Here is a 259,508-nt window from a genome sequence, read left to right as displayed (position 1 = left end):
CAGCTCTCTGCGACTTAAAGGGCCAGCGCACCAATGATTGGTGCCTGGCCCAATTAGCTTAATTGGCTCCATCTGCTCCCTGCCTTTATCTGACCTCCTCCCATGCACTCCCTTGCCGGATCTTGTTGCCTTGTGCCAGTGAAAGCGTTTAGTGTGTCCAAAGCCTGTGTACCTGAACTTCTGCTACCCATCCTGACTACGAACCTTGCCGCCTGCCCCCGACCTTCTGCTACGTCTGACCTTGCTTCTGCCTACTCCCTTGTACCGCGCCTATCTTCAGCAGCCAGAGAGGTGAGCCGTTGCTAGTGGATACGACCTGGTCACTACCGCCGCAGCAAGACCATCCCGCTTTGCGGCGGGCTCTGGTGAAAACCAGTAGTGGCTTAGAACCGGTCCACTAGCACGGTCCACGCCAATCCCTCTCTGGCACAGAGGATCCACTACCTGCAAGCCGAATCGTGACAGTAGATCCGGCCATGGATCCCGCTGAGGTGCCGCTGCCAAGTCTCGCTGATCTTCCCACGGTGGTCGCTCAGCAATCGCAGCAGATTGCCCAACAAGGACAGCAGCTGTCGCAGTTGACCGCCATGTTACAGCAAATTCTGCCTCTGCTACAGCAGCAACCATCTCCTCCGCCAGCTCCTGCACCTCCTCCGCAGCGAGTGGCCGCTCCTAACCTCCGCTTGTCCCTGCCGGACAAATTTGATGGGGACTCCAGACTCTGCCGTGGATTTTTGTCTCAGTGTTCCCTGCATATGGAGATGTTGTCAGACTTGTTTCCTACAGAACGGTCTAAGGTGGCGTTCGTAGTAAGTCTTCTTTCAGGAAAGGCCTTGTCTTGGGCCACACCGCTCTGGGACCGCAATGATCCTGCCACAGCCACAGTCCAGTCCTTCTTTGCTGAAGTCCGAAGTGTCTTTGAGGAACCTGCCCGAGCCTCTTCTGCTGAGACTGCCTTGCTGAACCTGGTCCAGGGTAATTCTTCCGTTGGCGAGTACGCCATACAATTCCGTACTTTTGCTTCTGAACTATCCTGGAATAATGAGGCTCTCTGCGCGACCTTTAAAAAAGGCCTATCCAGTCGCATCAAGGATGTGCTGGCCGCACGAGAGATTCCTGCCAACCTCCAAGAACTCATCCATTTGGCTACCCGCATTGACATGCGTTTTTCTGAGCGACACCAAGAGCTCCGCCAGGAAAAAGACTTAGATCTCTGGGCACCTCTCCCACAGCATCCTTTGCAGTCTTCGCCTGGGCCTCCCGCCGAGGAGGCCATGCAAGTGGATCGGTCTCGCCTGACCCAGGAAGAGAGGAATCGCCGTAGAGAAGAAAATCTCTGTCTGTACTGTGCCAGTACTGAGCATTTCTTGGTGGATTGCCCTATCCGTCCTCCACGCCTGGGAAACGCACGCACGCACCCAGCTCACGTGGGTGTGGCATCTTTTGCTTCTAAGTCTTCTTCTCCACGTCTCACGGTGCCCGTGCGGTTTTCCCCTACAGCCAACTCCTCCATCTCAGCCGTGGCCTGCTTGGACTCTGGTGCCTCCGGGAATTTTATGTTGGAGTCCTTTGTTAATAAATTCAGCATCCCGGTGACCCGTCTCGCCAAACCGCTCTACATTTCCGCGGTCAACGGAGCCAGATTGGACTGCACCGTGCGTTACCGCACAGAACCCCTCCTGATGTCTATCGGACCCCACCACGAAAGGATTGAGTTCTTCATCCTCCCCAGTTGTACCTCTGAGGTCCTCCTCGGTCTGCCATGGCTCCGGCTTCATTCCCCCACCCTTGATTGGACCACCGGGGAGATAAAGAACTGGGACTCTGCCTGCCATAGGAAGTGCCTCTCCCCCCCTCCCAGTCCCGTCAGGCAAACCTCTGTGCCTCCTCATGGCCCCCGTCCTGGTGTCACACTGCCCCGTGCCAGGCTTCGCCCTCTGCCCTCCCTCCCCATTCCCACTCCTGCTGTACTGCCTGCCGTTGAGGAAACCCTCCATTTTTTCCCGGTGTCCTCATCCCAGGGGAGGCAGTTGCCGGTCAAAGAAAAGGGGAGACCTAAGGGGGGGGGTACTGTTACGCCTAGCGCTCCGGGTCCCCGCTCCTCCCCGGAGCGCTCACGGCGTCTCTCTCCCCGCAGCGCCCCGGTCAGTCCCGCTGACCGGGAGCGCTGCACTGTCATGGCCGTCGGGGATGCGGTTCGCACAGCGGGACGCGCCCGCTCGCGAATCGCATCCCAGGTCACTTACCCGTCCCGGTCCCCTGCTGTCATCTGCTGGCGCGCGCGGCTCCGCTCTCTAGGGCGCGCGCGCGCCAGCTCTCTGCGACTTAAAGGGCCAGCGCACCAATGATTGGTGCCTGGCCCAATTAGCTTAATTGGCTCCATCTGCTCCCTGCCTTTATCTGACCTCCTCCCATGCACTCCCTTGCCGGATCTTGTTGCCTTGTGCCAGTGAAAGCGTTTAGTGTGTCCAAAGCCTGTGTACCTGAACTTCTGCTACCCATCCTGACTACGAACCTTGCCGCCTGCCCCCGACCTTCTGCTACGTCTGACCTTGCTTCTGCCTACTCCCTTGTACCGCGCCTATCTTCAGCAGCCAGAGAGGTGAGCCGTTGCTAGTGGATACGACCTGGTCACTACCGCCGCAGCAAGACCATCCCGCTTTGCGGCGGGCTCTGGTGAAAACCAGTAGTGGCTTAGAACCGGTCCACTAGCACGGTCCACGCCAATCCCTCTCTGGCACAGAGGATCCACTACCTGCAAGCCGAATCGTGACAATATGTACCTTACTTTCATGGTTTTATAGGAGAGGATTCAGCATACCTTGTAATTTATTCTTTGAAATCTCTGCTCACAGTGGATTTAGGAGTACAATGGGCGGTTCTAAACAGTAATTGACAATCTTCCTTATATCAATCACTGAGTAGGACCGCCCCAATTCATAAATCCAAAATAAGCAGGGATAGACCTATATGTGCACAATCTTGGCAAACTATGGTGCTCTCTGGAAAATGTCTGGCACATTATAGAACCATTTGGGTACAACATGATGATGTTTGCAAAACATAGTGTCCTATGATTTAACACTCATACCCTTTTTAAAGCAAAATTCTTCTGAAGCCTTATAAGTGCAGATTTACTGGTGGTATATATATATATATATATATATATATATATAGCCCTTATGCTCTAGATCTAGGTACTTTGCTCCAACAGCTGTCATTACGTGGTGTCTTTTAATGGTTGTAGTGCCTCAAGTGCATGTAATTGATTTTAAAAAGCTTTTTACATATAATCAAAAATATTTTCTTTTAGGTAATGGTTTACAGTGTTTCTCCTGTGTTGGATCCAATGATGAGAATTGTAATAGACAAGGTTCTGAGCAATGCTCCCGAGACTCAGATGCTTGTGCCATAATCCGCGGACAATCTGGTAAGTATACAACATAGTATGTAAATAGACTGAACGATCAATGCAGGTTCTCTGTAGCTGTCGTGGCTAACAACTAGTCTCCATTTGACAAATGCTAATCCCTAAATTCCTAATCTTATTACAGTCATTAACTTTTATCCTGTCTTGTGTTGGTCTCCAGGTGGCGTGACAAAGTCCTGCTCCTATAAATCATTCTGTGACCGTGCTATGCGTGAAGGAGGAAAAGGCTCCGGTGTCAGTGTCTACTGCTGCTTCTCCAACAACTGCAACAGTGGCAGTCAGGGATCGGGCAGCCTTCTCAGTGCCAGCTACAACCGCATCCTGGTGGCCCTTATATTAGGGTTCTGCATCCTGATAATCAGCTGATATCTTGCTCGCTGTGTCCAGTCATGGGACTTCTGTACACATTATAGTCACTCCCTTACAGGAGGTTCAGCTAAAATATAAGGGACACCTTTGAACTTCAAAAACAAACATCTGGTTAGATCATCTGCACCTTAAAATGGGATTCCTTGCTTTAGTGATCATTCAGTCGTCATTACAAGTCATACAATAAATTACAATCACACAATGCATGACAGTACAATTTACTGCACAGGATCCCTAAGCTATGTATTATACCACATGCTACACTCCGCACCATCACTCATTATTGAAGAAACAAAGTAAAAAATCAACAACACATTACAGTCTGTGATTGGGGAGGGGCGTGGGATCTATGGGGGTAGGAAGGGGCGGATCACAGGGCCAAACTACTAGCAAACATATGGGGAGGCAGAGGGGCATTAGTCCTTTTCTTCATTGACGTCCAGACTGTCCAAGATGGAATAATGTCTAAGCAGGATATGGATCAGCCCACAGATCAGAGATGAATATCACTAGGCAAACAAGCACGTGTATGGATTGGTTGGAAGGAATCACTGTTCACAGCTATCTAAACTGCCAACAGCTATCTAAACTGTATGGTATCCTGAAATCCTTCGATCAGCTCTCCATTGCCTATAGTCCATACTTGCCCACTACTCCATGTATTTAAAAAATGAGAAGCGTTAGAATAAGAAGCATTCTTTTACAAAGAAAATAAGTGTTATTAAAGGGGTACTCCACTAGCCAGTGTACAACTAAATGTTCCGAATGCTGTTTTCGTGCTGCGGGGTCAACCACGCCCCCTTGTAATGTCACGGCCACGCCCCCTCAATGCAAGTCTACGGGAGGGAGCGTGACAACTTGCATTGAGGGGGCATGACCGTTTAATCAAAAGGGGGCGTGGTCGACCCCCGCAGAACGAAAACAGCATTCGGAACAATTAGTTCTACACTGGCTAATGGAAAACCCTTTAATGCAGCAATAAATAGCACTACAGAAGCATAGCTCTATGGGCAGTTTTTCTAGTATGGACAACTACTACCTGTTCCTGTGCCACAAAAATAATGAATTGTGGGAAAGTTCTTGTTACTTACAGTATGTGTATAATTTATATTGCTAAAGAGTAAAACTATTTATTCTGTATTAAAATGTAGAATTTAATCATACACTGTAAAATTCTGTTTAATCTTTGAAGAAAGGGTTGTGTAAACAGTAATTCTACGGAATATGCCACAAATGCTCTTTCTGCCCCATATATTCCATAAAGCGTTTCTGGGGGCATGGGGCATAACATGTGAACACTCCATACCCATTTTACAGTTTTGGAAGTCAGTGTAAACAGGTTCTCGAGTACCAAATTATAGCAGGTTATATGTTACTAACTATAAGCACAACATATCTATACGAGGATTGTCTGTGAGCCTCAGGGCAACAATCACTATTAGTGTAAGGCTGGGCAATTGCCTTTAAATTTCTTTTGAGATTTATTGATCTTCCTGAAACCAAAACTGCCTGGTTTTGCTGAAAACAACCAATCACAGCTTGACATTCATGTTACCAGAGCTTGATATGACACGAAAAGCTGAGCTGTGATTGGTTGTTATTGGCAAAACCAGACAGATTTAGATTCAGGCTGATGGATAAATTCGAGCTGGTGCCTAATAGTTTATAATGCCATATAGCAGAAACACAAATTAATATATGATACAAGTATACATCGCTTGTCTTATGGTCTATTTAGACTGCTGGGTGAAACAAGCACCAATCTAGTAGATCACCACTCTTTACATGGCTCAATCATAGTGCAATTGGCCGCACTAGTGATCACTAGATCGTTCACCTGGTCTCCCATAGTTGCCTGCAGGCCTCTACTTACACAGGAAGATGGGTGACTGATGATGACTTTTTTTTGCCCCCCGATCTCGCTTGTTGCACTATTGCTTACAGACAGTGCTGGAGGATATCCATTGCAGGAGCTTTTGGTGGCATCTTTGACAGCAATTTAAGGGGGCATCTTTTTTTTGGTTGACATTGGCGGCAGTTACTCTGAGGCACATCTGTGGCAGGCACTGATTGGGGCATAAGGGGGACGCACACATAAAGGAGCCATTCTTTCAAATGTTTGAGCGTATAAATTCCGAAAAAAATGTAATTTCTGTTACTTGAGGGAAGTGTGGTAACAATTTGTACTTCTCCACTGGGATTAGTTACGGTTACTACCTGTTACTCTTAGAAAGGCTCTATGTACTGTACGTCCCCATCACAAGGCTTCACAACTGTTCTTTGTGATACATAATAAAATATATAGGGCAATAGTAAAAAAAAAAGTATTCATGTTTTCTCTGTAAAATGCAAATTACATAAAAGTGGAATTACAGTCATGCCTTTCCTAGTTTATAGAGGACATGCTTATGGCAAAGTTCAATGGGAAGTGACCCATGCTTTGAGGTGTCCATCTGTTTTTCCATCCTCCCATGCACGGGATTTACTCTATGTTTTCACTACACTTCAGCTTTTAATATTCATCAGATGTTTCTCCAAGTTTTTATTGGCCATCAATATTAAATCCCAAAAGAGGCAAGTGACTTCCTCTTGACTCAGCGTCTTCGATGGAATTAATGAGTCACATCTGTAGTTATTACACTGTAGGAGGGCGGTGGATTATTCCAGATGTAAATGGAAGCATATGACTAGTTTTCCTTTATAGTTTTTTCCCATCGTAGGAGTGGACAATTGAAGAAAATTGCTGGGCTAAATAGTCTCCATTAGACATAGAATTGGATCTTTTGTGCTGGTCGAAGAAATGGCCATTTGCTCTACAGCACTTGAGAAAGCCACTGCTTGTGGTGAAACATCGGGTGGGTGATGTGTTAGTAAGTTTTAATGATCACCCGCTAGCCTTCTACAGCTAGTTGTGGACTGCAGCCACGATACCTCTTTAATCCCAATTTTTTGTCTACACCGATGAAAACAGTGGTTTGAGGTTTTTAACTGTTTAGGTGCACAATAAAAGTTATGCTTTAAAGGGGTATTCCGGGGCTTAGACATCTTATCCCCTATCCAAAGAATAGGGGATAAGATGCCTGATCGCGGGGGTCCCGCCGCTGGGGACCCCCGTGGTCTTGCATGTAGCACCCCGTTAAAATCAGTCCCCGGAGCGAACGGGTCTGATTACTGTCGATCACGGGGCCGTAGCATTGTGATGTCACGGCTCCACCCCCATGTGACTTCACGCATCCTCAATGCAAGCCTTTGGGAGGGGGCGTGACAGCTGTGACATCACGATCTTCCGTTCCCGAGGTCGGGAGCGAGAACCTCCAGCGCTGCCGGAAGCAGATACAGGTGGGTGCTGCATGCTATATTTCAGGGGCCCCAGCGGCGGGACCCCCGCGATCAGACATCTTATCCCCTATCCTTTGGATAGGGGATTAGATGTCTAAGCGCCGGAGTACCCCTTTAATACAATATCAGGGGCTGGGAAAATTAGGGTTTTTGTGATCACCTAGTGATCAATTGTGTATATAATTGTGTGTTAAATTAACATAGGTCCTGAAGTATTGTAAAACTGGTCAAAGTAATAGCCCATAGACTTATCCCAATTCATGGTTTATAACATGGAAAAACATACAATAGAGGCAATAATTACAGTATGGCTCCTATAGAGTACATGGTGAGAAGACAGCTTGTTTAGGTTTGTAACATACTCCATGAATGTTGTGATCTTTTGCAGAAACTCCACTCGAAACCAAGATAGCATAAACATCGCCCCCCCGTGATCAGCTATTCTGTGGATAGGGGAAAAGTCATTTTTGGCTGGAGTTCTCCTTTAACCTTTTAAGGACGCTGGGCGTATGCATACGCCCTGCATCCCGAGTCCTAAAGGACGTGGGACGTATGCATATGTCCGTGGGAATTCCGGTCCCTGCCGCTAGCCGGTTGGGGACCGGACCGGAATGCCTGCTGAAATCATTCAGCAGGCATCCCGGCACATCGCCATGTCGGCGATCGCAGAAAATCGCATGTCAATTCAGACGTGCGATTTTCTGCTATTCCGGGCTGATCGGGTCTCACCCGATCACCCGGAAAATAGGGATGATCGGAGCTGTCAGGGACAGCCCTGATCATCCTGAGGGATAGGAGCGAGGTCGCAGTGCTGCGATCTCCTCCTATCCCCTGCCATTGGTCAGAACTGATTCTGCCCAATGGCAGGGCAGGACAGTGGGTTGCCATGGCAACCCCCCGTTCTGCCCACCCCTGGATATCGAGGGGATTGTGGGAAGAAGATGGAGGCCGGTACCTGGAGGAGAAGATGCCTGGGGACCCCAGATCGTCGCTGGAGACTGCTGGATCCTGGCTCAGGTAGGGAAACTATGGTGGGGGGAATGAAAGTGAAAGTAAAGTGTTCTTTACTGTGGCAACCACTAGGAAGGCAAAACTGCAACTCCCAGCATGCTGGGAGTTGTAGTTTTGCAATATCTGGAGGGTCACAGTTTGGAGACCACTGTTACAGTGGTGCCCAAACGGTAGCCCTCCAGATGTTGCCAAACTAAAACTCTCAGCATGCCTAGATTGCCCAGGCATGCTGGGAGTTGTAGTTATGTAACATCTGTCCCTTCAGATTTAGCAATTTTCATGACATTTTTGAAAATTGCTGCTCTACTTTGAAGCCCTCTAATTTTTTCAAAAAGCAAAAATATGTCCATTTTATGATGCCAACATAAAGTGGACATATTGTATTTGTGAATTAAATTTTTTTTATTTGGAATATCCATTTTCCTTACAAGTAGAGAACTTCAAAGTTAGAAAAATACTAAACTTTCAAAATTTTCATGAAATTTTGGGATTTTTCACCAAAAAAGGATGCAAGTAATGCCGAAGATTTAGCACCAAAATAAAGTAGAATATGTCACGAAAAAACAATCTCAGAATCAGAATATTCGGTAAAAGCAATTTTGAGTTATTATTTCGTAAAGCGACGGTGGTCAGAATTGCAAAAAAGGGCTCAGTCCTTAAGGTGAAAAAGAGCTGCGTCCTAAAGAGGTTAAAGGGGTATTCCAGGATTTTTTTTCATTTGATTATGCTACAGGGGCTGTAAAGTTAGTGTAGTTCATAATATAGTGTCTGTACCTGTGTGTGACGGTTTTCTCACAATTCTTCTGTGATTATTCCTCCAATATTCATTTTCAACAGCATACAAAATGACTCATGTTTCGGGGTTTCCCAGGTCATCGAGACCTGACATCACTAGTCAGGTGATCAGAGAGAGCCTCTCCTGCTTCAATTTTGCAACAGCTGTAGGCCCCCTAATTAGAAAAAACTGTGTTTCAATGGGTGGGGTGGCTGATGTGTGGGAGGAAGGAAAGTGACCTCTAACTTTCAAGCATGGAACTGTAGGATGGGTTGTTTAGAAAACAAAATCCAACAGGAAATACCCAGTTGGGGCAGGTATATGCTAAAATGACCTTATGGTGGATGACCCCTTTAAGCATTACACAGCACCCATCCAAATGAATAGTATATCTGTGTAATGCAGGAAAGAGCAGATATTCCAAAGCAATCAATACTCTTTGTAACCTGTCTGGCTAAGGCTGCATTCACATCTCGCTTTTGCAATATGGTTCCCGTATCCAGTTTTAGTGAAAAACCCCTATGGAACCTTATTGCAAACCATATGTATAGACAATTAATAAAAAACCGTATGCCAACTGTAGCATCCGGTTGTGTACGTTGTGCATCATTTACGGTTTTATCTGTTTTTTCCCTGTACACAAAACCCTAGTCTACTACGGTTTTATGTCCGGGTGAAAAACCGGATACAACCCGTATATGTTTTTTTTTTTAAATGGTGGTCTATGGGAACCGTACTGAACCGTACGTGCGTACGGTTCCATCCGGTTTGCACAATACGGTTTTGCAGTTTGCACATGCGCAGTGCACGCCGAAAGTTCTTCCTACAAATAGAACAAGAAGAACTTTATTTAATTAAGGACACACATAAAACCGTATCTGTTTTTTTTTCAAAAAACGTATTAAACCGTATGCAACCGGACATCCGTTTTCAAACCATATACGGTTTAAAACCGTACAGAGGTCTATACGGTTGTACACAGTTGTATACGGTTTGGTCCGGTTTTGAGACATACGTTTTTTTTTACAAAAAACCTGGCACGGGAACCGTATTGCAAAAACGAGATGTGAATGCAGCCTAAGAGATCAAGATCCTGAACAGACTAAATAACTCCGAAATTCCTAATGTATTTAGAATTTTTTTTTTCTAAACAACTCCTTTAACCCCTTAAGGACACAGCCCATTTTCACCTCTAGGACGCAGTCCTTTTTTGCACATCTGACCACTGTCACTTTAAACATTAATAATTCTGGAATGCTTTTACTTATCAATCTGATTCCGAGATTGTTTTTTCGTGACATATTCTACTTTAACATAGTGGTAAATTTTTGTGGTAACTTGCATCCTTTCTTGGTGAAAAATCCCCAAATTTGATGAAAATATTTAAAATTTAGCATTTTTATAACTTTGAAGCTCTCTGCTTGTAAGGAAAATGGATATTCAAAATAAATTTTTTTTATTCACATATACAATATGTCTACTTTATGATTGCATCATAAAATTGACGTGTTTTTACTTTTGGAAGACACCAGAGGGCTTCAAAGTTCAGCAGCAATTTTACAATTTTTCACAAAATTTTCAAACTCGCTATTTTTCATGGACCAGTTCAGGTTTGAAGTGGATTTGAAGGGTCTTCATATTAGAAATACCCCATAAATGACCCCATTATAAAAACTACACCCCCCAAAAGTATTCAAAATGACATTCAGTAAGTGTTTTAACCCTTTAGGTGTTTCACAGGAAAAGCAGCAAAGTGAAGGAGAAAATTCAAAATCTTCATTTTTTACACTTGCATGTTCTTGTAGACCCAATGTTTGAATTTTTACAAGGGGTAAAAGGATAAAATTTATACTTAAATTTGTAGCCCAATTTCTCTCGAGTAAGCACATACCTCATATGTCTATGTAAATTGTTCGGCGGGCGCAGTAGAGGGCTCAGAAGTGAAGGAGCGACAAGGGGATTTTGGAGAGTACGTTTTTCTGAAATGGTTTTTGGGGGGCATGTTGCATTTAGGAAGCCCCTATGGTGCCAAAACAGCAAAAAAAAACACATGGCATACCATTTTGGAAACTAGACCCCTTGAGGAACATAACAAGGAATTAAGTGAGCCTTAATACCCCACAGGTGTTTCATGACTTTTGCATATGTAAAAAAAAAAAATAATTCACTAAAATGTGTGTTTCCCCCCAAATTTTAAATTTTTGAAAGGGTTAATAGCAGAAAATACCCACCAAAATTTTAACCCCATCTCTTCTGAGTATGGAGGTACCCCATAAGTTGACCTGAAGTGCACTACGGGCGAACTACAATGCTCAGAAGAGAAGGAGTCATATTTGGCTTTTTGAGAGCAAATTTTGCTCGGGGGGCATTTTTTTAACCAAAAATGCTTGGTTTAGCAAAAATTTTACATTTTTAAAAAAGGTAATAGCAGAAAATACCCCCCAAAATTTGAAGCCCAATTTCTCCTGATTCAGAAAACACCCAATATGGGGATGAAAAGTGCTCTGCTGGTGCACTACAGGTCTCAGAAGAGAAGGAGTCACATTTGGCTTTTTGGAAGCAAATTTTGCTCTGGGGGCATGCCGCATTTAGGAAGCCCCTATGGTGCCAGGACAGAAAAAAAAAACACATGGCATACCATTTTGTAAACTAGACCCCTTGAATAACGTAACAAGGGGTAAAGTGAACCTTAATACCCCACAGGTGTTTCACGACTTTTGCATATGTAAAAAAAAAATTATTTTTTTTACACTAAAATACTTGTTTTCCCCCAAATTTTACATTTTTACAAGGGATAATAGCAGAAAATACCCCCCAAAATTTGTAACCCCATCTGTTCTGAGTATGGAAATACCCCATAAGTGGACGTGAAGTGCACTGGGGGCGAACTACAATGCTCAGAAGAGAAGGAGCATCATTGAGCTTTTGGAGAGAGAATTTGGCCATGTGCATTTCCAAAGCCCCCCCGTGGTGCCAGAACAGTGGACCCCCCACATGTGACCCCATTTTTAAAACTACACCCCTCACGGAAGGTAATAAGGGGTGCAGGGAGAATTTACACCCCACTGGCATTTGACGGATCTTTGGAACAGTGGGCTGTGCAAATTAAAAATTTTATTTTTCATTTTCACAGACCCCTGTTTCAAAAATCTGTCAGACACCTGTGGGGCGTAAATGCTCACTGTACCCGTTATTACATTTCGTGAGGGGTGTAGTTTCCAAAATGGGGTCACATGTGGGTATTTATTGTTTTGCACTTATGTCAGAACCGCTGTAAAATCAGCCACCCCTGTGCAAATCACCAATTTAGACCTCAAATTTACATGGTGCACTCTCCCTTCTGAGCCTTGTTGTGCGTCCCCAGAACACTTTGCGCCCACATATGGGGTATCTCCGTACTCAGGAGAAATTGCGTTACAAATTTTGGAGGCTTTTTTTCTTTTACCGCTTGCGAAATTTTAAATTATGGGGCAACACCAGTATGTTAGTGTACAAAAATGTTTTTTTTTTACACTAACATGCTGGTGTAGACCCCAACTTCACCTTTTCATAAGGGGTAAAAGGAGAAAAAGCCCCCCAAAATTTGTTAGGCAATTTCTCCCGAGTACGGCGATACCCCATATGTGGCCCTAAACTTTTGCCTTGAAATACGACAGGGCTCCAAAGTGAGAGAGCGCCGTGCGCATTTGAGGCCTAAATTAGGGATTTGCATAGGGGTGGACATAGGGGTATTCTACACCAGTGATTCCCAAACAGGGTGCCTCCAGCTGTTGCTAAACTCCCAGCATGCTTGGACAGTCAATGGCTGTCCGGAAATGCTGGGAGTTTTTGTTTTGCAACAGTTGGAGGCTCCGTTTTGGAAACACTGCTGTAGGATACGTTTTTCATTTTTATTGGGGGTGGTAGGGGGGGGCAGTGTACGTGTGTATATGTAGTGTTTTACTCTTTATTTTATGTTAGTGTAGCGTAGTGTTTTTAGGTTCCATTCACACTGACGGCGGATTACACTGAGTCTCCCGCTAGGAGTTTGAGCTGCGGCTGCAGCTCAAACTTGAAGCAGGGAACTCACTGTAATCCGCCGCCAGTGTGAATGTAACCTGTACATTCACATGGGAGGGGGGGGGGGCAAAACTACAACTCCCAGCATGCACTGACAGAACGTGCATGCTGGGAGTTGTAGTTTTGCAACAGCTGGAGGCACACTGGTTGGAAAATACTGAGTTAGGTAATAGAACCTATTACCTAACTCGGTATTTCCCAACCAGTGTGCCTCCAGCTGTTGCAGAACTACAACTCTCAGCATGTACTGATTGCCAAAGTTAATGCTGGGAGATGTAGTTATGCAACAGCTGGAGGCACGCAAGTACAACTCCCAGCATGCCGAGACAGCCATTTGCTGTTCCTGAATGCTGGGAGTTGTAGTTTTGCAAGATTTAGAGGGGTTCAGTATGGAGATCACTGACAGTGGTCTCTAAACTGTGGCCCTCCAGATGTTGCAAAACTACAAATCTCAGCATGCTAAGACAGCAAACTGCTGTTTGGGCATGCTGGGAGTTGTAGTTTTGTAACATCTGGAGGGCTACAGTTTAGAGACCACTGTCAGTGATCTCTAGCCTGAACCCCTCTAAATCTTGCAAAACTACAACTCCCAGCATGCCAACACAGCAAACAGCTGTCAAGGCATGGTGGGAGTTGTAGTTTTGCAACATCTGGAGGGCCACAGTTTAGAGACCACTCTCCAAACTGTCGCCCTGCAGATGTTGCTAGGCAACAGACTTCCGGACACGCCGGGCCATACTCACTTCCACCGCCGCCATGATCACAGCCGCCGCAGTCATCTGGAGCTCCGCCGCCGGGTAAGTGACCGCCGCTGCCGCCGCTACTCCACGGTTCCCCCCGCTGTGCCCGGACACCGATGGGTGGGCATAGCGGGGGGGAACCGAACTTTAACCCCCCAGCCCCCAGTCTGCTATTGGTCGGTCGCTCCGCCGATCAATAGCAGGGATAGGAGGAATGGCACCCCTGCCACCTCACTCCTATCTCTTCAAGGGGGATCGAGGGTGTCTTGGACACCCTCGATCCCCCTTATTTTATCGCGGAGCCGCCGTTGATGGGCAGGGGGAGAGCGCTCCCCCTGCAAACACCATAGATGCCGTGATCAGAACTGATCACGGCAACTATGAGGTTAATGCTGCCGGGACCGCGGCCCCGGCAGCTGCGGTGGGACTCCGGCTGTGATTGACAGCTGAGTCCCACCCGCGATCTCCTGCGCTGCCCGCGGCAGAGCAGGAGATCGCTTGGACGTATGCATACGTCCATTTGCGCGAACGTGTAGTTCGCCTGGACGTATGCATACGTCCAATAGCGGGAAGGGGTTAAGGCAATATTTCACTTCTGAATGTAAACTGAAATAATTCCCAGATTTAATGGCCAAGATTTATCAAAATGTGTGAGAGAAAAAGTGGAGGGATTTTCCCACAACAACCAATCACAGCTCAGCTAACGATCTGAGGTAAAGTGAAAGCTGAACTGTGTTTGGTTGCAGTGGGAAAATCCCTCCACTTTTTCTCTCACACATTTTGATAAATCTGGGCCATTAATGTGATTATAATTGTTCTACTTCTTTATATGTGTTATCAGCCTAAACATAAGAATCATATACAGTAGATACATACAAATTCACAAGCATAGTACACTGCGTGTTTTACTTATCATAGCATTAGTATCAGCACTAGAGGTCAGTGGTGAACCATTATGTTACAATACAAGTGAATGGACATTTATATAGGCATTTTCATACATTAGTATATCTGTATGATTTGAATGTAGACATGGAGTCAAAAGGTATAATTTAAACAGGGCTTTTCCTGTATATATTTTATTAGCATAACAGAAAATACAGCCTTTATAACTTCAGGCACACAAAAAAATGATATATATCTCAATGGGGGTCATGTATGAAAGATTTTACCCCTGTTTTGTGTTTACATTTTTGCGCAAAATTTAGCGCAAGCTGTTCTTTTGCGGTTCTTTTTGCGTACATTCTGGTGGAGCATTTCCTCCAGATGTGTAGGTTTCGGTGTACCTTGGAGTGATATATTCAGTACCAACGAATTTATTAACTGCGTACTTTTCATTTACCTGCAGAAAACTTCCGCAATAACCATATTTTCAATGCAAATATAAGCCATCTTGGACTGCACGTAGCAAGATGCTCTAAATCAGTGGTCTTCAACCTGCGGACCTCCAGATGTTGCAAAACTACAACTCCCAGCATGCCCGGACAGCCGTTGGCTGTCCGGGCATGCTGTGAGTTGTAGTTTTGCAACATCTGGAGGTCCGCAGGTTGAAGACCACTGCTCTAAATCATCAATTTCATTTTTCAAAGAATTGAATAATAAGTATCTATAATGTTAAACCTTTCCTCTCTATCTTATGCCGTTCAAATTTATACTTGTAATTATGTTATTAATTGATCAATTTTCTGGACATTCTTTATTAGTTTAACCCCTTAAGGACCCATGACGTATGCGTACGTCTCCGCACCCTGGGCTTTAAGGACCTATGACGTATGAGTACGTCATGGCGTTTTCCGGGCGGAGATCGGAACGGCATGCCTGCTGAAATCCTTCAGCAGGCATGCCGCGTAAATGCCGAGGGGGGTCCCAGGACCCCCCCCCATTTCGGCGATCGCAGAAAATCGCATGTCAATTCAGACATGCGATTTTCTCCTATACCGGGCTGATCGGGTCTCTGGTGACCCGATCACCCGGAAAATTGTGATGATCGGAGCTGTCAGTGACAGCCCTGATCATCTTGCAGGGTAGGAGTGAAGTCGCAATGCTGCGATCTCCTCCTATCCCCTGCCATTAGTCAGAATTGATTCTAACCAATGGCAGAGCAGGACAGTGGGTTGCCATGCCAACCCCCATTCAGGCCACCCCTGGATGTCGAGGGGATAGTGGGAATAGGATGGAGGTCGGGTACCTTACCTGAAGATGCCTGGGAACAGCTGATCGTTGCTGGAGACTGCTGGATCCTTGCTCAGGTAGGGAAGCGACGGAGGGGGGGGGTAATTAAAAGTGAAAGTGATCTTTACTGTGGCAACCACTAGGAAGGCCAAACTGCAACTCCCAGCATGCCCAGACAGCCAAAGGCTGTCTGGGCATGCTGGGAGTTGTAGTTTTGCAACATCTGGAGGGTCACAGTTTGGAGACCACTGTTACAGTGGTGCCCAAACGGTAGCCCTCCAGATGCTGCCAAACTACAACACTCAACATGCCTAGACTGCCCAGGCATGCTGGGAGTTGTAGTTCTGTAACATCTGTCCCTTCAGATTTAGCAATTTTCATGACTCTACTTTGAAGCCCTCTAATTTTTTCAAAAAGCAAAAATATGTCCATTTTATGATGCCAACATAAAGTGGACATATTGTGTTTGTGAATAAAAATAAAATTTCTTTGGAATATCCATTTTCCTTACAAGTAGAGAGCTTCAAAGTTAGAAAAATGCAACATTTTCTACATTTTCATGAAATTTTGTGATTTTTCACAAAAAAGGATGCAAGTAATGCCGAAAATTTACCACAAAAATAAAGTAGAATATGTCACGAAAAAACTATCTCAGAATCAGAATGATAACTAAAACCATCCCAGAGTTATTAATGTTTAAAGTGACAGTGGTCAGATGTTCAAAAAATGTCCGGGTCCTAAGGTGTAAAATGGCTGGGTCCTTAAGGGGTTAAATACTTTTATGATTGTAATATTTTAAATATATTGGATATTGATCTTGCTCTTCTCAAAGTGCAAAGAAGAGAAAGGCAGGTTAGCTGTTGTATCAGACCTTACTTGTAGTTTACTCTCTCTTTCGCATTTATACAGTTAAACTACATTAAATGCTGATTGTACAATATTGTCAGATTCCCTTTTATAAGTTATAAATGAATTAATAGTTTAAGGAAACATCATATTTTTTACTTTATAAAGTATTAAAGGGATACTCCGGCCTTAAGACACCTTATCCCCAATCCAAAGGATAGGGGAGAAGATGTCTGACCGCGGGGGTCCCGTCGCTGGGGACCCCCGCAATCTTGTATTCGGCACCCACCTCTCTGAGCTGCACACTCCGCTGCCAGCTCACAAACTGCCGGGTGCCGATTATGGGGCCGAAGTATCGTGACGTCACGACTCCGCCCCCGTATGATGTCACCCCCCCGCCCCCACTGTAACGCCCCCTCCCATAGACTTGCATAGCAGGTGCGGGGGGGGGGGGGGGACATCATACGGGGGCAGAGTCGTGAAGTCACGATACTTCGGCCCGTGGTTGGCACCCGGCAGTTTGTGAGCTGGCAGCACGGCGTGCAGCTCAAAGAGGTGGGTGACGAATGCAAGATTGTGGGGGTCACCAGCGGCAGAACCCCCACGGTCAGACATCTTATCCCCTATCCTTTGGATTGGGGATAAGATGTCTTAGGGCTGGAGTACCCCTTTAATGCGTACTCCTATTACGTACTCCATACTACCCTGCAGGGCCAGATCCATTAAGGTTGTTATTAGACATCTACCTAAAAAAAAATGTTGGTTACTTCTCTATAGGACAGCGGGGATGTTGAAAATATTTACCAGGAAACACTGGACTTTAAAAATGAGAAAATAGGGCCACGGTTATGATTTAAATGTGTTCCGATACGCTACAGACAAAGCATATACAAAATAGAGCAACGGTGTATGGTGGAGGTATGAGGAGATTACTATACTTTCCCGCAATTTATTAAACTCCTTGCGCAAGATTGATAAATTTAGCGCTTCTGCGCATAATTTAGAAGTCGGCAAAAGGGATAAACTGCTTCTACCCTACACAAATAATAATACATGTCCCCCAATGTGTGTATGTGTGTATGTATGTGTACAGGAGCGCTCGCTGTCCCTGCCCCAGTCTCCGGTGTCCCTGCGCGTCCCGGTCAGACACGCTGATCGGGAGCGCAGGGTCTCCTTCGTCGGGGATGCGGTTAGCGTGGCGGCCGATCCCGCACACACGACGCACCCCGTATCTCCTTACCCCCGGCTCCGTCCTCCTGCGCTGCCTCTGTCCCCTGGCACGCGCGGGCGCGCATGCCTTGGATTCGTGAATTTTAAAGGGCCAGTGCACCATTGATTGGTGCCTGGCCCTTACTGTTCTATAAAGGTTCCCAGCCCCTTCCTGCCCTCACCGGATCTTTAGTGCCTTGTGCCTAGTGAAAGCGTTCCCATTGTTCTGTGTTTGCCCTTGCCCGTTGCCGACCCGTTGCCCTTGTGAACCTTTGCTGCCTGCCCTGACCTGTTGCCTGACTATCGCCTGTGAACCTGTGCCACCTGCCCCGAACTTTGCTATGTCCGACTACGCTTTTGCCTGCTCCTCCTGTACCGCGTCCATCTCAGCAACCAGAGGGGTTTGAGTCGCTAGAACGACCTGGGGGCTACCTGCCGCAGCAAGACCATCCCACTTTGCGGCGGGCCCTGGTGAAGACCAGTAACCCCTTAGACTCCGTTCCCCTGGTACGGCCCACGTCATCGCCCCTCTGGTCCAGTGGATCCACCACCTGTCTCCTGACCGGTACGTTACAGTGTGTGTATGTGTGTGGATGTATGTGTGTATGTATGTGTGCGTATGTATGTGTGTATGTGTGTGTGTGTGTGTGTATGTATGTATGTTCCAGCATCACATCCAAACTGCTAAAGATATTAACATGAAACTTGGCGCACATGTTACTTATATGTCAACAACAAACATAGGATAGGTAATTTAACCCTTACTCACCCCCATTTGCCAGGGTCAGGGTTTTTGTTTAAAGTTCCATACAAGTTTAATGGAAATATATATTACTGCATAACTTCCAAATGGCTGGAGATATTTCCATAATACTTGGTCACATGTTACTTATATGTCCACTGAAAATATAGGATAGTTAATTTAACCCTTAACTACCCCCATTTGTGAGGGTCTGGGTTCTTATTTAAAGTCCCATGCAAATCTATGGCAAATGTATGTTCTGGCATAACGAAAATCCATGCACCAGCCCTGGTGAATAATAGTAAAAAGTGCCGTACAAAATTAAATGTAGTAACTTCAATTTAATGTATAAAAAGAAAACATTTTAATATTACTCGAACTTAGCCACAGGGCCCTTGTGGCAAGCTAGAGAAAATTATAAAATAAGATACATTTAAATAAAAATTTTTAACGGATCACATAAAATCACATATACTGGTTAATTAATGATCCAGATGTAACATAAAAAACATAAATTGTGCCCAACATGGAATAAAATATATATGAGTTATGAAAAAATTCATTCCTGTAGAAGAAAAAGTTCTGCATATTTTGCTATTGTTCGATCTCCTGTGGAGAAAAATAATCAAAAGTGGTGCTGTGCACCGTCACGCCCCCTCCCATAGACTTGCATTGAGGGGACGTGGTGTGACATCACGAGGGGGTGGGGCCGTGACGTCACGAGCCCCGACACCCACACACAGCGTTACGAACAAAATGTTCCGAACGCTAAGGCAGTGGAGTACCCCTTTAAAAATTGGCTCCTGGTATGTCCTTCTTAATGTTGCAAAGTCAATGTTGAGGAGTGTATATCCTATACCAGGGGTAGGCAATCTTTTGGTAGTGCTGTGCCCAAATTTTTTTTTGATGTTGCTTGGTGTGCCAGCAATATGGTTGTGGTTTGATGTGGGTGTGGCTTGCAGTGGGTGGGGTTTGGGTGTGTGGCTTGTCACAGGGTGGTTTTTTTTCAGAATTGTCCCTATATATTGTTCTCTCTGTGCTTTTAACTCAGACCTGTATAATACAGACCCCAGAATCAGTCCCAACATAATACAGACCCCAGAATCACCACCCACCATAATACAGACCCCAGAATCACCACTCACCATGATACAGACCCCAGAATCAGACCCCACCATAATACAGACTCCAGAATCACCGCTCACCATAATACAGACCCCAGAATCAGTCCCAACATAATACAGACCCCAGAATCATTCCCAACATAATACATACCACAGAATCAGACCCCACCATAATAGAGACCCCAGAATCACCACTCACCATAATACAGACCCCAGAATCAGAACCCTCCGTAATACAGACCTCAGAATCAGACTTCACCATAATACAGACCCCAGAATCAGATTCCACCATAATACAGACCCCAGAATCAGACCCCACCATAATACAGACCCCAGAATCAGACCCCACCATAATACAGACCCCAGAATCAGACCCCACCATAATACAGACCCCACCATAATACAGACCCCAGAATCAGACCCCACCATAATACAGACCCCAGAATCACCACCCACCATAATACAGACCCCAGAATCAGACTCCACCATAATACAGACCACAGAATCAGTCCCCACCATAATACACACCACAGAATCACCACCCACCATAATACAGACCCCAGAATCACCACCCACCATAATACAGACCACAGAATCAGACTCCACTATAATACAGACCCCAGAATCAGACTCCACCATAATACAGACCCCAGAATCAGACCCCACCATAATACAGACCCCAGAATCACCACCCACCATAATACAGACCCCAGAATCACCACCCACCATAATAAAGTCCCCAGAATCAGACGCCACTTAATACAGACCCCAGAATCACCACCCACCATAATACAGATGCCAGAATCAGACCCCTCCATAATACAGACCCCAGAATCAGATGCCACTATAATACAGACCACCCACCATAATACAGACCCCAGAATCAGTCCCCGTCATCATACAGACCCCAGAATCAGACTTCCCTACATAATACAGACCACATAATCACCACCCGCCATAATACAGACCCCACCATAATACAGACCACATAATCACCACCCACCATAATACAAACCCCAGAATCAGACCCCACCATAATACAGACCACAGAATCGCCACCTGCCATAATACAGATGCCAGAATAAGACTCCACCATAATGCAGACCCCAGAATCCGACTCCACCATAATACAGACCCCAGAATCAGACTCCACTATAATAAAGATCCCAGAATCAGACCCCACCATAAAACAGACCCCAGAATCAGACTCCACCATAATACAGACCCCAGAATCAGACCCCACCATAATACACACCCCAGAATCAGACGCCATCATAATACAGACCACAGAATCACCACCCACCATAATACAGACCCCAGATTCAGATGCCACTATAATATAGACCCCAGAACCAGTCCCCACCATAATACAGACCCCAGAATCAGACCCCAGAATCACCACCCACCATAATACAGACCCCAGGATCACCCCCAGTCTTGTTGCACAATAGTATACATAGTTACAATATCTGACTCACAATTCACTTTTACAGTCGGCATCGTTCTCTTTCCTTCTGTTCTCTTTCTGGCTCAGACCACCATGACGACTTCTTCCAGTCAAAACCCATCACTGCAGCATCTGCAGGACAAACATCTTAGTTTCTGCATTTTTCCAGTGCACTCCCTAGAAGTGCAGAATTCAGTGGAGTTTATTCCATTCCAAACAATGTTACAGAGCAGGCTATGTTTCAGCAACCTGTCTTTGCCTTTGTCAAGCATGAGAGGCAGCGGAACATAGCCTGCTCTGTAACACTGTTTGGAATGAAATAAACTTCACTGAATTCGGCACTTTATACTTTGGTTTGCTGCGATTTTCCTTTGATATAGGTAGCTAGGTAGCTATGTAGGTAGGAAACTATGTAGGTAGGTAGCCAGGTCACTAAGTAGGTGGGCAGGTAGCCAGAAAAGTAATAAGGTAGGTAGTCAAGTAAGGAAGTAGCCAGGCAGCTAATTAGGTAGGTTGCCAGGTAGGGAAATAGCCAGGCAGGTAACTAGGTAGGTTGCCAGGTAGGGAAGTAGCCAAGCAGGTAATTGGGTAGGTAGCCAGGTAGGGAAGTAGCCAGTGCTCCTCCACATAATCACCCTCCTCCCAACTGCACCTTTTCCCTCTCACCTACCCCACCCTCTCTCTAACCTGCACCCCCTCTCTCTAACCTGCACCCCCTCCCTCTAACCTGCTCCCCCTCCCCACCCTATAACCTGCAACCCTTCACTCTAACCTGCACCCCCTCCCTATCACCTACACCCCTTCCCTCTCACTTGCACCTTCTCCATCTCACCTGCACCTCATCCCTCTCCTCTACACCCCCCTCACCTGCACCCCCCCTCCCTCTCACCTGCACCCCCCCCCCCGTCACCTTCCCTCCCCTGCTGATGCCAGGATGATTAAAAAAAACACCTTTACTCACCCCTTTCCCATGCAGGGATTCCTGGGCAGCACGAGCTGGCTGCGTTCTTCTCCCGCTACAGTTCAGGCGCCGATGAGTGACATCATCGGCACCTGCACTGCATGCGGGCAGAGGTCACAGGTCTCCTCTCAGTAAAACCGCAGGTCCTGCAGCTCACACTGAGAGCAGGCTTTAGCTGCTCACCTGGGGACCTGGGACAAGTGTCCCAGATCCCCATGAGCAGAGTGAGCATGTTTGGCAGATAGGCACCCTCTCCGCAAGGGGCCCCACCTGCCACTCAAAAGCACTCTGCGTGCCGTGAGTGGCACATGTTCCAGGGGTTGCCGACCCCTGTCCTATACAGTGCCTAATACACACTTTTACTTGCCTTAAGGCTGCCTTCGCTTCTGCACCATTCTTGTCTAGGCCAGATCCACTGAAGCCTTTCTTCCTTGAGGTTGACGCCTCCTCAGTAGGAGCCGGGGCCGTCCTCCTTCAAAGAACCGCTAAGGGTAAAAACGTCACCTGCGGTTTTTTCTCCAAAACCTTTTCTCCTCCTGAAAAAAACTATTCCATAGGAGACCGTGAATTGTTGGCCATCAAGTTGGCACTTGAAGAGTGGAGACATCTCCTGGAAGGGTCCCTTCACCCTATCACCATCTACACTGACCATAAAAATCTGTCCTATCTTCAGTCCGCCCAACGTTTAAATCCTCGCCAGGCCAGATGGTCATTGTTCTTTGCCCGCTTCAATTTTCAAATTCATCTTCGTCCTGCTAACAGGAATATCAGGGCTGATGCCTTATCACGTTCCACCGATGCCTCCGAAGCCGAGACCCTTCCTCAGCACATCATACCTCCTGAGTGCCTGATCTCTTCTGCTCCTGCTTCTCTGGTGCCTCCTGGGAAAACTTATGTTCCTCCACGTCTTCGCCTCCAGACTCTCAAATGGGGTCATTCCTTCCATCTTGCTGGTCACGCCGGAATTAAAAAAATCCATACAGTTGATTTCCAGACACTACTGGTGGTCTTCCCTGAAAAAAGATGTGACTGAGTTTGTACGAGCCTGTACAGTATGTGCACGTGATAAAACTCCACGCCAGAAGCCTGCAGGTCTTCTCCACCCCCTGCCGGTGCCTGAACAGCCATGGTCCCACATAGCCATGGACTTCATCATGGACCTTCCTTTTCTCATGGCAACACCGTCATTTGGGTGGTCGTTGATCGTTTTTCCAAAATGGCTCATTTTGTACCACTTCCTGGCTTTCCTTCTGCGCCACAGTTGGCGAAGCAAATTTTTCCGCAGATTTTTAGTCTCCACGGGCTTCCCACGCATATTGTCTCTTATAGAGGTGTTCAATTTATCTCAAAATTTTGGAGAGCGCTCTGCACTCAATTAAAGATCAAATTGAATTTCTCGTCCGCCTATCACCCTCAATCCAATGGATAAGTGGAGAGAGTGAACCAAATTCTTGGTGACTACCTGCGACATTTTGTCTCCTCCCGTCAAGATGATTGGGTTGACCTGCTGCCCTGGGCCGAATTCTCGTACAATTTTAAGAATACTGAGTCTTCCGCCAAATCTCCATTTTTTGTAGTGTACGGCCATCATCCGCTGCCCCCCCCCTCCCCATTCCCACTTCATCTGGAGTTCCTGCCGTAGATGAATTAACTCAGGACTTCTCATCTATCTGGAAGGAGACTCAAAAGTAGCTCTCACTGGCCTCGTCTCGCATGAAGAGACATGCGGACAAGAAGAGAACTCCTCCTGTCTTTGCTCCTGGTGACAAAGTATGGCTCTCTGCCAAATACATTTGGTTCCAGGTCCCTAGCTACAAGCTGGGTCCTCGTTACCTCGGGCCTTTTAAAATCAAAAATTTAATTAATTCTGTCTCCTTCAAGCTCCATCTTCCTCCCTCTCTTCGTATTCCCAACTCTTTCCATGTCTCTCTTCTCAAACCCCTCATACTTCCCCCAAGGTCACCGCTCCTGCTCCTATCACTGGGTCCTCTGATGTCTTCTCGGTGAAAGAGATCCTCGCCTCCAAGGTCATCCGGGGTAAAAAAAAATTCTTATTGATTGGGAGAATTGTGGTCCCGAGGAGAGGTCGTGGGAACCCGAGGCTAATATCCTTGACAAGGAACTCATTCGTAAGTTTCTGGGTTTCAAAAAGAGGGGGAGACCCAAGGGGGGGGGGGGTACTGTAACTCCGAGCGCTCCGGGTCCCTGTCCCTCACCGGAGCGCTCATGGCATTCTTCTGTGTGCAGCACCCCGATCAGTCCCGCTGACCGGGAGCGCTGCTCTAGTGTCCCGGGCAGGGATGCGATCCACCTGGCGGGACATGCCCGCCCGCGGGTCGCATCCCAATCTCCTCACCTGCCCCATCCCCCTTCAGTTCCGTCCCGGCGCACGCGGCCCCGCTCTCTAGGGTGCACGCGCACTGGCTCTCTGAAATTTAAAGGGCCAGTGCACCATTAATTGGTGCCTGGCCCAATCAGTGTAATTACTCTCAAAACACATATATACCCACTTCACCTTCCTGTCCTCGCCAGATCTTGTTGTCTTGTGCCCTGAGAAAGCGTTTAGTGTGTTCCCTTGCCAGTGTATCCAGACCTTCTGCCGTTGCCCCTGACTACGAACCTTGCCGCCAGCCCTGACCTTCTGCTATGTCTGACCTCGCCTCTGTCTAGTCCTTGTGTACCGTGCCAGTCTCAGCTGCCAGGGAGGTCGAGTCGCTACTGAGGGACACGACCTGGTAGTTACCGCCGCAGCAAGTCCATCCCGCTTTGCGGCGGGCTCTGGTGAACACCAGTAACCCAGTAACTACTTAGAACCGATCCCCAAGTACGTCCCGCGCCATCGCCTCTCTGGTACAGAGGATCCACCTCCAGTGTCCACACCAGCCGCCAATCCGGATCCTGACAGCTACACTATGCTATGCTACCTAATGTGGGGAATTTATGCTATGCTACCTAATGTGGGTAATTTATGCTACACTACCTAATGTGGGGAATTTATGCTACACTACCTAATGTGGGGAATATATGCTACACTACCAAATGTGGGGAATATATGCTGCACTACCTGATGTGGGGAATTTAGGCTACACTACCTAATGTGGGGAATTTAGGCTACACTACCTAATGTGGGGAAACTAGGTTACCTAATGTGGGGGAACTGTTGCCTACCTAAGGCTGGGTTCACACTACGATTTGTAACTATGGTTCCCGTATACGGCTGGGAGGAGGGGGCGGGGCTTAATCGCAGCGCCCGCACTCAGCCGTATAGGGGAACCGTATTTAATGCATGTCTATGAGCCGACCGGAGTGAACCGCAGCCTCCGGTCGGCTGCGTTTTCAGCCGTATGCGGTTTCCCGACCGCAGGCAAAAATGTGGTCGACCACGTTTTTGCCTGCGGTCGGAAAAACTGCATACGGCCGAAAAAGCAGCCGACCGGAGGCTACGGTTCACTCCGGTCGGCTCATAGACATGCCTTGAATACGGTTCCCCTATATGGCGGAGTGCGGGCGCCGCGAATAAGCCCCGCCCCCTCCTCCCAGCCGTATATGGGAATCGTAGTTACAAATCGTAGTGTGAACCCAGCCTAATGCAGATTAATGTGAGTTGCAGTGCAATTTTATGGCATAGTACTTTTTTTGGGGGGGGGGGGGGGGAGTGGGGGCCCAGGCACATTCTTTGAACAGGGGCTACCTAATGTGGGGAATTTATGCTACCTAATGTGGGGAATTTATGCTACCTAATGTGGGGAATTTATGCTACACTACCTAATGTGGGGAATTTATGCTACACTACCTGATGCGGGGAATGTATGCTACACTACCTAATGTGAGGAATATATGCTATGCTACCTAATGTGGGTTATTTATGCTACGCTACCTAATGTGGGAAATATATTCTATGCTACCTAATGTGGGGAATATATGCTACACTACCTAATGTGGGAAATATATTCTATGCTACCCAATGTGGGGAATTTATGCTACACTACCCAATGTGGGGAATATATGCTACTGTTACGCCTAGCGCTCCGGGTCCCCGCTCCTCCCCGGAGCGCGTACGGCGTCTCTCTCTCCGCAGCGCCCCGGTCGGTCCCGCTGACCGGGAGCGCTGCACTGTCATGGCCGTCGGGGATGCGATTCGCACAGCGGGACGCGCCCGCTCGCGAATCGCATCCCAGGTCACTTACCCGTTCCCGTCCCCTGCTGTCATGTGCTGGCGCGCGCGGCTCCGCTCTCTAGGGCGCGCGCGCGCCAGCTCCCTGAGACTTAAAGGGCCAGTGCACCAATGATTGGTGCCTGGCCCAATTAGCTTAATTGGCTTCCATCTGCTCCCTGCCTTTATCTGACCTCCTCCCATGCACTTCCTTGCCGGATCTTGTTGCCTTGTGCCAGTGAAAGCGTTTTGTGTGTCCAAAGCCTGTGTACCAGTACTACTGCTATCCACCCTGACTACGAACCTTGCCGCCTGCCCCCGACCTTCTGCTACGTCCGACCTTGCTTCTGTCTACTCCCTTGTACCGCGCCTATCTTCAGCAGCCAGAGAGGTTGAGCCGTTGCTAGTGGATACGACCTGGTCACTACCGCCGCAGCAAGTCCATCCCGCTTTGCGGCGGGCTCTGGTGAAAACCAGTAGTGACTTAGAACCGGTCCACTAGCACGGTCCACGCCAATCCCTCTCTGGCACAGAGGATCCACCTCCTGCCAGCCGGCATCGTGACAGCTACACTACCTAATGTGGGCAATTTATGCTACACTACCTAATGTGAGGAATTTATGCTATACTACCTAATGTGGGGAATTTATGCTACACTACCTAATGTGGGGAATTTATGCTACGCTCCCTAATGTGGGGAATTTATGCTATGCTACCTATTGTGGGGAATCTATGCTATGCTACCTAATGTGGGGAATTTATGCTACACTACCTAATGTGGGGAATTTATGCTACTCTTCCTAATGTGGGGAAGCTATGCTACCTAATGTGGGGAAACTATACTACGCTACCTAATGTGGGGAAACTATGCAGAACTGCTGCCTACCTAATGCAGATTAATGTGAGTTGCAGTGCAATTTTATGGCATAGTACCTTTTTTTTTGGGGGGGGGGGGAGGGGGAGTGGGGCCCAGGCCCATTCTTTGAACAGGGGCCCGCTTCTGTCTGTGTCCGCCCCTGCACACTTTCACCATGATCTTCCTATTTTACAAAATTCATGCACTACTGCTGTATAGCTTAAACCAATACATCTTGGACACTATAAGGCTGGGTTCACACTGCATTTCTGCAATATTCTAGTGGTGTCCATTCGCATCCCGTCAATAAAGGTCTAATATAGTGAACTGCAGTGGGCCCCATTAAATTCAATGGCCTGAAAAGAGTCACCTAGTGACACTTCCCACAAGTATGTGCTAATTTGAGGGGACATAATAGCGTGGTCTGCTGCACTACTGTATTCCGCAAAATAGCATATACTAACGGGAAGTGTCCTAAACAAAGTCACTAGATAACTCTATTTGGGCTATTTAAATTTATGGGGCATTCTGCAGTTCCCTTTTTTGATGGAATCCCAACAGATACCTCTAGCTTACTGCAGAAACACAGTGTTAACCCGGCCTAAATTTAGACCAGTCTAAGAATGTGCCAGATTTATCACAAGGGCTGTCTGTTAAAGGGGTATTCCGGCCTTATACATCTTATTCCCTATTCAAAGGATAGGCGATAATATGTATGATCGCAGGGGTCCCACCGCTGGGACCCCCGCAATCTCGGTGCAGCCCCTGGCATTCTGTGCTGCGGCGCTGCCTCCGAGACCGAGACATGTCATGGCCACGCCTCCTCGCAATGTCCCTTCACGCCCTCTCCATTCATGTCTATGGGAAGACATTACATCACCCCCCCCCCACAGATAGGAATGGAGGGGGTGTGGTGGGCCATCACGAGGGGGCATAGCCATGGCGTCACCTCTCTGAGGGGATAAGGTGTATAAGGCCGGAATACACCTTTAAGACTGTCTAGTCTAAGTTTACAGCACCTATCGGTTGGCTTAAAGGGGTTATCCACCATACGGTGATTTTAGTACGTACCTGGCAGACAGTAATGGACATGCTTAGGAAGGATCTGCGCTTTGTCTTTAGGCTAAATGGCTATGTTGTAGAATTACCATAACACTGTGGCTAGCTTTTTGTGAACTGACATTTCCTGTTTGAGTTGTCTTCTTTTGCGTACAAATTCCAGAATTCCATTTTCCTCCCTCCCACACATCAGCCACCCCACCCATTGAAACATAAATGAGCTGCATCCATTTCAATCAGGGTGCCTACATCTGTTTCATTAGTTGTAGATTGATCTCTCTCCCACCAAGCAATCGCTCCACCCATTGAAGCAGACAGGCTCCCTGTCATCAGCTGACTAGTGAGGTCAGGTCTCGGCCGCATTGCAACCTGGGAAAAATCTGAGACAACAGTAATTTTGTATGCTGTTAAAAATAAATATTGGGGTGAAAATTACATAAGAATTGTGAGAAAACCATCACACACAGGTACAGACACTATATTATGAACTACTGTCACGATTCGGCAGGCTGGAGGTGGATCCTATGTGCCAGAGAGGGATTGGCGTGGACCGTGTCGGTGGACTGGTTCTAAGTTGCTACTGGTATTCACCAGAGCCCGCCGCAAAGCGGGATGGTCTTGCAGCGGCGGTAGCAACCAGGTCGTATCCACCGGGAACGGCTCAACCTCTCTGACTGCTGAGATAAGCGCGGTACAAGGGAGTAGACAAAAGCAAGGTCAGACGTAGCAGAAGGTCGGGGCAGGCGGCAAGGTTCGTAGTCAATGGTAATAGCAGGAGGTCAGGAACACAGTAATGGTAAACACGGAGTAGCTTTCTCTAGGCACTAAGGCAACAAGATCTGGCAAGGAAGTGCAGGGGAAGTGAGGTAATATAGCCAGGGAGCAGGTGGAAGCTAATTAGGCAGATTGGGCCAGGCACCAATCATTGGTGCACTGGCCCTTTAAATCTCAGAGAGCTGGCGCGCGCGCGCGCCCTGGAGAGCGGAGCCGCGCGCGCCAGAACATGACAGCCGGGGACCGGGACAGGTGAGTGACTTGGGATGCGATTCGCGAGCGGGCGCGTCCCGCTATGCGAATCGCATCCCCGCCGGCAATGTCAGTGCAGCGCTCCCGGTCAGCGGGTCTGACCGGGGCGCTGCAGGGAGAGAAACGCCGCGAGCGCTTCGGGGAGGAGCAGGGACCCGGAGCGCTCAGCGTAACAACTACACTAACTTTACAGCCCCTGTAGCATAGTCAAATAAAACAAATTTCTGGAATACCCCTTTAAATTGCCCCATTTTGACATGTCACATTTACACATCTTATTTTACTAAAGCTGTAGTGGACAGGCTAAAAAAAAGGATCTAAAACACATAATAAATGTTGTTCTTAGCAGGTGCACCAGTGTATTGGAGAAGCTTCACCAAACCTTTTCAGAAGAAAGCAGCTGTTGCACTATTATTTGGTCCAGCTGTATGCAACTTTTATAGACGTCGCTGGGCAAAGCCATGGTCAGTCGGGTATTTCTACTGTAGCGGTCACCACGGGGGAAATGTTGGATTACATGCCAACCATTTACATGTATAGCCACAATAATACCTAGATGGCTGGTGTCTGTCAGAATGGGAGATAATCTAGCAGATCAGCTATATGACATTAATAAGCACTAAAAGATCACATGATTAGGGGTTAGCTTCATGAGATAAAACCTTTAAATGCAGTGTTTTCCAAATAGTGTGCCTCCAGCTGTGGAAAAACTACAACTCCCAGCTTGCTCCGACAGATTTGGGCCTTTGAAGAGTCTCAGCACTCAGCGAGGAAGATGAGTCATGCAGAGTGAAGACACGCCCCCTTCAAAGCACTGGATGACAAACCAAGTGAGCAACAGATAGAAGGCATTTGTAAGAGAAATATAAGTGCTAGACACCTAAAAATGTAGGTACTGAGCAACATATAACTTTTTTTATTACTTTGGTGCCATATGACAGGTTCACTTTAAAGGGTTTATCTCATTAAAGGAGTAGTCAAGTGGTGAACCCAGTGGTGAACAACTTATCCCCTATCCTAAGGATAGGGGATAAGTTTGAGATTGCGGGGGGTCCGACCGCTGGGGCCCCCCGAGATCTCCTGTATGGAGCCCCGACAGCCCGCGGGAAGGGGGCGTGTCGACCTCTGCATGAAGCGGCGGCCAACATGCCCCCTCAATACAACTGTATGGCAGAGCTGGAGCGCTGCCTTCGGCAATCTCCGGCTCTGCCATAGAGATGTATTGAGGTGGTGTGTCGGCCACCGCTTTGTGCGGAGGTCGACAGCGTACAGAGAGATCACAGGGGGCCCCAGCGGTCGGACCCCCCGCGATCTCAAACTTATCCCCTATCCTTAGGATAGGGAATACCTTTTTCACCACTGGACTACCCCTTTAAGCTAACCTGTAACCATGTGCTTTGTTAGGACTTACACTGAGGTATTAAGTGTATGAGGATTGAGGGTCCCCTGTGAGCCCAACAGTCCTTTTTGTCAAATAAGTTGTTTATTAAAAATTTTTTAGAGTAAAACAAAACAATCATCATGCAAATTTGTTATCAATGGAATTGTACTGACCCTCCTAAAAAATGAAGCAAGTCACTTTTACCATATGGTGTACTCCGAAAACTTTCTAATTTGCCTGCTAATCATTTTTTCCAGGTGCCAGGAAAAAGTATAACTTATCCCATAGAAAAATAAGCCCTAATCCAACTCTGTCCATAGAAAATTACAAAAGTTATGGGTCTTAAATGGTGAGAAGGAAGAATACGTAAACAAAACTTAAAATTCTGGCAAATTTAGGGGGTATAGAACAGATTAATATACCTTATCCTGTGTTCCACCTGAAAAACTGTTAGTGGTAGCAGGTAACTGGTAGTTACATACAGTATCCCTGTTCCACCTTATGAGCATCAGGATCAATGAACCAAATTGAATTCTATTTTGCAGAGATGCATGAAGAATGATAACTATATGATACCTATAGAACTATCTATAGGAAATATACCTAACTATAGCAATTCCCTCCAGAGACAGCACAAATCCCGAAGCAAGAAACACAAGTCATTCATAACACAAGCACTAATAATAGGGACTGGTTATTGTTCCTTGTAACAACCTATCAGCTATAAAATGCTTCTGGCTATTGTATGCATGGGAGCACAGAAGCCAAACACATACTCACTATAGTAACTATATAACAATATACCATACAGCATAAATAGTATTGTCATACAAATTGTAATGTGTCATTGAGATATTTCAGTAGTTTGTAACAGGCACCAGATGTGAGTGGTGTCATTGTGTGCCTGTCATTTAAAAAAAACAGTAGCGTGCTTTACTTCTCATCTCTCAGTGATCTTTGTCTTTCTGTCCAAAGACTTATAATGGAGCAGCGAGACAAAGATCCCTGAGAGCCGGAGAGTAAAGAATATCTATCCTCACTCGTTCTCCGGACCAGTATGGGTCTCAGCAGTGACTGACAAAAATGTCTGTATGAAATTTTTTTTTAAATGACAGGTACACTTTAATAATCCCTTCCAGTGTTAGCTGCAATGCTGGCGGTGGTCCGCTGCCAGCATGGAGCATGTCCCGCTGCTTACCGCTGCAAAGACGCATGCTCAGCTCCTCCCCGCTAAAGACTCTGGACATTCTTCTCTGTACTGTCACAGGCGGCCACATGCATGCACAAGCTGTTTCTTCAAGGATCCGTGTGCATCCCTGACTCCTGTACTGCTCAAATCCCTGCCAGGCATCACCTATAAAAGAGCACAGTTACTTTCCTGTGGTGCCTGAGCAATACTGTAGTTCTTGCACAGCATAGGTGTTTGTATTCTGTCTGCTGATCTGTGGTCCTGACCTGAGTGTGTTATCTTGACTCTACCTTAAGCCTGATCTCTTGGTACCTGTCTGCTTCTCCTGTGTATAACCCAGATTGTCGACCACAATTCTGTTTGTTGATCAAGCCTTTTCCATCTGGCTGAATCGGAGCTCCTCAGCTTTTCAACAGCACCAGCTCTGCTATACACGCGGAATTTTTGAACGGAATTTTCCCACGCCATGAGAACATACCCCTAGACTAGACAGTCTTCAGATACATCAGATTTATCAATCAGCCTCAAAGAATGTCTGTCTAAGTTTGCACTGTCCTAGAATAAAACAGTTTAGGTAAATCTTGGCTATTGTTTTGCTTGCAAACTCTGGACATATTAGATTATGTTCACACATAGGGGAGATTTATCAAAACCTGTCTAGAGGAAAAGTTGCTGAGTTGCCCATAGCAACCAATCAGATCACTTCTTTCATTTTTCAGAGGCCTTTTAAAAAAAATGAAAGAAGCGATCTGATTGGTTGCTATGGGCAACTAAGCAACTTTTCCTCTGGACAGGTTTGATAAATCTCCTCCATTGTCTCTTACGCTTTAAAAAACACTTTAAAAAAAGAAAATTGCATTGAATACAATGGGAAAAACACCTGATAGTTTATTCTTACAGTTAGCAATCAAAAAAGTGCATAGTATGTGTTTTGTCTGATATATGTCTGAAAACTATCCAAATTTAGCACATCTTAAACCTGCTTTTTTTTTTTTTTTTTTTGCATATAAATGCTTCAAAGCCCTTAATAACTGCAAGCAAAGACCTTATTTGCATAAATGTCCATAAGACATGTACATTATATACAAAGCATTAAAAATACAATGCTCAATACAGGAAAGTCTACAATGGTAATTGCAAATCAAGGAAGAAAAAGGTAACACAAATACAGGAATTCACAGTATTGTGTATGTATATATATATATATATATATATATATATATATATATATATCTTTGTAAGAAGGGTACCTGTCAGTCATAAAATGGTTCTTGCACAGTTCAATGAAGCTATACTCCCCGCCTTACAAGTTACTGAGTGGTGAGATGCTTTAGCTGGCGCTCACTCGCTATAAAGAGCACAGTTCCTGCCCTTGCTACATAGTCGCTCCAAAAATTTATGGTTCTGTACGAAACTGCAGTGCCCTACATTTATGGCACATGTTGCCTAGAGGTTAAGGGTTGCTATAATAGTAGATATACTGACTGGAAAGTCTCTGGCGTGCTTCTTGCACATTAACATGGTATGCTAGTGAAAACGCAGTTGCAGATAGAATACAGAAACAGTCCAATGAGTTGCTCTCTGTTTGGCTTACTGTGGTACAGATACAGGTACTTTACTCATAGGCTTTGAAGGACAATATCCTATGTGCAGGGCATATGCTGAAGAACGGTGACGTGTTGAGCCACACAGCATTAATTCCGACCGTTGGTCCACAAAGAGATTAGTGTATGAAGAAGGGTCCTTGCTCAGCTTTCTCATCCTCTGACTGGTAGATACTTCTCTTTGAAGCTGGAAACAGGATACAAGAAGAACAATGCCCTCACAGCATGACATGGATATGACTTTTGGGTTTATTCCTCCAAACTCTGTATAGTATCGTGATGACTGCACATGCAACCTGAATCTGTCTTGGGTGAGTTTTTTCTTGCAACTGTAACAGGACTTGTGATTTGCTTGTAGCAGGCTTCCTCTTGAACAGGATACACCTGAAACCTGAATTTAACTGGACCTAAGAGGAACACTTCAGGTGTATGTCTGGCTACCAGATGCAATGCTAGGAGAAATGTTGCTCTGGCCATAGCCAAACTAGAACTGGCTTGGGTCATATCTTTTAGGGAAAGGTATTGGCCTAGGGACTCTTCCAAAAACTTCGGCATAGAAGCTTACCTGGGGAGCATGTAAAAATGCAATATACTAAAACAGTTGTCCAAGCAAACTCACAGTACCCCACACACAGATTGAAACTGTTAGAAGTAGGTTTCTTCATCCACGTAAAAACTTTTTTTTAGAATGTAGCTGGGACACAGGTACTGGACAACATTGCAGTGGCATCAACCTTGTGCCACCTTAAAAGGAAACTAACAGGCTGGTGACCCACACTAAATCCAATATATTGGGCTTTAGTGCAAATGAACATCATTTAAAAGTGTGGCCACTTACCTACTTTATTTACAGAGTTATGCCCATTTCATCTTTGCCTTGCTATTGTGCTTCTCTGCGCAATGGAGGCAGTGTGCCAGCTCACGGTACTCCCCTGCCTCCTCAATATTCAGCGGTCTGCCTGCCCTTTGTGATGCATATGCAAATATCTTCACTCTCACATCACTAGGACGAGAGAGCCTGCCGGTTCGTGAGCGATCTGCTCTCTGAGCACCACTGCCTCGCTACACCCGGAACTCTGCAAATACTTCACCATTTAATGAAAGTAACCCCTCTTTTTAATGCTGTTCACCCACACTATAACCTAGTAAATTGGCTGTAGTGTAGGTTAACAACCTGTCAGTTTCTCTTTAAAGATCACCTTTCCTGTCCTATATTCCTGCTCTGGCCTCTGTAAGGCTGAATTCACCTATGTCCGGCATCCAGCATAGGTGAACTCAGCCTAGATATTGACGCAACTGATGCCACAACTGATGACAACCTGCATCACTTGTCATCAGTTCAGTAGCATTCAGCATCCATTGTTTCTGGATGCCGGACAGGGTATCATAGCAAGTTGCGTTCCCCTGTCCGATGCCGTCCAGCGTGTCAAACCATCCAGTGTCAAACTTGAGATGCTGGATGATTGTAAACTGTCCCATTCAAATAAATGGGATCAGTTCTAGCATCAGTTTTCCTCTGTTGCATGCCAGAGGGAAAGTATGCCAGATGCTGGACATATGTGAACCCAGCCTAACATATCTATAGTGCAGGACCCTGCAGGAGTCAGGAAAGAGAGGGTGGGAGAGCTTGCACTCATTTAAGATGAGTATGAGCAGACGAGCATTTCTAGGAATGTCAGAAAAAAAACAAAAATGTATGGATGCATTTGGGCGTTTTTTCCTCTAATTCTTTATTGGGAATTTTTGACTCACATGATGAAAAATATGTTCTTAAAAAGAACTGCATCATGGAGGAGAAAAATGAGGGGACAGTTGTTTTTCTTTTCCAGGCCAAAGGAAAAAAACACCAAAAACAAGTTGTGTCTGTTCGTAGCCTCAGGGCAGCAATGACTTCAGTGCTATAAGGCTGTTTAATAGGAGATAACCATCAGAAACACTGAAGCTGATAATCTTTTGCAGAAGTATTTGGGTGGATCAAGAAACACCTGCTAAAATGTATTGTATACAGTAATATGGAGGTCACGGAAGGTTTCACAATCCTGTGTGTGACGTCCCAGTACAGGACATGGTCCTGTACTACCCTTAGGCCCTGTCAGGTTGAGCCCCTCAGTCACCTGTGGGCTCCCCTGCAAGGTCTCCCCCTGTTGGTTTTATAATGGTGTGTATCACTTTAATGCCTAGACAGGATCCCTATGTATAGGTAGTATAAAGGACATGTGGGAGGTCTCAAGGACCTGTGTAAGCTGTCACATGTTATATTATGCCACACACGTAGAGTAGATCCAGCTCACCCCTCCAATATCCGCCAGCTGCGACACGGACTCAGCTGAACAATCCTGATAGTAATCTAATAAGACTCGAATGCTAGTGCTTTATTATAGACACAGCAACACAGGAAGACAGCAGTGACGCGTTTCGATCGACTAAGCGATCTTAATCATACTGATACATCTGTCTGAATGTTGGAAATCCTATATAGGGGAGGTGTCCCAGACACAGGTGTGTCCAAAATTACCGCACCTGGGTGCCAGGCACTCCCTCAGACAGGAAAATCCTTTAAGGGGTATTCCAGGCCAAAACTTTTTTTTATATATGAACTGGCTACGTAAAGTTAAACAGATTTGTAAATTACTTCGATTAGTTAATCCTTGCAATAGTTATTAGCTTCTGAAGTTGAGTTGTTTTTTTCTGTCTAACTGCTTTCTGATGACTCACGTCCCGGGAGCTGTGCAGTTCCTATGGGGATATTCTCCCATCATGCACAGCTCCCGGGACGTGACATCATCATTGAGCAATTAGACAGAAAACTTCAGAAGCTAATAACTATTGAAAGGATTAAGATTTTTTAATAGAAGTAATTTACAAATCTGTTTAACTTTCCGGAGACAGTTGATATATAAAAAAAATAAGTTTTTGCCTGGAATACCCCTTTAACAAAAAGTGATAATACATCCATAAAAACGGGACACACCTAGATACAATACGTTATATTTTGGTAAATCCCAATATACAATGGCAGTCATAAAATCATGTGACTAAATGAGAATGGATATATCTATAAAAACTATTAGAAATAGGTAATTAATTAAATACATATACAAACTTAATGAACGATAAAGGAAATGCAGACCAGTACAAAAATTAGCAAGAATATAAATACATTCGTGGTATGCTTATCCTTTGTGTGGTTATGTAAAAATTACAGACTCTATTATTGCGAAGAAGAGATTATGAATCCTATATAAATGTGTTTGTCTAATTCTTCTCTTCCTCATCATAAGAAACGCATGTATTTATACAGAGGAAAAAGCGTTCAGAACGCCAGGAACATGAGCAGTATAATCGACCATATTATTATCTAAATTCTATTAATCTTGAGTCCAGTATATTTGGGCCATGCGTATAGAAAGTTTCTTAATAATGCAAGATCACATCCTGCCTTTTATTCAGGCCTATTGGATGTCTACTTTCAGGGCGCATGATACAATATACTTCTCTATCGAGAAGTTTTTGTCTGTGGTCGCACCCTCTTACTGGGGCCACTACCTTCTCGATGCCCTGAAGTCTGAGGCAGTCATGATTGCCACCATGTTTTTCTGCACAGTGTTGGCTGACCATGGAAACATGTCGGGAGTTAAAATGCTTCACATCTGATAGGTGCTTCCTAATTCTAACTTTTAGAGGGCAGGTGGTACACCCTACATATTGCATCTTGCACTCCCGACCAGGGCCGGTGCAAGGATTTCTGCCTACACAAGCGAAGCTTCATTTTGGTGATAATGTAGCAGATGTGACCTGCAGTCCTATGTAACACCACTGATAACACAGTGATAACTCCCTGAGTACAGATAATGGAGTAGATGTGACCTGCAGTCCTATGTAACACCACTGATAACACAGCGATAACTCCCTGAGTACAGATGATGTAGTAGATGTGACCTGCAGTCCTATGTAACACCACAGATAGCACAGTGATAACTCCCTGAGTACAGATAATGTAGTAGATGTGACCTGCAGTCCTATGTAACACCACTGATAACACAGTGATAACTCTCTGAGTACAGATAATGTAGCAGATGTGACCTGTAGTCCTATGTAACACCACAGATAACACAGTAATAACTCTCTGAGTACAGATAATGTAGCAGATGTGACCTGCAGTCCTATGTAACACCACCTCTGTTAAGAGGCTAACACATTTTTATACAACACACCTGTGGTCTCCAAACTATGAACCTCCTGCTGTTGCAAAACTACAACTTCCAGCATGCCTGGAAAGCCAAAGGCTTTCTGGGCATGCTGGGTGGTGTAGTCTGTAACAGCAGGAGGTTCATAGTTTGGAGCTCACTGTAATACACTAACCTTCACTCCCTTCTTTCAAGGACAGCTATGAAGGGGGTCTGCAGCCAGGAGGAGAGCATCACAGCATTCAGAGGTGATGAAAAGGAGGAGGGCACGGGAGGAATGGCACAGGCAGCCTCCATGCTTGATAGCCTTTGACCTCTCAGGCCGCTGTGCTGCTTCTGCCCCTCCCCTCTGACCTGATACAGCAAGATGTCTGGAGGTGCAGCATAGAAGTAACCCACCTCCAGACTATATTTGGCTGCAAGTGTCACTCACTGTGCAACTGCAGGGCCGGACTGCAGCTGCAAAGTGTGTGACAGGTATGGGAACCGTCACACCGGAACCCTACCCCCCCCCCCCCCACCTCCTCAGGGCAGCCTGAAGTGACAGTGGTGCCGCAGGGGAATCTCGGTGGGCCACAGCAACAAAACCAGAGAGGGTGGAGTGGTGGCAGTGACCTCTGCTGTGAGGCGGCGGGGCGCACAGGTGGGGGTCTTAGTATAAAAAAAAAGTCTTCATTTTTCCGCCCCCATCAGCTGCGAGTCCATGCGCCCTGAAGCGGATGCATGGTTTGCCTTATGACAGCACCGGGCCTGCTCCCGACATGTCACCAGGTACACCACATACGGTGTGTATTGTTTGATTTTGGACACACCTGTGTCTGGGACACCTCCCTTATATAGGATTTCCAACATTCAGACAGATGTATCAGTATGATTAAGAACGCTTAATCAATCGAAACGCGTCACTGCTGTCTTCCTGTGTGTTGCTGTGTCTATAATAAAGCACTAGCATTCGAGTCTTGGCTGCGCTGGACATTCTTCCTTGTTCTTATTAGATGTTATATTATGCAGTCACATGATTTGTTGTCACATGTTCTCCCAGAGAGCACCAGCTTAACCTATGACCCGCAGCTTGACCAATGGGCTTTACTCAAGCTTCCCACTATATAAAGGGGCGGCCATTACAATTTCTTTCAGATTCCATCTGCTACTGAGCACAGCAACCACCAGAGATCTTAGTGCAAGTGATCAGCATCTGGAAGACCCCAAAAGCTACAGTCATTCCAGTAAGTCTCAAGTCTATGTCTGCTGTCACTGAAACTAGTCAAGTCCTGCACATAATCAAGTCTAATTTCAAGACAAGTTAACTACAAGTATATTGGTCCAGCAAGCTGTGAGGTCCTCTGGGTGACTTTCTGCTGTATGGGGGAACACTTGCAGAATAGCGGGGCTGACTAGAGAAGAGATTTTCTTAGGCTTCTCTCAGGATTTCTCCACACATGACTTCACCTGCTTTCCACATTGTACTCAGGCTTAGACTGGGGCAACTCCTCCCCCACTACACTATATACTGACTAATTTAGGGGTTCCCATTGGGCAGGCAAGGTCACCAGGTTTACACTGCTCCTCGTTCTTAAAGAGTACCTGTCCCCAAACGAAACTTTTAATCTATTGTTATTCATGTAATTGTGGTAGGCCTTGGGGGTGTAGTGTAGTGGGGGTGTTGCTTCAGTAGATGAGGGGTTAACTTAACCCCAGTCATTCGTGACACCAGGGTGGGGGTTAATACGCTGAGGTAAATCTTCGGCCTATCGCCACCCTTCCCAAAAACGATAGGTGCGTGCTTAAATTAATAAAGATCCACAATAGAGATGAACTTGAACTTGTATGAACTTTACTGAAGTACTTGCAGTACATCCAATTAACAGCAACAGTCTTAGAAATACAGTCTCTATGTAGTACGTCAGTGATTGACAGATGCCGCGGACCATTAGCTTATCCAAGAGGTTATTAGAATTAGGAATGATGCAGAGATCCGTCCGGATTTAGGGGTCTGTTTATATCCGGTGATCTTGCAGACTTAAGAGGGATTGAAATAACTCACAGTTCTGTAAGATGGCCGTTGACGCAAGGCTTGGGCATAGTCACTGCTGACGACAACTGCGCCGATCCTCCTCTATCAGCAGCCCACGAGGAAAGAGGAGCGCTTAATGGCCGCCGCTCCCTTATATGGGCAGGGCCGTTTTGGATTGGTCCGAGTCAGCTGTCACTCACCGTTACAATGCATGGTGGGCGATCCCCTGACTTCCTCCAAAGGTCCTTGAACCATAAACCATAGAGTATCGGAACGCATCACGTGATCCGCAGGTCCTGCGACACTATAACAAGGTAAGTATACATTATATACATATATACATATTTATGGACATTTATCAACGGGTTTAGTCAGGTTTTCTTTACTATAAATTGTCGCAACTGCGACTACACGATTTTTCGTGCGACATTTTGACTGGAAAGCGAGAAAAGCAAGTTTTCCAAAAATTAACTATGTAGTAATAATTTTAAAATGGACTACGGGTAGTCAGGTATTTATTAACTGCGACAGTCGCAACTGCGCAAAAAAAAGTCGCAACAGCGTTAAAAATTGACTAAATTTACTCCAGCTCAAACATGGAGCAGAAAAAGCTACTACCAAAGTAAAAAAGGAAAAATTGCTTACGTGAAAGAAAATTATCAACAGGCTGAAACCAGTTGATAAATACGTCGCACATAAGCAAAAAAAAAGTAAAGAAAAAATTACTAAAAAAAAGAATACATAAGCAAACAATGATAAATGTCCCTCATTAAACTTAAATCATTTTAACTATGACAGGGGTGACAAGGGGCTAACTACTGATGAGGACCCCACCGATACCTAGGGACTCTGACTTTGGGGACCTCACCACAAGGTAACAGATGCAATCCGGTACCGGGATACCACATAATTATAAGACACTTTGCAATATACTTGTTGTTAAAATTCTTAACCTTTATCTGTGTAACGTCAGCGCTCCAGCCAGACACGCTGGCCATGAGCGCTCTCCTCTCATGTCCCTGCTGCCGGCGGGGCTGGGATTCGCATCGCGGGATGCGCCCGCATGCGAGTTCCAGCCTGTCACTCATGTCCCTGATCTTCCGTGTTCTCAGTCCCAGCGCGCATGCCCCCACCTCCTAGGGTGCGCGGGTGCCGGAGCTCTGGGATTTAAAGGGCCAGTACGCCCTAATTAGTGTCTTCACCTGTTCCTTCCCTATAAGTGTGTGCACCTCCCCCTGCCTTGTGCCGGATCTATGTTGCCCTAGTGCCTGAGAGAAAGCTACTGTGTTTCCAGTGTTCCTATTTTTCTGTGTACCTGATCCTTGTTCCGTTACTTGACCCTGCGGATCAGTTTCCGACAGAGCGTGCTAAAGTAGTGTTTGTGGTCATTCTAATGTCTGGAAAAGCTTTATCCTGGGCTACTCCTCTCTGGGATCATAATGTTCCGGTCTCCTCGAACCTGCTGGCCTTCCTTGCAGAATTCCGCAATTTTTTGAAGAACCCATGCAAGCCTCCTCTGCTGAGATGACTCTGCTGACTCTTTGTCAAGGTAACTCCTCTGTGGGCACCTACGCTGTTCAATTCCGCACACTAGCTTCTGAACTGGCCTGGAACAACGAAGCCTTGTGTGTTACCTTTACAAATGGACTCTCCAGTAAAATCAAGGATGCTCTCGCTGCACGAGATCCCCCGACTAACATTAATTAACTTATCCATTTAGCCACTTGTATTGATGTGCATTTTGCCGAGAGGCAGGAAGAACTTCATTTGGAAAGAGAACCTGTCCAAACACAGCAATTTCCCCGACTGGCTCCTGTATTCCAACCTCCACCTCTATCATCTTCTTTGCCTCCTGTCGAAGAAACTATGCAGGTGGACCACTTTCGCCTAAAGCACCAGGAAAGATCCCGTTGACGCAATGAGAATTTGTGCCTATATTGTGCCAGTCCGGAGCACTTTCTCAAAGACTGTTCTATATGTCCTCCGCATCCTGGAGAATGCTTGCATCTTGGACAAGTAAGAGTGGCTTCCCTAGATATGAATCTTACCTCTCCTCGTTTGACCATCCCAGTACAGGTCTTTTCTACTGCCAAGATGTCTTTCTACGCTTCTTCATTTTTGGACTCTGGTTCCGTGGCGACTTCATTGGTGCCTCCCTGGTTCAGAAATTTCATCTTCCTGTAACTTGTCTTGCCAAGCCATTGTACATTTAACCTGTCAACAGCCAAAATCTGAACTGTAAGGTGCCAAACCGCACAGAACCTCTCATCCTGCAAGTAGGAGATATATATAAGGAAAAAAATTGTGTTCTACGTGCTGTCACATTATACTTCTGAGCTACTTCTTGGTCTTCCTTGGCTTCAACATCATTCTCCTCAACTAGACTGGAATTCTGGTGAAATCGCTTGCTGGGGACAGTTTTGCCAAAATCATTGTCTTGTGCCGATCCAGTCTAAGACTCTTTCTTCACCTCCTCCTAGGCCTGCTAACAAAAATTCCAGAGGTCCTCCGATGTGGCAGGTTTGGACTCCACGTCTAGGCATAATATTCCTCCTGAAAGAATGATTCCTTTAGCTGCTGTCTATCTTCAGCAAATTCCACCTGTAAAATCTTTTGTACCTGCTAAACTGAGATGTAAAATTTTGAATTGGGGACATTCTTTTTTGCTGCTTGTTCACCCTGGAAAATGGAAGACTATTCAACAGATCTCTTGGCATTAGTGGTGGCCGCACCTTGAACGCGATGTTGCAGATTTGTATTGGTTCCTACGTTACCTGTGCCCGTAACAGAACTATTCTACAGAAACCTGCAACCTTTGCCCACTCCTGAAACCCTCCAAGAAGAGGGGGAGACCAAAATGGAGGGGTACTGTAACATTAGTGCTCCGCATCGCGGGACGCGCCTGCATGGGAGTTCCAGCCCGTCACTCACCTTCCTGATCTTCCATGTTCTCAGTCCTGGCACGTGTGCCCCCACCTCCTAGGGCGCGTGCCCTGTGATTTAGTATGCCCTAATTAGTGTCTTCACCTGTTCCTTCCCTATAAGTGTGCGCACCTTCTCCTGCCATGTACCGGATCTTTGTTGCCCTAGTGCCCTAGAGAGAAAGCTACTGTGTTTCCAGTGTTCCTGTTTTTCCATGTACCTGATCCTTTTTCTGTTCCCTGACCCTGCTACTGTGCATCCTGCCCTGCCCTACAGCTATCCTTACCTCGTCTTGTCTTATCCTTCTGTACCACGCTTCATCCCAGCAACCTGTGTCGTGCCAGGGGTAGCGACCTGGGTGCCACCTGCCACAGCAAGACCATCCCGCTTTGCGGCAGGCTCTGGTGAATACCAGCAGCACCTTAGACTCCACTCCCTGGCACGGCTCACGTTATCATCCACACAGGCCCAGAGGATCCACCACCTGCCGTGACCCTTACAATATGTTTTTAATGTTACTGAAAAAACGGCCACTAGGAGGCTCTATTCTGTTCCCTGCACAAATCAAACAGTTAGTTTGGTCTCCTCCCGGACTTGCAGAAGTCCAAACTCAGATAGGTGCGTGCGGGGCATAGGGAAGCACAGCTCTCGCAGGCTTCAGTGACATAGCATCTGCTATGTCATCACAATGTGAGCAAGGGAAAAGGTATGATACAGAGCTTTTTAAAGCTCAGAAAAAATATTTAAGGGCAGGAGGGGTGTTAAGAGTAGTTAGGGAATATAATCTGAGTTAGTTTACAAAATTTGATTTGATGACAGGTACTCTTTAAAGGCATAGTACACAGACAACATATTATACAGTGAATATTGTAAACATATTAAAGTATATAATAAAGTGCTTGAACATATTGGCCCTGATTTACTAAGAGAAGAGTGTAGTTTTCTTTGTGGGTTTTCATTCCCTACAATTTATTTTCCACAGTATTCACTAAGGTTTCCCTACATTTTGCACTTTTCCTTACATTTTGATTTTTTTTTTTACACATGCTCTGATCTGTAGGGTTTTCCACAGCTCAAACTTGAGTAAATATGTTGTTTTTATTGTTCAAATATCAGACACTCCCACTTCCCCAATGGCCACACCGCTTTCTCGGGTAAAATGGTGAGTTAGTCAGTTTTTTTTTCCAATTCTGTCGCAAATTCTGGCACAGACAGAATTTCTGGCACAATGCGCTAGAATCTGGGGCACAACCTGACGCACCATGTCGGCTTTACAACAGTAAATCAGGGCCTTTAAACATAACTGATGCTTTCTCAATGGGCCCAACACAGGTGCAGTAGGCATGCCGGAGTTGATCCGCAGCCCACAGGACAGCCTTTGGTGCTGGGACACCACTGTACTGGAAGAGCCAAACTAATTTGAAACTCCTCTTTTTAAACTAGCCCTGAGCTCAGCGGTCAAGACCAACCAATCCAGAGTAATCAGCTGTTAGACATTTACATAGAACTTGCTGAAACAAGCTAAATAACAAGAGAAGACAGAAAAGCAGGATGATTCCAGCTATTCATTACAATGGTCACCCTTCTATCCTAATATAATCTTAAAGGGGTACTCCACTTCCAGCATTCAGAATATTTAGTTCCGAACGCTGGGTGCGGGCTTCGGGGGTCGCCACGCCTTCTCGTGATGTCACGCCCTGTCTTGCCCCCTCAATGCAAGTCTATGGGAGGGGGTGTGGCGGCCCCAGCGTTTGGAACTGATTGTTCGGAATGCTGGGGAGTGGAGTACCCCTTTAATGGGATTACCTAGCTTTCCTACATGTCAAATGATTATTAATGTCACTTCGCTGTCGGTATATAGCAGGGGTCTCCAAACTGTGGCCCCTCCAGCTGTTGCTGAACTACAATTCCCAACATGCCCGGACAGCCGTTGGCTGTCCAGGCATGTTGGGAGTTGTAGTTTTGCAACAGCTTGAGGGCCACAATTTGGAAACCACCTCTATATAGCATTGTATAGCATACCGCCATGTAGTACATGGCGGTAATCATGGACGTGCATTTTCTATCCTTTATTTGTGTAGTCATATTAAATACCTAATAATCATACAAATTGTCTGAGCTTATTTACATGGAAACATCCAGGACATGTTTGTGTATACTTTACACAGTCAATGCAGTTGACTTTTGACAGGTTGCATTTACCTATAACAGGTTTGATCACTGTTTACACAATCGTTTTATATTGTCCTTCTTAATCCACCTAGTACTTTTCTAATCTTTATAGTTGTATGTTTTCATTATATGGGTATTACAATCAATTTTATATAAATAAATGTGTTACAAATACAATACATCTCTTGGACATTTCTTTCAGTTTTTAAAACAGATTAAGCACAAGGGTGATACCAGGGCTGGACTTGCATTTGAAGGACACAGGCCCACATGCTGGGCGGTGAAGGTGAAATATGTTCATGCTTTTGTGGATTATGGTTTATCAGGAGATATATATATATATATATATATATATATATATATCATAAAAACAGAGTACAAACTGCACTCCAGACTAACATCCTTTGTGTCTATTCACACAGCTGAATTCCGCCTCAAATGAAAGCCCAATAGACTTCTATGGGATTCCACTCTCCCATTCACACTTCTGAATTTCTGCACCAATTCCTCACCAGTTCTCCACAAGCCAGAAACCACCCAAGGAAGCAGAAGCGGAATTTGTGCGGAAATTCTGCCGCGTGAATAGACCTTTTGGTCGCGTTCACACATGTGCGGAATGGCGGCACAGAAAACACATGCGGACATTCCACACATTTGCCCAATCGGCAGACGCTCGGACTGCTCGAAAATGTGCCGTCTCATAGACTGCAATGCATTTCCTTGCAGACTCAACAGAAAGAATAGACATGTTCCTGCGGATGTTAGAATCAGAATTTCCGTGGCAGAAACATCTGGTGTAGAAACTCTGGTGTGTAAACAGTGCAGCAGAATCCCATTGAAATCAATTGACGGAATGTCCGTGCAGAATACTCCGTGTGGACATTCTGCACAAGTTCTGCCCATGTGAATATAGGGAGAGATCAATCATAGGTAGTGGGCAGACAGAAGCACGGTCTCCGGAGCTTCTGCCTGCCCACTGACTGTGACTGATCAATCTTTTCCTATATTCAAAGAAAGAGGATCTATAAATCATGACATGTGGGCCGGCAAAAGCCACCCCAACATATGTATGAAAGTGATGTCAGGTTTCTTTAAAAAATGTATCTACATAGTGTTGAGTGGCATAGGCCATATTCGAATTTGCGATACTTCGCGAATATATGGACGAATATTCGTCATATATTCGCTAAATTCGCATATTCGTAATATTCGTGATTTATTTTTTGCATATGCAAAAATTAGCATCTAAAAAAATAATCATATGCGAAAATGTGCATATGCAAATTTTTGCATATGCAGATTTTCGCATATACGAAAATTCATACGCCAGTCTCACACAGTAGTATTAGAGCCTTCTTTACACCACAGAAGCTGGAAGCAGAGAGGGGTGATCACTGTGATGTGTACTGTGAAATAAAAACAAAAAACGAATATTCGTAATTATAGTCATTATAGGAATATATACAGTGACCCCTCGACTTATGATGGCCCCGACATATGATCATTTCAACATATGATGGCCTCTCAGAGCCCATCGTATGTTGAAGGCAGCATCGACATATGATGCTGTTGTGTGTCGGGGCCATCGTACAAACAGCTATCTGACAGCGCTGACAACTTCAGCAACTGACAGATAGTTGTTTAATGTGCCCCGTGTGCCCCGTTCTGCCTCCTGTTACTCACACGCTGTCCTGCTAACTCACGCAGGCTTCCACTGTGAGCTCTGTGTAAGCCCCGCCCCCCAGTGCAGCTATAGCCAATAGCCTGGAGCATCTTGCTGCAGGCATCCAATGAGCTGCTGGCTGCCCTCCCCTTCCTTTCCTATAGAGCTGTAGTCGGCAGGATCGTAATGGAGGACATTCTGTCCCCCCTGAAGGTATTTAAAGAACTGTACAGTACTGTATGCGATGTCACACATCACATACAATACATATACACACTATACACCCCATACATCAATGTTTCCCTATCAGTGTGCCTCCAGCTGTTGCAAAACTATAACTCCCAGCATGCCCAGACAGTCAATGGCTGTACATGCATGCTGGGAGTTGTAGTTGTGCAACAGCTGGAGGCACCCTGGTTTGTTAAACACTCCCCATACACTCCACATACAATGGTCATCCCAGAACCAATTAGCAGTTTCCCATAGAGATATGTATTCAACATACAATGTTTCCGAGGCCCCAGAACAAATTACCACTTTTACATAGACATATGTACTCGACATATGATGGTTTCAACACATGATGGTTCTCCTGGAACCAATTAATATCATATGTTGAGGGACCACTTTAGTGCTATATGTGTGAATATTCGCGAATTCGCGAATATGCGATATTCGCGAATAAAATTTGCATTGCGAATATTCGCGAGCAACACTACAGTCAAATACAAATAAAGTGCTCCATGGTGCAGATCTCCTTACCAGAAGAGTTGTGCAACTGTAGGCACAACTCTGAAGTGGGTGTAGAACAAAAGAACCGAATGCAGCTTTTTCCCTCCATTGCATGCAACAAAACAAAGATCAATAATCTTCTATCTCTAAATCGGGAAACAATAGTGGATACACATAAGTGTCACTCCGTGTGAAGGCTTCAACCATTTATTATATAACATACAACATGTTTCTAGGCCTGGAATAGACTAATAGAAAGTAACGGTGTTTGAAGTTAATTGGATACTTTGGTCTCAATAATTGTAAATAAATGTATTAAAAAAATTGTATTTATAAAAAAAATCACAATAAACATAGCTGTTAAAATTATATCAATGTTATATATATATATATGTATATATAGCTGTCTGGAAAAGCTACAGGGCCCTTGTGGCTTACTTCAAGCTATATGATGACGTATAAGCAAGTAATAAAATACAATGAAGCATAAAAAATAGTAAAATAAAATATACTGAGGACTGCTGCTGAATTAAAATGCAATTCTTATAACACTATATAGTATTATTGCAATAATCTGTACCGTATTTACAGTATAAGCCGACCCGAATATAAGCCAAGTCCCCTAATTTTACCCCAAAAACCCAGGAAAAGTTATTGACTCGACTATAAGCCTAGGGTGAAAAATACATCATCCACCCCATGTAATCATCCAGACCCCCGTCATCATCCCCCCCCCCCCTTCATCATTACCGCCTGTCAGTCCCTTCATCAGTGGTCTTCAACCTGCGGACCTCAAGATGTTGCAAAACTACAACTCCCAGCATGCCCGGACAGCGATCGGCTGTCCAGGCATGCTGGGAGTTGTAGTTTTGAAACCTCTGCAGGTCCGCAGATTGAAGACCACTGATGAAGGGATTGACAGGCGGAGAGTTCACTCGAGTATAAACCGAGAGGGACGTTTTCAGCATGAAAAATCGTGCTGAAAAACAGCTTATACTGGAGTATATACGGTAATTAGAGCAAAAAAATTTCCAATGTCCATCAATCTGGCAAAATGACCTGCAGATGCTTTTAATCCGGCAAAAAAATTGCAGGTCATTTTAATCTGGCAAAAAAATTGCAGGTCATTTTGGCGGATAATTGACATTTGAACATTTTTTGCCGGATTAAATCACTAAGGGCTTGTTCATATTGCCGTTGTGCTCCGGTATATGAAGCTCCTTCAGCTGAGAAAAAAAGTAGTGTATGTCCTATTTTTTTCTCTGCTAAACTTCAGTTAAATACTGGATCCCTGACGCACCCCATTCAAGTCCATAGGATCTGTTGGGTGTTGTAAAATTTGGCGCACATAAGCAAAGAAAGACTTTTTGCAAATGATCTCCAAAGGCAGTTTTGTAAGCCAGGTTCGGGCCTGTGTAGATTTGCGATGTTTTGGGGGGTTTGCAATTTTCTTGCGGCATTCGCACTTGATAAATCTGTTACCACTGCAAGTCGAAAACTGAAATTGACTTTTGCAAGATCGTTTGTAGCTTTTTCCTTACCGTATAAAGTTGCAAAAAATAGTGCTTTGGAGTACATGCAACATTGCTCTAAAGACAATGGCAAATGTCCCCCACTATGTTTTACAATCAATTATTGTTCAGTATATTATCTTTTTAATGTCTATATGTGTATATATGGCGGGTAGGCTGTAAAACAAAGCTGCCCGGATCTTGATGCAGGGATGGAAATGGCGCGTCATCTTCTTCACAGTCCCCTAGGGTTAAGTGAATCTTAGTAGTGATCAAAAATATAGTAGAACACAAAGGTACTACAAAGTGCAGCATAACCTACAGGGCTGCCATCAGGGCAGTACAGGCAGTACTGCCATCAGGGGCCTGGACCAGAAGCACTGTGTACAGGGGCCCTCTGCTGCCGACTCTTTCACCCTCCTCTCGCACAGTCTGGAGCTGCTCAATCCTGCCTAAAAAGTAGGTGTGTGTGTGTGTATATCTTGAATTCAAATAGAGAAAACAGACATGGTCTCACATCCACAATATGTATCTTGATCTACTTGCTTCTCAGCATAAATTCAAAAACTAACAGGTTGCTAGTATACATGTTGATCAAAAAGTACAAGCCCACTCACCACGTCAAGGCCACCTATTTAGAGTGGGTCCCTAACGTCCCTAGCATAAAATGGCGTAGCACTGGGCGGCGACCACCACCGCCACAACACCAGTGCCCACAGAAGGAATGACCCACTGACAGAGCAGCCCCAAAGCCACTCAAACCAGTCCCAGGGCCGCGCTTCCCCACAGACACGGTGCCACGGCAGCAATGGATGCTACACAGCATCACACCAGTGTGAACAAGGTGTAAAAGCTCACTTACCATGTGCTCCCAGTCAGACTGGGAGTCTGCCAGAAAAGAAAGGGCCCTGTGTAGCTACCTGCTAATTTATATAGGATTGGGCTGAGGGGGTGGGGCAGAGTGCAGACCAAGTAAAAACAACAAAAAAAGAAGGGGATAGAAAACACAATGTGAATTCAAGTAGAGAAAACAAACACGGTCGCACATCCACAATATGTATTTTGATCTAATTGCTTCTCAGCATAAATTCAAAAACTAACAGGTTTTTTTGTTACTATACATTTTGTTCAAAAAGTACAAGCCCACTCGCCACGTCAAGGCCACCTATTTATAGTGGTTACCTAACGTCCCTAGCATAAAATGGCGTGGTGCTGTGTGGCATCCATTGCTGCCGTGACACCATGTCTGTGGGGAGGCGTGGCCCTGGGCCTGGTTTGAGTGGCATTGGGGCTGCTCTGCTAGAGGGTCGTTCCCCCTGTGGGCACTGGTGTTGCAGCGGTGGTGGTTGCCGCCCAGTGCTACGTCATTTTACGTTAGGGACCCACTCTAAATAGGTGGTCTTGACATGGCAAGTGGGATTGTACTTTTTGATCCAAATGTATACTAACAACCAGTTAGTTTTGGAATTTATGCTGAGAAGCAATTAGATCAAAATACAATTTGTGGATGTGCAACCACGTCTGTTTTCTCTACTTGAATTCACAGTGTGTATATCTTGAGCTTAATCATGTGCATACCTCCCAACCATCCCGGATCTGGCGGGACATTCCCACTTTTGGGGTGATGTCCCGCCTTCCCGGAACGGCCCCCACATGTCCTGAATTTAACTGTTAATGCCTTTTATGAGGTATCTACAGTTAAATGTTCTGCTCGGTGAACAGTTTGAGAGGGTGAAGAGCCATTGGCTCCTCACCCTGTCAATCACTCTTGTGTCCCTGGCTACAGTAAGCCAGCAGACGCAAGAGGCTGGACCTTTCCTCTAAGCTCTGGCACACGAGTGACATCATCAGACTCCGGAACGCAGAGGAAGAAGAGGCCATGCTGAACTACTGGATCAGACAGAGGATGGAAGACAACAGCTGCAGGAGCTGACCGCAAAGAAAACCTGCAAAAGATAAGTATGCTGGAGCGGGACGGGGGTTAAGGGAGGGGGGTTGGGGGGGGGGGTGTGGAAGGGGAGAGCAATTTGACTGCAGCTGGCTTCTATAGGGGACCCTGCTGCTGTCCACCGGGGGTGGGGGGCACTGCTTCATCCTTTGGGGGAAACGCTGCTGCTGCTACTATAGGGGGTACTGCTGCCACTATGTGGGAAACTCTGCCTACTATAAGGGAACTCTGCCTACTATAGGGGAACTGCTGCTGTCTATTATGGGGGACCTCTGCCAACTAAGGGGGAACTGCTGCTGCCTATTATGGGGGACCTCTGCCTACTAAGGAGGAACTGCTGCTGTCTATTATTGGCGACCTCTGCCTACTAAGGGGGAACTACTGCTGCCTATTATGGGGGACCTCTGCCTACTAAGGGGAACTGCTGCTGCCTATTATGGGGGACCTCTGCCTACTAAGGGGGAACTGCTGCTGCCTATTATGGGGGACCTCTGCCTACTAAGGGGAAACTGATGCTGCCTATTATGGGGGACCTCTGCCTACTATGGGGGAACTGCTGCTGCCTATTATGGGGGATCTCTGCCTACCATGGGGAAAACTTCTGCTGCCTACTATGGGGGACTTCTGCTGCCTGTGGAGGGCTTTCTACTGCCTACAAGCTATTATGGAGACTAACTACCAAGCTAATAGTGGGGGGGGGGGGGGGGGCAAGCTACTACCTTTATATTAGAGTTTTCATACAGGGGACAGCTATCTGGGGGATTTGCCCACTAAGACAATCTCTCGGAGGGACCTACCTACTCGGGGCACCTATGTGATGGGGTAACTATCTAAAGGGTTCTATATACTTACTGGAGTGACTGAACTATGCAATGGGAGGGACTTTCCAACTACTAAGGGGGGCATTAGTACAGTTTGGAGCATTATAGTTGTTGAAAAAGTGCAGAGCTGAAAAGTTTTTTCCCACATATTCTCCAGAGATGAGTCATTGCCGGAAGAAATCGCCATGGCGTCTGAGCTGGAGAAGAAAAAGGAATGTGACCGACTCCGGTCAGAGAAGATGTCACCTGATATAACTGTGTGGTGTTCCAGTACCGCATTCTATACGGTACTTGTTTATTTATTGGTCCCCATTAGAGATGAGCGAACTTACAGTAAATTCGATTCGTCACGAACTTCTCGGCTCGGCAGTTGATGACTTATCCTGCGTAAATTAGTTCAGCCTTCAGGTGCTCCGGTGGGCTGGAAAAGGTGGATACAGTCCTAGGAAAGAGTCTCCTAGGACTGTTTCCACCTTTTCCAGCCCACGAGAGCACCTTAAAGCTGAACTAATTTATGCAGGAAAAGTCATCAACTGCCGAGCCAAGAAGTTTGTGACGAATCGAGTTTACTGTAAGTTCGCTCATCTCTAGTCCCCATAGCCAGAGCCCCTAGGACGTAGGGATCCCTGTTAGCCAGTCTGCCCCTAGTCGCCTCTATTCTAGTGTATATAGATCTCTAATTTATTCATAGGTTAATATAAATAGAATAACATGTGTAAATAAATGGTTAATTATTTGTTTCCATTAGCGTTGCAGGACCTGCGGGTCCTGACTGTTTTCTGTATGCTCAAGTGCGAATAAAATACTGGACTTTGATTTAAGAACGCTGTCTCCTTACCTCAATACTGAAACCGCACCTAATTGCAAGAGCGAGTCATCACAATAGGTAAATAGATATGACAGAGACAGACAGAAATAAAATAAATAGAGGTATAGATAGATAGATACGAAATATAGTGATAGATTGATGAGATAGATAAACATGAGATTTATGGATAGATGAGTTTGATATGAGATAGATGTGTGGTCTCCCAGTACTGGAGTGCGTCCTGTCAGGTAAATATTGCTTCAGGTGCCTGCACTAGGCTCTGTAGCTCAGGTGATGCTGTAATATTTGTTATGATTTAAGAAATTTGTTGTACCTTTAAGAAATGTACAGGATATCTGTAAGGAGGCATGATACAGAGTACCCATGTGACCCTGGTTGCCCAAATGGAGGCCCCCCTAGCTAGGCCATATATAGTGTAGGGGGGAAGGAGTTATTCAGTTTAGCCTAGCACTAGGCTAGGGTGTGCAGAGCTCAGTGTGCCTGCAGTGCGGAGAAGAGACAGCAGGAGTGTGAGGTGATCTAAGGGAAGCCTAAAACAAATCTTCATGCAAGCGACCACGCCATTCTGCAAGTGTTCGCCGCCTAGGAGGAATTAGACATTCCTAATTGTGAGCGTAATACCTGGTGAGTCGACGAGCCACATAGAGATAGTTTATACCCTGACGGTGTAGCACAATCACGGCTCCATTTTTTTTTTACTGAGGGTAATACACAAGGCGCCGGTATGGGTCTCTCTTTTTTTTCTTTCCATCCAGATTGATGTCCTTAAAGGCGTACTCCAGTGGGAAAAAAAACTCCAGAGGAAGTTCTTTTTTTTTTTTTTTCTTTCCAGTCTGACCACAGTGCTCTCTGCTGACACCTCTGTACATTTTAGGAACTGTCCAGAACAGGATAGGTTTGCTATGGGGATTTGCTCCTACTCTGGACAGTTCCTGACATGGACAGAGACGTCAGCAGAGAGCACTGCTGAAGTAATTTACAAATCTTTTTAACTTTCTGGTGTCAGATAATTAAAAAAAATAGTTTTTCACCAGAGTACCCCTTTAAGGGTTAGATACATATGAGATAAATTGATAAATGGATATGAGATAAATAGATATAAATAAGATAGATAGATAAATAGATATGAATTAGACCGAATAGAGTCAGAAAAGAATTGTTCAGAAAAGAGTGAAAATCATGTAATTGCGCCTCAGTACCATTCCAGATGAGGAACACATCATCTATGTACCGCCACCACCCCAGTACATGACTGAAGTGTGGTGATACATAGACGTGTGTTTCCTCTAGGGTGCGTTCACACGTAGTAAATCAAGAGTAATTCACGCCGAAAAATTTACGGGCGGAAATTTTTTTTTCAGCGAAATTTGTGCGCAATTTGCGTGTAATTGCATGCGGAAATGGGGGAGAAAGAAGTGAAGGGTTTTTCAGCCATTTCCGCGAAAATTCTGCGCAATTTGCACGCAAAAACGATGTCGGGCGGAATTTTTTTTGAAGAATTTCTGCAGTGTGAAACGGACAGTGGAAAAAGCATTAAAGTCAATGGGCAGAGGAGATGTGAATTAATTTGGAGCCCGGAATTCAAGAGGAATTACTCGAGTAAATTCCTCTTGAATTACTCCGTGTGAACGCACCCTCAGGCAGAAACATAAATATTAGCATAAGTGGGCACGACGTGAGTACCCATTGAGGTCCCAGCTATTTGTAAATATAATGTATAATTGAAAAGGAAATAGTTGTTCTTAAGTACAAGATCAAGTAATGATAGAATGAGATCAGTTTTTTGATGCAGAGAAATCTGACTGTGTGGTTTCTCTAACTGCTTGCATGCCCTGTTTGATAGATGTTTAAAGACTAACGACATCGAGTGAGGCCAAAATGATGTCCTCAGGAAGGGTAACAGTTTGATAAGAAAATCTGCAGTGTCTCTAAGAAAGGATTTAGCCCTGGTGGCATAGGGGCAGGGAACTTGATCCAGGAAGATAGACAGGTGACTAGTGATAGCATTGTGTCCTGAGGCAATTGGTCTCCCTGGAGGGTCCACAAGGGACTTATCCATTTTAGGCAGTAGATAGAGTGTAGGTGTGACAGGGTGAGAAACCAGTAAATAATCCAAAAGTCCCTGTTCTGGGGCAAGACCCAATGTGTTTTTGATGAGAAGTTCAATCTCTTTCCTGGGATCCCTTTGGTATTTACAGTAGGTAGATGTATCGCCTTGCTGACGTTTGGCTTCTTTAATGTATTTACTCCGGTCCATGACCACAACCGCATCGCCTTTATCGGTCAGTTTAATCTGATACTGAGGCACAATTACATGATTTTCACTCTTTTCTGAACAATATTTGTACCAACATCCAGTTCACACTTACATTCTCTCGGGAATCTGTCCACTTTTTGGACACTATGGTTTCTATTAAAGATCAATAATTGACTTATTTACCAAAAGAACAGATTGCAATTCTATCCTGCATTTCTCTAGTTGTCACCCAAGACCAATGGTGCCATCTTTGCCCACCAGCCAAATGCTGAGGGTCAGACGCATCATTGGCCAGGAGGAAAGCATTTGTATCAACCTACAATGATCAATCGACCCAGATTGCCCATGTGATTAACAAACACTGGAATATCATGAGAAACAAACCCTTTGATGTCATACAAGAGACCGACCAATTTACGTGACCAATTGGTTAGGTCCGCCGTTTCTAGGAACAGCAAAAGTATCTAACTGTCCAGAGCAAGGGTGCTTTCCCCTGCCGTATGTGTATGAACTGCCCAAAATGGATCAAAGGCCCCACATTTGTACATCCCGACACTAACAAAATTTATAACATCAAACATTACTTGACATGTAGCTCTAATTTTGTAATTTATATTCTCATGCGTCCTTGTAAACTATTGTATGTGGGTGAGACCACCGGCACCGATACACAATAAGAAAATGTTGTTTGGACCTTCTGGTATCCAAACATTTTTCGGAGGTTGGTCACCATGAGAGTGACCTACAATTCACTCTGATCCATCATATTCCTCCCCTTAAAAGAGGAATTATTAAAAAGATGTGAACTGAAGTGGATTCTTGCATTACGATCCCTTCGTCCCCATGGTTTAAATGTAGACTTCTATGTTAGATAGATTGATAGATAGATATGAGATAGACAGACAGATAGATATGAGATAGATAAATAGATGAGATAGACAGATAGATATGAGATAGATATGAGATAGACAGATAGATAAATAGATATGAGATAGATATGAGATAGACAGATAGATAAATAGATATGAGATAGATATGAGATAGACAGATAGATAAATAGATATGAGATAGATATGAGATAGACAGATAGATAAATAAATAAATAAATAAATAGATGAGATAGATAGATATGAGATTGACAGATAGATAAATAGATGAGATAGACAGATAGATATGAGATAGACAGATAAATAGATATGAGATAGATGGATATTAAATAGATATGAGATAGATAGATGAGATAGGAGATATATAGATATGAGATAGATAGATATGATATAGATAGATAGGAGATCGAAGATATATAGATAAATATGAGATAGATAGATAAATATGAGATAGATAGATAGGAGATAGATAGATAGATAGATAGATAGATAGATAGGAGCAGGGGTTAAGTCCTGGGAAAAAAGTGAGGGAACTCATCCAAGAATTACACTCAAAAGCTGGTCCTGAAGGACTACTTCTAATGGGAACAGTGTTCCTGCTGTGGAAAAAGTGCAGGAACTCAGTTCCCACGCGTTCCTGAAGGACTTGAGCCCTGGATAGGAGATAGATAGATAGGAGATAGATTGATAGATAGATAGGAAATAGATATATAGGAGATAGATGGATAGATAGATATGAGATATATAGATATGAGATAGATAGATAAATAAATAGATAAGAGAGATAGATAGATATGAGATAGATAGATAAATAGATAGATAGATAGGAGATAGATAAATATGAGATAGATAGGAGATAGATATGAGATAGATAGATAGGAGATAGATAGATAAGAGATAGATAGATCGATATGAGATAGATAGATATGAGATAGATAGATATGAGATAGATAGAGAGATAGGAGATAGATAGAGAGATAGGAGATAGAGAGATAGATATATAGATATGCGAAAGATATGAGATAGATGGATAGATATATAGATATGAGATGGATAGATGGATAGATGGATGGATAGATAGAGAGATAGATAAAGACAGACAGGTATCACGTAACTTTCTATAAATGCACTTCATGGGAAGAGGCGCGATGTCTGGTGACGTCACCCACAGCTATGTACTGGAGGAGGTGAAGGAGCAGCGGGGTGGGTAGACGGCGGTGACGTCACGCATTCTTTGCAGTCTGATTGGCTCGTGGATTGTCAGTCGCGGCCATCTTTGAAGTGTCAGTACGAGGCTTGGAAGGCGCACAGAGGGAGCGGCTGAGAAGTGATGTCCGGAGTTCACTAGTGTGAACAGTGCAGTAAGTGTCACCGCCGCCTCCTCCCCGGATTCACGCCGCCGGCCGCACAGCTATGAGATAGCTCTGTACAGGTGAGATACCGCACACGTCCCGCATGCACCCACACAGGTAGGGGAGCGGGGAGACTGGTGTGTAGTGAGAGGCATCATCTGAGGGGAGAGGTAGAGGGAACTAAACTCCTGGGGAAGGGGCTGTGACCGACCAAGGAATCACTACAACTCCCAGCAGTAGGAGGCATGCTGAGAGTGTTAGTCACAGCAGCAGGAGAGCCACAGGTTGTATAGCAGTGTTCCCCAACCTGCGTCTTCAACTGTTGTAGAACTACAACCCCCAGCATGGCATTGCCTGTGTGAGCATGCTGGGTGTTGTAGTTTTGCATCACCTGGAGACCACTGACCTGGAACAGTGGTTTTGAACCAGTCTGCCTGGAGCTGTTGCAAAACTACAACTCCCAGCATGCCCAGACAGCCGAAGGCTGTCTGGGCATGCTGGGAGTTGTAGTTTTGCAACAGCTGGAGGCAGACTCATTAGAAAACAGTGCTCTAGAGTAATGGAGGCTGGGCTTCTCCTGTAGTGGAGTCCCTCCTGGCAGGTATGGGGGTCCCGTTTCCACCATTTAAGCCTTTGACGGCGCAGCGATTGTCTCGTCCTCTTTTCATTTGTCGCCGTTATTATAAAGGGGTTTTCCAGTATAAAGGATATTAATCTTAAGGGCCCATTCACAATAAGAATTTTTTAGGCAGCATTCTGCTTGGAAAATATGGTGCAGCAGCCTCCCATTGTTCTCAATATGATTCTGCTGCATCATTCACTCTGGGGAATTTCTGTGGTTAATCCGCTCTGAAATACATTGACCGGTGAAACCTTCACCCGCTTGGAGATTCCGTAATGTGAATGAGCCCTAATAAGTATTCTAAGAAGTCCTGCAACTTTATAACAGACTCTACCTTTCTATTCCTCTGCAGTTTCAGTATCTCTGTTTGCTGTCAGTGAAAGATATTCATGATATCCTACCTGGATATAGGGATAGGGACCCAGGCATGCAGATGTAACAAGACTCACATACCACACGTGGCTGCAGGATTCTGCTACTAATACCACGATTTTACCAGCAAGATCAAGCCGCGTTACCCACCACATGTAGGGTTGGTTTCATTTTAACGTCATGGCTGCAAACTGGGGACGTTTATGCCATTAGAGGGGGTTCATATGGTGATCCTCTATCGTACATAGGAACACTGATGTCCCCTCAGGTGCTTTGGGGTCTGTAGTATTGATCTTCAAGCTGTGGCTCTCCAGCTGTTGCAAAACTACAACTCCCAGCATGCCATTGGCTGGCCAAGTCATGTTGGGAGTTGTAGTTTTGCAACAGCTGGAGAGCCACATGTTGGTGGTCACTTCTGAAATGGTGCATGGGGCTGAATGTGCATTCACATCACGACTTCACCATCCTTTTGAAATCGTACAAATCTGCATGCCAAGTGGTATCCATTGACTTCCATTCATTACTGATAGACAACAAATGCGTCAGTTTTGATCCACATCCGATTTTGCACGATTTATGATCGGAGGTAAAATCGTGGTTCAAAATCGGATCGAAATTGTGTCCGATTTATTTCTATTATTGATGTCTGTGTAAATCGCATGGAATCGTGTGACCATTTTTTTTTGTACGCATGCGCAGTAGACTTCAAAACACATACACTTCAAATATATAAAACTTTATTGACATTGGCATTCATATTCATTTTAAAAACAGGATCAGATTTTTATTGAATATCGGATGGAATTTTAATCTGTACGATTTTTGGATACGATTTTAAATTGGATAGCAAAGAAAGCTTTACATTCGATTGTATACGATTTTTTGCAATACGATTTTTATGGTCCGATAATCGGATGGTTAAATCGTGATGTGAACCTAGCCTTAACGTTTTTGTTGTAGCCCAGGGGAAAATATGTCAGATTTTACCTGACGTACATAAATGCCTCCTTAGTAATTAAAGGGGTACTCCCCTGGAAAACCTTTATATATATATATATATATATATATATATATATATATATATATATATATATATATATATATATAATTTTTTTCTTTTTTTTTTTTTTTTTTTTTTTTTTTTTTTACTGGTGCCAGAAAGTTAAACAGATTTGTTAATTACTTCTATTAAAAGATCTTAATCCTTCCAGTACTTATCAGCTGCTGTATGCTCCACGGGAAGTTATTTTCTTTTAAAATGTCCTTTCTGCCTCACCACAGTGCTCTCTGCTGACACCTCTGTCCATTTTAGGAACTGTCCAGAGCAGAAGAGGTTTGCTCTGGGTATTTGCTCCTACTCTGGACAGTTCCTCACATGGACAGAGGTGGCAGCAGAGAGCACTGTGGTGAGACAGAAAGGAAATTTAAAAAGAAATGAACTTTCTCTGTATTATAGAGCAGCTCACAAGTACTGGAAGGATTAAGAATTTTTTTAATAGAAGTAATTTACAAATCTGTTTAACTTTCTGGCACCAGTTGATTTAAAAAAAAAAAAAAAAAAAAAATGTTTTCTAGTGGAGTACCCCTTTAACACATTTGCTTCAAATAATTCTTGACATGTTGTAGAGACATGTCAAAAGTTTTGATCAGTTGGGGTCTGAGTGTTCAGACCCTGACCAATTGTTAGAACAACCAGAGAAAAGTTTAACTGACTGAAAAAATCCCATAGACTTATATTGTAAGTTTGTCTCGCTTAGCGTTGGGGTTGTACGATTAGCGCCGCGGCCTTAACAAATGTATTGTTCTGGGGGGGTTGCACAGGGTGCCTCCAGCTGTTTCACCACTACAACTCCCAGCATGCCCTGACAGCCAATAGATGTCAGGGCAAGCTGGGAGTTGTAGTGATGAAACAGCTGGAGGCACCCTGTGTAGATGAACTAAGGGCGGAAGTCGGCCCCCCCCCCCCCAAACAGGCATCAGTGACGTGGTGCCTGCTGGGGAAGTCTGCCTGGTAGTGAACACACGACCAGGCAGACAAAAGGGCATTTTTTGTATAGTAAAAAAAAAAAAAAAAAAAAAATTAAAAGCAGGGAGGGGGTTAGGGAGAGATGGGCAATAGGCAGGGACAGGAAAAAAAAAAAGGATGGTGGGAGCTACCCTTTAATACTTCCAGTACTTATCAGCTACTGTATACTACAGAGGAAATTCTTTTCTTTTTGAATTTCTTTTCTGTCACACAACTACAGTGCTCTCTGCTGACACCTCTGTCCATGTCAGGAACTGTCCTGAGCAGCATATGTTTGCTATGGGGATTTTCTCCTGCTCTGGACAGTTCCTAAAATGGACAGAGGTGTCAGCAGAGAGCACTGTGGTTGTGACAGAAAAGAAATCCAAAAAGAAAAGAATTTCCTCTGTAGTATACAGCTGCTAATAAGTACTGGAAGGATTAATATTTTTTAATAGGAGTAATATACAAATCTGTTTAACTTTCTGGCACCAGTGGATTTAAAAAAATAAAATAAAAGTATACACTGGAGTACCCCTTTTTAAAGAGCTGGGGGTCCTACTGTTGGCTGACCAGGCATGCTGGGAGTTGTAGTTTTGGTTGGAAAACACCCTTAGGGTTTATTGGCACTGGATCATGGCACGTTACCTTCGTGTGAATTCTAGGAATGTTTTGCTGAAATTTTCCCTTTAGAGAAAGCCATGGAAAAACCACGTAGAATACATGCGTAGTTTTACATGTTTTTTTTTTGCACTTATTTACAAGCTGGAGGAATAGTGCGTCTGTACAATGGCAGCACAAATCTCCCTCCTGTCCCCATAGTTTGCTACAATGTATCAGTGAAAACTGACTATTTGCTTGAGGCCATTTTCACACAAGCGCATTACATGTGTTTTTTGGCATCCGTGTGAAGGACACAAGTCTCGGCCTAAGCTGCCGGCAGTTTTCACAATTGTAGCAAGCTCTCAGGTTGGGTTTACTTACAGTGGCCAAAACCACACTGACATGTAAGTCACTTCAGTATTAAGATGTATGACTTCAGCTGCACCTCAACTGCTTGGGAACTGTTACACGAGAACAAAGCCTCAGCTGTGAGAAGTCTGAGATCTGTACAAGTTTTCAGCCTCTGAATGTACCGTATTTTTCGCCCTATAGGACGCACCGGCGTATAAGACGCACCCAATTTATAGGGGCAAAATCAAAAAAAATAAAGATTTTGAACCCAATAGTGGTCTTAAATCTGTGGACCTCCAGATGTTGCAAAACTACAACTCCCAGCATGCCCGGACAGCCGTTGGCTGTCCGGGCATGCTGGGAGTTGTAGTTTTGCAACATCTGGAGGTCCACAGATTTAAGACCACTGCATAGGAGGTGATACTCACGTGTCTGCGCCGCTCCGGACCCGTCACCGCTGCCCTGGATGTCGCTCCATCGCTGTCCCCGTTGCTCCGGACGTCTCTTCTGCCGGCGGGGTATCCTTGCTCTCCGTCGCTGCCATCACGTCGTTACGCACGCCGACACACATACGCGACGACGTGATGACGAGGAAGGAGAGCGCCGGCCATACAGGGAATCCCTGAACGGAGAAGACACCGAGGAGGCAGGAAAGGTCCCTCCCGGTGTCCTGTAAGCACTAACCCGGCTATTCAGTAGGGCTGTTCGGGACCGCCGCGGTGAAATCGTGGTGGTCCCGAATAGCCTGAACAGCCGGGTTAGTGTCACTTTCCCTTCAGACGCGGCAGTCAGCTTTGATCGCCATGTCTGAAGGGTTAATACAGGGCATCACCTCGATCGGTGATGTCCTGTATTAGCCGCGGGTCCCGGCCGCAGTTGACGGCCGCAGGGACCGCCGCGATAGGGGTGTATTCGCCGTATAAGACGCACCGACCTTTTCCCCCCCAAGAAAAAGGGAAGAAAAAGTGCGTCTTATACGGCGAAAAATACGGTAGGTTAAGGGTCTATTCACACGTACAGTATTCTGCGCAGGATTTCAAGTCATTCAGTTCACATTGAAATCTTCAGCAGAAAATCATGCGCAAATCTGTGCAGAATACTGTATGTGTGAATAGACCCTAAAGGGGTACTCCGGTGGAAAACTTTATTTTATTTTTTTTAAATCGCCTGGTGCCAAAAAGTTAAACAGATTTGTAAATGACTTCTATTAAAAAATCTTAATCTTTCCAGTACTTATTAGCTGCTGGATACTACACAGGAAGTTCTTTTCTTTTTGAATTTCTTTTCTGTCTGACCATAGCTCTCTCTGCTGACACCTCTGTCCATTTTAGGACCTGTGCAGAGCAGGAGAGGTTTGCTATGGGGATTTTCTCCTGCTCTGGACAATTCCTTATACTGAGGTGTCACTAGAGAGCACTGTGGTCAGACAGAAAGGAAATTCAAAAATAATTTCCTCTGTAGTATTCAGCAGCTAATAAGTACTGGAAGGATTAATATTTTTTTAATAAAAGTAATTTACCAATCTGTTTAACTTTAGTTTTCCACCAGAGTACCCCTGTGTTACTGTCCCCTGCAGTGAGGAGAAAGGAGTTAGGGAATATAATCGGAGTTAGTTTAGAAAATATGGTTTGATGACAGGTTCTCTTTAAGTTTATGTTCACATTGCCTGTTTCTGCTCTGCAGATAGTGGTCAATCTCCCCCCAAAGTTGGCAACATTTTTAGTTCTTCATGAATTGTTTTATTTATCTAAACCAGAACCCCCCCCCCCCCCCCTCACAACAACATTTAGACTATCCTTCCCCAGTTGTGATGAACTGATGGGCGGTGATCGGCACATGTGGAAGTGTTTTTCATGGGAAATTTGTGTAGAAGAATGTGAGTGAAAAATACTATAGGGCAGATTAGAATTAGATAAAGGCACAGTTTGTGGCCTCTTTCTTCCTTATGCCTCTGTTGTTTTAGTTCAGTTTTTGTTCTTTTTAAAATGTGTATTGTGCAAAACTGCCGCCAGCCTTAAAACATAATAATGGCCTTCTTCCTGGTGCTGAGGCCCAATATGTCACACTGCCGCTCACTTCTGTAGCCAGGAATTAGCTGAGCTGCAGTCTGAGTCCTCTTGTCCAACAGTAAGTGGTAGGGATCGACCGATCATCGGTTTGGCCAATATTATCGCCCGATATTCATGATTTTGGACATTATCGGTATCGGCAATTACCTTGCCTATAATGCCCTGCCCCATTGCCTCCCCGGCCAAATACTGCCGCCGCCGCTGCCCCATTTTCTCCCCCGTCCCCGGTTTTATAATTGCCTGTTCACGGGGTCCGCGCTACTTCTGGCTTCTGCTATTCCTGTGCGCTGTGCAGCGCAATGATGAGTGACGTCCTCAACGCGACGTCACCTTCAGTACGCACAGTGACAGCTCAGGATGCCGCCAGAGCCAGAAGTAGCGCGGACCCCTGGAATAGGTAATTATAAAACTGGGGATGGGGGAGTCAATGGGGCAGTGGAGGTGATGGTTGGACTCAGGAGGACCCCAGGACAGGCAGGGGGAGAGAAGCGAGTGGCGGCGGTGGTCTCTGGCCCCGCAAAAGCAGCTGCAGTTCATTGATTTAAAGTGCCTGCTTTAAATCAGCTCCTGGGGGCGGGGGGGGGTAATAATAGCCGATAACTTATACCGATATTCCGGTATAAGTTATCAGCTGTCGGCCTGAAAGGTCACAGTTTATCTGTATCGGCCCTAAAAAAAATCAATATCGGTCGATCCCTAGTAAGTGGGCACCATCAATACTTTGTTTCCATGGAATGATCTTTATGATGGCACCATGATAGGGGAGGTTCCCTCATTGCTGTAGGGACAAGAAACAGATTGGTTAAAAAGGCCACCCCTCCCCAGAATCACCCTAAAGATATGGGTCAGAGAAGGCAGGGTGAAGATTACTTTGGGGGCAGCAGAGGAAGGTTCAGGAGTTTCCCTTCAAGATACCTTGTGCCAGTACCCCCTGGTGAAGGAGTCCTCTGGCAAAAACACTGCTACATTTCATCCCAAAGGTCTAGAAGGGAGAAATTCTTCCTCCTCTTGTGGACGCCAAATTTCGTATTGAGTAAACATCATTGATGGGGCCAACACATGTCTTCTCCAGGAATCCCACTGACTGCATCCCACAGTCTTCTGTAATATGGAGACTGCCTCCACTCCAAGGACTGACCCTGCAAAACAGACAAAGGTGGCAAAGCCTGGACCGCAAGAGTCAGAAAACACAAATAGATATTAAAGGGATACTCCTCCCCTAGACATCTTATCCCCTATCCAAAGTATAGGGGATAAGATGTCTGAAGGCGGGGGTCCCGCCTTTGGGGGTCCCCATGATCTCGGCTGCAGCACCCCAGACATCCGGTGCACGGAAAGAACTTGGCTCCGTGCTGGATGACTGGCGATGCAGGGCGCAGACTCATGATGTCACGGACATGCCCCCTCAATGTAAGCCTAGCATTAGTATTGTCTCCTTGGTTTTGGAAGATCTGACTAGTATAAGAATCAGATCTGATATAGAGATGGAGGAAGGAGATACATTTGATTCAGCCTTGGATAGCCCAGATAGAAAGTACTATTTAGATTTTGGCGATACCATTCATAACACCATAAATACAAAGGAAGTGGTCAAAACTAAATCTGTTCAAGACAAAATGTTTGGGGGTCTTAGAGAAAAGACACTTGCCTAAATAAGTGTCCAATATATTTTGGACAAATAGGTTGATACGGAAAAGAGGTCATCTCTTCCCAGAGAAATTAAGAATGGACTTCCCTATGACCCGGAGGACTCAATAATTTGGAATGAATTCCCCCCCCCCCCCTCCCCCCCAAAAAAAAAAAAGCCACACACAAGTGCCAAGGTCATAAAACATGTCCTATACACCATTTGAGGTAGTGTTCCCCAACCAGGGTGACACCAGCTGTTGCAAAACTACTACTCCCAGCATTCTGGGAGTTTTAATTTTGCAACAGCTGGAGGCACACTGGTTAGGAAACACTGCTTTGAGAATTCAGTCCAATTAAAATCGGCAAATGATATTTAAACTAAAGCTAAATTCACATTGCCATTGTGCTATCATTTCGTAAAAACTACCAGAAATTATAAAGGAAAGGGGAAATCTGGACCTTGAAGCTACCTTTTAAAGGGAGAAACTTTAGCCCTAATCCCAATTATAACAATTGCAGGAACTTTGCAGGGGAAAGCTATTGAAATTTCTCAAAGCCTGAGACCTCATTGCCTTGCATCCTTTGATCTGGCGAACCATTCATGTAGGTTACAAGTTTGAATTCAGGAGTATTCCCCTCTAAGGCTAAGTTCACACTGGTGAAAATGTGCGAAATGGCCGCACGAAAAACAGATGCGGACATTTAGCACATTTGACTATCCAGCAGGCACTAGGACAGCTCTAGGTGTTTCTGACGTGTGAACATTGCAGCAGAATCCTATGGAAATCAATGGGACTTCTGCGGAATGTCAGTGCGGAATAATTATGCAGAATTCCGCACAGACATTCTGCCATGTGAACATACCCTTATAACTCCAACTCGCATGGTATTCAGCCTCTTTATGAGGGAACTCCAAAGACACAGTAGCACACTGGATCGGCCATAATGGAATCTTATGAGCTTTCATTTAGCTGGTGATGGTTTATAACACTCTCCCTATAGTCATTTGGAAAGCACTGTGCTGGTATTGGGGAGAGGGGCCTTTTTATCCAATGTTTCCTGTCCCTACAGTGGTGAGGGAGCATCTTCCATTCATGGTGCCATCCTGAAGGATTTATGGGCACTGAATTAAAGGGGAACTCCACTGGCCAGCGTTTGGAAGTAAATTTTCCGAACACTGTTTTCGCGCTGCGGAGGTCGGCCATGCCCCTTGTAAAGCCATGACCACACCCTTCATGACGTCATGACCACGCCCCATCAATGCAAGTCTGTGGAAGGGGGTGTGACGGCCGGCACGCCCCCTCCCATAGATTTGCATTGATGGGACGTGGCCGTGGTGTTACGAGGGGTGTGGTAATGGCTTCACGAGGGGTGTGGTAATGGCTTCACGAGGGGTGTGGCCGACCCCCGCAGCGCGAAAACAGCAGTTGGAACATTTTCTTCCAAATGCTTGCCAGTGGAGGAGTACCCGTTTAATAGTCGGAATGATTCCTTTCTCTGGACCAATGCCACCAGCAGATCCCTACAAGAGCATGGTATTATCCATTGCCAAGCAGTAGTGTGCTGTAGAAGCTTTAAAGTGGTACTCCACTGGAAAACATCATTATTTTTTAAGTCAACTGGTGCCAGAAACAGATTTGTAAATTACTTCTATTTGAAAATCTCAATCCTTCCAGTACTTATCAGCTGCTGTATGCTCCACAGGAAGTTTTTATCTTTTTGAATTTCCTTTCTGTCTGGCCACAGTGCTCTCTGCTGACAGGAACTGTCCAGAGTTGGATAGGTTTGCCATCAGGATTTTCTCCTACTCTGGACAGTTCCTGACACGGACAGAGGTGTCAGCAGAGAGCACTGTGGTCAGACAGAAAGGAAATTCAAAAAGAAAAGAACTTCCTGTGGAGCATACAGCAGCTGACAAGTACTGGAAGGATTGAGATTTCTAAATAAAAGTAATATACAAATCTGCTTAACTTTCTAACACCTGTTGATTTAAAGAAATTTTTTTTCCAGGGGAGTACCCCTTTAACAAGATGCTACAATGGGAAAAACATGTTGTGGATGTGTGATCCTATATACTGTAATATGATTGGCAGGCAGAGAAATGAGAAAGGGGTGAAAACACAGGTTCATGGGTGGAAATACAAGTGCGCTTACAGGTTATGTGCTGGATTTATAGTGCACATATATAATCCCACAACCAGCCATTACTATGTCAGAAATGTGGTTTGCTGTTTGTTCAGTCGCAAAGGCAGAAAAATCATGAATGGGCATGCATGAAGATATGTGAAAACTGCACCGAGCTGGTGAGCTCGCCTATAGACCGCTTTCATGTAGAAGAACTGGTTTACACCCATACTTATAGCAAGAAGCTGCATATTAGGGCATGTACTCTTCAGGCTGGCCAGGGTTATACAGTACAGGAATAAAAAGTCCTATTGTGCTATACGCTTAAAGGGGAACACCACCGGAAATGTTTTTTTAAAAAAATGAACTGGTTCCAGAAAGTTAAACAGATTTGTAAATTACTTAAATTTGAAAATCTTAATCCTTCCAGTACTTATCAGTTGCTGTATGCTCCACAGGAAGTTCTTTTCTTTTTCAATTTCCTTTCTGTCTGACCACAGTGCTCTCTGCTGACACCTCTGTCCATTTCAGGAACTGTCCAGAGCAGGAGCAAATTCCCATAGCAAACCTATCCTGCTCTGGAGCATACAGCAGCTGATAAGTACTGGAAGGATTAAGATTTTCACATAGAAGTAATTTACAAATCTGTATACCTTTCTGGCACCAGTTGATAAAAAAAATAAAATAAATAAATAAATAAAGTTTTCCAGCGGAGTACCCCTTTAACCCCTTAAGGACAATGGACGTTCTCCTACACCCCCGTTTCCGAGTCCTTAAGGACCGAGGACGTAGGAGTATGTCCTGTCCATTCCTGGCCCCCCACCGCTAGCCGGAGGGGAGCCGGTGCCCGATGCCTGCTGAAATCGTTCAGCAGGCATCGCGGCATATCGCCCAGGGGGGTCATTATGCCCCCCCATGTCTGCTATGGCCGCAGATCGCTGGACAATTCAGTCCAGCGGTCTGCGGCGATTCCAGGTCAATCGGGTCTCCAGTGACCCGATGACCCGGAATTACTGGCTGATCGGGGCCGTCAGAGACAGCCAGAGCCTGCAGGGGTGAGGTGGCACTTTACCCCTTGTTACGTTCCCCGAGGGGTCTAGTTTCCAAAATGGTATGCCATGTGGTTTTTTTTTTTTTGCTGTCCTGGCACCATAGGGGCTTCCTAAAGGTGACATGCCCCCCAAAAACCATTTGTCGCTCCTTCCCTTCTGAGCCCTCTACTGCGCCCGCCGAACAATTAACATAGACATATGAGGTATGTACTTACTCGAGAGAAATTGGGTTTCAAATACAAGCAAAAATTTTCTCCTTTCTACCAATTGCAAAAATAAAAAAATTGGGTCTACAAGAACATGAGTGTAAAAAATGAAGATTGTGAATTTTCTCCTTCACTTTTCTTCTATTCCTGTGAAACACCTAAAGGGTTAATACACTTATTGAATGTCATTTTGAATACTTTGGGGGGTGTAGTTTTTATAATGGGGTCATTTATGGGGTATTTCTAATATGAAGACCCTTCAAATCCACTTCAAACCTGAACTGGTCCATGAAAAATTTTGGGATTTTTCACCAAGAAAGGATGCAAGTTACCATAAAATTTTACCACTAAGTTAAAGTAGAATATGTCACGAAAAAACTATCTCGGAATCAGAATGATAACTAAAAGCATTCCAGTTATTAATGTTTAAAGTGACAGTGGTCAGAATTGCAAAAAACGCTCTGGTCCTTAAGGGGTTAAAATAACAAAAGTGCTAAATTATTATCAAAGGCGATTTACATACAACATTGGCCACCACTAAATAGGTTACATTCACATCTGAAATCTAGCCTGTGTCCGAGGTATAAAGGCAGAATGGTATGAATGTATACTGCGATTGTGTAAAAGGGCCTGTGGGCTATTCCCAACAAAGACAGTAACCAGAAATTAACATTTATAAAACCAATAATAGCCTCTTGTAAAAGAGCCTTTACCTACAGTCCTATGTAACATCACAGATAGGAAACAGTGATAACTCTGAGTCCAGACAATGTAGAAGATGTTAAGGTCCTTTAAAGGGTAGCTCCCACCATCCTTTTTTATTTATTTATTTATTCATTAATTTTTTTTTCCTGTCCCTGCCTATTGCCCATCTATCCCTAACCCCCTCCCTTCTTTTAATTTTTTTTTTAACATATTAAAAATGCTTTTTGTCTGCCTGGTAGTGTGCCCACTACCAGGCAGACTTCCCCAGCAGGCACGACGTCACTGATGCCTGCTGGGGGTGCACACTTCCGCCCTTAGTTCATCTACACAGGGTGTCTCCAGCTGTTTCCCCACTGCAACTCCCAGCTTGCCCTGACATATACTGGCTGTCAGGGCATGCTGGGAGTTGTAGTGGGGAAACAACTGGAGGCATACTGTATAGGTGAACACCGTATCTGTGATGGCCGCACATCCTGCTCCCTGCCGCGCTGCCCGTAATCCCCCACCTCCCCCTCGGCATGTTTTACCTGTCCCCGGGAGCCTGGGCCGGCGTGCAAGGCCAGGGAGCCTGCATGCATCCTCTTCCTTCAAAGCGCTCGCTCCTGCCTGTGTGATTGACAGGCAGGGAGCGAGCGCAACCTGACTGAATTCGGACCGATGCCCATCCAGCAACGGTCCGAGTTCAAGCGTGACGTCACACCAGGCTGCAGCCGGCCACTAGGAGAGAGACCCCTAGTGGCCGTTTTTTTAAAAACCATTTTAATGGAAAAAAAAATTATAAAAGTATATTAGAGATATTTTGTAGTACATAAGTACTACAACATATCAGAAAAAAAATTGGTAATAGTGCCCATTTAAGACAGACCAATGGGCTGCAGGAAACATCTGGTGCTGATGACATTTCTTGCTTCAGTACACCACTTTGTATGGTGATTTCTTTGTGGCTTCTTATTCTGTGTGTCAAAATATGCGACTTTTTCTTTAAAAAAAAAATGCTGTCCACAGTCAGTTCTGTAAACCAAGTCAGGGCTGGTGTAGATTTGCGCCTAAGTTAGCACAGTTGCGACAAAAGATGCGACAAACTGGTTGCATATGATGAATTCCTTACCACTGCATGATATCAACTGAAATAATGACTTGGTGTGATCCTTTTGAAAAACCTTCTAAAGCAAAAGTCGCAATGAAAAGTCTCAAAACAGCATCTGAGACAAACTGTGAGACAAATGTACACCGTAAAACCAGGGTAAAACCAATGATAAATTCCCCCAATGTGCGGCTGATAACAATTTTATTTTATATCACAAAAGATGTGTTCAGCCATCAAGTTAAGAGATGGTGCCAGCACACATGGGGGGAGATCTATCAAAACTTGTCAGAGGGAAAGTTGCTGAGTTGCCCATAGCAGCCAATCAGATCACTTCTTTCTTTTTTGTAAAGGCCTCTGGAAAATGAAAGTGATCTGGTTGCTATGGGCATCTCGGCATGTTTTCCTCTGGACAGGTTTTGATCAATCTCCCCTATAAACTTCCTGCATCTTCTCTCTGCAACTATTGCAAGTCTGGCCTTTAGTACAGAGCCTGACAACCGGGGACGATAGCTGCAGGAAGCAGAAGATGGTGTGTGCTGGGCCGCTCTTTACTAAACAGGCTGCCGAGGACCACATGTATGAACTGTAGACACTGGCTGACCAACTAATCCAACAACTGGATAATTGAATATAAAAATAGTTGACAATATCTTCATAATCAATTAGTTGCTGATTAGCCCTAATCTCAATCATAATTGGAAATGTATATTAGATCAGTTGGGTCCAACTCCAGTCAACCCTACCCGTAGTCTTGTTGAAGCTGCGCATCCTTTCCTTAGCTGCACGTCTACAGGGATGTGGAATTTCTATCGCCCGACGCCCGGGACTAGCATTTTTGGGCGCCGGGCAGGTGAATTTGTCCGGCCCTTAGCCCGGCTTCGGGCAAGCAGGGCCGGACCTGACAAGTGCGGCGGCGATCTGCAGTCTGTATGGAGCGGGCTGCCGATTCCTGCCCGCTCCATACTCTGCCGCCTGTGTCCTCCGAAGCAGAGCAGGGGAGATGCAGCCCCCGGCTGTTCTCAGTAGCCGGGGGCCGACGCTAATAGCCAACATGCGGCGATCGCCGCGGCTGGCTATTAACTCTTTAGATCGCTGCTGTCAAAGCTAACAGCGGCGTCTAAAGGGGGATGTGAATGCTCCCTGGGGGGCTAGTGGGGTGGATCCTCCCCCCCCCCCCCCGCAGCGCGATCGCAGGGGGGCGATCCACTATAGAGGTAGCCGGAGGACTTACCTCTGCTTCCTCCTGTCCCGCTCTGTTATTGATAGATCCTGGCTGGACCAGGCTCTATCAATGGATCACAGAGCACACAGATTAATTGAGTTCAATAGATCTCTATTCATCTATCTGAGGAATCTAATGACTCCTCCTATAAGTGTAAAAAAATAAATAAAATAAAATAAAAAAGTTTTAATAAAAGTTTGAAAGACACACATTAACCTAGTGGTCTTCAAACTGTGCCCCTCCAAATGTTACAAAACTACAATTCCCAGCATGCCAGGACAGGCGTTGGCTGTCCGGGCATTCTGGGAGTTGTAGTTTTGCAACATCTGGAGGGCCACAGTTTGAAGACCGCTGCATTAACCCCTTCCATGTTAAAAGTTCAAATCACCCCCTTTCCCTATATAAAAACACGTAAACATAATAAAAATAAACATATTTGGTATCGCTTAGTGCGTAACCTATTAAAATATAACATTATGTATCCCGTACTGTAAATGTAAAAAATTACCAAACCACAGATTTGCAATTTTTATAATATCCCAGAAAAAAAAGTTAAAAAGCGATTAAAAAGTCAGATCAATACCAAGATGGTACCGATACAAAAAACTGATTATGGCGCTAAAAATGAGCCCTCATACAGCCTGGTATGCGGAAAAAAAACAAAGCTACAGGGGTTAAAAAATGGCAATTAAATTTTTTTTAAAAAGTCCAGAATTAGTAAAACATGATGTAAACGATACAAATCTGGTATTGCTGTAATCAGGCGCCTAAAGTATAAAACTAACATGTTACCTCAACCACAAGGTAAATGGCGTAGAAAAGAAAACCAACAAATCTGCAAAATTATCTTTTACTATTTCAATTTCACTTCCCTTAATAAATGTATATATGTGTATATATATATATATATATATATATATATATATATATATATATATATATTTTTTTTTTTTTTTTTTTATGGTTCGGAGAACATGTTATTGAAAAATAAAAAGGTGTCCTTATAGTAGGTAGTTATGGCTATTATAGGGCGAGGAGGAAAAAAATGAGTGTAAAAGCGAAAATTGGCCGGACAAGTGGATCGTCATGAGGGACAAGTAGATTTTGCTCCATTTTAGTCCCGTGGACAAGTAGTTTTTTATAAAAATTTCCACACCCCTGGTCCATTAGTAGCGGTGCAAGGAACTGAAGCTTTGTCCCAGTCAAGTGAACAGGGCATTGCTGCAGAACCTTGCACAGCCACTACTAAAAGTACATTGATGGAAAAGATGAGCAGCTGCAAACATTGAAAAGACTGCTGTCGCCATATAGTTTAGTAATAGAAAGATCTACGTCCTTGTTGGATTCTCCTTTAGCTTTTTACAAGCTTCTTAAAGAGGTATTCTACTGGAAAACTTTTTAAATCAACTGGTGCCAGATATGTCCCCTATGGGGACTATTTAAGTGTAAAAATAAAAGTAAAAAAATAAATAAATTGAAAAATCCCCTCCCCTCCCCCCCCCCCCCCAATAAAAATTAACATTTTCTGTTTTCCCCATTTTACCCCCCAAAAGTGTAAATAAATTAATTTTATAAACATATTTGTTATCGCCACGTACATAAATATACGAACTATGAAAATATAATGTAATTTATCCTGTACCGTGAACGTAAAAAAAAAAAGCCAAAATTGCTGCTTTTTTATAACATTTTATTTCAAATATGGTATAAAAAAAAATTACAGATCACGGAGCAAAAAATTTGCCCTCATACCGCCGCTTATACGGAAAAATGAAAGTTATAGGTCAGCAAAATAGAGGGATTTGAAACGCACTTATTTGGTTAAAAAGTGAGCGTTTTTTTTTTTTTTTTTTTTTTTTGCGGTATAATATCAGAAAAGTATGTACTCATGGGTATTGTTTTAATTGTATTGACCCACAGAATAAAGAACACATGTCTATTTTACCGTAAGGTGTACAGCATGAAAACGAAACCTTCCAAAATTAGCAAAATTGCTGTTTTCTTATCAATTTCCCCACACAAATAGTATATTTTGGGTTGCGCCATACATTTTGTGGTAAAATGAGTCATGGCATTACAAAGGACAACTGGTCGCGCAAAAAAAAAAAGCCCTAATACTAGTCTGTGGATGAAAATATAAAAGTTATGATTTTTAGAAGGCAGTCCTTAACCCCTTAAGGACTGAGCCCTTTTTCACCTTAAGGACTCGGCCATTTTTTGCAAATCTGACCACTGTCACTTTAAACATTAATAACTCTGGAATGCTTTTAGTTATCATTCTGATTCCGAGATTGTTTTTTCGTGACATATTCTACTTTAACTTAGTGGTAAAAGTTTTTGGTAACTTTCATCCTTTCTTGGTGAAAAATCCCAAAATTTGATGAAAAATTAGAATATTTTAGCATTTTTCTAACTTTGAAGCTCTCTGCTTGTAAGGAAAATGGATATTCCCAAAAAAATTTTTTTATTCACATATACAATATGTCTACTTTATGTTTGCATCATAAAATTGATAAGTTTTTACTTTTGGAAGACACCAGAGGGCTTCAAAGTTCCGCAGAAATTTTGAAACTCTTTTTTTCAGGGACCAGTTCAGGTTTGAAGTGGATTTGAAGGGTCTTCATATTAGAAATACCCCATAAATGACCCCATTATTAAAACTACACCCCCCAAAGTATTCAAAATGACATTCAGTAAGCGTTTTAACCCTTTAGGGGTTTCACAGGAATAGCAGCAAAGTGAAGGAGAAAATTCACAATCTTCATTTTTTACACTCGCATGTTCTTGTAGACCCAATTTTTGAATTTTTGCAAGGGGTAAAAAGGAGAAAATTTTTACTTGTATTTGAAACCCAATTTCTCTCGAGTAAGCACATACCTCATATGTGTATGTAAAGTGTTCGGCGGCGCAGTAGAGGGCTCAGAAGGGAAGGAGCGACAAATGGTTTTTGGGGGGCATGTCACCTTTAGGAAGCCCCTATGGTGCCAGAACAGTAAATAAAACCCACATGGCATACCATTTTGGAAACTAGACCCCTTGGGGAACGTAACAAGTGGTAAAGTGAACCTTAATACCCTACAGGTGTTTCACGACTTTTGCATATGTAAAAAAAAATAAAAAAATTTACCTAAAATGCTTGGTTTCTCAAAAAATTTACATTTATACAAAGGGTTAAAGCAGAAAATACCCCCCCCAAAATTTGAAGCCCAATTTCTCCTAATTCAGAAAACACCCCATATGGGGGTGAGAAGTGCTCTGCTGGCGCACTACAGGTCTCAGAAGAGGAGGAGTCACATTTGGCTTTTTGAAAGCAAATTTTGCTCTGGGGGCATGCCGCATTTAGGAAGCCCCTATGGTGCCAGGACAGCAAAAAAAAAACACATGGCATACCATTTTGGAAACTAGAGCCCTCGGGGAATATAACAAGGGGTTAAGTGAACTTTAATACCCCAGAGGCTTTTCACGACTATTGCATATGTAAAAAAAAAAAAAAATTTACCTAAAATGCTTCTTTTCCCAAAAATTTTACATTTTTAAAAAGGGTAAAAGCAGAAAATACCCCCCAAAATTTGTAACACAATTTCTCCCGAGTACGGCGATACCCCATATGTGACCCTTAACTGTTGCCTTGAAATACGACAAGGCTCCAAAGTGAGAGCGCCATGCGCATTTGAGGCCTAAATTAGGGATTGCATAGGGGTGAACATAGGGGAATTCTACGCCAGTGATTCCCAAACAGGGTGCCTCCAGCTGTTGTAAAACTCCCAGCATGCCTGGACAGTCAACGGCTGTCCGGCAATACTGGGAGTTGTTGTTTTGCAACAGCTGGAGGCTCCGTTTTGGAAACCGTGGAGTACCAGATGTTTTACATTTTTATTGGGGAGGGGAGGGGGGCTGTGTAGGGGTATGTGTATATGTAGTGTTTTTTACTTTTTATTTTATTTTGTGGTAGTGTAGTGTTTTTAGGGTACAGTCACACGGGCGGGGGTTCACGGTAGTTTCTCGCTGGCAGTTTGAGCTGTTGCAGAAAATTTGCGTCAGCTCAAACTTGCAGCCAGATACTTACTGTAATCCTCCGCCCATGTGAGTGTACCCTGTACATTCACATTGGGGGGGACATCCAGCTGTTGCAAAACTACTACTCCCAGCATGCGCTGACAGACTGTACATGCTGAGAGTTTTAGTTTTGCAACAGCTATAGGCACACTGGTTATGTATCACTGAGTTTGTGACCTTACTCAGTGTTTCAAAACCAGTGTGCCTCCAGCTGTTGCAAAACTAAAACTCCCAGCATGTACGGTGCATGGTGTAAGGTGACTGCTGGGAGTTGTAGTTTGCAACAGCTGGAGGCACGCCGGTCGTGAAACACTGAGTTAGGTAAAAAAAAAAAAAATGGGTTTCACAACCAGTGTGCCTTCAGCTGTTGCAAAACTACAACTCTCAGCAGTCACCGACCGCCAACGGGCATGCTGGGAGTTGTAGTTATGCAACCAGCAGATGCACCACTACAACTCCCAGCATGCACTTTAGCTGTTTGTGCAAGCTGGGAGTTGTAGTTATACAACAGCTGAAGGTACACTTTTCCATAGGAAAAATGTGCCTCCAACTGTTGCAAAACCATAAGTCCCAGCATGCCCATAAGGGAATGCTGGGAGTTGTGGTGGTCTGCCTCCTGCTGTTGCATAACTACAGCTCCCAGCATGCCATTTTTGCATGCTGGGAGCTGTTGCTAAACAGCAGGAGGCTGTCACTCACCTCCTGCTGCTGCTCCATCGCAGGACTGTCCCTCGCCGTCGCTCCTGGGGCCCCGATCCCAACATGGACGCCGGGGATCGGGGTCCCCAGCACCCGGGGTCGTCTTCCCGCACCCGATCACGTCCTCCGGAAGAGGGGCGGAGCGGGTGCGGGAGTGACACCCGCAGCAGGCGCCCTGATTGGTCGGCCGGTAATCCGGCCGACGAATCAGGGCGATCGTGAGGTGGCACCAGTGCCACCTCACCCCTGCAGGCTCTGGCTGTTCGGGGCAGTCAGAGACGGCCCCGAACAGCCAGTAATTCCGGGTCACCGGAGACCCGATTGACCCGGAATCGCCGCAGATCGCTGGACTGAATTGACATGGGGGGCCATAATGACCCCCCTGGGCGATATGCCGGGATGCCTGCTGAACGATTTCAGCAGGCATCCGGCTCCGGTCCCTAACCGGCTAGTGGTGGGGACCGGAATTCCCACGGGCGTATGGATACGCCCTGCGTCCTTAAGAGGTTAAGGCCCATATAGGCTGAGTCCTTAAGGGTTAAGCTGATATAAATTGGGCTACAGAAAAGAAGCTTTTTCCCATTACTCTACTTTCAGAAACTTGGAAGAACTTGGTAAAATGTTGAGGGAGCGAAACATTTAGAAGACCAAAGAAACTTTGTTTCTCACGATTAAGTGTTATTTACTGCTGTACTGAGACCTCAGGATATAGTTTTTGTTGGAATGGAACCATCCTCCATCCACATGGGACCGGTTACATGGCCTCTGGATACAAAAGCATTTTTATATTACCATTTTCCTATTACTAGGGACAACGATCTTCACTTTATCTTAAACTATTGGTTGAATGGGAATAGCTGTATACAGATGGGAACCTGAGGGCAGCTATGGGAACCATCCTTGCTTCTCTACTATAGGGTGTGACATCACTTGTAAGATGAGAGAAGACGAGATTCTGTTTACTGTTGCTATATGGATTGTCTGTCTGTGTGTCTCTGTGTATGTATGTTTATGTATGTATGTATATATATATATATATATCTATAATGTGTCATGGGCATAAATGTTGGCACCCTTGAATTTTTTCTAGAAAATGAAGTATTTCTCACAGAAAAGGATTGCAGTAACACATGTTTTGCTATACACATGTTTGTTCCCTTTGGGGGGGATTCATCAATCTATATAGAGCATTTTTAAGTGTATTTTCTAATGCAAAATCTTGCACAATTATATTTTCTGCGTTCTTTTTGTGCGTTTCTTTTGGTGGAACTTTTTCTAACGATGTCACCCTTCGGTTGTACCTTAGAGCATCGATTTACTAACTGGATATTTTTTTTGGACGCACAAAAAGAACGCAAGTCTAATTTTTTGTGTGCAAATATACATCACCTCGGGGGGACACGTACCAAAGTGTCTATTTTGACACAGTAAGGACTGCAACTCCCATCATGGACAGACTCTGCCCATGATGGGAGTTGTAGTACGGGGGTTGAGGTGCAGATCGCAGCAGGTCATTCTCCAGAGACCCGCTGCGATCCGCATTTATTAACTATACTAGCCGGCGGTACATGCGGCTTCACTGCGCTGCTGCCAGCTCTTGTATACACTGTCATAATTCATAATCCCCGCCGCCGGTCCACGGTAGCTGTGATTGGTCAATAGTAGAGATGAGCGAACTTACAGTTAATTCGATTCGTCACAAACTTCTCAGCTCGGCAGTTGATGACTTATCCTGCGTAAATTAGTTCAGCTTTCCGGTGCTCCGGTGGGCTGGAAAAGGTGGATACATTCCTAGGAAAGAGTCTCCTAGGACTGTATCCACCTTTTCCAGCCCACGGGAGCACCTGAAAGCTGAACTAATTTACGCAGGATAAGACATCAACTGCCGAGCTGAGAAGTTTGTGACGAATCGAATTTACTGTAAGTTCGCTCATCTCTAGTGCCAACATTTACGGCCATGACTGTGTGTGTATATACCGTGTATATATATTTGAACTTAGGTATATTATATAGTACGACTACTTCAGTGTCCGGTCAGCTTTTCTGTATGTGCTATTTTTTTTTGTATATATCATAATAAAAGTGATATAATAGTGATATCATAATAGATCTATAGGCAAGGTATAAGGTGAAAATTCACTAATATTGCCTTAGGTAATGCTTTCCTCCTCCTATAGAGCCATTGAATGATATAGATAGATAGATAGATAGATAGATACAAGAAAAAAAGAAAGATAGCCGGCACAACAGCCTAATACACGGGTGCACACTGCCATGGCATCAGAGTATACAAAAAAAGAGGATTGCAGCAGCACACATTGGTCAAAAAAATTGAGGCTCTTAGCGCACTTTTTGATCAAAACGTGTCCCCCGTATATATATATATATATACATTTTTTTTTTTTTTTTTTTGCTTTAGTTTTGCTTATGTATGACATGGTATAATAAATATCACAGGGGGTTGATAAATTTGGCTTACCTAAACAAAAACCAATAAATTACTTCAGAACACCACTTTGCAGGTTTGAAAAAAATGTGCGAGCTATATCTCTAATTACATTTTAAATGTATTTTTATTTATTTTTACTTCCCATTTCAGAACCGTATATCCTGTCGAATACTTTAGATTCGGAGGAGTACAGCGACCAGCGTTCTTTTTTTTATTTAATGTTAATAAAATAGTTAACAAGGGCTTGTGGGGATTTTTTTGGGAATAAATACTTTTTAAATTTTATTTTAAATTACTTGACAGGCTTAGTAGTGGAGGATGTCTAATAGACGGAGTCAATTACTAAGCTGGCCTTAGCGTTGGCCACAAAAACAGCTAGTGCTAACTAGGGATCGACCGATTTTCGGTATGGCCGATATTATTGGCCAATAATCACGATTTTGGGCATCATCGGTATCGGCAATTACCTTGCTGATAATCCGATAATGCCCCGCACCGCGACCGCCCCGCCCGACCCGACACACCGCGTCGCACCCCCCACCGTAGTGCTGGGCGGTATACCGGTATGAACTGGTCGGGCCCCTCCCCAACCCTCCGAGTCAATAAAAAAAATTAAACTTACCCGTAATGGGGGTGGTCCAGGCCATCCATCCTTCCTGTAGTGTCCAGCGGCATTCCGGGTGGAGGGTGAACTGGTCCGGGCTGTCCTTCTCCGGGGGTCATCTTCTCCACTCCGGGCAGGCTCCGGCCTAGTACGCTGCATAGACGCCGCTATGCCGTGACGTGAGGTGCGTCGCTGCGCCGGGAAGAGCCAGTACAAACAGCACCAGAGCGTCAAAATGGCGCTCCTGGGCCTAGGTGGTAACAGCCTGTCATTATTTAGGCTGGTGAGGGCCAGTAACAATGGTCCTCGCCCACCCCGGTTACGTCAGGCTATTGCTGCTTGGTTGGTATTTGGCTGAGAATAAAAATAGGGGAAACCCTATCTGTAGGGTTCCCCTATTTTTATTCTCAGCCAAATATCAACCAAGCAGCAATAGCCTGACGTAACAAAGGTGGGCGAGGACCATTGTTACTGGCCCTCACCATCCTAAATAACGCCAGCCTGTTACCACCTAGACCCAGGAGTGCCATTTTTGACGCTCCGGGCCTGCTGGTACCGGCTCTTCCCGACACCCCTGTGGCGTTGGGTACTGGGATAATAATTGGGGGTTAGCGCTAGCTGTTTTTGTGGCTAACTCTAAGCCCAGCTTAGTAATGGACTCTTGTCTATTAGACAGCCTCCACTACTAAGCCTGTCAAGTAAATAAATAAAAAAAACACAACACTTTAAAAAAAAAATGTATTCCAAAAACACACTCCCCCGCAAGCCATCATTAACATTTTATTAACATTAAACAAAGAAAAAACGTTGGTCATCGACGTAGTCCACCGAATCCGAAGGACTCCACAGGATACACAGATCTAAAATGAGAAGAAAAATAGGTTAATACATTTATTGTCACCCGCTTGCACATCTCCCACGCCACACAACTACAACTGCCAGCATGCCCTTACAGTAAGGACATGCTGGCAGTTATAGCTGTGTGGTGCGGGAGATGTACGGGTGAGTGACAAGTTTGTCACCTGCCCCCCCCGCTGCAGGACTAAAACTCCCAGCATGCTCTTACAGTAAGGACATCCTGGAAGTTGTGCGGGTGAGTGACAAGCATGTCACCTGCCCCTGCTGCAGCACTATAACTCCCAGCATGCCCTTACTGTAAGGGCATGCTGGGAGTTGTAGTTGTATGGTTTGCGGGCAAGTGACAAGCGCGGAAGGTGACAAGCAAGCCAGGGAAGCAGGCAGTATTGTGCTCCGCTCCCTGGCCGGGGGTGATAAAATCACTGTAATTTCATATTTCCCACCGAGTCCCGAGACACGGAACCCAGAGGGAAATCAGAAATTACAGTAAAGTCTGTGGCGCCGTAGAAACGGGAGCCTGGGCTGACATAACAATGCAGCTGCCCGGGACTCCCGCAGCTGGGCTGGGAGATGTGCAGGAGCCGTCCCTGCCATCACTGTGTGTACCACAGCACCGAGGGATGGCAGGGACGGCTCCTGCACATCTCCCAGCCCGTCTGCAGGAGTCCCAGAGTTATGTCAGCCCGGGCCCCTACTGTAATATCAGTGTTCCTGCCGGGTCCCGTGATTGGCTGCTCGGTCCCAGCCAATCACGGGACCCAGCGGGAAATGTGAAATTACAGTAGGGGATAGAAAAATTCTGTGGCGCTGTTATATGTTAAAAGGAGCGCGGGCTGACATAACACTGCAGCCGCCCGGGCTCCATCATATTTTCTCCCGCTACCCTCATTTCTAATAATGGGACACTGATTTACATCCCCCCGTTTGTCTCCTACCCAAGCCTCCGCTGCACATCTCACGCCTGCTACAAGACTAAAACTCCCTGCATGTCCTCACTGTAAGCAAGCAGATGGGGGATGTGCAGCATGGGCGGGTGGGAGACAAGCGGGGGGATGTAAATCAGTGTCCCGTCATTAGACATGAGGGTAGCGGGAGAAAATTTGACTGAGTCCAGGCGGCTGCAGAGTGATGCCAGCCCAGGCTCCTATGTACAGTTGTTCAACCCCTTAACGCAAAATGACGGGTATATCCGTCGGCTGCTGAAGTGCATTCGCGGAGAGCGACGGGTATACCCGTCATTCACCTAATTGCAGCTGCTGTTGTATCTCGGGGGCTGAACTTTTCACCTCTGGTTGTCTCCGGCAGGTGAGAAGTTCAGCTTAACCTCTGTCGCACTGGACACCGCATTTATACGGCGGATAACGCGATACCTTTCCGCATTGTGCCGTATAAAGGCGGCGTTCATTGTGCGTGCTCCCGCGGCGCTGATCGGGTTAATTAGCTAAAGTCCCGGGGTGTCCGACAGGAGACCACTCCCGTCCGGGACCCCATTTGATTAACCCGATCAGCGATTGGGTGTGTAGGGGCGGCGGGTGGTGGTCGGCGTTAGGTGGGCGTTTGATGCGCGGCGTTCCGGTTGTCCGGCAGCGGCGATCCGGAGGTCTGGCAGCGGCGATGGCGGGGGTAAGTGCCCCCGCCATCGCCACGCAACCGCTATCGCCGCTGCCAGACCTCCGCCCACATGTGGAAGTCCAGGGAGAGCGGGGCACAGAGGAAATAAGTGCTTACCCGGTGGCGGATCCTGCAGGCTGCGGCAGGATCTGACTGGCCGGTGAGTGATGCTCCAGATGTTGCAAAACTACAACTCCCGGCATGCCCAGACAGGCATTGGCTGTCTGGGCATCCTGGGAGTTGTAGTTTAACAACATCTGGAGGACCACTGTGTAGTGGTCGCCAAACTGTGATCCTCCAGATGTTGGAAAACTAAAACTCCCAGCATGGTCAGACAGCCAATGCCTGTCTGGACATGCCAGGAGTTGTAGTTTTGCAAAATCTGGAGGATCACAGTTTGGAGACAACTACCCAGTGGTCTCCAAACAGTGGTTCTCCAGATGTTGCAAAACTACAACTCCCAGCATGCCCGGCTGCAAATGGCTGTCGGGGCATGCTAGGAGTTGTAGTTGTGTGCCTCCAGCTGTTGCAAAACTACATCTCTCAGCATGCCCAGACAGCCAATTGCTGTCTGGGCATGCTGGGATTTGTAGTTTTGCAACATTTGGAGGGCCACAGTTTGGAGATCAGTGTGCAGTAGTCTCTAAACTGTAGCCCTCCAGATGTTGCAAAACTGCAAATCCCAGCATGCCCATACAGCTGTCTCGGCATGCTGGGAGTTGTAGTTGCGTACCTCCAGCTGTTGCATAACTACATCTCCCAGCATGCCCTTCGGCAATCAGTACATGCCAGGAGTTGTAGTTTTGCAACAGCTGGAGGCACCCTGGTTGGAAAATACTGAATTAGGTAACAGAACCTAACTGAAGGTTTTCCAACCAGTGTGCCTCCAGCTGTTGCAAAAGTAGTTTTGAAACAGCTGGAGGTTTGCCCCCCCATGTGAATGTACAGGGTACATTCACACGGGCAGGTTTACAGTAAGTTTCCTGCTTCAAGTTTGAGCTGCGGCAAATTTTCTGCCGCGGCGCGAACTCCTAGCGGGAAGCTCACTGTAAACCAGTCAGTGCGAATGTACCCTAAAAACACTACACTAACACACATACTAAAGGGTAAAACACAACATATACACCCCCTTACACTGTCCCCCCAATAAAAATAAAAAACATATCGTACGCCAGTGTTTCCAAAACAGAGCCTCCAGCTGTTGCAAAACAACAACTCCCAGCATTTCTGGACAGCCACTGACTATTCAGGCATGCTGGAAGTTTAGCAACAGCTGGAGGCACCCTGTTTGGGAATCACTGGCATAGAATACCCCTATGCAATCCCTAATTTAGTCCTCAAATGCGCATGGCGCTCTCTCACTTCGGAGCCCTGTCGTATTTCAAAGAAACAGTTTAGGAACACATATGGGGTATTTCCGTACTCGGGTGAAATTGCACTACAAATTGTGGGGGTCTTTTTCTCCTTTTACCCCTTATAAAAAAGAAAAAGTTGGGGGCTACACCAGCTTGTTAGTGTAAAAAAAATAAAAAATTTACACTAACATACTGGTGTTGCCCCATACTTTTTATTTTCACAAGCGTTAAAAGGAAAAAAAGACCCCCAAAATTTGTAACACAATTTCTCCTGAGTGCGGAAATACCCCATATGTGGGCGTAAAATGCTCTGCGGGTGCACAACATGGCTCAGGAGTGAGAGTGCACTATGTAGGTTTGAGGCCTAAATTGGTGATTTGCACAGGGGTGGCTGATATTACAGCGGTTCTGACATAAACGCAAAAAAATAAATACCGACATGTGACCCCATTTTGGAAACTACACCCCTCACGGAACGTAACAAGGGGTATAGTGAGCCTTAACACCCCACAGGTGTTTTACAAATTTACGTTAAAATTTGATGGGAAAATGAAGGAAAAACTTTTTTTTTTTTCACAAAAATGCTGGTATTACCCAAAATTTTTCATTTTCACAAGGGAAAATAGGAAAAAGCCCCCCAAAATTTGTAACCCCATTTCTTCTGAGTAAGAACATACCCAATATGTGGATGTAAAGTGTTCTGCGGGCGAACTACAATGCTCAGAAGAGAAGGAGCGCCATTGGGATTTTGGAGAGAAAATTGGTCCGGAAGGCCACGTGTGTTTACAAAGCCCCCATAGAGCCAGAACAATGGACCCCCCCACATGTGACCCCATTTTGGAAACCACACCCCTCACGGAATGTTATAAGGGGTACAGTGAGCATTTACGCCCCACAGGTGTCTGACAGATTTTTGGAACAGTGGTCTGTGAAAATGAAAAAATTAATTTTTCATTTCCACAGCCCACTGTTCCAAGAATCTGTCAAAAGCCAGTGGGGTGTAAATGCTCACTGCACCCCTTATTAAATTCTGTGGGGGGGGGTGTAGTTTCCAAAATGGGATCACATGTGGTGGGGTCCACTGTTCTGGCACCACGGGGGGCTGTGTAAATGCACAAGGCCCCCGACTTCTATTCCAACCAAATTCTCTCTCCATAAGCTCAATGGCCCTCCTTCTATTCTGAGCATTGTAATGCGCCAGCAGAGCACTTTTAGTCCACACATGGGGTATTTCCATACTCAGAAGAAATGGGGTTACAAATTTTGGGGGGCATTTTCTCCTATTACCCCTTGTAGAAATGTAAAATTTGGGGAAAAACCAGCATTTTAGTGAGAAAAATAAATAAATTCATGTACATGTCCAACTTTAACGAAAAGTCGTCAAACACCTGTGGGGTGTTAAGGCTCACTGGACCCCTTGTTATGTTCCCTGAGGGGTGTAGTTTCCAAAATAGTATGCCATGTGGGGGTTTTCTTGCTGTTCTGGCACCATAGAGGCTTCCTGAATGTGACATGCCCCCCAAAAACCATTTCAGAAAAATTCACTATCCAAAATCCTATTGTCGCTCCTTCCCTTCTGAGCCCTCTAGTGCACCTACAGAACACTTCACATACACATATGAAATATTTCCTTACTCGAGAGAAATTGGGTTACAAATTTTAGGAAGTTTTTTTTCCTTTTACCCCCTTGTAAAAATTCAAAAAACTGGGTCTACAAGAACATGCCAGTGGAAAAAGGAAGATTTTGAATTTTCTCCTTCACTTTGCTGCTATTCCTGTGAAACACCTAAAGGGTTAACACACTTACTGAATGTCATTTTGAATACTTTGATGGGTGCAGTTTTTATAATGGGGTCATTTGTGGGGTATTTCTAATATGAAGACCCCTCAAATCCACTTCAAAACTGAACTGGTCCCTTAAAAATTGGAAAATTGCTGCTATACTTTGAAGCCCTCTGATGTCTTCCAAAAGTAACAACATGTCAACTTAATGATGCAAACACAAAGTAGACATATTGTATATGTAAATCAATATATAATTTATTTGGGATTTCCATTTTCCTTATAAGCAGAGAGTTTCAAAGTAAAAAAAATGCAAAATTTTCTAAATTTTCATGAAATTTGGGAATTTTTCACCAAGAAATTATCCAAGTATCGACAAAATATTACCACTAACATAAAGTAGAATATGTCACGAAAAAACAGTCTCTGAATCAGAATGAAAGGTAAAAGCATCCCAGAGTTATTAATGCTTAAAGTGACAGTGGTCAGATTTGCAAAAAAGGCCTGCGTCCTTAAGGTGAAAATGAGCTGTGTCCTAAAGGGGTTAAATCATATTTCCCGCTGGAGCCGTGATCACGGGAAATATGAAATCTGCTCTCCAATGCCGTTTTGTAAGCCAGCTCTGAGCTGGCTTAAATTTATGCGGTTTTGAAGGGGTTGCGACTTTTTGTGTGACTTTCGCACTTGATTAATCTCTGACCACTGCAAAGTGAAAAATGAAATTCACTTTCGTAGGCTCTTTTTGTAGCTTTTTGCTTACAGCCAAAAGTCGCACAAAAATTGGCTTAGGTGCTAATGTGACTTTTTGTGTGACTTTTGTAAGCAAAAAAAAAAGCTCTAAATCCCTTGATAAATGTCCCCCATTGCCTTTCCACACCCCTGGCACTCCTAAAATGTTCCAACATGACCCAATAGTTTCATTTCAGGTATGATGGTGATGGACTGTATCGCCGGGTCATACCTTTTCTACTCCCTGGACAACCCCTTTAGTTCCCTGTGGTAATGTGTGAAGTCATGTGGTAGATTAATCCTTTACCACCATCATTACGGGGATATTGCCAAGCCATGTTTGTTGAGAGGATTGGATTTGCTAACATTTATGGACATTTATCAACGGGTTTAGTCAGGTTTTCTTTACTATAATTGTCGCAACTGCGACTACGCGATTTTTCGTGCAACATTTTGACTGGAAAGTGAGAAAAGCAAGTTTTCCAAAAATTTACTACGTAGTAGTAATTTTAAAATGGACTATGGGTAGTCAGGTATTTATTAATTGCGACAGTCGCAACTGCGCAAAAAAGTCGCAACAGGGTTAAAAATTGACTAAATTTACTCCAGCTCAAACATGGAGCAGAAAAAGCTACTACCAAAGTAAAAAGGAAAAATTGCTTACGTGACAGAAAATTATAAACAGTTGGTAAATACGTCATACATAAGCAAAAAAAAAAGTAAGGAAAAAATTACTAAAAAAAATACATAAGCAAACATTGATAAATATCCCTCATAGAAGCTACAGTATAACTAGCCTTACAAAAATATCTTTTATATCCTGGTACAGTGATTGTAGTGAAACATATAAAAACTCCATGAGATTAGCTAAGAAGCACCATAAAATAAGAAGGGCTATTTATGCTTTACAAACTTCTTGGAAGCTGTCCATCGTGGCATTGTAAACCGGAATTGTGTGGGATGTTGTGCCAGGGATGGGCGTGATGGTACATGTATGCGTGTGAGGAGACAGGTGTCTGCCCCTTTATAGAGCTCATTTCTCTCTAAAGTTTCAGCTCACATTTCATCCTGATCATTAATATGTAAAATATCTCACATCAAGGAAAGATTATTAGAGGATTGTTCCTGTTTGCTCATTGGTGTACCCTTGTATTGGGGATACTTTTTATGCTTTGGGTAAAATAATAGTCTCGTTCTTTAGCCAGGCACAGCAGTGGTCCAGGGAACGCAGCACCCCATTCATTCTATCAGAGGGCTTAGGACCCTCTCTGACCGAACAAGAGAGCCTATTTTTCTAAACGCTTTCTTCACTGTGACTGTGCCCATCCCTGGCACGACATCCCACACAATTCAGTCTGCACGTGTCTGGTGATCTATAGACATGATTTTAAATGCCCTTAAACACATTACACATCATGGCTTTCCTATGGTAGTTCCCATGATAAAGCTTTGTTAAAGGGATATTCCGGCTTTATACATCTTATCCCCTATCAAAAGAATGGGGGATAAGATGTATGATCGCAGGGCTGCCACCGATGTGGCCTCGCGATCTTGGTGCAGCCTCCGGCATTCTGTGTCGGGCGCTGCCTCCGAGACGGGGACATGACATCATGGCCATGCCCCCTAGTGATGTCACTCCCCCTCCCATAGACAAGAATGGAGGGGGCGTGATGTGATGTCACTAGAGGCGTGGTCATGGCATCACATCCCCAGCGGCAGTACCCCTGTGATCATACATCTTATCCTCTATCCTTTGGATAGGGGATAAGATGTATAAAGCCTGTATACCCCTTTTAAAGTCACAATAATGGTCTTCCAGTGGCTTCTCCCCATCTGTGTCCAGGATTGTCTGCTACATCAAATGGCCATTGCCAGCCCCTCGCTCCGTTCGTGCCCGCCTCCCGCGCTAATGAATATTCTGCCTTCATAAGCGCGCACCTCCTTACTTTCAGCTTCTTCTAAGCTGAATGCTGATTGAACTGCTTGCGGTCAATCGGCTCCTGTGATTGGCGCATGCGCAGTTCGTCCTCGATCGTGAGGGTCATCTGCGCATGTGCCATTGTGATGTCAGCCTCGGGCCTGACGCGCTGGGGAATGTTAGCACTAACCTAGGTTAGTGTTAACAATCCCCCAGCGCGTCAGGCCCGAGGCTGATATCACAATGGCACATGCACAAATGACCCTCACGATCGAGGACGAACTGCGCATGCGCTAATCACCGGAGCCGATTCGCTGCAAGCAGCCCAATCAGCATTCAGCTTAGAAGAAGCTGAAAGTAAGGAGGTGCGCGCTTATGACGGCAGAATATTCATTAGCGCGGGAGGCGGGCACGAACGGAGCGAGGGGCTGGCCGGCCTCCCACACAACACCCTGCAGGGTGACGTATCGATGGCAAGATGGCAGCGGGAGAAAACAAAAAGTGGTCGAGGCAAGCCAGCAAACTAAGGAATTAACCAGCTTCCGGGTCTGTTAAAAAAGGTAAAAAAAAAAAAATAACACATATAGTAGCGTTAGCAACAGGAAAGAAAGCGTTAATGACATATAGCCACAGTACTAACTAACTGACCAAAGAAGGTTAAAGCAGTGGAGAACCCCTTTAAAGATGTGTCCCCTTCAATTAGTGGAGGTGCTGGGTATTGGAACCTACCAAGCCAACATTGATGTCCTATACTGAAGACAGGCCATCAATTTTATAACACTGGAAAACTTATTTAAGGTAAGGCTCATAGACTGTAGTGTAATTCTGTCCACAATACTTTGTTTCTGAGACCTATTAGTTGCTTTCCTAAAATGAAAAAATCATGTGCGGCTGGGAACAGCTTTCTACCTATACCAGTTTTAGTCCGTAGCTTTAATCTAAGGCATGCTCGCCTTTGTGTAGAATCGCCTACATGGTAAAACACACAGGCTGGGTTCACACTTGTGTTAAGCAGTGTCCATCAGATTTTGAGGGAGTACCAGATGTACAGTCATGGCTGTAAATGTTGGCACCCCTGAAATTTTTCTAGAAAATAAAGTATTTCTCACAGAAAACACATGTTTTGCTATACACGTTTATTCCCTTTGTGTGTATTGGAACTAAACCAAAAAAAGGGAGGAAAAAAAGCAAATTAGACATAATGTCACACCAAACTCTAAAAACGGTCTGGATAAAATTATTGGCACCCTTAACTTAATATTTGGTTGCACACCCTTTGGAAAAAATAACTGAAATCGGTCGCTTCCTATAACCATCAATAAGCCTCTTAAACCTCTCAGCCGGAATGTTAGACCACTCTTCCTTTGTAAACTGCTCCAGGTCTCTCTTATTGGAAGGCGCCTTTTCCCAACAGCAATTTTAAGATCTCTCCACAGTTGTTCAATGGGATTTAGATCTGGACTCATTGCTGGCCACTTCAGGACTCTCCAGAGCTTTGTTGCCATCCATTTATGGGTGCCTTTTGACATATGTTTGGGCTCATTGTCCTTCTGGAAGACCCAAGATCTCGGATGCAAATCCAGCTTTCTGACACTGGGCTGTACAGTGCGACCAAAAATCCATTGGTAATCCTCAGATTTCATAATGCCTTGCACACATTCAAGGCACCCAGTGCCAGAGGCAGCAAAACAACCCCAAAAAATCATTGAACCTCCACCATATTTCACTGTAAGTACTGTGTTCTTTTCTTTGTAGGCCTCATTCCGTTTTCGGTAAACAGTAGAATGATGTGCTTTACCAAAAAGCTCTACCTTGGTCTAATCTGTCCACTAGACGTTTTCCCAGAAGGATTTTGGCTTACTCAAGTTCATTTTGGCAAAGGTAGTCTTGCTTTTTTATGTCTCTGTGTCAGCAGTGAGGTCCTCCTGGGTCTCCTGCCATAGTGTTTCATTTAAATGTTGACGGATTGTGTGCGCTGACACTGATGCCCGCTGAGCCTGCAGGACAGCTTGAATATCTTTGGAACTTGTTTGGGGCTGCTTATCCACCATCCGGACTATTCTGCATTGACACCTTTCATCAATTTTTCTCTTCCATCCACGCCCAGGGAGATGAGCTACAGTCCCATGGGTTGCAAACTTCTTGATAATGTTGTGCACTGTGGACAAAGGCAAATCTAAATCTCTGGAGATGAACTTGTAACCTAGAGATGGTTGATATTTTTCCACAATTTTGGTTCTCAAGTCCTCAGACAGTTCTCTTCTCCTCTTTCTGTTGTCCATGCTTAGTGTGGCACACACAGACACACAATGCAAAGACGAAGTGAACTTCTCTCCTTTTTTTCTGCTTTCATGTGTTATTTTTATATTGCCCACACCTGTTACTTGCCCCAGGTGAGTTTAAAGGATCATCACATGCTTGAAACAATCTTATTTTTCCACAATTTTGAAAGGGTGCCAATAATTTTGTCTAGCCCATTTTTGGAGTTTGGTGTGACATTATGTCCAATTTGCTTTTTTTTTCTCCCTGTTTTTTTAAATTTAATTCCAATACACACAAAGGGAATAAACATGTGTTACTGCAATCATTTTCTGTGAGAAAAACTATATTTTTTCTAAATAAGAATTTCAGGGGTGCCAAGATTTACGGCCATGACTGTATATGTCTGATGTATACCTATGACGGATTCTGCTTAATGACATCTGTTCTTTAGGGGTGTATGTCAGCAAGATGCATCCGGTACCTTGTTTGGGACAGCATTATGGGAAAGTACAAAGCCCTTTTAATGACTCCCACTATTAATGCCTGTCCGACATAAACATATATTGAAGTGGTATAAAATGGAAAGTTTAGCTGGATCAAGGTCTTGTCTGCCATCCAGCGCTGACTGTACTGAATGAACCATTGTCCCTCATTCTCCAGTACTGTACTCGGGATCAAGATCTGAGCTTTATAGTCTTTCAGCTGAAATGGTAAATGTTCTGAATATTCATAGAGCTTTTCAAGACCGGCTTTGTTCCCAATGGAACTGCAGCAGAATGAAGGGAAGTGAGTATGTGCCTGTTTTCCATAAACCCATCCATTTTCTACGCCCACAGTTTCTTCATCATGGACTGCTGGTCTTGAGCCCTGGTCTCCAAGGGGTAATAAAATGTAACCGTGCTGGAGGAAAGACTGAGAGTAAAGGGGAAAGGGGGGACATTGTGTGTCCTGCAATTGTTTCCTTGAGGCAGAACAATGACCCTAATGTTGGCTGCACATTCAGCTGCAGAAAGAAATGAATTGATCGATGTTTTGTTGTCTTACTGTGGCCCTTTATACGTATACACTGTAATGGAGAGCTGCCCCCTTGGCCCACGGTATATAGGACCCTTTATCCTACAGGCAGAATTGTGTGAATTGTGCAGAGCTTCAGACTATATAAAGTGCTTATAATTTAACAAGGCAAAGTTAATGTTTGAGAGAAGAATGTAGTTTTATAAGATGTGGTGTGGGGGAAATTGAGACCATTTTCTAGTTTGTCACATTTATATATCCTGCATAGGAACTGTTGGTTTTCGGACACAAAGAAGCCTGGGATATATTTTTGTGGGCTGCTTATGTTGTACTTTTTGCTAGTATAATTTTGATTGCTTGTAATATGTTAAAGTTTTATTATTTGCACAATAGCAATTTCTATGAAACCCTATTGCTTATTATACATACTTGCTGTGGATCCCGAAGGGTCTATTCACACGTACAGTATTCTGCACAAATTTGATGCGCAGGATTTTCTGCTGCAGATTTCAATGTAAACTGAATGACTTGAAATACTGCGCATCAAATCTGCGCAGAATACTGTACGTGTGAATAGACCCTAAGGCTAGGTTTCCACTTGTTTTTTTTTTCCTAGCAGTTTTTGGAAAACTACCACTGCAGTTTTTGCGTAAAAAGGAATAGGACATATAAAGGAAGGACTTACCGTATTTTTCGCCCTATAGGACGCACCGGCATATAAGACGCACACAATTTTAAAGGTGCAAAATCTAGAAAAAAAAAGATTCTGAACCCAAGAGTGGTCTTCAACCTGCGGACCTCCATATGTTGCAAAGCTACAACTCCCAGCATGCCCGGACAGCCGTTGGCTGTCCGGGCATGCTAGGAGTTGTAGTTTTGCAACATCTGGAGGTCCGCAAGTTGAAGACCACTGGTAGGAGGTAATACTCTCGTGTCCCGGCTGCTCCGGACCCGTCACCGCTGCCCTGGATGTCGCTCCATCGCTGTCGCCGTGTCCCCATGATGTCCCCGATGCTCTGGACGTCTTCTTCCCCGGGATCCATGCTCTCAGTCACCGTCATCACGTCGCTACACACGCCCTCCTATTGGCTGACGGGACGACGTGCGCGACGACGTGATGTCGAAGGAGAGCGCCGGCCATGCAGGGGATCACGGCTCTGAGAAGACACCGAGGAGGCAGGTAAGGTCCCTTCCGGTGTCCTGTAATCGCGGCGGTCCCGAACAGCCCGACTGAGCAGCCGGGTTAGTGTCACTTTCGCTTCAGACGCGGTGGTCAGCTGAAGGGTTAATACAGGGCATCACCGCGATCCTGCATTAGCCGCGGGTCCCGGCCGTTGATGGCCGCAGGGACCGACCCAATAGGTGTGTGTATTCGCCGTATAAGACGCACCAACTTTTCACCAACTTTGGGGAAGAAAAAGTGCGTCTTATATGGCGAAAAATACGGTATACTTCTCCTCCCTTTATGAATACACTTCTTTCTTTGGCTCAAAAACTGCAGTGGCAGTATTCCAAAAACTGCCAGAAAAAAAACAAGTGGAACGCACCCTCAGGCCATCAGCGGGTTTCCCGCAACGAGAAACCCGCTGTGAGTTACGCTACCATTCATTTGAATGGGTCTGCGGACAGTCCGCAAATCTGACACTATTGTGGACTGTCTGTGAACCCATTTAAATCAGTGGTTGCTTAAATCGCAGCAGAATTCCTGCAGCAGGAAACCTGCTGCTAGTAATAGCATGTGAACGCGCTCTAAAAGGGGTATTCTCACCTGGGAGACCCACACTTATGTGTAGGACATGGTCCCTTGATTGAATAGAGAGAACTGTGGACATGCGCAACAACCTTTCCAGTCATTCTCTATTGTTGAAACCCCTGTTCTTAACAAAGATGCAGGTCCCACCCCTGTCAGACATGACTATGGCATATTTTGTGTAGGTATTTGCTGCTGATTATTGCAGCAGGATCTGCACCAAAAATACAGTAAATGCAGGTTCAAGAGGTAAATGTCTTTTTAACTGAACACATGCAATTAGAGAGAACCATTTGCTCAGGCTTTAGTGCACGGTGTTATCGAGCTCCTGAGAGAATAATCCATGGTGCACAGCTATTTTTCATTCTGTCCACTTCAGGGGGTGGGACTAGAGCTGGGCTGTTTGCCAGCAGTACACAAACAAGCCCGCCCTTTGCTTGACTTCTCTGGCCAATCACAGGACAGCACCTTCTTCTTGTAATACCTTAAAGGGGTACTCCGCTGCTCAGCATTTGGAACAAACTGTTCTGAGCGTTGGAACCGGCGCCGGAAGCTCTTGACGTCCTCGCTTCGCCCCCTCATGACAGTCACACCCCCTCCCATAGACTTGCATTGAGGGGGCGAGGCGTGACATAAGGGGGCGGGTCTATGACATCACGAGCTGCCAGCTCCAGCGTTTGGAACTGTTTGTTCTGAACGCTGAGCAGCAGAGTACCCCTTTAATGTTTGAGGACCTGCTGTCACCTATTGGTTTGGCTTTGGCAGTAGAGTCTGACTATGTTCACACTTTGGACAGGGGATAAGATTTATTTTGCCGGAATACTCCTCTAATGAAAACCTTTTTTAGGCCTTCTTCCCTTACATTAAACCACAGTTTTATTCTGAACTGTTTCCTCGCTCCCTTTGGAGGGGCTGGTAACCATCTTCCCATGAGACATACAGGGTGGGAGGGTGACGCCTCCATTACTTCTGCAGAATATTACTTGGCTTCAGTATAGTCATCAGCTGGCTGCAGTATGTGTATTCACACCATACCATGCTGCATGCAAAGTACCGTATTTTTCGCCGTATAAGACGCACTTTTTCTTCCCCAAAACTGGGGGGGGGGGGGGGGGGGAAAGTTGGTGCCTCTTATACGGCAAATACACATTAAAATCTGTCCTATCGCGGCGGTCCCTGCGGCCGGGACCCGTGGCTAATACAGGACATCACCGATCGTGGTGGTGCCCTGTATTAACCCTTAAGATGCGGCGATCAAAATTGACCACCGCGTCTGAAGCGAAAGTGACACTAACCCGGCTGCTCAGTCGGGCTGATCAGGACCGCCGCGGTGAAATTGCGGCATCCCGAACAGCTTACAGGACACCGGGAGGGACCTTACCTGCCTCCTCGGTGTCTGCTCCGTGCCGGGATCCCCTGCATGGCCGGCGCTCTCCTTCGTTGTCGTCGCGCACGCCGTCCCATCATCTGATAGGAGCGGCGTGCGTAGCGACGTGATGGCGGCGACGTAGAGCGAGGATACCCGGCAGCAGAGACGTTCCAGAGTGACAGGGACGCGGCGACAGTGATGGAGGGCGACATCCAGGGCAGCAGTGACGGGTCCGAAGCGGCAGTGACACGTGATTATTACCTCTTATACCAATGGTCTTCAACCTGCGGACCTCCAGATGTTGCAAAACTACAACTCCTGGCATGCCCGGACAGCCAACGGCTGTCCGGGCATGCTGGGAGTTGTAGTTTTGCAACATCTGGAGGTCCACAGGTTGAAGGTTCAGAATCCTTTTTTTTTTTTTTTTTCTTTCTAGATTTTCATGCTTTTTAAAATTGGGAACGTTATTGCTTTTTCTTGTACATCATGTCGGTGTATCACTTACTTTGTACTGACCGGGCTTTCATCGTGATCTTCATTTGTATTTATGCAGTGGATGGAGCATTGCATATTCCTTTGTACAGGCCATGAGGTATGTGAGATATGAGCGATGCCTATGAAAGGTTAACTCGTGGTTTACCTGGTTTATCTATAAACCCAACTCTCCAGATCCACATACTAAATCTACTATGTTGGTAATAGTTCTGGTTTTATAGACTGAACTAAGTTAATAATTTCACATTGTGCTGAGCACCTATAGCAGTGGTCTTCAACCTGCGGACCTCCAGATGTTGCAAAACTACAACTCCCAGCACGCCCGGACAGCCGTTGGCTGTCCGGGCATGCTGGGAGTTGTAGTTTTGCAACATCTGGAGGTCCGCAGGTTGAAGACCACTGACCTATAGGGTTGTCGTGACACACTATTGCTGGTAGTATGTTACCTATACATGTGTCACTATGTGGGGATTGTTGCAGACCGATGCTGAAGGTTTGATGACTGAGTTTGTTTCCTGCTTTATGCAAGATCAAAGCTTTGCAAAGGGTCCGAGGGAGCCGAGTCCTTTGTTCTGCCGGTTGTGTGTTTAATACCACTTTTATATCTTAGACTCCCTGTAAATCACAGGCTACTACCTAATAATGTACAAAAAAGCAGTAATAAAAAAAAAAAAAAAAAGAATAATATGTGTGTATGTGTGTGTGTGTGTATATATATATATATATATATATATATATATATATATATATATATATATATATATATATATATATATATATATAATATTCCTATTGCAGAGTGGTTTTTTGCGTAACTTAAGTTTCCCTAAAACCTATAATGCAAGAGATCCTTGGACCTTAAAGGGATACTCTTCCCACAGACATCTTATCCCCTATTCAAAGGATCATGGGGGTCCCTGATCGCTGGGACCCCCGCGATCTCTGTGCCACAACCGGCATTCTAAACAGTATGCGAATGTCTATGGGACGGGGTGTGACTGCCATGTGAACAAAAAAAAGCCTTGGTTATAAACCTGACACATGTTTAGGCTTTTGTTTGCACTGCCTGTTAGGCAGCATTGATGAGTCTAAACCTAGGCTAACGTCAACTTTTATGCAATCTTAATTTCCAAGAAAGGTAGGTGAGCGGTTACCAGGATCCCGGGGAGCCCTGGGACCCACAATGATCAGCTGTTGCTTTCTGGCACTTGTGCTTTTTATGTAATATAGGATAGCACAATGCCCATTGAGGTCAGTGTGGCCATATAATTCAGGGACATGCTGAGATCTGTGGCTTGAGGGATGTTTGCATGGCTCTACCTGTGAATAGTAGGCGCTGGTTCAGAGAAGGAAATGCGGCAACCCTAGGGAGCGGATCCAACCTTACAGTAAATACACTTGCCAGTGCAGTAGTTTGTTTACTGGATATCCTCTGGGCTATGAGCATGAATTTTAATGGGGTTATCCAGGAAAAAACTTTTTTTTATATATATCAACTGGCTCCAGAAAGTTAAACAGATTTGTAAATTACTTCTATTAAAAAAAAAAATCTTAATCCTTTCAGTACTTGAGCTGCTGAAGTTGAGTTGTTCTTTTCTGTCTAAATGCTCTCTGATGACACGTGTCTCGGGAACCGCCCAGTTTAGAAGCAAATCCCCATAGCAAACCTCTTCTACTCTGTGCAGTTCCCAAGACAAGCAGAGATGTCAGCAGAGAGGACTGTTGCCAGACAGAAAACAACTCAACTTCAGCAGCTGATAATTATTGGAAGGATTAAGATTTTTTAATAGAAGTAATTTACAAATCTGTTTAACTTTCTGGAGCCAGTTGATATATAAAAAAAAGGTTTTTTCCTGGAATACCCCTTTTAAACTTGTTAAAGGGGTACTCCAGGGGAAAAATACAAATCTACTGGTGCCAGAAAGTTAAACTTGTAGATTACTTCTATTTAAAAATCTTAAGCCTTACAGTACTTATCAGCTGCTGTATGCTCCAGAGGTAGTTGTGTATATCATTCCAGTCTGACCACAGTGCTCTCTGCTGACACCTTTTGTGTCAGGAACTGTCCAGAGTAGAAGCAAATCCCCATAGCAAACTTCTCCTGCTCCAGACGGTACCTGACACAGGTTATGGAACCAGTTGATTTGAAAAAATAATGTTTTCCCTCTGGAGTTCCCCTTTTAGTTTTCTATTGTTTATAGGTCTTGTCTTCAGAATCCTTAATTGCAGGGGTAGGTTAGTCTAATGGCCCCAATCTTCATTAGTTAAGTCAGATGGCCTGGCTTGCCGTCTACTGTGTATGTTGGCCTACCAGTTCTCCCCTGACAGATGATGTTGGGGGAGAGAAGGATTGGGTCCTTTTTTGTTTTCAAGAGGACAAGCCAACAGAGGTGTGTGACAGTGGCTCACACCCCTTCCTATACAGAACTCATGAATGATTGGCTGAGACAAATATTAAAAGGAGTTATCCGGGATTGGGAAAAAAACAGCTATGTCTCTTGTTGTGTGGAATTGCAGCTCAGTTCCTTTGAAGTAAATAAAGCAAAGTTGTAGTACTACAGACCAACCAGATGTGGGGCTGTTTTTGAAAGAAATTAGCTCTGTTTTTCTATTCTTGGATAACCACTTTGTATGGACGAAACAGTAGGGATAGCTGTAGGCCAAACGTTAAAGGGGTACTCCGGTGGAAAGCTTTATTTAAAAAAAAATAATAATTTTTAAATCTGGTGCTGGAAAGTTAAACAGATTTGTAAATTACTTCTATTAAAAAATCTTAATCCTTCCAGTACTTATCAGCTGCTGTATACTAGAGAGGAAATTATTTTCTTTTTGAATTTCCTTTCTGTCTTTCCCCAGTGCTCTCTGCTGACACCTCTGTCCATTTAAGGAACTGTCCAGAGCAGCATATGTTTGCTATGGGGATTTTCTCCAGCTCTGGACGGCTCCTGATATGGACAGAGATGTCAGCAGAGAGCACTGTGGTCAGACAGCAAAGAAATCCAAAAAGAAAATAATTTCCTCTCTATTATACAGCAGCTGATAAGTTCTGGAAGGATTAAGATTTTAATAGAAGTAATTTACAAATCTGTTTAACTTTCTGGCACCAGTTGATTTAAAATTAATTTACCCCTTTTGAAGGTTTATGGGTGCAAAGAGATGGTGGAGCTTCCAGTGGGACTTCACCATTCATAAAATGATGTCATATTAAAGCTCCTTCACTTAAAGGGGTATTCCAGGGAAAAACTTTTTTTTTAAATATATCAACTGGCTCCAGATAGTTAAACACATTTGCAAATTACGTCTATTAAAAAAATCTTAATCCTTCCAATAATTACCAGCTGCTGAAGTTGAGTTGTTCTTTTCTGTCTGGCAACAGTGCTCTCTGCTGACATCTCTGCTTGTCTCTGGGACTGCACAGAGTAGAACAGGTTTGCTATGGGGATTTGCTTCTACTCTGGACAGTTCCCGAGACACGTGTCATCAGAGAGCACTTAGACAGAAAAGAACAACTCAACTTCAGCAGCTCATAAGTACTGAAAGGATTAAGATTTTTTAATAGAAGTAATTTACACATCTGTTTAACTTTCTGGAGCCAGTTGATATATAAAAACATTTTTTTTTTTCCTGGAATACCCCTTTAATAGACGCTCTAAATTCTCAAAGATAGTTGTCTATCCACATGAAAAAAAATGTCTAACGGTACTGTTAAAAAATGAAATAAAATAATAATAATAAAAAAATAATGTAGACTCCCTTACTGAGTTGATAGTTCCATGATTTTGTTCATGCTGCTACAATGACCGTGACCATACTGGTGTCACTGCTACAGTCATTGTAGCAGCATAAACAAAAGGGATCAAGGAACCAAAGTCGTGTCAAAGCCATGGCTAGTGATGGGGGGCCCTGCTGTGCATTAAAAAAAAAAAAAAACTTTTGGGGGCCAATGACCAGTCGGAGGCAATTAGTATTGAGTTTACAGGACTGGACTAACCTCAGGTGTAAGGTACCATATACCTAAAGGCCTCCTAGCTGGCTGCTGAAGTCTACTGAGTGTTTTATTCCTGTGAGTCACATATGAGCAGTATAGTGGTGTCTGTGTGCAGCAGAACAGGTATATACGGTAGTTATGCCTCCAGCATCGGACCTGCATGTCACCAACTCAAGTGATTGTTTCCTGTAATACTGCAGGCTATAGTCTGTTAACATGTCCTTGAGATGTCATCATCTGTCAATCTTCTGATAAGGGGTACTCCGGTGGAAAACTTTTTTTTTTTTTTTTTTTTTTAATCAACTGGTGCCTGAAAGTTAAACAGATTTGTAAATAACTTCCATTAAAATATCTTAATCCTTCCAGTACTTATCAGCTGCTGAATGCTACAGAGGAAATGATTTGATTTTTGAATTTATTTTTTGTCTTTTGTCCGCAGTGCTCTCTGCTGATACCTGATGCCCGTATCAGGAGCTGTCCAGAGCAGGAGAAAATCCTCATAGCAAATGATGCTGCTCTGGACAATTCCTGACACGAGTTGTCAGCAGAGAGCACTGTGGACATGACAAAAAAGAAGTTCAAAAAGAAAAGAATGTCCTCTGTAGCATACAGCCACTAATAAGTACTGGAAGGAAAAAGATTTTTAATAGAAGTAATTTAGAAATCTGTTTAACTTTCTTGCACCAATTCATAAAAAAAATGAAAGAAATTTCCACTGGAGTATCCCTTTAAGCCACATTTAGATGCTTATGATAATGCTTGGTGATAAGTGATGTGGTCAGTTTTCCCGCTCATACACACCATCTTCTGACGTTTGGTGTCAACGTGCAGCGTTTCCCAACCAGGGTGCCTCCAGCTGTTGGCTGTCCGGGCATGCTGGGAGTTGTATTTATTCAACAGCTGGAGGCACCCTGGTTGGGAAACAGTGATGTAGTGTAGCAGGGTATGGAATTCCATTGCTTTCTCCACAACCTCTGTGCAAGTGTAGTAATGGCTACGACAAATACAGGTGTATTTATAATGACTAATGATGAACAGACTCGAAAATTTGGGGCTGAAACCAAAAATGTTGTAAGTGCTTGCCTGAAAACCGAAACTGACCCAAACCTAAGGCTCCCAGCATGGTGTGGGACAGAGCAGTGATCTGCAACCTGTGGCTCTGTAACTGATTCAGCTCTGCTCTGCCTGCCCGCTTAGGCTGCTATCACACTATAAAAATACCTACGTTATAAAAACCCTGGAAATGACTGGAAGTTCGCTCCTCTCTAGTTGTCACTAACATCTATGAAGTGAGGGAATGACCTCATCCAGCCATCCACTCTGTCTCTCAAATTCCTCTCATAAAAATCTTGAAAATCGTTCGTTAAACGGCCATTAGAAAATCCCATTATAACGTCTGTTATTAATAACTGGCCATAACGGGTTAAACGGTTATTTGAAAAATCCCATAGACTATAATGGGATTTTCTAACGGCCGTTTAACGGACGATTTTCAAGATTTTTATGACTGATGTTCATTACGGATGAATTCTTATAGTGTGAAAGGGGCCTTACTCTCGGAGAGAGCAGCCCCCATGCTTTTGCTTTGAGCAGCAGAGAGAGGTTCAGTGTCTGATTGGCTGAGGCTGCACACACCTCCCAGTTCTCAGCACTAAAGAGAGCATGACTCATCAGTGTAGGGCAGAAACTAATTGGTCTGTCTCTAACAGGAGAGTGGGGGCTGCTTTCAGAGAGGAAATTGAGAGACAGAGTGGATGGCTGGATGATCTCGTACACTCACTTCATAGATGTAAGTGAAAACTAGAGATGAGCGAACTTCCAGTAATTGGATTCGTCACGAACTTCTCTGCTTGGCGTTTGCTGACTTTAGCCTGCATAAATGAGTTCAGCTCCGGTGGCCTGGAAAAGGTGAATACAGTCCTAGGAGACTTTCCTAGGACTGTATCCACCTTTTGCAGCCCACCGGAGCACATGAAGGCTGAACTCATTTATGCAGGATAAAGTCAGCAAACGCCGAGCCAAGAAGTTCGTGACGAATCCAATTACTGGAAGTTCGCTCATCTCTAATGACAACCTAAGAGGGAAAACTGCTCTATATAGCTAATGAATGATATTTAGATAATTAACCACGGCTGTCTGGGCATGCTGGGAGTTGTAGTTATGCAAGAGCTGGAGGCACCCTGGTTGGGAAACCCTTATGTAGTGTAAGCAGGGTATGGAATTACATTGCTTTCTTCACAACCTCGCTGTAGTAATGGCTATGACAAATACAGGTGTTTATGTAATGACTAATGATGAACAGACTCAAAAATTTGGGGCTGAAACCAAAAATTTTAGGAAGTGCTTGCCTGAAAACCAAAACTGACTCAAACCTATGGCTCCCAGCATGGTGTGGGACAGAGCAGTGATCTTCAACCTGGTGCTCGGTAACTGATGCAGCAGTACAACCCCCAGCAGACAATAACAACTACAAGCAATACATAAGGGGCAGTTACACAATAAAGCTCATGTACTGCTATTGTACAGCTTTTGGTTGCCTGTACATGCTGGGAGTTTTAGTTCTGCACCAGTTGGAGATCACTGCTCTCACTTCTGCACAAAGTTTATTCATGTGTTATTGCCATTAACTATTGAGCAGCGATCTGCAACCTGTAATACTGCCCCTTTTATACAAAACGTCATGCAATATTGTCCTTTCTTTTTTACTTTAAAAGCCTCCTCCAGCTTAGTCCTACCTACCCCACATCATCATTATCATTATGGCAGGTCCTTCAGCCACCGTCTAATCACAGCTCAGCCCCACCTGAACCCCTCTCCAGCCACAGTATAGGATAAAATGCCTGAGCCCAGGATGAGTGCATCCATCTCTCTGGCCCCACCTCCTGCTGCAAATCCCCCCCCCCCCCCCCCCCCATCTGAGATTATTGGCACATATTTTTTTTACTTTCGCCACAATGCAAATGTCTTCATTTTAGGATAATTGTTGGCACCCCTGAAATTTTTCAAGAAAATGAAGTATTTCTCATAGGAAAGGATTGCAGTAACACATGTTTTGCTATACACATGTTTATTTCCTTTCTGTGTATTGGAACTAAACCAAAAAAAAAAGGGGAGGGGGTATGTAAATTGGACATAATGTCACACCAAACTCCAAAAATAGGCTGGACAAAATTATTAGCACCCTTTCAAAATTGTGGAAAAATATTAACAATCTCAAGGTTACAAGTCCATCTCCAGAGATCTAGATTTGCCTTTGTCCACAGTGCGCAACATTATCAAGACGTCTGCAACCCATGGCACTGTAGCTAATCTCCCTGGGTGTGGACGGAAGGTAAAAATTGATCAAAGGTGTCAATGCAGGATGGTGGATAAGCAGCCCCAAACAAGTTCCAAAAATATTCAAGCTGTCCTGCAGGCTCAGGGAGCATCAGTGTCAGCGCAAACTGTCAACATTTAAATGAAATGAAAAGCTATGGCAGGAAACCCAGGAGGACCCTACTGCTGACACAGAGACATAAAAAAGCAAGACTACATTTTGCCAAAATGAACTTGAGTAAGCCAAAATCCTTCTGGGAAAATGTCTTGTGGACAGATGAAACCAAGATAGAGCTTTTTGGTGAAGCACATTATTCTACTGTTTACAAAAAACAGAATGAGGCCTACAAAGAAAAGAGCACAGTACCTACAGTGAAATATGGTGGAGGTTCAATGATGTTTTGGGGTTGTTTTGTTGCCTCTGGCACTGGGTGCCTTGAATGTGTACAAGGCATCATGAAATCTGAGGATTACCAGTGGATTTTGGATCGCACTGTACAAGCCCAGTGTCAGAAAGCTGGGTTTGTGTCCGAGATCTTGGGTCTTCCAGCAGGACAATGACCCCAAATATACCTCAAAAGGCCCCAAGAAATGGATGGCAACAAAGCGCTGGAGAGTTCTGAAGTGGCAGCAATGAGTCCAGATCTAAATCCCATTGAACACCTGTGAAGAGATCTTAAAACTGTTGATCTTAAAGTTAGGGTTACCAATAATTTTGTCCAGCCCATTTTTGGAGTTTGGTGTGACATTATGTCCAATTTGCTTTTTTTTCCTTCCTTTTTTGGTTTAGTTCCAATATACACAAAGGGAATAAACATGTGTATAGCAAAACATGTGTTACTGTAATCATTTTCTTTAACAATTTCAGGGGTGCCAACATTTACGGACATGATTATATGCACATATATATATAGTGTGTGTGTTATATATATATATACACTTTTGGGGAGTAGTCTGGCTCGGCATAAGTCCCGATCAGCTTTTAATATTCCGTAACAGGAGCCAAGCTGATACCAGGGAACACTACCTGAGAAGGTGGTGTAATGAGCTGCTTTGCATATTCCTCTACCCAGAATGCCCACGGAGTGCTAATTGGCCTTTGAAGCTTCGTCACACCAAAGTGGTGGCCTCTCCCTGAGGTAAATACTTATCCCCTTTTAGTGTGTGTGTGTGTGTGTGTGTGTGTGTATATATATATATATATATATATATATATAATTTATTTATTCTTCCTGAAAGTGCATCTACGGTAGAAGTACTACATACATACATACATCATCTGATGGGGGGGGTACTACAAATTTCCTTATACAAAACCAGCAGGGGAAAAAAACAACCATATGAAATCTAAGGCATAGAAAGTTACAACAGAGGCCCCATGTACTAGAGTCGGAGCCATTTTACGGGCTCTATGATCATGTTATTGTTTAGTCAGTGTTCATCTTATTGCTTTAGATATGTGGAACTGAGGTGAATACATTGTGAGGCTATTAGATTTATATATGCTTTGTAGCGATCTGAGCAAAAAAAAAGGATGTAACCTGATCTATTGCCTGGAGGTTTGCTACCCTCATCACCCACGTATTTGTGATGTCCTTGTAAATATGCCGCCTCCACACCCCCTCCTACACCCTGTATTTTGCTCTGTATATAGCCAAACATCCCGTATGATAGAAGTGGTAGTTGTCCAAGAAGAGCGAACGTGTCTGTAGCACAGGAAGTGGGCGTGAGGAGACGTGAAAAATGGACGATTGTTCTCCCTTCATAATACAGAATTTATACTCTTAGTGGTGTCCAGCAGGTGTTAAGGGTTGTGGCTCAGGAAGCGAGGACGTGAACCCAGGATGATGTCAGCGGGGCTTTGTGGTTTTAGAAAAAAAAAAATGAAAAACACGATTGATGTGATATAAATAATCTTCCTAGATTTTACCCCATAGAAGGGTCACAGTCAGACTGTAATTCTTCAGTGGGATTTACAGGATATGTTGTATAAACTCTGAGATTATTGAATTTTTTTTTATTTGAATATCTTCTTCAGCTAACTTTAAGTGACCCTAACCTGCTAACCTGGTCGCTTGTCTGATGAACCTTGTCTATAACTTGTTTTAAGAATCAGATCTGCAGGGTTTTTTATGCTGGGACCCTAATTTATCTTAAAGGGGGTACTCCAGGAAAGTATATGTATAAATTTTTTTTTAAAAAAAAAACCTCAAAAGCCACCACACTTGTTGGATGTAAACCATCCTGCCTGATATGCATGGCTCCTGTGGCCTCTGTTGTCCTCTCTGGCTGATAAATATTCTTTCCCATTCTTCTATCCCTTTGCCTACATCTCCCAGCAATTGTTGCAGCTCTGCCTGCCAGCTTACTCTCGGAGAGCAGCCCCCTGCTTTGAATAGCAGAGAGAGGTTCAGTGTTTGATTGGCAGAGGCTGCACACACCTCCCAGTTCTTAGCACTAAAGAGAGCATGACTCATCAGTGTAGGACAGAAACTAGATGGTCTGTCTCTCTCAGGAGGGTGGGGGCTGCTTGAGAGACAGTGGATGATGTAATTCCCTCACTTCATAGAGGTTAGTGACAACCAAAGAGGGAAAACTGCTCTGTATAGCTAATGAATGATATTTAGACAATTAAACAGGTTGATGAGAGGAAAAGGATGGGCTACGAGTTTAGTTCCCCGAAATACCCCTTTTAAAGGGTACCTCTCATCAAATAAACTTTTGATATATTTTAGATTAATGAATGTTGAATAACTTTCCAATAGCATGTTAATGAAAAATATGCTTCTTTCTATTGTATTTTTCCCGATCAGTCCTGTCAGCAAGCATTTCTGACTCATGCTGGAGTCCTAAACACTCAGAGCTGCCAGCCTGCTTTATTCACAGGCAAACAGGCTGTGAACAAAGCAGTCTGGCAGCTCTTAGTGTTCTCCTTTGTGAACAAAGCAGACTGGCAGCTCGTAGTGTTTAGGACTCCAGCATGAGTCTGAAATGCTTGCTGCCAGGACTGGTAGGGAGACCCCTAGTGGTCATTTCTTCAAAGTGGAAAATTAAATAGAAAGAAGCATATTTTTTAATAACATGCAATTGTAAAGTTATTCTGCATACATTAATCTATAATATATCAAAAGTTTTTTTGATGAGAGGTACACTTTAAGGAGACTGGATCCTGGTCTTCATTGGTCTCAAGATTGGTGGTACTAGTAGGTTATTGGTGTAGTCCTTTCTATTGTTTTAGAGAGAAGCTGTTTTCACACACTGTTTTTCAGACCTCATTTTGGGGTGTAAAATGACAGTTCTATGTTTCAGAAAATGTTTATTTTTTTTCTCCTATTGAATCGCACGTGCAGATATTTCTGTATAGTGGGTGTGAATTTGCAGCAGGCAGAGGAGGCCAGCTTAACATGCATAGAAAAACTTTCTAACAGGATTCACAGCCTTGTATGTAAAAGTCTTAAAAGCGTATCAGCTCTGTAAATATTTGAGCCGGTTGTGATAGGGGTATTTGTTTAGTCCTAGTGCTTCCTGAAGGGTATGAGCTGACTACTGGTAAAATCCATATCCTTCATATGGTAGAAGGTTTCTGACTGCAAAAGGAGAAGAAAACATGGCCACAAATCAGTTTCCTTACCAGGTTGCCTCCAGCTGTTGCAAAACTACAACTCCCAACATGTCTGGACGGCCAACGGCTGTCCGCACATGCTGGGAGTTGTAGTTTTGCAACAGCTGGAAGTACTCTGGTTTGGAAACACTGCCACAAATCCTTAAGCTTTCCAATAATTTAACTCTAGAATTAATATGCACATTTGGGCAGCCAAATGAAACAAAAAATTTAAAGGCATAATCTACCATTATTATTGCCTGTTTTAAATATTATTATTATTTGTTTTTTACTACCTTTTAGGCATGGTGAGATGTGTTTTAGTATCCTACATTACACACTCCCCAAGTGAGTCATTGTGTGCACCCTACAGGCTTTATAGAGTGCAATAGAGAACCTTGCCATTTAGGTTTAGTTTATGGTGTATTATAGTGTCATTAGAATTCCTTACCTTTGTACCAACTCTCTCTTATACCTTGGTATAGTCTGCTTGTTGAGGTTCTCCTCCTGCCGCCCCGTAGGCTTCCTGTTTCTTTTGGTGACTTTGATTGTGATTCCATGTAGTTACAGGTACAGAAGTAGTCATAAATGTGCTGTACAGTATATCACCCCTTAACCCCCGTAAGGACCAAGCCCATTTTGCGTTTTATTTTTTTCCTCCTCGCCGTCTGAAATCCATAACTCCTTTATATTTCCATCTACAGACCCATATAAGGGCTTGTTTTTTGCGTGACCAATTGTACTTTGTAATGAAACCTCTCATTTTACCATAAAATGTACGGAGAACCCGAAATTTAAATGAAAACCCCAATTTTGCGCATTTTACGGTAAAAATGACATGTTCTTTATTTTGTGGGTCAATACGATTAAAATGATACCCATGGCTAGATACTTTTTATATTTTTGTACTGCTTAAAAAAAATCTAAAACTTTTTGTACAAAATTAGTAATCTAAAATCACCCTATTTTGATCACCTATAACTTTTTCATTTTTCCATATATAGGGCAGTATGAGGGCTCCTTTTTTGCGCCGTCATCTGTACTTTTTTCGATACCACATTTGCCTATATAAAACTTTTAGATAATTTTTTTTCTACATTTTTTTAAATAAAATTTTTGGACTTTTTAAATTTTTTACGTTTACGCCATTCACTGTGCGGGATAATTAACATATTTTGATAGTACGGACATTTACACACGCGGCGATACCAAATAATTTTTTTTTTTAAATGTACGCTTTTTGGGGGTAAAATTGGAAAAACTGACAATTTTCATTTTTATTGGGGGAGGGGGTTTTTCACTTTTTTACTTTTTTTAAATTTTTTTTTACATTTTTCAACTTTTATTTTACACTTTTTATGTCCCCATAGGGGACTATCTATAGCAATCCTTTGATTGCTAATTGAGATGAGCAAATTTACAGTTAAATTCGATTCGTCACGAACTTCTCGGGTCGGCAGTTGATGACTTTACCTGCATAAATTAGTTCAGCTTTCAGGTGCTCCCGTGGGCTGGAAAAGGTGGATACAGTCCTAGGAGACTCGTTCCTAGGACTGTATCCACCTTTTCCAGCCCACCGGAGCACCTGAAGGCTGAACTAATTTATGCAGGAAAAGACATCAACTGCCAAGCCGAGAAGTTCGTGACGAATTGAATTTACTGTAAATTCGCTCATCTCTAATTGCTAATACTGTTCAGTGCTATGTATAGGACACAGCACTGATCAGTATTATCGGTGATCTTGTGCTCTGGTCTGCTCGATCTCAGACCAGAGCAGAAGACCCTGGGAGATGCCCGGAGGCAGGTGAGGGGATCTCCGGCCGCCATGCTGGATGATCGGATTGCCGCGGAGTACCGTACTGCCGCAGATGCCTTGATCTGTATTGATCAAATATCCACAAACCCTATTAAGATAGCACATAGGATCACTCAAGTCCCTTTTGTGTTAAGAAAGGGGAGCTCCTCTGGAAGTCCCAGTTCATCTATGCACTTCACTGCATTGTAACTTTTATTGAGCATCTTGTTTTGATGTCCAGCAATGTATGACAATAAAGTACTTGTGGGTCACTTTTAGGTTACTTAAGACTTTTTCATGAATGTATAGATTTCTTGCCTCTATCAACATACAGGACTAAGTCACTAAGTGATATATGGAATTTACAGGCAATTTTCTGCTGCGTGACTTTGCAATAATTCTGCAGGAAGCATGTAGACACACATTAAAGGGGCAGTCAGAGTTAGAATACCTATTTTCATATATACATTACACATACATTAGGGAAAGGGGAGTAAATAGAATTTCTACCCCTGTTCAGGAGCCTCAAAGACTGTTTTGCTCTGTGAAGGACTTGTCATGTCCTTCATTACCTGAATAGTCCATTGGTGTCAATTGGCAGTGTAGCTTAATTTCCCCTGATGACGCTAAAGTTTTTGTGCAATAAATGCAAATTAATTAGTCTCCTTATTAGTTGATCACTGGAGGCCCCGACTAGTTGTCAGTCTGACCAGCTAGTTGTCTCCCCGTGTAATAGAGGATGCACAACTAATTGCAAAAAAAAAAGCTACAATAGAAACAAAGAAAGCGATCCCTGGTGTATTATCCTTGGATAAATGCGATAAACGCTAAGTGCAACGTGCGCTTACCGGGTAATGTTGTACAACTTTGGATAGAGCATTGACAAACGAAGATCCCTGCAGCCACTCCTAGCCTCAAACAGTCATCTTACTTCAAATGCCTGATGAAGAGGAACCTCTGCAAAACATTGCATTATGGGAAAATAAAAAGTTGTTGTTACAGAAGACTCCCGGCACCTGATTTATCCAGCCCTCACCTGGAGGAAAGTTTGGTGAAAGCAAATTGCAAAAAAGCAATCCAACGATTGTTAGCGTGGCCCTCCCCACATGACACTCAAGTGTATGGTTCAGCTCCGCTACTACCCACACACAACATAGCGACCGCACTTTAGGAATAAGGCGGTGGGTGATTTAAGATTTATTTTCACACAGAAGGCGCCAGAGTAGAATAATTTAAATACATTGCAAATCTTGTCATGCTACATTGTTGTTTTTAACTAGATTTCTAGATGCAGTTACACTTTAAAAACACCCGACTACTCAGAAGAGTGCAGATGGACCTCCGGTCTTAAAATCCTTATCTCTGGAGCAAGGTTGGGAGGATGTAGCAACAAATTAAAAACCGCATTGAAATCTGGCCACCAAAGGCTACAAAATAATCTAGAAACTCGATTTTCTCATGCTGACCCCAGTAGGGCTGGGCGGTATACCGGTTCATACCGAATACCAAAATTTTTGTGCTGCATGATATGAATTTTTCCCCATACCACAATACCGGTTTGGCCCCTCCCCCTCGGGAATGAATTATCAGCCCAGCGCTGCACTGTCCCCACATCGGGGAACTAATCATATGTGAACTGCGAGCGCTGTTCTGCCCCCCCCCCCCCCCCCAATTAATTATCAGCCCAGCGCTACTACTCACATATGTCACCCGCAAGCGCTGCCCTCCTCATCCTCCTGTTTGTTGCGGCCGCCAGCGCTGACACTCTATACCAGTTGTCTTCAACCTCCAGATGTTGCAAAACTACAACTCCCAGCATGCCCGGACAGCCGTTGGCTGTCCGGGCATGCTGGGTGTTGTAGTTTTGCAACATCTGGAGGTCCGCAGATGGCCAACCACTGCTCTATGCCCGGGCTGCATAAGGTAAACAAAATAAACTTCAACTCCCCTTCCCCGTTGGTCCAGACTTGCTTCCCAGTTGCTATGGGCAACTCAGCAACTTTTCCTCTGCACAGGTTTTGATAAATCTCCCCCATTATTTTACATTGAAAGATCAGGAGCACAATGAAAGATGATACCAGGAGAGAGAGAACACTGGATCCTCAGGATCCAGGAGCCATGCACAGCCTAGATCACCCCCCCCTCCCTTCCTGTTGAATGATCTCTGTAAAGAGCATGCCCAGTAGCATCTCTAGTTTATCTGAATGGGACAGGTCCTGTCCTTTGTGGTCTATGTCCGTGGCTCCTGCTGTAAAGCAGATCACTAATTGCTGTTTAAAAAAACAGCTCAGACAACATGGCTGCCCCATGTACTAAGGATAAATTATAATTGGAAACAGAGGAAAATGATACCTGTTATTGTAAAGTACACAAATGGACATGATCATCTATATATTGAGGTCTGGTGTTAGTGGATTTCCAAGCATCATATTGTTTTAGGCTTCTTGGAAGCAGGTTAGGGGCTTGCTAAAAGATCTTGTCTGACGACAGATGTGGCAAAGCATTTTCAGCCTGATCTTATTTGCTCCGCATGGGTGGGGGCAGTCAAAACTGATTTTAGAATAACATTTAGCTTCTACAAGGCCTGAATTATAGCTGGTGGTCTATGGGAGTGGATACATAATAAAGTTTGGAATCTCAATGCTTTGGGTAATAAAGTTCCACAGTGTGCTGACCATTGCTGTGCTTCCTCTTACACAGGGTAATGTTCCAGTCCAGACATGCCTTACGTGGATCGTCAGAATCGCATTTGTGGCTTCCTGGACATCGAGGAACATGAAAACAGCGGCAAGTTTCTGCGCAGATATTTCATCTTGGACACCAGTCAGAATAATCTGCTATGGTACATGGACAATCCACAGGTGAGCCGCAGCTTCACAGCCATATATTACTCCCAGACCTCCAACCCATCAGACTTGTTGTTCTATGGCGGCTTTACTTCAGCCTTCACTTGTAATGTGGTGAGACTGTAACCAGCAGTTGACACACCATGTCCATTACTCATTATGGAAATATTTTTCAACATTCAAATATATCTTAACAAGTTTGTGGCTTTCTTTGAATTATTTCCTGTTTTCTGAATACTTTTTCTATGATTTTTCTGTGTAATATATATCCCTTTATTTTTACAGAACCTCCCTGCAGGTTCTCCTTCTGTTGGGTATCTTAAGCTCACCTACATTTCAAAGGTAAGCATTTCTTCTTAAAATGTTTCCATAAATGGGAAATAAAACCACTGATTCCTTTTTAATCTGTTAGTCTTATCCAATCTTCTTTATACATAGGTGAGCGATGCCACAAAACTTCGACCAAAGGCTGAGTTTTGCTTTGGTAAGTTACCTGTCTCAGTTCTTGTAGCCTTCTGTTTTTTGGCTCAGAGTCTTTTAATGCAAGACCATTTAAAGGGGTACTCCCGTGGACAACTTTTATTTATTTTTTTTAAATCAACTGGTGCCAGAAAGTTAAACAGATTTGTAAATTACTTCTATTAAAAAATCTTAATCCTTCCAGTACTTTTTAGGGGCTGTATACTACAGAGGAAATACTTTTCTTTTTTTGGGGTTTCTCTTCTGTCACGACCACAGTGCTCTCTGCTGACCTGCTGTCCATTTTAGTAACTGTCCAGAGCAGGAGAAAATCCCCATAAAAAGTACTGGAAGGATTAAGATTTATTTTTTTTTATCAAAGTAATTTACAAATCTGTTTAACTTTCTGGCACCAGTTGATTAAAAAAATTCAGCTCCTCTATTCGAAGTGCTGCCAATTTTGGCTGTTGTCTACTAAAGCTGACCTAATGCATTAAATGGAACCCAATTACACAAGTACTTATCCCCTATGGCTCTCCTATAGAGATACATGGAGGGGTGTGTTGGCCACAGCTTCGTGCCATGGTCAACAGCCAAAAGAGTGTTAGACAACAGCCGGTTACTGTGTATGGCCAATCTATATATGTATGGCTTGGAAGAAAGACGAGACAGAGAGAATATGGTAGAAACTTTTATATCTATACGTGGATTCTAGAGATGAGCGAACTTACAGTAAATTTGATTAGTCACGAACTTCTCGGCTCGGCAGTTGATGACTTTTCCTGCATAAATTAGTTCAGCTTTCAGGTGCTCCCGTGGGCTGGAAAAGGTGAATACAGTCCTAGGAAAGAGTCTCCTAGGACTGTATCCACCTTTTACAGCCCACGGGAGCACCTGAAAGCTGAACTAATTTATGCAGGAAAATCATCAACTGCCGAGCCGAGAAGTTCGTGACGAATCGAATTTACTGTAAGTTCGCTCATCTCTAGTGGATTTAACACGGAAAAGGAGAGGAGATTTAAAAGAAAAACAACCACAAGAGGACATTGTATTATATTAAAGAGGCAAAGGTTTCTGAAGTAATATCAGGAAGTATGCATGGAATAGCCTTCCTGCCGAAGTGTTCGCTGCAAATACAGTTGTACATCTTGGGAAAACATATGAAAATTTTATTTCCTTTTTATATAAATCACGGCTTATAAAATCATAACTTTGTCCAAGCTGAAGCACAGGCATGGACAAAGTCCAGTAAGTGGGGGCAGCACTCCTCTTTGCTCTCTCCTGTCTGATAGCACTCCTCTGTGCTCTCTCCTGTCTGATAGCACTCCTCTGTGCTCTCTCCTGTCTGATAGGACTCCTCTGCAATCTCTCCTGTCTGATAGCACTCCTCTTTGCTCTCTCCTGTCTGATAGCACTCCTCTGTGCTCTCTCCTGTCTGATAGCACTCCTCTGTGCTCTCTCCTGTCTGATAGCACTCCTCTGTGCTCTCTCCTGTCTGATAGGACTCCTCTGCAATCTCTCCTGTCTGATAGCACTCCTCTATGCTCTCTCCTGTCTGATAGCACTCCTCTATGCTCTCTCCTGTCTGATAGCACTCCTCTTTGCTCTCTCCTGTCTGATAGCACTCCTCTTTGCTCTCTCCTGTCTGATAGCACTCCTCTGTGCTCTCTCCTGTCTGATAGCACTCCTCTGTGCTCTCTCCTGTCTGATAGTGCTCCTTTGTGCTCTGTCCTGTCTGATAGCGCTCCTCTTTGCTCTCTCCTGTCTGATAGCACTCCTCTGTGCTCTCTCCTGTCTGATAGCACTCCTCTATGCTCTCTCCTGTCTGATAGTACTCATCTGTGCTCTCTCCTGTCTGATAGCACTCCTCTATGCTCTCTCCTGTCTGATAGGACTCCTCTGCAATCTCTCCTGTCTGATAGTACTCCTCTGTGCTCTCTCCTGTCTGATAGGACTCCTCTGTGCTCTGTCCTGTCTGATAGGACTCCTCTGTGTTCTCTCCTGTCTGACAGCACTCCTCTGTGCTCTCTCCTGTCTGATAGGACTCCTCTGTGCTCTCTCCTGTCTGATAGGACTCCTCTGTGCTCTCTCCTGTCTGACAGCACTCCTCTGTGCTCTCTCCTGTCTGACAGCACTCCTCTGTGCTCTCTCCTGTCTGACAGCACTCCTCTGTGCTCTCTCCTGTCTGACAGCACTCCTCTGTGCTCTCTCCTGTCTGACAGCACTCCTCTGTGCTCTCTCCTGTCTGACAGCACTCCTCTGTGCTCTCTCCTGTCTGACAGCACTCCTCTGTGCTCTCTCCTGTCTGATAGTACTCCTCTGTGCTCTCTCCTGTCTGATAGCTCTCCTCTGTGCTCTCTCCTGTCTGACAGCACTCCTTTGTGCTCTCTCCTGTCCTATCAGACCATGGTTTTGAAACACTGCACTAGACTAATTTTTGCATGAGTATACGCATTGCTGAGCCCTCTTGATCAAAGTGGTATAGATGCACCTGTGTGCAAAGACATTGTATAGATGCAGTAACATTAGGGGCTTTTTAGTGCATGCATTAAACTTCACTATGAAAAGTGTCAGTGTTGCCCATAGCAGCCAAAAACTATTATTACAATGTTTTGAGACTATTACCTTTTTTTTTTTTCTTTATTAGAAAAAAAAATTGTATACATGACATATCAAAACAGCATTACATTTCATATAAATATTCATATGATTACATTTGTATAAAACAATACATATGTGGAATCCAACACACAGGAAGAAAAACAACCCGGACATAATATACAATGCATATTACATTATTGCATACCACATAGTTCTCAAATAAAATGATAAAGCATACCTTTACTACCCTCTCCCCCCCCCCCCCCAACAGGACGAAGAGGAAGAGAGAAAAAAAAGTCACTGAGACAATTACTTGGTTGCCTTAGGCAGAATTGACACCATTTCTTACAATGTTTGCAGTTTGTTGTCTTTAGATTCCATAATAATGATATATTGTATTATTTTGTGTCAGGCCTGTTGGTCACGTTCTGAGTAGATGTAGAAAACACTCAAACACAAGTCAGATTTGTGCAAAGCTTGGTGCATACACCTTTAGAGATTAGGAATAGAAGATTTCAGGGTTACAACTTTGGCTCTGTATGTATAGAGGCCATATATGAGCACCTGTCTGTACCAGTCCATCAAAGTATTGGGTATCCAGTTCATGTACTGTATAGCCCCATACATACAGCAGTAAACAGAGCATTGTAAAGCCCATATGGAGTCCCACATCTATGCAACTCTCAGTAAAAGGTATTCTTGAATTGCAGTAATATTTATTTTATGCTTTAAATCTAAAACCCATATTTTAATGAAAAAATATTAGCCTTTAGGAATAGCGCAAGTACTTTGCAGTTTAGAAATAAATTCTATTTTGTGGTGCCAAATAAGTGTCTGATTCAGCCACTATTCTGCATTGGTTTCCTGGATAAAGGCCGATGGTTGGAAAATCTGAGGTTGTCTTTCATGATGAAATGGGCCTATTTTTGGAGTTGCTGTAAACTTTAGAAGTAGTCACTCAGCAGAAAGGTTTATTTTCTTAGATGCATAATGTGCATTGATCTGGCTTTGGACGAGCGGCATCCTGACTGCTGTTCTGTAGTTTGTAGATGCAGAATTTTATCCAGCCGACCCTCTTGAGATGAGCTATTTTAAGTTCTAGCTTCCTGTATAGATGTGCCTCATTCTCCTCTCTTCCTGAGTGGCTTCCTTGCTATCTAGCTTCTTTTTTCACTACTGAAACGTTCATGTCCTTCACTGAAATGGTCAGAGTCAAGTGCAGTTCGTACTAAATGTGTGAACTAGACCCCATCATAGTTGCTCTGATAAGAACTATGTATTGTGTCTGCTACTATTTCAGACATTACCTTTTATAGTAACAATAATCCAAAAAGCTAGTCGGCACTACGAATGCATGGAAAACCGCTACGTGTGTGTAGCAGCATAGACCAATATTCTTCTTTAGCCAAGATATGCTTACGTGGTGCTCAGTCTGGAAAATTCAACTTGAGTCTGTACTACTAGAAGAAATAAGACAGCACTCACAATTCAAAGCAAATTCATCCGTGCCGTCTTATTTCTTCAAGTATATTACCTTTCATAGTGATGCAAAAGTCTTACATTAGGGCCCATTCACACTATGCCCACCTATGTTTTGCAGTTATAAGTCATTGACCTGTCAAAAAGGTTTGCCAATGTGTTCCAAGCAGGCCATCAGCTAGAATGGGCTGAACCTAGACTGTATGTATTCAGTACAAGACTCCAGTCAGTCCAAGTTTATCTGCTACTCCATTTAAATTCTTTCTTGCAGCAGTTGTGCAGTAAGGAACAATGAGGAACTTGGGGTTGCAACTATGGGGCCTGCAATGATCAGATATTTAGTATTTACTTATTCTGTACACAAGAATTAGAATTCCATAAATACAGTTGGAGTCAGTTTTACTGGCACATAGGACAAATCAGACTGACCTGTTATTGAAGATGAGCTTCATCAGCCTATGAATGCTGGCTTTGATTAAAAAAAAAGGCCAGTTTTATTCCCCAAGAGTTGTCTGAGCAGACCAGAAATGCATATTGGCACAGGCAGTGAAATCTGTCTCCAAAGACCTTGATCTCCCAAAATTGCAGCAATATCCCTAGGAAGTTGGTTTAAAATGTGGGGAAAAAACATAATTTACGAGATCCAAGGAACATTAGGATGAGTTGAAGTAGAGCTGGCGGTTATGGCGGTTCCACGGTATATAACGGTATTTCTTTCACCCCCCCCCAAATAATGTGACCCGCGAGCGCTGTTCTGCTCCCCCCCCCCCCCCCAAATAATCTTACCCGCCAGCGCTGTTCTGCTCCCCCCCCAATTAATTATCAGCCCAGCGGGGTACTACTCACATATGTCACCCGCAAACACTGCCCTCCTCCTCTTTGTTGGGGGCCGCCGGCGCTGGAACTCACTGTACGTACGCCAGTGGTCTCCAACCGGCTTCTTACATGACAGTGAGCTCAGCCTATCACTGGCTGGGGCGGGACATCGCTGCGGCCGGTGATAGGCTGACGGCTGTCCGACGTTCCAGTCCCCAGCGTAAGTAGGCCGATGTAGGTAAGTTAAAGTTTATTTTCTTTATCTTTTGAAGCCCGGGCATAGGGATACAGCGTACAGCAGTAGTCTCCAACCTGCGGACCTCCAGCTGTTGCAAAACTACAACTCCCAGCATGCCCGGACAGCCGTTGGCTGTCCGGGCATGCTGGGAGTTGTAGTTTTGCAACAGCTGGAGGTCCGCAGGTTGGAGACCACTGGCGTACAGTGAGTTCCAGCGCCGGCGGCCCCCAACAAAGAGGAGGAGGGCAGTGTTTGCGGGGGACATATGTGAGTAGTATACCCCGCTGGGCTGATAATTAATTGGGGGGGAGCAGAACAGCGCTGGCGGGTCCCATGATTTGGTGAGGGCAGTAGAACAGCTCTGGCGGGTCACGTATGATTAGTTCCCCGATGTGGGGACAGCGCTGTGCTGGGCTGATAATTCATTCCCAAGGGGTAGGGGCCCAACCGGTATTGCGGTATGGGACAAATTCATATCGTGCATCCCAAAAATTTCGGTATGAACCGGTATACCGCCCATCCCTAAGTTGAAGACATGTGCAGCACACTGAACAAAGCAGGGCTAAATAGGTAAAATCCAAGGAGGGGCGCCACTAATCAAAGAAAGGCGTACAAAAGAGTGACTGAAGAGTTATGAAGACAAACCACAATTCTTGCAAGGATGCTATAAAAAATATTCTAAGGATCAGGTGGTATATATACACTTATTTTTTCTTTTATACTAAAGGATTTTTTCTTTATACTAACCAATTAAAGGGAAACTGACACATGGATCAACCCCACTAACTTGAATATACAGGTGGTTAGTGTGGTTGAGTAAAAAGATGTATTCCTTACCAGAATGCCTTCAGGATGTAGCCAAAAGTTATTTTATACTAAAGACGACTTAACTGCAACAGGGACTATGTTTGAAGGCTAAATGTAACTCTGAAGCCTTCTCCTGGGTCCTGTCCTCTCATCTATATACATGTTTTTTGCAGCCCACACGACCTTCTTTCCTCAGTGCTCGTCTCTCCTCCTCTCCTACATCATGGAAATGTGAGGGACTATGGGGGAGATTTATCAAAACCTGTCACGAGGAGAAGTTGCCCATAGCAACCAATCAGCGTCTTTCAGTTTTATCAAGGCCTCTGCAAAATGAAAGACGCAATCTGATTGGTTGCTATGGGCAACTGGGCAACTTTTCCTTTGCACAGGTTTTGATAAATCTCCCTATGTCCATGTGACCGGTTTTCTTCGGCGCTCCTTTGCTGGACCTTGAAGACACGAGAGAGGTAGAGCACTAAAGATCAGAGCAGAAGCGCCGAAGTCCCGAAGAGGCCAGGTCACATGGCCTTAGTCTCTCATGTCTCCATGACATGAGAGAGAGCAAGAGGAGATACTAGGTCCATCAGATGAGTGCTGAAGAAGCCAGGTCACATGTCCATGCTCTCTCACTTCTCCATGATGTAAGAAAAGAGGAGAGACGAGTGCTTAGGAGAGGAGGTCATGTGGGCTGTAAAGAACATGCATATAGATGAGAGGTGCGGACAGGACCCAGGGGATGGCATCAGACTTGCAGTTTGCTTCACAACCCGCCCCCTGGTGCAGTTAAGCCTTCATTAGCATAAAGTAAGTTCTGGCTATAGCTCTGCAATCCCTGAATGGATTCTGGTAAGAAATACATCTTTTTATTCACGATTGACCACACTAACCACCTGTGTGTTCAGGTTAATGTGGTTGATCCATTTGTCAGTTTTCCTTTTTAAGGGAGCCAATAATGTTGATCATAAATGTGTCTGCAAAGAGAATGAAAGATTGCTGCATCAGTTTCCTTGGACCACCAAAATAAATAAGAAGGTGACCTTTGTCAGCCAGGGATTTTTTTATTTTTTGCTAAAGTTGTCATTGCCTCTAATACTTTATATAAGGATGCTATCCACCTTTTTCTATAGATAAACTGTTATTGCATGGAAACCTTGCTAACGTTTTCTTAGAACAGATCTCACTTTTTTTAAATCTGCTCTGAAAACAGAATGTGTACAGGAAACGGTGCTTTGCATTTCTGAACTTTCTTGTAGAAGTACAAAGGAAGGCAGAGGAGGACACGGGGAGGCTTTTATATTTAGCAGCGGTTCTCATTTGAAAGCGCTCTTTGAAAGCTGAAAATGAAATCTGACTCATCCTCATTTACTGCGTTGTTCTAATCGCTGGTTAATTTAGTCAGAAACCTATTATTTCCTCCCACATCTGGTCAGTTCATTACTAAACCATTGTTTCTCACGTTCATTCCTTAAGTACCTCTGAAGACTGGGTTTACGTGGGTTAACCTTTTCTTATATAGTGGGGCAAAAAAGTATTTAGTCAGCCAACAATTGTTCAAGTTCTCCAACTTAAAGATGAGAGAGGCCTGTAATTTTAATCATAGGTATACCTCCAACTATGAGAGAGAGAACAAGAAAAAAAATCCATAAAATCACATTGTCTGATTTTTAAAGAATTTATTTGCAAATTATGGTGGAAAATAACTATTTGGTCAATAACAGAAGTTCATTTCAATACTTTGTTACATAATCTTTGGCAATGACAGATGGTCAGACGTTTTCTGTAAGTGTTCACAAGGTTTTCACACACGGTTACTGGTATTTTTGCCCATTCTTCCATGCAGATCTCCTCTAGAGCAGTGATGTTTTGGGACTGTCACTGGGCAACATGGACTTTCAACTCCTTCCAAAGGTTTTCTATGGGGTCGAGATCTGGAGACTTGCTAGGCCACTCCAGGACCTTGAAATGCTTCTTAAGAAGCCACTCCTTCTTTGCCCGAGCGGTGTGTTTGGGATCATTGTCATGCTGAAATACCCAGACACGTTTCATCTTCAATGCCCTTGTTGATGGACGGAGGCTTTCACTTAAAATCTCATGATACGTGGCCCCATTCATTCTTTCCTTTACACGGATCAGTCGTCCTGGTCACTTTACAGAAAAACAGCCCCAAAGCATGATGTTTCCACCCCATGCTTCACAGTAGGTATGGTGTTCTTTGGATGCAACTGAACCTTTTTCTCCTCCAAACGTGACAAGTTGAGTTTTTACCAAAAAGTTCTACTTTGGTTTCATCTGACATATGACATTCTCCCAATCCTCTTCTGGATCATCTAAATGCTCTCTATCAAACTTCAGACGGGCCAAGACGTAGTGGCTTAAGCAGGGGGACACGTCTGGCACTGCATGATTTGAGTTCCTGGCGGCCTAGTTTGTTATTGATGTAGCACTTGTTACTTTAGTCTCAGCTCTCTGCAGGTCATTCACTAGGTCCCCCCCCCCCGTGTGGTTCTGGGATTTTTGATCACCATTCTTGTGATCATTTTGACACCACAGGGTGAGATCTTAAGTCGAGCCCCAGATCGAGGGAGATTATCAATGATCTTGTATGTCTTCCATTTTCTAATAATTGCTCCCACAGTTGATTTCTTCACACCAAACTGCTTGCCTATTGCAAATTCAGTCTTCCCAGCCTGGTGCAGGTCTACAATTTTGTTTTTGGTGTTCTTCGACAGCTCTTTGGTCTTGGCCATAGTTGAGTTTGGCGTGTGACTGTTTGAGGTTGTGGACAGGTCTCTTTTATACTGATAACAAGTTCAAACAGGTTCCATTAATAGACTCTTAAAGAAGTTACAGGTCTGTGAGAACCAGAAATCTTGTTTGTAGGTGAACAAATACTTATTTTCCACCATCATTTGCAATTAAATTCTTAAATCAGACAGTGTGATTTTATGGATTTTTTTTTTCTCATTTTCTCTCTCATAGTTGAGGTATACTTATGATGAAAATTACAGGCCTCAACTTTTTAAGTAGGAGAACTTGCACAAATGGTGGCTGACTAAATACTTTTTTGTCCCACTGAATGTCTGTTTTAATAAATGTATGAAATTAAAATTTTGGAGCAATGCCATTCCTCTGTTATTCCTCCTGAAAATGTATGAATACGTTGGCCTTTGGGTTTTGCCACCCCCCTTTCATGCAAAACATTGTATACACTGTACATGGCATCTGTGTGGTAGGGGACTATGAAGCGAGCTTAGGAGCTAAGCTTGATTTAGAAGCAGCAAGGACTAAGTTCTAATACATTGAGTCTCCAGCTTTTGCAAAACTACAATTCCCAGCATGCCAGGACAGCCGAAGGCTGCTGGGATTTGTTGTTCTGCAACAGCTGGAGACACCCTGTTTGTAAAACACTGCTCTAATGACAAAAGATCAGAGATCACTCTGATGTTCATCATTTACTCTTAAGGTGCCAGAGTCAGTGCCGGTCACAGCATCTAAAAGTGAGAAATTAAAGGAGCCAGGGCTTTGGGGGTCTGATGGAGACCTGAAGTGTAGGGCAATGGTACCATTCAGCTAACATGGTGGCCAGATGGCTTCTCCGTGCTGCCTTTTTGCCTAACTTCCTATTGGTATTCCTTGCTCATTTTGGGTTTAGGAGTCCAGAGGGTGGGAGTGGCTGAGAGCCTTTTTTGTATAAGTAGCCCCTCCCGCTGGGCTTCTAAGCCCAGAATGAGCAGGAATATAAATAAAAGTATTCCAAGTTCTAATGGACCTTTTTCCCCAAACTGTATATTAATATACTAAATAAATCCTATTCTAGGACTTGTTGCTGGCAGATAAGACTACAACATCAACAGGATAGCAATGTACTCGTATCTCCAGTGCTCCCATAGACAATGCGTGGAGCGCGTTCTTACCCTACACTCCATACAGTTGGGGTATTCGGGCCCTATTTTGGGATGGGTCCCAGAGATAGGAATCCCTGCAATCAGGCACTTATCCCCTAGTCTGTGGATAGGAAATAAGTGTGAAACGCTGCAATACACTTTTAAAGCAAAGTTTACCATGATGTATGAATGGACACGCATTCACTTGGGTCACCCTGCATATGACATCAAGGTTATTCTAATCTGGGCTTCCCTTTGCAATGGACTACTCTCAGCATCTGGATATGAGCACTTAGTTTTAGTGGGTGCACAAAGCCCCCACTGAGTGCCCTGTTATATGATATGTGGCACCCTGCATTACATATTCTACATTTGGTAAATACGACCAAAATTTGGTGTTTTATAAGACTGGGTTCACAGTAGCATAATATAAAAGCATTTTAGAGTCTGTATTGTGGCCGCAAGTCCCGAGCTGACTGAATCTGATGACTCAAACTATCAGCTGTGTGAACCCAGCGCCATAGCTTTCTGTGTGGTATCATGGTATTTCTGTGTTTAGTCTCCTAGCAAAACAGACCTGTCCCTCGAGGACAGATCCCGACATGTCCCCTGAATTCCTGCTTTTTTTTCCCTCTACTTCCATTACTTACATTCCTCCCTGTTAAATATTTATCCATAACATTTGTCACTGTAGACAACAATATATATATATATATATATATATATATATATATATATATATATATATATATATATATATAATTTTAGTACCTTTTTATTTAATATTTTTTAATAATTTTTTTTTTGCTTTATGTTGTTTAACATGTTTTTTTATTTTCGGTTTTGTGTATCCTAGACAATGTTCGTTCTGTTGTTTTCCAGTAAGGGTTAATGCACTCAGTAAGAGCTTTTATTAAAATCACTTTTTGCCGCAGATTTGTGTCTTGGGGCCCTGCCACTGTGCTGCAGTCAGTCTGGTTATGGGTTGGCAGACAGGACTTTTGCATTTTACATGATGTGATGTAAGAATGCACTTGTCTGTAAAGTACAGTATAGGGAAGACTGAATTTGCTTCTTTCCTGGCCCCATCCAGTTCAGTCCCTTAAGCTTTTGAGTCACCTTACAACAGCAGCAGCTGTCGTATACATTGTTTTTAAGGACTAGAAGAAAGCTCGAGCGGCACCGCTGATCCACCTCCACTAACCAGTGAGCAGGTAAAGCAGGTCGGCTTGGGTCTCCAGGTATCAAATATAAATCCTCTGTGGTGCTAGGAACAAAGTGCAATAGCTCATAGAATATGCATATCGTAGAACAATAGACTTCTGCCCTTACCGCTAGAATCACAGTAGTACAGAAAGAGAGTTGTAAAACAGGAGATATCTGCTGTGCGGAATGAATCTGTGGAGCTGGAGTGACTTGTGTGAGTACTTACATTTGCACATAGAGAGATTACTGATAGAATTTGTAAACAGCTTTTTCACTTTTTTTTCCTCTACTCTGCTTCTAGGGGGAGGGGTAGATTGATCACAGGTGCTTAAATCTTAGTCTGGGGCGCAGTTCTGAACATGCTCTGTCGGAGTGTTGCTTTCAAAGAGAGGCAGCTGAAAGAGAGTTGTAAAACAGGAGTTTGAAAACAGGAGGTTGAGATCGCTGTGCATGTTACTTTCCTTTACACTTAGAGACTTTAAACTCACAAGGTCTACTGAGAATTTAATTCTAATAGTTACTGTCTGTTTTTGGCTGTTAATCTGTGAAATCCCAATAAAATGCAGTTCAAGCTCAACTGCAATCCTTGAACAGCAGTTGAGGGTGCATATTGTTGTGCGAGATATGTGCAATTTGTTCATTTGAATCAGATCCTGGATCTAGAGGAGCAACTGGCAACACTAAGACGCATTGACAACTTGGAGAGGAGTCTCCTGCTCACTGAGCAAGTACTCTCTGGGGTAGAGGTGGAGGAGGATAGTGGGACGGAGGTGCAGGACTGTCAGGCAGCTAGCTGGGTTACAGTTAGAAAAGGGGGTAGAGGGAAAAGTGTCAGGGAGGCTAGTCCTGAACTGGCACACCCCAACAAGTTTGCCCGGTTGGCAGATGAGGTGGATGCCATTTCAGAGCTAGTAGTACTGCCTCTGACCGCCAGTGGGGTATCTTCTCCAGTAAGGAGGGAAGGAGAAGTGCAGGGCAGGCCAGACAGGTACTAGTGGTGGGGGACTCAATTATTAGGGGGACAGACAGGACGATCTGTCACAAAGACCGGGATCACTGAACAGTGTGTTGTCTTCCTAGCGCTAGAGTTCGGCACATCGCGGATCTGGTTGGCAGGTTGCTGGGTGGGGCTGGAGAAGACCCAGGAGTCATAGTTAGAGATGAGCGAACTTACAGTAAATTTGATTTGTCACGAACTTATCGGCTCGGCAGTTGATGACTTATCCTGCATAAATTAGTTCAGCTTTCAGGTGCTCCGGTGGGCTGGAAAAGGTGGATACAGTCCTAGGAGACTCTTTCCTAGGAATGTATCCACCTTTTCCAGACCACCGGAGCACCTGAAGGCTGAACTAATTTACGCAGGATAAGTCATCAACTGCCAAGCCGAGAAGTTCGTGACGAATCAAATTTACTGTAAATTCGCTCATCTCTAGTCATAGTACATATCGGCACCAATGACAAATAAGAGGTAGGTGGAGTGTCCTTAAAAATGAACTCACGGACTTAGGCTGCAAGCTTAAGGCAAGGGCCTCCAAGGTAATATTTTCTGAAATATTACTTGTACCACGAGCCACACCAGAGAGGCAGCGGGAGATCAGGGAGGTAAACAAATGGCTCAGAAGCTGGTGTAGGAAGGAGGGGTTTGGGTTCATGGAGAACTGGGCCGACTTCTCTGTCGGATACTGGCTCTACCGTAGGGACGGACTACACCTCAATGGGGAGGGTGCAGCTGTGCTTGGGGAAAAGATGGCTAGAAGGGTTGAGGTGTGTTTAAACTAGGGACTGGGGGGGGGGGAGGAACCTACAACATAGAGGGGGAAGATAGTGTAGATAGAGAAGGGGGACTTATTAATGTACCTGGGGGTGGAGCAGAGGGAGGGGTTAGAATAGTTAATAGGGATAGGCTTCATAGGAAGAAAAAGCATATATCTTTTGAACTGCATGTTGACTAATGCCAGAAGTTTGACCAATAAAACCAACGAACTGGAATAGATAATGTCTGAGGAGGATTATGACATAATGGGTATAACAGAGACTTGGTGGACGATAGCTGTGACTGGGCGGTCAACATACAGGGTCATGGTCTATTCAGGAAGGTTCGGACATAAAAGGAAAGGGGGAGGAGTTTCTTTATGTAAAGTCCAGTCTGAAGGCCGCACTGCAGGAGGATATATTTGAGGGAAACGATAATGTGGAATCATTATGGGTAGAAATATATGGAGATAAAAAAAAATACTAATTGTTTGCTATAAGCCACCAAACATAATGGAAGAGACAGAAGATAAAGGAAACAGGTTTCTGACTATAGCTAAAGACAATTATCTGTCTCAAGTGGTGCAGAGCCCGACTAGGGGGGGGGGGGGGGCAGGCATTCTTCCCGGGATAAACTCGCACTGATCTTCCTGAATTAACTCTGATATTACTAATGGCTAATGCTTTGGCGAAAATCTTGATATCCGTATTTATTAACGATATGGGTCTATACGACCCCATATCCTCTTTATATTTTCCCTCTTTCAGGATCAATATTCTAAGCGCTTCCCGCATTGAGTCCAGTAATTTCCCGGTCACCATGCTGGTCTCAAATCACTCTATGTAATGCCGGGATTAAAATTCCGCCAAACCTTCTATATACCTAAAAGGGTAGTCCATTGCTTCCAGGTGTTGTATTATCCCTAATCTGATCTAGCGCTTTATTCAGTTCTATTCTAGTTAATGGAGCATCTAAGGTTTGTTTTTCCATTTCGGGGAGTCTAGGGAGTTCCATTTGGTCCAAATAATTAGCGTTTCCTTTCTTTCCTTATTATATTCAGATCTATATAACTCATAATATTCTCTAAATTCCCTTATTTCCTTTTTTTCTATACACCAATCTCCTTCTTTATTCCTTATCCCAGAAATTCTTTGCTTAGTGTGTTGATTTGAGACAATTGCCATCAAATACTTGTTAGGCTTCCCTGCCTGTACAAATCTTTGCTGGCCTTGAAAAATCGATTTATTTTTACTCTTTTTCCAACATATATTCATTAAATTCATTTTGTAGCTTATTTAATTTCAACCTTGTGAACTATTTTACTATGTTGTCAGCTACTACATGGAATGACCAGCGGATGGGAGGATCAGCATATGCGTTCGTGGGGCGCTCAGAGGCGACTGCCGTCGGCAGTCCCCTCTTAGCGCCCCACGAACGCATATGCCGATTGTCCCATCCGCTGGTCATTCCATGTAGGAGTTGAAAACTTTGATTCTAACGATGAGTGCAGGAGTCTTATTCTTCTACTACATACATTATTGTTAAGGTCTTGTCCCCAGGAGCCACCAATAAAGTGCTGTATTCTTGCAGTAGAAGGACCTTTACTGATGGGCATTATGCCAGCTTGTCTCTTTAGAGAATATAGTCTGCCCTCTACGGTACCTGTACTCTGCTGACAGTGCCCTTATGATTGTGACAAGTCTAAGCACTGTGTTCTCTTCTTTTCTTGCAGTAATAAATGCCGGCATGAGAAAATACTTCCTCCAAGCAAACGATCAGCAGGATCTAATAGAATGGGTGAATGTTCTCAACAAAGCCACCAAAATTACAGTGAGCATCCTTTCTATTTATTTCTTGTGGTGAATTCTCTCTACTACTGAAGCTTGGCATTTATTAAAGCACCTCTGTCACTACGATATGCAGTCCTACGTACGGTGGTGACCACTTTTCATTAAAGGAGGAAAACTTTTTTTTTTTTTTTTTTTTTTTTTTAAATGAACTGGTGCCAGAAAGTTAAACAGATTTGTAAATTACTTCTATTAAAAAATCTTAATTCTTTCAGTACTTTTTAGCAGCTGTATGCTACAGAGGAAAATCTTAATTTTTTTGAATTTTTTTGTGTTGTCCACAGTGCTCTCTGCTGACACCTGCTGCCCGTATCAGGAACTGTCCAGAGCAGGAGAAAATCCCCATAGCAAACCTATGCTACTCTGGACAGTTCCTGACACGGACAGAGGTGTCAGCAGAGAGCACTGTGGACAACACAAAAAATAAATTTTAAAAGTACTAAAAGGATAAAAAAATGAATAGAAGTAAATTACAAATCTGTTTAACTTTCTGGCACCAGTTTATTAAAAAAAAAAAAAAAAAAAAAAAAAGTTTTTCACCGTAATACCCCTTTAATGCAAGACTCCCTACTAGGAGTCCTATGTATTCCTTTTTTGTTGCTATTAGGGTTTATTCACACATACAGTATCTGCTGTAGATTTGTTGCCCTGTATAGTTTAGTTTATATTAAAATCTGCAGCTTCATACAGGCAGCAGATCCTTTAAGTGTGTGTGTGTGTGTGTGTGTGTGTGTATATGTGTGTATATATGTATATATATATATATATATATATACATATATACATATATACACATATACACACTTAAAGGGGTACTCCGGTGGAAAACTTTTCATTTTTTTTTTTTTTTTTTTTATCAACTGATGCCAAAAAGTTAAACAGATTTGTAAATTACTTCTATTAAAAAATCTTAATCCTTCCAGTACTTATTAGTGGCTGTATACTACAAAGGAAATTCTTTTCTTTTGGGATTTCTTTTCTGTCATGACCACAGTGCTCTCTGCTGACACTTCTGTCAATTTCAGGAACTGTCCAGAGCAGCATAGGTTTGCCATGGGGATTTTCTTTTACTCTGGACAGTTCCTGACATGGACATAGGTGTCAGCAGAGAGCACTGTGGTCATGACAGAAAAGAAATCCAAAAAGAAATGAATTTCCTCTGTAGTATACGGCCGCTAATAAGTACAAATCTGTTTAACTTAAAAAAAAAAAAAAAAGTTTTCCACGGGAGTACCCCTTTAAAGGGAATCTGTTCATTCTGGCTGAACCATCATGCATTGGGGTGGTCCCCGGTGGCTTCTACGTGCCCAGCCAGCCTTTATTTATGTTTGTCTCTCTATACCAGTGTTCTCCAACCATGGTGCCACTAGCTGTTACAAAACTACAACTTACAGCATGCCAAAGGCTGTGCAAGCATGCTGATAGTTGTAGTTTTGCAACAGCTGGAGGCACCCTTGTTGGGAAACACTGCCTTATACCCTTATAGTTGGGGGCTTCCCTGATGGTTTGTGGTTCAGGCTGCATGAAAAAAAAATGGAGGGGTTTGATCTCCTAAAGTGATGACCATCACTAAGATCATTGGGGTCTGACTTCTGGGTCCCCTGCCAATTCTGAGAATGAATGGCGCAGCAGTGCTATATAAGGCCTGCGTCCCAGTCATAGCTATTTTTCTTCCCCCCCCCCCCCCCCCCCCCACACACACACAAAGCGGTGGCTTTTTTCGTCACCTAGACGTGCAGGTACCTGCAGCAACCGCCTCATTTGATTCAATCAGGCCATCCATAGTTCCCTGTCACTGACAAAGTCCCTGTCCAGGAGAAGCCTAGTTTAGCAGCAATATCGCTGGGTGTAATAGTCTCACTTTTTTGCTATCTTCCCTAATGAAATTCTTATTTTCCTCTTTGGGTAGCATATGTTTGAGCTACGATGTTAATGACTTAGTGTCACATTACAATACCGTGACCCCCCCCCCCCCCCGACCTACGATGGCTCCGACATACGATAATTTGAACATGCGATGGCCTCTCAGAGGCAGCATCAACATACGATGCTTTTGCATGTCGGGGCCATCGCATAAACGGCTATCCGGCAGCGCAGACTACTTCAGCTGCCGCCAGATAGCCGTTTACGGTGGTCCGCTGACTATCATTTACCTGTCCTCGGGTCTCCGGCGTATCCTCCCAGGGATCCCCTGCATCGTCGGCGCTCTCCGTCGTCATCACGTCGCTGCGCATCCCGTCATCCAATAGGAGCGGCGTGCGTAGCGACGTGATGGCGGCGACGGAGAGCGAGGATGCCGGGGAAGCAGAGGCCTTGCCGGAGCGTCGGGGACACCCCGGGGACGCGGCGACAGCGATGAAAGGAGACATCCAGGGCATCGGTGACGAGCGGTGACGGTCTGGAGCGGCGGGGACAGGTGAGTACAACTTCTTTCGACCTGCGAACCTCCAGATGTTGCAAAACTACAACTCCCAGCATGCCCGGACAGCTGTTGGCTGTCCGGGAATGCTGGGTGTTGTAGTTTTGCAACATCTGGAGGTCCTCAGCTTGTAGACAACTGTCCTATACTTTACATTGCACAGATCCCTCAACATACGATGGTTTCAACAAACGATGGTCTGTTTGGAACGGATTACCATCATATGTTGAGGGACCACTGTACTGCCATTTGGATAGAATGCCATTGAGTCCTAGTGAATAAACAGCCCTGACTGGGGGTGCCAGTGAGGTACGAGATCACTACATAACACAGGGAGTCTAGAACATTATGACATTTAAGAAGACCTTTTCTCTAACTCTCATTCTTTATTCATATAATGACAAAAGGTATTTTTCCACATGTATAATAATGTAGGTCACGGACTGATGTGGGTATTCAATCATTGTCAGATCTTACATTACAACTGACCGATGGAAGGGTTTCGGCTGTGGGCGGCTTCCTCTCTAACAGAGGATTTTTATTTTTTATATTTAAGTCCCATCTCGAGATGTGTAACAATGCCTATTAAAAGCACAGAGACGTGGGAGGCTTGGTTTCCTGCCTTAAACCATCTTCCCTCCCAACTTAATGTGATTGGCTTCCAATTCGACACTTTCTTGTGAGATCTTGGTTGAATTGCATGGACGTGACTTAACTCAGACATTGTTACATAAAAATGCAATATGTAAAATACCTTACAAGACCTTAAGGCCTTGCAATGTTGTTTTGCAAAAAGTGTGCCTCCAGCTGTTGCCAAACTACAACTCCCAGCTGAGAGTTGTAGTTTTGCTGGAGGCGCACTGTTTGGAAAAAACACTGCTCTAGCGATATGTGAGGTTCACATTGGACAGACTAATGGTTCTGCCAAGACATTCTGTGTTTCATATGTGGCATCTTTATGGCACTTTGCGTGTATACATTTATATGTTCATTCCAAAGCGTATATTTAGTGGTCAAAATAAAATGTTATCTTGTCATTGTATTCTGTTTTGTGATATTGCTATCAAACAATTATATTTCTGACTTTTCCAAAGGTACCAAAACCTAGTGACCAGCTATGTCCTGCTGACAGTGCGCACAACCAGCTGGAGTATTCAAGTGGCAAGAAGCAGATCTCATACAAGACTGAAATAGTTGGCGGTGTCCCCATTATAACCCCAACACAGGTACCTGCCTATTACTTGCTGAATATTTACTACAGCATTTGTTTTACTGTCCATAGTATTACATCACCTATTCAGGGGGGGTTGCAGCCACCTTTAACCCCTTAAGGACCAAGGACGTACCGGTACGTCCTTGGTCCTGCTCTTCTGATATAACGCGGGGTTACACAGTAACCCTGCGTCATATCGCGGCGGGCCCGGCATCATAGTGAAGCTGGGACACGCCTCTAATAGCGCGCAGCGCCGCGCGCTATTAACCCTTTAGCCGCGCGCTCAGTGAACCCTTTAGCCGCGCGCTAAAAGTGAAAGTGGCCGGCTAGCTCAGTCGGGCTGTTCGGGATAGCCGCGGCTAATCGCGTCATCCCGAACAGCTGACAGGACAGCGGGAGGGCCCCTACCTGCCTCCTCGCTGTCCGATCGCCGAATGACTGCTCAGTGCCTGAGATCCAGGCATGAGCAGTCATGCGGCAGAATCGTTGATCACTGGTTTCTTATGAGAAACCAGTGATCAACATAGAAGATCAGTGTGTGCAGTGTTATAGGTCCTTATGGGACCTATAACACTGCAAAAAAAAGTGGAAAAAAAAGTGAATAAAGATCATTTAACTCCTCCCCTATTAAAAGTTTGAATCACCCCCCTTTTCCAATAAAAAAAAAAGTGTAAATAAAAATAAAAATAAACATATATGGTATCACCGCGTGCGGAAATGTCCGAATTATAAAAATATATTGTTAATTAAACCGCTCGGTCAATGGCGTGCGCGCAAAAAAATTCCAAAGTCCAAAATATTGCCTTTTTGGTCACTTTTTATATCATTTAATAATCAGGATCAATAAGGATCAATAAGGATCAATTTAAGGATCAATAAGTCCTATCAATGCAAAAATGGTACCGTTAAAAACTTCAGATCACGGCGCAAAAATTGAGCCCTCATAACGCCCCATACACGGAAAAATAAAAAAGTTATAGGGGTCAGAAGATGACAATTTTAAACGTATTCATTTTCCTGCATGTAGTTATGATTTTTTCCAGAAGTCCGACAAAATCAAACCTATATAAGTAGGGTATCATTTTAATTGTATGGACCTACAGAATAAATATCAGGTGTCATTTTTACCGAAATATGTACTACGTAGAAACAGAAGACCCAAAAGTTACAAAACAGCGTTTTTTTAAAAATTGTCGCACAATGATTTTTTTTCCTGTTTCACCGTAGATTTTTGGGCAAAATGACTGACGTCATTACAAAGTAGAATTGGTGGCGCAAAAAATAAGCCATCATATGGATTTTTAGGTGCAAAATTGAAAGAGTTATGATTTTTTAAAGGCAAGGAGCAAAAAACGAAAATGCAAAAACGGAAAAAACCCCGGTCCTTAAGGGGTTAAACCAGACCTGACTAAAGCTATGTTTACACAACTAAAATCTGCACTACTTTGTACGCTGAATCCGTGCTGATTTCTGCATCCAGATCTGCACAGTTTTACATGAAAAATCATATTCTACTGACTTCAATGAGAAATTCCACACCACTTTAAAAAAAAAAAAAGCATTTAATGGACTTTTGCATTTAAAAAGTGATATACATTTTTTGCATGGATTCTTCAATTGGAAATCAATGAGAGCTTTAAAGTCCACATGGAAATCTGCACCTAAATCAACACACTTTTTTTCAAATACAAATTCTGCTCAGATTTTCTGACCGAACGTTCTGTGAACAAACTCGTAGGCCTTATGCACAGGACTGCGTGTTTGGATACACAACAATGCATTGGATTTACAAGCTGATAGCTTTTAGGTTATCCTGTGTGTACAGCTTTTCTGACATTTCTCCACCATGTTTGAAAGATTTTCTTTGTTACTTTGAAGCAGATTGGAATTCGTAAAGATGTTTTTTTCTTTAATACATTGATTTTAAGGGCTCATTCACACTAATGTATGAAAATACAGTGCATCAGCCTCCCATTGTTCGAAATGCCGTTGTCCAGACTCAGCCAAAAGAATGAACATGTTCATTCTTTCAGCAAAATCTGCTCAGCGCATTTCCCAGTGATCCAAGCGCTGGCTTGTACTTCTCAATGGGCAAAGATTCCTTAGTGTAATTATGCCCTTAAAGTCTGTGTTAAAAAAAATAAAAAAAATGACTAAACCCTTAATTCTTAACCGTATAATCTAAGGGCATATATTTTGTTAAAAATAGAATTAGGCAGTGCCACTCTTTACTCTGGTACTGCAGCTCATCCATATTCAGCATGGAAATGATCTACAATAGACAGTCCATGCACAAGAGTGGTACTGTTTATGAAAAAAAAAAGTTTCCTTTTTTAAATTTTGGACAGCAATCTTGAAAAGGCCAAACGTTAACCTTAGAAATCGCCTCTATGTACACTGCTGGCCCCTCAATCCTGAACTATGAAACTTTTGGTTCCTTCCTGCAGACTGCTGCTTTGATATTTTTGGGAAGTCCATTAAAATGTATTTTTGTTCTCGCATATAGCAAGACATAAGTGAAAGTGCCAACACTGGTGATAGAAGCAACTTGAAGCGAACCCAGAGTCAACTCTCATCCCATTTTCGGCTCTCAGAAGTTGGCATTATAAAAGCTGGGTACTGTGTCAAGCAAGGAGCTGTGGTAAGATGTAAAGTGTGTTGACTGGAATCATGGTTATATCTGATCTACTGTAGTAGTGATAGCTGGAAATAATGTGAAGCATTGTAATATGGTTGGTTTGCTTTGAAGCAGAGGAACACTGGTCTACAATAGCAGTAGCTCCAAACAGTGGACATCCAGATGATGCTAAACTAAAACACCAAAACGCCCAGCTTGCCCTGACGGCTGTTTGCTGTCCGGGCATGCTGGGAATTATAGGTTTCCACTAGCTGGCAGTCCACAGTTTGGAGACCTAGGTACTATAGGGTTACGTGTGGTCTAGATTCTGATCAACAAGCCATAAAAAGGTATATTCTCAGCCCCCCCTATGCATACCACTATATAGTACATACCACTATATAGTACCTTTAGAAATGACCACAGGTCCTCTTGAAAGGAGTACTCCACTGCTTTAAGACTTGACCCCTATCCACAGGATAAGGAATAAGTGCCTCATTCCCCCCCAACCCTGCCACAACCCCGATGCCCCCCCCCCCCCAGCTTCATGCACAGGGAGAGTTGGGGTACTGTACAAGAGCTCGCCCTATACATAAGGGTTGACATTATACAAGAGACTTTGCAAACCATTTGTGTAATGAGACATAAAGCGCTCTGGGACTAAGGGTGTTGCATAAAAATAACCCAGTTGTCAGGATCGGTGGATTCCTTATTGATATGCCATTAGGAGAAATATCGTGCATAAAAAGGTATCTCATATCCACAGGATCGGGGTGACCCCTGGGACGACCCCAAGATCACTTGCACAGGCCCTCTGCTGTCCCCAAGAATGAAGGGTCACGAACCCTCACGTGTCTATCTCTATGGGAGAGCTGGAGATAGCTAAACGGCTCTCCCATAGAGATACATGGAGGGAGCCTGTTGGCCGCCACTTTACGCGGAGGTCGGCAAGCCTCTTTACCGGGGTGAGCAGAGGGCCTGTGCAGGAGATCACGGATGTCCAACCACTGCCCCCCCATCTCCTGGACAGGTCCTCTGCCCTCCCTAGGAACGAGGCATGCCGACCCCTGCACGATAGGGGATAATTTTTTATGCATGATATATCTCCTTTAATGTTTATAGAAATCCCCTTTTTCTTAATGCAGTAAATGCCATAAATGTTTTTTCTTCCTTTTCCCACTTCTCTTCTTTTCTCCAATATAGATGAAGACCTGGAAGAGAAGATTCTTTATTCTAGAAGAGAACACAATAGGATATTTTAAATCTGATATGGTATGAATACCATGTGTCATTTGCACTGGACTGAAGTATTTTTCAAGTTTCTCAAATTTTAAGTTGTTTATAATTTGTTCTGTTTTTTTTTTCTAATAGGATAGAGATCCACTTCGTATAATTCAACTGAGAGAGGTGCAGAAGGTGCAGGAGTGCAAGCAGAGGTGAGATCCTGATCCTTTTATTCCCCTCATATTGAAAACATGTACTTTCTCAGTTGAGAGTGCATGTGTGTGGGGGGGAAGGTGATTGAAAGGAGTGTCTGTAGGCTAAAACAGCTACTCCAAAGGCTGTTGAAAGCATATAGGCGTATAAAGGCCAGAAAGAGATGGTTAGTCCCAAAATGCTGTCTATGGTGCCACCTGTAGAAAACTAGTATTATATTCCATTTTCTTCTTTAGAGGGGTATACACAAATGGAAAAGTTCATCCCCATCTACAGGATAGAGAATAACAAACTGATTGTTGGGGTTTTGACCACTGAAACCCCCACCAAAGAGTGAGAAAATTCCCCTGAATGAATAGTGCACAGCTTGTATGTACGGCCAGTGCTCCATTCATTCTCTGAAGGAATTGTGTGTTCCTCATACACAGGAGCTGCACTACATTTTTTCAGTTCTCCTCCATTCTTGTAATTGGTAGGGGATCCAGCGGTTGGACCCCTACAATTTAGCTTTTTTTTCCCCCTAGCCACACATCCCTAATTCCACAAGAAGATATACATCCAATGTCCGATAATGTTTAGACTGATCAAAAGTGCCTGATCAGGGCTGATCACTGACCCTATTATACAGGGCATTATCGGCCAATAATCGTCCTGTGTAATAGGGCTCTTAGTGTGCTCTCATGATATGTTATCTATGACACCTAAAGTTGTGTTTTCTTCATAATAAAGCAGATAAGCCTTGCTGTGTGACAGCACATGGGGATAACTGTTTTCTCTCTCTCTGCAGTGACATAATGATGAGGGACAACTTGTTTGAGATAGTGACCACTTCTCGGACGTTTTACGTACAGGTGCGTGCATTCTGTTGATATTGAAAATGATAAAACCATCCAAACGTATCCCCTGTCCACAGGAAAGGTGGACATTTACATAAGATTACATAAAAAGACTATGTTCCCCATTTGAATGGAAGCAATTTAAGTAAATAAGAGTATATAGGATTTACTATGGTCTTCATTTTTTCCCCATCAGTTTATTTATTTTAAATATAATAAGTTGTGTAGATTGAATAGCAGAGTAGTTTTTTTTTTTTTTTTGTTTCATTCACATTTCAGAGCCTTATTCATCTAAAATTAAAATGTAAAATAAATGTTAGACTGAGGCATAAGAGTCATGAAACAGTCATAAAACAAATATTAGAAACAACAGATATATGTTGATTTTTTTTTCCATATTATACAGCGTTGAAAGTTCTGGACTATCTTATCTGGAAGGTTTCTTGACATTACACAATATAGATAAGTTCATATACATACAATGCAATGTCCCCATTAATGAAATATGAGAGCCAGTGTTGAGAAGAATGTGTTGTCGACTCCAACCATATAAATGCCATGCAAAACACAATCAAGATAACAAATGCCTTCATTTTTTAAGTATACACCTGAGAACTTAGTTTGTGGAAGTCAATGTAATGGCTTTCTACCTTGGCTGCCAGAAGTGTAATATAATGTAGGGTTTACTTTAACTATATTGAAAGAACAATGAAAATCACTTTCACCTAATTTTCCTATGTCCTATCCTGTAGTGTACTGAATGAAATGAGTGTGCACACCACAGAGGTGTCTGTCCTTTGGTTCTAGTTTGTGGCACGTGAACTTAGGGCTGGGTGGTATACCGGTTCATACCGAATACCGAAATTTTTGTGCTGCACGATATGAATTTTAACCCATACCGCAATTACAGTTTGGCCCCTCCCCCTCGGGAATGAATGAATCAGCCCAGCGCTGCGCTGTCACCATATCGGGGAACTAATCCTATGTGACCTGCGAGCACTGTTCTCCCCCCCCCCCCATTAATTATTAGCCCAGCACTGTCCACTTCAGGGTACTACTCACATGTCACCCGCATGTCTCCTCGTCCTGTTTGTTGTGGCAACCGGCGCTGACACTCTATACCAGTGGTCTCCAACCTGCGGACCTCCAGATGTTGCAAAACTACAACTCCCAGCATGCCCAGACAGCCAACGGCTGTCCGGGCATGCTGGGAGTTGTAGTGTTGCAACATCTGGAGATCCGCAGGTTGGAGACCTCTACTCTATACTGTGTGGTATCCCTATGCCCGTGCTGCAAAAAATAAACAAAATAAACTTTAACTCACCTCCCGTTGTTCCAGTACCGGCCTCACTTGTTTCCTGGGGACGGGAACGTCGGACAGCCGTCAGCCTATCACCGGCCGCAGCGATGTGCCTCCTCCGCCGAGGATTGGCTGAGCCCACTGTCATGTAAGAAGCCGGCTTCTTACATGACAGTGGGCTCAGCCTATCACCGGCCGAGGCGGAACATCGCTGCGGCCGGTGATAGGCTGACGGCTTTCCGAGGTTCCCCTCCCCAGTGTAAGGCCGACGTAGGTGCTTTAAAGTTTAATTTGTTTCCTTTTGCAGCCCGGGCATAGGGATACCGCACAGTATAGAGTGCCAGCGCCGGCCACAACAAACAGGACGAGGAGGGAAGCGCATGCGAGTGACGTGAGTATTTACCCTGATGGGGATGTGGGCTGATAATTAATATGGGGGGGGTCAGGAAATACCGTTATATACCGTGGAACCGCCAAAAGTTTAAAAATTACCGTGATACACACATTTGGTCATACCGCCCAGCCCTACATGAACTAGTGCCATATGAACATACTCTTCATACCATGCAAATAATGTTCACCTTTCTTATCCATTTCACATTTACTTTACGAATGTAGATTATATTTTTATTTTTATTTATCTCCAGCTGCACTATTGAAAACCTTTATCTTACCCTTTCCCAGCTTTTCATATAGTAGTTACCTGCTGATTTCAGCCGGCTGACACGAACAGTAGATGTCAGCATTGTGAGAAAGAAGGCATGTCTTCATTGGATGTGGCTCCCCCTTCCATCCTGCTACTTACAAACACTCTGTTGCTGTCAGTCGGCAGGGGTGGGGGAGCCACAAATAATGAATAAATCAGTCTCCTCCCTCACAGTGCTAGCATCAGGCTGCAACTAGAGATGAGCGAACTTACAGTAAATTCGATTTGTCACGAACTTCTCGGCTCGGCAGTTGATAACTTATCCTGCATAAATTAGTTCAGCTTTCAGGTGCTCCCGTGGGCTGGAAAAGGTGGATACAGTCCTAGGAAAGAGTCTCCTAGGACTGTATCCACCTTTTCCAGCCCATGGGAGCACCGGAAAGCTGAACTAATTTATGCAGGATAAGTCAACTGCCGAGCCGAGAAGTTCGTGACGAATCGAATTTACTGTAAGTTCGCTCATCTCTAGCTGCAAATATAAAGCGTGAGTGACTGCCTGCTAAAATCAGTGTTTCGCTACTCCTAGATAGATATGCATAGATAATCAGCACTCCAATATCAATATGTGTAAGAAAGGTGAAATGTTCTATGCACTCACCTAGTAGTGTTGTGCTGTGAGCGCAACACTGCCACTTGCATGCAGAATATACAGATGCTCATCAGTGGTGCCAATGGTCCTTGTGGGATGCCTATGGCTGCCGGCATCTTCCTGTCAAACTTCCAAGTATGGGCATTCAAATAAATCCAAGAGGGGTAATCTGAGCAGCGCTCCAAGATCCACCAGATGAAAACTAGATACTCGTCGGAGCAGCAATCTGTGATGTATTAGATGGATAATGAACAAAAATCAAATGAATCAAAAATGCTTTTTTGTTACCCCACAAAATGCGTAATTTTTTATGGTATTTTCCCTCTTTGTCAGGTCAGGGTTACAATGATGGCTTCAAAAATATATGTCATGGGTATATTCCCACCACAGCCTAGGAGTGTTTGTGGTGGAAAATAGTATATATGTAACTGGGTGACCAGAATATTGATCTGCTAAATCCCCACATGGTTACTATGATTTTAGGGCAAATAAGTACATCTGTCTGCCATCTGTGTGTAAAATGTTGTGCTGTTACATAGATGTTAATACTTTACTTATTTTGTCTCTCTTTTCTGTTACATTTACAACAGGCAGACAGTCCTGAAGAAATGCACAGCTGGATTCGAGCCATATCTGGTGCCATTGTAGCTCAGCGTGGGCCAGCCAGATCTGCAGCCTCTGTAGGTTCCATCCTCCCGGAGTACATGGGGGCTACTACTTGTACAAAGTCACACCATGAGATTAGAACTTTTAACCAAAAGCAAAGCACACAGTTACTTATAACCACATGGTGGGAGATTCATCAAAACCTGTGTAGCGGTAGAATGGTGCAGTTGCCCATAGCAACCACTCAGATTAAAGGGGTTCTCCGGTGCTTACACATCTTATCCCCTATCCAAAAGATAGGGGATAAGATGCCTGATCGCGGGAGTCCCGCAGCTGGGGGACTCCCGCGATCAGGCATCTTATCCCCTATCCTTTGAATAGGGGATAAGATGTGTAAGCTCCGGAGAACCCCTTTAAGGCCTTTAAAAAAAATAAAAGCAGCAATCTGGTTGCTATGGGCAACTGCTCCACTCTACCTCTGCACAGGTTTTGATAAATCTCCCTCATGGTGTATACTTTTGTTCCTTGTATACTGAATTGTCCTTTGCAGATAACTGCAAGTAACTCAGTATGATTCTCACTGTCTTGAGAATATTCCATGGCTGCTCTTGCCAAGCATGTGCCCATGGGTGTGAAAAATGATAATCTGGTAGTTATTTTGCGGTTGTCCAGATGGTAACATACAGAGACCCACAATGCTGTGTCAGTTGCTGAAATTGTCCTGTTTTTTTGAGCTTTGTGGGAATAAAAAGTTTAGTAGGTGCAGTTAATGGCACAATTACTCGTTACTGTACAAGAATTTCTAGTGGATTGTGCGGTTATTTATTTATTTATTTTTTAACAATGTAACATCTTTAGAAACCAGCAGTTGTGTGAAGTTTTGGCTTGAGAAACCGTGACGTTTGGCTTTAGTATGTGTGTACTCCTGTAATGGAATGTGTAGTTAGTCATCTATTATTGGTATATGGTCTCTCACAGATTTCTGGGTTTTATTTGAGTAGTAGCTCATATATTTATGTTTTATCCCTTCTTGTGAAAAATAAATACTGTTATGCGTTTGCCCCTCCACTCAACTGTCCGGAGACTTCCGAACATACAGCGAGGGGAGGGGAAGGCAGGGCTGTGCAGGACGCAGTTCTGCACCTTCCTCAGCCCCTGTACAGACTTCCCTCCTCACCCCTCATTCAGGAGCAGAGGAGGGACGTAGATTCTCACAGCCCCGATCCTGGATGTAGGTTTTGAAAGCTGTGAAAATCTGCATCCAGGGGTCCGTGCAAGTGGGAATCCCTCTCCTCCTGAGGGAGGTGCATAATAATTTATATCCAGGAGCGAGGCTTTGAGAAAGCCTCTCCTCCTTGGGGGAGGTGCACAGCCCCCTGGACGTAGATTTTCACAGCTGTCAAAATCTACATCCAGGAGCGGTGCTGTGGAAATCTACGCCCTCCTCATAAGGGAGGTGCAGAACTGCGTCCTGCACAGCTCCGCCTTCCCCCTCACCTCGCTGTATGTTCGGAAATCTCCGGACAGCTGAGGGGAGGGGCCAACGCAAAATTGCATGGGGCGCAGTTTTGCACCTCACACCGGTGTTGATACAGTAAAATTTCTTAATTGTTGCAACTTCTGTTTTCCTATGAGGAAATAAAACAGCATAATAATAATGAATGGAAGTTTTGAGTCCATATTACGGACTCAATTCCCAGGCCAGCCACAGATCTACTGACCTTATCTGTAAGGATGATAAATGTATGATACTTTCAATTTATAGGATTAAATCTGTGGTCAGACCAGGACTGCGGTTGAATTCACACACAAAACGCATTATGTTTGCCAGATTTCTCTTGATAGTCTCAATATCACTTGCAACCTTCATTTATTTATTTTTTTTAACATATAGGAACAAGCCAAGATTTTAGCACACATGATAACGGTTACTATGAGTATGGGGCAGGGCACATATAGCATAAGCTTTCTTAGCTGTATTAGATGGTACCAAGCACAGGGTAAGGGAAGTCCTTTCTCAGACAGTCTTTCCGTGCCAGTTTGCCTGGTACTAGGACGGAGTCACGATCTGAAGAATTTTCCCACACTAAGCTGCACCTTACCAAGCCTCTTCAGATTTTTTTAATCCAAATGTTTTCTCAACTTAACTGTAGCAGTAGTAGTTTTCATCTTGCCAAGCTCCAGGATAAGCAGTGTGGCAATTTAACTAGTATATGGCTTTCAAGGGATTGCTGCAAATGGACAATACTTTTCCAAAATGAAGCCACTCAAGAGTTCAGCTAATATTACAAGAGGAAGCTACTGGTGACCAAATAAAGGCAATGGAATATTAAAAATGCCTCTTTAAATGAATGAGTGACCATGCAGTACATGACTACATAAAAGGGGTACATTTTGTTCCGAACACTTGGAGCAGGGGTCGTCAAAGCAAGTCTATGGGAAGGGGCGTTCTAAACAAACACCGGATGTAGCACAGAGATTGCGGGGATCCTTTGGATAGGGAATAGGATTTCTAGGGTCAGAGTACCCCTTTTAAGCCCGGCAGTGTGGGAGTTATTCTTTTCAGCAGCTCTCCACTCAGTGTCCTAAAACAGGGTCATCTTAACTGGGTTGTCATGTACATTTTGCAATGGATCTATATATAAACCCTGTGTGGTCTGATCGTGCTGTCATACTTATAACCTAGCAAATGATTGTCCAGATAGAAGTACAGTGACCCCCCCCCGACCTACGATCATTTCAACATGCAATGGCCTCTCAGAGGCCATCGCATGTTGAAGGCAGCATCAACATACGATGCTTTTGTATGTCGGGGCCATCGCATAAACGGCTATCCGGCAGCGCAGACTGCTTCAGCTGCCACCGTATAGCCGTTTACGGTGCCCCGTGTGGTTCGCTGACGATCACTTACCTGTCCTCGGAGCTCCGGCGCGTCCTCTTCGGGATCCCCTGCATCGTCGCCGCTCTCCATCGTCGTCATCCAATAGGAGCGGCGTGCGTAGCGACGTGATGGCGGTGACGGAGAGCGAGGATGCCGGGGAAGCAGAGGCCTTGCCGGAGCGTCGGGGACACCCCGGGGATGCGGCGACAGCAATGGAAGGCGACATCCAGGGCAGCGGTGACGGTCCGGAGCGGCAGGGACACGTGAGTATAACCTCCAATACCAGTGGTCTACAACCTGCGGACCTCCAGATGTTGCAAAACTACAACTCCCAGCATGCCCGGACAGCCAACGGCTGTCCGGGCATGCTGGGTGTTGTAGTTTTGCAACATCTGGAGGTCTGCAGGTTGTAGACCACTGTCTTATACTTTACATTGCACGGATCCCTCAACATACGATGGTTTCAACAAACGATGGTCCATTTGGAACGGATTACCATCGTATGTTGAGGCTCCACTGTAATAGTCGACAAGAATATGGCTGCAGGTTCAGACTACACAGAGTTTGTTTCTAGTCTGTATCCTTGGAATCACATGGACAGTTAGGAGCTATAAATGGTCCAACTGTTGCAATGTGGCTTCTTTATGAATGTATCAGAACAGAATATATTACGTTTGTTGCAGTGATGGACTAGCCCTTTTAGATTCTTGTTTTGAACTTAGTCCTTCATGTTTCTTGGTGGTCTATTTCGGCAGACTTGCTTAAAAGAAGTTTCTAGTTTGCACAGGTAGATCCCAGCTCCATAAGCTTGTCACCTTTAAACCTTATTCTTATTTTCAGAAAGTAATAATTGTCTCTAGTGAGTTTAACTCTCTTGTAGTTGCCCTCTAAGCCTTTACTTTTATCTTTTCACAACTTTCTCCTTGTCTGAACCAGTTACTCTTTCATCTCTTCTTCCCCTTTTGTTTTTCTTCCTCATTCTTACTCTCTTTAAGGTGTTTTTAATTTCCACCCTGCCCTGTCTCTCTGCAGATGCGACAGGTCAGACGTCTTTCAAATCCCTGTATTCCGAGGTACATGGGCAGCAGTGCATGCCCACAATACTAATTGCTGCCTCTTACCATGTAACCCACCCCACATCCACATAACTTCACCCACTAAATCCCATCTGCCCCACGGTGCACTTTGTGCATACACTCATACTGCATTGTATTGTAACTGAATTTTGCATGCTACGTGTTGGGACAGTGACAGAGCATGCCTCATCCTGTGAAAATATTGAGTGAAACGTGAATAGTCCTCTTTGTGTTACTTATAACCTTAACCACTGCCTTTTGCAGTTTTGCCTCAGGGTGCCTATGAAGGGTTTGCAGAACCATTCAGCGTCTTACACTTCATTTTGTCTGTAGAAGTGTTTTCTGCAGATTTTGCTGCTGCATCTTGTAAGAACCAGAGAGAGTAATCTGGTCCATGTCATGGCCAACCATGCCTTTTTACAGTTGCTGACTCACATTTTGGCTGTTTTGCTGATGGCTCTTACTAACATGACCTAAGTAACTCTTACCTTCTTATCACCTACTCTGCTTTGTTTGCAGGAGACCCCCACCTCATACTCCGAGCTCAACTCCTCTTTTCGCTCCTTCGGTCTCCCTCACGCGACCGCCCGAACTCAGCACTCTGACCCTGGGCCCCCTTATCGGAGCAGGGATGAATATAACACCATTATCAAGAACCAGCCAGGACTCCCCAAGATCTCGTCTGTCTCTGCAGGAGACCAGACTAGCAAAATGACTTGTTCTGTGCCCAGCATGTCCGTTAATTTGTTTGAGCAAGGGATTGTTGACCTAGATGATGCCAGCTTGCCAGTCACTGATGTCTGAGGCCAATGCAAAGATATCTGGAAGGAATTCTGGAAGATATACAGCTTTACCCTTCAGTTTTCATGTCTTATAATGCACAACCTCCTCATTTTGACCTGTTGTTTACTTTCCAATCCGTGGTTAGGAATTTTTTTTCCCATTTTTATTCCACCAGGTCTGTAGGACCAATGCAGTAAGATGATGAAACACATTCCCAAAAGAAGTCAAGAACTTTCTTCTACTGCAGCCAAAGCGAGAGAGAATTGACTTTTTTGCCCGTTCTCTGGAACTGTGTGACAGCGGTCACTATACGTGAACATGCCTCTTTTGGCATGGAGTGCCTTTTTTGCCCTTATAGCGGTTTTACTTGCAAAGTAATATTAGCTCATGTTCTTCAACTTGTACAAACACCATTAGTGAGACGTACAGTTTGGTGTTTTATCTGATTTTAAAATCTGCAAACACAGTATTTTCATGTCTAAACATTTGCTGAAATGCAATAAATGCCTGTCTGCGAGCAAAGAATGCTGGACCACTGTGAGTTAACTCAATCTTGACCTCTTGCCACCATTCCTTGTTTCCTGTCATATTTTGCACATTTACTGTTAGTGCCACTTTTGGGGGAAGTGCTTTTGAAAATAGCATTGGAATGGATTTTACCCTTTTTGTTACTTTTTTTTTTTTTTTTTAAAGAGCTCTCGGTTTGTGAACTTTAATCTCACCGTGCCTGTAGTCAAGGTATGATGGCTTATTCCGTGAATTTTCCTGGAGACCATGTTGTTCCTGCATCTTTTTGTCTCCATGTCTCAAGTGCCTGCTGATTCCTTGTGTTGAATCTTATGTGGTGTAAGACTGTTGTTTTGTGAACTGCTGATACTAACAAGTCTCCTGTAACCATGTGCTTCCATCTGTGACTCTACAATGACAAATCCCAAAGTTCTTATTTTTTTGATTTGTTTATATATTATATGTGGGTGGTGGGTTCTAATTTATAAAGAAAAAAAAATCTCCTTAATAGTGTGCCTGCAATGCACCATTTAACTTTCACTTGAAATAAATATATCCGTTTTCATCAATGTAGTTTTTCTTATGAGAGTGTGGTAAATAAGCAATTGTGCACACAGGAATGGGTCATTGGATGTGTTCACATGTTGCTGTCCTGTTGCATTGCTTGTTGTGATCTTAAAGGGCTATTTCCACCTGTCTCTACCTTGTCTGTCCTGTGGCAGGCTCCGTGCAGCTTCCCGGTTTGGCCCCGAGATGTGTGGGCAGTCCTACCGAGTTCAGGTCAGTTGCATGCACACAAACATATACACGCACGCTTACATACATATACACACTTCACATACATTCTTCACGTCAATCGCCATACTAGTTCTTATCATGCTGGCACAGGCTTGCTCTGACTGTTGAGGACCTTTTGAACACATGATCAAACATTCTGCTCTTACTGTGAAAATAAGACTTAGGACTGAGGTGTAGATATATACAGGAGCCAGGCAGCTGTCAATAGTAATGTGAACACACAGATAAGGTGGCAGGCCAGAAATCCTGCAATTCCCACCTGCTGGGAGTTCCCTGTTGCGTGCAGTGGAAGTAAATGATGCCCACCGCTAGAGCGCTGCTGTGGTCTGTAACCTTAACAACAGGCTGTCAACAAGGGAAGCTAAAAAAAAAGCCCATTTCTTTAAAAGGATGCAAGATAGGTAATTATATTGGTTTGCAAAAATATGTATTTAGACATGCACTTCAAGGTAAAATTAGATTTTTTTTCGGATTGGAATACCCTTTTAGTTGTTATTGTCTTAAAAAATTTTTTTAAGGGTACCTCTCATCAAATAAACTTTTGATATATTTTAGATTAATGAATGTTGAATAACTTTCCAATAGCATGTTAATGAAAAATATGCTTCTTTCTATTGTATTTTTCCCGATCAGTCCTGTCAGCAAGCATTTCTGACTCATGCTGGAGTCCTAAACACTAAGAGCTGCCAGCCTGCTTTGTTCACAGCCAAACAGGCTGTGAACAAAGCAGGCTGGCAGCTCTGAGTGTTCTCCTTTGTGAACAAAGCAGACTGGCAGCTCGTAGTGTTTAGGACTCCAGCATGAGTCTGAAATCTGTAAAAAAAAATTACTGGTAGGGAGACCCCTAGTGGTCATTTCTTCAAAGTGGAAAATTAAATAGAAAGAAGCATATTTTTTAATAACTTGCAATTGTAAAGTTATTCTGCATACATTAATCTATAATATATCAAAAGTTTTTTTTGATGAGAGGTACCCTTTAAACACCAAAAACTTTTGGCATGTCATAAGTTTTTTAATTAGTGTTTCATCGTTGTAACCCCCACTTATCTCTAGATATATCCGGGAGAAGCATGCGGCTGTGTGCTTCACTCTCCATCTTACTGTTTGATCTGTCACATTGCAGCAGACTGGTTTTATAGTCTTAGACTATGTTCACACGATGGAATTTCAGTGTGAAATTCCACATGGGGATTCCACAGCAGCAGAGTCCCATTGGTGTAAAATGTTACCATTGTGCATAATGGCATTTTTTTTTTCTTTTGTGGTACTATTCTAAAAAAACATGAGCACACACTTGATCACACCTCTAAATGTGACGTAGGCAGTTCCATGACAGGTATGCTGCCTTAACATTAGGTCTTATCTTGCTGTGTAAAGTTTTTTGAGAAGGTATTACATGATGTGCTCAAAATACCTCCATTCTAAGGCTATAGGGCTATACTGCAACTTTGGGGGCGACACTCTTTGCATGCCCAAAAATAACCATGTTGCGCCACTGCATTGCAGCTAATGAAAGTGATTGGGGCTGCGACAGTGTCCAGAAATCGATCTTGGATGGATTTTTGATGATTGTTTGCAGTCATGACCACTTTGAGATGCATTTTTATCCACACGTTTTTTACAGTTGAAACACATTCTTATGTGTTTCGTTTGTTTAAACCTTACAGGAAAAAATTACATTGCTAAACTAAGGCAATTCAGGGTACAGCACAGGTGGCTTTCAGGGTGCATTCATACATGCGTATCTTTGCTACTGATTTGCTGCTGCAGATGTTGCTGTCTATTGAAGTCAATGGACAGCAAAATTTGCTGAAGCAGATCTGCAGCAGAAAATATGCACGTGTGAACACACCCTAAAAAAAGCATTTTTTCGTATTTTTAACAAGCACATAAGAACTGAAATAAAAACACAAAAAGCAAGGAGAAATGCACTGTGTAAAGCCATCAGGCTAATGTTTCCTGCGTGACCATCCCATGACCAAGCCAAAATTCTATCCCCTTTTTGTTCCTATGGAGTGACCGCATGCATGGATCTCGACAGCCATGTGGGGTTTTTTGTTTGTTTGGAGGGGGGGGGGGGGGGTTATTGACTCAAATTATATTAGTAACTGTAAAACAAACTTGACTGAGATGACTTGACTTACTGACTTGTGGCTAGGGTTGCCACCTTTCCCTCAGAAAAATACCGGTCATGGGTGTGGCTATGTGGGGGTGGAGCTACAAAGGGGGAGGGGCCAGATTGCACAGGGGCTGAGGGATCAGGGGTTTAAGAAATGGCACGGGGGATGGGAGGGGGGGTTTAAGAAATGGCACGGGGGATGGGAGGGATACAATGTACATGCGGGGGGAGTTTTCCTATATCGCACAAAAAAATTTACATTTAGAGAATACCTACCAAAACCCTATTTATGCCAGCGGCGGCGGTAGTGGTGGTGCGCGACAGCAACGCTGGCTCTCTCTGATGACGAGTGACGTCCCCCTGCGCAACGTCAGATAAACAGGCTAATCAGACAGTATCACACATGACAGGATTAGATACACAGGCTCAGCAGACAGTATCACACATGACAGGATTAGATACACAGGCTCAGCAGACAGTATCACACATGACAGATTTAGATGCACAGGCTCAGCAGACAGTATCGCACATGACAGATTTGGATATACAGGCTCAGCTCACAGTATCACACATGACAGGATTAGATACAGAGCGCAGCAGATAGTTTCACACATTAAATCAGTGTTTCCCAACCAGGATGCCTCCAGCTATTGCAAAACTACAACTCCCAGCATGCCCGGACAGCCAAAGGCTGTCTGGGCATGCTGGGAGTAATAGTTTTGCAACAGCTGGAGGCACCCTGGTTGGGAAACACTGCATTAAATACACAATTTTGCAGAGAGGTCTCACCAGTCTCTTGTCTTCACTTTCTCCTTTCCCCGGGCGGCTCCAGGTTAAGGAATGTCCAGGGGTTGAGGAGGAATGAGGGGGGCAATTATTTATCCCATGGGGCCACATGAGAAACTAAAAAGATTGTGGAGGGCCGGGTAGTTTTTCCCCAGATTAGGCAGCATAGTTGTCCCCCAGTTGTCCCCCAGATTAGGAGCATAGTTGTACCCCAGTTGTCCCCCAGATTAGGCAGCATAGTTGTCCCCCAGATTAGGCAGCATAGTTGTCCCCCAGATTAGGCAGTTTACCCCCCCCCCCCCCCTACACACACACACATATATACACAGACACATAGAGACACAGACACATATATACACACAGACACATATATACAGACACATATATACACACACAGACACATATATACACACATACACAGACACATATATACACAGACACTCACCCGCCCTGCGCTGCAGAGGGAGACAGGATACACGGCCTCTCCCCTCCCTGCTCTGCCTATGGAGGGTTGTAAGACTGCACGGGGCAGAGAGAAGGAGGGGGAGGGGGAGAGAGGAGACAGGAGGTCACGCCCCCTCCCCAGCACTGTACAGTCTCTTCCTGTCATCGCACGGAGCTCTCCCTGTCACAGGCTGGTGGTGTCAGACCTGGGCATTGTACGGCCGGTCATGAAAGCAGTGCTGTTCTGGGGATGCTGCTCCGTCCGCCCCTGTCAGTGAATGAAAAATACCGGCCATTGCATGGCCGGTATTTTTCATCCAAACTTACCGGCACAGCCCGGAATGTAGATGAAAATACCGGCTGTGCCGGTAAAATACCGGCAGGGTGGCAACCCTACTTGTGGCTGTAATTTAGGCTTGAGGCCTCCAGATGTGCTGGACACTGGCTCTGAGACGTCTGGACTGGACTTGACCTCATCAGAAAGAGAAACACCAGAGTGATTGTAGTACCTCCCCCTCTTATAAAGGGGGGCTGTGTAAGGAGGCCATAGGCTAGCTGCGGGTCACCTGGTGCTCTCTGGGTAACAAAACGTGTGACTTTAACATGTGAAAGCCATTATCATGTGACTAATAACCATGTGACCATATCAAAGGTCCTTTACATTCAATGTAATACTAATTACACTATGGAGGAACACTGCAGGTGAGCCCCAAGGACGTACAGGGATTCAAGCTGATAGGACTGTAGAATGATATCCTGTACTGGGACTTCACAAAACCATATGTAGGTAATTAACAAATTAAGCATCTCTGCAGCTATAGCGCCATCTAGTGGGGCGAACTTGCTATGAAACGTTAGATTAGGCATTACCAGAGCATGAGACATAAGTAGAGAAGGAATAAAATGAAAATCAAAAAAAAAGGGTGAGTTTTGGGGGGAAGAAACACAAGGGGGCAGGGAAGAGTAGGCCCAGGAGAAAAAAACAGGCTGGGTGATAGGAAAAACAAAAAAAAAAATGTAAAAAAAAAAGGGGGGGGGGGGGGGGAGAAAAAAAATCGAGGAGAGGCGAGTAGGAAGAAAGAGGACTGGAGAAGCCAGAGGAGGGGAAGAAATGAGAAGGGGGAGAAGTAGCAGAGGCAAGGAGAACAGAGAAAGGAGATGAGTAGAACGAAGAAAGAGCAGGGTAAAATAGGAGAAAAAGAAAGGGGACTCCCCTGGAATGAAAAGCTCCAAGGAAGAAGAAAGCACAAAGTGAACTTCAGCAAGGCAAAGAGTGTAAAGAACTGAAACTGGAAAATGGGAGAGATGTATCTGGGTACTCCATGCCACAGATAACGAACGTGGACCGGGAGGGTCCAGCCCACACAGAAGAGTGTCTCACTGTCCAGGGACTATGGTACCTAGATGTGCAGATATAGCAATGGAGCACTCCGGAAATAAAGTTCAACAGTTTGGAGCATCCAGGGGAGGGAGGGGAAGTGGGAGAAAACATATGGAGTGTATACGGGAGGGGCAGGGGTGACGGGACATGGGGGGGCTCAGGCAGGGAGGGGGTGTGGGGGCTTGAGAAAGGAAAATCAGGTCCATCATATACACCGGAAGGGATATGGAGGAGGGGAAAGGAGCATCGGGGGCCTCCGGTAGTGCAAGGGGGCAGATCCGTCCATGCAAACTAGGAGAAATGGGTACGGGCTCAGCAATCAGGAGCGGAGGGTTTCCAACAGGGCAAAACACAAAAATAAAATATGCTATAAAAAGGAAAAGGGGACCCCACTCACGATCACTAGATCCACAGCACACTGGAGCCGGCACTCTGGTTCAGGGTAGCGGAGGCATTAAGCAGCCAATGTAGAGTCACTGAACGAGGGAAGATAACATGCTGGGGGGGGGTCACCTCTATGAAGACGAGTCAGCCACTTGTCCACCTCCTGCGACAATGAGAAGAACAGGGCCCGGTCACCATCTACAATCTGCAGGTGTGCAGGGTAGGCCATGGAGTACAGGATTCCCTTGGCACGAAGACGGCCCTTCACTGCAGCAAAGGTGGCCCTCCGTCTCTGAAGACCTGACGAGAAATCAGGGAAGATGGACACCTGAACATTGTCAAAGGTAAGGTCAGGAATCTTCCGGGCAACACCAAATCTAGGTCATTACAATTCAAGAGCCGGTTAATGAATGGTCTCTGTGGGACCCTAGGAATAGGAGGCTGAGCAGGGACCCTGTGGGCCCTTTCCACTGCAAAGGCGGTTGAGAAGGGAGCATCAGGAAAGAGATCTTTAAGCCACCGTTCAATAAAGGCACTAGGATTCTCGCCCTCTCTGTCTCCGAGACTTGGTCCCTCAGGGTCTGAAGGTCATGACGCAGCAGTCCCGTGCATGGGCGTAAGAACTGGGGGATGAGAGGGACGGATCCCCCCCAGGAACTCAGGACCAATGATGAAGGGATCCCCCCCACCAGCCGCCGCCACTTTAAAAGCCCAGCGCATGCTGGGAGCTCCCTGCACGCCAAAGAGGAGAAGCTGGCAGGAACAGTCACAGAAGACTTTAGAATGCGGCCAGCTCATGGTAGGTGTTGGGGGGGGGGGGTTAACCTGGGCAATCCAAAGGGGGCCTCATGGACAGTTTTAGGACCACACTTACACTTCCTAATTGTACATAAATTGTGGTAAAATCGCAATTAATTTGCTGCATTTTACTCAAAATCACGGCAAAACGTTGAAATTTTACCGTGATGTTTACCCAAATTGCTGAAAAATGCAGTTGTGTGAATGTGGACCTTAACCTGTCCAGGCTGCACAAAACCTAGCAAAAGAACTTACATTCTATCTGCCAAGACCTGCGATTACATCATTAGGAGGGTCCTGATAGATACAATGGACAGAGGGGTCTGGAGTACTGAAGGGTCTGGGATACAGAGGGTCTGGAGAGGACAGAGAGATCTGGAGAGGATGGGGGTCTGAGGTACAAAGGGGTCTGGAGCCTACAGAGCAGTCTGGTAAAGAGGGTCTGGAGAGGACAGAGGCCTAGGGTACAGAAGGGTCTGGGGAGGACAGAGTGCTCTGGGGAGGATAAAGGGGTCTGGAGAGGACAGAGGGGTCTTGGGAGGACAGAGTGCTCTGGGGAGGATAAAGGGGTCTGGAGAGGACAGAGGGGTCTGGAGAGGACAGGGGGCTCTGAGGTACAAAGGGGTCTGGAGCGTACAGAGCAGTCTAAGGTACAGAGGGTCTGGAGAGCACAGAGACGCCTAGGCTACAGAATGGTCTGGGGTACATTAGGGTCTAGAGAGGACAAAGGTGTCTGGGGTACAGAGGGGTCTGGAGAGGGCAAAAGGGTCTGGGGTACAGAGGGATATGGTGTACAGACTGGTCTGGAGTGGACAGATGGGTCTGGGGTACAAAGGGGTCTGGGGAGGACAGAGCCATCTGGGGAAGACAGAGTGGTCTGGAGAGGACAGAGTGGTCTGGGGAGGACAGAGTAGTCTCGAGAGGATAGAAGGGTCTTTGGTATGGAGTGGTCTGAGCTGCAGAAGAGTCTGAAGTACAGAGGCGGTCTGGAGGAGGACAGAGGGGTATGGGCTACAGAGTGATCTGGGGGACTGATCAGCCAGCAAGACAGGAGCCTCATCTGTTTGTATTCCTGGCACGTTGTGATGATCTCTCCCTGTATAGACAGTAATGGGGGAAGATTTTAGAAGCCCAGCAACTGCCAGATGTGGAGCAAGAGCCACATCCAAACTTCTGCCTCAGTCACAGTGCTGGAGCTGGATCACCCGCTGTCAGTGTGCACCAGCAGTAACATGCTGGTGCACCGCAACAGTGTGCCCACCCCGCTTAAGACCTGCCTACTCTGGGTGAGTCTACATGGCGCAGTACTGATAGGAGATACTAATTGATTGTACCAGATACAGTACTATCGATAATTAAATATAAATCAGGATCAGTACAGGATAAGTAATGTAAGGTATGTACACAGTGACCTCACCAGCAGAATAGTGAGTACAGCTCTGGAGTATACTTCAGGATATGAATCAGGATCAGTACAGGATAAGTAATATATGTACACAGTGACCTCACCAGCAGAATAGTGAGTGCAGCTCTGGCATATAATACAGGATATAACTCAGGGTCAGTACAGGATAAGTAATGTAATGTATGGACACAGTGACCTCACCAGCAGAATAGTGAGTAAAGCTCTGGAGTATAATACAGGATATAACTCAGGATTAGTACAGGATAAGCAATGCATAACTTAATGGCGCCTACACAGGCTGTAGAGAGCCTGACCTCCCACATTCGTGCCTGAATTGCTGTCTCCTGAATTCACTGTTCCCAATGGTACCTGTAATGAAGAGCCTAAAGCTCAATTTTAAAGCAAAACAGTCATCCTGTTCACCCACACTAATCTCAATAAATTGGGTTATAGTGCAGGTGAACAGGAGACCGATGAGGGGTCACTGACTGCTACACGTACCTGCCCTCCGGAGATCTGATTCCATCTTCTGTAAAATGTGCGCTGGAGGCTGGCCCACCGGCTCATTTTGAATATTCATTCTCGCGGGTCAAATGAGCGCTAACCTGACCTGCGACAATATTCAAATTGAGACGGCGGGCCCAGCCTCATGCACGCAATTCGCAGAAGATGGAAGTAGATTTCTGGAGTGCAGGTACGTAAAGCAGTCAGTGAACCCTCATCGGTCTCCTGTTCACCTGGAGGATTTCAAGCCCTCTTTTTTTCCCTCAAGTGACCTACTGTTAGTTTGGTGGATATCCTGTTACTGGAAACTGTTGAAATAAATTGCTTCTAATGTATTCCTCACTGTAAGGGCTCAATTTGCATATTGTTTTTTTCCCCAATTACAAGAGTTGTGCAAGTTGTACAATATATTTCATAATTGTCATTCTCCATTACAACAGTGGACAGGGGCCTGGAAATCTCTTTATACTGTGTGTTTGTTTGGATTTATTTATTCATTTTACAATTTTGTAGATCTGTAATGTTATACGTCTGCATGTTTTTCTTTCTTAATTTGTACATGAGTTTTGAGAGTCAGGAAAAGTCTTGTCTCGTGGCCAATAAATCCTGAGCCAAAATCTGCTGTTGTAATGTTTTCCTTAATTTTACTGCAAAAATATATTTCTCGTCAACGATCCTGATGTGACCTACTGCTTTCTATAACTAACTCTCCTGTGTTTCTCATGGAAATCATCCAAACCTATTTAAAATGTTCTTACTAAAGCGTATATACATTGAGGATAAGCAGCTTTCATCATCTCATTACATTCAACAAGATAAACACTGTCACCCATCTAAACCTTGAATTAATGTTACCAACTATGTAACTATATATGAATATGTAACCGTCATCCTCGATCTAAGGTTTCCTGGCTTTGTGGGGGTATTTGGAAAGGGAATCCTTTTCATAAACCGGCGATCTCCGCATTTGAACCTAAGAACCTTCTAATTTGTGGTCATCGGACGTGATGATAAGGGAGGTAAGCCGTGGGTGCTTTGACCTGCTGATGTTTATGTGTTTCATTTCTAATTTATTTGCCATAGGATAATAAAATGTTTGCTAATTTGTTTAAAGTTATGGTTGAATATTGCATAAATAGCCATTTAGAGGTCTTATTACCCACATTAGTGGTGATAAAATTTGGATAAGGTGCCATTACATACTGTTGTGTCAGACTGCCTGAACCTCCTAATCCTCAGAATGGCTCTTCTAAAGTCGTGTGACCCCAATTTCCCATTTTTGAATCAGCCATATTTCCTACTATAATTAATGGAGCTTTAATAGCAAATAAGAAGTTGATGACCTTAGGCCATCAATAATTTTTTATAAGGAAAACCTCCTTAATGGGAATCTATCAACTGGAATTCATGTACCAGACTGCTGGGATTGATAGCTGTTAGGGAGAAACCTGGTACCTTTCATATATCAATTTGTGCTTCTGTAATGTAGAAAATGCTTTTTCCCCCTCTGGTATAAAGAGTAAGAGACGTTCCCAAGCCCCTGAATTGCTGAGAGTTGAAGCGCCTCCTCACACTCGCTAACATCCCTGTCTGTGCTTGATTGACAGTCAGCTGGAGGCAAAGCCCTGTTCTAAAATCTTGTTTCTGTACTCTGAATACATATTGTGTGAAGTTGCAGGTACAGTTAAGGGAGGGGGTGCGAGGAGGCACTTCAGTGGCTTTGATCCGCCTCCTTGGCACCAGACTTTGCACTAGAGAATAAAATAATTTTTCTACATTATAGAAGCACAGAAGGATATATAAATGAAATCATGTGTTACCTTGCCCTACCAGCATCTAATGGCATCAGTAGTTTGGAATGGGAATACCAGATTCTCTTAAAGGGTAGCTCCCACCATCCTATTTTTTTTTGCTAGCCCGTTCCCCCCCCCCCCCCCCCCCCGCTACGGCACTAGCCTGTTCCCTCCTCCCCCCCCTGCCCCGCATACCCCGTTCCCTCATTACACTTGCAGTTACTGCAGAGTCCGGCAGCGGGCGTGCAGGGACAGCGGCGGCAACGAGGCGGCGGGGGCGATGTGTGGGAGGAGTGGCAGGGGAGCCAATGCGCTCGCTCCCGCCTGTCTGATTGACAGGCAGGGAGCGAGTGCAGCCTAACAGAAAAAGGACTGATTGCCACTCCAAAATCAGTCCTTTTTCAGTGGCCGGTTTTTAAATGTAAATTAAACCTTTTTAATGAAAAAAAAATAATAATAAAAGTATATTAGAGATATGTTGTAGTACATAAGTACTACAACATATCAAAAAATAAAGTTGGTGACAGTGCCCATTTAAGGGGTATTCACACATACAGTATCCTGCACATATTTGATGTGCAGGATTTGAAGCTGTAGATTTTATGCTATGTTTATCCATTTAGTTTACAATAAACTATGTTGCATTAAATCTGCAGCTTTGAATCCTGCACAAAAATATGCACAGGATACTGTACGTAACATACCCTTAAAGAGCCTTGACTTGCAATCAAAAGCTAAATCATGATCTCCCCCCCCCCCCCAAAGGAAGGGATACCTATTTGTAGTGAGCTGTTCCCCATAACACATGCTTTAGCCAGAGCAGAGAATTGCTATAAAGAATGCCTCCTGGTTTGGAGGGAATGGCCTGCTTTTGCATTACATGGTGAGCCTATCCACGTTAAAGCTGTTGGCCGGAGCAGGATACATTTTTATAAATGAGGGGACCGGTAGATTTAAATAGAATAAGCTTTACCATAAAGCTTACCTGCCATATTCCACATAAAACAGTTTTATGTTACTCAGTAGCTAATCCTGATCATGGGAGGGGGTGTGTCCTCACTCGGCATGACTCATCTTCCTCCCGGAGTCTGCTGTGCTGTGCCGAGTCTCTTCAACCAATCACTGCAGGCTGCTCTGTAAACCTCCTCTGCTTTCATGCTGCAGTCTGGTAGGACAGGAGTGAGCATAGAAAAGAGCTAGCCCCACCCTTACCTACTTTGTCCCTGCCTGTGCTTCAGCTTGGACAAAGATGATGCTGCAGCAGTACAGGATTGTGTTCTGGATGGTATGGGGACCTCTAGTGGTGTTTTTTTTTTATAGGTCATGATCTCTATAAAAAGGAAAAAACATTTTCTTATGAAGTATATTAGAAAGGTTAATGTTTTGCCAAGTTGTACAACATCTAAAAAGTTGTACAAAAGTTGTGCAAATTTTTATTTTCGATACATTCTTACTAGACAGTGAATTTTTGCTCAGCCAATAACTAACCACAGCCAGAGATTGAGCAGACATATCAAGAACCAAGACTAGAGATTAGCAGGGGTTTTATTTATTTATTTATTTATTTGGCCAGACAACACCATTATTGGAATGGTGCAATGCTTTCTTTTTCCTATGGAGACACTGCAGAGAAACGTGATGCCGGTTTTCTCACAGATTACTAGATTACTGATTGCTAGGGGTCCTGCCAGTGGGGCATTTTGTGTTTATCCTATTTTTTAGGAGACTTTTATACTAAGGAGTCATTGTCCAAAGTGGCATGGCTATCATACTGTTATATTTTTTTCTAGACTCAGAAGCGTATATATATATAAATGTAGAGAGAGAGAGAGAGAGAGAGAGAGAGAGAGAGAGAGAGAGAGAGAGAGAGAGAGAGAGAGAGAGAGAGAGAGCTGAGTAAATAACGTTCCTCAGTTATACTGTATGTGGATACAAGCGAAGTGGCAGCAGGATAAATGATTTTCACAGGCGTCGGACGTCAATATTTGTTTTGGACCACTCTTCTTGTGAATCACATTTGAATGACAAGTCTCTTTCCTATCCTGGGAGGATATTCCTGTTTTCATATTGTCTGGATGCACCTCCCATACAAGGTAATCACATTTTTTTCCATTCTTCCACAAAATTCAGTGCTACAACCCCCTAACTGAACTTCCTGAATTATATGTAGAAATATCATTAGCATTGCTAGAATCTAAAGGAAAAAATTCTATTAAACTCCTTTTTAAATGCTAGTTGCATAGTAAAAACAGTAAGACAGTGTTTCCCAACCAGGGTGTCTCCAGCTGTTGCAAAACTACAGCTCCCAGCATGCCTGGACAGCCAATGATGGGGGCATACTGGGAGTTGTAGTTTTGCAACAGCTGGAGGCACCCTGGTTGAGAAACACTGCAGTTAGACATAGTGTTCAAGATATTAACATGCATTGTATATACAGAGGGGGGAAATAAAGAATCCCCCTCTCAGGTAGTTTGTAGGCAATAGTAACTTTTATACCCCCCCCTTCCTTTAGACTTAACGTGCGTTCTTCATTATATTAAAAATTTTTGATGTTTATTGTCTTTGCACCTTTACCCTCTTGTTAATGGAGTTATCCAGGTAAACAAGAACCAAAGCTAGTTTATTCCAAAAATGGCACCATACCTCTCCTCAGGTTGTTTGTGGTATTACAACTTGGCTCCATTCACTTCAATGAACCTGAGCTGCAATATCACACACTACCTGAGGAAAGGGGTGGCATTTTCTTTTTTTTTTATAGAAATCTGCTCTAGTTTTGTATTCCTGGATAACCCCTTTAGGCTATGTCCACATGTGTGGAATGTCCACCAGAAAATATGGGCCGACATTCCGCACACTTACTTGATTTGGCGGCACTAGGAATGCTTGGAAAGGCACGGTCTCTATAGACGCAATATATTTCCGGGCCGAATCTGCAGAAACGTTTTGAAATTTAGCTCGGAAATTTCAGTGCAGTAAGATCCAATTGCTGGCAATGGAATTCCAGTGCACACTGCGGAATTTTCGAGGCAGATTTTCCACCCGGAAAATCTGCTAGAAAAATTCTACCAGAACATCGAACTTGTTCACTGTTCTGGTGGATTTCCGCTCCGCAGACATTGCCATCTATGGGGATGGCAATGTCTGCGTGGTCCTAGTGCGAATTTGGCCTTAAAGTGATTTTCCAGGCAAAAATGGCTGCTGGCCTGAAGTAACCAGGCAAGACCACTGCACAGTGAACAGACCCCACGGCTCCCAGCAACATTTACTGCATAGATTTGGCCACGGCAGCCCTGAAGAACAGCTAATTGGCTAGGGTGTCAATAAACAATTGATGGCCTATACTGAGGATTGCTCTTAAATGCACCACCAGATCCATCAGTATATGAGCTTGCTGATGAGGGACCGAGCATTAAAGGGGTATTCCTGGATTTTTTAAAATTTGACTATACTACAGGGGCTGTAAAGTTAGTGTAGTTCATAATATAGTGTCTTTACCTGTGTGCGATGGTTTTCTCACAATTCTTCTGTGATTTTCACCCCAATATTTATTTTTACCAGGATACAAAATGACTGATTTTTCCCAGCTTGCAACGCGGCCGAGACCTGACTCACTAGTCAGCTGATGACAGGGAGCCTGTCTGCTTCAATGGGTGGAGCGATCAATCTGCAACTAATGCAACAGCTGTTGGCACCCTGATTGAAAACCACACTGATTTGAATGGATGCAGCTCATTTATGTTTCAATGGGTGAGGTGGCTGATGTGTGGGAAGGAGGAAGATGGAATTGTGGGATTTGTAGTCAGAAAAAGAAAAGTCAAACAGGAAATACTAGTTCACAAAAAGTTAGCCACAGTATTATGGTAATCTCACGACATAGCCATTTAGCCCCAAGACAAGCGCAGATCCTTCCTAAGCATGTCCATTACTGTCTGCCAGGTACGTACTAAAATCACCTTATGGTGGAGAACCCCTTTAATGTGAGCCAAGCCAGACCCTCACACTAAAGTGTTGGCAAGTATTTTGGTGCAATGATAAGAGAAGGGGGCAGGAAAGAGCTCAAAAGGAAAAAGTTAATGGCAGAAGAAGGTGTGCAGTATGTAGTGCCTGTGGGACCTGTTTGGCGTGCAACCACACTGTGGCTGACCTCTGAGCTCTCAATGACCCACATAGGTATAATAAGAAGTGCAAGAGCCAACATTAAGTATCCTGATTCCGGTGTAGTCTGCATTATTCTGAGGGGTGCCCCTCTTCCAATTTACCATTTTTCATTCTTACAAAGTATTAGATTGTAGGATATGGCCAGGTGTGGTATAAGAGTCTTTTTGGCCCCTTACCAACACCGATAGCCATAATACTTTTGATTTGGGTTTAGTGCAGCTCAGCCCTATTCACATTCTTAAAGTTGACCATATGCAGCCGATGGGCAGGTGAAGCTCTGTTTCTCAAAGAAGACAACCATATTTTTCTGTTCCTGGACAGCAGCTTTAACACCTTGATAGAAGCAACTCGTCTTCAAAGCCAACGGAACATTTATTCTTGCCAGAACATATAATAAATACTAGACTAATATACAAAACCAAATATTGGGACAAAACTGAACATATATGAGGCCAGACTGAAAATATTTAACAGAGTCTTGAGTTTGTTGGAACATGAGACTTTCCATACCTGGATTTAGGAGTTGTGCTGGGAAACTCTTTGTTCTCTACCGATGTTTTCTTTTGATCTAAGGGTGGGTCTCCTGCCCAAATGTCTCCATAGTGTTAACCTTATACTGACGAAAATCTAACGCTTTCATTAGCACATTTGATTTTTACTCATTTTGACTTCAAAAGTGAGCAAATACTGAAAAAGTTTACCTAATATGCCCCCAGCAATAGGGCAGGTGGGAGCACAGCATCTCTTCATGACCGTACCAGCACCTTTTCAATTTGGCATGCCATTCCACTTTTGTGTTGATTTGTAAGAGAAAAAATTGGTTTCGCTGCCAATGTTCTCAACTTGGCCAGGGTTATGTTTAATTTTACTTAACTAGTGATTGCCCATCTCTCTTTAAGAGAAAACAGAAGTAAACTGATTTTTAATTAAGGTTTTTTATCCTTACTTTTACAAAAAAAAAAAACTTTCCTGGAATAAAATAGAAATAAATAGTTTAAAGCCCCTGCCTTGTCAACAAAAAAGAACACAAAGTAGCAGAAAAACGATAAAGGATTAACAAATAGTAGAGAAAATAACAAACAAGGTAACAGATGATGTGTTTTGAGGGAAAACACCCTTTTTTTTCAGATAAGTATCTGTTATTTTATAGTATCTTGTTTATTTAATCTACTATTTCTTAATAAACAAGTCCTGCAATACATCATTCTTACTCAACAGGCGGCCTGGGATTCAAAGGTCTTTTTCTACATTTCCTCTGCAACAAATATATCTAAAGAGGCAAGGCCAGATACATTACTTGACTGGGCCTTGGTATTCTGATGAGTGGCCCTCTGATGATCTTACCCTTCTTTATACACTGTGCAAGATACGGTATTCCAGAATACAAAAACTTATCCCCTATCCTAAGTGTCAGATCTCAGGGGGGTTGGAGGGTCCGACCGCTGGGCTGCACCCCATGATCTCCTGTATGGGGTCCTGGCTTTCCTCCTGAATAGAGTCGGAGATTGCCGAGTGCATCACTCCAGTTCTACCATAAAGCTGCATTGAGCGGGTGTGTTGGCCTCCTGTAAAGCGGTTACTCCATTGACAAAGAAAAAAAAATGTTTGCAAATCAATCAGTGACCAACTGGACCAGCACCTTCCCTAATGAGATGGAAATATGTGAATATGTGTATGATGCAAAACAATTGATCAAGTGCCTGTTTTGTTTTTGTTTTTGCAGCCCATGTTGGCAATATTTCTTTCTTTACTTTAGTGTTTTTCATATTAGGTAATTGTGTACCTCATTTTTAAATGAATTCATTGTATTGTTGTTGTATATGTAAAGGAATTACCGTTTTAATGTGTGGGGGATATTCAGCTATCCATCTACATAGTACAAATTTTGAAATATAAGGGGTTAACAAATACACCATGGGGGAGATGGAGCATGTTGCCCCCCCCCCCCCAAGTCAGATCACAAACAAGATCCAGGAGGCATGGCTCGAAATCGGTCGATCTTGTCTCCAGGAGCAAAAATATTCTTATCCTTCTTTTAACATGAATTTTTAAACAATGGCATTTTAATATATGTAGTACAATACAAGCAAGAAAGTCCGGCACTGCGGTCTTCTATACAGACCGATCCCAGAATCACGATTCACACACAGCTGTGATGCCGGGGGTGCAATCCAACAAAGGGCAAAGCAAGTACAGTCCAGAGATGAAGAAAAAGAAGGGATGCACTCACCCAGAAAACTTGAAGATAGCAGACTTTATTATATCATCGGCATAACTCAGGCGGGTAGGCGCAGAGGAGAGACCTCACAGCGACAGGCTGTTTCCTGCGCACAAGGCTCACTTCTTCGGGCTGCTGATCTGCGCCGCCGCTCACAGGTGAGTATTAAATAGACAATCACAGGGTTACCATGGTAATGTCTACACAAATACAAACGACAGTGCAAAGCATAGTAAAAACCATTCACAAGAATGAACTGAGATCATTCCGGTCATTAAAACCGGCTGGTCCCAGGGCATCTAACCCGAGTATCCAGCGTGCTTCACATTGAAGCAGCTTCTTATGCCTATCACCTCCGTTACTGGGACACTCGATTTTTTCTAAGCCAGCAAACTTCAACACTCTGCCATTGCCTCCGTGGGCCTCGTTAATGTGAGATATAAGACACGGGGCTCCCTTTCCAGTGTGAATGGAGTGTAGGTACGCGTATAAACAGATTCCTTATAGTCTTCCCCACATAAACGAACCCACATGGGCAAAGCAGAATGTAGACTAAGTATGGGGTCTTACAAGTAATAAACTGATTGACTACATGGTCAAAACCTGCTACAGTAAAGTATCTGCGTGCTAGATTGAGAGCACAAAAGGAACATTGTCTGCAATGCGAAATTCCCTTTAGGGAGGCTCCCTGTTAACCAGTTATTCCCCGTGTTCACACTGTTGGAACTGTGTCTGGCGTTTTCTCTAAAAACATCACCCAGAGTGGTGCTCTTCCTAAATGTAATAAGGGGTGGTTTGGCGGCTACTTTCACTAGTAAAGGGTCTCTCTGCAGCATGTACTAGTTCCGTTTAATTGCCGAGCTCACCGCCTAATTCATGTTGCTGTTAGCAAATGCAAAGGTGAACCTTTGTCTGTCAGACTGTGTGTTTTAGTTCTTATTGGATATTAATAGCGCTGACCTATCAATTTTTTCTGCTCTTGCCAAACATTGATCCACGAGCTCAACAGGGTAACCGCGTTGGATAAAACGATCCTTCATTTCTTCAGCCTGCTCGTAGTATTTGTTAATGTCACTATTAATTCTCTTGAGCCGTAAAAACTGGCTATAAGGAATGCCTCTGCGGACATGTAAAGCTGTTGAAATGAAGTGTTGAAGTTTGCTGGCTTAGAAAAAAAATCGAGTGTCCCAGTAACGGAGGTGATAGGCATAAGAAGCTGCTTCAATGTGAAGCACGCTGGATACTCAGGTTAGATGCCCTGGGACCAGCCGGTCTTAATGACCGGAATGATCTCAGTTCATTCTTGTGAATGGTTTTTACTATGCTTTGCACTGCAGTTTGTATTTGTGTAGACATTACCATGGTAACCCTGTGATTGTCTATTTAATACTCACCTGTGAGCGGCGGCGCAGATCAGCAGCCCGAAGAAGTGCGCCTTGTGCGCAGGAAACAGCCTGTCGCTGTGAGGTCTCTCCTCTGCGCCTACCCGCCTGAGTTATGCCAATGATATAATAAAGTCTGCTATCTTCAAGTTTTCCGGGTGAGTGCATCCCTTCTTTTTCTTCATCTTTGGACTGCATTTTAATATATGCTGTGTTGCTGGATGCAATCTTTTTCCCTTTACCAAAAAAAAACAAAAAAAACTTTTAATCTTAAAATCTCAAGCCTTCCAATACTTATCAGTTGCTGTTTACTCTCAAGAAAGTTGTGTGGTCTTTCTAGTCTGAACACTCTCTGCTGACACCTCTGTCCATGTCAGGAACTGTCCAGAGTAGGAGAGGGTTTGTTACGGCTGAGGTGATGTGGATCCGCTGGACCTGTGTGGATGATGACGTGGGCCGTACCAGGGAGCGGAGTTTAAGGTGCCGCTGGTTTTCACCAGAGCCAACGGCAAAGCTACCCCTGATAGGACTCGTCCACACATGCTGCCGAGGTGTAACGTGACACAGGAAGGATTAGACAACTCGTAGTCAGGACAGGCAGAAGGTCAGGGCTGGCGGCACTGTAGCAAGGTTAGGTCACATAGCAAGAGGTCAGAAGGCAAGCGGCACAGGAGCACGGTCGGGAAACGTAGCAAAGGTCAGATACACAGCAAGGCATGACACAAATGAACGCTTTTTCTACGGCAATGAGGGCAAAAAGTTCTGGCAAGGCAATAGAGGAAGTGCTAGCACTTATAACATCACTAATTAGCCAGAACCAATAAGGGCGTACTGGCCCTTTAAATTTCTGAGAGCCGGCGCGCGCGCGCCCTAGGAGGTGTCCACGCGCGTGACAGCAGGAGCGAGGCAGGGTGAGATACGGGCCTGCGGATGCCTGCGACCGCATCCTAAGGTGTGGACAGTGGCACCGCCGGCACCGAGGGATGGAACAGGGGTGCGCTTACGGCCAGCATGTCTGGCCGCAGCGTAACCCCTAGCAGGGTTGCTATGGGAATTTGCTTCTGCTCTGGACAGTTCCTGACACAGAAAGAGATGTCAATGGCAGTAATGGCTATTTCTTCTCGGGTCATCTATGGCCTGTTGTAGGTATAGTTGATCAATATGATGCTATGCTGCCATCTGTATATAATGTTGTTTGATAAATCTGGAGTATTTGAAGGCTGCATATTTAGACTTTTAGAGTTTAGACTTTTAGTTGGTTAACTTTAAACCATTTTTTGTGCATATTGGCCACACCCTTTACAGATACTACACCCCTTTTCCTTGCTCCATTTTGTTAGACTTGGCAGAAAATTTCCAAATAATAAATGTGGCACAAAATACATTAGAATGAAATGCAGAAAATGGGGATGTGGATCTTGATGAATTTATCATCTCAATGTAGATTTCCACCATAACCAATGTATCCTGTATATTTATCCAGACCTATGATATATGCCTTGAAACTGTTCCAGTTGAAAACTATTGACTACTTATGAAGATGGAAATGATACCTCAGTGTTGATGACTTCACCTCTCACATGATGGATTGAGCCAATATGTTTGGATGCTATGTTTTGACAACTGAATTTTCTGAAAGCAAACAGAGTTCTCCATTCACTTTAGCAATAAGATGACTTAGAGTTTTAAACTGCCCATATGATCCTGCCCTTTCCTGTGTACTATATCCAATTTATTATTCTAGTCGGGTTAGTGCCAGGTGATCTGCCATATACAAATCCAAAAGTTTCGCTATTAAATAGAACTTAAAGGGGTACTCCGCCCCTAGACATCTTATCCCCTATCCAAAGGATAGGGGATAAGGAAATGGCAGAGAAGTTAGCATCCAAAATTTGCTGACATTTTATTGAATCCATTTTTCCTTCTACTCGTGAGATGTTCCATGTGCCACTGGCTGCAATACAACCGCAAAGCATGATTGATCCACCTCACCTCCATGCTTAACAGCTGGACAGAGGTTCTTTTCACAAAATTTTGTTCCCCTTCTTCTCCAAACGTACCTTTGCTCATTCTGGCCAAAAAGTTCAGTTTTAACCTCATCGGTCCAGAGAACTTGTTTCCAAAATGCATCAGGCTTGTCTATGTGTTCATTTGCAAAGTTCAAATGCTGATTTTTGTGGTGAGGACGTAGGAGAGGTTTTCTTCTGATCACTCTTCCATGAAGACCATATTTGTACAAGTATCTCTTTATAGTGGAATAGTGTACCACAACTCACAGGATTGTGCAGTCAAACGTGGGTTTTGAATTGTTTCTCTCACAATCCTGCGAGCTGTTCTGTCTGACATTTTTCTTGGTCTTCCAGATTTTGCTTTAACTTCCACTGTTCCTGATGGCTGCCATTTCTTAATTACATTCCAAACAGAGGATTTTGACATCTGAAAACGTTTTGCTATCTTCTTATAGCCTTCTCCAGCTTTGTGAGCGTCAACTATTTTCAGTTTCAGATTTCAAGACACCTGCTTAGAAGAACCCATGGTGCTGATTGTTGGGGCAAGGCCAGATGAGTCTGGGCATTTAAAACCTTTGACATTGACATCACCTGGTCTTCCCAGATGATGATTGAGAACAATCCATGACACTGGCAGGTCTCAGCTTTGCAAAGGGGGCAGTGTATGCTATAAATTCTGCAGGGTGCCGAAACTTTTGCAAATGCCATTTTTTTGTTTTCTGTTATTTTGAAAGTGTAAATGATGGAAATAAAATCTAACTTTTGTTGACATATTATAAGAATGTCTAATCTGTAATTTGATGCCTTTTGGAGATTTTTCCATCTTTCCTTGGCTTCTTTATGCACATTAATACAAATCTTTACCTGGGGTGCCCAAACTTTTGATCCCCACTGTACATGATACAAAATTAGATGATGTGCTATAAATTGTATAATGAGCTTTGCTGGTCATTACAATTGAACCATTGACTGTGCATAATTTCCTTAAAATTCTAGGTTACTGTTTAATACAACATCTTCTTTATTCAGTGTAAGTGAAGCTACATTGTTGGATATTTTTGTAACTTTATAACAAATAGTATTAGAAGGCTGTGTAACATCTAGAAATAGAAAATTAGGTTTTGTAATATATCAAACAGATAAGATGATTGATACATCAAGGTTACTAACATACAGTATAATGTTTTTTGACTCTGGTTTTTTATTTTATTTTTAGAATTTTTGGCTATGCAAGTGGATCGGTCTCGCCTGACCCATGAAGAGAGGACTCGCCGTAGGGATAAAAATTTATGTCTGTACTGCGCTAGTACTGAACACTTCTTGGTGGATTGCCCTATTTGCCCTCCACGTCTGGGAAACGCATGCACGCACCCAGCTCACATGGGTGTGGCGTCTCTTGGTACGAAGTCTGCTTCTCCACGTCTCACTGTGCCCGTGCGGACTTCTCCTTCTGCCAACTCCTCCTTCTCAGCCGCGGCCTTCTTGGACTCTGGTTCTTCTGGAAATTTTATTCTGGCCTCTTTGGTGAATAAGTTCTGCATCCCGGTGACCCGTCTCGTCAAGCCGCTCTACATTTCCTCGGTCAATGGAGTGAAATTGGACTGCACTGTGCGTTACCGCACAGAACCCCTCCTCAGAGTATTGGACTGCATCACGAAAAAATTGAACTTTTTGTTTTGCCCAACTGCACCTCTGAAGTCCTTCTTGGTCTGCCATGGCTCCAACGCCACTCTCCTACCCTTGATTGGACCACCGGGGAGATCGCTGGGGTGCTTCTTGCCATTAAAAATGCCTCACGTCTGCTCCCAGTCCCGTCAGTCAAACCTCAGTGTCTTCTCCTTTACCTGGTCTCCCCAAGGCCTATCAGGACTATGCTGTGTCTCCTCCTCATAGCCCCCGTCCTGGTAACACTTTGCCCCGTGCCCAGCTTCACCCTCTTCCCCCCCCTCCCCACTCCCACGCCTTCTGGTTTGCACGCTGTTGATGAGGTTTCCCGGGACTTCTCCACCATCTAGAAAGAGACTCAAAACGTCCTGGCGCGCGCGGCTCCGCTCCTTAGGGCGCGCGCGCTCCAGCTCTCTAAGATTTAAAGGGCCACTGCACCAGTGATTGGTGCCTGGCCCAATCAGCCTAATTAGCTTCCACCTGATCCCTGTCCATATTACCTCACTTCCCCTGCACTTCCTTGCCGGATCTTGTTGCCTTGTGCCAGTGAAAGCGTTTAGTGTTGTCCAAAGCCTGTGTTCCAGATCTCCTGCTATCCTCTTTGACTACGAACCTTGCCGCCTGCCCCGACCTTCTGCTACGTCTGACCTTGCCTCTGCCTAGTCCTTCTGTCCCACGCCTTCTCAGCAGTCAGCGAGGTTGAGCCGTTGCCGGTGGATACGACCTGGTTGCTACCGCCGCAGCAAGACCATCCCGCTTTGCGGCGGGCTCTGGTGAAAACCAGTAGCATCCCTAGAACCGGTCCACCGACACGGTCCACTCCAATCCCTCGCTGACACAGCGGATCCACATCCAGCTAGCCGAATCCTAACACTGGTCCTCTAGTCACAAAAGTCATATGGAATTTGCCACAGAAACCATGCTTATTTCCATAGCAAAAAACATGCGTTGTCAACATCTGAAACCCTGCTCCCTTTGACTTCAATGGGAGGCACTGAACCGTTCTGGTGGTGTAGAAATGGTTACCCATGCAAAAGAGAGTGTCACTAGTCCTACAATGTTTTTTGGTCGCTTCTCGGCCTTTTGGCTAAGATTAAGTGTAGTTTCGGTTCTTATCAGGTAGTCCACTGGTAGGAATGGATGGTTGCATGGAGGGACCAGCTCAACGGCTGCTCTGATGTGCTCTGTATCCTCCAGATCTGGCCATGAGTTTGGGGGGTGTAGAGCTGAGGTACATTTGTGCCTCGTGGAGAGGTGACCCTGAGGTGCCTAAACTCACTGGATGCACTCCCCATTATGTGGAAGCACTGCACCATTAACTCTTCACCTTTGGCACTCACCCTTAGTATCCAGGCTTTCTGGCTAGGATCAGGGAAATTTTTATAGATCCGGCCGGATGACCGGGCAGTATATCTGCACTCATCCACTTATTATTATTATTTTTTTGTATGTCACTGTGCCACTTTTACGTGTTTGTTTTGTACACAGGATTTGTCAGGATGCGTTAGCCCTTCTGGGTGTCCCTCCTGGCGTTCTAGGGGAGGTGTGTGTGGCCATTTGGTTCCTCACCTCCCTGCAACCCCTGGGCATCTTGGCTTTGTTCAAGATGCAATCAGTATATGGCTCCTTGACTGATACCTTGGTTAATGCCTAGCTTGAAGCCAGGTGCGTTTGTGGCCCCATTAGTAGCTCCAGCGAAAAGGCTCATCGAACCTCGATCCTTGCAGGTGCCTTTTGGCCCGGAGGTGAAGGGTAGGTTTGTTTGGGTGCCTCGCTCCTGTTGGAGAAGAGCTTAGTGATAGACCGCATCCTTTGTGCACGTTTTTTTTTTATGTATGACACGTTTGCACTTTTTCTTGTACTTTGGGTGATAGAGAGCACCTACCATGAAATGTTTTTTAGTGTTTTTTAGTGTTGTTGCCCTGAGATGGCACATTTAGTTGCCTTAAAAAGGGAAACTAACATATCTAGTCCCTAGGCCCTCTCTAAATGGGTCTCAGGATATTTGCTATGAAGCCCTTGCTCAGCGATTCTCACCCCACATTAAAAGGGTACCCTAGACATCTTATCCCCTATTTAAAAGATAGGGGATAAGATGTCTGATCGAGGGGCTCCCACCGCTGGGGACCCTTGCAATCTCAGCGTCGGCACTCCAGTGCACGTAGCAAACTTTGCTCTGTGCCGCATGACTGGTAATGCAGGGCAGAGGCTCGTAAAGTCACAGTCACGCTCCGCTAGTGATGTCATGGCCATGCCCCCTCAATGCAAGTCTTTGGGAGGGGGCTTGATGGCCATCACACCCCTCCCATAGACTTGCATTGAGGGGGCATGGCTGTGATGTCACAAGCAGGGCATAGCCGTGACGTCTCCGGTGCTGCACTCAATGCTCTAAATGAATGCCGGTTGCAGCAGGGAGATCGCGGGGGTACCCAGGGCAGGACTCCTGCAAACTAGAGGCGGAGTACCCTTTTAAGTCCAAAAATGTAGAGAAGTTGGTGCCTTTACTGGACTAGGGTTGAAGCTTTTGGATGTATATTACTCTTTCCCAGAGGACATAGGCCTCACATGGACCTGGGTTACAATGGTTTGACATGGTCTAATTCCCTTGGGGGAAAGCAGCTGGTAAAAGATTATCTCTGCCTCAGCTAAACTCTTTCTTTCAGGACTAATTTCTAGTTATAGGAGCTAATTGTTAGATCTCCTCCCCTACTCTAGAAACTTCTATGTGTGTAGCAGTGCTACAAAGCGTTAGTAGATGGTAATATTGTCTACTGTATGGAGGCTAAATGTAGTGCGTGCATGTATGGTCGGTCACCCTACAGTTAATAAAAAGTGCATAACACTAGAAAAAATATATTTGTTCAGCATACATACATGACAACTACTGGAGTGGACAGGAACCATCTGCAGCCCAGCAGCAAATCGTGCCCTGCGGACACTGTACAAATGCTTCTCTTACCTCATCCGGATTAATATGTTTATAAAATAACCATAGAAGAAATATGCTAATGTAACTTTTCTCTCCTCTAGTAGCAGCAAATTGGCCCAGGCCCACGCAGCCGGTTCCAGCTTGTGTGTTACGGCCTCATGGCAGGAATACGTATCAACCTGTTTTTACTTGGGCAGCGTGTGCCAACTGAGTAGGAAAATCAATGGAAATAGTCTTACTTTCAGGAGCTTTCTGGGACAACAAACTTACACAACCATCTTGCGTAATGTTTCAGTGTGCATCCATTCAAGTCTGTTTTAAATCTTAAGTTCTATTCCTCGCCCTATGATTTACGCTTATGAAACCAGCCTGAAATGTTACACAAGGAAGACACAGCTCCAGTGATATAAGTACTGGGGGTAAATTCACACAGGACAGATTTGTTGGAAGTTTTACCCGTAGATTTGTGCAGATAAAATCTGAAGCAAATTATCGTTCCCAGCATGTGGATGAGAGATTGTTCAATCTGACCCACATGCTGCAGATTTTGTCTGCATGTCAGTTTCTGTCATAGAGATGAATAGAGATTGTCTCCATTGAGTCTGTTGAATAGCGTACCATCTACCTATTGTACAGACCAAGTACACCCCATCATGGCAGCAGCATGCCCAAATGACAGTGGCCTCAAAAGGTTCAGTTGAGCAACATACTGTTTTTCCACAGTTCTTTTCTTTAATACAAGTAGAAAAGATATCTAGGTCAATTACTTTTACAGTATTCCCAAAATGACATTCAATACCACAGCAAATAGAAATGTTATGCAAAATATAATATGATTTTTAGAAGCAGCTTACCCTCTGAATTGTTACATTTTCTATCAGATATATATACACAAAAAAACAAGAACAAAGAGCAGCACATCGAAAATAAGTAGGTTGGTGGAAACAGCCTGTTGGCCCTGGTCCGGGGCCCAAGTCCAGATAAAAAGCAAATTGACCACAGCACTCAAAAAATGTGGAAAAATTCAAGTAGCTTTATTCCATACCAAAATGAGCTTTCAGGGAAAAGAAATACAAAGAAATTTCATACGGGCCACCAAAAACAGGTAAGTGAAGTATATTATGAACTAGACTAACTCTGCTGCCCCTGTTTACATAAAAAAAAAACTTTAGCAGCAATTTTTCAAACTTTCTCGAAAATTTTTTAAATGAATTTTTTTCTGGGACCAGTTCAGTTTTAAAAGTGTATTTAAGGGGCTTTTATGTTCAAAATCCCCTATTAATGACCCCATTATAAGAACTGCACCCCTCAAAGTATTTAAAATGACATTCAGAAAGTTTGTTTACCCTTTAAGTGTTTCACAGGAATAGCAGCCATGTGGAGTAGAAAAGTCAAAATCTCCATTTTCTTTGCAGATATTTCAGCTTATCCCATTTTCTCTGTAACACAGAAGATATTAACACAAAAATGCTATTTAATATTTATTGCCCTAATTCTGCAGTTTTTTTTAAATATCCCATATGTGGTCCTAATGCGCTCTTTGAGTCAACCATCAGCCTCAGACATGAAGGAGCACTGTGTGGATTTTGATGCTTTCTTTTGATTTGAGTATTTTTTTTCCAGTATCATTTTGTGTTTGTAGAGGCTTTCGGGTGCTAAAACATGAGAAATCCCCCATAGATGACCCTATTTTGGAAACAACACCTCTTAAGGAATGTGACAAGGGCTACAGTATGCATTTACAAACCTCAGGTGTTTGACACAATTTTGCAAAAGCAGGCCATGAAAATGTAAAATTACAATTTATACACTAAAATGCTGGTGTAACAGCAATATTTAATTCTCACAAGGGATAAAAGGAGAAAAAGCCTAGACCCCCCCCCACCTTCCCAAAATGTGTTGCCTAATTTGTCCTGAGTACAGAGATACCTCATATGTGAATGTAAAGTTCTGTGCGGGCGCATGGCAGGGCTCAGGATGGAACTAGTGACACTGGAGAAAGGATTTTTTTTTGGAGAGAGGATTTGGCAGAAATGAAAGTCGAGGTCCATGTCACATGTCATTTACAAAGCTACTATAGTTCCAAATAGTGTTGCTCGCGAATATTCGCAAAGCGAATTTTATTCGCGAATATAGCACTATATATTCATAATTAAGAATATTCGTTTTTATTGTTTTTTTTCACAGTACACATCACAGTGATCATCCCTCTCTCCTTCCAGCTTGTGTGGTGTAAAGAAGGCTCTAATAGTACTGTGTGAAACTGGCGTGCGAATTTTCGCATATGCGAATTTTTGTTTAAGTTAATTTTGATGCACATTTTCGCATACGCGATTTTTTCGAGCATGCGAAAATAAAACGAGGATATTACGAATATGCGAATATTTGCGAATATGTGACGAATATTCGTCAATATATTCGCGAATATTCGCGAATTCGAATATGGCCTATGCTGCTCAACACTAGTTCCAAAACAGCAGGAACCCTCCACATCTAACACCACATCACATGGAACAGTAAACTGCTAGTTTTACCCCAAATTTTTCATTTTCACAATAGGTGAAAGGAAAAAAAGCCCCACAAAACGTTTAACCCAATTTCTCTCAAGTACCCCATATGTATAACCAAATTATTTCCTTGAAATATGATGAGGCTCGGGAGTCAAAGCGCTCCATTTCTTCCTGGCATATGAGTAGCTGACAGTTACATAGAAAAGACAAAACAAAAACACCTGTGGTGAGTAGGTGGTGCAGGTAATAGTGTAGGGTATGTTGGTATTAACCTTTGTTGTCGTGACACCAGGATGCGGTTTCCTTAGACTAACGGTCCTACCGCCAACTGTCCCAGAAATGGTAGGGAGAAATAATTGAAGGTCCACAGCAGAAATTTGATGAAAACCGGAATAAACTTTACTGCATATTTTATGCAACTGCAGGTAACAAAACAGTCTTTGTATAGAGGACCGTGGTACAGGCTCCTCACAGGTTTTCTGGAACTTCTTAGATATCAATGAGCTTTGATTTGCTAGCCACTGTGCTACTGATTTGAGGATAATTGAGTTGCAGTAGTCACACAGGATTTTAGTAGTTTTGAGCTGGATAACTCACGGTTTAGTGGCAGCGGAAGATAAGGCTTCAGGCCTAGCTTGAATTGATGATTTGTGCTGAGATTAGTGCTGCTTGATAGTCCGGAACTAAGAGAGAGAATCTAGAGGCAGCAGCCCCTTATATATTAAAGGGGTGGGACAAAGATCATTTTATAGCCAAACCTGTCAGTCCTGACCTTTGGAACTCTGGGTATATCACATGACCCAAAGGTCCTTAAACCATAGCATAACATAAATCAAAGGCATGTGACGTCTAAGGTCCTATACAGAGGTATCCTAGATTAATTAGATATATAAATATATACATTAAATATTACAATAATAAGAGGCGACTAGGGGTTAGCCCTTCAGGAGAGCCCATTAGCATGGAGGGACTCTGGCTGAGGGGACTCCAGACAAAAGGGACAGGACCTGGTCCTGTAACGGGACACCACAAACCCCCTTACTTAAAATAAGTCGTCCTCGACGAAGGTCCCCAAAGACAGAGGGACGGAATGATAAAGTCCAACACAGTCCTTGGCATCATTAAGAATCCTTAATCAGGCTGTAGGTGAATAAAAACAAAGAGTCCTTCTGCATATTAGAATGTCCATACAAGCTCTAAAACTGATATAAAATAGGAGTGTGGAGAGTAGATCACGAACAGGATGGTATGGCTTTAGCTATATATCCTTTTAGTATCTCCATTTGACTTTACTTTATTACACACCTATTGACTATGCATGAAATTTAAAGGGGTTATCAAGGAAAAAACTTTTTTTTTTTTATATATCAACTGGCTCCAGAAAGTTAAACAGATTTGTAAATTACTTCTATTAAAAAATCTTAATCCTTTCAGTACTTGAGCTTCTGAAGTTTAGGTTGTTCTTTTCTGTCTAAGTAATCTCTGATGACACGTGTCTCAGGAACCGCCTAGTTTAGAAGAGGTTTGCTATGGGAATTTGCTTCTAAACTGGGCGTTTCCCGAGACACGTGTCATCAGAGATTACTTAGACAGAAAAGAACAACCTTAACTTCAGAAGCTCATAAGTACTGAAAGGATTAAGATTTTTTAATAGAAGTAATTTACAAATCTGTTTAACTTTCTTGAGACAGTTGATATATATAAAAAAGTTTTTTCCTGGAATACCCCTTTAAATAGCATTTGACTGATAGTTTATTTGTCAGTCAAGAAAAAAAAAATAATATACCACTAGAAGTATGTATAATGACTTTGATGTTTCTACATACCAGAATAATAATCTCACTCACTATTTTGTTCTATACCGCATTTTTATTAAACCACATATTTATTACGTAAGTTATACACTTGTTTTGTATTGGTTTGCCTGAGGCTTTCTGACCAATGCCTTAGCTACTAGGGTCTATAGGTATTCCACTCTTCCCCTAGAACTCTGTCTAGATAACACTTACATATTGTTACCTTTCTGGATATATGCATTTTAGTGAGCTACAGGAGCGTCTTCTGGCCAGGAAGAGCATCCTGAACACGTAGAGGACAAAAGAAAACACATGTTAGTGCATAAACAGTGGTATGGAACTGGAATGTAGCATGTTACAGTCCCCAAGAAATATTTCTGTGAGATATATTTTGGAATTATGTGTACTTAACTTTATTGGAATGTACACTAATGAGAGTTATGAGATGTATTATGTGTACAATTCATTGGATTGTACAAGTCAGTCTTGGTATCTGAGAGGAATGTTTCAGTAGGTGCTAGTGAGAGGTAGTAGTAATGTTACTCTCAGAGGAGCTGGGAGGGTACCTTAAAGTAACCACTATAACACCTGAAGAAAATATGCACTTGGTGTACAGGAGTTGATACTTTTGTACAATAACACTGTACACATTTGATGTCAGCAGACATTTTATTTTATACATCATAACAGCACAACATGAAGATGTTTCAGGCACTTTTCACCTGATAGGAAGGTGTACACTTTTGCACACAAAATATATTACTTTAGGAATATGTACATTAAACAGGCACACAAGGATCAACAGTCCACCTGTGTTATGAGTCCATATTTTAACACGGCTGTACCGAGGCTGGGCACAAACTTATGAATCTCCCTGAACCAGGAGTCTCTCGGCCAAAGGCCGGGCAAAAGCTTAAATGGTTGCGTTGCTGAACCAGAAACTTTCATGGCATAGTCCTGCCAGACACTTTTCTTTAACAGGTTACAAACAGCATAGTCTGTTGGGAAAAAAACCAGAGGTACTGGGTACCAGAGAGTTAATGACAAAACAGCAGCTAAAAAATACTTTACAGAGGATTTCTTCTGTATCCCCACCCTCGCCTGTCAGGATTCTTTCTCCTCTCAGACATATAACGAGTAGAGCAAGGTGGGGACTCTCTTAGAGGATGAATTGCCGTGTCCCAAGAAACATTTGTGAGCGTGGATTGGGACACAGACGGATTCACACTTACAACAAAGTTAATGGTCACTGCTGAGTCCACTGGAACTCCAGTTGGTGCCAGTTGATCCGGCCTCACCTCCTTAAGTGGAGTAGGCCGTGGCACTTTTGTTGGTGCCTGTTGATCCGGCCAAACCTCTGGAGCATGGAGTAGGCCTAGGCACTGCTGAAGTTGGTGCCCGCTGGTTAGGCCAAACCTCCTATGGGGGAGTAGGCCTGAGCACTTTTGAGGTTGGTGCCCGCTGATTAGGCCAAACCTCCTCAGGGGGAGTAGGCCTGGGCACATCTTCAGACGCTGAGACATCAGAGTAGGATTGCAGATACTTCGGATGCATGACTGGGCTTTTGAATCCCTCTTCTTCCTCTGCGTTGCTAGGCAGCCTCATCGGCCGGATACCATGTGGATCTGCCTCCCAGTCGTCCGCAGGAAAATAGGTGAAAGGAAGTTGGGTAGGGTTCCTGGGCCTTGTGACTGCTGCAGCCCATTCACCCCGCAGACTCTGAACAGGGGTATATTCAACAATCTCCCCCAAGTAGTGATACCTCTTAGGCAGATAGTCTCTTTGCAAAGCCCTCCTGTTCACTAGGATGGTTCCCCCATGCTTGCAATCCAGGAGGGTACCAAAACTTTTGGTCTTATCAAACTTCAGCACAGTGGCGCGTCGGCGCTCTATAGGTGCTTCATCCTCTTGGGGGTAGTCCATCTTCCTTATATATGGCCTCCAACTTTTTAGTTTTGCGTTGTTGTTCTTCCCTCACTTCATAGAGGAGATACTTTGGCCCATAACATTCCCTGTGCTCAGCTCTCAATTTTTCCATAATATCGTTAATTTCAGCCTCCCTGCGGGCCCTTTCTCTCTGGGCTGTGGGGACCGGTGGATGGGACTTCCCTGGCGGGGGAAGAACATGGTCCCACACATACTCGATCAGCTCAGGCTCATCACCAAATACACACTACGGGAGAGGGGGTGAGCGTGGGCGTGCACTCGGCAGGATGACAAGGGGATCTCTGGCTCTGGGCTGGATGAAGAGGAAAACGCGGCTTCCTCCGGGGTCCTCACATCTGATTTCTCCGTTGGGATCTCGGTCCAGGACCCCCATGTCCAATGGTGAGGGGACCGTCTCACCGGCGATGCTGCTGGCGATGTCCCAGGTGATCTCCCTTTCGGGGTAGCCGGCCACTCGTCATCCTCAGGCAGCGGTGTTAGGTTGTAGGTTCCTTCGGTGCTGATGGACATCTGCTGCAAGCGATCGGCCAAGTCGCTGTTCAGGCGCCATCTTGATACTCTCCTCACGTGTAGCACTGTGCTCTGCCATGTCTGTACTCCTTGCTTCCATCTTCAGACTGAAGAGGTCATGCTGCGGAGCTTCTTTTATGTGAGGTTCCACAAAATGGCTGCCGCCGGGGGACCGACTTCCGGTCCCACGCCGAACATCAACAGAAGATTAAAGTTCCACCTCGGCATCGACACGTGTTCTTGATGTCCACGCCCAGGGGCGTTTCGTGGAGGAGCGTGAGACATTTTCGCACACTTTTCGGGTAAATCCTTAACCCCTTTCTGGTACAATACGGTCTTGAGGAACGCAGCATGGCTTCGCTGCGGATTTTGCACATTTTCTCAGCAAAACAATCTTCGCCTCCTCCCTTACTTTTTCATTTGCCCCAGTTAAGCGCAATCTCAATAGCAAAGTCTCGTACACTTTTGGGCTTAGTTTTAGTCGCTACATGCGACAATTCCGGACAGTTAATGTAGCAGATTTCTTGATAGGGGGAGGACTATTGCTTGCAATAATGGTGGCTGAATAGTTGTAGGCACACACTCGAATCCTGTTTGTAAGACGCCAAAAGAGCATGTGGTGAGTAGGTGGTGCAGGTAATAGTGTAGGGTATGTTGGTATTAACCCTTTGTTGTCATGATGCCAGGATGCGGTTTCCTTAGATTAATGGTCCTACCGCCATCTGTCCCAGAATCGGTAGGGAGAAATAATTGAATGTCCACAGCAGATATTTGATGAAAACCGGAATAAACTTTACTGCATATTTTATGCAACTGTAGGTAACAAAACAGTCTTTGTATAGAGGACCATGGTACAGGCTCCTCACAGGTTTGCTGGGACTTCTTAGATATCAATGTCCGGAACTAAGAGAGAGAATCTAGTGGCAGCAGCCCCTTATATATTAACGGGGTGGGACAAAGCTCATTGGATAGCCAAACCTGTCAGTCATGACCTCTGGAACTCTGGGTATATCAGATGACCCAAAGGTCCTTAAACCATAGCATAACATAAATCAAAGGCATTTGAAGTCTAAGGTCCTATACAGAGGTATCCTAGATTAATTAGATATATAAATATATACATTAAATATTACAATATTAAGAGGTGACTAGGGGTTAGCCCTTCAGGAGAGCCCATTAGCATGGAGGGACTCTGGCTGAGGGGACTCCAGACAAAAGGCACAGGACCAAGTCCTGTACCGGGACTCACACACTCACATGTGACCCTATTACAGAAAGTACATCCCCTAAGGAAAAAAGAAAAACAAAAACACACACTAAATTTTCCCACCAAAATACTGTGTACCCACCGACTCAAAAAGAAAATGGCTATTTTCCCACCAACATACTATGGAGTGGTCAATCACAGTGATTGCGGAAACGGCCCGCTTACCACATGGTTACTGGCAGTGTTTGGAAAAAGCCAGGACATACCTGTATGCCTTGTGCCCCCTAGGGGTTAAAGGGATAAATGATTGATTGTGTGGGGTCCAACCTCTGAGACTTTCTGCGATCTTCGGAACGGGGGCACCAAATCTCCCTACAGCATGGAGTGGGAGATCAGCACGCGCTCAGGGCATTCTTTAGGGGAGTGCTGTACTTGTATATGTCCGATACTCCCTTAGATAATGCATGTAGCATGTGCCGATCCTGCACTTCATGCAGCGAGGAGATTCAGGGCCCTATTCCTGGGGATTGCAGGGAGTCCCAGAAGACTGCAAATACCATGGCTCTGTGGTAGTTTGTTTAGCCAAATAGCTCTAGAACATGTTCGATCATTACCTTTTCATTATGTGACTTCATTATTGTTATTATTTGCATCTGAGAACTGTGATTGGAACATTTACACTGAGTGAAGCAGTCGATCCCATAAAACACAGATAAGTCTGTTACATTTGGTTGGTACCAATGATGGAAGATGCGTGCGCCCATTCCAACTTTAGAGGACAGGTAGTATTATATGAAAATAATTCCAATAAATGGGCCACCTTGTAATACGTGGTCATGTTCAATGTTCCCTCTTATCATTTGAAACCATGGTGAGAATGTTCTTGAATTGGGACATTTCCTTTATGAACTTTGTATTCCTTTATAGTGCTTGAGGAAAGAAGTCATTCAGGTGGTATAGACGAGTTCCCTGTAACAGAGTAAAGTTTAATTGTGTAGTTACCTAATGGGAACCAAAAGCACCCACTCACTAATACCATGGAGAAGTTTTATTGTGGTTGAATCAAGGACATATCAATGAGGCTTCAGGGGTTGTAGTCACAACTGGTCCATGGAGCATGAGGGTACCCAAAGGCACCAGTGTTATAAATGGAGCATGATAAGAGAATGGCCATGCTACAGATATTGCACTGGCTGGAGTCCTTGTTTGTCTCTGGAAAGAGATATGATGGGATTTCCCAACTTTGCAACCCCTCCTGATGTGCATTTTGGAGGGGATGTCAGCTGAGTGCACTTAGTGCCAACTGTTTGAACTTTTAAAGGGCATCTTCCAGATGTACATAGTTCAGGTTGCATTATGTCCGGTAACAGATGCCCATTTGTGACTTGGCTGACCCCTCCTATACTTCCACAGTGCACTCTTATTACAGTACATTGTTGGCACTGTGTGTGGCGCTGTGCAGTGTGGTTTGGTTCATCCCTTAGCTGTACTCTGGCCTGTACTCTGCTTCCCGGACTGTCCCGCATATTTTGTTATGCTGTTTGTTCCCAGCAAAGCGCTCTTCTTTGTTAGCGATGCTCTTTGTGCGCTGATCTCAATGGCTCTTTATGCAATATTCTTGTGTGTTCCATAATTCATATCATTGTATGTAGCCTGCATGTTGCACTGGCACCAAAACCTCCTTTACCACAATAACTGTCATCACTGTGCAGTATTATAGCCATGTATTTAGATGAGTGTTTGCTCTGCTCTGTATGACTGATATGTAGTCCTTCCACCTATAGAACCTCTTATGGCATCCAATGTACAGTCATGGCAGTAAATGTTGGCACCCCTGAAATTTTTCAAGAAAATTTGGTATTTTTCACAGAAAAGGATTGCAGTAACACATGTTTTGCTATACACATGTTTATTCCCTTTGTGTGTATTGGAACTAAACCAAAAAAGGGAGGGAAAAACAGCAAATTGGACATAATGTCACACCAAGCTCCAAAAATGGCACCCTTTCAAAATTGTGGAAAAATAAGATTCTTTCAAGCATGTGATGCTCCTTTAAACTCACCTGGGGGCAAGTAACAGGTGTGGGCAATATAAAAATCACACCTGAAAGCAGAAAAATATTTGAGAAGTTCACTTAGTCTTTGCATTTTGTGTCTGTGTGTACCACACTAAGCATGGACATCAGAAAGAGAAGAGAACTGTCTGAGGACTTGAGAACCAAAATTGTTGAAAAATACCAACAATCTCAAGGTTACAAGTCCATCTCCATAGATCTAGATTTGCCTTTGTCCACAGTGCACAACATTATCAAGAAGTTCGCAACCCATGGCACTTTAACTAATATTCCCTCGCATGGATGGAAGGGAAAAATTGATGAAAGGTGTCAACACAGGATAGTCCAGATGGTGCATAAGCAGCCCCAAACAAGTTCCAAAGATATTCAAGCTGTCCTGCAGGCTGAGGGAGCATCAGTTTCAGCGTGAACTATCCATCGACATTTAAATGAAATGAAACGCTATGGCAGGAGACCCAGGAGGACCCCACTGCTGACACAGAGACATAAAAAAACAAGACTACATTTTGCCAAAATGAACTTGAGGAAGCCAAAATCCTTCTGGGAAAACCTCTTGTGGACAAATGAGACCAAGATAGAGCTTTTTGGTAAAGCAAATCATTCTACTTTTTACCGAAAATGGAATGAGGCCTACAAAGAAATGAACACAGTACCTACAGTGAAATATGGTGGAGTTTCAATGAAGTTTTGGGGTTGTTTTGCTGCCTCTGGCACTGGGTGCCTTGAATGTATTCAAGGCATCATGAAATCTGAGGATTACCAACGGATTTTGGGTCGCACTGTACAGGCCATTGTCAGAAGGCTGGGTTTGTGTCCGTGATCTTGGGTCTTCCAGCAGGACAATCACCCCAAACATAGGTCAAAAAGCACCCAGAAATGGATGGCAACAAAGCGCTGGAGAGATCTGAAGTGGGCAGCAATGAGCCCAGATCTAAATCCCATTGAACACCTGTGGAGAGATCTTAAAATTGCTGTTGGGAAAAGGCGCCTTCCAATAAGAGAGACCTGGAGCAGTTTGCAAAGGAAAAGTGGTACATTCTGGCTGAGAGGTGTAAGAAGCTTATTGATAGTTATAGGAAGCGATTGATTTCAGTTATTTTTTCCAAAGGCTGTGCAACCAAATATTAAGTTAAGGGTGCCAATAATTTTGTGCAGACCATTTTTGGAGTTTGGTGTGACATTATGCCTAATTTGCTTTTTTTCCTCCCCCCTTTTTTGGTTTAGATCCAATACACACAAATAGAATAAACATGTGTATAGCAAAACAAGTGTTACTGCAATCCTTTTCTGTGATAAATACTTAATTGTCTTGAAAAATTTCAGAGGTGCCAACATTTACGGCCATGACTGTATATTATCCAGTCCATAAGAGTCAGTAATGTCTATATAATGTCTAACTATTTTCCTGTTCATCGTGTACAGGATGCTCTACTGGCTGGAGAGTTCTCGTGGAAGCCTAGGTAAACACGTGCAGTGACAGAGCTACTATGTGTATAGGTAATATTGTCATATTTTGTCCGAAAATGTGTGTTTGCTATTTGTATAATGTTCTGGGGAAAAGTAGCTATAGCTGAAGGGCCCCAGCAGCAAAAGGCATTCAGGTAGAAAGCCTCTGGCAGCCTGATCCGTATTTATCCTTATTCTCCAGTATGCAGTTGCAAGACTTAAAAATTCCACATGTTTCATAATCCCAATTCTCAAATACTCTTGTCAAGCATGTATGGACATTACCATCAATGCCACATGGACTCTTCCCCCGTTGTTTGTTAATCAGCCCTGAGAAGGACATTCCCCAAATGCACCAGGAACTGCTATGTTGGGACTGGGCACTGAGGACAACTGTTATTAAGCGGGGGAGTTTGTGGTGGCCCAGTACAAGAGTTGCATCCCTGAACCCTAGATGCCCTGTCCGGCAGACTCCACCCAGTGACCCCTGACCCCCCCCCCCCCCTGCACCTGTGCCTTGTGAATTTACTTCAATGCCTGTTATATAGTATATTGTACATAATGTTATACTGTATACATTTAAGACCTGTGACGATGTGACCTACAGGGTAACCTATGGGACCCTTCCAGAGTCTCCCCCATATAAGCCCTGGGTGGAGCCACTCCAGTCTCTTGGAGTCTTTGCAGAGATTTAGTGCAGTCCAGTCCTGTCAGAGTGTGTCTGGAGTCCCAAAGAGGCCTAAAGCCTACCATGTAGCCACAGATTCTCAAGTCCATTGCCCCACAGGTCAAGTAAAAGCCTAGTAAGCTACAGAAAGGGGTGAAGCCAGTCGTAGTCTGTCATAGTCAAGTTAGTCCAAGTCAATCTGTCTCAAGTCAGCGTGGCTCTGCAACAAATCATCCCAGTAAACCAGTCCTAGCAAGCCCTTTGGTCTCTGAAGTAACGGGTCACCTCCATGGGTCTAGCTGAGCTGTATAGACTGTTAAACCTGTCTGACTCAGTAAAGCTGCCGTTGTTCTGTAACTTGGCGTCGGAGTCATTATTTGCTCCCGTGCCTAGCCCAGGATCATGCGGTATTCCTTGGGGTGGTGTGGAGGATAAACCATGCACTGGCATCACGAACACAAGGGGTTAATGCCATCTGCCCCTAGGGTAATTCCATCTGCCCTCATCACACCCTCACCACACCGACATGTCTACATTGAAGCCTTTACAGGGAGGAGTATATGTTCTATTCTTTATAACTAAATGAGACTCTTACCAAAAATGTATTACTGAACATCCCTTTCAGAAGTTACTGATATACAAATAGTCGGCAACAATTTACTCTCTGTGGATCATGGAGGTAACATACAGTAGCTGCCATGGGGCCCAGAAAATGAGGGGCCACTCAGATCTTAAAACATTTTATTCTTTTTGAGTCTTTCTGCTATCTAGCACTATTTTTGTTGTTTCTCCAGTCTACGGCTGTATCCATGCTTCTGTTTGTGGTTCCTCCTATGGGATCCTATGAATTCTAGTTACCCCCTGCGTATAATACATTGCTGTACCCAGTGCTGTGCCGAGGAATGTGTTGTATCTAAACCTGTGTGCATTAAGTGCTGTGCACGGAAGTGTTGTACTCTATCCAGTGCTGTAATATATGATGTTGCACTGTGTGTATTGTGTACTGTACTGTATCCAGTGCTGCAATACATGATGCCACACAGTGTGTATTGTGTACTGTACTGTATCCAGTGCTGCAATACATGATGCCACACTGTGTGTATTGTGTACTGTACTGTATCCAGTGCTGCAATACATGATGCCACACAGTGTGTATTGTGTACTGTACTGTATCCAGTGCTGTAATGCATGATGCCACTGATGCCACACTGTGTGTATTGTGTACTGTACTGTATCCAGTGCTGTAATACATGATGCCACACAGTGTGTATTGTGTACTGTACTGTATCCAGTGCTGCAATACATGATGCCACACTGTGTGTATTGTGTACTGTACTGTATCCAGTGCTGTAATACATGATGCCACACTGTGTGTGTTGTGTACTGTACTGTATCCAGTGCTGCAATACATGATGCCACACTGTGTGTATTGTGTACTGTACTGTATCCAGTGCTGTAATACATGATGCCACACTGTGTGTTGTGTACTGTACTGTATCCAGTGCTGCAATACATGATGCCACACTGTGTGTATTGTGTACTGTACTGTATCCAGTGCTGTAATACATGATGCCACACTGTGTGTTGTGTACTGTACTGTATCCAGTGCTGCAATACATGATGCCACACTGTGTGTATTGTGTACTGTACTGTATCCAGTGCTGCAATACATGATGCCACACTGTGTGTATTGTGTACGGTACTGTATCCAGTGCTGCAATACATGATGCCACACAGTGTGTATTGTGTACTGTATTGTATCCAGTGCTGTAATACATGATGCCACACTGTCTGTATTGTGTACTGTACTGTATCCAGTGCTGCAATACATGATGCCACACTGTGTGTATTGTGTACTGTACTGTATCCAGTGCTGTAATACATGATGCCACACTGTGTGTATTGTGTACTGTACTGTATCCAGTGCTGTAATACATGATGCCACACTGTGTGTATTGTGTACTGTACTGTATCCAGTGCTGTAATACATGATGCCACACTGTGTGTATTGTGCACTGTACTGTATCCAGTGCTGTAATACATGATGCCACACTGTGTGTATTGTGTACTGTACTGTATCCAGTGCTGCAATACATGATGCCACACTGTGTGTATTGTGTACTGTACTGTATCCAGTGCTGCAATACATGATGCCACACTGTGTGTATTGTGTACTGTACTGTATCCAGTGCTGTAATACATGATGCCACACTGTGTGTATTGTGTACTGTACTGTATCCAGTGCTGTAATATATGATGTTGCACTGTGTGTATTGTGTACTGTACTGTATCCAGTGCTGTAATACATGATGCCACACTGTGTGTATTGTGTACTGTACTGTATCCAGTGCTGCAATACATGATGCCACACTGTGTGTATTGTGTACGGTACTGTATCCAGTGCTGCAATACATGATGCCACACAGTGTGTATTGTATACTGTATTGTATCCAGTGCTGTAATACATGATGCCACACTGTGTGTATTGTGTACGGTACTGTATCCAGTGCTGCAATACATGATGCCACACTGTGTGTATTGTGTACTGTACTGTATCCAGTGCTGTAATACATGATGCCACACTGTGTGTATTGTGTACTGTACTGTATCCAGTGCTGCAATACATGATGCCACACTGTGTGTATTGTGTACTGTACTGTATCCAGTGCTGTAATACATGATGCCACACTGTGTGTATTGTGTACTGTATTGTATCCAGTGTGCAATACATGATGCCACACTGTGTGTATTGTGTACTGTACTGTATCCAGTGCTGCAATACATGATGCCACACTGTGTGTATTGTGTACTGTACTGTATCCAGTGCTGCAATACATGATGCCACACTGTGTGTATTGTGTACTGTACTGTATCCAGTGCTGTAATACATGATGCCACACTGTGTGTATTGTGTACTGTACTGTATCCAGTGCTGCAATACATGATGCCACACTGTGTGTATTGTGTACTGTACTGTATCCAGTGCTGTAATACATGATGCCACACTGTGTGTATTGTGTACTGTACTGTATCCAGTGCTGCAATACATGATGCCACACAGTGTGTATTGTGTACTGTACTGTATCCAGTGCTGCAATACATGATGCCACACTGTGTGTATTGTGTACTGTACTGTATCCAGTGCTGCAATACATGATGCCACACAGTGTGTATTGTGTACTGTACTGTATCCAGTGCTGTAATGCATGATGCCACTGATGCCACACTGTGTGTATTGTGTACTGTACTGTATCCAGTGCTGCAATACATGATGCCACACTGTGTGTATTGTGTACTGTACTGTATCCAGTGCTGTAATACATGATGCCACACTGTGTGTTGTGTACTGTACTGTATCCAGTGCTGCAATACATGATGCCACACTGTGTGTATTGTGTACTGTACTGTATCCAGTGCTGTAATACATGATGCCACACTGTGTGTTGTGTACTGTACTGTACTGTATCCAGTGCTGCAATACATGATGCCACACTGTGTGTATTGTGTACTGTACTGTATCCAGTGCTGTAATACATGATGCCACACTGTGTGTTGTGTACTGTACTGTATCCAGTGCTGCAATACATGATGCCACACTGTGTGTATTGTGTACTGTACTGTATCCAGTGCTGTAATACATGATGCCACACTGTGTGTATTGTGTACTGTACTGTATCCAGTGCTGTAATACATGATGCCACACTGTGTGTATTGTGTACTGTACTGTATCCAGTGCTGTAATACATGATGCCACACTGTGTGTATTGTGTACTGTACTGTATCCAGTGCTGTAATACATGATGCCACACTGTGTGTATTGTGTACTGTACTGTATCCAGTGCTGCAATACATGATGCCACACTGTGTGTATTGTGTACTGTACTGTATCCAGTGCTGCAATACATGATGCCACACTGTGTGTATTGTGTACTGTACTGTATCCAGTGCTGTAATACATGATGCCACACTGTGTGTATTGTGTACTGTACTGTATCCAGTGCTGTAATATATGATGTTGCACTGTGTGTATTGTGTACTGTACTGTATCCAGTGCTGTAATACATGATGCCACACTGTGTGTATTGTGTACTGTACTGTATCCAGTGCTGCAATACATGATGCCACACTGTGTGTATTGTGTACGGTACTGTATCCAGTGCTGCAATACATGATGCCACACAGTGTGTATTGTATACTGTATTGTATCCAGTGCTGTAATACATGATGCCACACTGTGTGTATTGTGTACGGTACTGTATCCAGTGCTGCAATACATGATGCCACACTGTGTGTATTGTGTACTGTACTGTATCCAGTGCTGTAATACATGATGCCACACTGTGTGTATTGTGTACTGTACTGTATCCAGTGCTGCAATACATGATGCCACACTGTGTGTATTGTGTACTGTACTGTATCCAGTGCTGTAATACATGATGCCACACTGTGTGTATTGTGTACTGTACTGTATCCAGTGCTGTAATACATGATGCCACACAGTGTGTATTGTGTACTGTACTGTATCCAGTGCTGTAATGCATGATGCCACACTGTGTGTATTGTGTACGGTACTGTATCCAGTGCTGCAATACATGATGCCACACTGTGTGTATTGTGTACTGTACTGTATCCAGTGCTGCAATACATGATGCCACACTGTGTGTATTGTGTACTGTACTGTATCCAGTGCTGCAATACATGATGCCACACAGTGTGTATTGTGTACTGTACTGTATCCAGTGCTGCAATACATGATGCCACTGATGCCACACTGTGTGTATTGTGTACCGTACTGTATCCAGTGCTGCAATACATGATGCCACACTTTGTGTATTGTGTACCGTACTGTATCCAGTGCTGTAATACATGATGCCACACTGTGTGTTGTGTACTGTACTGTATCCAGTGCTGCAATACATGATGCCACACTGTGTGTATAGTGTACTGTACTGTATCCAGTGCTGCAATACATGATGCCACACTGTGTGTATTGTGTACGGTACTGTATCCAGTGCTGCAATACATGATGCCAAACAGTGTGTATTGTGTACTGTATTGTATCCAGTGCTGTAATACATGATGCCACACTGTCTGTATTGTGTACTGTACTGTATCCAGTGCTGCAACACATGATGCCACACTGTGTGTATTGTGTACTGTACTGTATCCAGTGTTGTAATACATGATGCCACACTGTGTGTATTGTGTACTGTACTGTATCCAGTGCTGCAATACATGATGCCACACTGTGTGTATTGTGTACTGTACTGTATCCAGTGCTGCAATACATGATGCCACACTGTGTGTATTGTGTACTGTACTGTATCCAGTGCTGTAATACATGATGCCACACTGTGTGTATTGTGTACTGTACTGTATCCAGTGCTGTAATACATGATGCCACACTGTGTGTATTGTGTACTGTACTGTATCCAGTGCTGTAATACATGATGCCACACTGTGTGTATTGTGTACTGTACTGTATCCAGTGCTGCAATACATGATGCCACACTGTGTGTATTGTGTACGGTACTGTATCCAGTGCTGCAATACATGATGCCACACAGTGTGTATTGTGTACTGTATTGTATCCAGTGCTGTAATACATGATGCCACACTGTGTGTATTGTGTACTGTACTGTATCCAGTGCTGCAATACATGATGCCACACTGTGTGTATTGTGTACTGTACTGTATCCAGTGCTGTAATACATGATGCCACACTGTGTGTATTGTGTACTGTACTGTATCCAGTGCTGCAATACATGATGCCACACGGTATGTATTGTGTACTGTACTGTATCCAGTGCTGCAATACATGATGCCACACTGTGTGTATTGTGTACTGTACTGTATCCAGTGCTGTAATACATGATGCCACACTGTGTGTATTGTGTACTGTACTGTATCCAGTGCTGTAATACATGATGCCACACTGTGTGTATTGTGTACTGTACTGTATCCAGTGCTGTAATATATGATGTTGCACTGTGTGTATTGTGTACTGTACTGTATCCAGTGCTGCAATACATGATGCCACACTGTGTGTATTGTGAACTGTACTGTATCCAGTGCTGCAATACATGATGCTACACAGTGTGTATTGTGTACTGTACTGTATCCAGTGCTGTAATACATGATGCCATACTGTGTGTATTGTGTACTCTACTGTATCCAGTGCTGCAATACATGATGCCACACTGTGTGTATTGTGTACTGTACTGTATCCAGTGCTGCAATACATGATGCCATACTGTGTGTATTGTGTACTCTACTGTATCCAGTGCTGCAATACATGATGCCACACTGTGTGTATTGTGTACTGTACTGTATCCAGTGCTGTAATACATTCTGCAATGTGTGTATTGAGCACTGTTGTGTATCCAGTGCTGTAAAGAATTCCGTACTGTATGTACTGTTCTGGATCTAGCACTGTAATACATGATGCCACACTGTCTGTATTGTGTACTGTACTGTATCCAGTGCTGCAATACATGATGCCACACTGTGTGTATTGTGTACTGTACTGTATCCAGTGCTGTAATACATGATGCCACACTGTGTGTATTGTGTACTGTACTGTATCCAGTGCTGTAATACATGATGCCACACTGTGTGTATTGTGTACTGTACTTTATCCAGTGCTGCAATACATGATGCCACACTGTGTGTATTGTGTACTGTACTGTATCCAGTGCTGTAATACATTCTGCAATGTGTGTATTGAGCATTGTTGTGTATCCAGTGCTGTAAAGAATGCCGTACTGTGTGTACTGTTCTGGATCTAGCACTGTAATACATGATGCCGCACTGTGTGTATTGTGTACTGTTCTGTATCTAGCACTGTAACACATGATGCCGCACTGTGTGTATTGTGTACTGTGTCTAGCACCAGGGGCGTACCTAGAGCATTTGGCACCCGGGGCGGACCCTTTGTTTGGCACCCCCCCCCCCACACACACACACGCACCCCCCCCCCCCCTTAATTACACCCCCTCCCTCCCCTCCCCCCAGAAGTGGACTGACAACACTCGGGGCCCCCGGACCACAAAAAAGGTAAGGGCCCCTGCTAGGCTCTGCAGCTTCAATCTTCTGACATGCCCCTATTCCACCCAAATCCCACACACAATAAATTAACATTTGTATATGTGAGAAACACTTTAACATAGGTAAATTTCCATGACCAATAATACTGGTATACAAGGAGCAAATATATACCACCACACAATAACTGGATAATACCGCCATAATGTACTGAATAAAACCACTATATAAAGACCAGTATACTATAAAGAATCTGTATACAATATAGGTGATTACATACAGGACCATATGGCGGTAGATATCAGCTGTACACAGGATGTGTATACCATATAAGTTATTACAGTTACATTTTGGGACTCACAATTACGTATTTTCTGATCACCGGCGTCCTCTTTCCTTTTCTTCTCCGTCTGGATAAGACCGCAATGTGGATCTCTTAACATCTGCAGGAAAACTCTGCATTTTTTCAGTGCCCTCCTCTCCTCTACAATCTTTCCATCTATTGGCCCACAAACTGTAATAATGCCCTCCTTTGTGTCCTGCACAGTAAAAGGGCAGGTAGGTAGGTAACCAGGTAACCCCCTCTTTCCCATAGGTATATGCAGAGTTACACCCCCCCTCTTTCCCATTGGTATATGCAGAGTTACACCCCCTCTTTCCCATAGGTATATGCAGAGCTACACCCCCACCCCCTCTTTCCCATAGGTATATGCAGAGCTACCCCCCTCTTTCCCATAGGTATATGCAGAGTTACACTCCCCCCTCTTTCCCATAGGTGTATGCAGAGCTACAACCCCCATCTTTCCCATAGGTATATGCAGGGTTACCAACCCCCTCTTTCCCATAGGTATATGCAGAGCTACCCCCCCTCTTTCCCATATGTATATGCGGAGCTACACCCCCCCTTCCCCATAGGTATATGCAGAGCTACACCCCCCTTCCCCCTAGGTATATGCAGAGCTACACCCCCCTCTCTTCCCTATAGGTATATGCAGAGCTACACCCCACCCTCTTTCCCATAGGTATACGCAGAGCTATACCCCCCTCTTCCCCATAGGTATATGCAGGGCTACACCCCCCCTCTCCCTCTCATTCCCATAGGTATATGCGGAGCACCCCCCCTCTCCCTCCCTTTCCCATAGGTATATGCAGAAGAGCACCCCCCTCTCCCTCCCTTTCCCATAGGTATATGCAGAGCACCCCCTCTCCCTCCCTTTCACATAGGTATATGCAGAGCACCCCCCTCTCCCTCCCTTTCCCATAGGTATATGCAGAGCACCCCCCCTCTCCCTCCCTTTCCATTAGGGATATGCAAAGCACCCCCCTCTCCCTCCCTTTCCCACAGGTATATGCAGAGCACCCCCCTCTCCCTCGCTTTCCCATAGGTATATGCAAAGCACCCCCCCTCCCTCCCTTTCCCATAGGTATATGCAGAGCACCCCCCCTCTCCCTCCCTTTACCATAGGTATATGCAGAGCACCCCCCTCTCCCTCTCTTTCCCATAGATATATGCAGAGCTTCCCCCCTCCCTCCCTTTCCCATAGGTATATGCAGAGCACCCCCCTCTCCCTCCCTTTCCCATAGGTATATGCAGAGCACCCCCCTCTCCCTCCCTTTCCCATAGGTATATGCAGAGCACCCCCTCTCCCTCCCTTTCCCATAGGTATATGCAGAGCACCCCCTCTCCCTCCCATTCCCATAGGTATATGCAGAGCACCTCCCTCTCCCTCCCTTTCCCATAGGTATATGCAGAGCACCCCCCTCTCCCTCCCTTTCCCATAGGTATATGCAGAGCACCCCCTCTCCTTCCCTTTTTCATAAGTATATGCAGAGCACCCCCTTCCCTTTCCCATAGGTATATGCAGAGCACCCCCCCTCCTCCCTTTCCCATAGGTATATGCAGAGCACCCCCTCTCTCCCTCCCTTTCCCATAGATATATGCAGAGCTTCCCCCCTCCCTCCCTTTCCCATAGGTATATGCAGAGCACCCCCCTCTCCCTCCCTTTCCCATAGGTATATGCAGAGCACCCCTCCTCTCCCTCCCTTTCCCATAGGTATATGCAGAGCACCCCCCCTCTCCCTCCCATTCCCATAGGTATATGCAGAGCACCCCCCTCTCCCTCCCTTTCCCATAGGTATATGCAGAGCACCCCTCTCCCTCCCTTTCCCATAGGTATATGCAGAGCACCCCCCTCTCCCTCCCTTTCCCATAGGTATATGCAGAGCACCCCCCTCTCTCTCCCATAGGTATATGCAGAGCACCCCCCTCCCTCCCTTTCCCATAGGTATATGCAGAGCACCCCCCTCTCCCTCCCTTTCCCATAGATATATGCAGAGCACCCCCCTCTCCCTTTCCCATAGGTATATGCAGAGCACCCCCTCTCCCTCCCTTTCACATAGGTATATGCAGAGCACCCCCCTCTCCCTCCCTTTCCATTAGGGATATGCAAAGCACCCCCCTCTCCTTCCCTTTCCCATAGGTATATGCAGAGCACCCCCCTCTCCCTCCCTTTCCCATAGGTATATGCAAAGCACCCCCCCTCCCTCCCTTTCCCATATGTATATGCAGAGCACCCCCTCCCTCTCCCTCCCTTTCCCATAGGTATATGCAGAGCACCCCCCCTCTCCCTCCCTTTACCATAGGTATATGCAGAGCACCCCCCTCTCCCTCTCTTTCCCATAGGTATATGCAGAGCACCCCCTCCCTCCCTTTCTCATAGGTATATGCAGAGCACCCCCCCTCTCCCTCCCTTTTCCATAAGTATATGCAGAGCACCCCCCTCCCTTTCCCATAGGTATATGCAGAGCACCCCCTCTCCCTCCCTTTCCCATAGGTATATGCAGAGCACCCCCCCTCTCCCTCCCTTTCCCATAGGTATATACAGAGCACCCCCTCTCTCCCTCCCTTTCCCATAGATATATGCAGAGCTTCCCCCCCTCCCTTTCCCATAGGTATATGCAGAGCACCCCCCTCTCCCTCCCTTTCCCATAGGTATATGCAGAGCACCCCCCTCTCCCTCCCTTTCCCATAGGTATATGCAGAGCACCCCCCTCTCCCTCCCATTCCCATAGGTATATGCAGAGCACCTCCCTCTCCCTCCCTTTCCCATAGGTATATGCAGAGCACCCCCCTCTCCCTCCCTTTCCCATAGGTATATGCAGAGCACCCCCCTCTCCCTCCCTTTTCCATAAGTATATGCAGAGCACCCCCTTCCCTTTCCCATAGGTATATGCAGAGCACCCCCCCTCCCTCCCTTTCCCATAGGTATATGCAGAGCAACCCCCTCTCCCTCCCTTTCCCATAGGTATATGCAGAGCACCCCCTCTCTCCCTCCCTTTCCCATAGATATATGCAGAGCTTCCCCCCTCCCTCCCTTTCCCATAGGTATATGCAGAGCACCCCCCTCTCCCTCCCTTTCCCATAGGTATATGCAGAGCACCCCCCTCTCCCTCCCATTCCCATAGGTATATGCAGAGCACCCCCCTCTCCCTCCCTTTCCCATAGGTATATGCAGAGCACCCCCCCTCCCTCCCTTTCCCATAGATATATGCAGAGCACCCCCTCTCCCTTTCCCATAGGTATATGCAGAGCACCCCCCTCCCTCCCTTTCCCATAGGTATATGCAGAGCACCCCCTCCCTCCCTTTCCCATAGGTATATGCAGAGCCATCCCACCCCCTCCCTCCCTTTCCCATAGGTATATGCAGAGCACCCCCCCTCTCCCTCCCTTTCCCATAGGTATATGCAGAGCACCCCCCCTCTCCCTCCCTTTCCCATAGGTATATGCAGAGCACCCCCCTCTCCCTCCCTTTCCCATAGGTATATGCAGAGCACCCCCCTCTCCCTCCCTTTCCCATAGGTATATGCAGAGCACCCCCTCCCTCCCTTTCCCATAGGTATATGCAGAGCATGCCCTCCCTCCCTTTCCCATAGGTATATGCAGAGCACCCCCTCCCTGTACGTATAGGCAGGGTTAAAAAAAAAAAAATAGGATGCTCACCTGATATCCCACCCAGCGATCTCCTCAGCAGCAGGGGCCCGAGTCTTCTCCCCTCCACAGTACAGGCGCCGATGAGGGACGTGACCGGCGCTTGTACTGCGTGCTGCGTGGGGGCGGAGGTCACGTCTCCTCTCTGTAGCTGCAGATGCGGCTCACACAGAGGGGATGCCTTCTCCTGTATGTGCGTGTATCCTCAGTAGTTGTGGCGGCGGGTCAGTCCGCCCCTGGCAGCCCCCTTGAGAGTGGCACCCGGGGCGGACCGCCCCCCCCCCCCGCTCCCCCTTGGTACGCCACTGTCTAGCACTGTAATACATGCCGCACTGTGTGTATTGTGTTCTGTATCTAACACTGTAATACATGATACTGCCCTGTGTGTATTGTGTACTGGTCTTTATCTAGCACTGTAATACATGATGCCGCACTGTGTGTATTGTGTTCTGTATCTAGCACTGTAATACATGCCGCACTGTGTGTATTGTGTTCTGTATCTAGCACTGTAATACATGATGCCGCACTGTGTGTATTGTGTTCTGTATCTAGCACTGTAATACATGATGCCGCACTGTGTGTATTGTGCTCTGTATCTAGCACTGTAATACATGATGCCGCACTGTGTGTATTGTGTTCTGTATCTAGCACTGTAATACATGATGCCGCACTGTGTGTATTGTGCTCTGTATCTAGCACTGTAATACATGCCGCACTGTGTGTATTGTGTTCTGTATCTAGCACTGTAATACATGATGCCGCACTGTGTGTATTGTGTTCTGTATCTAGCACTGTAATACATGCCGCACTGTGTGTATTGTGTTCTGTATCTAGCACTGTAATACATGATGCCGCACTGTGTGTATTGTGTTCTGTATCTAGCACTGTAATACATGATGCCGCACTGTGTGTATTGTGTTCTGTATCTAGCACTGTAATACATGATGCCGCACTGTGTGTATTGGGCTGTACTCTGGGCTCTGGCACACTGCCCTGCTCTCCCTCACATGAGATGCAGGGGTGGAGATTCTGTTTTGGGGCTTTTCCAGATAAAAGAAGCTGAATCAGTGCAGGACTGTGAGGACAGAGACCGGGGCCGGAACAAGCAGCAGCCGTCTAGATCACAGCTGACGGGACAGAACGGGCTGTGGATCTCTGGGGATTCTGCTTCTGGATACACGGAGCACAGGAGTGTAAGTATATGAGGACTAGGGCTGAACTAGACATCTATATCTATTTATCTATCCATTTATTTATATATATTAATATAGATATAACATTAAGACCACCTGAAAAGTGTGCATGACAATGGGGGTCCTGATATAAAACTGCTTAGTACAATTCTACAAATAGGTATCTAGTTGTGATCCTCAAGTCTGCATTAAGTGGGATCTTACTAATTAAAGGAGCATAATGGGGGCAATTATTTAAAAAAGTGTGCATATAGGGGGATCCTACTAAATAACGGTGCATAAAGATGGGATCATGTTAAATAGATGTGCATATAGTAGGGATCCTACTAAATAAGGGTGCATAAAGTGGGTCTCCAACTAAATAACGGTGCATATAAATCCTATGAAATTAGGATGCAGGAAGTGGGATACCATTAGATAAGGATGCATAAAGTAGGGATCCTACTAAATAAGGTAGCATAACGTGGGGATCTTTAAAATAAATGTGCATAAAGTAAGAATCCTTTTAAATAAGGGTGCAAGGAGTTTGGATAGTAGTAGGTGCATGAACAAAAGTGGTCTTCCTATGAAGCAGCCCCAGTTCTATTAGAGCTCCACATTGCAGTCATTTATAGAGCTGTCAGTGATGACTTCTTTGTCTTCCTCTAGGTATTATTGGGGATCCTCAGAGGTGTTCCCTCCAGTGTAGTGGACCGCCATTACAATGTTGTGGGTAGTGTTGCTCCTATCTTGTGGGGTCCCCGCTGCTTTTCTTCCATCACCCCGATGCCCAGCCCGCTGTGATCTCTCCTCCTGCCCGCCAGCACCCACAAACTGCCCATCTGGAGAGACTGCTCTGCGCTGTGGGTGCTGCGCAGTGTGCGCTGCAGACGAAGGGGAGAGATGCGGGGAGGGACCTGCGGATCCTATTTGCGCCTCTGCCCTGAGTTGTGTGAAGAGTGCAGCAGGGGGTGCCCGGACATGCCAGTGCCCATCACCCCAGCCTGTGTGTGGAAGTGATGGCAAGACATACAGCAGCCTGTGCAAGCTGCAAGCAGAGAGTAAAGCAGTGCAGATCCAGGGGTCTGCAGCCATCATCCCCATCCAGAGGGGAGACTGTCAGCAAGGTAAGGATACCTGTGTTTAGTCAATATGGTTGCTTATCAGGGACCTGCACAGACATTTTGGAGAGGCAGGGGCTGAACTGGAAAAAAAGGGCACTTCCCATAATTATTTATATAAATGTCCACATAAGAATGCCAGACTGCCCAGGGAACTTTTAGGATTAACATCAAAAGGGCAGGGGCTCAAGCCCTCTTTCTAGTTGTCAAAATCATGGGTTTTGTCTTGACAATACCCATGATATTTGACATAGTCAATCTGTGCACGTCCCAGTTGCTACTGTTTCCATAGGGCAGTGTTTCCCAACCAGTGTGCCTCCAGCTGTTGCAAGCTGTCCGGGCATGCTGGGAGTTGTAGTTTTACAACAGCTGGAGGCACACTGGTTGGGAAACACTGCCATAGTGGTTGTCTCAATGTCAAACTGCGTATGTATGAAGTGATACATCTCCCACTTTTAAATATGTGCATGTGACATTGTGGGGGATGAGAATGCACTTACTTTAGGTTGTTACCTGTCACCCTTTACTTGCAATAATACTTTGCGTATCATTGACTTACAGTGGTCATTTAGGGTTGCAGCTTCAGGATATATCTGCATTTGCAGCCCATGCTTCAATGCATCTATAAATCCGCAGCAATCTCATTATTTGTATACAGCTCCTATGCAGAGCTATGTAACGTTCACAGTATGCATCAGCAAACTGGCAAAACGGTATGCCGACATATACCATGCCATACCTGCGCCATTGCACCTAACGTATTCTAACAGTGCCCATTTCTAAGCATATACAGTCTTTTTGTGGGTTTTCAGTGCCCTGAATGTAGTCAATATTAGACTATGTTAAAGGGGTACTCCGCTGGAAATTTTTATTGCAGAGAGCACTGTGGTCAGACAGAAAAGAAATTCAAATAGAAAAGAACTTCCTCTAGAGCATACAGCAGCTAAGTACTGGAAGGATTAGGTTTTTTAATAGAAGTAATTTACAAATCTGTTTAACTTTCTGGCACCAGTTGATAAAAAAAAAAAAAAAAAAAATATATATATATATATATATATATATATATATATATATATGTTTTCCACCGGAGTATACCCCTTTAAGTCCTTTGAAGTCTGGCTTGGATATGTCATCTCCCATGCCAGTATGCCGATGTATACCATGTACACAGTGTTGGTTTAGCCTAAGCAAATAGTGAAGGCAGTAGCACAACTACACAATCTCTACTTGTTCTTTGTAAATGGGGACATTCATCTTTATGTACATAAATTTAATATTTCATATTGAGATGTTTGAGTGACAATACCCCACATATGAATTTCCAGTGTTAGACTCTAAGAGTATTGCAATAAGGCTGTGTTCACATTGTGAGAGTCTCCCTTTAGAGCCTCCCTCGGTCATTTTGTCAGATTTGACAGGAAGAATATGGCAGCATGCAACGGGATTCTTCATGTCAAAATGTTGGCCACCGTCACCAGAACCTCATTCAGTCAATGGAGTCCATCAGTGTTTGACAGTTCGGCACCGCCATCTTTGTTTTTGTTATAACGTGAACCATGCTGGTGGTGTGAACAGAGCCTAAGGCCCCTTTCACACTACAGGTATCCTCCTGCTTTTTTACTGCTGTTATTTTACAATAACGGATGGAAAAAAAAAACGGATACAATAACTGGTAATAACAGATAACTGATGACCATCATCCGCTATTTTTAATGTTTCTTTTCTTAAAAAACCTGATGTTGTTCATCCGTTATCATCCATTATTACCAGTTACATCCGTTTTTTTAAATCAGGTTTTTAACCCTTTTTTTGTAAAGCTGTACTGAGCATGCTGAGTACAAAAAATGGATGTTAAAAAACCTGACAATAACTAACGATAATGGATGTTTTTTTTTTTTAACATCCGGTTCCCATAGACTTCAATGTTAAATTTTAACGTCCAGTTTTTCACGTCCACATGCTATTACTAGCAGCGGGTTTCATGCTGCGGGAAACCTGCTGCGAGTTACACTACCATTGAGTTGAATGGGTTCACAGACAGTCCGCAATAGTATCAGATTGGCGAACTGTTCGCGGACCCATTTAAATGAATGGTAGCGTGACTCGCAGCGGGTATCCTGCAGCGGGAAACTCGTTGCTAGCTACTAGCGAGTGAACGCACCCTTAATCTCATTATATAAGCTATAATGGGATTTTCTTATACCAGTGTTTCCCATCCAGTGTGCCTCCAGCTGTTGCAAAACTACAACTCCCAGCACTTCTGGACAGCCAAAGGAATGCTGTCCGGGAATGCTGGGAGTTGTAGCTTTGCAACAGCTGGAGGCACATTGGTTTGGAAACACTGTCTTATACAGACAACCATTTCACATGTGCCATAATAGGGGAGGAGGACAAAGTTGAGAGAGGTCAACCTGGCTCTTCTGTATGTAACATGGTCAACCATTAGATTGAATTTCTGAGATGTTAGATAATATTTCCTTTCCACGTACTAAGCTACTTGCTAGGGATTTCGGAAACTGAAGTATTTGTAAGGACAACCCCTTTTAAGTGGTACTTAGGGCATTCTCCACATTCTTGGAGCTTTCCCTGGCACGTGGCCCTGCTTACTTACAGCAGTATGTTGAGGGCAACCGCCATCTCAATCCTGTATTCACTTGGACCTTTGGTAAGACCTCCACCATGCACCACTGTTTCACCATGCTCTTATGAATTGATGTAATGTAAGGTTTTCCAGCCTTCGTGTAGGTGTCCGCAGCCTTACATTATGAACACGTGATAGGGCAGATGGTATTTCTGGAGGATAAGGAATGTGTGAGCCACATCCAAACTGGTGAATGACCATAGAAGATCTGAGGTTTTCCATAAAATCATCTTTACTGTAGCTAGTGAAGGAAACGTTTCTCCAGGTTTAACCACCAAACCTGCCCCATAACCTACGCCTCATAATTCGTCCACCACTTTCTCTGTTACAGGACAGAAGGACCCTGACAGTCCTCGCTATAAATACAACTTTATTGCTGATGTGGTGGAGAAGATTGCACCAGCTGTTGTGCACATTGAGCTGTTTCGCATGTAAGTTCTCACGTGGTGTAAATGGGGACATAAAATTACAAGTAATGGGCAGGAGATTTTTATGTCTCCAGATGGAGTAAGTTAATCTTAAGACTGACATAGGTTATGGGCTTAGTGTAAAGTGTGTCCAACATAACAGTAAACACATTCCAGCCATCAGCTGGGGTTTATGTTGACTTCTCTTCTGCACCCTGAGGTGTTTTAGGTCCATGTCCTGGTTTAGTCTTCTTTGAATGAAGTCGATTAAGAAATCTGTACACAAATATATAGATGCCAAGTTGCCAACCCTTGTTTCGGAAGGCCTCTGTATTCTACATTACTGCATGAATCACGTTTTCCCTTAGCTACTAACCTCATTGGAATTGTAAGCGCAAAATTCTTTGCTTTTTCATTTCCTAATTCATCTTTATTAAAGGAGTCATCCAGGGATATAAAAACAACAGCTACTTTCTTCCAAAAACAGCACAACACCTATCCTCAAGTCGTGTTTGATATTACATATGGAACTGAGCTAAAATACTGCACACATACTGAGGACAGGAGTGGCGCTGGTTTTGGAAGAAAGTAGCTGTTGGTGTTCTATCCCTGGATAACCCCTTAAAGGTTGACACTCCATATGCTAACATAGAGCTCTGAATCCTCCACCATTTCTATGCCTAAATTCTTGCCTACTGCTATGACTAGAAGGAGCTTAGGAGCTAAAATGCTTTGCATAAGCTCCCCCAAGGGGGACCCTGTCATCAGGTTATACCCTATATGTTGGGTGTCAATGAGTTATATGGAGTAAAATCTTCTTTCTCACTATGCCCTCAGGTCCTGCTCCCTATCCTTACTCATGAAGAAAGTGACTTCTAAACTTGCTTAGTGCCATATTCTAATGATCTTGACCTAGTTCGAAGGGTTTGTGGCTTTTTGTAGTAGTCACTGTTGTGGCGGCCACTAATGCTACTGACTGGGGTGCAGGGTGTATAGATCCTATGCATGACTCAGGGTGGTTAGATGTATCACTTTGTGACGCCAGGGCACCGTTAACACACACGATCCGAGGATACGACAGCTTCTCCTGGGCCAGGCGTGGAATAATAAATACACCGATGCCAGGTTACGAATGACTGTATTTTTAATTTGCTGGATGTAGCAGATCTTAAAGAATACAATCTCTGGTGCAGAGGGATGGGAAGAGTGGAACCCGGGGAGCCTGTCACCTTGCTGGGAATTGTAGTTGCTGTTGAATGCAGCTTTAAGATTATTAGCAACACACACTGACTTGAAAGACTTAGCCTGACTTTGAGATTTTGGTAGACCTCTTCTCACTTGGCTTCTCCTCAGCTTTTTAGCTGGAACACACTTCCCTTACTAAAACTGGACTGCAGCTCCTTTCTACCTCAACTCCAACTCTAGACTGACTTCTTCCTCCCCCCAACACTACATTAAGAGTTAGGTTTGGGGGTCTCCCACTGGGCATCAGGGTCACCTGGTTCCTCTCCCACAATCCCCCAAAGGCACAGAGCACAAACTAACACACAACGTAACACAACAACACTTTTCACTATGACAGGTCAGACAGCAGAGCTGTGGGCCCAACACACAGACAGTGAAGCAATCTCCGGCCCACAAGCCACCACAGTCACCGCTGCTGTAAATCCCTCCTACTAGGCATGATTGACAGGCTGTCAGAAATATCCAATATACATACCCAGTACTAAATATAAAAAAATAAAAAAACAAGATTGTATTGTGTTTTGTTCAAGAGAAGATTCTAAAACAATGCCGTCTCCTGTTTTCAGGTTCAATTTTTTTGGAAAACGGGAAATTCCAGCAGCCAGTGGCTCCGGCTTCATTGTCTCAGAAGATGGGTTGATTCTTACCAATGCCCATGTGGTCACAAACAAGCAAAGATTAAAAGTGGAGCGCAGTGACGGGTCCACGTATGATGCCAAAATCATAGATGTGGATGAAAAAGCCGACATTGCCTTAATCAAAATCAAAGCAAAGGTACAGAGCTATATATGTCATGCCCTATAAAAGTGATCTTTAGCTGTTAGATAACTAAAACCCAGCATGCTGTATCAGACTTTTTTCTGTTGTGGTAGGCTGATGGTTGTAGTTTTTCAACTGCGAGACACAAGTTGGAGACCTTTTCTCTATAAGATCTTGCATATTAAAGGGACATCATATCTCCTATCCAAAGGTGGGGCCCCCGAGGTCTCGGCATCATGAGCGGGGCATGGCCGTGACATCACGAGGCTCCGGCGCTGCACCTAACACTCTAAACGAACACCGGATGCAGCAGGGTGATCATGGTGGTCCCCAGCGACGGGACCCCCGCCATCAGACATCTTATCCCCTATCCTTTGCATAGGGGATAAGATGTCTAGGGGCGGAGTGCCCCTTTAATTTACTATATTCTTGACACTTACTGTACCAGTGTACTATAACACCTCCCAGACCTAGCTATAAGCACTGTGGAGTTCTGCGGCCTGACACCTGTCCTGTTTGTAAGATACTGGCTCTTTGGGGAAGGCAGTAAGAACATCTCTGAGTTACATCCAGTCTGCATATAAAATGTTTTCAAGTGCAATATTTGAATGTAAGAGCGATGTAAGAGGTTTTGGAGTAGGACCATAGAGATTTTCCATTACATTTTTAGTTGTGAATGCAGGGTCCACAGTGACACCATTCAGATGGATAACTGTGCATGCTCTTCTCACTTTGTTCACCTAAGGTCCATTGATACACATTCCTACATGAATACGGAACGATCAAAGCAAGGGAAGCTGGGGTCAACCTGTGAAGTGACACATGTAATGAGGACTGAGTGCTGTATTAGACAGGGAGCCTAAGACCAGAGAAATGAGACATAGTTAGCTGTGTACACTGTACTGGAGCCAGAGAGTAGAACTCACTAGATCTCTCTAGAAGTGACTGACAGCACAATCCTATGACTGTACACAGTGCTGAGTACTACAGAACTGTGTGTGTCTTACATAGCTCCCACTCCTTACAGGTTTTTTTTTATTATAACTGCTGGTGTTGACAAAATGTTTCACTATTAAAGGGAACCTGTCATCATATTTTACCATATCATAGCAACCCCTTATATATGGTAAAATCTTCTTCCTCACCATCCCCAGGAGACATTCCTGACTGCAGGAATGGTGAGGATATATAGTTTAAACTTTGCAAAGAGAATAAATGGGTTGCTGGTGCTTTGCGCACGTGCAACGGCTCACCCAGGAATGATCTGAATTTACAGTGTTTATTCTGTCCAGTCCATATGCTTTTGCACTTGTAAAACTGCACTGAAGAAATAAAAGAAATACCTTTGCATGAGAATCTGGTGAGTGCGGCCCATTAATTCTCTTTCCACAGTTTCTTGTATGGATTTTCTACCTTTTGGGCTGATTGCACCCCAGCGTTTGTGGAGTGAATCGATACATGGAGTGTGCTGCTTATGCTACATTTAGGGGTACAGTGCCAACTGCTGTGACTTTTTTTTACATTGATATATAGTTTAAAAGTGTTCCCCACCAGCCCCAAAAGTAGTCCCTGGGTGGGGAGCTATACTTATCTAGCCCCACTGCTCCAGCTGTAATCCTGCCCCCTCAGCGTAATTGACAGCCCGGGCACTGCCCGCATCATTGCTGCGCTCCGTCTGCTTACAACATGTTTACAGCTGAGAAGACGGGACTAGGTGAGTATAGTTCCTCCCCAAGGGGACTACTTACGGGGCCAGCGGGGGGACTAGCATAAACACAATAGTAGAATTTAAGATAAACATTAAAATGATGATTAGTACAATCATAAAGATCTGTGCAAATTCCTCCGAAAATCCCGGATGCATGTGTTTTATTTCTGCTTTTTTTTATTATCACGGATTGTAGAAAAAAGTCCCCAGTTTTATGGATTCTCCAAGAATTTACAGACAGTTGGCAACCCTAGAGGAAAAAGCACTGCTCCATTGAGGAAAAGACTATTTCTAGCCACTCTCGACTCTTGCTAATACATAAATAAATCTTATAGACCAGACTAGGCCTGAAAAGGTTATTCCACTATTGGAAAGTGATGATGTATCACAAGTCAGTGGGGCTGGGCTGTAGTTCCTTGTACAGCTGGCCGCCAAGAGCATCACTTAGCAGAGAAAAGGGCCACAACTTCTTCATTCTCAGGATTGGTGAGGGCCGCAGATGGTGGTATCAGATGCAAAACTGCTGCAAAATGTATAATGTGTATATGGCCAACAAATAATGGAAGCAAATGGGCCCCACACATAGCCCAGTGATGTTATTCTCCCCACATGATGGTCTCACCTTGACATATGCTCTGTAAAGTAATGCTGATCTATGAGATTAGGGCTCATTTGCAGCCTGTGGCAGACCATGCAGTAGAGCTCTAGGTTTCGTACTACAATAATTGTTTAGACTACCTAAATTGTGGAGGTTGTGTAACCTTTATGCAATAAAAACAGTGCAGAAAGGTTACACTTTATGCAATGTTTTTATTCCGATGACATGTAATAGTATAGACATTTACAGTGTTGTTTAGACACCTGATTAGTCATACGAAGGATAAGCGCCAGCTGGGACACAGACTATGGATTTTGACTCATTCGTCATAATCCACATGTTTTTGATCGGTAATTAAAATAAACAAAAAAACGTGACTGTCTCCTTGTTAGTAAATATACGGTACATAAAGTAAGCATGTGGCGGGTGACTCACAATTTGTGCTTGTTAGATCCTGTCAGAATAAGATATGGCGGAATAGCCACCCATACAAACAAGGAGGCCTCGTCTCCCTGTAGGCGGCACAATAAATCAGCCAGGAAATCTAAAAGGACACCGATTATTGATGTATGAAGTGACTGGCACTGAGTCCTTGCCAGGTGTCGGCCCATTAAGATTAAACGTAGCCTTCAGTAAATCTTCCCTTCACTTAGACGTCTGATAGCTGAGTGACTCATAGGCAGCTGTATTTGGCTGAAGACAATGGCAGCACTTGGAGGACGGAGCATGACTGCACCTCCCCAGCTTTGGAACAGTACTGTGCTCTTATTCTTGGGAGAGTTAGAGAAAGAGCCGCGAAGAACGTTCTGAGTTATGAGAACAATGTGTCTATGGTTTTGGAGATTTCCTGCCTAGCAACAGTTACTTGTTATAAGACGGCACCTTTAACTTATTTATTTCAGTACTTGTGATCCGCGTGTTATTAATAAAATACCCATCACTCTCATAAATAATTATTTGGCTCTCTAAACCTGTATTCACTCTATGTAATTTAAATGCAAGCTAGGGGTCTCTCATCTGTTCTATATCACATCCCCAACCCCCTTTATGTCTTGGCTTCTCTTTTGTGCTGCTCAATGTTTCACTTTAAAGGGGAACTCCACTGGCCAGCGATCGGAATTAAATGTTCCGAATGCTGTTTTCACGCTGCGGGGGTCAGCCACGGCCCTTGTGACTTCATGGTCACGCCCCCTCAATGCAAGTCATTGGGAGGGGGCGTGACAGCCGTCATGCCCCCTCCCATAGACTTGCATTGAGGGTGTGGCCGTGATGTCACGATGGGCGTGGCTGACCCCCCACAGTGCTAAAACAGTGTTCGGAACATTTACTTCTGAACGCTGGCCAGTGGAGTACCCCTTTAAAGGAATACTTCAGGAAAAACTGCTACATGGTTTTATGCCTGGTGCAAGGGGGCAGTGCATGACATGGGAATCCCTGTGTCATGGATCGAGAACTATGGGGCCCCCGAGCAAAATATTAGGGAAGGGAGGCTAGCTGATAAAGCCCCACCTACAGGTAAAATATGAAAATTATACCATGTCACAGCAATCTTTTAATAAATTACAATTGTTGTGCTCTTGAGGAAAGATTAGAGATGTTATACTGTAGAGAGGCCAGCTGATACTTGTAGTTCTCTGGCAGAGATGTTAGTGTCATGGCAGCTGGAAGGAAATGGCTGGACCACAAGTATCTTCCTAGTGACCACAGCAGTTTTGTCAAGGGGGAGTCTGCACTTTTGGAAACAGTCAGTGAACCCATAGTTATAGTGTCTGGGCGCAGATGTGGAATGCCTGTAATTTTGGTGCAAATAATGGCAGCCAGACACTTGTATACTGGGAATAGAACAGTATCTTTGCTGAAATATATCTTGATGCTAGGAGATAAATTGAGGCTGTCTTTGTAGGCACAGTAGTAGCAGTTCACAGTACAGAACTTCCTTTTGCTTTTGAAAGAAGGTTTTGTCCTCTGGCAAGCTGAATACATCTGAATACTCCAGGGGTGAATATGACTGTATTAATTCCTCCAGAAGCATTTTTTTTTTTTTTTTTATTAAATAGAATGCAAGTTGTACTTCATTGAAAGAGGGACCTTCATGGTTGGCTCCCTGTGGTAGACCAGTTTTGTAGAACTTTAGTTACTTACGTTTTTTGCACCACAGTTCCCTATTGCAGGGTGCAGGGCAGTAAGATTTGTGACATGGAAGTCACTTTGCACTGCTTCTGGTCCGAACAGAGGCCCATTAAGTGACCAGTATTTGCCGCACAGCACTTGTTCACCTTATTGTTTCTATTCAGGTGGTTGATTATGAAGTGTATAAGTGTTTCCTTAGGGTGGACTAGCTGTAGATTCATGGCATAGTGTGTAGCAGGCCATTGGTGCATACCAATACCATGTTACACACATACTAGGCACACTGCAGGGGACCACTCTGTAAGAAGTAACAAACAGAAACAGTAATGAACTACAGATATATGTGACAGCAATCTCTGCAGAGAGCAAGTGTTTGAGCTTTCTTCTCTACAGAAGCATATGTCAACAGATGAGAATCAAATGGCCCATCCAGTCTACCCAATATTCTGAACACTTTCAATAGTCCCTGGCCCTATCTTATCTGAAGGACAGCTATGTGCCTATCCCATCTATGCTTAAACTACTTTCTGTATTTGCAGCTACCACTACTGCAGGAAGGTCATTCCATGCATCCACTACTTTCCTAGTGCTTCATGATATTACTAACTTAATGATATAAACCTTTTCCCTCTAATATAAAACTCTGTCCTCTTGTGGTAGTAATTTTTTGTTTTGTTTTAAATATACTCTTCACCTTTACTGTGATGGTTCCCTTGTAACATTTAAAATTTTTTTTATCAAATGCGCTCTGTCTTGTTTTTCTTTGTTCATGTTAAGACCCTTTAACCTTTCCTGGTAAGTTATATTCTGCAATGTCCTTTAGTAGTTCTTCTCTGATCTTTCTCCAATGTATCTATATCCTTGTGGAGATACTGTCTCCAGTACTGCGCACAATACTCCAAGTGAGGTTTCATAAATGCTATGTACAGCAACATGAGCACTTCTCTCTTTGCTGCTTATACCTCTCCCTATACACCTATGAGCACTTCCCTCTCTACTGCTAATACCTCTCCCTATAGACCCATGAGCAATTCCCTCTTAATTGCTAATACCTCTCCCTATACACCCATGAGTACTTTCATCTCTACTGCTAATACCTCTCCCTATAGACCCATGAGCACTATCCTCTCTACTGCTAATACCTCTCCCTATACATCCAGGCAATCTGCTAGCATTTCCAGCTGATCCATTATTGTCTGCCTACCTTCATGGGCACAACATTTGCTAATTTCCAGTCTTCAAGACAACTCCTGTTACCAGTGATTGGTCTAAATAAATCTGTTAATGGTTTTGCTAGTACACTGCCAAGCTCTTTTAATAACCTTGGCTGTATCCCATCAGGCCCCTGTGACTTATTTGTCTTAACTTTAGACAGCTGATGTAGAACCTTTTCCTCTGTAACCACACATTTATCAAATGGTTTATTAATCTTCCTCCCCAACTGCGGTCCTTTTCCTTCATTGTCTTTAAAAACTAAACAGAAGTATTCATTGATCTTCTTCTACATATCTTCCTTTATTTTTTATCTAATTATTCCTTGTTTTTATTTACTTTTTTCATTTATATCTGAAAAATGTCTTATCTCCATTTTTCACTGACTGAGCTGGTTTCTCTCACACCTGTGCTTTAGAAGCTCTTATAACTTGCTTGGCCTCTTTCTGTCTAATGTTATTGATTTGCCTATTATTATGCCCTGTTTTTTTTTTTTAATTATTACTTACTTAAAACTACTTGTACTTATAATTACTAAATGCTAACTTTTTAGTATTTTGGCCTCATCTGTTTAGAACAACAGTGGTCTCTCACTTTTTTTTTTTAACTGACAAGCCTAACTGAAATATCTGTTGCCTTCAATATTGCAACTTTCTCCTGGACTCATTTGTACTGCTTCAGTCTGATAGTGACTCATTTACCACTAATCTAATTTTAGAAAAGTATTTTTTTTCTAAAATCTTAAACTTCTGGTTTTCTGTGGTGTGACTCAGTTGCTGTCCTTATATTAAACCACAGTGACTGTGATCATTAGATCCTAAACTTTTACTGCCAGTGCTTCCTGTAGGGAGCAAAAGTATTGAGAAATAAGAAAAAAAAATCTTCAAAAAAGTTAAAGGGGTACTGAGGGGAACTAAACCCAAAACCCATCCTTTCTCTCTCACCAACCTATTTATTTGTCTAAATATCATTCATAAGCTATAAAGAGCAGTTTCCCTCTTTCAGCTGTCACTTACATGCAGGGAGTGAGAGAAAGACATCATTATCAGATCTACCCTGTCTTTGTGCAAATACCTCACTGAGACTAGCCCCCACCCTCCTGGAAGACAAACACCACATGTTTTATGTTTTGTCTGGCTTAACAGCAACACCTTCCCTCCCCTTCCCTCCCTGTTTGAGGATCTTCCCAGCAGAGAAGCCCAATGTCTCCTGTGAAGATTCTCAGTCACAACTCAGCACATAATGCTGCTCTTTGCCTGCTGTAGATCTAATCACTGACTGCTGCCATTCAGAGCATAGCATCATTTATTGCTTGGGGGAAGGATAGTTTGAAAGAAAAGACATGTAGAGTGGTTTTACAACAACACAGCATGCACACAGATAGTAAAAGCAATTGGCTGGCAGTCATTACACATAGCTGCACTGACTGCTGGGAGTGGTAATCTGGGCTGCAAGCAAGGAAAAATTAATATTCAGGAAACAACAGGGGCTGTAGGAGCTGGGAAAATCACAAGGAGAACTTCAGAGGACACAGAACAGGTATTGGGGTGGCTTTGGGCATTTTTTTCCCTTAACTTCTCCGGAGCACCTCTTTAATATACTGTATGTAAATTGCTAAATGATATAACCTAAGGCATATATATATATATATATATATATATATACACACCAAGGTTATTGTGAAAGAGATAAATCAGAAAAAGCCTTCAAAGGGACCCTGTTAGCAGATGTTACCCTATATAAACATGAACAACAGCTTATATAGGATAAAATCATCTTACTTACTATGTCCCCATGTCCTCAGGGTCGACAGTGATAGCAATGAAAATAGGCTTTTTAAGTTGTGCTGTATGCTAATTAGCTCTAAGTAGTCCCCGGGGTGGTGCCGCATTCACAGGTAGTCACTGCGTTCTGGGCTGTAATCAAGCTTACTGTGGTGTGATTTACAGCCTGGCCACCTCCAAAGCCATCAATTTTCTCCCTGAGTTATTGGAGTTATTTTTAACAGCATTTAGAGATATGCTTTACAGCATAAAGCAACAACAGACCAGACCAGTCTCATTCACATTAATTTGAAACACTACTGGACATTATCTGTGACCTTTGCAAAGGTCATTCTACAAGGAGAGGAAGGCTGAGCTCTGAACTTCAGTTATTGTAAATGGTCTCTTGTCTATCTACTTGGGTCGCTTTTCACTGTAATGCTGTACAGATCTCTTTCCAGCAACCTCCTGCTTATGATCATAGACAGAACAGGAAGTCTCAACTTAGTTTTAGGCCTAGTGGCTAAAATGAAAACGGCAAGCTTTCAGGAATATTTCAAAATATAGAAAGTAAAATGGAACATTAGAAAAACATCACCAATAATTCTTAAAATATATGTTTAACATAACACTTGTTCTGAATAATAGGTTTAACTTTAACTCATGATTGTCCTTTGGCAAGAAACATTCCATGGAACTCCACTTGCATGAATACTTGTAGAATTGTATTCGCAATCCAATATTTAAAAACAACGAGTGACATTTCGGTCAAAATAGACCTTCCTCAGACCTGATTGCTGCGGAAGAGGTGGGTGAAGTCAAGGAAATCGGACAGAAACCAATGTGGAATGGCGACCTATAGTCACACCTTGTTTGTAAATAATGGATTGCTAATAAAATTCTACACACTTTCACTGCAAGTGGTGTACCGTGTTATTTTCTTCATGATATTAAAAGTATTGGGATCCTACCTGTGCACCCACAACCTCTAGAAAGTGCCGTGTTTTCTACACTATCTTTTAAAGTACATCATATCTGAAAGTATTTACAGTAATCATTGCTTCACATCACAAAATATCTTCGTATAATGTGTACATGGACATATTAAAGCTTAATAAAGAGCTACTACATGATGACTTAATATATGGAACTTCATTATATGTTTTTGCAGGGGAAATTACCTGTTCTGCTCTTGGGCCGGTCTGAAGACCTGCGTCCAGGGGAGTTTGTCGTTGCCATTGGAAGCCCATTCTCACTTCAGAATACAGTCACAACAGGTATCGTGAGCACTGCACAACGTGGTGGAAAAGAACTGGGCCTTAAAAATTCTGACATGGAGTACATACAGACGGATGCTATCATTAATGTAAGTCTCCAGAAGGACAGTTTTACAGACAGTTGTAATATTGCTCAATTTTGGCCTTTTCTAAAGGTGTTGTTTGGTCGTGTTGCTGTAGTCCCTCTCATTTGTCTAAAAATATTCACACAATATAAGACCAGGTCATAATAGGAGTATGTAGTGTAAGGTAGGATTGAGGAACACATAACAGGATGCTGAGTTTGGCTGTTATGATATGAATGTGAGCCCATTCTAAGGGGGGTAACCCTAACATATACCCCAGTATGGTGTGTGTGTGTGTGTGTGTGTGTGCATTGTTGTCCTGGCTGCTGTGTCAGCACTGGTGCACCAGTTTTCACCCTTCATTGTTAAGGACTAGCAGCACCACCAAACCCACCAAAACCTTTCATTGACATATGTTAACATTGACATAATCATATTGACATTGATAGCCTGCTTACAGGATGAGGACTCCAGTCCAAGTGATGGCAAATGTAGGGCTCAATACTGACATTGGGGTCAATTTGGTCCTTGGGCCAGTGAGCAGACCCTGAAAGATGGAGGCAACTGTGCACTTTACATGATGGAATAATGTTCTATTTAGTATATTTTTGCATTAATTTTAACGAAGATAAATGGGCACTCTCATTAAAAAAATTTTGCTGTTTGCACTTTGATTAAAAAAATGAAATTTTATTTGTGGTTAAAGCTGCCACTAGGTGTCTCCCTACTTGTCCAGAGCAAATTTCCCCCCATCTCTTGCACAGACTTTGGACTCCTGGCAGAAGTCCAAAATCAGGAAATGCTGAGGGGGGGTATGTGCAGCCTTAGCCAATCATAGATCATCTCACACACTGAACTGGTCTGGGTAGCAGAGTGCAGGAGGAAGTTCTCCTCTGTATGGCTTCAGATGATGTCATATCTGCTAAGGGAACGCCCCTTCCTAGTCTGTGAGTCTGACTGAGACTGAGCAGAAAATACAGAGCAATATCAAGGTAGAAAACTAACAAATAATAAAAAATAAAGGCTGGGGGTGGTTTATCATGATGGGGGCAGTGAACTGGCGGGATTATAAAATTGAACAAGATCATGATAGGTATTCTTTAACCCCTTAAGGACTCAGCCCATTTTGGCCTTAAGGACTCAGACAATTTAATTTTTATGTTTTCATTTTTTCTTCCTCGCCTTCTAAAAATCACAACTCTTTTATATTTTCATCCACAGACTAGTATGAGGGCTTGTTTTTTGCGCGACTAGTTGTCCTTTGTAATGACATCACTCATTATATCATAAAATGTATGGCGCAACCAAAAAACACTATTTTTGTGGGGAAATTAAAACGAAAAACGCAATTTTGCTAATTTTGGAAGGTTTTGTTTTCACGCCGTACAATTTATGGTAAAAATGACATGTGTTCTTTATTCTGAGGGTCAATACGATTAAAATTATACCCATTATTATATACTTTTATATTATTGTTGCGCTTAAAAAAAATCACAAACTTTTTAACCAAATTAGTACGTTTATAATCCCTTTATTTTGATGACCTCTAACTTTTTTATTTTTCCGTATAAGTGGCGGTATGGGGGCTCATTTTTTGCGCCATGATCTGTACTTTTTTTTGATACCACATTTGCATATAAAAAACTTTTAATAAATTTTTTATAATTTTTTTTAAAATAAAATGTATTAAAAAAGTAGGAATTTTGGACTATTTTTTATTTTTTTTCGTTCACGCCGTTCACCGTACGGGATCATTAACATTTTATTTTAATAGTTTGGACATTTACGCATGCGGCGATACCAAATATGTCTATAAAAAATGTTTTTTACACTTTTTGGGGGTAAAATAGGAAAAAACGGACGTTTTTCTTTTTTATTGGGGGAGGGGATTTTTAACTTTTTTTTTACTTTTACATTTTTTAACATTTTTTTTTACACTTGAATAGTCTCCATAGGGGACTATTCATAGCAATACCATGATTGCTAATACTGATCTGTTCTATGTATAGGACATAGAACAGATCAGTATTATCGGTCATCTTCTGCTCTGGTCTGCTCGATCACAGACCAGAGCAGGAGACGCCGGGAGCCGCACGGAGGAAGGAGAGGGGACCTCCGTGCAGCGTTATGAATGATCGTATCCCCGCAGCAGCGCTGCGGGCGATCCGATCGTTCATTTAAATCTCGAACTGCCGCAGATGCCGGGATCTGTATTGATCCCGGCACCTGAGGGGTTAATGGCGGACGCCCGCGAGATCGCGGGCGTCGGCCATTGCCGGCGGGTCCCTGGCTGCGATCAGCAGCCGGGATCAGCCGCGCATGACACGGGCATCGCTCCGATGCCCGCGGTTATGCTTAGGACGTAAATGTACGTCCTGGTGCGTTAAGTACCACCTCACCAGGACGTACATTTACGTCCTGCGTCCTTAAGGGGTTAAAGGAGTTATTTAGAATTACAAAAAAATAGCAGTTGTCTTCAACAAACAGTCTTCCGTTTGTGTGTGGTATTGAATCTTAGTTCCATTGAAGTGAATGGAGTTGTAATGCCACACAAAACCTGAGGAAAGGTGGGGTGCTGTTTTTGGAAGAAAGCAGCTAGGTTTGTTTGTTTATTTTAAATCTTGGATAATCCCTTGATCCTGGATAAAGTTGTAATGATAACTTTATTTACAGAACAAATACACACAATACAAGTGATAACCGATCAGCAGTCAGGTCCAGCATGCATTGGCAGGAATGTGTGTGTAATGACTTGTTTACACTACAACACTATAAATAGGCAACATGTATAAAATCTCATTTTGATTGTTTCTGAATTGTGTGACAAGCACATGACAATAGTACTGGTGCAATAAGGATTTAATACACTGAATTTATATTTAAAACATTATTTATATTTAGATCACATACAAATCAAACTCAGTTAAAACAGCAATTTATACTTGAGTATTATTATGGATTATGTTTTACATATTTACCATTTTTTGTCTGTGCTTTCTACTACAAAGGGTTGCCCAGGGGTATAAAAAAATGATAAAGGCTTTCAAGTAGTATAAAATAATAAAGAAGTACTAAGCCTACCTTGAGTTTCATAGCTGCCATGCCAATGCTCCCAGTCCCTGCCTGTCACCACTGCTTTCTGACAAAGCATCATTCCCCCGACATGCTACAAAGTGCTTATGTCTAAGGTCCCATTCACACTGAAAATGTATGCCCGGACAAACTCCGAGCAGAGATTCTCGGGGCAGAAGGCATAGGCTGCGCTAGAATTTGTGCCATTGCTATTGACTGCAATGCATCTCACAGAGAATTCCGCTGAAAATTTTTTTTTTATGGAAATTTTGCAGCAGAAATTCAACAGCACAATTCCTGCAGATGAAATTCCACTGCATAATTCCATTCATAGCGATGGGAGGCTGCTGTAAAGTGTATTCCATCCAGAATTGTGGAAATTCTGAGCAGATATTCTCAGTGTGAACGAACCCTTACAGTCTGCAGTCAAAGTGACGAACCCTTTCTCCCTTCCTTAGGGTATATTCACATGGCAGGCATTCCGTAGACAGCGGACACTGGCAGAATATGCCACCACTAGGACCACTCTGAAATACACGTCTCTATAGACAGCAATGCATTTCCAAGCAGACACGTAAATTCTTTCTACGGAGGCCAGAATCTGAATTTCCATAGCAGTTTCCGTCGTGGAAATTCCACTGTGTGCATGGTGCAACAGAATCCCATTGAAAACAAACACAATTTCCACCGTCTGGGAAATTTACTGATCGGCGCTAGTAAAGCACTGTGCCCAATCACTGAGACAAATGTGCAGTGACTCACTGCTCTATAGTTCTCTCTCCGCCTGCCTGGCACTGATCTGTGTGATTGGGGCAAGGTAGGAGTGGAAGCTGAAAAGGGGGAGTAAATCATACATTTGGGAACATCTGTTCCAAATATCTGACCAAAAAGTTAAAGGGGTTGTGCGCTGCCCTGACTTTCGGAGCTCCGCTCACAGCGTCCGGAAGTTCATTACTCCGAACGCTGTGTGCGGGCTTCCATGTTCGCGGCTGCCGGGCGTGACGTCATGCCTGGCCCCTCGTGACGTCTTGCCCGCCCCCCTCAACGAAAGTCTATGGGAAGGGGGCGCGTGACATCACGCCCGGCGGCCGCGAACACGGAAGCCCGCACACAGCGTTCGGAGTAATGAACTTCCGGACGCTGTGAGCGGAGCTCCGAAAGTCAGTGCAGCGCACAACCCTTTTAATGGCTACATTACTTTACATTCTCACAGCACTTAGGTTCTGCTAATACTTTTATCCATAAAGCTTTCAGGATTCATTGTATGATGGATCCAAACAAGGTTAGCTTGCACAGGGCGCCTGAACACCTAAGGCCGGCCCTGGTTACATTTACACCAGTTATTTATTTATTTTTCTGAGCATGCTCAGTAGCAATACTAGATGAAATAACAGTTACTTGAGTCACCATAGACTTTCATTTTAAATGACTACATCTGTTAATACATCTGTTATTGATGATGGGAAAAAAATCCTGCATACCCGTCTTTTTTCTGCTAAAAAATAAAGCAAATTCAATACAACGGACAATAACAGAGTACAGCGGAGATTATTAAAAAAAAAAAAAAAAAGAAAAAGCCAAATTACATAAATGGGATCTGTTACCTTCTTTTTCTCATCTCGGTTGCTGATTTTTGTAATGGAGATGAGCAACGGAAATGAAAAACGCCGATGTGAACCCAGCCTAAATGTGACCCCTGTTGGTTTTGTAGACAGTTATTTTATTGGCTCAATGTGACATAACAGGGAAGAATGGCTGAAATGTACATAAAAGAGACAATAATGAAAGCTCTGTATAATATTCTAATATTTGTTCTGGCTGCTTTAGCTGAAGATGATAGTAACAATGAGTTTGTTTGCTTTTCAGTATGGGAACTCAGGAGGCCCTCTTGTGAACCTGGTAAGACAACCTACCTTCTATGCCCTCAGGTATTGGTTATGTATGTCAGCTTATAAAGTGTTGTCTGAACATGTTGCCCAATACGGCCAAGAGGTTGGCAGAAGGTTTGTGCATTGGTATTACATTACTCCGTGGTTCAAATACGTATGGTTGGCAAGACAAACACAGGGAGGTGATGTAAATGGCTGACTAACCATCTACAGACTATTTTATTTTCCTAAGCTCCACAAATAACTTTAGGTTTAATAAAGTTTAAAGTGTTTGAATTAAAGGAAAAGTTTTTATGTTTCTGAGGGGAGGGTGAGGTGGGGGAGGGGTTGTCATAAAAAACAGTAATGTATTGGGTAAGAAGCTTGACAGTCCTGGTACACAAAGTTGACTAAAATACATAGGGGAAGATTTGTAAAAACCTGTCCAGAGGAAAAATTGCTGAGTTGCCCATAGCAACCAATCACATCGCTTCTTTCATTTTTCAGAGGCCTTTTCAAAAATGAAAGAAGCAATCTGATTGGCTGCTATGGGCAACTCAGTAACTTTTCATCTGGACAGGTTTTGATAACTCTCCCCCACAATGTTTTCCAAACAGTGTGTCTCCAGTGTGCAAAACTACAACTCCCAGCATGCCTGGACTGCTGGAAATGACCTGTTTGGAATACATTTCAAAAAATATAGCTGGGGATTTAGCAAAACCTGTGCAGAGTAAATGTGGAGGCCTTTTAAAAAAAAAAAAAAAAAAAAAAAAAAAAAGTGTAAGAAGGGATTAGATTGGTTGCTATGGGCAACTGCATCACTTTTCCTCTGCACACATTTGGATTACCACCCTATAATTACAACTCTATATATAGGTTTCTTGTTTCTATTATTAATGGTAATTAAAGGGGTATTCCAGGCAAAACCTTTTTTTTTTTTTATATATATATATATATATCAACTGGCTCCAGAAAGTTAAACAGATTTGTAAATTACTTCTATGAAAAAATCTTAATCCTTCCAATAGTTATTAGCTTCTGAAGTTTTCTGTCTAACTGCTCAATGATGATGTCACGTCCCGGGAGCTGTGCATGATGGGAGAATATCCCCATAGGAACTGCACAGCTCCGGGAACGTGAGTCATCAGAAAGCAGTTAGACAGAAAACAACAACTCAACTTCAGAAGCTAATAACTATTGGAAGTATTAAGATTTTTTAATAGAAGTAATTTTCAAATCTGTTTAACTTTCCGGAGCCAGTTGATATATAAAAAAAGTTTCGGCCTGGAATACCCCTTTAATGGTAGATGCTCTGTTATTCATGCTGACCTGCCCTCTAGGCCTTTTTTCACCAACCAGTTGTCAGTAAGTACTATTATCTGCAAACAGCACCAGGTATTGTATAGCATTACTAGACCTTGGTACTAGGGTGAACGATCTATCACTAGCAGATAACGGAAATAGCCCTGAACTACTATAATGTGCGGATAGCTGAAGTAAGTTAGCTTCTGATCGCAGGGGTACGGCTGCTGGGGACCCCCGTGATCTCCGCCCATGGCACCCGAGTCATCCGGTGCACGGAGAGAACTTCGCTCCATGTCGGATGACTGGAGGCCACAGTCTCCACGCCCCCTTAATTCATGTCTGTAGGAGAAGGTGTGACGGCTGTGTACTAGCCGTCTCGCTACTCCCATAGACATGAATGGATGGGGTGTGGTGTGACATCACCACAGGGAAGCCCCAGGATTCCGTTAACATGAATGCCGTATCGTTGACCCGGAGATCGCGGTGGGACCCGCGGTGATCAGACATGTTATCCTCTCCTTTGGATAGGGGCTAACATGTCTAGGGGTGGAGTACCCCTGTGGAATCTGTGTCTCTTCAAACTGCATCTGTCATATCACAGAAAAAAATAATGCTACTCAAAATAATGATACTCACTAAGTCATGCAGATTCTTTTTTTATGTGTCTAGCTCAGGAAGGGCATGTCCATCCAATCACTGCAGGCTGCCCTGTAACCCCCTCCTTTCTGTTTTCATGCTGTAGTATAAAAAGACAGAAATGAGCACAGAGGAGTGCTACACCCGCCCGCACTTATTGGAATTTGTCCCAGCCTGTGCCTAAGCTGGGACAAAGATGATGCTGCAGCATTACAGGATCATGTTATGGATGGTATGGGGACCCCCTAGTGATGTTTTTTTGATAACCATTATTTCTTTAAAAAAAACAAAAAAAAAAAATTTTTAGAAATATATTACAAAGGTTAATGTTTTGCCAAGATGTACAACATACAGTGATCCATCAACATACAATGGTAATTAGTTCCAAATGAACCATCGTTACTTGAATCCATCGTATGTTGAGGGCTCTGTTCAATAATAATATAGAATGTTATACTCACTTGTCCCCGCCGCTCCGGACCGTCACCACTGCCCTGGATCGTCGCTCTCCATAGCCGTCATCATGTCGCTGCGCATTCCACTCCTATTGAATGTCGGTACGGCGTGGGCGGCGACGTGATGACGATGAAGGAGAGCGATAGCAATGCAGCAGAGCCTTAAGAGGACAGTCCCGAGTGGCGGGGACAGGTGAGTGACACTCGCCAGAGCACGCGGGGCACATTAAATGGCTATCCTGCAGCAGCTGAAGCAGTCTGCGCTGCCGGTTAGGTGTTTATGCGATGGCCCCGACATACAAAAGCATCGTATGTTAATGCCGCCTTCAACATGCGATGGCCTCTGACTACACATTATAGTAGTTCATGGCTGTTTTTAAAGGGAGCATATGACATTAAAAACACTATATTTTGTAGATAGCATGTTATAGAGCAGGAAGAGCTGAGCAGATTGATATGTAGCTTGTGTGGAAATATGCTGTATAACTTGTCATTTATTGATCTAAATCTCTGCTTATTGTGCTCAGGAGCCTAGTGGGTGGACCTAATTGACAGCTATCTATGTATATGAAGTCACACAGGGAAGGCTGTCAGTCACTGATCAGGACCGCCCACAGAACTCCTAAGCCCAAAGTATGCAGACATATAGGTCAAGACAGTACGAGTTATGTACTCTGCCTCCAGATATCTTATCCCCTATCCAAAGGATAGGGAATAAGATGTCTGATCGTGGGGATCCCGTCACTGGGGACCCCTGCAATCTCTCCTGCAGCACCCCGTTTCTCAGCTGGACAGAGCAAGAATGGCTCTGTGGCTGATGACGGTGATGCAGAGGGCAGAGTATCACGACCTCACTGCTTCGCCCCTTGTGACATCATGCCCCACCCCCTTAATGTAAGTCTATGGGAGGGGGCGGAGCCGTGACGTCATGATACTCCATCCCCCGCATGGCTTGTCAGTCACAGAGCGATCCTCTCTCTGTGCAGCTGAGAAACGGGGGTGCTGCAGGAGAGATCGCAGGGGTCCCCAGTGGCAGGATCCCCACAATCAGACATCTTATCCCCTAAACCCCTTTAAAGAGTACCTATCACCAAATAAACTTTTGTAAACTAACTCAGGCTATGTTCCCGAACTACTCCTAACACCCCTACCGCCATTTACATTTTTTTCAAGAGCTTTAAAAAGCCTTGTATCTTACCGTTCTTTTTGCTCACATAGTGTAATCTCCGAGCAGGAGAAAGTGGGCGTTTCCCAGCAGGCATGACATCATTAATGCCTGCTGGGGGACCACTTCTGCCCTCACATCTTTGCTGCGATGAATAGAAGACCTCAGGCTCTGTGCAGCTTTAATCTGGGCAGCTTTCAGTGAAGCTCTGTGCAGCTGTCAGTCAAGCTCAGTGCAGCCAGAAGCACTTCCTGAGTTTGGTCTTTTGCCAGGCGGGAGGAGACCAAACACACTGTATTAATTGCAACAGGGACCAGAACAGCGCCACATAGTGGCCAATTTTTCTATTACATTTTAAACATATTTATGTTGATAATTTTAAAAGCAAGTGAATGGGAAAGTGTCTGCTAATTACACAAGGAACAGTATAGTAAAAGTTTTTTTGGTGACAGGTACTTTTTAATCTTTCCCCATAAACCTATATACCAATCTTCTCAGCTCCTCCTGCTCTATAACACGTAGCCCATAGAATAGACTCTTTTTTTCTTTTTTTTATGTGACTTCTTTTTTGTTCATCGATTCTAGGGTAACACTTTACGAAAAAAAAATTTCATTTTAACACTTTCTAGGGTGGCTCACAGGCATCTCTTGGATCTGGAAGTGGCTTGTTGTGTACAAAAAGTTAAATATTTTTTCTTCTTTTTTTCATGTTCTCCATACAAAATCAGGCTACTTGAATAAGCCCCAAATGTCTTCTTGCTTTAATATCATAATTGTTTCTTTGTTCATTAGCTTCATGTAAATATTTGTATTTTTACGAGGCCTTTTCAGCCAAAAGAACAGCTATGAATAAAATACAGCCTAATATAATCTTAAAAGATAAACCACTTCATAATGAGTAAAACGATGCTCAATACTTGAAGCCTTCATAGCTTATTTATCAGAAAATAAAGGTTTGCAAACTATCATGTACAAAATGTGAAATGTTGTTTCCGCCATGCACTATAGTATTTCTGTTGGATTTGCCTACCACGCTCTTTTAACCAACATTTTATTTTACTTACCACAGGACGGTGAGGTGATCGGAATAAACACTCTAAAGGTTACTGCTGGCATCTCTTTTGCTATTCCATCAGATAAAATCCGCAAGTTTCTTGCCGAGTCACACAGCAGACAGTCCGCAGGTGATTTTGCAACCTCTGTCCTTTCATGGGCAAACTTGCAATGAATAGTCACCATTTATTACCACTGATAACAACAACCGCAATGGATGCCAACCTACACACTTACAGGCTGAAGTTTGAAGGAAAATAAACATGAAATAAATGGGTTGTTAGATGAAAGAGGAGGTAATGATACATGGCAGAGTAGTTAAGGCCCACACATGAAAATGTTCCAAACCAGATGTTTATTAGGGATTTACCAAAATGGATACAAGTGTGTGGTCCAAGCACTGATCTGGTTAACCTCCCTACCAAACACACAGATCCTGACCTTGTTTTGAGGATTCATTCTCCATTCATTCGCTTCTATGTCACCAACCTCCTATCTTATAACAAAAGGCATAACAAAGTCACACTGCTCGATATGGTAGCATATTACTGTTATGCATTCAGCAGTTTTCAATGCTCCCATTTATTTTATGAAGAGGACAGAGCATACCCATTCTTTTCTTTGGCTAAGAGCAGCGATTTGAGGCCCATCATTCTTGGCAGGATTGTATGACAAAAAGTATATGGACAAATCATGAGAACAATTTGTAAGATTAGACAATAATGGTGGATAAGAAGTTCAGCCATTGGCTGTCCGGGCATGCTGGGAGTTGTAGTTTGCAACAGCTGGCGGCACTCTGGTTGGGAAACACTGGCATAGGTTATGGTGCAACATTCCGTGAGTTGAAGGTTTAGTTGGATAAATACCGGCCATTGCATTGCCGGTATTTTTTAATATAAAAATACTTGCAGGGTGTCCAAAATACCAGCTGTGCCAGTAAAATACCAGCCAGGTGGAAACCCTAGTCAAGAATTAGGATACAGAGTTTGTAGTTTATAAAAAAAAGGAAATGGTTATTTCAGATTGTATCAGTGATGGTTTTCAGGTAATAGTAAGTGTGTCAGTAAACCCATTCACTCATTACAATGCAAACAAAAAATCGGAAAACCAGTATAATGACACATTCAGTCCGGCTACATCTGTCGAGAAATTGTAAATCAGTTTCCATTGATCAGTCACATTCATTACACTGGGGGCTGGATGCCACATGGAATAATTTCAGGTTGCATTGACTTCTGTAGTGTTCTCAGCAGGCGCTACAGTTGATGTTCATGTGCACTGACTCTGAGCTATAGATCTGTTCACATATTAATGATTTTTATAGTACATCTCTTTAAAGGACAAATAGAACATAAGCTCTTACTGGCCTGTTCTTATAGGATGACTAAATGCAAAACTCACTATACTTATGCATGTTTCTCAAATCATGTATGAATAGAAGAATGCAATAAAATTGTAAGATCTCGAAGGGTTAATTCTCCCTGAGATGTTGTTTAGCCTGGTAGCTGAGTTACGACCCTGGGCTGCAGCAGAAATCAGGCTGAGCTTCACTTGTGAGCTGGACATAAGTCCAGCTCACACCATGCCTGATTGCCTGTGAAAGAACTTTCTTCTAGTAACTAGCGTTTATTGTGTCTGTATTCTGAATTCTAGTTTCTGATATAGCTCGGCTCTTGACCTCTCTTCCTCTCTTGTGTTTCAGTACTTCGCTTACTTCAGTGTTTGACCCGGTTAGCCTGACTCCGAGTTCTGTGTGTTTTTGTGTTTAGTTGTATTTTTGTTAATTGTGTGCCTCCAGCTGTTTCCAGATCTCTTCAGCTTTTGTAGTTTATTGTTTTGACTTTTGACTGTCCCTCACTTATTTTAGGAAGGGACCATCTTCGTGGTTGCGGAACCGTTATTTAGGACGGGTACGCAAGTAGGTAGGGAATGGGCAAGTTTAGGGCTGAACTCTATCCCTTCCTGATGTGACAAAAAGGATATTTATGGTTTCATATATCCAGTTATAGAAAACCTCTGACAAGTGCAAGAGTCACATCCCTCAGACCAATACTTTAGCTAAAATAAAGGGACTGATGCACTCTGCAGAGCATCTTGCAGCTTTACCTTCTATCACCTCCTCTTTGATTTGCATTATCCAGAATATAGCTGGTGACTAATAGAGCTCCGCAGAGTGCCCATGTTCTCTTGTTAAAGCCTTCAGTGGATGTGTTAATGATCAATCATAACTTTTGATATATTTAGAATGTGCCCCATCTAGTCTGCCCAACATCCTGAATACTGTGAATAGTCCCTGGCCCTTATATGAAGGATAGCCTTATGCCTATCCCATGCATGCTTAAACTTCACTGCATTTGCAGTGACCACTTCTGCAGGAAGGCTATGGTATGAATCCACTATTCTCTCAGTAAAGTAATACTTCTTGATATTACTGCATAAATCTTCAGCATATGTAGTACATATGAACATACCCTTAACCCCTTAAGGACTCAGCCCATTTTGGCCTTAAGGACTCAGACAATTTAATTTTTACGTTTTCATTTTTTCCTCCTCGCCTTCTAAAAATCATAACTCTTTTATATTTTCATCCACAGACTAGTATGAGGGCTTGTTTTTTGCGCGACCAGTTGTCCTTTGTAATGACATCACTCATTATATCATAAAATGTATGGCGCAACCAAAAAACACTATTTTTGTGGGGAAATTAAAACGAAAAACGCAATTTTGCTAATTTTGGAAGGTTTTGTTTTCACGCCGTACAATTTATGGTAAAAATGACGTGTGTTCTTTATTCTGAGGGTCAATACGATTAAAATGATACCCATTATTATATACTTTTATATTATTGTTGCGCTTAAAAAAAATCACAAACTTTTTAACCAAATTAGTACGTTTATAATCCCTTTATTTTGATGACCTATAACTTTTTTATTTTTCCGTATAAGCGGCGGTATGGGGGCTCATTTTTTGCGCCATGATCTGTACTTTTTTTTGATACCACATTTGTATATAAAAAACTTTTAATACATTTTTTATCATTTTTTTTTAATAAAATGTATTAAAAAAGTAGGAATTTTGGACTTTAATTTTTTTTCGTTCACGCCGTTCACCGTACGGGATAATTAACATTTTATTTTAATAGTTCGGACATTTACGCACGCGGCGATACCAAATATGTCTATAAAAAATGTTTTTTACGCTTTTTGGGGGTAAAATAGGAAAAAACGGACGTTTTACTTTTTTATTGGGGGAGGGGATTTTTCACTTTTTTTTTACTTTTACTTTTACATTTTTTTACATTTTTTTTACACTTGAATAGTCCCCATAGGGGACTATTCATAGCAATACCATGATTGCTAATACTGATCTGTTCTATGTATAGGACATAGAACAGATCAGTATTATCGGTCATCTCCTGCTCTGGTCTGCTCGATCACAGACCAGAGCAGGAGACGCCGGGAGCCGCACGGAGGAAGGAGAGGGGACCTCCGTGCGGCGTTATGAATGATCGGATCCCCGCAGCAGCGCTGCGGGCGATCCGATCGTTCATTTTAATCTCGAACTGCCGCAGATGCCGGGATCTGTATTGATCCCGGCACCTGAGGGGTTAATGGCGGACGCCCGCGAGATCGCGGGCGTCGGCCATTGCCGGCGGGTCCCTGGCTGCGATCAGCAGCCGGGATCAGCCGCGCATGACACGGGCATCGCTCCGATGCCCGCGGTTATGCTTAGGACGTAAATGTACGTCCTGGTGCGTTAAGTACCACCTCACCAGGACGTACATTTACGTCCTGCGTCCTTAAGGGGTTAATCAGTATGCTCTTTCATGCTTTTCCATTTCCATTCCAATACTCTTCTATTAAATCACCACTAAATTTTGTATGTGTTTTTATAATCTTAACTTATAATTTTATAGGCCAGGGAAATAAGAAGAAAAGATACTTGGGGATAAGGATGCTGTCTCTCAGTCCAGGGTAAGAACCACACCTAATTTTATAGATGATGTAACATAGCAACATAGTTTGTAAGGTTGAAAAAATACAATTTTCATTGGGTTTAACTTAGAAAAGCATCCAGACCCCCCTTAAACCTGTTTATTGAGTTAGACATCACGACATCATGTGGCAGAGAGTTTCATCGCCTCACTGCTCTTACAGGAAAGAATCCCCATCAGTGATGATGGTGAAAACTTCTATCCTCTAGATGTAGAGAATGTCAATTTGTCATGGTTACTTGTCTAGGTATAAATAGACCCCTAGAAAGATCTCTGTATTGTCCATTCATATATTTGTACATTGTGATCACATTGCCCCTAAAACATCTCTTTTCTCCAAAATAACCCCAAATTTAAAAATCTGTCTTGGTGCTTTAATCCACCCATTTACATATATCCTCTCCTAGTCACAGTATCCTCATTTTATGTAAATGCATTTAAGCGACAGTTGTCAAAACTGCTGACAGTAATATACAGAAAAAGATGGGGAGCAGTGTAAATATACATTATGCAACCTGCGAGCCCTCTCCTGACCTGTGTGATCTCCTGATTGGACACTAGAGCCATCACTCATAGCTGAGAGGAGGGGCCAGGGAAGCGCTAATGCAGAGAGCTCGTTGCACTTCTCTCCCTGTTCTCTACATAGTGCTGTCATGGCTCAAAACTGCTGACAAATTCCCATTAACGTTTGGGATAACATTTTCACATTCTGCTGTGCAGTCCATCTGTATATACAGAAAGATCAATTACCATGGTACCTACTGGTCTAGTAGAATTTAAATTTTTATTTTTTTTTGTCATTGCAGCAAAGTAAAGGAACTGAGGGAACAAGTAAGGGATTTCCCTGATGTGACCTCTGGAGCCTATATTGTAGAAGTTCTTCCAGATACACCAGCAGAAGAGTAAGTAGAGCAAAAATAGACTCTTACCTCTATATTTACCTCACCTTCTTCCTACATGAGCCCAAATGTTTAAATATCCACACCCTCTAGATGTTGCTAAGTGTCATCCTGGCACCCATCAGTTAGGTCAATGCACTCATAATAGGGCGTTTTAATGCCTACACAGCACCATATCCTTAAAGAGATACCTCCATGAATTCAGCACTCTTCCTAGCTGTTAGATGAGGGATAGAAAGATATAAAAAGGCTTATGCCACTTTAGATGGTATGGTATCCACATACAGTGCCATGTACAGTCCAGTCATATAAAGTGACATGACAAGTCTGGCTCATATAGTGTCAGTATTACACCAAGAAAAGATAGAGCTATCCAATACTTGTTGAAAATCAATGATTTTTATTATTATTATTGTGGTGGCCTAGTACGGGAGTTGTACCCCTGTACCCCTGCTGCCCTGTCCAGCATCCTCCCAAAGTGACCCCTGGGCCCCCTCTACACCTGTCCCCTTGTTTATATTTCTCTATTGCCTGTATTATATTGAATAATGTTTATAAAAGGTGTTATAGCTTTAAGAATTGTTAACATCTGATTACCAGTGTCATGTGAGTGTAACCCAGTGAGGTATCAGTTATCATGTGACCTTAGAGGGACCTATGGGACCCCTCAGAGTCTCCCCCATATAAGCCTTGGGTGGAGCCTCTGCTCTCTCTCTTCTTTCTCTTTATGCCGAGTTGCAGCAAGGTCAAGTCCTAGAGGGTGTCTGGAGTCCATAGGAGGCCTCAAGTCATTCCAGCAACCACAAGTCTACAAGTAAGCTACAATTGGGGTATAGTCAGTTCAATTCAAGTCAGTCAAGTCAAAGTCATCTGTCTTCAGTCAGCGTGGCCTGCAGCAATATTGTCCCTGAGGTCTCTGAAGTCACTGGTCACCTTCGTGGGCCTGGCTAAGCTGTAAAGACTGTTCCATATGTCACTCAGTAAAGCTACTGTTGTTCGTAACTTGGCGTCAGAGTCATTGTTGCCCCTGTGCCTAGCCCAGGATCCAGCGGTATACCTTCGGGTGGTATTATGGATAAACCACACCATGGCGTCACAAATACAAGGGGTTAATGCCATTTGCCCCTAGGGTAATTCCATCTGCCCTGCATCACACCCTCTACCACATTATCAGATTAAAAATCACATATGAGGTATAACAAACAAATAATTCCAATGTAGAAACAGCAGGGTAATACTGGGCTACAAATAATAGGTAAAGTACCATTGCATCATCACATAGGTGAGTAATTATTCTAGGTCAAGTACGGTGCATATACCACACAATAAATAGACAGTGCTTATACAGCATATACCAATTATACCTAAACCTCCTGTGGATAATACAGCAAACAGTCTATATTCAATGATGTGTGATTCTTCATAAGGCTGCCCACATAAATTGATCCTATCTAGTAAACCAAGATGTATTCTTAAGTCATCTCACCCATGATCGTGAAGCCACCAGTGTGACCCCGGACCCCTACAGCTGCTGTTTCGCTCCTCCTTCTTCAGGGGTCTCATATAGTGTCAGGTAACATTTACTTCCATATACCGAAGGTATGAATCTTTGTCACTACCTACATTTTTAGACAATGCCCATTCTTGAGATTGGTTGCTGATCATCCCAGATGCCTCAAGTTGTATATCTTCTGCTTGCAATAGTTCCCACAATCACTGTGGTCTTGCATAGATGGCCATGCAGATTCTACTCTATTTAGTTGTATTATTCTACCCACATTCTGAGTGGCTTGCTTGGAAAGCATGCTCAGTAGCTCCATGTTTTTCCACCTGTAATGCTCAGTATGGCTGGGTTCACACCACGTTTTTGCAATCCAGTTCCCGTGTCACGTTTTTTTGGAGGAAACATATCGCTAAAAACCGTACTAAACTGTATACAACCGTATATGCCGGATTCCGGTTAAAAACCGTATTATGATAAAAAACGAATATACGGTTGTATACGGTTGCATACGGTTTTACACTAAAAACACTCCTAGATAGAAGATTCTAGAAGCTGGTGGAACTTTCGGAGGCAACTGCGCATGTGCAGATTCGTAAACCAGATTGTGAAAACCGGATGTAACCGTAAGTGTATCCGGTTGAATACAGTTCTCATCAACCACCATTATATAAAAAAACAGATACGGTTTAAATACGGGTTTTCAAACGGACTTCAAACCGTAGTAGACTACGGTTTGAAGTACGGGAAATTAAACGCTTTTAACCGTAACGGATACAAAACATATGCAACCGCATGATACGGTTAACATACGGTTTGCAATACAAAGTCAATGAGCGGTTTGCAATACGGTTCCATACGGTTTTGACGCTCAAACCGTATACGGGAACTGTATTGCAAAAACGTGGTGTGAACCCACCCTACAACTGAATAGGACACTTGCCAGGCATGCACATCAGCCCTGGAACTGTCCTATTGATCCCCTGTAAGCTGTGATTATTAAAGCGCTGCATGCATGTCATATATTGAAGGGAAGCTTCTGCCCACGTAGCTGCAGAAGCCAGAGAAAAAAGAGCAAAGCAAAGGCAGCAGGAAATACAGCAGAGGAGTTGAAAATAACCCTTTCGGTTTTGAATACCTGTGGTCCAGACTAGTTGGTCTCCCAGGCAGGAACATTTGTTACTCTACCCCTTTAACATTTTTTTTTCTTTTTCTATAAACTACATACAATTTGCTACATGATTCAAAAACTATGGACAACTCTTAAATAGATTTTTAGGTCTTACTATGTATTTATTATGGTGTGTGTGTGTGTGTGTGAAGGGGGGGGGGGGGCGGGGACGCATTTTCTCTATAGGTCTTTATTAAAAATGATGCCTATTTTTGACTCTACAGCCTCTGTAGTTTGCTGTGTGTCACCATGTTTTCTGTACTTGTCTACAGAATATATGATTCTCCTATACCGACTGCCTTGTATACGCTATCCTCTCTTCCTAATCTGTGTGAGCTGTCCTTCATGGTTTCAACCCATTGTTCTTTGAATTGGTGTGTAACTCGCTTACTCCCTGCTGCTATTTCCAACACAGAGAGAGCATAGGTGTAGCAGCTAAATGGTAATATGAGTGTGGCTCATATAACCATTGTTATACCTAAACGCAGCATTGGTGCTACACAGCTACAGTGAATTTGGGTTTGTGGCATCAGTGGTGCTGATGTTTTGTGTTTTAGTTCCTGGTGTGAGCCGTAATAATCTCAGATTAATCTAATCTTTCTTTTTATCTCAGGGCTGGGCTGAAGGAAAGTGATGTGATAATCAGCATTGGCAGTCAGACTGTGACATCCAGCAATGATGTCAGTGAAGCCATAAAACAGGAAGGACCGCTACGTATCGTAGTACGCCGTGGGAATGAGGATATTGCCATTACAGTGACACCAAAAGAAATTGATTTATAATGGAAGAAATGAGCTGGTTTCATAGGTCTTCCAAGCTATAGATCCAAACATTGACATTGCACTTGTGAGGACACTGTGTATAAGCACTGAATATTAGTGATCCCCCCTCAACCCAAAAGTCCCCTTCAGCTTTTGGTTACAGAACCCTCTTCCTGTGCAACTTCATGACCCCCCGATTGGTGTGCGCCCTTCTCAGAATAACATGCTGGTTTGTGTGTCTTTAAGGGGTTTTCTCTCTCTATGATTGTTTTTTTTACAAACAGCTAATAACAGTATACTCACCTTACCAATTCCCTGCTGCTACTATGATAATACTTCCCTGGTCCACGTGTCTTTGTTCACCAGGTTGCAGAGACGACGTGGCACTGAGGTCTCTGCTGTGCCAGTGATTTCTTGCAATGGTCACATTGTGATGACATTGCTGGAGCTGGGTAAAACAGAGACTGGCATTGGGGCCAGGGAAGCTTTGGCACTGGACTGGCAGGGGGTTGGTAAGATGAGTATTATGCCTTTTGTTATCTTATTCTATTGTCAGCTGTTTGAAACTCCCCTTTAGCCAAGGGAGAAGTATGACTCGTACAATAATAAAGACCCAATTGGTCCATCAATTATATTTTAAATGTATATTCTGATGTTCTTCATTGTTTTATCGTGTTTCTGCCTGAATTCATTTTCCTCTGAAACTTCCTTGAATTTTTGGGAAACTGGAAAATGAAACAATTTTATACCAAGTGTTTAATGACAGATGTGGAGTCATACCTTTGCCAGGCAGCACTTGGCAGGAACTACAGGAAGACAGGATTGTCTGCATGTTCTTTATACTTAGCTAAATAACTTAGATCTAAAAATGTTTCAAAGTGTGGTCTAGGCTGAAGTAAGTTTGTTTAAGGATTTGCGACAATTTAAAATTGTTGCATTTGATAAATCAGCTGCAAAAATTAAAGCAAATTTGATTTAATCTTAATGGGGTACTCCACTGGCCAGCGTTCGGAACTAAATGTTCCGAACGGTGTTTTCGCGCTGCGGTGGACAGCCCCGCCCCTCGTGATGCCACAGTCATGCCCCCTCAATGCAAGTCTATGGGAGGGGGCGTGACGGCCGTCATGCCCCCTCCCATAGACTTGCAATGAGGGGGCGTGGTCATGATGTCACGAGGGGCATGGCCGACCACCGCAGCGCATAAACAGCATTCGGAACATTTAGTTCCGAGCGCTGGCCAATGGAGTACCCCCTTTAAAGCAATTTGGAAGCAAAAGTTGCCGCTTGTGCAAAAATTTGCGACAAATGTATAAAGAAAGAAAAAAGCCATGTAAATACAATGAAAAATACTTTCTGTACTTTTCAAGAGTTGTTACAGTTCTTATTGATGGTAAAATACTGTATTTTGGCTTAGAAATGCTGATACAAGATACTGACTAAAATGCTTCCGTGTGAAAGTGACCAAATTGCAAAGAAAACATTTAAAGGGGTACTCCAGTGGAAAACTTTTTTTTTAGTTATCAACTGGTGCCAGAAAGTTAAACAGATTTGTAAATGACTTCTATTAAAAATCTTAATTCTTCCAGGACTTATTAGTTGCTGAATGCTACAGAGGAAATTCTTTTCTTTTTGGAACACAGAGCTCTCTGCTGACATCACGAGCACAGTGCTCTCTGCTGACATCTCTGTCCATTTCATGAACTGTCCAGAGCAGCATATGTTTGCTATGGGGATTTTCTCCTACTCTGGAGAGTTCTTAAAATGGACAGAGATGTCAGCAGAGAGCTCTATGTTCCAAAAAGAAAATAATTTCCTCTGTAGTATTCAGCATCTAATAAGTACTGGAAGGATTAAGATTTTTTAATAGAAGTAATTTACAAATCTGTTTAACTTTCTGGCACCAGTTGACTCAGTGCGATCTAAACCTTTGACATGTCTATATGTGAACGTGATGCTTTACACAGACTTATCACAGGAATATTAGTGAGTATAATTACCATGGCAGCAAAGTTTTGCATATTATACTTAAATTAGAAGGTGGTGAGAAGAGATGAGCGAACTTACAGTAAATTCGATTCATCACGAACTTCTCGGCTCGGCAGTTGATGACTTTTCCTGGATAAATTAGTTCAGCTTTCCGGTGCTCCCGTGGGCTGGAAAAGGTGGATACAGTCCTAGGAGACTCTTTCCTAGGACTGTATCCACCTTTTCCAGCCCACCGGAGCACCTGAAGGCTGAACTAATTTACACAGGATAAGTTATCAACTGCCAGGCCGAGAAGTTCTTGACGAATCGAATTTACTGTAAGTTTGCTCATCTCTAGTGGTGAGTCTACTGGGTGTTGCATTAAAGAAGTCAGCAGATTTATGCTGCCTGAACCATAGGCAGCGACAATTCCCTACAGGCTCCCTTATCACTGACAACTAAGGTTGGCCTCAGCATCAAACCAAATCTAATCGGGTCACCCCCCCAAAATGATCACTAAACCACCGGCACTGTAGCATACAATGCAATAAAAACTTTTTTTTTATTCCTTCCAAACATGTCTGCATGTCTTTATTTAAATACAAAAAAATTCAATTCTGGCCATGCGAGGGTAAAAGAGGCGTGGCCTAGGGTTTTCTGTGCCCTAGGGTGGCAAGCCTCTGTGGTGTGAATGGCCACCCCCTTGCTGTTAGATGTACACACAAGGCTTTGCTTACAGTGCTGAGCCCTGCTTAAATCCTGGACAACGCCGATAGTTAACTGCTATTGTCTGTCGGTCAGTGCAGTCTGAGAACAGAGGTAGCTTCAACAGCTCACTGCGCCTGCGCCACAATTGGAAACACTGAGTGGGGCTGGCCCCTGTAAGTAATAGGGTAGGCATTCAGACTACAAAGGTGTTGCGGCCCTTGCGCACAGAAGACCCTAGGCTACGCCTCTTTGACTTGTTTACTTTAAACTGAGCCATGGCACTGGGGAAGTGTTTGAGAGGCAATCTTCCTGTCCCCTCCCCCTCCATTTCTGGGCTTGATTGATAGGTCTCTCCCAACTTTTTGTATAGGAAAACACCTGTCAAACAAGCTGGTCAGGGGAAGTTGGGGGACAAGCCTTCTACATAGTTCCCTGATGCTGCAGGTTTTCAGAGCTAATCTTGGTTTTCATTGAGGATAGCTGTCAGGATTTGATGTGCCTGCGGTTCGGGCAGCATAAATCTGCTGACAGGCTCTCTTTAAGGACTCAAGTCAGCATATACAATGTGCACAAGAAAAAAATTCCACTTTATATAATGACTCGCACAGTAGTCATTATGTCAAACTAGAACAGGAACTAACAACTTCAGAATAACCCATCTTGTGTGAAATTTGCTTTAAAGTTGTTCTATATATTGCTATAATAAAACAAAAGAGTGGGGGGGATGGGCACTGCAGCACTTTCAGTAATAGGCTCCTTCCTGAGCACGATATGGGAAATCCAGGTGAGAATAATATAGAAATATATAGAAAACATAGAAAAGACAAAAAAGATGTGTCTGCACTCACCATAATGTTGCAAATATTGTCGGACTTTATTGTGGCATGTCCATACATCATACAAGCAATGAAAGGACGGTAAACGGATCCAAGCCTGTAGAGGGGCATGTCATTGGAATAACAGCACCGTTTCGCGGACACATCTTCCGGTTTGATGTATGGACATGCCACAAAAAAGTCCGACAATATTTGAAACATTATGGTGAGTGCAGTCACATCTTTTTTTTATCTTTTCTTTGTTTTCTATATATTTCTGTATTGACCTTAAAAGTAATAATGCAGACAGCAGGCAGGGCATCGCTTACTCTTCAGAAGGGCAGAAAAATAATAGGAACAGTTATATATTTATTAAACAGGGCTATAAAGTACCATCTCCATGAACATAATGTTAAATGATTGTCTGTAACATGTGCAAGATTACAGTTTGGATTATTATATATTTTTTTAGAATAGGCAACCAAGTAGACTGCGGGCCAGGTGTCCTGTTCCTAGTTTTGTAATCAAAATGAATGTAACAGAGATACAAGCAGCAGTAGTAACCCTGCTGGTTATACGTTCATGCATTTAATATATACACATGGCCGCACCATTGGAAAGGAGCAAGCAAGCTGACTAGGCATATAGTAGGAGGCATGCAAGAGATGGGGGAACCTTGTAGTAGTCTCATAATTTGAAGAGCACAGAAATGTCAAGAGTGTAGGTGACTGGTATATCACCAGTATGTCCAATTGATAGGGGGGATCAATTGCTCTGATTCCTGGAAGTTGCCAGTGAAGTTGCAGAATTAGAAAATCAGCATGCCACTTTATCTCCATTTTGCTTTCTATTGAGGCTGCGTGGTTGGCCAAAGTCAATGGCTAATCCTGTGGCCCTAGGAAAAATATGTTCTAGATACAGGACCATCAGACATTGGTGGCATAGCCTAGTAACTCACACTCATCGCTATTAAATATACATGTATTATGCTTGGAAATCTTATGATAAAGAATTAGATCCAAGCAGTTTTTCTTGATAAATTTCAATATGACCCGTGGCTTTCTCATGGGAAATTGGCCAGTGTTGTATTTGTTTTATTGTAGGAAGAATGCAGTTTCTGATACAGAGCTGGCGTGTATGTTCTGTTATTGATGGCAGTCCAAAAGTTGTGCTCTGAGGAGAGCATTAGGTTCCTTACATAGTAAAATGTTCTAAAATCATAGGCAACATAAACTATAATATTAAAAATAGTAATTTGTCACAATTTGGGCAAATTAAGTCTCCACAGGATAGGATGGTGGCAAATCATTTAGTGCTCAGAACATTTCCTTGGATGACCTTGTCTACAAATGTAGACCCTGTATAGTAGCATGTTTTATATTATCTGAGGGCATATTTAATATGTGATGTAATTACTAAGTGTCCACACATTGCTAATGTGCATGATGCTTTAATGGTGGGAAACTAGCCAATAGGCAGAGTTTACATTTAACATTTTGGTCACTATTTGTAGCCAGAACCAGGAGTGTGCCTGTAGTATACTCAGGTCAGCTGATAGTAGTCCTTGGTGTATATTACATGGCAGGGCGGTGTACCTAGTGTTCCCTGTGAACTCAACTAACTTTTGTTAATAAAGTTGTTCCTGTATACAGAGTGCAGGAATAAGACCTCTAGACACTAGGATTCAGTGAAACAAGTTTAACTATGTGCTGAACTACTTGTGCAACTCCTATATAATACAGTCACTTTAGCACAGCTTAAAATGTTACAGCTTTGGAGTCAAAAGAATGGATGTTTGGTCACTGTGCCTTTAATTGGTACTTTAATAGCAGCTTTACAGCATGGGTGTCAAACATGCTGCCCGCTGGCCACATGCGGCCCACAATAAATATCTTTGTTGCCTGGCAAAAGATATTCATTGCTCTGGTCAGGTCCGGATCATCATTGGCGCTCCGGGAGCACCTGCTCCGGGCCCCGTGCCCGCAGGGGGCCCCCGTCACATTCGGGGCATCCCTGTGTCCCGAAAAATCTTTACAGGACACAAGGATTCCCCTGTTACCTCTTTGCGGCCCCACGTTAACTTTAAAAACGCAGGGGCCGCCGGGAGATTGCGCACACAGGGACATCACTGATGTCCTGTGAGTGCGCCCATAGGAGAAGAGCGGAGCAGTGAGGAGGATGCGCGGGTATGGTAAGTCACCACTCACCAACACGTCATCTTCGGTGTTCCGACCACCGCTCCTCCGGTCCCAGGACCTACTGCTATGGCCCATAGGCCATAGCAGTAGATCATGACCCCAGGCCGGAGGAGTGGTGGTCGGAACACTGAGATGGGGCAGTAAACAGGCATATAGCCCCAAGCCATACACTGTATATGGCTGAAGGCTGTATATCTGTGGGGAACTATACTGCACCTAATGTGGGGGAACTATACTGCACATAATGTGGGGGAACTATACTGCACCTAATGTGGGGACCTATACTACCAACCTAATGTGGGGGAACTGTACTGCACCTAATGTGGGGGAGCTGTACTGCACCTAATGTGGGGAACTATACTGCCAACCTAATGGGGGGAACTATACTACACCTAATGTGGGGGAACTGTACTGCACCTAATGTGGGGAACTATACTGCACCTAATGTGGGGAACTATACTGCACCTAATGTGGGGAACTATACTGCACGTAATGTGGGGGAACTATACTGCACCTAATGTGGGGACCTATACTACCAACCTAATGTGGGGGAGCTGTACTGCACCTAATGTGGGGAACTATACTGCCAACCTAATGGGGGGAACTATACTACACCTAATGTGGGGGAACTGTACTGCACCTAATGTGGGGAACTATACTGCACCTAATGTGGGGAACTATACTGCACCTAATGTGGGGAACTATACTGCACGTAATGTGGGGGAACTATACTGCACCTAATGTGGGGACCTATACTACCAACCTAATGTGGGGGAGCTGTACTGCACCTAATGTGGGGGAACTATACTGCACCTAATGTGGGGGAACTGTACTGCACCTAATGTGGGGGAGCTATACTGCACCTAATGTGGGGGAACTATATTGCACCTAATGTGGGGAACTATACTGCCAACCTAATGTGGGGGAACTATACTGCCAACCTAATGTGGGGGAACTGTACTGCACCTAATGTGGGTAACTGTACTGCACCTAATGTGGGGGAACTGTACTCCACCTAATGTGGGGGAACTGTACTGCACCTAATGTGGGGGAACTGTACTGCACCTAATGTGGGGTAACTATACTGCACCTAATGTGGGGTAACTATACTGCACCTAATGTGGGGGAACTGTACTGCACAGTCTTGTGCAGGGTCTTGTGCAGGGGGGCATGGGGTCTTGTGCAAAGGGGGGCATGAGGTCTTGTGCAAAGGGGGCATGTGGTCTTATGCAGGGGGGCATGAGATGTTGTGCAAAGGGGACATGGGGTGTTGTGCAGGGAGGGCATGTTTTTTTTTTTTTTTTTTTATGCGGCCCACATAAACTTAAACCTTGTTTTTTTGTCCCATGTTAGCCTTTGAGTTTGACATGCTTGCTTTACAGAATATGTGGAGATTTATCAAACGATTTAGACTGGTTTTTCCTGTCTAAATTTGTCGCACAGAATGTCGCAGTCTAAATATGTGCGACTTTTCTGCAACTTTTGCTCTAGAGGATTTTTAGAACATGATGCATGCTAGTCTATTTTAGACGGAAATGCATTGGAAAATGCATTGGTGCTGAATTTATCAAGTGCGACTTTTGTGCGACAAGTCGCATCTGCCCAAAATACGCTGAAATGTCAGACCATGTTGGAGCAGGTCTAAATGCAGTTAAAGCTGTAGACCCTGAAGTCTGAGCACAGAATTTATCAAGGGCTGTGAGACCTTTGATAAATTAGGAGCACAATAGGCAGGAGACTACCACATACGCTGGTCTATAAGCATATCCAGAATAGACTAGATTAGTAAATGTCCCCCAATGTGTTTGTTCTCAGGTTTCTAATTCCAAATTATTGAGACTACTGATGAGGATGTTTCAAAGGTGGGCTCATTGTCATGCAAGGTGTAAAATGTCTTTACTCACTTTGCGGTGGTTCTGCGACATGACACCCGGGAGGGCATATACAAGGAAGTTTTCCTGATGTGGCAGACAACCAGCACTAAAACTGACCGTAGACTAACAAAGAGTTTAGTGAGGTCCTTGTTCATTGTTCTTCTCTCTAATTAAGGCAGAATTCTCCCTCTTGAAAGATGGAATCTTGTAGAGTGTCATTCATACAGCATAGACAAGAACAGGAGCAAAAACATTTACTTGACAGATTGTACCTAGCTTAAGAGCCCGAAGAATATTAGAAGATAGAGGACTCTAGATAAGGACTCTAGGTAAGGACTCTAGATCTACTAATTCTGTGCTCAGTTTTCTAAGACCGAAGTCCAAGATAATACAGCCATATGGATGAGTGAATAAAATTCACTATTATTACTGGATCTCTGGAGTGCAGTTTTCTATTTTGATAATTTAGGTTGAAGACATGTGGCCTAGGTGTAGGTATAGTAGGGGCTATGAAATACTGTATACACTATACACGCTGACTGGGTCACTTAGCAAGTGCCGGCCTAGTAGATGTTACTTTGGTCAAGGCCAGGCCTAGACAAATTGATTAGCAAGTTTAGGTCCACCCCTTCTCCTGGGATAGAGAGGTTAGACATGGGTCTTCTCCTCCAATCATTGGTCAGGAGGATCATAGGACCAAAGCATCATTCATCTGTGTAGATTGGCAACCCGTGGCACTATATAAGACTTCAGTGTATGAAAAAAAAACTAAAAGCAGAAATAAAAGCTAGATCCCTCTATTATACTAAAAGCAGGAGTCTGCATCATTTTTGTGTCCTGTTGCATACTGGCTAATGGTAATATTGACAAAAAATAAAAGAGTACCTTACAGCAAGATGCAATAACGTGATGTAAACCTAGCCTGACTGATATATTGTCTAAAAGGTTAGTCATGTGGGGTTTGTTTCGTACTTTATTTGGTTAATCTAGGTTATCTCCACATTTGCATTTAACACTCCTTTATGAAACAATGGCAATGCTGGATGTCACAAATTAGATGCCAATGGTGCCCAACAGACCAGACCCCATTGACTACAAGCAGGTTATTTGGGGTATCATTTTTGCCGAAAAATGCTAATGTGAACAGAGCCTTTTTTTATTTACAAAATTAATTCAAAAATGCAACTCTTTGATCTTTGGTTTCTTTTAATCTCTCTATAACCTGTATATAGGGCATTAATGCATACTCTAATCTTTCGACAAAAGAGAAAAATAACCTTTATGTTGTCCTCCATCAGATTGTAAAAACTTATAGCCATGTCTGTTTCTGGGAGGGATGGATGTTAACCAGTATAGTTAGTGTTACCAGTGACTGCAAGAGTTACTATCCAGCTTTTCTACATGGACATGATACATTCCTCATAATCCTATCACTGCATGAATAGACAGACATGGGGTTTTAATCATTCGGAGTGTTGGGAAGTAAAAATAATATGTCCAGCCTGTTTGTGGATTTCTGCAGCTGTGCAGCATATGACTATGCAAAAAAAACAGCAACAGAACCCATCAAAAGGGAACTGAATGATATCATCATAGTTATTTCCTTTACTTATTAAAATCTGGAGCCCAGTAATGGGGTAAAAGTACATTTTGTGTTACAAAAAGAACACAATGGGCCTGATCATGTCAAACTTAAGAGTGATCTGAAATTAATATTTTGGCCCTAAAAAAGGGGCATGGGTGGGCAATCTGTTCCTGTTCTGAGCTAATTATCCCACTTTTATTATCCCACAAGGGCCATAGTTACCCAGTTTTAGAGGTCTAAATGCTTGCTTTTAAAAAAAACTCTGTGCTAGCTGATTTTTCAAAGCCATCCAAATATTCTCCTTTTTGGGAGCTGCATAGGTAAATAAAAAAAATAGCTTTTGTATGAAAAGCTGAAATTTTTTCCCCTTTTTTGGGGATCATGGGTTGGTTATGTGTAGGTCTGGCTGGTAGTAGCAGCAGCAAGGGTGATGGTGAACTGGTGGTATCTGTAGCCAGCAGACAAAAGGAAGTACTTTCAGTACTTATGAGCTTGACTGGTTCTAGTTGTAGTAGCCGGCAGACAGGACAGCAGGTAGTGGTGGACTGGTGGGACTTGTAGTAGCCAGAGGACAACCGGCAGTGGTGGACTGGTGGGAGATGTAGTAGCCAGTGAATAACAGGCAGTGGTGGACTTGTTGGAGTTTTACCAACCAGCGGACAGGACAACAGGCAGTGGTGGACTGGTAGGAGTTGTAGTAGCCAACGAACAGCAGGCAGTGGTAGTTGTAGTGGCCAGCAGACAACAGGCAGTGGTAGATTGATAGGAGTTGTAGTAGGCAGGGGTGGTGGTAGTACTGTCTAATCAGTGTCATCTGGAGCAGGAGTTTTAAATTCCTCACTGATTCATGCCTGATTAATTTTAACAAAACAGAGTTTCTCCACATTGCTGGAAGACAATCTTGTTCGATTAGAGGTAACACCGCTGCTTGCTGTGCTTGAACAGTCTCTCTGATGGCACACTGGAAGGTGGACACGACAAAACACCCATGGCAAAATAGGCAAGTTCTGGCCAATAGTCTAATCTGGTGACCCAGAAGTTCTTGGGGTCAGGGCTCATGATGTCTGACAAAAAAAAGGGCACAGCTTAGTATGCATCAACCTGGTTGTTCAGGTGGTGGTGTACATCCCTTTCATGTAGATTCATGTTAGGGTGGAATACTGGATGTTAAAACGTCATCATTATGTACTCCAACCTGAAGATGCCGCTGTTGCTCTTGCCTATTGCAGGGGTAGTGCTGACAGAGAGAGTGGAGCATTGAGTCAGTGGAAAGCGTACAGTGGACCTCCATTCAGCAGGTGTTTAGTGCTGGAAAGCTGTGTCAAGCTGGCTACACAGCTTCCCCCCTATAAAAAAATTCCCCCAATCGGGCTTCATACTGAGGGTCTAAAAGTGTGGCTAGCCTGTACCCATTCTTTCCTTCAAGCACGCAAAATGCCTGTTATTGCACAAGCAAGAAACATACAGCTAGCCATCCTTGCCAGCTTTTCTGAGTGTCCAGCTTGTTCCGCCTTCGTCCCATACTGCCAAGGTTGGTAATCAAGGTTCCTTGTCCCCTATCCCTTTGAGGGATTCCATCTCCAAATCCTCCTCCTCAAGTCGCACTTCCTCATCCTTCTCATTCAAATCCTACTCAAGAAGAACATCCATACTGCTACCATCCAGATACTGTAAAAACCTTCCACCTTCCTTCCTCAATATGATCGCGAGAGTTTGCTCCAGAAGGAATATCAGCTGCATTACATTACTAATTCTACTGTTCTCCTTGTTGACAAATCTTATAGCCTCTTTGAAAGAGAGTGGGTGGGAAGCCATTGTGTGGCCTTTCTCGCCCAGGCTTAGTAGATATAATACAATGTGGAAGCACTTGACTTTGCACCAATAAATGGAGGGAGGAGAGTAAGCTATGCTTTTCTCTGTAAGGAACTGCAAGATGTCAGTTAAGGAGGAACTGGATGATGATAATGATGATGATGAGGAGGATAGGCAGCAGATTCAGGAGTTGAACTGCATTAGTGCAACTGTGGAGGTGTCACTATTATGTCTTGGCCTTGTTGCGGTGGAGTTTCGTTCTCTAAGATGCTGACCCAGCGCCCATAAAAGAAAAGTATTGGCCCTGGCCATAGCTATTACTCCAAGTATCTACTGTTGCATGCACTGTGCTGCACACCGACAACTGCATGGAGTAGCCCACCCTCTCCACCATATGATTGTGTAAAGTGACAGCCTTTTTGGTAAAATAATGGTGACTAGGTATGTGCCTTCTGGGCTGGGCACACCACATTAGCTGCCTAAAGGCCATCAAGTCAACAAGATGGTATGGTAGTGCCTGCACCACCAACAACTTGGCCAGTTCAAATTAAGGCGCACTACAACATAATGACTGGGCAAATACTGTTGTCTGTATGACATAAATTCCTGGGATAGAGGAGGACACAACACTGAGGAGGACAAGATAAAGAATGCACTGCCTGGCTGCTAGACAGCTAGGAGGAATCTGGAGGAGCAGCAGCAGGGGCAAAGTTTTTCTCATATTTTGGGGCATCTTTACCATCCCATATTGCCTTGTGACGCCGTTTCACATGCCTATGCAGAAATGTAGTTCATATACTCGTACCCTGGCCATGGACAACGTATTGTATGTTTGCAAAGGTGGCCAAGTGCCACATTTTCTTCATCTAGTAAAATAAAAAGAATTTCCACATGGCAGAATACTGGACAGGTACACCATCATTTGACTGTTCCCCTCCTCTGGAAGGTTTTTGCATGGGCATCACTGCAGCTGATCAGATCAGCAAGCCGCTGTTTGGTACCTTTGACAGGTGTTCTGGCCTACCAACGCCTACCACCACCAGTCCCACCTCTGCAACACATTCTAAAGGCTGACAAGCTTACTAGCCTCACAAAACTCCTCCTTGTGGCTAATGCTATCATTCTGCTTAGCCCATGTGTGGGGAAGCAAAGACAGAGATGATGGAACAGACCATCTTGGACAAACATTTCTACCACACCATGTAGATTTAGTGGCGGTTACTGAGACATGGTTCAACGAGAGGAATAACTGGTATATATCAATATAAGGGTACTCTTTATGTAGGAAAGACAGAAAAGGCAAGAAAGGGGAGGGTGGCCCTGTATGTGAAAGATAGCATAACATCTAACCTAATACAAGTTAGTGAGGCAAACATAGAGTCAGTTTGGGTTACGTTGCAGTTTGGTAATCATGCAGTAACTCATGTTGGTGTGATATATAGAACACCTGGCCAAGTAAAGGAATTAGATGATCTACAAGTTGAGGAAATAGCTAAAATGACATTGAAAGGGAAAGTTATTATTATGGGAGACTTTAATATTCCTGAAGTGAACTGGAAAACCAAAATAGCTAGTTCTGCCAGGAGTACAGAGATTCTAAATTCCCAACTTGGATTATCTCTACAACAAGTAGTTGAGGAGCCAACTCAGAAAGAGGCCATTTTAGATTTAGTATTTACAAATAGGGATTTGGTATCTGACATAACTGTAGGTGAAAGCTTGAGATCTAGTGATCACCAGTTAGTGTGGTTTAATAAAAGGACAGTAAATGAGTCATACCACACAAAAACAAAGGTTTTAGATTTCAGAAAAAAAGACTATAATAAATTGAGACTAGTGGTGAGTCCCTATCAGACTGGAACTGTTTCAATGGAGTCCAGGAGAAATGGGACTACTTAAAAGTTGCATTATTGAAGGCAGCAGATAATTGTATTAGGCCTGTTAGCAAAAAAACTAAAAAACTAAAAAAAAAGGTACTCCACAGAAGTGGCTAAAACCATAACAAACAAAAAGTGAGCATTTAGTAATTGAAAAAAATAAAACAGAGCAATGAAGATAGGGAAATCTACAATATTAGGCAGAAAGAGGCCAAGCAAGTTATAAGAACTTCTAAAGCACAGGCAGAAGAAAAACTAGCGAAGTCTGTGAAAAAAGGGGATAAGACATTCTTCAGATATATAAATGAAAAAAGGAAATCAAAACAAGGAATAACTAAATGAAAACTGAGGAAGAAAGGTATATGGAAGACAATAAAAGGACTAGCCGACTGCTTTAATAAATACTTCTGTTCGGTTTTTACAGAAGAAAATGAAGGAAAAGGACCTCAGTTAGGGAGGAAGACTAAATAATCTTTTGATGCATTTGTCTTTACAGAGGAAGAGGTTCTGAGTCAGCTGTCTAAAGTTAAGATAAATAAGTCACAGAGGCCTGGAGGGATACACCCAAAAATACTAAAAGAGCCTAGCAATGTATTAGCAAAACCAGATTTATTTAACCAATCACTGGTAACAGGAGTTGTCCCAGAAGATTGGAAATTAGCAAATGTTGTCCCAATTCATAAGAAAGGTAGTAGAGAGGAATCAGGCAACTGTGTACCAGTAAGTCTGACATCGATAGAAGGGAAATTAATGGAAACCCTACTGAAGGATAGGATTGTGGAACATCTAAAATCCTATGGATTGCAAGATGAAAATCAACATGGGTTTACTTCAGGGAGATCCTGTCAAACTAATCTTATAGATTTTTTTTTGATTGGGTGACTAAAATAATAGATGGCGGAGGGGCAGTAGACATCGCTTATCTAGATTTTAGTAAGGCTTTTGACACTGTCCTACATAAAAGGCTTATCAATAAACTGCAGTCATTGAGCTTGTACTCCCATATTGTTGAGTGGATTAGGCAGTGGCTGAGGGACAGAAAACAGAGTGTTGTAGTCAATAGAGAATATTCAGAGCAAGGTCTTGTTAACAGTGGGGTACCTCAGGGATCTGTACTGGGACCAATTTTGTTAAATATCTTTCAAATATCAGTGATATTGCAGAAGGTCTCAATTGTAAGGTATGTCATTTTGCTGATGACATAAAGATTTGTAACAGGGTTGATGTTCCTGGAGGGATGCGCCAAATGGAAAATGATTTGGGTAAATTAGAGGAATGGTCAGAACTCTGGCAACTAAAGTTTAATGTGAATAAGTGTAAGATAATGCAACTGGGGAATAAAATCCCAAAAGCGGAGTATAGAATATGTGATACAGTCCTAAACTCAGTATGTAAGGAAAGGGATTTAGGGGTCATTATTTCAGAACACTTAAAGGTAGGCAGACAAAGTCAAGGAGCAGCAGGAAATGCTAGCAGAATGGTTGGGTGTATAGGAAGAGGTATTAGCAGTAAAGAGGGAAGTGCTAATGCCACTGTACAGAGCACTGGTGAGACCTCGCTTTGAATATTGTGCGCAGTACTGGAGACTGTATCTCAAGAAGGATATAGATATTTTGGAGAGAGCTCAGAGAAGAACTACTAAACTAGTACATGGATTGGTTAAATGATCTTAACATGTATAGCTTGGAAGAAAGAGAGACAGAGGGGATATGATAGAAACTTTTAAAAGCATAAAGGTAATCAATACAATAAAAGAGGAGAGTATATTTAAAAGAAGAAAAACTACCATAAGAGGACAAGGTTTAAACTAGAAGGGCAAAGATTTAAAAGTAATATGAGGAGTATTACTTTACTGAGAGAGTAGTGGATGCATGGAATAGCCTTACTGCAGAAGTGGTAGCTGCAAATACAGTGAAGGCGTTTAAGCATGCATGGGATAGGCATTAGGCTATCCTTCATATAACATAGGGATAGGCATAAGACTATCCTTTATATAGGATAGGGATAGGCATAAGGCTGTGCTCCATATAACATAGGGCCAGGGACTATTGATAGTATTCAGAATATTGGGAAGAATAGATTGGCCAAATGGATTTTATCGGCCGATGCCTTCTATATTTTACTCTCAACACTTTTAATGCGTAGTTATGTTAAACACATGTAGAAATTCTGTATGTTTGATTAAACCCAGAAAATACAGGCAACTTGCCCTAAAATGCATATTCTGCATTCACTCTCAACACTTTTAGTGCATATTAATGCTAAACCCAGGTAAAAATGCTATGTTTGATTAAACCCAGAAAATACGCGTAACTTGGCCTAAAATGCACCTTACATATTCACAATACTTTTTAATGTGTTTGAAGGTTAAAATACAGGTCAGCCCACTGCTTTGCTTAGCTTGCTAGGTATTGTAATGTGATAGCTTTTATGGCCTTGTTCTGTAGTCACACTGCTGGGATTTGTAGTGCACCAATTGGACACAGTGATTCTGGTGACAGGTCAGTGTCTGAGGTCAGCCCACTGCTCAATGCTTTGCTCAGCTTGTAATGTTAAAGCTTGTGTGAGCTCTTTCTGCAGTTACAATGCTGGCTGGGATTTATAGTGCATCAACTGTACACAGAAATACAGGTGACTTTTCACCGCCTGAGGTCAACTAACTGCTCAATGCTTTGATCAGCTTGTAATGTGATAACTTTTATGGGCTATTTCTGCAGTGACACTGCTGGCAGGGATTTGTAGTGCACCAACTGGACACAGTAATGCAGGTTACACAGGTCACTGTCTCGGGTCAGCCCGCTGCTCATTGCTTTACTCAGTTTGCTTTCACATTTTAAAGGATTTGTGAAGGCTTTCTGAAGCTTTATCAGGCTCTTCAACTCACCTCTATGCTGTCTCCTCATTGGCTTGGGAGCTGTATGTCACGTAATGCAAGCAATGATTTGATGACCTGTAGTCATGTGATCTTAGTAATAGCTAAAAGGTATGCTGGGCTACCCTGACATCATCTCAGTGGTCCCATGCTTCCTCCTTTCATGCAAGCACCAAAACGCCATGTGTTTCTTATGTCATCTGCTATCATTACCGCCATTGCCAGGCTTTAAAACTCGGCAAGCTGCATCGCCTAGCCAACATGCTGCATGTGGCACACATTGACCCAGAGTTATCAATCTGCTTGGTTTTGACCACTGATAAATTTGGGACAGTGTTTTTTGTTCACAGTGTTTTCATTGGCATCATAATTAATGTCAGCAAAAATATATATGCAAAATAAAAACACCACATTAACCCCTTAAAGGGTTATCCTACAGCCTCAGCGTTCGGAACATTTGGCTGGTGCCCTGGCTCCTGATGTCACAGCCGTCACACCACGCCCCCTCAATGCAAGTCTATGGAAGGGGGCGTGACAGCCGTCACACCCCCTCCTACAGACTTGCATTGAGAGGCCTGGCACCTGCACTCAGTGTTTGGACCCAGATATTTATTAGTTTTTGCACTTTCGTTTTTTCCTCCTCCCCTTCTAAAAATCATAACGCTTTCAATTTTGCACCTACAGACCCATATAAGAGCTTGTTTTCTGCATAACCAATTGTACTTTATTCTGTATGTCCATACAGTCACAAGGATACCCAATTTATGTAGGTTTTATTTTATTTTACTACTTAAAAAAAAAAAAAAAATGTATATATATATATATATATATATATATATATATATATATATATATAACCTTATGCACCAAAATTAGTATATTTAAAATTGTCATCTTCTGACCCCTATAAAAATTTTTTCCCGTATATAGGGTTCCATCTAGTGGCCATTGTGGAATATGGCAGCTATCTAACACTAATTCTCCACAATTTTATGCAAGGAGAGTGATCGCTTCTGCTGATTATGTATATATATGTGTATATATATATATATATATATATATATATATATATATACATAGATACATAAATACACATATCCTAGATATGAATGAATTAATCGTATAAAATACTTTCGTCTTTACATAGTTGAATGTGCTAACAACAAAATCACACAAAAATTGTCAGTGGAAATCAAATTTATCAACGCGGGCTGTGCCAGGGAGCGGAGTCTAAGGTGCCACTGGTTTTCACCAGAACCCGCTGCAAAGCGGGATGGTCTTGCTGCAGCAGGCGGCACCCAGGTGGCTACCCCTGGCATGACTCGACCACACAGGCGGCTGATGTGATACGAGGTACAGAAGTGAAGAGACAGGACAAAGTCTGGATAGCAGGAGGTCAGGACAGGTGGTAAAGGAGCGTAAACAGGAACGTAGCAGAAGGTCAGTAGGCAGGTGGCACGGTACATGGTCAGGTCACGGAATACTAGGTCTGGTACAAGGCACAAGAAAACACAGTAGAACACTTTCACTAAGGCACTGGGGCAAACAACGATCCGGCAGAGGTATGTGGGAGGTGCAGAAACTTATAACAATGGGACAGGTGAAAGCCATGATTTTAGGCATAATGGCCCTTTAAATTTCAGAGCCCCGATGCGTGCGCGCGCCCTAGGAGGTGTGGTCACGTGCGCCAGAGCTGAGGGACGGAGGCAGAAGGCGGAGATGAGTGACGGGCTGGGACTCGCATGCAGGCGCGTCCCTCGATGCGAATCCCAGCCCCGCCGACAGGAGACATGTGAGGGGAGATTCGCTCTCAGCCGGTGTGTCTGGCCGGAGCGCAGTATGTAACACCTACAATGCCTGGGCATGCTCCTGATGAGATGGTGGATGGTCTCCTGAGGGATGTCCTCCCAGACCTGGACTAAAGCATCCACCAACTCCTGGACAGTCTGTGGTGCAACATGGCGTTGGTGGATGGAGCGAGACATCATGTCCCAGATGTGCTCAATTGGATACAGGTCTGGAAAACGGACGGGCCAGTCCATAGCATCAGGCCCGTCGCTACAGGACAGGCAAACCAAGCAATTGCTGGCTGGGGGGCCCCGAACAGAGCCAGTGCTTGCCCGTCCTGTAGCGACGGGGCAATTCCACCCATCACCAGGGCCGGACAAATGCCTGACATTTTTTTTTAAATAAACTCACTTGCAGCTTTGGAGTTCTCCTCACCTCACCACAATCACGCTCCCCCCACCCCCGCTGCACTTGGCATCTTCCCTCAGCCCCGGACTCTCAGCCTTCAGCCGTCTGAGCAAGAGGAGGGGGAGGGGGGAGGAGAGAGCACAGAACTGTGAGGAGTCTGCAGTGGCTGTACAACATGGGGCCTGACTATAGTAGGTGTCCCTGCTGTATATATATGTGTATAAGCTATACTATACTGCACTTAATGTGGGGGAACTATACTGCACCTAATGTGGGGGAACACTTCTAGCCTAATGTGGGGAGAACTCTGCTGCACCTAATGTGGGGGGAACTCTGCTGCACCTAATGTGGGGGGAACTGTGCCGCACCAAACGTGGGGGTAACTGTGCCGCACCTAACGTGGGGGTAACTGTGCAGCACCTAACGTGGGGGGGGTGGGGGAACTGTGCTGCAACTAATGTGGGGGCCTCGCATCAACATTCGCTCACATCGCGCTACCAGAATTCAAGGGCCGGCGTTACTACGTCCTGACGCCGGCCCTAGAGCGTGACGTGTGTGATCATCAAGGGGGGGGGGTCTCCATGTCCATTTTGCTTGGGGCCCCCAAATTTCTTCAAATTTCTTCTTAAAAAGTGGATTTTATTCCAACATGTGTAGAGTTACAGGCAATGTTTCTGCTGCTCACCCAGACATTGGGGGAGATTTATCAAAATCTGTCCTGTAGAAAAGTTGCCCAGTTGCCCACAGCAACCAATCAGAACGCTGCTTTTATTTTGCAAAGGCCCTTTTAAAAATGAAAGAAGCGATCTGATTGGCTGCTGTGGGCAACTTTTCCACAGGACAGATTTTGATAAATCTGCCCCAATATCTGGGTGAGCAGCAGAAACGTTGCCTTTAACTCTGCACATGTTGGAATAAAACCCACTTTTTAGTTTTGCAAGAAACACAGATGTGCTGCAGTGATTACTTCTCTCTCTCTCTCCCTCTCTCTCTCTCCCTCTCTCTCTCTCTATATTATATATATATATATATATATATATATATATATATATATATATAATGTCACCCATAGAATACAGCCAGTGGTATTGCTAGATAGTGATGTCGAGAACATAAAATTGTCGGTTCGCGAACGGCGAACGCCCGCAAATGTTCGCAAACCGGGGAACCGGGCGAACTGCCATTGACTTCAATGGGCAGGCGAATTTTAAAACCCACAGGGACTCTTTCTGGCCACAATAGTGATTTAAAAGTTGTTTCAAGGGGACTAACACCTGGACTGTGGCCAGCTAAATCTTCTCTTTGCAGAACTTGGCGCCCGGATGGCTCCTCACTATGTCCGCGGAGTCTGATAATTATTATAATACTGCCAAACACTGTATCCCCTGAATATAATACTACCACACAATGTATCCTCTGAATATTATACTACCACACACTGTATCCTCTGAATATTATACTACCACACACCGTACCTCTGAATATAATACTACCACACAATATCCTCTGAATATTATACTACCACACACTGTACCCTGTAAATATAATGCTACCACACACGGTATCCTCTGAATATAATATTGCCACATACTGCGCTCTCTGAATATAACCTTACAGTTCAGTGCACCCTCTTAATACAATACCATAACGTATTGTGGCCTATAAAAAGCCATACCACCCGAGAAATTCCATAATAATATACTCTATACCTATGAAATGCATAACATTATGTGGCCCTCACATATAGAAATAATGCCCCATTCTGTGCCCCACATATAATAATTATGACCCGTCCTGTTCCTCCCACATAATAATGTTCTTTGTCCTGTGACCCTCACATATAATGCCACCTGTCCTGCCCCCTCAGGGGGCATTATATGTGAAGGGCACAGGACATGGGGCATTATGTGAGGGGCACAGGACAGGGGTATTATATGTGAGGGGCACAGGACAGGGGTATTATATGTGTGGGGCACAGGACAGGGGGCATTATAAGTGTCGGGCACATGACAGGGGGCATTATAAGTGTGGGGCACATGACAGGGGGCATTATATGTGTGGGGCACATGACAGGGGGCATTATAAGTGTGGGGCACTTGACAGGGGGCATTATAAGTGTGGGGCATAGGAAAGGGGGTATTATATGTTAGGGGCACATGATGGGGTCATTATATGTGAGGGGCACAGCACAGGGGGCCCCCTGTCATGTGCCCCTCACTTAGAATTCCCCCTGTGATGTGCTCTTCACTTAGAATTGAGGTGCCCTTCACATTAAATTACCCCCGGTGATGTGCCCCCCCCCAAGTTTCACTTACTGGTTCCTAAGCTTACTGGTCCCTGCTTGCTCTCAGTGTGCCAGGACATGTTTCAGGGCGTCGGCGCGATGATGTGACGTCATCGCTCCAGCCAGCCGTAGATCGCGTCCCCGTGTGAGAAGGGTGAATGAATGGAGGAGCGGCTGAGCTGACAGCTCCCGCTCCACCATGATAGAGTTCTGAGTGGGGGATGGGCGGCATCTACTGCAGTATGTGACAAGTATGTTAGTGGCATGTGAGCTGTGTTGGCCGCCAGGCACCCCTGTTGCTATGGCGCCCTGTGCGGCCGCACAGCTCGCACACCCCAAAGGCCGGCCCTGCATACAGCCCCCCTTTAGGCATCACATAGTTAGATCCCCCCCTTTAGGCAGCGCATAGATTCCCCCATGTTAGGCAGCACATAAGATTCCCCCATATCAGGCAGCACATAGTTAGAGCTCCCCTTGAGGCAGCACATAGTGGGATTTGAACCCAAGGCCCCAGCGCTGCAAGGCAGCAGTGCTAACCTCTGAGCCACCATGCTACCCTTAGCATACATCTAATATCCACGGTTGCGGAAATGGACAGAGATGTCAGCAGAGAGTACCAGAAAAATTAGGCACGTACACATGGATGAAAAATTGGGTATTGTAGCAGCCGCAGCTGTAGCAGCGGCCAGGAAAATTGCAGCACCATAACAAGTGCAGCAGCAGAGGCCAGAAAAATTAGGTATGTACACATGGATGAAAAATTTGGTATTATCGCAGCCGCATCTGTAGCAGCAGCCAGAAAAATTGCAGCACCAGAAAAAGTGCAGCAGCAGAGGCCAGAAAAATTAGGCATGTGCACCTGGCTAGAAAATTTGGTATTGTCGCAGCCGCTGCTGTAGCAGCGGCCAGAAAGATTTCTGTTTGTTTTGCCAGGCAGAAAGTGCCCTAAAACATTGTGGCTTGAACACTAGTTGGTGGCGGATAAGTCACGCAAGTCATCCGGCATTCAGAGTTCAAATACAGCAGCGTGTGGACCATTTTTAGGCCAAGACAGCTCATCTGATCAGGCCTTGTTCAGTCAAATGTATCGCCCAGTGTCAGTCCCTTTGGGATCCATCCCTCATTCATTTTAAGAAAGGTGAGGTAATCCAGACTTTTTTGACCAAGGCGACTCCTCTTCTCAGTGACAATACCTCCTGCTGCACTGAAGTTCCTTTCTGACAGGACACTTGAAGCGGGACAGGCCAGAAGTTTGAGCGCAAATTGGGATAGCTCAGGCCACAGGTCAAGCCGGCACACCCAGTAGTCAAGGGGTTCATCGCTCCTCAGAGTGTCGATATCTGCGGTTAAGGCCAGGTAGTCTGCTACCTGTCGGTCAAGTCGTTCTCTGATGGTAGACCCCGAAGGGCTGTGGCGATGCGTAGGACTTAAAAAGCTCTGCATGTCCTCCATCAACAGCATGTCTGTACAGCATACTGTCCTTGCCGGCGTGTTCGTGTGAGGAGGAGGAGGAGGATTACTTTCACCTCTTCCCCTGTTAGATCCCTGTTGTGCTGTGACATGACCCTTAAACGCTGTGTACAGCATACTTCTTAATTTATTTTGGACCTGCTGAATCCTTTCCGCCTTGCTGTAATGTGGTAACATGTCAAGCACTTTATGTTTATACCGGGGGTCTAGTAGCGTGGACACCCAGTACAGGTCGTTCTCCTTCATCCTTTTTATACGAGGGTCCCTTAACAGGCACGACAGCATGAAAGACCCCATTTGCACAAGGACGGATGCCGAGCTACTTATGTCCCGTTCCTCGTCCTCAGTGATGTCAGGGAAGGTATCATCTTCTTCCCCCCAGCCACGTACAACACCACGGGAACCAGATAGGTGACAAGGAGCACCCTGGGATGCTTGCTGTGGTTGGTCTTTCTCCTCCTCTTCAAAGCCACATTCCTCCTCTGACTCCTCTTCCTCACAATCCTCTTCCAGCGTTGCCGCAGGTCCAGCAAGCGATGCTGATAAGGCTGTTTCTGGTGGTGATGGTGTCCACAATTCTTCCTCTTCATGCTCATCTACTGCCTGATCCAGCACTCTTCGCAGGGCACGCTCCAGGAAGAAAACAAACGGTATGATGTCGCTAATGGTGCCTTCGGTTCGACTGACCAGGTTTGTCACCTCCTCAAAAGGACGCATGAGCCTACAGGCATTGCGCATGAGCCTCCAGTAATGTGGCAAAAAATTCCCAGCTCCGCAGATGATGTCCTAGCACCCCGGTCATACAAATATTCGTTGACGGCTTTTTCTTGTTGGAGCAGGCGGTCGAACATTAGGAGTATTGAATTCCAACGTGTCGGCTGTCGCAAATCAAGCGCCTCACTGGCATGTTGTTTCACCGCTGAATATCTGACAAGTGCGCCATGGCTGTGTAGGAACGCCTGAAATGGCCACACACCTTGCTGGACTGCTTCAGGACATCCTGTAAGCCTGGGTACTTGAGCACAAAGCGTTGTACAATCAGATTACACACATGTGCCATGCACGGCACATGTGTCAACTTGCCCAACCTCAATGCCGCCAACAAATTTGTTCCGTTGTCACAAACCACCTTGCCGATCTCCAGTTGGTGCGGAGTCAGCCACTGGTCCACCTGTGCGTTCAGGGCCGAAAGGAGCGCTGGTGCGCTTTGACTCTCTGCTTTGAGGAAAGTCAACCCCAAGATGGTGTGACACTGCCGTATCCGGGATGTGGCATAGCACTTGGGGAGCTGGGGGGGGGGGGGGGGGGTGCCGGTGATGTGGAGCAAGACGCAGCAGTGGAAGAGGACTCGACCGAGGATGTTATGGAAGTGGATGGAGTAGGAGGAGTAGAGGAGGTGGCAGCAGGCCTGCCTGCAAGTCGCGGCGGTGTCACCAACTCCTCTGCAGAGCCACGCATTCCATGCTTGGCAGCCATCACCAGGTTTACCCAATGCGCAGTGTAGGTGATATACCTGCCCTGACCATGCTTTACAGACCAGGTATCAGTGGTCAGATGGACTCTTGCCCCTACACTGTGTGCCAGACATGCCATAATTTCCTTTTGCACAATGGAGTAAAGGTTGGGGATTGCCTTTTGTGCAAAAAAAATTTGGCCGGGTACCTTCCACTGCGGTGTCCCAATGGCTACAAATTTTTTAAAGGCCTCAGACTCCACCAGCTTGTATGGTAAAAGCTGGCGGGCTAGCAGTTCCGACAAGCCAGCTGTCAGACGCCGGGCTAGGGGGTGACTTTGAGACATTGTCTTCTTGCGCTCAAACATCTCCTTGACAGACACCTGACTGTGGGCAGATGAGCAGGAACTGCTCAAGCCGAGAGACGGAGAGGCGGATGGTTGAGAGGGGGCAAGGAGGGCAGCAGTGGTTGACCTGGCTGAAGATGCTGGACCAGGAGGAGGATGGCAGCTTTGACTTTGTGTGCTGCTTGTACTGACGTGTTGATCCCATAGGCGTTTGTGATGTGACATCATGTGCCTTCGCAAAGCAGTTGTGCCTAGGTGGGTGTTGGACTTCCCATGACTCAGTTTCTTCTGGCACAGGTTGCAAATGGCCTCCATGTTGTCAGAGGCAGACACACTGCTGAGCTCTGCGATGACGGCATTCTGGTGGTGGCAACAGCATGTGTTGATTGGTGTCCCGTCTGGCTGACCCCGGGTGCCGATGCATGCTGTCTGACTCTGCCACTAGCTCCTTGCGACGACCTCCCCCTGCTTCCAACTCGTCTCCTCCTCCTCTGTCTCCCCATTAGAACTTTCCCCCTCTTCTTCTCTTTTAGTGGGCACCCACATGGCATCCACGGACACATCGTCATCATCAACACCTTCACCGCTATCTGACACCTCAAGAAAGGAAGCAGCAGCGGGTACAACATCATCATCACACCGTACATCCATGTGTGTAATGCTGCCTGACTGAGACATATCCCTGTTAACTACATCCTCTGGCCATAATCAAGTAAAGCTGCTGTGGTGCTAGTGTTGGTGGTGGCGACAGGCGGGCAAGTGGTAGCATGAGAGGTGCCCGAAGCTAAGCTAGAGGAGGAGAAGGATGGTGCGTCAAGGTTCCGAGCGGAAGCTGTAGTAGATTGGGTGTCTTGTGATAGCCAGTCAACTAAGTCCTCAGAACTTTGGGGGTTCAGGGTACGTGGCCTCTGAACACTGGCCATTCTAGGGCCAAAGGGAATCCCAGCACCACGACGGCCCCTGCGGGTAGCCTTCCTCTGCCTGTCATTTTTTTGGTTAAATTTGCACAACTGTCACACCTAATGTGATTTGCACTAGGGTGACACAATTTGCCCTGCAGGCAAAAAAACTGGCAACTGTGACGTGAACTGACAGTGACGACTGGTTTTATTTAACAGCCAAAAAAGGTATTTTTTTAAAAATTTGCACAACTGTCACACCTAATGTGATTTGCACTAGGGTGACACCCGGTGTGGTAGAAAATAGTGTCACCACATACCTACACCCCCCCCCCCACACCCAAAGTAAGCTTTTAGCCTGTTGTGATAGACACCACTGGTGTAGCGCATTGTGAAAAAATCCAGTATAATAATCAAATATACCAATTGCCACAGAATGGGAAAGCACTAAAGAAGTCTTCACCATTTAAAACTACAGCTCCCAGAATGACTTAAAGGGGTACTCCGGTGGAAAACATTTTCTTTCAAATAAACTGGTACCAGAAAGTTAAACATTCTGTTTAAAAATCTTGATCCTTTCAGTACTTATCAGCTGCTGTATGCTCCTCAGGAAGTTCTTTTCTTTTTGAATTTCCATTCTGTCTGAATCAGACATGGTCGCACATCTACATATTGCAATTTGATCTAATTGCTTCTCAGCATGAATACAATAATATATACTGCACCTAATGTGGGGCTATCTATAGATAGCTGTATATAGTGTATACTGCCCAAAGGGTTAACCTACACTGTCCAGCATTGTAAGTTAACTCTTTTCTTGCTGGGCTGGTGCATAGTGCACAGCTCAGCAAGGGGTTAAGTGAGCCAGCAATGTGTATACTGTATGCACATTGCAGGCTCACTGTAAGTTCTTGCTGGGCAGTAGATATACGAGGTATATTTTACTGTTCAGCATCAGCTATTCTAACGGCTCTGTAGCAGTGAGCACAGCTGAGTCCCAACCTTCACATCAGGATGATCGCAACAGGTGTCAGGAGTGACACCTGCTGTGATCTGTCGCTTACTGCAGGTACTACTGCTCCCAATATGGAGCACAATCTGCTCCATGCTGGGAGCTGTAGTACCTGCATTAATAGACAGATCGCAGCGAGTGTCACTACTGACATCCGCTATGATCCTCCAGTATAATGTATAGATGCGGGCGGACGCTCTTCTATGGTCCCCTGCACTGACGTATATATACAACCATTCATATTTCCAACAGAGTTGTGATTGGCTGGAACCATCTGGCCAATCACAGCTCTCTGTGGGAAATATGAATAGGTATATATATATATATATATATATATATATATATATATAGCAGTGCAGGGGACCATAGAAGAGCGGCCGGCCGCATCTATACATTATACAGGAGGATCGCAACGGGTGATCTGTCAATTAGTACAGGTACTACTACTCTCATCATGGAACAGTGTGTTCCATACTGGGAGTAGTAGTACTACCTAAAAAATGTTTAAAAAAAAAAGTGAAACACACATACTACATTTTTATGATTGTCGGCTACATTTTTTGTGTCCTTTCTGCCCACATAAATTGATCCCTGTTTAAAAATTAATACATTTTTGTTATGAAAAAGAAAAATTTTGTTAAATACAAATTTTTCCATCACTACTGTATCTTTTTTATAAATTTTTTTAATGGCACCCTATGAAATTTTTATAAAAAAAGTATCTCCATCACTTTTTTGGATCGCTAAAGTATAAAAATGAATAAAAACTGCCGGAAAAAACGCCAAAGTCTCAACAAGAGGTCATTTTTTAAAAGCTACCAAGGAGCCCAAAATAGCAGAAAAATGCCAAAAGGATTTAAAAAATTCCAAACTGAAAAACGCCAAGTGTATATGGCATTTTGCAGTTCGCTATTGACTTGCAGCTAACATCTGGCCGCAGCATTTTTTCACAAAAAAAAACGCCATGCGGCAGAATGGGCGTTTTTTTTGTGTGTTTGCCCAAAAAAAAAAAAAAGTGGAAACCTAGCCTAAAGGCAGTTTTCCATAACCCTGCATCTGGAGTACCTACTGTATTACCTCTGAGCAGGGACGTGCACAGACATTCTGAGGGGGCAGGAGCTGAACTAAAAAAAATACATAATTATTTATGTAAATGCCCACATAATGATGCCAGACTGCTCAGGGCACTTATAGGAGGAACGTCAAAAGGGCAGGGGCTCAAACCCCATTTCTAGTCAACCTATGCACGTCCTTGCCTTGGAGCATGGTGAGATATGCTACCCTGATGTCACAAACTGTTATCTGTTCTTGCCACACCCTACACTACTTACACTACTACATCTCGCCATTTTAGTCCAGCTCAGCACATTATTACACCCACAATCTGCTATAAGTCCATGCTGAAGGGACATTTCTACATCCTGTAATTCATCTTCAAGAAGGTGATTTCAGTGCTTATCCACCTCCAGGAAGGGGATTTCTAACTAAACCATCCAAAAGAGATAAGGTGAAAGTGCTCTTTTGCAACCACTGGACTCTTAGAGTCTTCAGCGAGAGCCAGTGCCATGTGACTTCCACTTCACAAACCTCACAGCTCTACACCCTGCAATAGGACACTGCAGCACAAAACCATAGCACAAGTCTTTCTAAGTAGTCTACTACCACAGAAAGCTATCCAGTGAAGGTCTCTTTGCAGAAGAGTAATTGTCTGAACTGTGTTCCCAAGTTTAACCTCTCAAGTGCTAGAGGAATAAATCCAGTTATATAATTCTTGAGACTTTCAACCTGTTCAGCTCTCAAGGGGATCAACACCTCCTCTTATACACAAAAGGCTGTGTACTAACTGCTTGCACAGAAACTACCTCAGTAAAGAAGCTGACTTGCTGTTGCTGTGAGTGTTTTTCTGCCATTATTCGCACCAGCATTTGTATTTCACAGTTGCACATACCCGAAGTAAAAATCAAAGAACACGGAGCGCTCCCTGTGTGGAATCAATGTGGAATAAAGGTGAAGGAGTATTTGTAAAAAACTTGCTCACCTGGTTCAGTTGTGCTAGAAAGGCACAACGCTCTCAAAGGTGTATAGTCCGAAAGACTGCAGCGGCTTCCCACACCGACTCATGAGCGTGACGATATGCAGGAGGAGAAGCTAAGAAGGTGGAAGCTGAGACTGCGCTGTCATAGAGTTTGGATGATTCCAGGAGATAATGTAAGAATGCTTTATTCATAAAACACATGCAACGCGTTTCAAAACATCAATTATTTTCATCAGGCGTCTGATGACAAAAACGGATGGTTTTCAAATGCGTTGTGTGTTTTATGAATAAAGCATTCTTACATTATCTCCTGGAATCGGCCAAACTCTATGACAGCGCGGTCTCAGTTTCCACCTTCTTAACTTCTCCTCCTGCACATACCCAAAGTAGTACACCAGGGTCATAGACTGTTTCTATATATGCACACCCGCATGGGTGCAACAGTTAGTACCTATCAAAAGTAGTTAGAAGAAGGAAGATTGGTGAACTGGTGACAGAGTAATGAGCACCAAAGGCTCATTGAACTTTATAATGAAGTGAAGGCTAGCCTTTCAGGTCCAACCTCACAGAACAGATACTGTAGCACTAACCGCTAAAGGCAATTCTGGCTATGATAGGTATCATAGCATATAGTGCATACCAGCTTGTTGATTATGGGTTTGCATAGCTGGAGACATGTCAGAGTACCCTCACTTACATATGTCTAAGCATTTTTGATGATCACGTACACCCCATCATGGCACCAGAATTCCCTAAAGGTAGTGTCCTCTTTCTACAGGACACTACCTTTATAAAGTGTTTAGGAATGGTTTAAGGAACGTGATACAGAGGTCAAGTTGTTGTTTCCTAATTCCTGACTCAAATGTCATGTCAGTCTGACCAAGAAATTATGGCATGCACTGGGAAAACTAGTCTGATCTATCAAAGTTTTACCTCACAATTTACGGGACTTCAAGGGTTCGCTACCAACATCTTCATACAAGAAATCACAGGACACCCCTGCAAAGATCTTGTGGAGTTCATTTTATGGCACGTCAGAGCTATTATGGTGGTTCTGGAGGAAGCCACACAGTACACACACACACACACACATATATATATATATATATATATATATATATTCCAGTACCAGTCAAATTTATTACAGATTCTCATGTTGAAGGCACACAAAAACAATAAAGGTACTCATACGGAAGTTGTAATGAAGTAGTAAACTAAAAACTGTTAAACCAGAATATATATTCTATTTTATATTTCTGATAGCCTCTGTTGGCTCGATGACAGCTTTGCACACTGTTGGCGCTGTCTCAATCAGCTTTATGAGGTAGCTGCATGGCGTCCGGGTCTCCCATGCATGGAGCTGTGTCAACCCCCGCACTTCAATGAGATACACGAACGCTGTATCTCCAGCTCTCCCATCGAGATCCATGGAGTTGGCCTTTGCTCCATGCAGGGGTCTACACACTTACATGCATGGACGAGCCGGGGCACCATGCAGGAGATCGTGAGGGGTCCCAGAGGTCGGACCCCAGCAATCAGACACTTATCTCCTATCCTTTGGACTGCACTACATGTACCTAAAGGGGAGTGCTGCACTACATCTAACATATGGGGGCTGCTGCACTACATCTTAATGGGGGCTGCTGCACTACATCTACCTATTGGGGGCTGCTGCACTACATCTACCTAATGTGGGCCTCTGTACTAAATCTACCTAATGGGGGCCTCTGAACTACATCTACCTAATGGGGGCTACTGCACTACATCTACCTAATGGGGACTGCTGCACTACATCTACCTAATGGGGGCTTCTGCACTACATCTACCTAATGGGGACTGCTGCACTACATCAACCTAATAGGGGCTGCTGCACTACATCTACCTAATGGTGGCTGCTGCACTACATCTAAATAATGGGGACTGCTGCACTACATCTAAATAATGGGGACTTCTGCACTACATCTACCCAATGGGGGCTGCTGCACTACATCTACCTAATGGGGACTGCTGCACTACATCAACCTAATGGGGACTGCTGCACTACATCTACCTAATGGGGGCTGCTGCACTACATCTACCTAATGGGGGCTTCTGCACTACATCTACCTAATGGGGACTGCTGCACTACATCTACCTAATGGGGGCTGCTGCACTACATCTACCTAATGGGGGCTGCTGCACTACATCTAAACAATGGGGACTGCTGCACTACATCTACCTAATGGGGACTGCTGCACTACATCTACCTAATGGGGGCTGCTGCACTACATCTACCTAATGGGGGCTGCTGCACTACATCTAAATAATGGGGACTGCTGCACTACATCTACCTAATGGGGACTGCTGCACTACGTCTACCTAATGGGGGCTGCTGCACTACATCTAAATAATGGGGACTGCTGCACTACATTTACCTAATGGGGACTGCTGCACTTACATCTACCAAATGGGGACTGCTGCACTACATCTACCTAATGGGGACTGCTGCACTACATCTACCTAATGGGGACTGCTGCACTACATCTACCTAATGGGGACTGCTGCACTACATCTACCTAACGGGGACTGCTGCACTACATCTACCTAATTGGGACTGCTGCACTACATCTACCTAATGGGGACTTCTGCACTACATCTACCTAATGGGGACTGCTGCAATACATCTACCTAATGGGGATTGCTGCACTACATCTACCTAATGGGGGCTGCTGCAGTACATCTACCTAATGGGGGCTGCTGCACTACATCTACCTAATGGGGGCTGCTGCACTACATCTACCTAATGGGGGCTGCTGCACTACATCTAAATAATGCGGACTGCTGCACTACATCTACCTAATGGGGGCTGCTGCACTACATCTACCTAATGGGGTCTGCTGCACTACATCTACCTAATGGGGACTGCTGCACTACATCTACCTAATGGGGACTGCTGCACTACATCTACCTAATGGGGACTGCTGCACTACATCTACCTAATGGGGACTGCTGCACTACTTTTACCTAATGGGGACTGCTGCACTACTTTTACCTAATGGGGACTGCTGCACTTCATCTACCTAATGAGGGCTGCTGCACTACATCTACCTAATGGGGGCTGCTGCACTACATCTAAATAATGCAGACTGCTGCACTACATCTACCTAATGGGGGCTGCTGCACTACATCTACCTAATGGGGTCTGCTGCACTACATCTACCTAATGGGGGCTGCTGCACTACATCTACCTAATGGGGACTGCTGCACTACATCTACCTAATGGGGGCTGCTGCACTACATCTAAATAATGGGGATTGCTGCACTACATTTACCTAATGGGGACTGCTGCACTACATCTACCTAATGGGGACTGCTGCACTACATCTACCTAATGGGGACTGCTGCACTACATCTACCTAATGGGGACTGCTGCCCTACATCTACCTAATGGGGGCTGCTGCACTACATCTACCTAATGGGGACTGCTGCCCTACATCTACCTAATGGGGGCTGCTGCACTACATCTAAATAATGGGGATTGCTGCACTACATTTACCTAATGGGGACTGCTGCACTACATCTACCTAATGGGGGCTGCTGCACTATATCTACCTAATGGGGGCTGCTGCACTACATCTACCTAATCCTTATCAAATCTGCGGTATTAGTGTTTCCCAATCAGCGTGCCTCCAGCTGTTGCAAAACTACACCTCCCAGCATGCCCAGACAGAGGCTGACAGTTGTAGTTTTGCAGCAGCTGAAGGCACACTGATTGGGAATCACTAATATAAAAGTTTTTTTTTCCAGTTGGGTAATGTATCAGCTTTACCACTAGAGGTCACCCTAATAAAGTAAATATTTCTTGTGTAATGTAACTGGTTAATGGCTATTGCAATGTTTAGCTTAAAGAATTAAATATCGACTATTTGCCAGTGATTGGAATGTGCCTTGGTACAAGATTTTGGTCCCTCATAGCTATTAGGCTATGTTCACACGCCAGAATTTTTTTTGCATGGAATTCCGCATAAAAACTCTGCATGAATTTATAACCAACACACTTCAATGGGATTCTGCCGTCCCATTTACACAGCTAAATTTCTGCTGCAGGAATTCCATTGGAGTTAATGGGCAATACATTTCTGCAGACTTTACTGCAGAATTTCTGCCATGTGAACAAAGTCTTACAGACTGTAATATATCTGCCATCTCCCAGTCAATTTTTGCTCTTCAATTAGCCAATGACCTATGACTTTTATTACATCCTATTTGATTGTAAAGCTCTGTGCAATAGATTAGCACTAAATAAACAAAGGATGTTCTCAAGACCTAGACATTCAGTGTACAGTGATCCCTCAACTTACAATGGCCTCAACATACAATAGTTTCAACATACAATGGTCTTTTCTGGACCATTGTAACTTGAAACCAGACTCAACATACAATGCTATGGAATCTGCGAAACGTGTCAATGGCTGGAAGATCTGACCAATCAGAATGGGCATTTCACTGGTAAAACCCCTGTATTACTGAAGTGCATGCACGGACTGGTGTCTGGTAGCGCCCCTACAGTACAGGGAGGTATTACATGTTCTGTACACTTTACCTGCTCCAGGGTTAGCTGCTCATTTGGACACCAGGTGAGGGCGACTCCATTTTACTTTTTTTAGGACATTGCGTTTACTGTATAGGACCCCAAAGAAGCTTCTTTCCTCTACATAGACCAGTGTTTCCCAAAGAGGGTGCTTCCAGCTGTTGCAAAACTACAACTCCCTGCATGCCCGGACAGCCGAAGGCATGCTGGGAGTTGTAGTTTTGCAACAGCTGGAGGCACCCTGGTTGGGAAACACTGACATAGACAGTGATTACAGCTCCCAGCAGATCTTTCTTACTTTTATATGTAAGGATTTGCTTTATCTATATTAGTTATCTACTTATTTTTCTTTAATCCTCACTTTTTCCAATTTTTGGATGACATTTTGGTGGCTTCAGAACCAATTACCAGGTTTCCATAGAGTTATGGTCTCAACATACAATGGTTTCAACATACAATGGTCGTCCTGGAACCAATTAATATTGTAACTTGAGGGACCACTGTACTTAAATCCCCTATTTGGAGCTCACCTGGAAAGATTCCACGGTTATTCTTAGCTGGACAGGGCATCGGTCCCTTTACAGTAAACTGACAGCTGGTTCACCCGCAATAAACCCAATACATGACGATACAGCGTGGGTGAACAGGATTAAAATGAGGTATAACTTACCCCTATCCGTGTTTTGGTTCCGGAGATAGACCCGTTATTACCTGGCATTGCTGATATGTAAATTGCTGGTGTGAGGTGCAGAACTGCGTCCTATGCAGATCTGTGCTGGCTCCTCCCCTCAGCTTCCAGAGATTTCCAAACATACAGCGAGGGGAGGGGAAGGCACAGCTCTGCACCTCCCTCAGCCCCTGTACAGACCTCCCTCATGGGAGCCTAGCCTCCCAACCCTGGAAAATAATAAAATAAATAATGAGGCAAGACAAATTAATGGATTGAAAAGGCCACGGTACTCTTTGTTCTTAAATAATCCAATAATAAATCACTTTAAATGCATAATATATAAATGCAAACCTTTATAAATAAATAATATAGTATATAACTATCCAGCTCAAAATTACTGTCCGCCCAGCAAGGCTGGGTGACACCCATTTTATTTTATAGGACCGTGACAGAAATAGCATAAAATAAGGGAAGGGAGGGTGGGGGATCCTCTTCTGTGCTTGACACGTAGCTTCTGTCACCCCTTCACCACAAACAGGTATATTTATAAACATCAAAACTTCCCGCCGAAGGGACACCAACCAATCACCAACTACCTTTATTCTGCCCAGATACCTGAAGTATCTTAGCAACAGGTGATGTCATCACACTAAGCTCCACTTCATACAGCCCCTCTGCCAGGGAAAATGAGGGGAAATAACTACACATTAACCCTTAACTGACAACATTAAATTAACCCTAACATCCGGGGTGCGGAGGCGGCCCCCATGTGGTCCCTACGTCTAAGACTCCAGGCCCTATATCAGGAGGAAAGGAGGGACATAGATATTCAAAGCCCCGCTCAGGGACGTAGATTTTCACAGCCCCGCTCAGGGACGTAGATTTTCACAGCCCCGCTCATTTTTACAGCCCCGCTCAGGGACATAGATTTACACAGCCCCGCTCATTTTTACAGCCCCGCTCAGGGACGTAGATTTTCACAGCCCCGCTCATTTTTACAGCCCTGCTCAGGGACGTAGATTTACACAGCCCCGCTCATTTTTACAGCCCCGCTCAGGGACGTAGATTTACACAGCCCCGCTCATTTTTACAGCCCCGCTCAGGGACGTAGATTTTCACAGCCCCGCTTATTTTTACAGCCCCGCTCAGGGACATAAATTTACACAGCCCCGCTCATTTTTACTGCCCCGCTCAGGGACGTAGATTTACACAGCCCCGCTTGCACCGTGCGAGAGGGGCTGTTAACCACTTAAGGACCTAGGGCGTATGGATACGCCTTGACGTCCTGGTACTTAAGGACCCAGGGCATATCCAGACGCCCGTGGGAATTCCGGCACCTGCCGCGCGCCGGGCGGGGACCGGACCGGGGTGACAGCTGTATCATCAATCAGCAGGCACCCTGCACAAATGCCCAGGGGGGTCATCAAGGGTCTATGGTGACCCGGAATAAAAGGGGGATCGCGGTTGTCTGAGACACCCACAATCCCCTTGAAGGCATAGGAGTAAGGTGGCAGGGGTGCCACGCCTCCTATCCCTGCTATTGGTCTGCTATTGATCGTCAGAGGCGACGACCAATAGCAGATCGGGGGCGGAAGGGGGGTTAACTTTCGTTTTCCCCATCCTGCCCACCCACAATAGGCGAGGCAGAATGGGGAACCGAACGGGACTGTGCGCCGACGTCCACTTACCGATCCGGAGGCTGCGGCGACGGTGTTCGGCGGGCGGCGTGACGTGCGTCAGAAGAGGACGGCTCCCGGGATCCTATGGAAGCCGGTAAGTTGATCTGGAGGGCTACAGTCTGAGACTGTGGTCTCTAAACTCTAGCCCTCCAGATGTTGCAAAACTACAACTCCCAGAATGCCCAGACAGCTGTTTGGGCATGCTAGAGGGCTGCAGTTTGAGACCACTATACAGTGGTCTCTAAACTATATCCCTCCAGATCTTGCAAAACTACAACTCCTAGCATGCCCGCATAGCTGTTTGCTGTCTGGGCATGCTGGGCTTTGTAGTTTTGCAACATCTGGAGGTCCACAGTTTGGAGATCACTGTGCACTGGTCTAAAAACTGTAGCCCTCCAGATGTTGCAAAACTGCAAATCCCAGCATGCCCAGACAGCAAATAGCTGTCTTGGCATGCTGGGAGTTGTAGTTGGGTACCTTCAGCTGTTGCATAACTACATCTCCCAGCATGCCCTTTGGTGATTAGTACATGCTGGGAGTTGTAGTTTTGCAACAGCTGGAGGCACACTGGTTGGAAAATACTGAGTTAGGTAACAGAACCAAAGTACAACTCCCAGCATGCACGGTCTGTCAGTAATGCTGGGAGTTGTAGTTTTGAAACAGCTGGAGGTTTGCTCCCCCCCCCCCCCCCACGGACAGGTTTACAGTAAATTTCTTGCTTCAAGTTTGGGCTGCGGCAAATTTTTCGCCGCAGTGCAAACTCCTAGCGGGAAACTCACCGTAACCCGACAGTGCGAAAGTACCCTAAAAACACTACACTACACTAACACATAATAAAGGGTAAAACACTACATATACACCCCTTACACTGCCCCCCCCCAGTAAAAATTAAAAACGTCTTGGACAGCAGTGTTTCCAAAACGGAGCCTCCAGCTGTTGCAAAACAACAACGCCCAGCATTTCTGGACAGCCACTGACTGTCCAGGCATGCTGGGTGTTTAGCAACAGCTGGAGGCACCCTGTTTGGGAATCATTTTGGAAACTACACCCCTCATGTAATGTAATAAGGGGTACAGTGAGAATTTACGCCCCACAGGTGTCTGACAGATTTTTGGAACAGTGGTCCGAAAAAATGAAAAATTAAATTTTTCATTTGCACAGCCCAATGTTCCAAAGATCTGTCAAACGCCAGTGGGGTATAAATACTCACTGCACCCCTTATTAAATTCTATGAGGGGTGTTGTTTCCAAAATGGGGTCACATGTGGGGGGTCCACTGTTCTGGCACCACGGGGGGCTTTGTAAACGCACATGGCCCCTGACTACCATTCCAAACGAATTCTCTTTCCAAAAGCTCAATGGTGCTCCTCCTATTCTGAGCATTGTAGTTTGCCAGCAGGGCACTTGACGTCCACACATGGGGTATTTCCATACTCAGAAGAAATGGGGTTACAAATTTTGGGGGTCATTTTCTACTATTACTCCTTGTAAAAATGTAAAATTTAGGGAAAAAACTGCATTTTAGTAAAAAAATGTTTTTTCCTTTACACATCCAACTTTAACAAAAAGTCGTCAAACACTTGTGGGTAGTTAAGGCTCACTGTATGCCTTGTTACGTTCCTTGAGGGGTGTAGTTTCCAAAATAGTATGCCATGTGGGTATTTTTTGCTGTTCTGGGACCACAGGGGCTTCCTAAATGCGACATGCCCCCAAAAAACCATTTCAGCAAAAGTTGCTTTCAAAAAGCCAAATGTGACTCCTTCTCTTCTGAGCATTGTAGTTCGCCAGCAGAGCATTTTACGTCCTAACATGGGGTATTTCCATACTCAGAAAAGATGGGGTTACAAATTTCGGGGGG

General features: G+C 44.0%; 2 protein-coding genes and 1 pseudogene across 9 annotated transcripts; all 3 read left to right on the top strand.

The window, feature by feature from the left end:
* Nucleotides 1–56,683: 56,683 nt before the first annotated feature.
* Nucleotides 56,684–141,978, top strand: PLEKHA1 (pleckstrin homology domain containing A1). 8 transcript variants are annotated; one of them, XM_056529719.1, is made up of 15 exons: nucleotides 56,684–56,867; nucleotides 57,762–57,936; nucleotides 109,185–109,345; nucleotides 109,616–109,672; nucleotides 109,769–109,814; nucleotides 124,306–124,403; nucleotides 127,934–128,065; nucleotides 130,559–130,693; nucleotides 131,873–131,941; nucleotides 132,041–132,105; nucleotides 132,894–132,957; nucleotides 134,550–134,633; nucleotides 136,128–136,217; nucleotides 140,020–140,097; nucleotides 140,620–141,978. In XM_056529719.1, exons 3-15 carry the CDS (start codon nucleotides 109,205–109,207, stop codon nucleotides 140,902–140,904), a joined length of 1,344 nt encoding a protein of 447 aa, XP_056385694.1. In that variant the 5' UTR covers nucleotides 56,684–56,867; nucleotides 57,762–57,936; nucleotides 109,185–109,204; the 3' UTR covers nucleotides 140,905–141,978. The 8 variants fall into 8 exon arrangements, with proteins under 8 accessions (XP_056385694.1, XP_056385693.1, XP_056385698.1 ...); XM_056529718.1 differs by lacking the exon at nucleotides 57,762–57,936 and having other exon boundaries at nucleotides 140,620–141,977; XM_056529723.1 differs by lacking the exon at nucleotides 57,762–57,936 and having other exon boundaries at nucleotides 56,685–56,867; nucleotides 140,057–140,097.
* Nucleotides 141,979–164,301: 22,323 nt separating this feature from the next.
* On the top strand, nucleotides 164,302–164,397 carry LOC130283618 (U2 spliceosomal RNA; annotated as a pseudogene).
* A 26,036-nt stretch (nucleotides 164,398–190,433) lies between these two features.
* On the top strand, nucleotides 190,434–223,975 carry HTRA1 (HtrA serine peptidase 1). The gene is made up of 10 exons (XM_056529717.1): nucleotides 190,434–190,545; nucleotides 191,194–191,651; nucleotides 194,618–194,717; nucleotides 196,505–196,712; nucleotides 205,280–205,474; nucleotides 210,389–210,421; nucleotides 215,021–215,135; nucleotides 218,921–218,978; nucleotides 219,805–219,900; nucleotides 223,183–223,975. The coding sequence occupies exons 2-10, from the start codon at nucleotides 191,249–191,251 to the stop codon at nucleotides 223,349–223,351; spliced, it is 1,377 nt and encodes a 458-aa protein (XP_056385692.1). The 5' UTR covers nucleotides 190,434–190,545; nucleotides 191,194–191,248; the 3' UTR covers nucleotides 223,352–223,975.
* The last annotated feature ends 35,533 nt before the right edge of the window (nucleotides 223,976–259,508 follow it).

This window comes from Hyla sarda, chromosome 7 (genome assembly GCF_029499605.1).
Source record: "Hyla sarda isolate aHylSar1 chromosome 7, aHylSar1.hap1, whole genome shotgun sequence".
In the NCBI taxonomy this organism is placed as follows: Eukaryota; Metazoa; Chordata; class Amphibia; order Anura; family Hylidae; genus Hyla; species Hyla sarda.
This window is presented reverse-complemented; position numbering and strand designations above follow the sequence as displayed.

What these genes read in the sequence shown, in the direction of transcription:
- PLEKHA1 (XM_056529719.1), top strand. Translation starts at nt 109,205, where the DNA reads ATGCCTTACGTGGATCGTCAGAATCGCATTTGTGGCTTCCTGGACATC. An exon ending in GGTACATGGACAATCCACAG is followed by an intron (nt 109,346 to 109,615) that starts GTGAGCCGCAGC and finishes TTATTTTTACAG; the next exon opens with AACCTCCCTGCAGGTTCTCC. An exon ending in ACAAAGCCACCAAAATTACA is followed by an intron (nt 124,404 to 127,933) that starts GTGAGCATCCTT and finishes ACTTTTCCAAAG; the next exon opens with GTACCAAAACCTAGTGACCA.
- HTRA1 (XM_056529717.1), top strand. Translation starts at nt 191,249, where the DNA reads ATGTTGTGGGTAGTGTTGCTCCTATCTTGTGGGGTCCCCGCTGCTTTT. An exon ending in TAATCAAAATCAAAGCAAAG is followed by an intron (nt 196,713 to 205,279) that starts GTACAGAGCTAT and finishes ATGTTTTTGCAG; the next exon opens with GGGAAATTACCTGTTCTGCT. An exon ending in GAGGCCCTCTTGTGAACCTG is followed by an intron (nt 210,422 to 215,020) that starts GTAAGACAACCT and finishes TACTTACCACAG; the next exon opens with GACGGTGAGGTGATCGGAAT.